The sequence below is a fragment of the Grampus griseus genome, assembly GCF_964374135.1.
Source record: "Grampus griseus genome assembly, chromosome: 18".
NCBI classification, from domain to species: domain Eukaryota; kingdom Metazoa; phylum Chordata; class Mammalia; order Artiodactyla; family Delphinidae; genus Grampus; species Grampus griseus.
The window spans coordinates 79,710,802-79,999,159 of record NC_139012.1 but is presented as its reverse complement, the minus strand read 5'-3'; the positions used below and the strand labels follow the sequence as shown (position 1 = coordinate 79,999,159).

Genomic DNA, 288,358 nt, shown 5'->3' with positions numbered 1-288,358 from the left:
GCCTCCCTGCCTTCCAAGGACTCCAGCACGACCCCGTGTGCTGCAGGTTTCTACTGCCCCGAGGGCAGTGGAGAGCCCAGCCCGTGCTCACGTCACACTGTCGCAGCAGCCCCAGGAGCCAAGCAGCAAGAGGACTGCGGGCCTTGCCCCGCCGGGCACTGGTGCAAAGCCGGTGAGGCACCTGTGCCACAGCCTGGGGTGTGCTGGTCCTGAGAAGGGCCCGGGGAGGCCCTTTGGGCAGGAGGGGAGGATGGAGCCCGAGCCCTGCCCTGCTTTCCAGGGGCCCCGGCCATCTACCCCTGCCCCACCGGCCATTACTGCCCTGGAGGTAGTGAGACCCACCCAGGAACCCCTCAGGCTTGCCCTGCGCACACCTACCTGGCAGCAGAAGGGGCCGAGAGTCTGACAGAGTGCCTCCCCTGCCCCGCCGGGTACCACTGCGCGTCCCCAGGTGAGAGGCCGTCTCCAGGCCAGATGCTGAGACCTTTGGGGAGGGGAGTCGAGAGGCCAGCGGGAGGCACCTTCCTTGCCTTCTGCCTTTGCCCCAGGTCTCTCTTCCTTCGAAGACCACCCATGTCCTCCAGGCTACTGGTGCCCAGGTGGTCAGGGTGCCTTTCTCTGCCCACCTGGAACCTTTCGGACAGAGCCAGGGGCCTCATCATGGGAAGACTGTGAGCTCTGTCCCCCTGGCTACTACTGCCCAGAGGCTGAGCAGGGCGGCCGAGCAAATGTGTTTCCAATCCGCTGCAGAGCTGGATCTGAGTGCTCTGCCGGTGAGACTGTGACCCTTCGCTCCCTCCCAGCCCCTCCCCCAGCCCTCCCCCCTCCCCCCGAGGTTTGGCTCGCGCAGGAGGCCCAGAGAACATCACGCAGGCATTGCATGGCCACCTGCTTGCCTTCTCAAACCATCTGCCCAGCCCCCCAAGGTCCACCCAGTCTGGTTGTGTCTGTGCCACCTGGATCTCCCCAGGGCCTAGGTGGCTCGGCCTGTCCCTGTCTCCCTCAGGTGCCGTGGCTGAGGTCATGTGCAGGGCTGGCTCCTACTGCAGGCCCCAGACTGGGACCCCCCCGCTCTGTCCTGCAGGCTACGTCTGCCCTGCCGGCTCTTCCACCTACACCGGCCCAGGGCAGCTGTGAGTACCCCACCCGTCGTGTGAGTGTCAGGGCCCTCAGCACGTCTCAGCCCACGGGCTCCCCCCCGACAGGGGTCACCTCCCTCGGGTTCCCAAAGGGCTCAGGCCAAAAAGCAGGGCTCAGAGACAAGTACCTGGCAGCCCTTTGCCTGGTCTTCCATGCCTCTGTCCCAGGGAAGGAGGATGAGGAAGCCAACTGCACTGAGATGTCCTTCATGGGCTTCTAGGGCCGTCCTGCGGGCTGGCCAGATTCAGGTAAAGAAAATGCAGGAAACCCAGTCACACTTGAATTTCAGGTAAACAACAGACACATTGCTCATATAAGTGTGGCCCAAGCAATATTCGGGAGTGCTTATACTCATTGTTTACCTGAAATTCAAATATGCCTGGGCACGTTGAACTTCATCTGGCAGCCCCTTTCCTGTGTCCAGGACCGACACCCCAGCAGGCCTGGCTCTGCACCCCACCGCGCCCCCGCCAATCATGTCCGGTCCACACGTCCTCTTGTCCAGGGCGAGGTGGGCAGGGGGGCAGACGTGGCACTGCCCAATGGCCTGGCCGCCTGGGCATGGCTCAGCCACTTCCAGGAAGGCAACCGGACCTGCTCAGGCCCCACCAGACACAAGGCAACCCCAGAGCCCCCCATCTGGGGTAATATCAGAGTCTGCCCTCCCCCTGGCAGCTTAAGGCCCAAGCCTGGGCTATGTCGGGGCTCTGCTGCTGAGATGAGAAGCAACAGCATGAACATGGGGTCTGGGCTCTGTGTCTCTGTGCAGCTGCGTGTTTCCCTATTACTGCCCCCCAGGTAGCACCCATCCACGCGCGTGCCCTGGGGGCTCCGAGGCCCTGAACGGAAGTGGCCTCAGAGTCTCCCAGGAGACTTGCTGCCGCCTCTGTGAAGCGGGCACCTACCGCAGCCGGGCCCTGGACGCCCTGCCCTGCCAGCCCTGCCCCCCCGGATTCAGCTGCCACCAGGGTGAGTTTGGGAACCGGGGGGGTAGGGCTTGGTCCTCGGGTCAGAAGTGGGCTGAGACTGGTGAGGCGGACGGAGGTGGCAGGTGGAGAGAGGCCTGCAGGACCCCTGGGAGTGTGCGCGGGACAGGCCCGTAGCTCTTCTCGGCCAGGCCGGCTGCCTGAGACAGAGACCCAAGCGCACAGGGAGGGCACAGATGAAGGAGAGCAAGTAGACACGCCGTCTGTCTGGATGTTAGGTTTAAAACACCTACAAATCACAGACTGTGCACGACACCATACAAATGAGCATGTTGGAGCCCGTGGCCCGGATGCTCTCGAAAACAGGACGAGGGCTGCCCAGTGTGTGAGGGAGGCCAGACACACCGCCCTGTGTCTGCAGGGTGAGATGGAGGCGAGGGGACCGCTGGGAGTGTGGGAGACACAGCAGGGTACAGGGCCTCGGAGTCCTTCCCTGTAGTGCTCTGCGGGCTCCCCTCCCCTCCCCCGCACCCCAGTAAGCTCATTCTTCCCCTGGACTCTCTGGACTCTCTCGCAGGTTCTGTCCCCGCCTTAGGGAGAGTCCATGGCTCAGAATTTCCCCTCCATTTCCCTCCAGGGACAGAGAGTTACCACAGCCAGCCATGCCCAGTGGGGCACTACTGTCCTGCCGGGACGCGCAGCCCCAGGCCCTGCCCGTCGGGAGCCTTTAGGAGCAGCAGGCAGGCGGGGGCAGTGGAAGAGTACCTGCCCTGCCCTGCAGGCTCCTTCAGCGCCCAGCCGGGCCAGGCAGGCTGCCTCCCCTGCGGGAGCTCTGCCTTCTCTCCACCGGGTGAGTCTCACGTGCCCACCCGCTCCAGCTGGCTCGTCGCCCTTGTCTGCAGACGTGGGCTCCAAATACACCAGTTCCCCTGTCCCTGCAGCTTTGAGGGTCAACGGTGTAAGGTTGACGGAAGCCACCTAATCGTCGAGGGGAGGTGTTTCCCGAGAGCCGCAGTACATCCCAGCGTGGGGTGCGTGGGTGAAATGAGAGTCTGGGTGGTGACTTCAACACGCAGACCAGGGAGCACGTGGGACACCCTCGGAGAGGCTGAGCAAACTGCTCCAAGGACCAGGCTGGGGGCGGGGACGGGGGCAGGTACTCCGCCTGGGATTGCCCAGCGGGGATCTGGGGCCGCTGCTCTGAAGTCCCCCAAGGGATCAGGTGCAGAGCTGTAAGCCAATGACCCCTTGCTGACCCCCTAACCTCCCCTCATTTCAGAGACGTGATCTCTTCGCATGGTTTTTGCTGCGTGAGCCGTTTGCACTGGTCTACTGTGCCAGCAGGGGGCGCAACCAGATGATCCCGCAGTGAAATTAAAGTCCCACGCGCCCCACACGTTTAGCCTCGATGTGGGCTTCTTCCAGCCCTGCGCCCTAATGAGGGCTGAGGTCCACAGACAAAGTTGGCAGACTTTACCTAGGATAGTACTAAGAGCACTCACCACATGCCAGGTACTGTTCTAAGTGCTGTCTAAAATAAAAAATAAATAAAAAAGACATAAATAAAAGGAAAGTTAAGCCATGTTCAAGGATTAGAAGCCTCAATATAATAAAAATGTCATGTCTCTCCCAAAGGATCTGTTGTTTCTGTGCAATCCAAGAGAAATTCCAGTTATGATCTTTGTGGATATGACCTGATCATATGGAAATTCAAGGGCCACAGATGGCTGACAACCTTGAAAAGAAGAACAAAGTTGGCAGACACAGACTACCGATAAGATTTATTATTAAGCTACAGTGATTAGGACAGGGGGATGTTTATGCAAGGACAGGATAAAAGACCAAGGGGACAGGATAGATTCTCAAATAGACCTACATGTATATGAGATGTTTGATTAATGGCAAACATGAGTGTTCTTTCAGTAAAAGTGCCGTGACAACTGGATATCTACTCAGGAAGAGTGAATTTTGACTCTTCACTAATATCCTCCACAGGAAATCAACAAAGCCTTTAGCAAATAAAAAGGGAAAACGTGTTAATTGGAGTGGGATTTCTTGTAGGAGTTGAGAAGCCTAATCAGAACACAATTCAGAAAATTACGAGATATATATATGTATATTTATATATTCCTAGGTATTTGATATATTTTGAGGTTATTGTAAATGCTATTAGGTTTTAAAATTTCATCTTCTAATGTTTCGTTTGCCTAAAGCTGTCTCTTTTCAGCTTTAGCCTAAAGCATATTTTAGCTACGCGGAGAATTCTGGCTTGACAGTTATTTTCTTTCAGCATTTCAGTGCCATTGCCCCTGGCGTCCATTGTTTCTGTTGAGAAGTCTTATATAAGTCCTTTATTTGCTCTTTGCAGGTAAATATCCTTTTTCTTGGGTGGTTTTAAGATTTTCTCATTGTCTTCGGTCTTTAGGAATATAACTAGATTTTTTTCTTTGTATTTATCCTGTTTGAGTTTCTTTAGTACTTCTCAGGTAGTTTGATGTCTTTTAATTTTGTGAAATTCTCAGCCATTACATTTTTAAATATTTACTCTGTTTTGCTCTTCCTCCTTTCCTTTTGGATCTCTCATTACACATATACTATCTCTTTTCACCATGCACATGTCTCTTGCACTATTTTCTGCAATTTTTATATTTTATTTTCTCATACTGAGATTCATTTTGGATGGTTTTTTCAGACCTATACTCTATTTTCTTTTCATCTCCATGTAATCTGCTATTAAATACATCTAAAGATACTTTATTTTTTGCTATTGAATCTTTCAGTTCTAGAATTTCTATTCATCTTTTATAGTTTCCTGTTCCCCATTGAAATTCTCCATCTTGTTATTTGATTTATCAAATATACTAATCACAGTTTAAAGTACATGTCACGTCTCACACCTCCAGTATTTGGATCTCTTGAGAGCCATATCTACTCTCTGTCTTTTTTCCTTTGGATTTCTGAGCAATTACTGTTTGTTTGTTTGTTTGTTTATATGCTTTTTTTAATTGAATGCTAGACTTAGTGAATGAAAGTCGTAGAGAAATCTTGAAATTCTTGACTCTGTGCCTTCCTCCGCAGAGGAATTACTTTCACTCTGGAAACCAGTTGCAGTAGGAACAAATTCCCTCCATTCATCAGGGCTTCAGAAAATCAGTGCTGGACTTCAGGTTTTCAGCACTGACCTGGGTGTAGCTCTTCAGTGCTTCGAGCTGAAAGCCAGAAACACTGAGGGTCTCATGTTTACCAGAGACCCTCATTCCTGGTGGTCCCTGGGCCGTGTGAGACTTCCTGAAGCTATGCTCACCTTCTCAGGCTCTCCACTGAGAGGCAAATGCCCTTCAGGGAAGCGGGTCCCAAATGTGGGCTTGTCCCTCTGCATTTCCTTTCTCTTTTCCTTAAGTCCTCAATTAAGCTCCCTAGGCCTTCAAACAGAGGTTTTCTATATTTTTCTGGCTTTTCTGTTGTATGTCATAGGAAGATTGACCTGAAGTAAGCTGCTCTGCCCTTGCCAAAGGCAGAAAAAGTCTCGCAGGTCTGTGCACTTTTGTAAGCTGCCTCTTTCCCTTTCGGGATGCAATGGAGACTGTTTTAGGTAATTTATTTTAAAGGTCAGCTCATAAACACTAGCCTCCAATTGTTGTTAGTACCACAAAGGCACTGTGGAAGGTACTGAGACGGGTCCACTCGGAAGAAAGAAAAAACGCAAAACAAATGGGCAGAAGTGTCAAGTGCCACAAGAAAAGAACCAAAAAGTCTGGATGGTTCAAAATAGGAAGAAATCGCTTCTTCGTGGCAGGACCAGGGAAAGTTTATGGAGAATGTTTTGTTTATTTATTTATTTATCTTTGGCTGCGTTGGGTCTTCGTTGCTGCACGCGGGCTTTCTCTAGTCACGTCAAGTGAGGGCTACTCTTCGTTGCAGAACACAGGCTCTAGGCACACAGGCTCAGTAGTTGTGGCACATGGGCTTAGTTGCTCTGCGGCATGTGGGATCTTCCTGGACCAGGGATCGAACCCGTGTCCCCTGCGTTGGCAGGAGATTCTTAACCACAGCACCACCAGGGAAGCCCCAAAATGTTTAAGTGTTATATTTAAACAGGAACTTGCAGATGAGTAAAATCTTGCTGGGTTGGGTTGGTGGCAGGCAGACATTAAAAAATGATGCTTCTAATATAGATCCGTGATCAATTCTATAGGCGTGAATGCCACGCCAAGCTTTCAGACTCTTGTTCAAAGTATTCTTTAGCAACAGAAAACTTATTCCAAAAATTCTTGCTTAGTGAATTAATATGAAACTTATGTCCAGGGTGAGGTCTCATGAGTGCTCCCATTTAGTCCCTCCATCACCCAAGAAGCTCCCAAGGCACCTCTGTGGGACCACAAGGCCACAAGCCAGGTCTGGAGCCCAGTGCTCTGGACACTGAGAAGAGACGGAAGACTCCAAGGGCATGATGGTGCCCAGGTCTCTGCAGGGAGCTGGTCCAGATGGGCCACAGCACATTCTAGAGTTCAAGGGAGCAGAGGGGCCTTGGCCGACCTGACTGGTGGAAGAACGGTCCTTGTGTCATTCAGCGTTGAGCAATTCCCGACCTTCTCTACAGTAGAAATAGGTGTCTCTCATGTTAATGGTCCCTAAATTTGGGGGGACAGGGGGAGAATGTAACCATGTCAGCAAAAAAATGTCAGCTTTAATCAATTCACTCAACAAGTTCTGCTGCGGGTCTACTGGCTCCTGTGCACTGTGCACAGGTGGTTACCTGCGGCAAACTGACAAAGGCTACACCCTAAATGAGTGTTTTTATTCTCCCAAGGAGACGCCAATCCCAACAGGGTTGAATTGGCCAGAATTGCAGTGAACCCTAGTCCCCTGCAAGGCCCCGTCTCTACCTCCCCCTAGCTGCCTCTCCCAGAGAACATCCACCTGGACCCCTTTTGTCTCCAAAGAAAACCTAAGCTTCCCTACCCACCACTTTCTCTGCTGAGAATCCCTGTCCTCCCAGTTGCACTCACCCAGTCCATCCACCCTTCAAGCTTCTTGAGCGGCCTTCCCTCTCAGATCCCCCCCGCTAATTGCCTAGAGACAGAGGCCTGTGCCAGCCCTTCACGACATGCCAGAGGGTTTCTGTGATCCAAGTAGGAGCAACAACTTCCACAGGTGTCGGGGGTGTTCAGCTGCATCGCTAGCTCTCAGCCCCGGCTGAACAATAAAGCTCTGCGGGCGCTTTTTTTTTTTTAACATCTTCATTGGCGTATAATTGCTTTACAATGGTGTGCTAGCTTCTGCTGTATAACAAGATGAATCAGCTCTATGTATACATATGTTCCCATATCTCCTCCCTCTTGAGCCTCCCTCCCACCCTCCCAGTCCCACCCCTCCAGGCGGTCACAGAGCACCGAGCTGACCTCCCTGTGCTGTGCGGCTGCTTCCCACTCGCTATCTACCTTACGTTGTCCTGGCCTCGCCTTGCCTCAGAGATTTCTATTTAATTGGTCTAAAGGGGACCCAGACCTCAACCCAGACATTGATGTTTTTTAAACACTTCTCAGATTCTAATGCGAAGTCAGGGTTGAGATTTGGAAAATCTCATTCAACCCCCTCAAAGACCCTCCAGGTCAGTACTTTGGTAAAGACAGGTGTCTGCTCCCTCCACCTGGCTGCCGCTGGCTCCCTGCCAGGTGCCTGGATGGCTGCGGGACCCTCTCTCCCCAGGTGCCTCCCACTGCACGTGCCGGGGACTGAACAGGGTCTTCCAGAAGTCAGACGGTTCCTGCATCTGCCGGGCAGGACACGAGTCCTACGAGGGCGAGAGCAGCAGTGAAGAGGACTGTCAGCCCCAGGTAGCCCCGCGGCCGAGGGGGGCAAAGGGAGCGCCGTCCGTCCGCGCCTGCCGGGCGCCTCCGTGGGCCACACCCAGGGATTACGTCCTGCACAAGTGGGGCGACCTCGGGGTCTCTCCTTATCACAGAGCCCCAGGACCTCAGCCTCGTAAAGGGTCTTGGAGTCGCCCCCGCAGGGGTGACCATCCCGTGTGGGCCAGGAGGCTAGAGGCTGGGGAGCGTCGGGGAGCCAGCCCAATCGGCCGGGCTGGCGTGGAGGGGTCTGCAGGAGGATGTCCCCTCCCCAGGCACACAGCCCTGGTGGCAGCAAGATCCAGACGCCCTCCCTTCAGAGCCGGCTCCGGAGGCTCTGGATCCGACTTCCTCCTAAAAGGCAGCAACATCTTTATGGGGGACACTTTGCCCAACCAGTGTGGTACAGCTGCCCCCGGTGCTGCCCCAGCTCACTCAGCCCCTCGCCCAGGCCCCTATGTGCTCGGAGGTTTCCCCTTTGAGTCCAAACCTCCAGTTATCAGTCGGTCTTAATCCCATATTTGAGCCACAGCAAACAAGACAACAGTCAGGACCCCAAGGCCGCCTACCCACCCAAGTCTGACAGGAGCTCCGTCTGAGACGCTGCTCTCTCACCACCCTCCTCCTCTGGCCACCCGTCCACTTCATCAGGCCGTTCTACCTTCCCGTTTGAAGACCCCGCTGCTCAACAGGGGAAACGCCAACAGGCTGAGGCGTGCTGCTTTATCCCCACCAGGCGGAAACAGGCAGCAGCCCCTGGCCCTGGCCCCAGCCTGCCCGGAGCCCTAAGTCACGCGGTCCTCAGTTTCCAGTGGTCCCTCCCTGTCGGAGCCCCTCTCCCCTGCGTACAAAAGGCTCTGCACCCTGCCTTATCCTAGACCGGTGGTTCAAAGTGTGATCTTTGCACTGACGGAATCAGCATCACCTGGAAATTTGTTAGAAATGCAGACCCTGAGCCCTACCCCAGACCTACTGGATCAGGAACCCCAGGGGTGGGACCCAGCAAACTGGGTTTCCACAAGCCCTCCAAGTGGTTCTGATATTCGCTGACGTTTGAAAAGCCACTGGCTAACCTAGCTCCCAGGACTTGCTCGAGTCTCAGCTCAGCTGAGGGCCCTCAGCTTGGATGAGAAACTGTTCCCTTGAACAGTCGGGGCATCTGTCCTTCGTGTCACCAACGGGCCCAGCTCCCTGCTGCTTACTCAGCTCTGTGAGGAGCTCGGCTCCCTCCCACCCGCCCGTCCTCCGCACCTCTCTGACTTCCCTGCGGGCCCACGCCCTCCCTCCCTCAGGGGCACCCTCCTTCCCGCTCAGAGCTGCTTACCAGCCGGAGGCCTTCAGGTGCCTCACACTGGCCTGCGTGGGGACCCCACCTCCTGGCCCCGAAGGTCAAACCTGTCTCCTAGTTGGAGGCCTAGTGGAGACAGGGAACAATGTCTCCACTCTGACACGTCTTCCGATCACATACAGATCAGATCCCCAACCAGAGGTGTGGCTTATTTCATGGGCGTCACCTAAAGCCCATCCCTGATGTTAATAGGCAAATTCCTTCACCTGTCACCCCCTCTTCAGGGAACAGGGAAGGCTCTGGGCCTCACCTAGCCCGTCTCAACGTGGGTGTGCTCTAGATAAGCCACTGGGGTACAAGAAGGAAGTATCAGAACGGTTCATATTCACTTTTTCTCCTCGTTAGCTTTTCAGTTGCGTTTACATGTGCGCGTATATATTATACTCAGTCTAGTGTATATTATCACAATATTTTTTACAGTACTTTTTTACTCTCGGGAAGCAGGATGAAAAGTCTGGCTACCACTGGCCTAAGTAACTGAGGTTTTCAGGTGGGAGTGTGTCTTCCCCGACATGACCTCCAGGGAGGGGGCTGTGGCCGCCCAGCCCCCTTCCTTCCTGGACCCCCACTCTCAGGAGGCAGGCAGATGGTGAGGGCCCAGGGTAACACGCGGGTGGCCGCCCGGCCAGCTCACCAGCCTGACTTGTTGCTACGCCCTCTGCAGACCCCTCCACCCCAGCCCTGCTGATTGGGCCGGCCCCCCCGACACCCTCTGGTCGTTCTGACCTCTGAACCGCCCTCCCTCTGCGAGTCTTGCCCTCACAATTCTGCTTCAAAACCAGTTGCACCACCACCTCCTCCAGCAAGCCTTCTCTGACGAGCCCCCACCTTCCGTCCTGCTGATCCTCACTCATCTCCTAGGAGGTCATCTTAGCTGCTGTGTGGGAACCTGGGTCCGGCCTCCCAAATACCTCCCAAGGCAGCTCACTTGTCTCCTACTACTTTTGTGGGTTCCCCTCTACCCTCAAGCCTAACCCTAGTCTTAGCATGCTGACTACATGACCTCTCAGAGGGGCCTGGCTCCCCCTGAGACCCTGCCCCTGTCCCTGGAGTATTCTCTGGTGCACCCCAGGCCTGCAGGTGCTGGGCCAGGACTCTCCTCCCACGCCCTCCCACAGGTCGTGGAGCGCTGCTCTCCTGGAGACGTCCGCCTGGCCGCCACCCGCACGTGTGTGTCCCCCAAGCAGTACAACTGCTCCTTCTTCTGTCGCCCAGTGGGCGGGGAGCTCAGCGCTGGACTGGGCACGTGAGTGACGAAAAGCCGCTGAGAGCATAATGAAGCCACCATCTCCAGGCAGGTCCTGACCGTCCCCCGAGGGCCCGTCCAGGAGGCTGTTGGCAGGACCCAGACTGAGCCGACTCCTGCAAGCTCCTTCCAGAAGCTGCCTGTGTGCGCATCCCGAGATGGGCGCCCAGCCAGCACAGCCAGGGGCAAGCGGCCCGGCTTGAGGGGGCGCTGGCAGCAGGGAAGAGTGAGGTCCAGACCACAGGCCCCCGCAACTGCCAGGAGCTGACCCTGACTGGACCCCAAGCCAGAGGGGGCCCTGATGCGGTCCTGAGTTCTAGACCTCCAGCTGACCTTTACACTGGGGGGAACACGCCGTGGAGGGCAGCCGCTGCGCTGGCAGCGTTCCAGGCTGAGCAGCTCACCCTCACCACACTCTGCCCTGGCAGGAGGCCGAGCAAAAGTGCCGAGCCCCCCAACCAGGACAATTGCTCTTGTCCCGGGACGTGCCCAGGCTGGCACAGGGCCAGGGGCGAGAGCGTGTTGTCCAGTCACCTCAGGACCTCCCCCGAAAGTGCAGCCGCGGCTCAGGAAGCATAGGCAGCTCGCTTTCCTCCAGAGGAGCCCGAGCCGGCTGAGGGGCACACGGAGCCCGCTGAGACAGACCCCTCCCCACCCCATCCTCTCCCGCAGCTGCCAGTGCCAGCAGTACGTCTCTGCAGAAGAGCTCTGTGACGCCCAGTGTCTGGCCAGGGCCCCCCAGCTCTCCCTGGCCTGGGGGCCCAGCAGAGAGCTGATCCTCAGCGTGAAGGACGAGGCTGGGGACAGCGTCCAGAGGGTGAGCCCAGCTCGAGGAAAGGCTGGAAGGGACGGGCAGGAGAGATGGGCCCCCGGCACCCGTGGCTACGGAACCCCCAGCACCAGTCTAAGGAACCCGGGCGGCAGGAGGGAAAGCCCATCTTTCAAAGAGCCTTCCTACCTGGTCTTTTGCTATCTGCACGAATGTCTGATCTGCGGGCTGGAAGGAAGGGCGGGAAGGAGGCAATAGTGGTGCTTCTTATGTCAACGTCGACCATCTAGTTTGAACGCCAGAAGGGACCTTGGAAATCATCAGCTTCACTTTACAGAAGTGTGAAGCGAGGTCCAGAGGTGTGAAACCGCTCCCCACCATCACAGAAATGGTGTGGACCCTGCTAGAGCCCAGCCAGAGCCTTGTCCCAGCCCAGACCGCTGGCCGCAGGGCAGAGCCATCTCCTGGCCACCATGGTGTGGCGCTGGCTGTCTTCAGGGCCTCAATGCTTCGTCGAGGTCGGGGGCAGAGGACCAGGGCCTGGACACAGGAACGGCTCGCCCTGGATGTCTGTCGCCAGAGGCTCTAGGGGGCTGTGTCTGCTTGCCACTGGAAGGGTAGGAAGGGTCCCCTGGCCTGGGACTGGACAGCAGATTTGGGATACAGGGTGATGTGTCTAAGTCGCCCTATAAGTAGGATGTTTGCAGGTAGAGAGAAAAGAGAGGAAAACAATGATTCAGTACAGGGGCCTGAGTTGAGTCAGGGGTGTTTCCTGAAGAGAGGAAGGGCCCAGGGTCCAGGACGCCACCAGGGCAAGTTTAGTGAGGAAGGAAACACGTCCTGGGAGAGCGTGGGTGGCACCGCTGAGCCTAGCCTCACCAGGACCTGTGCCGGATGGGTGGTTGGGCTTCCGTCCGGCCATCTCTGCAAGTCCCGCTGCCCCTCCCCGGTGTTCAAAGCTGTGCTTTGTTCTTAGAGACTAACAAGCACAGTGGGCCCAGACGCATCCTTCCAAGGGAGCGCCAGGGTCCACCTGGTCCAGTGTGGTCCCCACGGCATCCTTGGCTTTGTCATCTCCACACGGAACGTGCTGGGCTCCTTCCTCCTCGGTGAGCGCAGAGGGGTACCGAGCCAGGCTTTCCCAGAGAGGGTGGAAGGAGTGGGGGGATCCCTCAGTCTGACAGGGATCACAGGTCATGTGGGAAGACAGCCTTTGGGGAGGTGAGGCCCCCTGAGGCCTGGGACTGCTCCTCAAGGGGAAGCAAGACAGGTGGGGCCCAGAGGTAGGTGCGTGGCTCCCCAGTCAGGCCCAGGTCCTCCAGCTTTCCTCCCCCAAACTGTCCCAGGTCCGCCTGTGTCCAGCCCACGGCAGCAAGGGCGTCGCTGGACTGCAGGCCCGGAGCTCCCTGCCCCCCAGGATCCCAGCACCGATCCCCGTATTCCAAACCCAGGGACCTGCCTGGCACAGGGGGACGCGATTCTTTCCCAGCTTCATATTCTTCGCCACAGTGAGTCCCGCCCTGACTCTGTCGTCCTTCCCCCGCCCAGCTGTCCAGGGACCTCACAGACAGACCGGACTCCACGGCAGTGAGTCACAGGCCTGCGCTGTCCCCTTGCTCTTGGCCTGATTGGTCGTTTCACTGGGGGCCTCGATTCCGTATCTTGGAGCTGATGTTCCAGCTCCAGGTGGGGGTGTCGGACCTCTTCGCCTTGGGACGAGGCGGGGCTCACCAGTGACCTCTGACTGGGCTCCAGCCCCTCTGCAGGGCTGCTCTGTGCCAGGGCCAGACCCTAGCCCTGCCCACAGCCCCTCCATCTCGGACGTCTTTGTTTATAAGGATCGTCTTCCCCACCGTGAGCCAAAGCCTCCCCGTGAGCCCCAGCCCCGGAACTTCACAGAGCAAGCCTGAGTTCTCCTCCACGAAACTGTTTCCCTGGTAGAAGAGGCTCGCATCCCCTCCAAGCTCACATTCACCCTCCACGCGCTGAGCGGTGCTCCAGGTCCTCAGGAGACTCTAACTCCCTCCCGTTCTCCCACCTGGTGTTTCCCCCGGCGCTGCTGCGGGGATGGGCGTCCCCCAACCTGCTCACACGCACGGACGTCACAGGACGCCAGGCGGGCAGCCAGCCGAGACGGAGGCAGGAGGCAGCTAACCCCCCAGCTGGCTTTTTTGTTTTTTCTCCAATAGATTTTTTTTAAAGAATGGATTTTTTTTTTTTTTTTTTGCAGTACGCGGGCCTCTCACTGTTGGGGCCTCTCCCGTTGCGGAGCACAGGCTCCAGACGCACAGGCTCAGCGGCCATGGCTCACGGGCCCAGCCGCTCCACGGCACGTGGGGTCTTCCCAGACCGGGGCATGAACCCATGTCCCCTGCATCGTCAGGCGGACTCTCAACCACTGCGCCACCAGGGAAGCCCCTAAAGAATGGATTTTGAGAGAGAAAACAGGGGGCAGAGAGCTTACAAATGTAAGCTAGCTTGCTAATTGCTTTAAAAGCACAACAAATCAGTACAGAGGATATCTGCACAGAGCAAGGCAGTAGAGGCTCAGAGACCGAGGTGTTCCCTTAGGCAAGGCTGAAGACCCCAGTCCTAATCAGATTTGAACAGAACAGCCACCTGGCCCAGGTAGAAGTAGACCAAGTGTTTGGTTTCACGTGTCACGTAGCTGCCCAAGGTCCTCCCCCACAAAGCAGTGCCAGGGCAGCGAGCTCGAAGAGGGAAAGGACTCCCGCAGACTGGGCGTCTCCAGGCCCAGCTCTCCCATAAACCCGTAAACCCACTGGGCCTGGCGCAGCGTCACCCTCTCAGCCTCGGCATTTGCCTCTGTGGCGCCTTGGCGGGCAGGAGACAGGTCTCAGGGAGAAGCACCGGCACTGGTGCGTGAGAAAGGCCTCGTCAGAGGGAACGGCCAGGCCCGGGCCGCCTGTGCTTCTGCCCCAGCTACCCCACAGCATGAGCTGAGCGCCTGCTGCATGCCTACACTGTGTTGCCTGCCAGGGGTACAGAGTTGAGCAGCGCGAACCACCGAGAGCACCGGGGCCTCCGCTTGTACTCACCCCTAAGGGGCAGCTCTCTCCGTATGCCGAGGGGAGGAGGGTCTCGCCCTGGCACCAAGATTACGTACACGAATGGCTGAAAACGGTCTCCTGGGGACAGGGCGTGGGCTGCCCGGGGCTGGGGCTGGGACAGCCTCTGGAACCCAGGCCCACTGGTTCACTCGCCAGATCGCTCGGCCAGTCACTTCCCCGTGTTCCAGGAGCAGCACCTGCTCAACGCAACCCCCACTGGGACTTTGGGGCCTTCAGGCACCTCGGCCCCCTGGTGCGGGAGACCCACCTCAGCTTCTCCAGGTGACCGTAGCTGGGCTGACTGGCGCCTCGAGTGTAGGTCACAGCCTCTTCAGGGATGGGCGACAGGAGGGACGGGTGAGGGCGGGGGGCCGCAGACCACGTGGGAGGGGGTCACGGGCGGCTTCCCTGGACCTCGTTATTCCTGTGCACGGCTCGTGGCCCCCAGACCTGCTCACATTCTGGCCCTTCGCCCCCCAGGTTTGCTCACCAGTTTCTAGACCTGGGCACGTACGTGTTTCGGGACAACGGGCTGCCTGAGAGCATCGCCGTGGTGCTGGTGAAGGAGAAGGGGGTGGCCTGCGACCCGGGCCTGTCCCCCGTGCAGCCCTCGTCACCCTATCAGCTCGCCAGGCACGGTGTCCTCAGGCACCGGGTGCCAAACCTGGGCCCCGACTGGGCGGCCATCTCAGGTGCTGACCGCAGAGCACGCAGAGGAGCCGGGACACGGAGGGGCCATGGGAGGGCCAGGCTCAGCCTGTGACGCTGGGCATAGCCCCGCAGAGACGAGGACAAGCTTGTCCTTGAACCAGGGCTGCCTTTGCCGGGCAAAGGACACTGAATCTCCGTGACTGGGGTTGTCTGTCTCACCCTCCCTGCTCCCTTCGGTTCTGGGGCCCAGCCTGGTGAGCGGGGCCCCTGAGCGGAGGCATCCGGACACACCTGTTCTAGCCTCCTCTGTGGGTGTTCTGCCTTCTTCCCTCCATCTTCGTGAGCTGGCCGTCTGCGCCGAGCTCCAGGCTGGGCCTGCCCAGGTGGGCAGAGGGGAGGCAGCCCGCCTGGGCACGGGGCCCGGGCCTGGCCCTGGGTGGCCAGAGGAGGGCACAGCAGCAGCGTCCCAGGAGAGCCCCCCAGAGGGTGCAGGGTGGAGGAAAACCTCCCGTCGGAGCCCTGACAGGGTTAAGCGCCCAGGCAGGAACGAGGGCTGTTTTGCAGGGGGCTGTGAGGCGCTAAAGCCCAGAGGCAGCGGGAAGAGGAAGGGGGAACTGCGCGGTCTCACGGGCCCACCCCTCTCCCCCACCTTTCAGCGGTGCTGCTGGCTGTTGGCTTGGCAACCGTGCTGCTGACAGGCCTGGGCCTTGTGCTAAGACCCTCCTCGCTGGCCCCGGCCTGCCCCGCAAGGGCTCGAGGGCCTCACGTGCCTGCGGAACATGTGCCCCTCGGGGACTGGTGAGTCCCCTTCCGCCCCGGCTCTGGCCCCGTGTCTCCTGTGGCGTGTGTGTCTTGCACTGAGGCTGGTGCTTCTTTGCAGCCTTCCGTTCACTAAAGACCTTGGTCCCTGGGGCTCTGAGGAAGGAGCGGATTCCACGGGGAAAACCGCTGCCCAGGGTGCAGGTACCAGCCCCACCTGTCCTCCCCCAAACTGCACCCCAGGTACACGCTCTGGGGAGCAGCTGGTATTTCCACTGATGGTTTATGACAGTCCGTGCCGGCCGTCTCAGCCTCACAACAAAACCTAGAAGTGGGTGTTTTCCGGGGTTGTTCTGTCCGCCTTTTACAGACAGAGACCAAGGCTCTAGGGGATGTGAGTGGCTTGCCCAGCGCCCCCAGGCGGTGAGGCCGGAGAGCAGCCAGAGCTCTCCCATCCCCACCGTGTGGTCAGGGCTGGGGCCAGGGCAGGGATGAGCACTGCCCTGTAGGATCCCTTTACGGGACGACTCACCTGCCCCGTCAGCTCCTCTTCGCACCTGGAGAGCTGGGGACTGCCTCGGAGCTCAGGAGGACCTGGGGGACCTGCACCCCCCCCATCCCCACCTGGCCCCCAGCTCCAGGAAGCGTGTGCAGAGGGGCATGGAGCGGGGCTCGTCGGAGGAAAGACCCTTCACTGCCCGGGCTGCCCGGGCTCCGACGTCGACGGAGCGGGGGAGGGCCCTGGTCGTGCTCCCTGACCTGGATTCACGCAGCTCACGTCACCTCTGCTGGTTCCTAACTGCGGAGTTGCAGGGGCCCCAGGAAGTGGGTTGGGTGCTCAGGGGCCTGGGAGGTAGTGACATGGGGGTTACTGGCGCTGTCGTCGTGGGATGAGAGCAGCCCTGGGTTCTTGCTGGTCGTGTGAAGCTGAGCACAGGCTTCCTCCCGTGTGCTCACCCACCCAAACCGCGGGCGGGCCTGGCCCTGCAGTCCCTGAGCCCCTCGCTTGCAGGCCAGTTGCCGCTTCCCCTTCCCCGCTGAGGGCTCTGGACAGTGGCGACAGCGCCCTCCTGGTGTGGGCAGAGGACTGGCCGGGCCCAAAACCAGTCACCCTCCCCAGGTCGCCCCTCATGGGTGACCAGCCGGTGGGCTGTGCTGAGTGTGAACCGTGGACACAGGGAGGGGCTGCATAGAGCGGGACTGAGGCCAGCGCTCTACTCCCAGGGCAGCCTCCATTCAGCCCGGGACTGGGCCGGGGCTCCCGCAGAGGGGTGGGACAGGGTTCTTGTGGACGGAGGACCGGTCCCTTGGGTTGGGGGTGGGGGGCAGTGACGGGGCAGGTGGGGAGGAAGACCTTGACACAGTGGGAGGCCACGGTCGGTCTTCTGGAAAGCTGCCCTCCCACCCCCCTTCCCACCTGACGGCTGGTACGCTCGGGGGACAGACCCCACCCTGGACGCGGAGAGAGGAAAGAGGCAGCGCTGGCCCTGCTTGGCCGGGCCCATGTTTGTTGCTCAGAACGAGAATGCCCCCATCACTGTTCCAGCGTGAACGGGCTCGCCTCCCCCCGTACTCACCCCCCGGCCTGGGAAAGGGCGGTGGGCGGTCACTCAGCGTCACACTCACGCTCGTCCTGCAGGTGCCGCCCTGGCTGAGCCCGGCCAGCAGGGGGGCCTCACACCACCTTCCGTCCTCCTTGCTTCAAGACGGCCCCACAGGGGAAGGCCTGTCCTTCTAGCAGAGCAGAGTGGGTGTGAGGGGGACAAGCCGAGGGGTTAAGGCCCTCCCTTGGCCAAGGGTGTTCCTGCCGGATGTGAGGGAACCCGCTCAGGCCCAGCAGCTTCGTGGGGTCACCCAAATTCAGTCCCCTGGGGTCAGCCTGGGCCACAGCCCTCGGCCTGAAGGAGGGGACCCCACCTCGCCCCAACGAGTGCTTTGCCAGCTTGGCCGTCTGCCCAGCGCGGTGTGGGCCACGGGTCACTGGGAGCAGCTGTCAGCCCAGCCAGCCAGGAGTCCCCGGAGCAGCGGGCAGACGGGGCGAGAGCTGCGCAGGGGAGCTCGGGCCCGTGGTGGGAACTTGGGACAGGAGATGAGCTCATGGAGGAAAGGGGCAGTGGTACACGCACAGCCTGGAGCTTCCTCAGGCGGCTCGCGGGGCGTCCGGGACGCGGAGACCCTCTCTCAGCAGAGCGAGGGGGCAGCGCCCGTCACCCAGATCTGGTGTGACGTCAAGCCTGGGACAGGCAGAGGCCGCAGGCCCCGGTCCGTCACGCCCACGCTGAGGAGGGTCTCCCTGCAGCCACCTCCTGTGTCTCAAGGTCTCCCCCTTCCCCTGCTCCAACCAGCCTGAGCCCAGCCGTTCCTCCCTCCCCCTGAGCGGGCCTCTTCCTGCAGGCAGGCCTCCGCCCTCCTCTGCCCCTGCATCTTGCTGGCAAAGCCCCTCCAGGGAGGAGGGAAGCTGCTGTGCTCAGGGCCCCGTTCATCCCACAGTCTCGTCCCAAGGCCTCTTCCTGCAGGGAAGCCACTTCCGGCCAAGCCCCTGGAGGACTTCAGCATCCGGACGCTCTACGACAAGCTTGAGGACCAGAGCCTGCACGTGGCAGCCCAGCTAAGCAAGCACTGGAGCGACGCTCTGGCCTTCTACGGGGGTGCCCGCCAGCAGCTCCGGGGGCTCCAGGTCAGCCCCAACCCCAGACAACCAGGCCCATCATCTCTCCCGCTCAGGAAACAGCCACCCACCACTTCTGGAAATGGCCTGAGCAGAGGAGGACGTTCACACCCGAGAGGGTGACGCAGCCCTGGTTCTTCCAGGACCTCCGACAGGGCCTCAGCGAAGCCAAGCGGCCAGGCCTGGGCAGGGCTGGAGACCCGGAGATGGGGGCCAGAGCCGCGGCCAGAGCGCACGCTAGGCAGAGCGAGGACTCGTGGGGTAGCCACGCTGCAGCTTCTCCCAGGGAGCCCCGGCAGCGTCCTCCAGGTGAGAGGCAGGTGCCTGGGGCGGGGCCACGGCAGCAGGTGAAAAGCCGTGATAGCAGCGCTAGCACTGGGTACTGCCTAACTGCATCTCACTTGTGTCATCCCACTCGGGACGGTGACCAGGCGGCGTCCACCCTGATCGCAGAAGACGGTCCTGGGCACAGGGCCAGGGGAGAGGTGCTCCCACGGGGAGACCAGCACACATGGTGGTCTGACGGAGGACGGGAGCCTGCCCCAGCCCTCCTGTGCCCGCTCCCTGGGGCCACAGGGGCCCTGGGACCCTACCTTCTCCAGGCGCTGTCCTCCACAGCCCTCGGTGCTGTATAATCACCGGACAAGCATTGCCTCCATTAACTAACCAACTCAACTGTCACAGGAAGCCTGTGAGTGGTATTATCACATCCCCATTTTATGGATAAGTCAACTGAGGCCTAAAGAGGCTAAAGGGCCCTCCCAGCTTCACACAGAGAATGAAGGGCCAGCCCAGAAGCCCGATCCCGGCTGCACATGCCTCACACACCTCCTCCACCTCTAGCTAACGGCACAAAGGAACGTGCCCCACCAGAGCCCACGGGCCCACCAGTCAGCGCCAGGCTTCTGCTCTGAGCCCAGCCCCCGTCCCCTACGGAGCTGCCTGGCCCTTTGGGGGAGGTAGGCTGTTCCTCCGTCAAGGTCACTCCCTGGAAAGCGTGAGGGGGCTGAGGCCCAGGCAGTTGTGCTACTTTTTCCATAAACAGTCCCTCACAGTCCCAGCCCTGGGGACTGGGGCAGGTCAGAGGCGCCAGAAACCCTCCCTGGCAGCTGCATGTGTGTGTGCACGTGTGCATGAGCGTGTGGTGTGTGTGAGAGTGTGTGAGTGGTGTGGGGGGTGTGCGTGTGTGTGTAGGTGTGTGCATGCGTGCATGTGCATGTATGAGTGGTGGGGGGATGTGTGCGCATGTCATGTGCGTGTATGAGTGGTGTGGTGGACGTGTGCGTGCGTGCGTGTGTGTGAGTGTGCGTGAGTGTGCATGTATGAGTGGTGTGGTGGACGTGTGCGTGTGTGTGCGTGCGTGTGCGTGTATGAGTGGTGTGATGGACGTGTGCACGTGTGTGTGCATGCGTGTGTGTGAGTATGCGTGTATGAGTGGTGTGGTGGACGTGTGCGTGTGTGTGCGTGCGTGTGCGTGTATGAGTGGTGTGATGGACGTGTGCACGTGTGTGTGCGTGCGTGTGTGTGAGTATGCGTGTATGAGTGGTGTGGTGGACGTGTGCGTGTGTGTGCGTGCGTGTATGAGTGGTGTGATGGACGTGTGCGCGTGTGTGCGCATGCGTGCGTGTGAGTGTGCGTGTATGAGTGGTGTGGTGGATGTGTGCGCGTGTGTGTGCGTGCGTGTGCGTGTATGAGTGGTGGGGGGGGTGTGCATGAGTGTGTATATGTGAGTGTGTGGCCTGTGGAACCCTGGGGACTGAGCAATGATGTCGAGAGCCTTCCTTGACCTTGCCTCCAAACCACTGCTTCTCAAACTTCTCGTTGGTACATCTCTGGTCTGGGACATCCGGCCAAGTGATCCTGAGAAGGACAGAGAACACGCTTTCCTCTGAAGCTTGCCTGAGACCAGGCCGGGGCCGTCTTCGTCCTGGGCACTGACGGGAGCTGGGTTAGAAGCCTGGATGCTTCTGCCAACTGAAGGGAGGGGGTTCCATTTTTCCTTGGTGGGGGACAATTTTTCAAAAATAATATGTGAGGAAGCTTTAGCAAATCAAAAAGAAAAAAGCAGTTAATCAACGCTTTAGCGAAATCCCCCTATAACCCAGGAAGCCTCACTCACTGCCTGGCCCGGGGAGGTGCATGGCCACAGCGTGTGCCTGGCGGCCTGGGGAACACAAAACACAGCCCGGCTCGCAGAGGGGACAGATGAGACGCGTGACTAAAAGATGGGCGCATCTTTAGACATTTCTGAGTTTAGAAACAGTAAGAAACAGAATGAGATGTACAGAAAGGAGGAAGCCATCCAGACTCAAGGCAGCGGGCCACACGCCTCAAGGCCCCGTCCCTGTGTGTGTGTCCAGCCCGGTGTGTCTAGCCCGGTGCGGTGTGTCCCTGTGTGTCCAGCCCGGCGCGGTGACGGCCTAAAGGAAGAGAGGGTGGGGCGGGTGCTGGGAGGAGAGGGAAACAGCACGAAGGCGAGGGGCACACACACCAGCCTCCCGAAAGTGGAGTGAAGTGTCTGGCAGGGTGGCTGTGGTGGGGTGAGGGGATGTCTGAAGCGGTTCTCTGTGTTCTTCCCCCAGGCTGCGCCCCCAGCGCCCCCCACCCGGGCTGTGAGGAGCTCGACCGAGCCATCGAGGCCCTGGCGGCCGCACTTTCTCAGGCGCATGGGCAACCAGCTGGGGCCCGGAGAAAGGTGAGCACTGCGGGGCAGGCGGTCAGCCCGACCCTGTGGAGACTCATTTGGTGCGCGGGCACACACACGCACATGCACTCACGTGCATGTACACACAGGCCACAGTCACGCACACCTGCACGTTTACACGCGCACATCCAATTCACCACACACTCGTGCCACATACACACGCCCACAGATACACTCACGTGTGCACATACATCACACGTACCACACACACACACACACACACTACACCGCGCTGACGTCCACACGCTCACACACACCCGGGCCTCATGCTCAGCAGGTGCCCCGCACTCGGGTCAGAAACCCAAGACGCGTGGCCTGTGTTCGAGGTGAGCCCCTGCTCCACCGGGGGCCTCTGTACCTCCTCCAAGAAGTGTGTCTGAGACAATCTCCCCAGTCCACTAACTGACCTGGCCCCTCACGGGGAGCTCAGGAGGGGGGCACGGTTCCCAAGTCCTGCCTGAGGGCAGCGTGTCTGAGAAAAGGAGGACTCAGAAGGCCTCTGCTCAGGAGTCCCCACCTGGGCACCCCCAGCGCAGTAGGGCAGAATCCACCACGGCACACGAGTCCCGAGGAGCCTGGGGGCACAGACGAGGGAGGCCACGACCCTCGTCAGGTCTTCACTGATGCCGGGCAGGTGCTTGGGGCCCCCAGGAGCACCCGGCAGTCAGCGGCCAGGCTCCACGGAGACACAGAGTCCCAAGCTCAGGTCGGCGCACTTGTCCAGGTTGATATAGCAATGATGTCCTGGTCCATCGCTGTTCCTTTCTGGGCCCAGAACTCGAGGAAAGTTACAGGATTGTCTGTTCTTCCAAGGCATCTGGTCGGGTTGGCAAACGGCCTCTCTCCGCCTGTCAACAAGACCCTCAACTGGCGAGTGACACACTGCTGAAGCCCCAGCCTCTGCCCTCCCACGAGGAGCACCAAAGCCCAAGGTGGGGCAGGCATCGGCACCCTAAGCTCCCTGGCACCAAGATTCTTGTTTTTACAACCAGCACCTGATTTACAGCCTCAACCCACTCTAATCCAGCTGCAAGCCTTCAGGGCTCCCTGCCCGTGGTAACCCCCATTGTCGTGGCCTCCCTCGTTTGCCGAGCGGTTGCTGGTTTGAGTACCTCGTCAGAGCTCGTGTCATTCACTGGGGTTGTTCCCACCCATGGGAACGAGGCCACGTTCACTCAGCTGATCCCAGACTTCATATCCCACCCCTCATTCTGATTTGCCTTCCTACGGCCCGCACCTCTCTCTGGGTAGAGACCCACAGTCTCTGTCCTTCCTCCAAGTCGAGGAGAGGCTGAGATAGTTTGTCCGCTTATGTTGACTTGCTTTCTCTTCATCTGTTCAGACCCCGTGGTCTGCAATTCCCTTCATCCCCGCCCCACCAATAAGTGGTAACATCATTGATGGCTGTGTTTACTGATACTGAGATAAGCCCTTTATCTGCTATCTAATCCTCACAGCAACCCTGTGAAGTGGGTATGATTGCTTATTTTAAAGGTGAGGCAGCTGGGGCTCAGAGACGTTGTTACAGGAAGGAGCTGGGATTTCCGCCCAGGGAGTCTGAATCTCAGAGCTCACCCTGCCCGGCCCTCCCCTCTGATCCCTCCACCACAGCCACAGTGGTCCTTCCTCCCAGAAATCTCTCTCCTGTTGGTTTCCTGATTTAAGGTGCCTAGAAAGCGTATACAAATCATTGAAGTCTCCTGCAGGAAAGAAGGGAAGAATCTAGACACTCCTGATAAAATCACAAGGCCTGGGGCCCTTGGAGGGTCAGGGACTCCAGAAAGAAGAATCACACAAAAGAAAGGCCAGTTAGGAACCTGGAGGCCTGGATTCTAGACTGGACTCTGCCCTGGACCCTGTAGATCCTGAGAAAACATCTTCTAGCCAGTTCCATGAGCTACAAGCTGGGGATAACGTCACTCCACAGATGTTTATTGCTGCCTTTGACACAGGGCCGAAAGGGTCAGGAAGAACCATGGTTATAATAAAAGATTCTAGAGATTTAAAGAAGTCTGTAAGGATCAGGAAGGGTAAGATAGGCTCTGAATAAGGGTGGGTCCCACCAGCTGGTGTTGGCAAAGGGTCTTCCTAGAGGAGAACAGATGGCAGTGAGAGTGCTCAGGTTAGACTCGTGAACTGAGACCCATCCCCAAGGTCCAGGCAGCACAGTCCCCCTCCCAGGCCTGGAAGGTGACGGCAGAGAGCAGTCACTGGGCCACAGAAAGAGAGCACGAGCCAGCTGACGTAGGGAAGGAAAAGACCCTTTTCCTCTACCCATCTTAGGCTCTCCACGTGGGCAACGAGAGAAAAGCAAGCAGAAGCTCATTCACATGTGCAGGCCCAAGTGTAGGAGCCCTCAGTGCTGAGTAACTTGAAGGGGTGGCTAGAACTGGGGCCTATATAGCATCTTAACAAAAGAACAGTACATTTTTAGAGAAGTGACAAGACAAAAGAAAAGGACTTTTTGAGTTTCTAGGATGGCAAATTGTGGGATGGTAAATATATGGGAAAGTCATGGTGGATAGGGCTGGTTTTTATGTAAATTCCTCTGGTGGCATCTCTGGGCTGGTAAGGGTCTAGGGTGCCTCCAGTGATTAACTTGGGAGCTTCCTGGTGGAGAGGGGAGGGGCCCCTTCAAAAGGTAAGTCCTGTTTTTAGGCAAATATGGGAGGCAGAGAGCTTTTCTTTTATCTCAGTTGCCTTCAGCTCAAAATAATCAATATGCCGAGCTGGCTTATGTTGGGGTGAATTCTGCTCCCGGCACTGAGAAGTCACCCACCTGCTGGACAGGGAAGGCTGCGTGGGCCCAGTCGTCCAGCTTCAGGGGATCTAAGGATTTGTCAGTTTCTCTATCACGTTAACATCCCATCTTTCTCTAAGCTCAGACGCCCCAGGGAGACGTTAGAAGCAGCCAGTGTCTTTTATTCTGGTTGAGGGGTTGTATCACCGGGCAGCAGAGGCCTGAAAGGGGGCCTCTCCTCCCTCCTATTCCAGCCCCGGGCAGCACCCAGGACCCGGAAGTCTCCCCTGGGGTGACACCAAAGGAGGAGCCGCCGCGAGCCCAGGCCCCGCACACAGGCACTGAGCCTTTCCTGAGCTGCAGGTAGGAGCCGGGCAGCCTTGGGCAGGGGCACAGCCAGCTGGTGTGGGGAAGCTGCCTCACCCCCAGCCTGCCTGTTAGCTGCACCCTCCTGCGACTCTGGGAAACAGAAACAGCACACAGGGTTGAGGGAAAAGTGCCCGGGAGGGATATTTTGTGGAGAAAGAAATTACAATTGGAGAATACTGGTCAAGAAAATCATTCTTTCCGTTAACAAGTGTGCATTGATTTCTACAATATTCACAAGGGCAAGAGGTGGGAGCCTGTGAAGGTTTAAAAGAATTTTCAAAACAATGGGGGAAAGAATCCCGAAGGGAAGCAACAATAGGTATGATCACATAATAATATAAAACCGCTAGGGCAGAATTTTCCCATTAGCAGATGCTTTTACTCTTTTGAGAAAACATATGCAAATGGCCCTAAGAGAAAGGAAATACAACCAAGTAAATTATATCAAAACGTTCAAAGAATCAGAAAAATGTTCATTAAACTACATGCCCTTTTTTATCTACTTAAAACATTTAACTAAAGTACCAAGTAATTGTGAGGAATAAAGAAATAAACACTCCCATATTCCACTGGCTGAAGGGTACGAAAATTAAACCCTTCTGGAAAGCAGTGTGGCAATTCCTACCAAAAGCTTCTAAAATATTCATGCCATTTGACTCAGTATCTCCAATTTTAAGAATCTCTCTGAAGAAATCATTTTTACATACAAGTAAACATGAAGAAACATGTTCATTGCAATTTTTAATGACATAAAAATAGATGGAGGTGACCTAAATTTCCAATAATATGATTTATCTGAATTATGGTAGATACCTATCATGAAATACTAAAGTGTCTACTGAAAATGATATTATAGAGAATTTTTTGTGTCTTTAAAGTGAAAGATGAGGATAGAGAATTGCATGTATGGCAGGATTTCATATGTGAGTATTTGCCTGTTCTTAAAAAGAGAAAAGGGAACAGCAGAGAAAGAGAGGGAGTGAGGCCAGCTTGGGGGAGAGACACTGAGACGAGAAACCCCCAGATGGAAGAACGATGCCGGGTTGCCAGCTTTTGCCGCAGGGAAACCTCAGCAGGAAAGAACGGGAGCGCTTGCTGCTCCCATGTCTGGGGGCTCAGCTGATCTGTTCCCGGAGGCCAGGGTCTCGGGCAGCTCGCAGCTCTAGGCGGGGCCTGCCTGGGGCACTGCAGCGGGGCAGCCGTCACCTGGAGTCTCCCCTCCTCCGGGGCCAGCGGACCAGCCTGGACGCGGCCTTCTCATGGCCGTAGCAGAACCACAAAAGGGCTCTGGGGCGCAGTCTCAGGAATGGCACAGGGTGACTTCTGCCCATCCTAGGGGCCAAAGCAAGCGAGGTGGCAGGGCCCAACGTCCAGGGGTGAGAAAAAAGCCCACTCCCAGAGGGAGGGCACCACCAAAAAACATGGCAAAGGGCACTGGCTCAGAGAGCGGGCAAAGGACTGGGGCCGTGAGTGGGTTAGGATGACATTAATGTGCTTGTTTATGCGCTTAAATGGTATATTTACTAATATTCTACACCAAACAGGGTTACTGTTTACAATTAGAAAAACGGAAGTCGGGAGATTTTTTGTTCTGGCATATTTTTACTTTTCGTTGTCTTTTTAATTAAAAGATACTAGGGCAAATCTGATGTGAAAGGAATAGGAATGTGAGGTAAACACACGAAATATAATTTTCTGTCAATAAGGTAGCCTCAGAAATCGTTTTTTCCCGCTCGCAGCAAGTGACACTGCTCCTCGGGGCGTAGCAAATCCTGCAGATTCCAGGAGCACTGCTCCCTCCCGTCCCAGGGTGGGGACAGACTGGGAGACGTTTTCTATGGAACAAACGCTTTTCCCTTTTCCCTCTTCACGAGGGTGAAAGAGCAGAGAGCGTGACAGCTCGTGACCCGTGGAGCTACCTGGTATCCAAAATGCACGGTAATCACTTATCCGTCATTCCCACCAACCACGCCGGGGTTAGATTTCCTTCTGCCAGATGCACAGGGAGCCTCATCAGTGCCCAAGGGAAGCTGAAAAGGGGGTTATTTACTGAGCACCTCCTGTGAGCCAGGCCCTGGGCTGGTCACCGTCCCAGAGCACACACCCCCAACGGCGTCTTGACACAGACCTTCTCCTCGTCCAGTCTTCGGATGTGGAAGGTGAGCCTCAGAGACGGGCAGTAACTTTGTCCAGGAGAGTCTCCTGTGCTTTTCCTTCTGTGTCACCCACCCAACCTCACTCAGGAGCAGAAGAGGTACAGGAAGGAGAGCTCGCCCTCCTGAGCTCCCTGTCGTGCTCTAGTGGCGTTCACAGGACCGGGGCTCCCAGCACAGGCCCAGGTCCCTCCTCCAGGGCCCGGCAGGCAGGTCCGCAGGGCTGAGAAGGCAAAACACGCACACAACACAGACGCTCTCGGAAACGTTCACGCGACGAAGCGCCGTCTATGGATGGGCACAGCCTGACAATACTTACAACCTCTACCTCCCTGTTTCTTCCCTTCCCCTTCGTGTTTCCCATCTATTGGCCCCTCAGTGCTACATTGCAGGTGATTTCCTACCAAGTTTCACAAGCTCACTCCAGCCAGGTCAGCAGGTAATCCATCAGCCCTGTTGTTGTTGCCTTGGCATTTCTCATTTCTAGATTTCTCTTCTCCACAAGATTCCTGTTCTTGCCTCATGGCTTCTCTTCCTCCTCTGTCCCTCTTCACACGTTGAACATGCTTCTGTGACAGGCACACTCAGCTCGCACACTGTCTGCAGTCTCTTGGGTGCACTGTCGTCTGAGCCGGCTTCCGAGGGACGGTCCTCCGCGCAGGCCTCCGCGTGGGGCAGCTGTGTGTTTCTGCTCACACACTGTGGCATCCTGCTTCAAGTCCTGCTTGTAGGTCGTTCCCATGTCTCAGCTCTGGGCTCCTGTGGTGCGAGGCGCCCCTCCCGGTTCCAGTTTCTCACATCAGCTCTGTTCCAGCCTCAGCCCCGAGCAAGAAACCTGCGCAGCTACGGGGCTGTGTGCTCGGGCTGGACGCAGGCTTCTCTCACGTTCAGAGAAGGGTCAGCCACTTACGGTCCAGACTTTACTCAGTTTCCACCATAATGGCCTCGTTCCTCTAAGGAGGAGCACCCTCGCCCATGCCTTCAGCTCCCACCTGCCCCGGCTTGCATCTTCATCTCTGGGGTCGAGAGGGGTCGCATTCAAACGTGGCTCTGCATTTGTATTGTATTTGCGTTTTATCTGGCATCTCAGGTGTGGAGCAAGAGGTGGCCTTCCCTTGACAGGCGAGCTCACTGAGCATCAGATGTTTTGTTAACTCATGGGAAGCCCCACAGGTAGCTTACATTTACCATGTTCAAATCAAAGTCATCAACATCCACAATGGCCTACAAACTCGAGGACTCTGTGACCCTTAACTCCTGAGTTCATCTTCATGGTCGCGTCAGTCGCACCACAGCTGCTAGAAAGGCAGAAATGTGAAAGGGTAACAGAGTCAGCTCTCTCTTTAAACAGTTTTACAGAATCTATCCCCTCAACAATATCCTTTTGTATCTCATTGGCCAAATCTTAGCCACACAATCGTTTCTGTCTATAAGAATGTCTGAGATAAGCAGTTTTTTGTCTGAAAACACTCACTCTCCCAAAAAGTTAATAAGAAAGTCTCTGCCGTAGTAGCCAAGATCGTCACGCAAGGCCCGTCACAGCCTGCTGTCCCCAGCTCGCCACCCCTATATCTCCAGCATCATCTCCTCCCACTTGTCCAAACAAATTCCATGCTACCACCAAACTGAACCGTGACTACTTCCCTCAGCAATATGAACATCCCCTCGGGTAACATTTGTCACTGATAATTCCTTGTTCTATGTCTGCCTTTCCTTATAGACTACAAACCCCATGGAAGTTCACTAATGGAATCAACCATTGGCTTGACACATAAAGGGTGCTCAGTAAATCTTTCTTTACCTCTGAGTGGATGGACACATGGATGGGTGGACGCATGGAGGGGTGGATGGACAGATGGATGGATGGATGGATGGATGGATGGATGGATGGATGGACACATGGATGGATGGACAAATGGATGGATGGATGCATGGAGGGGTGGATGCACGGATGGAGGCATGAATGGATGGATGGACAAATGGATGGATGGATGGAAGGATGGATGGACGCTTGGATGGATGGGTGGATGGATGGATGGAGGCATGAATGGATGGATAGATGGATGGATGGATGGATGCTCGGATGGATGCACGGATGGACGCATGGATGGATGGATGGATGCTTGGATGGATGGATGAACTGAGAGATGGACGAACTTCCCTGCGTGCTCTCGTGTCTCTGTGTTTCCCACACGTGCTGTTCCCTTGCCTAGCATGCCATTCTCCCATTGTCCACCCAGTTAATTCCTATTTGTTGCTAACATTCAGCTGAGATGTCTCCCCTCTTCCAGAGAGTTCTCCCTGATTGCACCTGCCTGGGTTAGGTGTCCTGCCTTTTGCCTGCCTTGTCCTGTAGCCCCGCACATCCCTCCCCTGCAGCCTTCACTCTACCGGATTGTAGGCCTGGGTTTGCTTTTCTTTAGGCGCTGGGCTCCTCGAGAGCAGACCTGACTTCAACTCTGTACGTCCAGCACTGATGCCCCTGCCTGTCATGGGGCAGGAGCTCAATGGATTTTTAATAAAATTAGAATAAAAATGAAAGTAATGAAGACCATGTGTCCCTTGTTTCTAGAGGAAGATACGGCAGGTGGAAGACAATTTGGATGAGCTGAACGAGGAGTTCTTCCAGCTCACTGCTCAAGCCTTAGCGCTCCGGAAAGAAGAGGACAGGACAGGCCAACTGCCACGAAGCAAAGGCAGTACGTTTGTGGTAAGCCTGTGAGACCGCCATCTCAGCTCCTGAGGTGCCCATGGACAGCGGGGTCTCACGAGGTGGGGCCCACAGGGTCACAGCACCCTCTGCAGATAGGGGTTCAGAACAAAACCAAACAACCAGCTCTGACCAGAAGGTCCCCCCGTTTTGCCTGTTGCCTTTGGCAAACGGAAGGCTGACCCTGGAAGGCAGGGCTGCATCAGGGGTCAGGAAAGCGTGTCGGCCACCTTGGGTTTGCAGGTCTCTAAGTAAATTGACGGCCTGGAAAGACTGGGGAAGGGCATGAAAGGGGGGCAATGCAAAAGCTATTCTAGCTGCAGCCTGACTGATAGCCATGGTTCTGAAACAAGTTTTCCGTGAGATGAACTCTGATCCCGACTCAGGTCTCTGGAGGTGTAGACATGGGGAAGGTTGGAGGGGTCACAGGCGTGAGATACAGCGATAACTCAGTTGCGTCTGCCCTGAGCTCATGAAACGTTCTTTCCTAAAGCAGGCGCCAGTCTGTGGGCCTCAGTTTGCCAATTTGACTTTTAAAGCTGCGTTAAAATACTATTTCTCCTGAGTTGAGTTTTTGGTGCCCCTTTGACTTTTGCACCCAAGCCCAGGGCCTCCCTCGTGTCCCCCTAGTTCCCGTCTTGCTGAGTTGCTGAAGATGGGCAAAGCCCTGGTGGTGGGGGGCAAGGTTAGGCACCCCTGTCACTGGTCTTCTGGATCCGGCATCAGCACCGGGATATCCTGTTCATCAAGGCCGCCCTCTTCACCACCAGGGAGGGCCCACCTGCCGGTGACCCCGAGAGCAGGAGACCCGGGGCCGAGATGCTCCCTGAGTAGAGAGTTCCGCGAGGACAGAGCGCGTGCCTGAGCCTGGATGTTAGGGGGTCTGGAAAGTCAGTCCTTCCGGGTCAGACTGCCCTCTCAAGACAGAAGCACAGGAAGCGCACCTACATGCTCACGAGCAAGCGAGGGAAGATTTCTCTGTGCGCACAAGGCACTGGGCGTGTGACACACACAACACGCACAGACCCCTTCCCAGCAGGAGCTGTGTCTTCCGCTGGCCCCAGAGGGTCCCTGAACCCCCCCTCCCCGGTGAGTCCTCCCTGTGAAACCCAAACGGAGACGCTGGCCCCGCGGGTCCTCCACCCGGTGTGTCCGTCACTCCGCCCCTGGTCTCCTCCAGACCCCGTCCAAGAGGCCACGCTAAGCTGAGGGGCTGGGAGGTCAGGGCGGCCGCGGCACCAGCTCCAGTGTGGAGGGCGAGGTGCAGGCACCCAGCGTCGGCTGCACTGAGGGGCTCAGAGGAGAGCCATTTAGTGAGAATAAAGTAACGGGAAATTTTCATGCTTAAAGAGACATTACATAAATATCCCTGGTATTAGGACGGAACAAGCAGGATGAGCGGAGGGGCTATAAAAAGACTTAATTACTCCACAGTTGTTCCGCATTATTAAAGGCGATGATGGTGTGGGGACATAAGCAGGCGCTGCTGTGCACGGATTTGGCAACATAAGCTCAGGGCACCCTGTGTCCTTCGTGAACGTGAGGCCAGTCCCTGGACGTGAGCTGCTGGCGTCTCCCCAAGCACTCGGCTGGGTGTTGCCTGGAGGCTGGCAGGGTGCCCAGAGTCACGCGGGTCCTCAGGGTGGGCTCAGCGCTCGCAGGGCCCCGTCGCCTCTTCCACTGGTGTCTTTTCAGGTGGTTCCCAGGATCTGCCTTCCCGCGCGGCAGGAAGACACACCCGGCCCAGCAGAGGCCGGCGACCCCGGCGGAGAGAACCTGGGATCCTGGGCCCTGCAGAGTGACCAGGCCCTGGCGCTGGAGGTGAGGAGAGCCCGGCTGGCCCGGAGGGCAGAAGAGCTGGAGTGGGAGCTGTGGCTGCTCCTCCAGACGGCAGACGGCAGCCGGCCCCGCCTGGGGGGACCCTGAGTCACACAGGATGCCGTGACGCCTTCTGCACGCGGGGCGCGGCCAGGGACCTCTGCCAGCAGGAGGGGTGGGCGCCCGGGGACCACCGGCCGCGACAGTGCTCGGTGTTAGGACGTGCTCCTGGCAGCACCCAGACTCCTTTCAGAGCCTGCACCTCAGCCTGTGCCGACTTCTGCCTGTGAACCTTGGAGTGAGGGAGAATAAAGTCACTCAGGTGAGAAAACCCGCAGGCGTTCCCATCACTGAGTCTGTCCCTCAAGCCTCTGTGGTCTGGGCCAAATGCCCCCCACACGCCTTCAGGGGGAGAGCTTAGGTGCTCCATGACCGCTGAGTCCCCACGGGGAGCAAAGGGACCGCATCCCCTCCCTGCGCTGTGGCCTCCTGGAAGACAGAGGAGCCGGCACTGCCTGCCCTGAGGGCCTCCAACACCAGAGGACACTCAGCCGGCTGCAGGGCCCGCACAGACCCTTGGGTATGTCTCACAGAGCAGCAGGTAAGGGGCTTGTTAGAAGCCACTCTGCCTAGGACCTGCCTTTAGTGGTTAAGGCTGCTGTCCCTGTTGTTTATTCCCCTTTCTCTAACTGCATACCCTCCAAGCGTCGCAAAGCCGAGGTAATATATCACCAGGGTGCTTAACCACCCCTGTAGAGAAGGCTTCTGACCTAGGGGTCACTATAGTAACGGGGGCTTAAGTTGTTTCCAGAAATTGGAGTCGGCTCTGGGCACTTCAGACGGGCAGAGCCTAGCTGGGGCCACCACGCCTAAAATGGCCTGCGTGGAACACAGATCACCTCACCTTTGCTCTACGTCCAATCCCCTTGCCCCACGCCTGAGACCTCCCCGCTCCTTCACCCCATAAATAGCTCACGCCCCTGGCCTTCAGGGGGGCAGACCTGAGAAGTGGCCGTCTAGTGAACCTTCTCTGCTGCAAGCAAACCTGGTCTGGTTACGAAACTCTCGCCACCCCTAGGACCCACCCCGGAGGCCTCCACCAGGCTCTTCCGCACCCCTTTCTCGACCTCTCCCTCCTTTAACCCTCGTTGTCTGCCCGCCGTCTGATTCCTACTTTAGTCGGCCTACCATATTCTAGCCTCCTTCCTAGACTGTGAGTTCCTTAAAGGCAGAGTGTGTAACACACACACACATACACACACACCACTCAGCACACTGCTTCCCACGTACTGGGCGTCAGGTGACCCAGACGCGCTTCATGAATGTGACTGGCCTTATGCGTACAGACTAAACGGTCACGTCGGGACCACACCAGCACACAGAAACCGCGAAGAGCCGTGACTGCCAACCTCCGGGATGAGTGGGGAGGCACTCGGAAGCGAGGGAGATGGAGCTCCAGGGCTGGACCCCTTGGGACAGCTTCCAGGAGAGCTGGGACTCCACCCAAGCCTTCGAGGGTGTGAAACGTGGATGGTTGGAAAGGGGCAAGGGGGAGGGAGAGCGCTGCAGACTACTTAGGTGGCTGGAAAGAGAGAGGTGAGGGAGAAGAGCGTGCAGGGTGTGGTCCAGAAGGAATCAGAGCAGAATCACTTCAGGGAGAGGAAACCACAGAGGCAGGTGGGCTGGAGAGTGTCCTGGCTCCTGGCCCCTCCCCGCCCCCAGCTGCTGCTCTTCAGCCACTGGCAGGCCAGGCCACAGAACGGTGTCCGGCCCCTTCTGGCAGCCAGCGTTGCGTCGAGGCTCTCAGCCCTCGCGGCCAGATCAAGGCACGCCTGGACTCCAGTATCTCAGAGCTGTGCTCCGGGCCGGGGACCCAGGGGGCCCCAAGCAGATGTCCACACAGGGCCTAGAGGAACGGCCACCCCCTGTCATGCCCCAAACAATTCAGGGGGGCACTGCCTCTGCCATAGGATCTGAGGGTCTCCAAGGTCTCTCACCCGTGAGACCCTACAGTTCAGGGCTCCAGGTCACTGAGGGAGGGACAAGCTGCCTTGGGGCGAAGGCCCCTATCAAGTGCTCACTGGTGGGCATGGGCTAACAGGGGTGCTCCACAGACCGCCAGCTGGTCTGCTTTTCTGGCTGGTACCACCTTCTCAGAAATGCTTTTCTCCACAGATGAGTGACTCGTGTCCCTTTTAGCAGCTCGAGTCCCTGGGCCAGGACAGAAGGGTAGTCACTCCCCACCTCAGGTGATTAAAAAACCACCAGTGATGCCCTTCCCCCACTGCCCCCTGGGCCTCCACGCAGCTCTGTACATCCAAACTGCTTCCCACCAGCTTCAGGGATTGACACAGCTGACCCCAAGTGTGTGCACGTGTCTGTACTCACGTCAGACACGTGGTTCGGAGCGGACCCAGGCCCAGAGGTGAGCTGTGAGCAAGACAGAAGTGACCACCATGGCGGGGGGTGGTGGGCCACTGTGGGTCTGAAAGATCAGCCTGGAGTGAGAGGCATGTCCACCCAGACCCGAGCCCAGGGCCACCTCTCGTGGGTCCTAAATCAACCACCCGAGCAGCCAAGACATTTAGCAGCCTGGACGGCAGCCTTCATCCACAGAATGGAACCAGAAGCGGGAGCAGCTGGTCCAGGCTTTCATGGTACTGGGCCTGGACTGGACCCGGGCCAGTGACAGCGAGGGCCCCAGGTACAAAGGTCCCCATGAGGTGGGGTGGGGAGTTTGAGGCTCCAGGGCTGGGGCTCATGTGCCCGGAGGACAGTGACCCCTGAGGGGTCAGAGCAGGAAACGTGCAGGAGAATTGCCAGGGATCTTGTTAAAAGGCAGCTTCTGATTCCAGGGGGCCAGAGTGCCTGCGTTTCTGACGAGCTCCAGCAGAGATGCCCAGGCTGCTGGTCTGTGGCCCGCCTGGAGTCAAGGTCATGGGAGAATACGGTCTGGGGTTCACAGGGTTGGGAGAGCCCGGGGGTCATGGGTTTCAGCTGTTCCTGAGTTTGAACAGCTACTCGACGCCCAAGTCCAGTACAAGCCGTGCCTGTGAACCGGGAGCTCCAGTGGCACGGGAGCCAGACTCGGGAGCCCCCACGAGCCCCTCGTCCCTGAGCCCATGCAGCCCTTGGAGCGCCCAGAAGGCTTCCCCCCTTCTCCGTAAGTGCTCTCTGGAGGCGGAAGGCTGGGCCGAGAGCCCTAAGGGCACAGTCGCGCTGCTCTCGGGACCACACAGTGGGGTGGCGCCGTTTGCGGTCCACACACGAGAAACAGCGGTCGTGGGCACTGCTAAGCAGCAGGTGGTGTCCGGACCCGGGTCTGTCTGACAACAGAGCCCAGGCTCTTCCCCACCACGCTACAGCAGTGCTACCGATGGGTTCACAGCTGCTGGAACCTGCACACAGTCAGTAACGGGCGGCCGGCTCTCACCCAGAGGCCCTGCCGAAGGGCCCCCGACTGGCCTGGGTCCCAGCGCACGTGCCTCAGAAACCTCGTGAGCGCCCTGGGCTGGCGTCAAGGGTTCTACAGGGATTCACCTTCACTTTCCAAGTATGATTTCTGACCTGTTTCTAAAACGAAAATTAAGAAAATGCATTCAAAGGTGTGACAGTCAACACACAAATCATTGGAAATCACCAAAGTTTTAGCTTCAACTACTAGGTGAGTGTGTTTTAATGTAGATTCCAAGATACATCTCCTGCCGTCTCTAATTTTAAAATATCCTGAAATTGCAGAGCAAGACATTTTCAGACTTTTGGAACTTGTAATAGTGGATCTGCATGAATCTGGACTTTTCTCAGTACTGTGCCACCAGCTGACAAGCGGGGCGCCGGCGGGTGCCCGTGTCCACCCTCCCGTTCAAAACATTCGCGTCCATTAGCAGAGCCTCAGTGACCTCACTGAACGCTGTATAACAAGTTAAATAAATTTGAACCCATAAAATAATGCATACCCCTAGAAGGTGGCCTTTTCCCCACTTCCTGCGCTGCATCCTCACAGGATTTTGTTGGCAGGAAGCCTCCCCTTCTCGGCCTACCTGCATCCTGTCTGAGCCTGAGGCTCTTGGGCCACCCGCCTGCCTCTCGGGGTGAAGCCCTGGGCCTCGGCCACTTTTGTCAAGTCATTTCGCCAGCGTGGGCAGCGTCTCTGGGGGAAACACCGCAGCATTTCCGTGTTGGAGCTGCTCCCAGCCCTGGTCCATCTGTCCCTCCACAGAGGAGGAACGGCCACCAGAACTCACGGGCCTCAGGTCACAGCCCTGCCCCAGCCCGCCCTGCATTCCTTCCTTCTGTGTTGTTGACAGTCCAGCCTCCCCGCCTGCCCCCAGTTGCCCCAGCTCTGCTCTGGCATCAGGAAGCTGAAGGACTGATACAAAGCCATCCTCCTGCACGGCGGCCAAGCGTTCTCCCCTGCGTTCAGCTTTACCCTGAGGGCGATGACCTGCCACTAGGAGAGGCGCAAAGGGCCCTGCTGTGAGAGACTCCTCTGCTCCCACCTGGGCGGGTGAGGGAGGGACCCAATTAACGCTCCCGCAGGGCCTGAGGACCACGGCCCCCTGCTCCACAAGGAGAGCTGCCCACTGCTGGCTCTGCTTGAGGCACATGAGGACTGAGGTGCTGCACGTTACTTTCTTGGCGCCTCGACCTGAGCATGGTAAACACTCAGTAGGAAGGGGCCTCTGTCGTCCCCTTCCTTGTTCTGTCAAATGGGGTTAATAACAATACCTAACTGGGTATTGTGTTGAGGGTTAAGTGAGTAAACGTACATAACATCTTTAGAAGAGCTCTGACACGCAGCAAGCACTTTGTGAGTGTTCCTTATGAAAATACGATTTTATTATTGCTGTTGTGTATTTCAGACCAAGATGGCATTAGCAGCCCAGAGGCAAGCTTCCGGTCCCTCTTTTGGGGACAGCTTAAAACATTTTATCCACAGCCACTGAAGACAGAAGAGCCCCTTCGCACCCACATGAACAACGTAAAAAGGGGGACCTGATCTTCATTAAATGTGTCGAGTATGTTACTGATTCTCTGGCGTCTTCAAAGCAGGAAGCGCTTCTCGAAGTCAGGCCTCCAGATTCCTGAGGCCGGGGAGCATAGGGGGAGGGGCGGCGATGGTTTGGGGCAGGACCTGCTCTTCAAGCCCAAGCTCTGCGTTGCCCTCCGGCCTCCACAGCGGTCTTCCCTTGGCCCGTTTAGTGTCAGAGGCTACGTTTCCCAGTAGCAGACACTGAGCAGAGTTTGAGGCACAAGATGTTTCCTAGGGACCCGCACCTGTGGAGGGCAGGGACAGGAGCCAGGATGAGGCAGAGGAAGAAGTGGGGCAGGCCTGACACCAGGGAGCTCTGAGCAGACGTCCTGCGGTGCACCCTGCACCCCACTCCTCGCTGACCCCCGGACCCCACAGAGGCACTTCCAAACAACTCATGTCGTGTTAATCAAATATGTCCCACGATAGTTCTAATACACGTAAATCCAGAAGAAAATGTTTAGCACTTAGAATCATACAGTCACAGGAAAAAACTAGTTTCAATTTCTATATATACAGACTGTATACATATATTTATGTGTATATATGTATCTTCCTCAAAGAAATATGATAGGATGATTGATATACTACAACTATTTAAACCTAAAAATGAGAAAGTTTACACCCCATTGCGGAGCACAGGCTCCAGACGCGCAGGCTCAGTGGCCATGACTCACGGGCCCAGCCGCCCCGCGGCACGTGGGATCTTTCCGGACCGGGGCACGAACCCGCGTCCCCTGCATCGGCAGCCAGACCCCCAACCACTGCGCCACCAGGGAAGCCCCAAAAGCTGGTACATAGTTTTACAGAATTGTGTCGGGGGTACGTGAGCTCAAAAGTCTAGAAAACCTTCCCCCTGGGAGAAGGGTCCAGGCATGCATGTCCTTTCCCTGGTCCTGCCTGTCATTCGCTGTGGGACCCTTGGACCAGGAGCCGAACCAACCCAGACAGGCAGCACGAGGAGCAGAAGCCCAGACCAAGACAAAGGGAACAGGGACCCCATTCCCGTACAAGTGTTCACACCAAAAGCGTTCTACGCAGAGTGCATCTGCGATGGAAACGTCCAGTATTCTTCACATCAAACTTGGGATTTGTCAGTATTTCAGTCGTCCTGAGTCTATCTTCCATCAACAAACTGAGCAAAACCCCTCTTGCCTTCTAATTTGTATTGTAGACAGATTTTCACCAGCCTGGAAATAGCCACTTCTCCAATTATGAAGGGGAATAATAAGAATGATGTTTTTGTTTGCTGAGCTCTGATTCCCCCTGCAAAAGGGCAGTTGGTTAAGGACATGTGTAATTTATGTGCAAAAGCCCAGGAGCAGCTATAAACTCCACAAGAGGGAGACAGGCTTTTCCCTGAATGGAGCAAGGGTGATCTCAGCACCATGTCCTGGCCTTACTTGGCAGGCACCTTAGAGCCCAGGGACCAGGCACAAGTCTGGAGAACCAAGAAAAGGCCAGGCCCTGAAGGTGGCATCGGATCGGGCTCCTCCTGGGCTGTCCTTCCCTGTGCTGTTCATTCTTATTCACACCGGCCCACCTTTGCTTCTATGCAGGTCAGTTGAGCATGAGTCCTGCTAGAGAAGAAGACCCGCACAGAGCCAACTCCGTTCTCCTGGGGGCTGCAAAGGAAGAGAAACTTGGGCAAAAGCATTTGTTTAGTTGGTAGCGATGCAATAGCACGATTTAGAATAAACACACGCAGACCTGCTGACAGCCAAAAGCATGCACAAACGCTGTCGATTCCTCATTACCTGCATGTGGCTTGTCTGCGTTATTAATTTTTACCTAATGTTTTTAACTTTAAAATTGTATTGACATTTTATTGTATAATACTGTCTACCTAAACTTCTTTACACAGAATTAAATTTCATAATTTCAAAGAGCTCACGGGACTTCCCTAGAGGTCCACTGGTTAAGAATCCTCACTTCCAATGCAGTGGACGCAGTTTCAATCCCTGTTCCAGGAACTAAGATCCCGCATGCTGCACGCTACGGCCGAAGAAACAAAGGGGTCACCGTTCACGTCTTGTGTCGTCTCCTCCGGGCTATGCATAGGTACTAAAAATTGTGATCAGCATTTGCACATCGTGAGTTCTGCTTTTTTATACTTCTTTTATCTGTAATACTCTTTTCCTATATCTGAACAGGACAATGTCAGGGTTCACTTTGATTTTTTACCTGTGTGGTATTGGAGCAATGTACCATAATTTGTTGAGTCACTCTCCTATTACTCTCTGCTTACTTCGCTAGTTTTCTACTTTTGAATAGTGCTATGATGAATATCTTTACAAAGATTAGATTTTTTTTTCTTCTCAGTTATTGTATTGTAATGTTTTTTTGAGGTGACATTATTCGGTCAAAGGGTTTGAGTGGTTTTTGAGTTTTAGCTATATTATCAGGTTGCCTTATTATGTCTGATCCTTGAACCTAGATAGGCCCCCAACCCCGAGACAGAACACAGCTGAGATGGTGCTCCAAAGAGACCACGGTGCCTGAACACCTCGCCAGCCAGGCCCTCTCCCCACTGTGAATAACCTCCGCACCAGTCATCAGACACTCAGCATGAGCGTGTTCTATCCTGTTTCTATGTGTGTATCTTCTCAACCTAGCTCTTTGATGAAAGAAGGAAAATAAAATTGATTAAGTGTCTATAATGCTCAAGGAGGTGTTTCATACTCACAAAACCCTACAAGGAAGTCATTCTTGGCCCCATTTCTGAAGACGAAAACACTGGGGAGTTCCCTGGCGGTCCAGTGGTTAGGACTCTGCACTCTCACTGCCGAGGGCACGGGTTCATTCCCTGGTCAGGGAACAAAGACCCTGCAAGCCACAGGGCGCGGCCAAAAAGAAAACAAAAATGAAGATGAAAACACTGAGCTTCACGGAGATTTAATAAGTTGCCCCAGCCCCAGAGGCAGCAGAGGACTGTGTGGAAACAGCCCTTCCGCACCCATGCCAACACGCTGTCACCCCACAAAGCTCTGAAAAGAACAGTGCTGGTGCTGGAGATGATGACAGGAAGGACACGCAGTGGCGTCGGTGGTGTCAGGCATCTTTAGCTGCAGGGGCAGTGGGAGACGTGCCTCCCAGGTGTGGATCGCTGGCGGTAGCACTGGCCAGGAAGGAGACGGTGGAGGTCTGGCTTGTCGGGCCTCGTGGCTCCCTGGATGTGGGGACGGCGACACGACCGCATTCCCAGCACAGTCTCTTCCCTTTCTTCCACACTGATCGCTCCAGAGAGATCATCCTCCTTTACAGACTCCTCTGGGCTGAGGACGGGGTTACAGTCACCCTTCCACAGACTTGCTGCCCGTCTCTGGCCAAAGCAGGACCAGCAAAGGTTTTGCCACAATTTAGCTGATTCTGGAGCCAAGGCTTCTTTCTTGTGGAAGGAAATAAATAAACAGCTCTTAGGGCTCAGGGACCATCCCCGCCTTACAGGCAGTGGGGAAAGAGGCTCCAACCCGGCTCCAGCCCTAATTAGCTGTGTGACCCAGGACAAGACCCTCCTCGCCTCCAAGACGTGGGCAGCGATGGGACCTACCTCTAGGGCTGGGTTAAGGACTCCCTGAGACATGCGAAGCCTTCAGAACCGTGCGTGGCTCGCAGAAAGTGCCGACAGATGTTAAATGTTACTGTTTTACTTGGTCCATAGTAAGAATTCAGTTGGGTAAAAAGCATTTGTATTGAGAACCTGCCGTATATGAGGCATTCTTCTAGGCAGTGGTCCTGCCCTCTGTAGACCACGAGGCTGACACGAATGTAGTAATTAGAACGTTCAGCAGGTCTTAGCTTTTTTATATATAATTTACAGGAAAGGGCCGTGGAAACACAGGGAGGGGGAGTCCAGGAAGGATCTGGAAAACCTTTGTGGACAAGTAGACACTTAAGCTGGCCTTGAAGCTGGGATTCTGCCATCAGAGGTGGTGGAAGGAGATGGAATTTTCTAGGCAGAGGGAGGGCAAGAGTCAAGGCCTGGAAGCTGGGAAGGGAGCACGACCCGGAATCGTGGCTGGTGTAAGTACAACACCACCCCTGGACAGACTCGGCGGGACGCGCAAAGGTGCGCTGACAGAGCTGGACCCGTGTCTGAGGAGCTGGTTTGAGAGTGTGGGTTTTGCTGTTTCCTGGGAGACCTTTGGTGAGTTAGTTAACACTGACCTTCTGACTCCTCAGATGTAAGGGGGTGAGGTAACACCCTCACCTCACCGGGTTATCACAAAGACTGGGTGCTCGCTGTGTTTGAGAAGAGCTGTGCACACCGCAGAGCATTATGCGAACACCAGCAGCCTCCCTGCTGTGGGTCCTCCCTGGAGCGCGAGAAGACGGGCCGGGGGGCCTTCCGGGCGTCCCTGGAACATGGAGGAGAGGCGTGAGTCCGCCTCCGTGGACGTTTCCTGCCGCTGGGTCGCCCTGCTTCACTGTTCTCCGAGCCGGCGGGAGCACATTCATCGAGTTGGCAGGCTGGTTTAGAGTTCTCCAGCTCCAAACCAGCGCACATTCGTGTAGAAGAGCGCAAAATCCTGCAAGACACTTGGGTCAAGTGCTTTGCAGACAAATGGATTTTGCTTCTCCTCATCCTTGGAACATATCTATTTTTTTCATAATCGTTTGTCGCAAAAGACATTACTCTAGAGAAGCAAAAGCCTTTCTCTTACCACTGCTCCGCGAGTCTGATTTGATTTGCACAGCTGGGTTGGCAAAGGGAAGACTGAGGCACCAAAATAGACTGGGAATGGAAACCTGGCTCTACCAAATCACCTTCTTCCCAACCCCTTGGCCCCCACTTGCCAGGGTTCCAGTACTAGGGGTTTTTAATAGAAAATCAATAAAGTACATAAAATAATAGGGGGAAAAAAAGCATAGGATTTGAAGTCAGAAGACTTGCATTCAGAGCCTGTTCCTTCCACTCCATGACCTGTAATTATAACCCTCTAATCTGTAGGAAGCCCCAGTTTGGCACCGAGCATCTAAAAGTATGTTTGAGGTAACATAAGTGAATGCACGATAAATAAAACGTTTGGTCAATGATGGATACTAAACAAACTTTAGCAGCAGCCGTCATATTTTAAATAAGTAACCAGAAAGTCTATCTATCGTTAGGTGCTCTGGGGATACAGAGGGGAAACCACTTTCCGCAGCTCTGGCTGAAGTGGAGTCCTGGCATTCCATCAGAAAGACGCCAACGCGGGAAAAGAATGAATCCTCCCGATTCTTCCCGGGCCAGGACCTTCTGCCTTCATCCTGCAGTTACTCGCCTCCACAGCCAGATGGCGGTCGAGGGTGAATAGGACGCCGCGTTCACCCCGGCTCTTCTCAGAAGGGGAAGGGGAGCACCCTGGGGGCAGAGGGGTCCCCTCGAGCTCCCAGACAAAGCAGCGACTGATGAAAGTGCATCTGGGGACAACAGTCGAGGCCTGAACCAATATCCTTTAGGCTCCAGCCTGGCTGGGGGTTGGGAGGGGGCAGGGGGATGATGACGATATTGATTCCCCTTCAGCCTGAACTTTCAGACCAGCTCCGATAGGAACGGCCCCCGTAGTGCAGCTGTTCGTGTCAGAGCAGAAGAGGAAGGGTGGGGAAGTGTGGGGGGAGGGGAGGGGGGAGGAGGGATGGCGGGGCCGCGGGAGTCCTCACCGCCGCCCACGCCCACCCTGGAGGCAGCCCCCGCGGGGCCGCGTCCCCTGCAGAATGAAGGGCAGCTGCTGGGAAGCGTCCGCCCAGCCAGGGGCTTCGTTTCCCGGGCCCCTTGCGCAGGGTGAAGCGTGCGCGTCTGGGCAAACTTCACTTGTGCTAAGCCACTGGGGGTTCCACTTGGAGTTCATCGCACGCAGTAGCGAGGGTTTGACAAATCTGTTGAAGTGATGTGAATTTAACTGTTTTTTATGCCCAGCAGTTGCACATGTCCTAGGTCTAGGTGGAAGGAGGGGCTGAGGCATCTCAATGAAATGAGCACTTGGAAGGGTCCCAGCTACCACCAGGGGACCACCCCGCATGGGAGGGTTTGGCCCCTTCAAGGAATTTCTTGTAATTGTATTAAAGTCTGGTCTCTAATGCTTTTCACAAAACTTTACATGTGGGACGAGATTTTGAACTGCCAATTGCCTGCAAAGCGTTTACAGGCTGAGGGCAAAGTCTTCTCAGATCCTTCTCTACTTTCTTCTGGAAGGAACAGGTCACCCACAAATCCTAACCCTGAATTCAGCATTAAAGGTAATCATTGAGCAAGACATTCCCACACAGCACAAAGCTTCCCGGAAAGTCACGGAAAGAAGCAGAAAAGATCTTTTTTTATCCCTTTTCACAAAAAGAATCAAGGTTTCATGACGTTGGTCCCCAAGTGGTCCAGATTAATAAGTCAGGGAACCATCTCCAGCCCGTGACAGGAGAATCATCCCTACTCATTCTTTTTAAGCCAGTCTTTCTACCTGGACTTCTCTCTGCAGCTCTTTACCAAAACATCAACACAGCAGGGTATTCTTGTGGGGTGCCACCCAAAGTAAATTATTCTAGCTTGAGTGGAGGGGAGCGGGTGAGAAGAATGCATTCGAGGTGCGGACGAGTAGAAAGACCACGAATCATAGAAAGGATAGAGAGTTCGTAAACACCAGGACTGCCTCTAAGGGACGGGAGCGTCACACCTAATGAAAACCAGGAGCTTTAGCTAACAGCACCCAGCACAGCTCCGCCGCAAACTCAACTCTTAGTAAATGTTAGTCCCTTTCGTCACCTTTCTGTCTTCTGTTTCATGGGGCTTTCAGGTGAGGGTTTATGGGGTGAAGAGACACAGGAGGTGGCCTGGCAGAAATCTGAGTTCTCCTAAAATCTGGGTCAGGAGAATCATAGAAGCTGGAGCCGGAAGGTGCCCTAGAGTTCATCCAACCCTTCGCTTTACAGATGAAGAAGCCAAGCTCCCAGGTGGAAGTGACTTCCCTGAGTTTACACAGCTTGTGAGTCAGGAGGAAGAGGAGGCCCTGGGCCACGGGTCCCCACTTGGCTCTCCAGGATGACACGGAGCAGACACAGCGAGCCGGCAGCCGTGGGAGACAAGGGGCAAAGCCACCTCTGGAGCCGAGGGCTCCCACATGGTGGTGTCTCCTCCTCCTGGGCAAATCCCTTGGACCTTCTGACCCTCAGCTTCCCATCTGTAAACACATGTACGCTAACATGTATGGGCCGGAGAAGTTGGGAGGATGAGAGGGGCCTCGGCCTGCCACGGCTCGGTGCACAGAGGCTGCCACGAGGGAGAGGATAGGACAGTGGCCAGCAGACGGGGGCAGACTTGGCGAAGCTGGGGGTCTGAGCAACCAACTGATGTGGCTCCACATCCAGTGAGTCTGTCCTGACTTAACACGGCTGCTGCCTCTACTGCCCAAGGGAAACTGCTGAGCCCTGGAGAAGGAAGAATTGCTTTAATCTGTAATAACTCTCCAGTACCCTCCCTCCTATTCAAGTGGAATGTCAAGTTCAAGATTCTTACGTAAAGTAGAAAGAGAATCAAGTCAGTCTTTCAAGGTCTCCACACCCTTTGCCAGCTCCTCAGAGCTTTTCCTTCTTCAGCCCAGTGACTCAGCTTCCCTCTGGGCCTCTCCACCCACCTCGGGGCGGGCCTGAGCCAGGGCTTCAGCGTGAATGACAGGTCCCTGGTGCCGGCTTCTCCTGGGACAGGGGAAAGATAAAGAAGATGGAAACAATGTCCCCGTTCCTGTGGCCACACACAAAATCAGTTCCTGCAGACTTTGCCACTGTCTCCTACTGCCCTGTGTCTCATTTCTCCTTCCTGGTTTCATCCGTGGTTCCAACCATTCAGCCCGGTGTTCACCAAGCTGGGGTGGCACCGGAAGGTGTGAAGGGTCCCGGGCTCTGTTGCCGAGGGCGTGCGGTCCTGTGCTTGGCCCAGACTTGGCAGAGAGCCGAGCGGGCCCCTCCACACGCGTCCTGCAGAGTCACCCCGAAAGCAAGAGGCTCACGTCCCCGGGGTGCAGCGAAGGAAAGCGAGGCCTGGGGAGGCTGTCCCGTACCACAGCCGGCAGGCAGCCGAGCAAGGCTCTGAACCCAAAGCCTGTGACCTCCTTGTCTCCACACTTACCTTGGACGACTCGGAAGACAGATAAAGTAGAGGGGAGTCAGAAAGTTGGACTATAAAACTGAGGCATTATTGAGCTTAGAGATGGTGTTATCGCCGGCCTTAGTCTCAAGGGAGGAGAGGGAATTAATGGCAAGAATACTTACCGTTTATCGGCGGCAGTTACTATATCCAGGCACCATATATTCCTCTTTTTTTCATGGTACAGTATAAGTACAGTTGATTTACAATGTTGTGTTAATTACTGCTGTACAGCAAAGTGATTCAGTTATACATATAGATATACTCTTTCTCTTATATTCTTTTCCACTTTGGTTTATAGGATATGGAATATAGTTCCCTGTGCTATACAATAGGACCTTGTTGTTTATCCATTCTCTATATAAAAGCTCACATCTGCTCACCCCAACCTCCCGTTCCATCCCTCCCCCAACCCCTCCCCCTCGGCAACCACCAGTCTGTTCTCTATGTCCACGATTCTGTTTCCGTTTCATAGATAGGTTCATGTGTGTCATATTTTAGATTCCACATATAAGTGATATCCTATTGTAACAGGGAAGAGCTAAATCGGACTCCATGTTCGATCTGTTTCTTTGACTTTAACCTTTGCTTTTCGTTGCTTTTGTTATTATAATCGTACAAAATGGCCTGCCTCAGGGAACCCTGGCCACCTGTGAATGGCTGCAAGAAAAAAGAAACTAACACATCCCCTCACAGAGGCTGGTCATTCAGGAGATGTTTTGCAAGACGGATGGCCCTTTTACTTTACTTCCTCATCACCTCTCCCTCCCTGAGTCTATAAAAGAAACTGGCATGTAGACCCCAATAAGGTGGTTTCTCAGAGACACTAGTCTGCCATCTCCTCGGTCAGCCGGCTTTCCGAATAAAGTCGTCTTCCTTGCCTCAGCACCTCGTCTCCGATTCATTGGCCTGTCGTGCCGCGAGCAGAGTAAGCTTGGACTCGGTAACAATACGGTATTTGCCTTTCTCTTTCTGACTTCACTTAGTATGACAATCTCTAGTTCCATCCATGTTGCTGAGAATGGCATCATTTTGTTCTTTTCTATGGCTGAGTAGTATTTCACTGACCACATCTTCTTTATCCATTCATCTGTCGATGGACATCAAGGTTATTTCCAAGTCCTGGCTCTTGTGAACGTAGCGGGTGCGGGTATCTTTTTGAATTTTAGTTTTGTCCAGTTATATGCCCAGGAGTGGGATTGCTGGATCATATAGTAATTCTATTTTTAGTTTTCTGGGGAACCTCCATGCTGTTTCTCACAGTGGCTGCACCAGCTTACATTCCCACCAACAGTGCAGGAGGGTTCCTTTTTCTCCACACCCTCTCCAGCGTTTGTTATTTGTAGACTTTTTGATAATGGTCATGCTGACCCATGTGAAGGCACCATGTATTCTAAGCACTTTACAAGCAGTATCACATTTCATCCTCACCATGACCAGGTAAGACAGGTATTATTGTCCCAATTTCATACCTGGGAAGACCAAAGTTGAGAAAACAGTCAGCCCACAATCTCAGGCAAGATTAGTGACAGACCTGGGGCTGAGACCCGGGAGTGAGGAACCCCAGCGCCTCTGCTCTGAGCTGCTGTGGCATCCTGGCCACCTCCCCAGGGCACGGCAGGAGCACAGGGGAGGGCGTCCTCACACTTCCTGAAAGTTGGCTTGTGCATCAGCATCTCGACCTGAATAGATACAGACGTGCAGCATTTATAGCATAGAATGATGCAAAACATGATTTTAAAACACTGGCAGCTCAATCCAATCACCTAGATTGGCCTGTCAATCCAATCACCACTGATAAGCAGAAACAACCATAAAACATGCACTTTACCAGCTTTATTGGTGAGATTTCTATATCTGGCAATACAGCTGACTTAAATTGCCTAAGATCCTTAGGACTGCTAAAAAATAGAGAAACCTTTAAGCAAGGCTGATCTTGAAACAAGGGCCTGTGGGGCAGGGTGGGGTAGGGTAATTCTCAGGTGCCATAAACTAGGAAGGAACTGAGAACTGGAGCAGTCAGTGTGTGAGCTGAGCTGTGGCTGCCTTCAGGGCAGGGTGGTCCCAATCCCCTCAGAGCTTAAACAGAAAACAAGATTTAAATTCTCACAAGGAGGGCTCCCCTGGTGGCACAGTGGTTAAGAATCCGCCTGCCAATGCTGGAGACACGGGTTCAAGCCCTGGTCTACGAAGATCCCACATGCTGTGGAGCAACTAAGCCCGTGCACCACAACTACTGAGCCTGCGTTCTAGAGCCCGCGAGCCACAACTACTGAAGCCTGCGTACCTAGAGAAAGCCCTCATGCAGCAACCCAGACCCAACGCAGCCAAAAATAATTTTTAAAAAAAATTCTCACAAGGAGGGTAACTGGAGCTGAGAACACAGCCCATACAATACTTAGTTCCAAAACCTCTCCTCACATCAGAGGGGTGGACCAGGAAAAGCTCACACGCTTAGGAGCAGGCTGCTGGAAAGAAGTGTATCTGCTCTAGGCACTGGGTGAAAGAAACGTTTCCCTGAGAATTCAGGACCCCAGGCCTTCTCCTCAAAAAGAGGTGGAACTTGAATGCATGTTACCCTGGGTCCCCAAGCCATGATATTATCATAAAACTGGTTGCGAAACTGGTCTGGGAGGACTTTCACAACAAAGCTTCAAGGGATTTTCATGGTGGAAACAAGCCCCACTAAAACAAACTCCATGACCAAAAATGAAAAGACACGAGGAAATAGCCAATGTGAGTGACAGCACACAAAACGAACAGCAAGATTAGAGCAGTAAATATTGGAGGTAATAGAATGGCAGCATGGAAGAGAATGTAAAAATGTGTCGAACCATTAAAAATCAAGTTTCTAGAGAAGAGTAAGGTCCTATTTAAAAATAAGGGGGGAAGGGGACTTGAAAAAATACCGAACAGAACTTTCAGAAATGAAAAACATAGGGTCAAATCACAGGATACACACAGCTAAAGAGAGATTTGGGAGAACTGAAAGGTGCATTTAGGGAAACTGCAGCAGAGAAAAGCAAAGAGATCAAAAATCTGCAAGTGGCGGGACAGACGTGGGAGCCAGAGTGAGAAAGCCCATCACACCCACAGGCACCTCCCTGGAGAACAGGAAAGGGGCCACGTACAAAGAGACGGTGGCAGACAAGTTTCTTAAATCTTCAGATTCAAGAACTTCAAGTCCAAAACAGTATAAGTAAGTAGAAATCCTAACTGAAGAAGTGAAGAAAAAAGGAAGCACACTTCAAAACTGCAGTCCCGCTGTTGCCAGGTGTATCTCTGTTCACTGAGGATGAATTTCCATTTTGTCATCAGCAGGACAGACCTCGAGAGCAGAAATAGGAGGGAGAAGGGAATTGGAGTAAAAGGAGCTTCAGGAAGGCAACCAGATGGAAGAAGGGAGGAAGCAAAGGAAGGTGGGAAAGGGGTCAGGAAAGGAAAGGAGGGCAGGAGGAGCTTTCTCAGCAGGAGCCGCTGAGCCTGGGAAAAGTAGCATGGCTTAAGGAAAATAACATTTTCGTTAGCATTTACCAAATCTTTATTACTGGGAAGGTGGCTCTCCTATTTGCCATACTCGCTGGGCTCTTACTGTGATTATTAATGGTCTTTATACCTGCAAGTCTGGACACATTGCTGCTGACAGGTTTTTAGGGGTTTTTTGTTTGTTTTTGTTGTTGCTTTTGTCTGTGTCCGGTCTTAGTTGCGGCATGTGGATCTTTGTTGCGGCGGGAGGGCTCTTCATTGCGGCACGTGGACCTCTCTCTAGTTGCGGCGTGCAGAGAAGCCACAACTTCTCCGAACGGGAGAAATTATGTAACGATGACAAATAATTGTGCCTACAAGCCCTTTCTGTGGGAAAATGCACTGGTTACTTTTATTAATAAAAAAGCTTGAGTGAAAATGGTTACACTTTCTCTACTATGAAGTGGGAGTCAGACACGGATTCGAGCCCTGGTCTGGGAAGATCCCACATGCCACAGAGCAACTAGGCCCATGCACCACAACTACTGAGCCCACGTGCCACAACTACTGAAGCCCGTGTGCCTAGAGCCCATGCTCTGCAACAAGAGAAGCCACCGCAAGGAGAAGCCCGCGTACCGCAACGAAGACCCAATGCAGCCAAAAATAAATAAATAAAATAAATAAAATTTTTTAAAAACTAGACTATAAATATGTAATTGTCCCCAAAATGGCCTCTAAAGAGTGCTTTAGTCATGTTTAAATGACTGCACATAAATGTGTTTCCATTTATATCACTAGGATTTCAGTAAGAGAAAGCATTTCTTTCTGAAGTCAATTAGCAAACTGATAAGATCACTATCATATATAAAGTAATGCCATTTAACACCCAAATCTTCTGAGATGGACATATTCCCAGTGATGCCTCTTTTGCATCAGATATTGGAGTGTGTTTAACAAAGGTTGCTGTTCTAGAAAGGACACAATAATAGCTACGTTGACGAGCGCTCACTACCTCCCAGACCATGTGCTGACACATTCCAGGGAGGTGAGTACGTTGGCCGCTGTGCAGGTGAGGACGTTAGGTTGTGAAAGAGCCATCTCCACTGGGCGCGGCGCACGACCATCTGGGGCTAGAAAGAATGTATACACGGCAAGACACAAAGACTCCAGAAAACACTTGATTCCCATCTCACTCAGACTAGATGAGCATCACCACGTCTGCCTGGTGAGCCATCTCAGCCCACAGCCCCGGGGCCTGTGGGCTTCTCCCTCATCCGCCTGAGTCTTCAAGGCTCAGAGGATTGAGTGGATGGTGTGATGTGCAGCCTCGCAGAACTGTCTGCATCAGGAAGAACGGCCCGCAGGAAAGCAATACTGAAAATAGGAGATCGCTGTTGCTTTAATGAAGCCTGAAACAGGTGGGCCAGGAAGCACTGCCATTCCTGTGCGATCGTCCGCTGGTTCTACTCTGTTCAGTCAACAGAGGGTCATGACACAGTCACGAAGCTGACCTAGAGGGTGGGCAGCCCAGCACTGTCCGTCTACACAACTCCTCCCGCCAGGAACGCAGACTGGACTGACTCAGACAGCAGGACAGGCTGAACCATAAATCAGCTTCTATTCACTGGCCATTCCTTGGGTTTGAAGCTATTTTTATAAAAATTGAGGGTAGAGCAGTTAAATCTGCTGTGAATTTAACTGGGTGCGAACTGGAGAGGAAAAACACTGTCGGTAAATAATTATTTGTGAACATTACGCAAATGTTTAATCTCTTGAGCCCTGAAGTGGGTGGACAGGGAAGCAAAGGGAGGTGAGGTGCCTGGAGGCCTGTCCGTGGGACGAGGGAGGGCCCCCCGGACTGGTTTGCACTGACCTGTGTCCCTGGGTGGGTGTGGGTGTTTGTTCGTGTGGACTCTCCCCACGCCTGAACCAGCCAGTTCTCAGAGCGCGGCTTTCTTCACTTTGGGGGTCACCATTTAGCAGCTGCAGCACGCACCCTCAGTCTCTCTGCAAACCCACGACTTTGGCCACCAGAGAGCTGGGGAGGGGAGAGTGGAGGCTGGGTCCCAGGGCTGGCGTGGCGCACCAGTGAGCCACAGGGGGGTTGGTTGCCACCCCTTCTGTTCTGCTCCATATCTTACTATCAGCCCTGAAGCAGGCGACCCCATCGTCCCACACCAGCACCATCCGCCAAGCGACAGAGGCTCGCCACAAAATGATAATTTCTTACATCCAATAATTCAATTCAATTAATTCTTTTTTTTAGAAACATTTTAGCTATTCTTAGATATTTTACTCTTTCATTGGCGACATTCCACCAAACAATTTGTTGGAATTTTTGTTGGAATTGCATTGGATCTACAGGTCAATTTCGGTAGAACCTACACTTCCTGGATATTGATCTCTACGTTCGTGAAACCTGGCCTATTTCTCTATTTGGATCTTCCATGTCTTTCAATAATATATAATAATTGATTCCATAAAGTTCTTGTACATTTTTGTTTGTTTTCATTTGAAGTAACTTGTAGTTTGCTGCTATTGTCTTTTTTTTTACTATATTTTCTATTTGGTTATTGCATTAAGGTGTTATTAATTTTTTAAAACCAACTTCATTAAAGTATAATTTACACAAAATAAAATGCACACATTTTGAGTGTACAGTTAGATGAGTTTTGACAGACATATACACTCATGTAACCGATACCTCAATCACGATACAGAATGTTTCCATCACCTCATAATGGTTCCCAATCTTTACCCATAACCTGGAGCACCACAGATTCACTCATCTGCTTTGTAGCACTACAGATCAGATTTGTCCTTCCTAGAATTCTACACAAATGAAATAATACAGCATATACCTTTTGTCTCTGGCTTTCTTTGCTCAGCATAATGGGTTTTTTTTGTTTGTTTTTTGGGGTTTTCTTGGCTGCATTGGATCTTCATTGCTGCGCGTGGGCTTTCTCTACCTGCGGCGAGCGGGAGCTACTCTTTGTTGCAGGGCGTGGGCTTCTCACTGCAGTGGCTTTTCTTGTTGCGGAGCACAGGCTCTAGGCACGCGGGCTTCAGTAGTTGTGGCACGTGGGCTTCAGTAGTTGTGGCTCGCGGGCTCTAGAGCGGAGGCTCAGTTGTTGTGGCGCATGGGCTTAGTTGCTCCGCGGCTTGTGGGATCTTCCCCCGCCAGGGCTCAAACCCGTTTTCCCCGCATTAGCAGGCGGATTCTTAACTACTGCGCCACCAGGGAAGTCCCAACATAATGTTTTTAAAAGCCATCCAGATTGTGTGTATCAGTAGTTAATTCCTTTACATTGATTCTGCTGTGTAGATGTTCTGTAAATTGTGTATCCACTTACCTATTGAGAGACTTTTGGGTTGTTTCCATTTTGGGGCTATTTTAAATAAAGCTGCCATGAACATTCATGTACAAGTCTTTTTGCATAAGCAAACATTTTCACTTCTCTTGACTAAATAACTAGAAGTGGAATTGCTAGGCAATATGCTTAACTTACAAAAGGTTGCCAAACTGTTTTCCAAAACAGTTGTATCTTCATTCCACCTGTAATGCCATTCAGCTACTCCACATCTTTGCTAACAGTTGGCAATTTGAATCTTTAGTGATTTGATTTGAATCTTTCAGCAAATTTATCCACTGCATTTAAGTTTTCAAAAGTATTAAATTTTAATATCTATGATCCTTTTCTTTTTTCTTAACCAGTCTAGCTAGATTTACCCATTTTTATCCATTAAAAATAGCTTTATGTTTTATTTTCTGTATTGCTTGTCTGTTTTGTATTTCAGATTTCTATTCCTGTCTTCACTTTTCCCTTCCTACTTACTTTGGGTTTAACTTATTCTCCTAGCACCTCAAATTGGAAGCTTAGAGAGTGACTTTACACCTTTTTTTCTCTTCTAATGTAAACATTTAAAGCTAAAATTTTTCTGCTTTTATGCTGCACCCCGTAAATGATACGTTGTGATTTTCATTTTCATTTTTATTCCTTTCAAAGTATTTTTCTAATTTCCCTTGTGACTTTATTTACCCATGGGTCATTTAGAAGTTTGTTGCTTGGGGGGGTGGTGGTGGGATGAATTGGGAGATTGGATTGACATATATACACTAATATGTATAAAGTAGATATCTAATAAGAACCTGCTGTATAAAAATAAAATAAAATTCAAAAAAGAAGAAAGTATGTTGCTTAATTTCAAAATGTTTGGGGGATTTTCCAAATATCTTTGTGTTACTCAATTCATAAAATATCTATCCAACAAATTGTTGAACTCACTTATTAGTAGCCATGGTTCATAACCAGATTTTCTTAGATTTTCTCTATGGGTAAGTATTTCATATGACAGTACAAATTTTACACTGGCCAGATCCTCCAGTGTCATGTTAAACTGCAGAGGCGATAAGAGGGGCGTCACGCGTCATTTTTCTGAGACTCTTCTAAGACTTCACCATTCAGTACGATGTTTGCTATAGGTTTTGAGGCATTACTGTTTAACAGGTTATTTATATGAGCAAAAATTGGATAGTTGAGTGCATTTTCTACATCCTCCGATACAACACTATGGTCTTTTTTTCTCTTTTAATTTGCCAAAGTGATGACTTACACTGAAAATTTTCTGACATTATATCACTTTTGTAACTTGATTGCTCATTTTTAAAAATACAATTCTGAGTTCATTTTTGCTTGCTTTTTCGTTATTGTATTTTGATAGTGATTTTAATATACCTGAAATTTATTTGGGCATATAGTGTGAGGTGAAAACCAAAATATAGTTTATTTATTTATTTATTTATTTTTATTTTAATATAAAGGTTTTATGTTGACTTAAGGAAGCACAGAGTGAGCCTGTGGCCTTCGTTTCACGCGTCCTCGGCTCCCTGGTTCGGGGCCTCTGTCCTCAGGTCCAGCGGTTCCCACGTGGATGCAGGCTTCCAGCTAACCGCGGGCTCGCGCGTCCAGCGGGGGCACCCACCCGGGGTCTCCCCGCGACCAGAGCGGGCCGCCGGACCTGCGGCCGGAACCGGACCAGCTCCTCGCCGGGCTGCCCTCCCTGAACCAGCCGCCGCTCAGCGGAGGGGTCTCCAGGCACCGCTCCGCGTAGGACGACGGGACGCGCCGGACACGGGGGCTCCTGGGGCACCGGCTCTTGGGCCCCTGCGGCCGTCTGCTCCCGGGGTCCCCGTCCCCCCATCCCCCCAGCTCAGCCTCGCCGACCCGCCGCCGCCTCCAGGGCGGCGAGGGCGAGGGCTGTCCCGAGCAGGACCTTCGTCGTGAGGCAGTTCTTAGCGACTTGGACACTTTTCCGTCTTCGTCTTTCACGTGCAAGTGTCCAGAAAGTAGGAAACAATTCCCGCACCGCCGGCGCCGATGGAAGGGCTCGCCCTGCGTGGGCGGAAAAGCTAAATGCATCCCATCTGGGTGGGTAGCAGCCGCCTCGAAACAACGCACCGGAGATGGTGGAACCTTCCGTCCCCCGAGGAGCGGCCCGAACAGCTCTGGGGGCTCTGCTGCTCCGCGGGCCGGTCGTGGGCGTCGTCGGGGGCTCCTGGGCTCCGGCCGGACCGGGCCGCCCCACCCGCTTGGCCACCTGTCGCCTCTGGGCCGCAGATGGACCTGGACGTGGCCTCTCGCTGTGAGTAAGCGCGAGCACTAGCAGGTATTCCTCCATGAGAGCAGTAACCCAGGAATGTTTCCAGTCACCCTTGGGTACACGCGGGAGGGAAACCCTTCAAGGTTGCCGTGGCTGGTTTAGAATCATCCTCTTGAAGATTGTCCAGAGAAGCGGGTCATATGCACACCTCATTGGCTCTTTTTTTTTTAGTAAATTTATTTATTTATTTGTTTGTTTATATTTGGCAGCATTGGGTCTTCGTTGCTGCACGCAGGCTTCTCGTTGTGATGGCTTGCTTCGGAGCACAGGCTCTAGGCGCGCGGGCTTCAGTAGTTGTGGCTAACGGGTTCAGTAGTTGTGGCACACGGGCTTAGTTGCTCCGCGGTATGTGGGATCTTCCTGGACCAGGGCTCGAACCCGTGTCCACTGCATCGGCAGGCGGATTCTTAATCACTGCGCCACCGGGGAAGCCCCTCGTTGGCTCTTTGGTTACTTCATTACCCATGTCTGTAACTTCCATCACCGTGATGATGTTGCATCCAAAACCCTGGTGAGGATCCTCTGAATTAAATCAAATCCAGCGCATGAGCAGGTACGGCCCAGGTGTGTGTACTCCAGACTGCTGGTCCACAGCTGCATCGGTGGACGGCGTCATGCTGGCCACCGTCCGAGGGTCTTCCCTCTGGATGACGCTGTCGTGCACCAGGAAGCCTGTGTCACAGCCTGCAGGCTGCAGCAGCTGGGCCGGCGCCCCCAGCCCCCAGCCCAAGGAGCCAGGATTTCCGGCCGGCCGCCAGCTCCACTGAGCAAAATATAGTTTATCCTATAACTAATTTTTCCTGTATCATCTATTGAATAATTCGTGTGTTTCCCGTTGGTGTGTGATCTAAATATTTTTTGTCTTTCTTTTAGAATATTTTAATTATCCTGTGGTTTTGATTAAAGTATTTTAACGTTATTGTCCACTTCAGATTTTTCTTGAAAATAGGTTATAAACAGGATATCAAAGAGTTTCTCATACAGGAAAACAAAAATATCACTCTCGTAAGAGTGTTTCTTGACCAGAAATACTTTTCCTCAGTGAAAGGTAATTTTAGGTAAAAGGGAGCTCTGCGTACCTCTGCGAGAATCGTCACTGCGTCCTGTTACCATAAACGCATTTTAATTGGCGGGAAGGAAAGCAAGTCCAGTCTGGTCCACCTAAGTGATAACACCGGTTGAAACCCAGCTTGAGCTGGGTCTGGGTAAGCGATCTCGTTAGGAAGAACTCTCCAAGGACAAGGCTCTGACCCTCCAGAGCAGGCAGGATTGTGTGGCCAGTCCCAGGCCATTGCCAGGACGCGACCACTGTTCTCAGTTTGTGTGTATCCTTCCAGAACCAGGACGCATTCGCTTCCATCTGTGTGTGTTGATCACACATACCTTCAAGAGTACAGAGGAGTGCTGCGGGGACGGGCATGGCCCGCTTTACACAGTGGCGTTACTTATGCTTTTTTTGTTTTTAAAGCATTCCCTTTCTTTTATTTATTTATTTATTTATATATTTTTAAATTTGGTTGTGCCGGGTCTTAATTGCAGCATGTGGGATCTTCGTTGCTGCACGCAGGATCTTTAGTTGTGGCATGTGAACTCTTAGTTGAGAATTGAGTGCGGGACCTAGTTCCCCAACCAGGGATTAAACCCAGGCCCCCTGCATTGGAAACGCGGAGTCTTACCCACTGGACCACCAGGGAAGTCCCTGGCGTTACTTACTCTTGATGGTTTTACTCAACAATGCCTTGGAGGTCTTTCCACGTGAGTTCACCTAGGTCCAAGTCAATCTGCACAGCTGATGAATGGTGTACCATCAATGGGCAGCATCCTAACCTATTTAACCACCCCTGATTGACAGCCATCTGGCTTGTCGCCAGTTCTTCACTGTGACATTGAAAGAGCAATCTTTCAAGATAAAGTTGAAAGGTATCCCATGGCATATGAGGTTCTCTTCCATGTGTCCTCCGTCCGACTCTGAAGTCTCACCTCCCAGTCATGCAGCATTCCCGGAATAGTACGCTCCAAACTAGTCTAACATGATTTTCTGGCCTCAAAAGTTTTGTGCACATCAATCCCTCCCCCAGAAGGCCCACTCTCTTCTCCCCTTCTTTCTAAATTCGGCCTATATTATGAAGCCGTCTCACATCCCTGCTCTTTGTGAAGTCTTTCCTCTTCCTGGTCTCCCAGCCTACAATAATCTCTCTTTTTACAAATATCTGCTACATTCTCTACCACTCAGTCAATATTTGTACAGTCACTTGAATTGTATTTCATGAGGTTAATAATCCTGCTTGATCCTGAGGTCTCCAACTAGAAGTACTTGAAGTCAGAGAAATTCTCTCCCCTTTAACTGACCTGCCTGGCTCTATTTCCTCTCCTCTCCAGGCATCCTTTTCTCTAAATCCAAACAAATCTGTCCCCGTCATTCCTCTGCTCACAGACTGGCAGTGACGCTGTCACTCTCCTATCCTTTTCTCTAAATCCAAACAAATCTGTCCCCGTCATTCCTCTGCTCACAGACTGGCAGTGACGCTGTCACTCTCCTATCCTTTTCTCTAAATCCAAACAAATCTGTCCCCGTCATTCCTCTGCTCACAGACTGGCAGTGACGCTGTCACTCTCCTCAGGCACACTCCCAGCCTTCCTCAGATTCGGTGTCACAACAAGGTGACCTGACTTGGGCCCACAAAAGCTCTTGCCGTTTCCATTTCTCCACCCCCAGCAGACCCCACGGCCCATCGTCTGTGCACCCGAATCATCGATCTGGACAAGCTATACCACGTGGAAACAAGGAGTTCCCAGCTAGCACCACAAAGGGTTTTCTGCGTCATGCCACACCAGGTGTGGGTCCGGCGGCCTCTTTGGCGGCTCCTCCAGCGCCTCTGCTGCCCCAGGTCCTCACATGCAGCCACTCAGATGAAAGAAGGAGCGTGCTGAAGGCTCACACTTGCTCCTAACTACTCTACCCAGTGGCCCCCGGCCTCCACTCAGCCCAGCAGCACTGTTTGTCACATGGGCAACGTGACTGGAAAGAGACTGGGGGGACGGGGCACAGGTAGGATGTGGGAAGGGTACCAGCCGCCTCTGCACGGCGCCCTCATGCATTGATGGATCGATCTGGATACAATTTTCCCTGCTAAAGCACATGTCGGTTCCAACCATGCAGACAGGTGGCTTTTTTTTTTTCTGGTTGCGCCGGGTCTTAATTGCAGCAGGCGGGCTTCTTAGTTGCAGCTCACAGGCTCCTTAGTTGCGGCTTGTGGGCTCCTTAGTTGTGGCATGAGAACTCTTAGTTGCAGCTCCCCTGCATTGGGAGCTCAGAGTCTTAACCACTACGCCACGAGGGAAGTCCTGACAGGTGCCTTTGAGAATACAGACAATAAGCAAATGTCCCCCACAAGTAAAGATATAAACAATGGGGGGACTTCCCTGGCCACCGGCTGGGTGAGGCTGGATGGAGCCTGGCTCAGATCAGCAGGGGTGGGTCTTTCCACAGTTGCTAGGTTTAATGGGCATCCCAAGACCTTTCACCCGTCTTCTCCTCCGTGAACATACCTCAGTGTGGAATTATGCCAACTATTCTGGAATTGCCTCTCCAGACCAGTTTAACAGTTTGCTTAAGCCAGAGAGATGCATGGGAACAGGAGATTCATGGAAACAGGAAGTGGTCCAGGATCACCACTCCTGCAGTGTTACCCCCTCTGCCACTGAACAAACATGAAGGGCATCTCCCAAGAGAACTCATGGCCACCCTACGCTGCCACTATATGCGTTTGTACCAGCAGCTTGGCATTCCAAAGTCTTTCCAGAAGCCCACATCACGGCAAGGGTGAGTCTCGTGCCTGCCAGACCACAAGTCTTTGAGCACAGAAGCGGGCTTGCTCCTGCCTTGATCCCAACTCTGTGTGTCTCAGTGCTGTTTTGTGTGGACATAGTGGAAAGTACATTACGTCAGCAGTCCCCAACCTTTTTGGCACCAGGGGCCAGTTTCGTGAAAGAAAATTTTTCCACAGAGCGGAGGTGGGGGATGGTTTGGGGATGATTCAAGCGCATTACATTTATTGTGCTCTTTATTTCTATTATTATTACGTTGTAACATAGAATGAAATAATTGTACAACTCACCATAATGCAGAATCGGTGGGAGCCCTGAGCTTGTTTTCACTTGCCACTCACTGATAGGGCTTTGATATGAGTCGCAAGCAATTGATTTATTATGGTCTCTGTGCAGTCCAACCTCTCTGCCAGTGATAATCTGTATCTGCAGCTGCTCCCCAGTGCTACGCGTCACCGCCTCAGCTCCACCTCAGGTCATCAGGCATTAGACTCTCATGTGGAGCGGACAACCTAGATCCCTCACATGCGCGGTTCACAGTAGCGTTCGCGCTCCTAGAATCTAATGCCGCTGCTGATCTGACAGGACACAGAGCTCAGGCGGTAATTCGAGCGATGGGGAGCGGCTGCAAATACAGATGGAGCTTCACTCACTCGCCCGCCGCTCACCTCCTGCTGTGCAGCCCGGTTCCTAACAGGCCATGGACCGGTAGTGGTCCGTGGCCCAGAGATCGGGGACCCCTGCCTAACATGATACAAACTAAAACCAAGACCAGCCTTCAACCAAATTGGGAAGTAAGCAGAGTTTATCTTGCCCATTCTCCCCACTTCTGTGCCCCCATGACCCCAGCTTCACCCTTCTTGTCACGGTCTTGCCTTCAGCTGACTGGCACCCCTCTAAAATGACCAGCTGATAATCGCTGAAGGATGTGTATGTTTCAAATAAGGCTCTTAGAAATCAAAAAGCTTTCAAGGTCCATGAAGAGGAAACTATAATGATAGGATTTCAAGCCCTTCACAGCTATTGGAGAGGTGTGGAGAGCTGCAGAGCCTGCCCAAACCACACCCCGTGGGTACTAATAACCCAGTAAATGTTTTAGACCATTTGCACCCCAGGACACGAGTCCCTAGCGCCAGCACCTTTTCCTGACCCCATCTGGCCAGTCTCGCTGTGGAAGTGGTGGCCATGCAGTAGCCCTAGAAGTGCAAGCTGCTGGTTCCTTCTCCTCCCAGCTGGCAAGAGGGCATGTGTAACACAACTGACTCTGAATGCTCCATGCAAAGAGTTGCTTGGTGAAACGTAAAGTGACTGAGCTCAAAGAAAATGCGAGCGATTTTTATTATGGCTTCCACTTCCTCTTCCCCGTGGTCAGCCGCTCCCAGAGTTATCCCAGCAGAGCACCGTGAACAGGCCCGTGCTGCCCTTCCAGGTCTCGAGCCTTGCTACACTCTACAGGAGACTCTATCACAAAAGGACAGTGACAGTCAAAGAGGAAAAGCAGGAGGAGAAGCCAAGGGCTGGTGATAGATGTGTGCGCAGCCAGCCTTGAGGACCACGGATCCACCCACCAGGTACAAGCTCTTGTAGAACACAAAGCATTCCATCCTTGTCTCATCTGATCCTCGGGCAATCCTGTGAACTAGGCAAGGCCGGTGTTATTCCAGAAGGGAATGGGGTGGATCACACAGCTACTAACTGACAGAAGAACACAGGTTTCCCAGTTTCTTATCCAGTGTTCTTTTCTCTATATCAAACTTCCCCTTGGACAAATATGTTTGAGTCTGGACAACTATTTTCCCAAACGAACTATAAAGATGCCTGTTGAGAGGGTGATTCCTAGCCCCAACTCTAGCCAGAAAAAGGCCATGGACCCAAAGCCCAGTTGGAAAGGCGCCATCATCCCACCGCTTCCTCCTTGTTGCCTGTTTCTTGGGAAAGATGCATCCGTCAGCACAGTTCCCGCGTGTCTGAGTCTGCAGTGATTCAGGACAGGGTGCAGTTCCAAAGTCAGAAGGTAGATGTAAGTAGCCAACATAAGTTGGACAAAATAAAATGGACTAGAGGACTTCCCTGGTGGTCCAGTGGTTAAGACTCCGCGCTTCCACTGTGGCAGGTACAGGTTTGATCCCTGGAAGGGGAACTGGGATCCCACATGCTGTGCAGCGTGGCCAAAAAATAAAAATAAAGTAAAATGAATAAAATGGGCTAAACTCACCTATAAAAATCAGACACTATCAGTCTGTGTTGTTTTTTAAACCCACCTCTGTATCACTTACGAGAGGCAAACCTTAAAAGAAATTGACAAAGATTGAAAATAAATTAATGGAAAGAGATCTACCAGACAAATACCAACCAAAAGAAAAAGTGTGTCACAATATTAATACCAGAAAAATAGAATATAAGGCAAAAATTATTAATAAAGATAGAAGGTGCCTACCTAATGACGAGAGGGAAAATTCATCGGGAAGATACAATAGCGCTATTGAGACTCTAAGCCATAGAGCAAAAACTGGCATAAATTACTAGAGGGCATGAACAAATCCACAATCATAATGGGAGATTTTTAGACACCTCTAAATCAGAAACTGAAAGATCAAACATGTAAAAATAATAATAAAATTATAGAATGACTGAGCAACACAAGTAATGAGCCTAATCCCAAGGTTCCCAAACTCTACCCCAAGGCACCCCAGGGTGCTTGGTGCAGAAGAGGAGTTATGAGGACGCCCTGGGACAGTTCAAGCTTCAAGGAAAACAGCCACACTCAACATCTGCTCAGACACTCAAGGCCTGAGCTTGAGAGAGTTCACCGTTTCAACGTTAGATCGTATGACATTCTTTCCACAACCTCGTTATCTTTGTGAAGCCGGGGTTTCAGCACTTGTCGTGATAAAAACCAATTACCATGGGAACGTAAAGCTGCCTGGGAAATGAGGGTGGCAACAGCGTTCAATCTGCTTCCAGGGTTTGAGAACTCATGCAGGCCCAACAGGCAGCTGCATCCCATTCCTAAGCCACATGGTGATTGAAGAAGTGAAAAAAAAATTTTTTCTCTCAATATAAGTATTATTTTTCAAACATCTACATGTTGTTAGAACACAAATACTTATGAAGTCATTTGGATCTAACTACTTAAACAGACCCAGTAGGCATTTCTTTTGGTCTAGGGGTGCTGCAAAGAAATTACCAAGACACTAGGAGCTGAGAAGTTTCGGAGGTCTCTGGCCTAATCTAGCAATATATGTAGAAACCCATACCCCAACGTCAGGAATACGGAATATACAGTCTTTTCAAGCGTACAAGAAATGTTTTAGAAAATCCGATTCTGTGTTAGGTCAGAAAGGAAGTCTGCAGCTAGTTAAAAAAATTTTAGATACTCCACAAACCGTATGTCTGATCATAATATCTTTATATTAGAAATCAATAATAAAGATGGTTTTAAAAAGCACCTATATCTAGAAATTGTAAAGCACACTTCTAAATATCATTGGCTCCACAGAAAAACACAATGAAAGTTTTGAAATATTTCTAACTTTTAAAAAATCCTGCATTTTAAGAACCTGTGGATAATACCTAAGGCAAGCTATAGAGAGAATTGAAACTTTATATGCATTAATGTGACAACATGAAAAATTGAAAACAAACACAGTGAACTGGGGAAAGGACAACAATGTAAAGAAAGTAGTAGGAAGAGAATAAATAATACAGATAAGAGTAAAAAGTAATGAAATTAAAAAATACAAAAATAATAGAGGCAATCAACAAAACCGAAGCTGGTTCTTCACAATGAGTATTAAAATATACAAACCCTCTGCAAGATTACACATCTCACAACTTTAGAATGAAAAGGGTGACACACTTACATATGAGGTAGAGTTTTAAAAATCATAAATGAATACTACAAATGACTTTTATGTCAATAAATCTAGAAACCTCAATGAAATAAAAAATTCCTAATAAAGTATAACTTACCAAAACTAACCAAAAAATGAATAAAAAGAAAAATAAAAGAACAGAAAGAAATTGATTCAGTACTCAAAAAATTTAAAAAAAAAAAGATACCAGGGAATAAATGAATAAATGGGGAAAACAGACAAATCTCTCATGCAGAAGAACCCCAAATCATTTCTTTAGCTACTCCACCATCAGGGAAGTGAATTATAACTCCCCACTCCTTACGTGTGCACTGCACACAAACTTCCTTTTAAAGAGTACAGAATGGATGGCAGGGGTGGGAGAGTAACCTTACAGTGGACCTCAGCCATGTGGTCAAGGTCAGTATCATCAGTGATAAATCATATTGACAGTGTGTACTTTTGATGTGATGTGATGAGGCTGGCTCTTCACCTTTATGGTCTTCTCCCCCTAGACCCATAATCCCAGTCTAATAATAAGAAAAAGCATCAAAGGGAACACTTGTGCACTGTTGGTGAGAATATAAATTAGCTCAGCAACTATGGAAAAAAGTATAGAGGTTCCTCCAAAAATTTTTAGAAGAACTACCATATGATCCAGCATTTCCACTTCTGGGTATTTATCTGAAGGAAGCATAAACACTAACTTGAAAAGAGATCTACACACCTGTGTTTATAGCAACATTTACAATAGCCAAGCCATGGACACAACCTAAGTGTCCAACAGCAGAGGAATGGATAAAGAGGATGTAGTCTATATTGACAATGGAATATTACTGAGCCATAAAAAACAAGGAAATCCTGCCATTTGCAACAACACGGATGGACGTCAAAGGCATTATGCTAAATGAAATACGTCAGAGAAAGACAAATACTGTGGATCTCACTTATACGTGGAAGCTTAAACAACTGAACTCATAGAAACAGAAAACAGATCGGTGGGTGCCAGAGTCAGAGGGGGGTGGGGATGAGGGAAATGGATGAAGAGGGTCAAAAGGTACAAACTTCCAGTTATAAGATAAATAAGTCATGGGGATGTGATGTACAGCACAGTGACTATAGTTAATAATACCGTATTGTATATTTGAGAATTGCTAAAAAAGTAGATCTTAAAGTTCTCATCACACACACACAAAAATGTGTAACTATGTTTGGTGATGGATGTTAACTAGACTTATCATGGTGATCATTTCACAATATATACAAATATCAAATCACTATGTTATACATCTGAAACTAATATAATGCTATACGTCAACTATATCACAATTCTTTTTTTAAATGAATAATTTTTTTAAAAGAAAGGAAAAACTTCAGATAAATTCCAACTGAGGGATATTCTACAAAATACCTGACCACTGTGCCTCAAAACTTCCAAGGTCATCAAAAACAAGGGAAGTCTGAGGAACTGTCACAGCCAGAGGAGCTGACAAAGACCTGACAGTTAAGTATGGTGTGGTGGCCTGGAAGGGATCCTGGAACAGTAAAAGGACATTGAGAAGAAACTAAGGAAATTCAAATGAAGTATGAACTTTAGTGAATAATGATGTATCAATATTGGTTCATTAATTGTAACAAATGTACCACACTGATCTGAGATGTTAATAATAGGGCAAAATGTATGTGTGGGGTAGAGGGTAAAGGGAATTTTCTGTACTGTACTACCTGCTCAATTTCTCTGTAAATCCTTAATCTCCAAAATACAAGCAGCTCATGCAGCTCAATGTCACAAAAACAAACAACCCAATCCAAAAATGGGCGAGAGGCCTAAACAGACATTTCTCCAAAGAAGACATACAGCTGGCCAACAAATACTTGAAAAGACCTCAACGTCACTAATCATTAGAGAAATGCAAATCAAAACCACAATGAGGTATCACCTCACACCAGTCACAATGGCCACCATCAAAAAGTCTACAAACAATAAATGCTGGAGAGGGTGTGGAGAAAAGGGAGCCCTCTTGCACTGCTGGTGGGAATGTAAACTGATACAGCCACTATGGAGAACAGTATGGAGGTTCCTTAAAAAACTAAAAATAGAACTGCCATATGACCCAGCAATCCCACTATTGGGCATATACCCTGAGAAAAACCATAATTCAAAAAGAGTCATGTACCACAATGTTCATTGCAGCTCTATTTACAATAGCCAGGACATGGAACCAACCTAAGTGTCCATCGACAGATGAATGGATAAAGAAGATGTGGCACATATATACAATGGAATATTACTCACCCATAAAAAGGAATGAAATTGAGTTATTTGTAGTGAGGTGGATGGACCTAGAGTCTGTCATACAGAGTGAAGTAAGTCAGAAAGAGGAAAACAAATACCGTATGCTAACGCATATATGTGGAATTTAAGAAAGCAGTACTGATGAACCTAGTCGCAGGGCAGGAAAAAAGACACAGACGTAGAGAACGGACTTGAGGGCATGGCTGGGGCAGGGGGGAAGAGTAAGCTGGGACGAAGTGAGAGAGTAGCATTGACGTATACACACTACCGAATGTAAAATAGCTAGTGGGAAGCAGCCGCATAGCACAGGGAGATCAGCTCGGTGCTTTGTGACCACCTAGAGGGGTGGGATAGGGAGGGTGGGAGGGAGGCTCAAGAGGGAGGGGTTATGGGGATATATGTATACGTATAGCTGATTCACTTTGTTATAAAGCAGAAACGAATACACCATTGTAAAGCAATTATACTCCAATAAAGATGTGGGAAAAAAAAATTTCTCTGTAAATCTAAAACTATTCTAAAAAGTAGCGTAGTCACAAAAAGCCACATAAATAATCAAAATTCAACAATTATTCATTATTTGTTAGATAGTAGTTTCTATTTACTGAACTATTATTAAATAAATAAATGAATTGTTTTTATTAAAGCTCTTGGCAAATATGGAATAAAAAAGAATTTCCTTGGGCTTCCCTGGTGGCGCAGTTGTTGAGAGTCCGCCTGCCGATGCAGGGGACACAGGTTCGTGCCCCGGTCTGGGAAGATCCCACATGCCGCGGAGCGGCTGGGCCCGTGAGCCATGGCCGCTGAGCCTGCGCGTCCGGAGCCTGTGCTCCGCAATGGGAGAGGCCACAACAGTGAGAGGCCCGCGTACCGCAAAACGAACAAACAAACAAACAACAACAACAAAAATTTCCTTAACCCGATTAAGGACATGTGCTAAACACATCAAATCTAACTGTGAACATTAGAAGTAGTGCATTTAGGGCAGCGGTCCCCAACCTTTTTGGCACCAGAGACAGATTTCATGGAAGACAATTTTTCCACGGATGGCGGGGTGACGGGGGAGTGGTTCAGGCGGTAACGGGAGCGATGGAGAGCCGCAGTTGAAGCTTCACTCCCTCACCTGCCGCTCACCCCCTGCTGTTCCTCCTGCCCGGTTCCTAACAGTCCAAGGACTGGGACCGGTCTGGTCCGTGGCCTGGGGGTTGGGGCCCATGATTTAGGGAATTCCCTGGCGGTCCAGTGGTTAGGACTCAGCGCTTTCACTGCCTGGGCCTGGGTTCAGTCTATGGTCAGGGAACTAAGATCCCGCGAGTCACACGGCGCAGCCAAAAAAAAAAAAAAAAGAAAGAGAAGCAAAAGCTATTAGGATCAGAGGTTTACATCTCTTTCCACCATGAGACCATCAAGGTCACGACTCCAGGACCAGCCCAGCCAGGAGAGCAGTTGTGCGGCAGCCTCATGTCCCCAGGTGCCTCCCCACCAAGCCCGTAACCCTAACGATTCAAACTCAGGGCTTCCCGTCTTCCATCTCAAGCAACAGCAGGTGTCCCTCTAGGAGGACAGAAAACTCCAGGAACAGAACCTGGAGCTACACAGACCCAACACCAGGGATAGTTGGGATAACCCCATCATAACAAAACTGACTTCCCACCACCTGGCAAATGGATCTTGAAATAGAAATTATACCTTAGTTATAGAAAATAAAGTTCTTTTTCTCACATGCCCGAGTTTGTGATCTGAGTCTCATTCCCACCACCTGAACACTATTGGTGCTCAATGAATATTCAGGGATCACGAGCCTTAACCTCAGTCACAGACGCCGCAGCTTGGGTGACCTCCATGAGTGACAGAAATCTGTGGCCTCTTGAAACTGTCTTCCCCAGCGACGCCAAGGTGATGATTTCCGAGAACAAGGATGGAGGTGGGTGGCACTTTATACAGTGCTATGTTACTTTTGTAATTTAAAATCTTTGACTAAAAAAGAGCTTTATGTCAATCATATCTCAATTCCAAAAATTTTAATGAAGTTATATTTCTAGTATACCCATTGCATAAGAACACTCACTAAATGATAGCTACCAGTGGAAAGATGTGAAGCAATGATTCTTACAAGACAGGAAATTATGTCCTTTCCAATGAAGATTCGCTTTTATTATTATTGTTGTTTATTCTGCCCAATCTTTAGAGTATTTTGACTCACCAATCATGTATTTCATCAATTAATTAATGTAAATATTAACAACTTCTAAACAACAGAACATAATATATAAATTCAAATAAAATCTGATACTTAAGTGGGTGCTTCCAAAGATTACAAGGGTATCTCTTTTTTTATTTTGAGAACATTTTTTAAAATATTTTATTTATTTGGTTGCACAAGTCTTATTTGAGGCAGGTGGGCTCCTAAGTTGAGGTGGGCAGGCTCCTTAGTTGCGGCATGCATGTGGGATCTAGCTCCCTGACCAGAGATCGAACCCGGGCCCCCTGCATTGGGAGCGTGGAGACTAAACCACTGCGCCATCAGGGAAATCCCGATGTATCTTACTTTATGGAAGAATGAATTTTTTTAATAAAGTGATTCCTAAAATTATTTTCTTACTAATTTCCCATAGTTTTCTATCATAAATGACAAGGAGTAGGAGAAATAATATGCTAGTCTGAAAATTTTTTGTCTAAGGCTATTAAAATGCTTGTCATGGAAATCAAACAACTGAACACTAACCAATGGTTCCAGTTGCCTCTTCACAGTTTGAGTTTCCTACAACCATCTTTGTCCCGAGCATCTTTGTTCGCTATCAGCTACCTACCTGTTTTCCTTCTTGAACCACAGAATTTCCCACAATCCCCAGCTTTACACCCACTGCTTCCATCTTTGTGGCTTTGCCCTTCTTCATTACCTAACAAGGCTGCGTAGTCCTCTCACACCTTACAGTCTAACACATGGCATTTTAATTTTGAGGGTGGAGAATACATAAATTATTTCCCTGCTTTATTAAGCATAGAGTATTGTATGTTGTGTTTACTTAAAAAGAGAATTACTCATATTACATATAACATGCAAAAATGTTGTACAAAGGCCCTTATCAAACTCATAAAGCTTTCCTTATACAGTCAGGGCCATCATAAATTCATTTCTATTTTTCCATCCTTCCTGGTTCTTTGCTCCCCAAATGAGGGAATTACTAGAGGAAATGAATCTTCCTTGCAAATCATACATCTGGCCTTGAAGATATAATTTTCCAACCTATGTTAGAATCCGTATTTACACAGACTTTATGAGAACACAGATGGAAATTCTATTTTAAGGATACGATGAACTCATAAGGAAACTACAAAGTTTAATCCTAAGTATGTATACTTGGGGCGTCCTCTCCTTCTCACGCCCAGGGTTTTTACCTGGTTGGAGAGGAGCGAACCCTCTGACGTGGAAGGATAAATTTAGTGCCTCATTACATACAAACATTTTTTCTGGAGGGAACTTTCCAAGACTTTCCAATCTATCTCCCTGCCTCTAGAGCTAGTGGAACAGGATGCTGCGTGTTGCCTGTGAGAACACGGCTTCCACTCCTCTCCGCCCCGTTCTTCCGCCACCTGCAACCCAGTCAAGTCTGGGGGCTGTGGGCGCTGGCTTTCCTGTGTGGCTACAAGGCGGGAAGTGAGCTTATGCAGCTGTAACCACCAGTTCCCCTTGGAATCCCTTTTTGCCACCTTTCCCTGGGACACTGCCTGTCGGGCCCCGGGACCCCGCAGTGTGGCTGCCTGCCTTCACCAAGGAGAGCAGCAGTGAAACGGGTCCCTCAAGAGCCGGTGCTCTTCTCCGAGCTTGGAGCAGGGAGGGGGCTGGACACATAGTTTCTAGCATTTCAAAGGCAGTTCTATCAGCTCTCATAAAACTTCTGTGGAACTTTACAAAGAAGGCCACCCTTCCCTTTTGCCCCAAGTCAGAAAAATGAAGAAGAGGCTGCATAGCAGAGATAACTCCAGGTTGCAGGTCTGGATCGTCCTCACCGGCACTCACTTGCTCTGGGCTCCCCACTGAGTTTCCATGTGCCGTCTCTAAAGCGCTTCTAGCAACTTAGTCCAAATTCAACCAGAGGAGCAAAACCAGTCAGAGACAGGTAAGTAAGAGCCCTGGCTCACGACATTGTGCAGGCTGGAAGGGCAAGTCTGAAGGCCGTCAGGGAGCGGGCTGGGGGCCACGAGAGCTGCTCTCGAGGCCTTCGGTCTGCTTGCACGGGGCCCACCCAGATAATCCAGGACCATCTCCCTAAAGTCAACTGACTCTCGACGTCAGTCCCCGCTACCAAATGCCTCACAACAGCACCGACAAGGGCATTAGATTGAACTGCCTGAGACTGCAGCTTCGCCCAGTGGGCACATCAAGCTGACCCCGGCCTGAACGTCTGTCCTTGCCCAGCCCCAGGTAAGTGAAATGAGGGCCCCCACTCCACACACTTGGGAGGTTTTCCACCTGCTCTTTTTTAGAAACTTGAGTGGTTGGGTAAAAAAAAGCCCAATGTATATTGCATTCTAAACCAGCAACCTCATTCAAATTCTCTCATGTTTGCTAACGTACACACATATAATTCCACATCATGGTAATCATTGTACACATAACCTATTTTCTGCTATTTTCATCTAACTTTATTTCATTTAAGCATGCCCTCATACTGATATTTTCTACATGATAGCCATATTTTCCAATTAATTCATGATATTCATTCATGTTACTATGCTATAATTTTAAGTCATAGCCCCTTTTTTGACATTTGAATAGTTCCAAATGTTTGCCACTTAAAAATCACTACTGTGGGGCTTCCCTGGTGTCACAGTGGTTAAGAATCCACCTGCCAATGCAGGGGACACGGGTTCGAGCCCTGGTCCAGAAAGATCCCACATGCTGTGGAGCAACTAAGCCCATGCGCCACAACTACTGAGCCCACGTGCCACAACTACTGAAGCCTGCACGCCTAGAGCCCGTGCTCCACAGCAAGAGAAGCCACCGCAATGAGAAGCCCGTGCACAGCAAACAAAGAGCAGGCCCCGCTCTCCACAACTAGAGAAAGCCCGCACGCAGCAACGAAGACCCAACGCAGCCAAAAAAAATAAATAAAATAAATTTTAAAAAAATTTTTAATAAATAAAAATCACTACTGTGGACATATTTATGCAAATAATTTTTTAAACTTTTGAATAAAACCATTCTTATTACTTCTTCATATCCTCCAAATCATCAAGCCCATTGTAGATGCCGCACTAACACCTGCCCTGCTCAGCACCTGGCAGAGGAGAGGTGAAGGATCTTACCTCAGTGTCCTGGAGCAGGCTGGGTATATGAAGAAGTCTGCAGGCTTCGAAAGGCAGGAAACATTCTCAGTGCGGGGTTAGATGCTGCATGTGAACTGTGTTTGGACAAATTACCTTCTGATTTAACATGACCTTGTAAAATCAGATTTTCTGTTCCAGTAAACGTCCCTCTGAGGGAGGTTAGTGGGGTCCTAGCACCTTTTAAATGCTAATAGCTTAGCAACTCTCCAAGGATGAAAAGTGCACAGTATAAAACCTTGTTGAATGTATCAATATTTGTCCTTATGACGATGCTGCAGGACTAAGATTCCATGGTACACCTTTGGGGCACCACAGATAAGATAAACAGAATCCTCAAGAAGCCGCCCTTCTGTGTTTCCCCTTCTCATGCATTAATAATTATAGCTGAATAATCTGAGTCTATGTGGCTGAGACCAAAGGGGCCAAGAAAACAAGGGTGTTTAGGAGGTTGTTTGGATCTTTCCGGTACCCAAACCTCCAAGTCTAGGGGACCCTGTGAGCTGTAGATGTGAAGTCTATGCTGATCAAATCCACCAGAAAGTTGCTGAATTCCCTTTTTCCTTTTATTTTGTAGAAACAGTTTACATGCTGCATTTGAAAACAGAGCTTATAACCAGCATAAAATTTAGCAGAAGTAGTTTGGCCTCTCTGAGTTCCTAGGAAATCTAAGAACTCAAATCACTTCACTGCAGCCTCTCAAATATTTCAAAACCAGAGCCTCTACTCCTCACTTCTCTCTCCTGGAGCTGACTGTTCATCGTCTGCCCCCCACTGCTACCCAGACACCCCAAGGTTAGAAAAATGGCTTCAGAACAAACCACAAGGAATCTGGCTCTAAAACAGTGTTTATAAAAATGGGACAGTGGGACTTCCCTGGTGGCCCAGTGCTTAAAAATCCACCCGCCAATGCAGGGGATACAGGTTCAACCCCTGGTCTGTGAAGATCCCATATGCCGCGGAGCAACTAAGCCCGCGAGCCACAACTACTGAGCCTGCGAGCCACAACTACTGAAGCCCATGCGCCTACAGCCCGTGCTCCGCAAGAAGAGAAGCCACCGCAATGAGTAGCCCGCACACTGCAACAAAGAGTAGCCCTCACTCGATGTAACTAGAGAAAGCCCGCGTGCAGCAACAAAGACCCAAAGCAGCCAAAAATAAACAACAAATAAATAAATAAATTTGTTAAATAAGTAAATAAAATGACATTTTTTAAAGTTTTTCATTTCTCCAAGAGAATTGAGCCTTGGAGGCACCTACTACATGCCAGTGGCCGTGGCCGTGTCTTGAAAGACCGAGAAAGTCTGTGACGTGGCATCGAAGGGCATATCTCCTTGATGGGGAGACAAACAAATGAAATGAAGCATCAGGGCTCTGTAGGGCCAAGACTCCTGCTGGGGAGGAAGAAATTCTCCTCTCCCTTCTAGGTTCGTCTGGCTGGTTTAGAATTGAATTGGCATGAGACAGATGAACAGGGGGGAAGATCAAACAAGTTTAATAACGCGTACACATGGAAGAGACCCAGGAAAACGGAGTAACTCGCCAAAACAGACGAAGTCCTCACCTCATGTACCGTCCTCAGCCAAAGACCAAAGAGGATGTTGAAGATGGGGAAGCAGTTAGGGGCAGCGACCAGGCAAAGCACAGTAGACAAGGGCGGGGCCGTCACACAGATGGAAGTCCTTGCTGCTCCACTGATGGCTCTGGAGGTTTGGGAGACACCCTTACAAACGGAGATCTCCCTTACAGATGCAAATGTTTCTCACAAGAGGGCAGCTCCTACTTGGTTTTCAGAGTTTTCCCCATGCCTGCTGTTTCTTGGAAAATAAGCAGCTTAAAAGAAGTAATACGCCCAAGAGACATACTTGGGGAGGCAAATTCTGCTCCCCTTCACTAGGAAAGCATTAGCCCCTTGGAGAAGGTAGCGGGTGAGGTGGGCTACTCCTCAGAGAATGCCTCAGGGAAGAAGCAAGACTTGGAAGGTTGAATGTGGTGTTTCCAAATGCCATCCAGCCGTAGGAGTAGGGAAACCATGACAGTTTGCTTTTTCTGGTAACGTCGTAGTTCACTGTTTCTTTGTGGTAATTATCACTGGAGTTTTATTGTTGCTTCTTTTCTTTTACTGGTGTTCTTTTTTTAATGGTTTGTTTGTTTGGGACTTGTCTTTTACCAAGTTGTCCTTCGCTCCATCAGAAATGAAGTATTTGGCACGAAGTGGCCACGCCTGCGGGTGTTCTGTAAATTCTTGGTGCCTGAGTGACTGCAGGTGGCCTGGTGGAAGGTGATGAGCTCACCAGGGATGCTGAGTCCAGGTGCGGTGGTGGGATGTGCGCCCTCTGCTGGTCGCTTCTAGAATTCACAGTTGGTCTTGAGGCGGCACCGAATTCCCTCAGTTCCAAGAATGTGACCTCTGCACGGTGGTAAGAACTTTCTGGCTAAAGAGATAGGGGATTAAAAAAAAAAAAACTTACTTCCACACTCATTCAAGTTGACCGTCTTAAGACAAATCCGGGACTGGCATGGCAAAAAGAGAAAGTCTGAATATTTTTATTTTCCTATCTGGTGGAGAAACGGAAGACAGGAGAGCTTGGGCCAGGGTCCCCATTGTGCCTGTTGATGTAAGGGGCCCTACGGCATCCAGAGGAAGCCAGCTGCCAACGTTAGCAAACAACATCTGGTTAAATTTGCACTTTAGCTCAACAATGAATAGTTTTAGTGTAAGTATGTCGTATGTGATATTTGAGACCTACTAAAAAAGTATTCACTGTTTATCTGAAAGGCAACACTAACAGGTGCCTGTGGAGTTTTTTTGTTTTTCTTTTTAACATCTTTATTGGAGTCTAATTGCTTTACAATGGTGTGCTAGTTTCTGCTTTATAACAAAGTGAATCAGTTATACATATACACATGTTCCCATATCTCGTGCCAGTGTTTTATCTGGCAACCCTAAGAGGGAGGAAAGAGAGACTAACGTGAGGAGAAAGGTCAGTCCAGAGTCTAAGAAGGCTGGAAGCTGGTGAAGGCTGAGCCATCAGACCCGAGGCTCCCCCGCTGTCATGCTGGCTGCAGGTTCACTCACACAAGCTGTGCTTCGGCAGCCGGTGGCCTCCTTTCTTCAGGGGACACTTTGGCAGCCGCAGTAGGGCCTCCTTAAACGTGTTCGTGTTCCTCCTGGCTTCCCACCTCTCCCCGGGGCCCAGCGGCTCGTTACCCAGCAGGTCTGGCCCCTCCCCGCGTGACGGCAGACACGACTTCAGAACGTCAGTTGCCCACTCGCCTCTTCGGGGAACTTCCCAGGAGAACATGCAGCCAAGCGGCTGCCCGTTTCCTCCCGCTTGTCCCTGGAGAGCAGTTTCTCAGCTCCTTCACTTGCTTTCCTTTCCTCAGGCTTGTGCAGGAAATGCCGCGCCTAGCCACGCTGTGGAGTCTGCGCCACATTGTGGACGGCCCATCCCCGTGCACCTTTCTGGATCAGCAAGGACTAAGTCGGGCCCTGGTGTGAATGAAGCCAGGCATTTGCGCTGTCTTCCTTCTCTCTTATTCCCGTTTGCTTCTAGGATAAACTTCTGGAATTTTGAAGCGCTGATCCCAGGAGAGATGCGTTCATAGAGCCAGGCCAGCTGACTTCATGCTGACTTAAGATGCTGGGTTATCACAGACAGTTATTTAAAGTATATCAGAGAGGACGAGAGATAACCAAGATGATGAAGCTACTGTTCTCTGTGCCTGGCTTACGTGGAACACTGACCCCATAAGGATCACGTCGTTCTTCTCACCCCAAAACCGAACGTGGCATCTCACAGGGACAGACCAGGCATGAAAACTGGGGGAGATGAAGACAGTTCTACTAACATCGCTGGGGAAAGGTCACACTCTTTTTTTTTTTTTTTTTTTGCCGGTACGCGGGCCTCTCACTGCTGTGGCCTCTCCCCTTGCGGAGCACAGGCTCCGGACGCGCAGGCTCAGCAGCCATGGCTCACGGGCCCAGCCGCCCCGCGGCATATGGGATCTTCCCGGACCGGGGCACGAACCCGTGTCCCCTGCATTGACAGGCGGACTCTCAACCACTGCGGCACCAGGGAAGCCCCACACTCTTTTTTAATTAACTTAGATCTTTGTAAAGGATGACAGCCCCTCATCACTATTATGAGATTGAAGCTGATCTTTGTGGGTGAGATGGAGCATGTCTCTTATGATATTCTTTAATCCCATAGCTCCCCTCCCCCACAGCCCTTAGAACAGCTCAGTTCACCCTGGAAACACAGGATAAATGTACATTTATGGGGGGTACCCAGAGGGGAGAGTCTAGAAACTCCTCTAACTTAGATTGGGTGACCATCGTTTGCCCTTCCTTTCCTTGTTTCATTTCAAAGACTCTTGACAGAACAAATAAATTATATCTGAAATAACGGTTGCTTAGGGCCTAAACATGCTCAGGGCATCAGGGTGCCAACATTCAAACCTCGCTGACGCTCTGCTGGCTGACAGGAGCCTATGATGGGGGCAGCTGGGCTCAGGTCTCATGTCGTCGGGGCAGCTGCAAGCCCGGCCCTCCGCTTTTGCTGCAGAACCTCTCATCTTCCTAAAACGTCGTTTCCTTTATGCCATCTCATCGTCAGGTATTCCCCAAGGCATACGGACGGAGCCCACCCTGAGAGCCGGGCCTCCTGCTACTCCCTGAAACGCTCTCAGTCATGTCTGTGCAGGAGCCGGTACCCTCACCTGCCCCCCTTGAGTCAGGTGACCCAGCCTTCAAAATGCACTGGCACTCAACCCACTTCGGGAAGTGCCCATCATTCCACTGCACAGTTCGCTCCTTCCTCAGCTGTTCTGGAGTCCGGCTTCGGCCCACCGACTCAGCGCTGGACCTCGTCAGGCCTTTGACCGTCATGTGTGAATATCCTGCCTGGGCTGATGTAGCCTGCCTCGTCAACCAGGTGGAAAGCTCTTTCCCAGGAAGGACCTGGTGTGATGCGACATGCATATCACAAACCTCCAAGAAATATTCCAGGAATAAATAAATATCGAGTGTCTGCGTTTGGCTCCCTAACTCTGAAGAATGTGGGGGCTGGTGGCCAAGAGAGCATCACCTCACTCATCATAAGAGGCAAATTCCTGCAAAGTTAGCCCAACATATTTGTATGAATGATATCCTTCATATCATACATATTATGCGATTTATATGTTACATATGTATATACGTTATAACTTCCATGACAAAGATGAAGATGATTCAAGTGGGGAAAATCTGTGTTCCCCCTAAGATTAAAAAACACAAATCAAAGACCAGAATGCAATCAGTATTTTTCAACCACTTATTAAAAGGAAAATGGTAATTTTCTGAAAAAGGCTCTTATTACCCAAAATTAGTCACAGAGAACGAATGCCATAGTGCCCTAACATTTGGGGGAGCATATCCACGAGGAGAAAGGTGAGTGTGGCTGCCCCCAACCTGCCTGAGCCCCCGCAGGCTCCAACCCATCCTGGAGCATCTTGCCCACCTGGCCCTGGGCTTTGCAGGCAGGGCTATAACCACACACCAGGTGCTGATTTCTGGAAGCCAGTTTCCTTTCTGCAGGATGTTCATACGCCCATATAAATGAAGAAATGAGGAAACAGTGCAGAAGCCTGCTTGACGGAAGGTTTGTTTGTTTTTGTTTTTTCGTTCTGACTGCAACTCCAGGAGGCCCTCATGGGTGGAGAAATGCTGTCCAGTCATAACCTGGCAGGACGCGTGGACACAGGTGTGTGGGGCTGCCGTGTGCCTGGGAGACGAGGGTGGTGGGTGTGAGGCCGGAAGGGAATCTTCCTCGTCCCATTGTCACCTGGATCCTCTTCCTCCACCTTGGGAGCCAGAGGGCGACATCTGTCCCCCAGAACTGCAGCAGGAGGGGCCTCTCAGGGACCAGGGGTAACTGACACACACAGGCCCACCTGCCTCTCTCCCACCTCTCGTGGAGGCTGCTAAGGGAGAGAAAAAATCTGGATAACTAATTCTAAGTAATGAGATCGTCCCATCTTTAAACTCCTAAAGCACTTAAAACCTATACCATTTAGTGCTAAATTCTGTTCTTCCTGGGATCACTTACAATCGTTTATTTGTTGAGTTTGGGTCTTCAACTCAAGTGTAACTTCCTCCAGGGCAGAGAATAACACAATTTTAGGACCATTTCTCCCAACCACCCCCTATGTCTAGTGCAATTTCAAATACGTTAAGCACATTAATTGATCAAAATGAGCTAGGAATAGTTTCATATGACAACCTGTCCCAGTATGTAATACCTGTCACTCAGAAAAGTCCTAGAAGAGGCCCAGCGTGGATATGCTTCTTTTCAAAGACAGGAGAACCCAGCTTCAGCAGAAGCTGCTACTGCAGGCTCGGGCTGAGAAGGTGCCCCAGTCTGTACCTTGGCCTTTCCGGCCAGCCCAGGAGAGGTCACCAGGACTGGGTGGAGGTCAGGGTCGATAGGCCCTGGGGCCTGAGAGAGGTGAGTCTGTGTCTCTCTCAGGTGAGGACTACTCCAGGTGCCCGCATCACACACACCCGGAGGCCCTCTCCTCGCGGGACTCTGGGGCAAGGTGTCTGGCAACGGCGAAGCAGTACCTCTGGAGTTAGGGTGGGTGTGGGGCAGGGGCAAAGGTCACACCCAGGACACCTGACGGCATCAGAGGCTGCCACAGGGGCCACAGCAGCAGTGGCTGAGACAGACACCTGGTGGAAGCCGGGATCTCTGCGGGACCATCCCGGGCAGGACAGTGTTCTCTGCCGTGCAGTTGGTAGGAACTGAGACCTTTTCCAAACTTGACACCAACAAGATTAACAGCGGTCTTCTCCGAGGGGGCTGCTTCCACTCATTATGTATTTCCTTGCTTGCCTGCTTGCTTATTTGGCTGCGCTGGGCCTTCGTTTCCGCACGCGGGGTCTTCATTGCCGCACGTGGGGTCTTCGTTGCCGCATGCGGGGCCTTCGTTGCCGCACGCGGGGTCTTCGTTGCCGCACGCGGGGTCTTCGTTGCCGCGAGCGAGATCTTCATCGCAGCATGCGGGATCTTTTACGTTGCGCCGTGCTTGTGGGATCTAGTTCCCTGACCAGTGATGGAACCCGGCCCGCCTGCACTGGGAGTGCGGAGTCTTAACCACTGGACCACCGGGGAAGTCCCCAACCTACTCATTTTTAAACCTGCGCCATCTCCTCTCCCCACCTCCCTCTCTCCTGGCCCCCTAACCAAGTCAGTGTGAACCGGGTTTGCTCTGGAAGCTCGAGTCCAGGGGCCTCTCTCTAGGTGTCCTCTACTCCGCGTGTCCAAAAACATAGAGCAGGGGCAGCCACTCTGTGCCTGCAAGACCCGTTCTCCCGGATTCCCAGCAAAGCGGGAATACATTTCATACCAAGTTTGTATCTCCCTACACAGACCTCCCCAGGAGTACACTGCTGCTTGAGCTGCGACGCTGGAGAACCTGTGATGTGTATCTGTAACCAGATGTCGCCGGAGTCTTCCCGTCCCTTAGGACTCAGTGATTCACTGCTGTCGCCCTGCTGCACGGGGGCGGGGGGCAGTGGGGGGTTGGGGGTGGGATTTGAGTTCAAACGCTGCCCTTGCGGGAAGAAGGGAAGGGGGGTGATGGCGACTGTGGGGCAGCCCTTGGGGAGGAGGGGAGGCTCCATCCCCACGGGGCGCCTCGTCCGGAGCCCTCGGGCCTCACAGCGCCTCCATCCCCGTCTGGACCCTGCAGAGGAACGGAGCTGCCCCTCGGAGGGTCTCCAGGTTATCCCCCGGTTCGCTCTGACCCCATCACCGTCCCCTGAAGCCGATTCTCCGATCACCCGGGGCTTCTTACTGCCGGGACACCGGGAGCTGCAATCCCCACCGACGAGCAATTAGGTCTCGAAGAGAAGGGTGGGCGGGGGCTCTCCTCTGGGCGGGGCGCACGGCAGGTCGGGGCGCGGGACCGCACTGCCCACCCGGCCCAAGCGCGCCGGGCGCGCAGCCCGCTGGAGGGGCGGGGAGGGGCGGGCCGCACATTTAAGGCCGCACCGCCGCCCGAGCCGGACAGGCAGGCGCTCGGCTGCCGCAGGAGCAAGGAGCGCGCCACCGGCCTCGGCCCCCGCCCGCCCCCCGGGGCCCCCGCCCGCGCCATGAGGCCGGTGCGTGCAGCCAGGGCGCGAACGCGCGGGGCGGCAGGAGAGGGCGGGCGGGCTCCGCGCGTCTCCCTCCGCTGCGCGGAGACCCAGGGCTGCCGGCGTGAAGACGCGAAGCCAGACGCGGGGCAGGGGCCGCGGGGGTCCTGATTCGCAGGCGGCGCGGGGCTGGGGACTCCACCGGTGCGCTGTGGTCCTGAAGCCGCCCCGGCCTCTGAGGCCCAGGAGTTCAGTGGGCGCCCCCGCCGAGGAACGGCGCGCTGGCGTGTGCCTTGGGGACCAGGCACGAGGGAGACCCTGCCCTCCTGGGGGATCTTGTCTCGAGCCGGGGAAATAACTTGCCCAGCCCTGAGCGCGCCCAACCAGCCCTCCACCCCGGAGCAGAGGAGGAGAGGGCGCGGGGGACGCTGTTCGCCGGGCGGGGAGGGAGCAGATCCCGGGAGGAGGGGCCGGAGGGAGGGAGGCGCGTCTTCCCTGCAGGTCCCGCCGGGGAGGCCTCAGCTCCGCTTCGGAAAACCCACCTCGGGCCAGCACCGCACCTCTGCTTCTCTTTCAGAAAACAGAAATTTACTCTGTGGAGCTCAGCGGAACCGGAGACACTGAGAAAACGGACAAGGGGCATGACGAGAAGTACGGGGGCCTGAAAAAGAACTGCTTGGAACGCAAAACGCATCAGCCGAAAGAGGAGCTTAAGAAAGAACTCGATCTGGTCAGTTGAGCCAACCGGGTGCCCCTGAGCACTGCCCTCCCCGCTGAGAGCTCGCCCCTATAACCCACCTCCCACAGAAGAAAATTCAGTCTCAAGAATTTGAAAAGCCCTGAGACTTGTTTCCTTGTTTTTTAAAAAAAAAAAAATGGTGGGATAATATCTGCCCAGGGGTCAGGCCTCTGAAAGCTCCCTGCATTCAGGCTGTAGGCGCACCCAGGTGAGACTCACTCGGAGTCTCTGACTCCGGTCCCCACAGGCATGGACGGCCCAGACCGCTCTCCTTCCTGGTGGCTTTGCCGAGATGATACAAGCAGCCAGCTGCCACATTTTAGCTGATAAGATTGAACTATTTGAGGCAGAACCACCCCGGAGGAAAACCAAAAGCACTACACTTGCTAGGTTTCTGGGTATATTTGCCCTACGAGAAAGAATTTCAGCTGTAAGAGAGTTGGGCTTGGCTTCAGACAACCTTAGGCTCAGCTGAGGTCCAGTTCTCCGTGGCTGATCTGTGACTGGGAGCAAACTACTTAGCTTTGCTGAAGCTCCGTTTTCTTTAGGTAAAATGGGAAATAAACAATTTTTGTGGGTCTGTCAGGAGAAAAGTGAGATAAGAATGAGAGTGTTCTTAATGGAAGTGTTTTGTGGACGTGCAACCCTGTTTCTGGTAAAGCTGGCTGCCCTGGAAAAGAGCTGCCCTGGGACTGAAATGTGACACTGCATCTCAGGAATGCCAAAGGGGAAACTTCTACGTGAGTTTGAGATTATGCTAGATTGTCCCTGCACTTCACTGCAGACCTTAAAGCTGGGATTCTTTGAGCAGCTGGTAGTAGTGTGTGCTCATGTGTGCTACAGGGCCAATTGTTAAACACTCAGGAATTTGGCAAGCTGACTGGTACTGGATTAGTAGCGTGAAGTGTGACTGGGGTGAGAAATCAGTAAATGCTACAAATCGGAGCTCTTTATTTATTTTTCCTGGAGAGCGCATTAAACAGCACACACCACTAGGCATTTGTCCATGTATCTTCTGATGACACTTAAGACCACAGCCCTGGAACTGGACTGACCTGAACTGAAATCCCAGTTTGACTGAAATTCAGTTCCCTGTTGTGAAAAATTGGAATTAAAAATGGTACCTACCTCTTAGAGTTGTTAAGAGGGTTACAGAGAAAGCAGGAGAAAGACTGAGATAGTCATTCTTATTTCCTACGTATCTCTAGCAGTTAGGGGCGAAGACATAACTAGTCTTACTTGAAATTGCTAATTATAACATGAATATATATCCATTGTATCATATGCCTGTAAATTACAATGAGAACCTCCCTTGAGATTGGAGCATTTTGTGAAGATGTATAATACAGAAAAATAATTTCCATAGTATTGGCCAAAGTGTTCCCTTGCTTCCTTGCTGAGATACATCTTTCTTTCCCTCCTTTTTCACAACCTTCTCACAAGAATCCTATAATTTGTGACTGCGTACTTGGATGCCCTTGCAACCCGACCCCTCCAGCAAGTTAGAACCCTGATGAGAACTAGAGCATCCCTGGCTTCTGAAGACGCAGGCAGACAGTGACTCAAGCCTGAGCCACCTGGTGCTGCCCTGTGCTGTTCCAGCAGAGCTCACTCCCGCACCCTGCCCTGCTCTCATCCCCAGAGCCGGGCTAGCAGGAGACGACAATGCAGTACAGCCCCTCAAAGTCTGAGGTGCATCCATGAAACCGATGGCTCTAATCATCCTTTAACTTTTCTCTGCCCAGGACTTGGTGTACTGTGCACAGAACTGTGTCTTAATCCTTTGACTCCCCAGCAATGCCACATTCAGTTGATATTGGTACAATGAACAAATGAGCAAGGCAGATCAAGCCTCTTTTGTGGGCTTCCCTGGTGGTGCAGTGGTTGAGAGTCCGCCTGCCGATGCAGGGGACACGGGTTCACGCCCCAGTCTGGGCCGCGGAGCGGCTGGGCCCGTGAGCCGTGGCCACTGAGCCTGCGCGTCCGGAGCCTGTGCTCCGCAACGGGAGAGGCCCCAACAGTGAGAGGCCCGCGTACCGCAAAAAAAAAAAAAAACCTCTTTTGTAACATGAAACTTTTTTGCATATACTTGAGAAAAGAGATGGTTCTGGTACCAGTCACAGTATAAATTTTTGTTTCAGACAATCAGAGTTCTAGAATCCTGAATGCTGGGTTTTCTAGGTAGGGTGAGGAAGACTTCGCCCTGGGTTTCCTGCCACAGAAAGAGGCTTCTAGTCCTTTAGCCCAGAGACTCTCAAAGGGAGAGGAGAGGGGGACCTTGCTCCCCAGGGAAGATTCAGCAATGTCTGGAGACATTTATGGTTATCACTTCTTAAGGGAGGGCGCTGGTGGCTAGAAGCCTCCACAACAGAGTTATTGGCCCCAAATGTCAATAACGCCAAGGTTGAGAGACTCTGCTTTAGCCTAATGATTCTGTGGCAAAATGAGCAAGTGTGCCCCCCCGGCCGGTATTTATTTGGCAGGTCTTTAATCTGGGGGCTTCTTCTCTGACAGTGAACTGAGTCTCAAGTACTAGAATAAGGAAAGGCATGCTTCTCTGTACCAGACCGCCTGCCCAGTGAGGGCTGCATGGGTAACAGTCAGGACATGAAATGGTTTGGCACTACTCACAGCCCTCCACGGATCCCACAGTTCAGGTCTGAGTTAAGTGTCCAGATCACTGGTGCCTGGACAGCAGGTGTGCTAGGATTTGCATGTGCTGGAGACCAGACTGAGGTGAAACGCATTGCTTTGCTCAGAAAAACTAAGGACAGCTGCTTTGTGGTAAATGGCAAGTTAAGTGTGAACTGTTCAGGGGTGGCCAGAAAATCCCCTGGCCAGTGACCTGTCCTGCAGCGAGGTTCTCTCCTCTCGCTGCAGTAGCCCCTGGGACAAAGGTTCCTTCTTTTCATCCCACACTCCCTGACCCCTCTGCCTTCCTCAGCGCTACTCCCAGCTTTCGTGCACTTGTCAAGGCTTAGGGTTTGAGTCTTGGAATTATCTAATTCACTCTGTTTTTCTTTTCATGGCCTTCAGGATGATCACAAACTCAGCACTGAGGAATTGGAAACAAAATACGGTACAAACATCATTACGGTAAGTCGTCAGAGAACCAGTGATGGGGAGAGAATCCCAGGACTGTGCTCAGGGTTTGTGGAAAAGAATGAGTGACCTAAAGCTGCGACTCTGAGAATGCCAGCCACCCACATGCCCACCATGCGAGACAGGGCTGGCTCCCCTCGGGAGCTGGCCCGTCTGAACCACAGCCCTGGCCAAGCCCTCTGTTGAGCTGTGTGCTTGGTCACAGGCAGTTCTTTGACTGTGACCGCAGCGAAGCTGTGGTGACCCCAGGAAGGTTGGATGCTTCCTCGTTGTCATGATCAGGGGTTGCTTTTAAACCCTGTGCCCAGGACGTATTAGGGTCTTAATCAAGGCCTCCTCCGGAAAGGGACAAGGCTGCAGGGCACACCATGTGCCTCATAAAATCTCCCACCACAGAAGTAGGCCTTCCTTCTGTGAATTCAAATCTCAAATCTCAAAAGTTTTGGTGTCTTAACGTCAGGAGATTTGGGTGCACCTGTTCAAGTCAACAAGAATACCTGCAGTGTGAGGAGCAGGCAATGCCTGGGTTTCAGGAGTTCGCAGTGGGCGGGGGAGGCAGACGTGTAGGAAAGCGCTCAGCAGCCACGCTGCTCCCCGAGACGGCATGTGAGAGGCCGAAGGGCATGCTGAGGGAATGGCGGAGTCTGACAGGCGAGGCTCCCTGGGTGGTGCAGTGATTGAGTTGGGACGTAGTAACCGCTACCCACCCTCTGCAGAAACGTGACATCCAACCCAACGGGGGAGAAACGTCTGATTTCTGTTTCTTTTGGCTCTGCTTTCTCAGGGTCTCTCCAGCACCCGGGCTGCTGAGCTCCTGGCTCGGGATGGGCCCAACACCCTCACCCCCCCCAAGGAAACCCCGAAGATTATCAAGTTCCTCAAGCAGATGGTGGGGGGGTTCTCCATCCTCCTGTGGATAGGAGCCATCCTGTGCTGGATCGCATATGGGATTCAGTACTCCAACGATAAGTCCTCCTCCCTGGACAGCGTGAGGCCCTGGGGCTCCTCCTGGGTTTGGTGGTAACGGGGCGGGGGGCGGTGAGGAGTCAGCACCGTAACGCAAGGGCAGAGCACTGGGCTGGGGTCAGGGGTCCACCACTGATCAGTCACCACGTGAGTTTGAGAAAATCAGTCATTTTCCAAAGTGTAAAACAGAAATTACATCTGACATTCTGGTGTCTCAGAGGCAGTATGAGCATGAATTTTTAAGAGAGAGAGAGAAACACAAAAGTTCCTTCTTACATGGAGAAAAAGGATCCCTATCCACGTGAAGTGCTTTTGGGCTTTCTCTCCTCAAAGCTATTCTCTCCCTTTGCTGTGGAGAGCTTCTGTGCCTGCTGATAACGGAGGACTGAAACACAAAACTGTATTGGCCGACACGATGCTGAGAGAAGGAAGCCAGATGAGAAAGGCCGCATACTGCACGATTCCATTGATGTGAAATGTTCAGAGCAGACCCGCCCTGGATTCAGAAAGCAGACCCGTCGGGCTGCCAGGGCTGGGCTGGAGTGGGGAGTGATGGCCAGTGGGCTCAAGGGAACTTACTGGGACGACGGATTGTGGTGACTGTTGCACACTGTGTACCTTATTAACGATCACTTAGTTATATACTTCAAGTGTGTAAATTGTGTGCCTGCAGTTTACACCAGGACACTACTGCCACGTCTCTCACTGGCCATGGAGCACCCTGGCCCTAGGCTCTGGCTCATTCCTGATGCTTGTTTTTCTGATCGATGCCTGTCCCCCTCTCCCAGGTGTACCTGGGCTCCGTGCTTGCCCTGGTGGTTATTTTAACCGGGGCGTTTGCCTATTACCAAGAGGCGAAAAGCACCAACATCATGGCCAGCTTCCGCCAGATGATTCCACAGGTGGGTGAGGCAGCCACTGTGGTGTCTGCGAGACTTGAGATGAGCGAGCATCAGGCTGGGGGAGTGGAAGAGCTTGGAGGCCTGGGCTCCCTCCCTGCTGCCTGCAAAGTGACCTAATCTCTGTGGAGCCCCTGTTTCCTCCCCGGGTTTTGAGATGATCAGCAAGATAAAATGGAGAAAAGCGCTTAGTCGAGAGCAAAGTGGGACAGGGACATGAGGCGTTGCACAACATCTCCTGTGGTTTCTCCTCAGCGCTGGTGAGCTGTTTAGACAAAAGCAGTCCAGGGGGTTCCGAGCGGGAACCAAGGAGGCCGACCTGGGATTCTTTAAGTGTCACCCTCTTTGCTGCCATTTCTCAGCCTCCCCACATGTGCTCTCAGTATGGGAGGCCCCCCCATCCCTCCGCCCACAGGAACCCAGGAGGGGTCCTCTAGGGAGACCGTGCACTGCTGTCAGCGTGGCAGGAAAACCGCACCCTCGCTGGTCTGCAGAGCTGCTGGACAGAGGGGACTCTGGGTGGGATCTTCTGTGCTAGGAAGTGGAGACCCTTCTCTCGCGCCATTAAAGTTTTCCCGACCTGAACAAGATTGTTAAACCCTTTGGCTCAACCTTCAGGAGTCTTCCTGGACCTCCCAGCAGGATCATTCATCCTTAATGGTCTCCCTTCCCGCCAGGCTCAGGGCTGTCGCTTTGCTGTACCCTCTCATGGCAGAATTTTCTGGGTCAAAGAATATCTCCATGAGCTCCTTCTCAAGAAACAATAGTTCTTAGGGTCTTCAGGCCCCAAGTAAAAGTCTTTGTTTCATTTTCTGCTATTCTGACAGCTGTGGGTCCTAGTGCCTCCCTTCCTGAGGTCTGGAGAGGGTGCAGGACTGCCATCGTCATTCCAGGAGGGACTCTGAGGCCTGGGTCATGATTTTCTTTCGCAGCAAGCTCTTGTCGTTCGAGATTCAGAGAAGAAGACAGTTCCTGCAGACCAGCTGGTGGTGGGGGATATAGTGGAGATTAAAGGAGGAGACCAGATCCCCGCGGACATCAGGCTGCTGTCTGCTCAGGGGTGTAAGGTGAGCGTCACAGGCGCCCCAAGGATCGTGCTCATGACCAGCTGGCTTGCTGTGGTCTTTCCAGGTCTCGGCGTAGCTGGGGAAGGGACAAGGTGCCTGACCCTGAACTGGTTTCAAAACTTCTAGGTAGACAACTCATCTCTCACTGGGGAGTCTGAGCCCCAGCCCCGCTCCTCTGAGTTTACCCATGACAACCCCCTGGAGACAAAGAATATCAGCTTCTTCTCCACAACCTGTCTGGAAGGTAAGTCCAGCTGCTTGCAGGACCGCATGTTCCGCTCATAGCGCTTCTCCGTCTTCAGGCTTTGTTTTCCTCTCTTTACCATCACTTGCTGCAAAGCTTCTCCAAGAGAAAACGTGGAATTGAAGAACCTAGAGAGCTGGTGTTTGGCCTTAGTAATGTCATGTGCTGACTGGCCACGTAAGCCACCAAAGAGAGGTCCGTGAGGCTGTGGTCCCTCCTAGCTGAGGACCCCCAGAATAAAATGTCTGCTCCACCTGCAGGCACAGCGACTGGCATGGTCATCAACACGGGTGACCGCACCGTCATTGGGCAGATCGCCTCGCTGGCTTCGGGAGTCCAGAACTCGAAGACGCCCATTGGCATCGAGATCGAGCACTTTGTTCACATTGTGGCAGGAGTGGCAGTCTCCATCGGCGTCCTTTTCTTCATCATCGCAGTGTCCATGAAGTATTATGTCCTGGACTCCATCATCTTCCTCATTGGCATCATTGTGGCCAACGTGCCTGAGGGTCTCCTGGCCACTGTCACTGTGAGTCTGCACTACTAGTGGTCGTACGCTGACCCTGCTAACATGCCATTCTGCTGTGCTGGGTGAGCGCCCACCACGGCTGAGTCTGCTCCGTCCGGGGCAACCGTGGTACATTCTGAACAGACTGTTTCTTAGAGGGACAAAAAGAATTGTGATTCGTTAATATTTGAATGCAATGTCCTTGAAAACTTATATTTTCATTTTCAGGAGATCTGTCTGCAAATCCCTTAAGATCTAGATAAGACAGCCTTGAACCACCATTTATGGATTTTCTAGAAGCCGGATACCTCCCCCCACATTTCCACTGTTCTCAAAAGGAAAACAAACCAACAAACTCCTTTGGCAGTTTCTACAGCTGAGGGACTTGAGCACACTTTTTACCTCGCTTCTCTTCCCTCTCAGACTCCCACGGACACACACAAATGCTTCTGTGTGTTCCTGCAGAGCAGTTCAGCCCCTTCCTGTGCTTACGTCCAGGTTCAGCTTTGGTTCTCCCTGCTTAGCTCACCCTTGAACAAGGCCCTTCTCTGCGGTGCGGGCCCCACAGGCAGGGAAGAGGGCCTCGTATCTTCAGTCCTGTGTGAAGGTGGCCTGGCGCCATCCTGAGCAAAGACAGAAGTTTTTGATTCCAGGTCTCCTCTGACTCCAGCAGAGAGTAATTTGACAGAATTGGAGGCAAACAGAACCCTTTGAGATCTGCAGGGTTCAGAGAGAGCGAAGAATGTTTAAATATGGAGCTCTTAAAGTGAAACAAATGCTTCTTGATTCCCCAAAGCAGCAAGGCAGCCCTTTGGGACAAGCCCTTGGGCAAGCAGCGGTGGAAGTCCGTCTTACGCGTTCTTGCTTGTGAATGACAGCCAAGGCCCCCTTTGTAATTACACATGACTTGCCTGGCTCTGCGACCTGTGGGCGCCTTAGGCTCATTTTCCTGAAGGGGCAAAGGGACAACAGAGTGTTCCACATTCAATAGAAGGGAGGGCTGTGGCACGTCCACGTATAGGGCTTTGCGGGCTTTACGGGCTTTCTCGGTCACTGGGGCCGATGCGGCTTTACTGCATCTACAACCATACCTGACACCAGTCCAGCTCTACCTGTTTCTGCATTATTGAACCCGAGTTCAAAAGGGTGGCTCTTCTCCAAGCTTCTCCCTCTCTCCTCCGTCTAGGTGGCTCTGTCACTGACAGCAAAACGCATGGCCAAGAAGAACTGCCTGGTGAAGGGCCTGGAGGCAGTGGAGACCCTTGGTTCCACCTCCATCATCTGCTCAGACAAGACGGGGACCCTAACCCAGAACAGGATGACCGTGGCCCATCTGTGGTTCGACAACCAGGTCTTCGTGGCGGACACTAGCGAAGACCATTCGAGTGAGTCTTCGGGCGCGTCCAGCCTGGCGCTGCACTGCGGACTCAGCCCTTGGGGTGAATAGTGCTGTTCGTGGGTGCGAGCCCAGCACCCTTGGCATCCCCTGTTCTTCTTTCCAGATCAAGTCTTTGATCAAAGCTCTGCAACCTGGGCCTCCCTGTCAAAGATCATAACGCTGTGTAACCGCGCTGAGTTCAGACCAGGACAGGAGAGCGTCCCCATCATGAAGGTGAAGGCCCTGCCCACGGTCTCAGTTACAGGCAGAGCCACGTCACTTTCTTGTTCTGATTTGGTGCTTGACTTAATCTCTGCAGCTGAGTAGGTTTATGCTGTAAGAGCAAGTCTAATCACAAGACCTGTAGAAAACTTTTTTCGCTGTAACTAGCTTCGAGAAATCTAAAAGTGCTCAGAATATTCACTTGGGCCTTTTGAAAATTCTGTCTCTTTCCAGAAAATGAATGTGCCTTTAAGTTACTTTCCTAACTTCTTTATCAGCTAAGAAGATATAATCAAAGGTTACTTATTACATAAATGCCATTCACTGATGTTTAACATGTAATCGGCTGGAAATAGAAGGAGGGGTCTTAGAGCGTATTCCTCTGGGCTGCCTGGAGCTCTTGTATAATTGCAATATATGAAACTTCTCTCTCTCCTCCCCTCCTTTCCTCCCTCTCCCTCTCAGGAGTCACTGAATCTGTGTCCGGGCTTTCCTGTTTGCCATCTGTTTCCTTCATTGACTCTTACTTATATTTTTTGTTTGCTTTTCTTTATCAGCCAGCTCATTAATTCTCCTTTTGGCCAATCACTTCTCTGTATCTTTCAAGTCCTTATCTCCAGTTCTAATTTCTCACCCAAATTCCACGCATCTCCAGCTCACTGTGTGTGTTTCCACTTGGAGGTTTTGCAGGCTAGACACTCAACATACTATACTTGTCACCTTCCACCTGTACCCACACTTGCTCCAAGTTAATATCTTATCCCAAATTTTCTATTTTTCTATGCTGCAACCATTTTACTTGTCATCCTTTTGGAAGTCATCTTTAACTTACTCCTTCCCAAATATCTAGTGAGTCAACAAGGCCTGTTACTCTTGTTTCAGAACATCCAGCTTTACATTTCTGTTATCACTAATACCTTGCGTCGGAACAATTGTACCAACCTCTTAACTGGCCTCCACGATTCTGGTTTATCCCTCCCCTGTCTTTCTTGCATGCCACTAATTTTCCTTAAATACTTCATTAGTTAGATGGACTACTTCATCTGACTTTGCTCAAAAACTTTCCATGCTTCTCTATTTTCTGCTTCTCGAGTGTAGGCCTCAGTGCTTGCCTTTTGGGGTTCTTTACATCTGCCACATTCTCCGTGTCCACCTGTGCTTCAGCACTCACGATAGAGTTTCCCCACCACGTGCCTTCCTTCACGGCTTTCTGGTTTCTAGAAGGCTTTCTTCTGCTCCTCTCTCTGTAGGTAACCCACCTGTCTTTCTTTCTCTTTTTTTTTTTTTTTTTTTTTTTTTTTTGCGGCTTGCAGGATCTTAGTTCCCCGACCAGGGATTGAACCCGGGCCCTGGCAGTGAAAGTGTGGAGTCCTAACCACTGGACCGCCAGGGAACTCTCCCCACCTGTCTTTCAAGATCTAGTTCATAACTGCTTTTTTCATGAAAACTTCCTGCTCTCAGAGCTCTCACTTTTCTGAACTCCCCTAATGCCAGCAGGTGGCGCCCTGCAGTTAACAGTCCTAAGTCAGTCACCAATTGTGCGGTAACTGTTTTCTCTCTCCAGGAGATAGTAAGCTTAGGTTACGTGTTGGTTCGTCGCAATTGATCAGAGAAGAACCAGATTATGTGCTGCAACTGTTTATCTCTTGATTCGCAGAAAGCTGTGGTTGGAGATGCCTCAGAAACTGCTCTTTTGAAATTCTCAGAGGTCATTTTGGGTAACGTGATGGAAATTAGAAAAAGAAACCGCAAAGTAGCTGAAATACCTTTTAACTCAACCAACAAATTTCAGGTGAGTTTTTCGTCACAACTAAATCTTTATCATCACTAGAACAGCATTTCCACCTGTGTAAGTATCCTTTGGTTAATATGTATTGTGAATGACACTTGACTTCAAAAACAGTCCTCAGAGATGCAGGGCCTGGACGTCTGGTAAACCCGTAAGAGGTTTCCCTGAAGTAAGTATAGAAGAAGAACGGTGACGGTCCTGCCGTTCCCACGCGTGATCTATCTGTGTGACATACACACTCACACGCACACAGACGCAACAGCACCCGCACTGGGTAACTCCGGCCAAGGAGGGGCAGCGGCCACATCCCAAAGGACGAGAGAAGGGTGGGGCATGGGGAGAAGCAGCGCTGCCCCTCGTCTGCGTCAGGCACTTTACGTGCTTTGTCTCATTTAATCCTCATTATAAGCCTGTGACGTAGGACCAAGTAACCCCAACTGAAGGGTGAGGAAACAGGCCTTAGAAAGCGCTGAGGTGACAGAGTCACACAAGCATCTAAGTGGCACAAGCACTTTTCACACCTCTGACTCCTGAGTCTATGCTTTTTCTACCACAGCACAGAGTCTGGGCAGTTCAGTTCAGGCCATGTTGGTAAGCCTTGCCCTTTGTGAAGACCAGTGAGCGCCAGCCACACTGCTCTCCCGTTCTGCCCCCCAGGCAGTACAGAGGGATCTCCTCTCCCCCGTGGCTCAGGAAGAGAATGGTGATCCTTGCCTAGTTGTCACCCCTCATGCCAGGGGTGCCCAGCAGTCATGTTAGGACAAAGGACAGTTTCTAGCCCAAGGTGCTGGCACAGGTGGGATTCCCTGTAGACTCCAAAGCTGAGAGTGGGGCATCGTGACTTGGTCTTTGCATAACAGTAAATTATGTAAATAGGATAACCATGTTTGTGTACAAGTTTCTGGTGATAACCCACACATTTTCTTTTTTTTTTTTAATTAATTTATTTATTTTTGGCTGCGTTGGGTCTTCGTTGCTGTGCACAGGCTTTCTCCAGTTGCGGCAAGCGGGGGCTACTCTTCATTGTGGTGCGTGGGCTTCTCATTGCAGTGGCTTCTCTTGTTGTGGAGCTCAGGCTCTAGGCACGCAGGCTTCAGTAGTTGTGGCTCACGGGCTCTGGAGCGCAGGCTCAGTAGTTGTGGTGCACGGGCTTAGTTGCTCTGCAGCGTGTGAGGTCTTCCCGGACCAGGGCTTGAACCCATGTCCCCTGCATTGGCAGGTGGATTGTTAACCACTGCACCACCGGGAAGTCCCACCCACCCACACATTTTCTTTGGAAGGAATTTAGGACTGGAAAATAACTGTGGCGCAAACATCTTTGTGGATGATTGAACAGTAAAAAATCATGGTTAGCAAAACAGACAACTAACAATGTATGATGTAAAATGTAGAGGAAATCAGATTTCTGTTCAAAAATGTAGTGAAAATAGAATGAGTAGCAATTCTAAAATAATGATTGTAACAATAGCTATCATGTGCTAATTTCCACACTTCTCACAACAATTCTGTTAGACAGTAGAGAAGGAGGAAACAGGACATAGCCAGCCAGGGACAGAGCCAGGACTCAGGCAGACCCAGGGGACCATGCTCTTAGGACTAGGCAGGATGGCCTTCCAACCATGAACGAGACTCAGAGTCCCCCCGGGGCTCTGTCTCCTCCAGGGAAGGCTTCCTCGTCGTGTGAGATGTGAGGAAAAGCGGGTTCTGTGAGGCCTCGTGTACGGAATGTTGAGGGTTGGTCTAGAAAGGAGAGGGTCCTTCAGAAGAGGCCAAAGAGCCTCTGGGATGCTATTAGTGCCATTTTATATCCACACACGAGCAACACTCAGCACTAAGCAAGGTGGTTGGGTGTCATGACCTTGGAGGGTCTCTGGGGCCTCGTTCAACCCAAGGAAACAAAGTGGACAGTCTTAGAATAGCAGTTCCCCAAACTGAGACTGGTCCATTAAAATATTTTCCATAGTTTATGGCAAATTGAAAAATTAGGACAATATTTTATAAAATTTTATATAGAGATGAAAGAATTGAATTTAGAAGATTATCCTTTATGTCCTGCATGGTTAGGGCAGGGACTCTGGGGCCTGCTGGCCAGAATTCAGGTCCCACCTCAGCCCCCTGCTAGCGGTCACTGAACTCTCTGCACCTCAGATTCCTCCCTTATAAAAGGCAGTAATAATGGTACCCATGGCCATAGTTTTGAGAATTAAATGAGTCCATTTAATTTCTGGGCACTCAGAACAGTATACACAATAAAAGTATTTATTATTTCTACTTTAAGTGTTAAAATGCCCTACCTTTCAGAAAATGATAGTGACAGTAGGTGGAGGTTTTTGGTTCGGTTAGTTGGTTTTTTTAATGTCGCTACTTGGCAATGTGAAAAAAGCTGCAACCTTGCGTTTGCCCTCCATGGTTTTTTTTTTTTTTGGTACTCATCTCTGATATCCAAAAGTCTATAAACTACTGGTTTAGAATCAACTGGTAGACCCAAAATGATAGAATTTTTCTTTGTAACTTACTCCTTCTCTCCCAAACACTCCAGCCTCCTAAAATTCTTTCCAGGGCTTGGAAGGGTACCTGGTATAAAATAAGGTCTAGACTTAGCCACTTTATTATTGTCTATAAATTTTTCCACAGTTTTCCCGATTATCTTATTAGGGTACATCTAGAAGTAGAATTGTGAGGTCAAAGGGTAATGATGGTAAAGTTGTGATTCTTGTTACTTAGCTGTCCCCCCAGAGGCCTGAGCGTGAGAGGCTGTCCTCACAGCCCTCACGTCCTCTGTCACATCCAGGTAATGACGCTGCCCACGTGCCTGACTGAGTGCAGGACGTTTTGGGTCTGCAGGGAGGGCAGTCAAGGCAGGAGGTGAGACAAGGCAGCTCCCAGCCCTCTGACCCCACGGTCGCCCCAGGAGATCGTGTTCAAGGCAGCAGGTTTCACAGGACGACAGCGCATCGGGCCTCCCTAAAGCAGCCAGTTTCTGTTTGAGAGACAGGCTGAGTTTCCCCCTGAGAGACACCCTGATTCAAATTCAGGGTGTCCCCCTGGGCTGGGACAGAGTCTAGCTCTCTGCATATTGCTTGGGTAGAAAGGACAGAATGTGCCTGCAGAGGACACTCCTTCTTTATAAATCAAGGACCAGTAGCCAACAGAGAAAGGGGTGTTTTTAATCTTGTCGTGTTGCTCATTTAAAGATGTGTCCAGTTCAGGCCCTTAGTAGTAAAGACGGTGTCATTGCCCGATGCCACACTGAACATGCTCGACCCCTTTCCCCCGCAGCTCTCCATACACGAGACAGACGACCCCAGTGACAAGCGTTTCCTCATGGTGATGAAAGGAGCCCCCGAGCGGGTCCTGGAGAAGTGCAGCACCATCATGGTCAACGGCCAGGAGCAGCCTCTGGACAGGAGCACGGCCAAGGCCTTCCACACGGCGTACATGGAGCTGGGCGGCCTGGGGGAGCGCGTGCTGGGTGAGCAGAGCCCTGATCCCGCCCGTGAGGCCCGCGGCTCTCTGCCGGCCTCCGGCACACGAGGAGACAGGCCTGCGATGTAGCGGAGTAGCTCTGGCGTCCACTTGAGTCATAAAGGAGAAATGGTCAACGTACAAGAGACACTGTGTGATGGATAGTGTGCGGGGCGGTCCCTTCCAGATCAGGGAAATCTGGGAAGTTACCGTGGGACGGGTTGCATTTCATTCTGGACTTGGAGTGAGGGAACTTGAAGGGAGGTAGGGAGCGCACTCACGCAGAGGGAACCTCGTGGGCCAGAGCACAGCGGTGGGAACGGATGGAGTGGCACGCGCCTTGTCGAGGCTGCAGGTGGACGAGGTACCACGGTCCTGGGACACAGGGCTAGGAGGGTCGTGTGGAGGTCGGCTTGCAGCGCCCTTCTTGGCGAGGACAGGAGCAGAGTAGGTCTCAGCAGGAGGTGCTGCCCTCACTCAGGCGAAAAGGGATTTGATCCCAGGCAACGGGAACGTGAAGGTCACATACAGAGACTGTGGAGGCACAATTGGTAAGACTTAGCAGCTAATTAGAGGGGAAAAGTAAGTTTAAAAAAATGTTGAGGGGCCTTCCTGGTGGCGCAGTGGTTGAGAGTCCGCCTGCCGATGCAGGGGACACGGGTTCGTGCCCCGGTCTGGGAAGATCCCACATGCCGCGGAGCGGCTGGGCCCGTGAGCCATGGCCGCTGAGCCTGCGCGTCCGGAGCCTGTGCTCTGCAACGGGAGAGGCCACAGCAGTGAGAGGCCTGCGTACCGCAAAAAAAAAAAAAGAAAAAAAAAATGTTGAAGCTTCCCACTGAGCAGTTAGGGAAAACGTACTGCCAGTAACTGAGAGAAGGGGGCGTTAGAGGTGGAAGGAACCTTAGAAGCACAGCCACCGTGGCAGAAGCCTGTCAGTGGCAACGTAAGGGGTATCACAGGACATGTTCTGCTGGGAGAATTGGGGGCCGTCGAAACAGCAGCTCTGAACGACAGGGTGATGGATGGGTTCAAGGTAGCAGAAGTTCATACTGACGATAAGGCTCATTAAACATCGTGAAAGCTCTTGCCAGTAGAGATGGAATCTGTGGAATGTGTGTTTCTAAAGGACATTTGCGTCTGTAACGCAAATAAAATACATAAGTGAGTTGATAATGCTTGAGGCGCGCCCCACAGCACCAAGTAGTCTTTCAAGGCAGGATTGCTGCCCGTCTGAGTTGCTCTAGGACCCTCACGTTTGACCTTTCCCTCACATGTGATTAAAGGCTGAACATCATGCCCTTCCCCTGACGCCCCAGTTCCTTCCCCGGTTTGCGCGGGAGCACATTTTGTTTTCTCTGCCGAAAAGGGCCTTCCCACCGCCTGTCCTCCCTTCTTTCCCCAGGAAACATCCGACTCCTTGCTCAAGAGTGAGCTCACATGACCTCCTCGGTGAAGTCTTTCCTGTTCTCAGGTGGCTGAGCGTAGCCCTGCTCTGTGGTACTCACCACGCTCCGGGCTCTTCATCTCTTTGTGTCTGTCCCCCACTAAACTTCAACCTCTTGGGAAGTAAAGGCCGTCCACTTCTGGGCTTTCTGTTTCCAGAACATAACAGAGAACCTAATGGGCACAGAGTAAATTATTTTGGGATGAAACATGTCTTTGCTAAAAACAACATGTGTTATGGAACTGAAGGAATTAAACAGTTCTGGTTAAACTCTAAAGGACTGAGAGTGTATGAAAATGTTCCTTCTTTCTTTCATTCTTTTTTCTTTGTTGTTGTTCCTTCTTTCTTGTGTCATTTCTTATCCTAGTTTCATTGACTCCCAAATTTATACCCATTTCAGGTTTCTGTCATCTCTACCTGCCAGCAGACGAGTTTCCAGCAACCTATTCATTTGATGTAGACACAATGAACTTTCCTACTTCCAACTTCTGTTTTGTGGGCCTCTTATCGATGATCGACCCGCCTCGGTCCACGGTCCCTGATGCGGTCACCAAGTGCCGGAGTGCAGGGATCAAGGTGGGACTTACACATTCCTGAATTAACAAGTCCTCCATTGATGTTGGATCCCTTTCTAGGAACATTTGTCATGGGAGAGTCAGTATTTAGGTCTCTTCAACTAAATGTCATAATTCCCCTTTTTTTAGTCTCCACTTTCACTGTACTAAGATTTCAGTAACTGTCCCATAAAAGCAAAGTGATTGTGTCTGTGTGGAATAAACCACAAGAGTAACTGCAGCGAGCAGAAAGCTGTGTCCCTGTGCCATGAGGTGGTCACATCTTGCCCTAGACTGTGATAGACAGTAATAGGTTTTATTACTTAATCTCGAGGTCCAGCTTCCATACTCCATTTCCCTCATGATATAAAAGCCAAAATATGAATTCCATTACCGTGTAAATTGCAAGGCTGTGGAGCATCACGAAGCTGCCCAAGGAGACATCCTGTCAGCCCTTTCACAGATAGAGTTATGTCCGAAGGAAAGGCTGGATGTCAGAGGAGGAAATGTAAGAAGCTTAGGAGCAAGGGTAGATCTCGTGGGATCAGTGTGCCCTTCAAAGACAGCTGCTTCTTTGACCTAAAGATCAAGGACGACTCATTAGGGCAAAGCATAGTCATCCCTAGCCGTGCTGTACGGGGCCATGGTGGAGCAGGTGATGCCGAGTTGTCCCTGCTCAGGTACCTGAGCCCCTCACCGTCTACATGCCCTTCTCATTGTTTGTGTTCTAGATCATCATGGTTACTGGCGATCATCCAATCACAGCCAAAGCTATTGCCAAGAGTGTAGGTATCATTTCCGCCAACAGTGAGACAGTGGAAGACATTGCAAAACGCCTCAACGTTGCTGTGGCACAGGTTAACAAGCGGTGAGCTCGGAACCCACCCAGCAGAACTCAGGTTCTTAGCCACGGGGCCCTGTTGCCTGTAAAGAGCCATGCTGTGGGTGCAAACCCCCTTCCTGCCAGACATCCTCTCAGGGTTATGCGAGGCTGCTTTACTCTATAATGTATGTATCCATTCCTTCCTCAAAATTGGATTGAGCACCGGACATGTGCCAGGCATGGTACTGGTGCCATGAGGGTTACCTGTATGCATGTCTTGTATGAAATTTCAACCCAATGAAGCAGATCTGAAAACTTAAGTGCCTAACTTAGCGTGAAGAAACTGAAGCAAAGACTTTACAGGAAATTACCAGCCATTGATGCAGTTGTGTAATCAAGAATATTGAGAACACTTTGCATTCCATGTGCCCTCCCAGTCTGCATCTTGCGTATTTATTCCATTGGCTTCATAATGTGTAGCTATGGAAACATACTTCTCTTTACTTTTTACTTGGTAGTAAATAGAATGGAAGCTTCGTAAGGAAAGACTGGTTTTCTTGTGTCTCCTAATTCTTTAAATCATGTTCATCCTTTAGTCCAGTCATCTGTCCATTTGTTCTGTATTCTTTCAACAAATAATTGTTGAGTGCCTAGTGTCTACCAGGCACTGTGCCAGACACTGGAGCTATAGCAGAAACAGACCAGACACTCTCCCCACATTCGGGGATCTTTCCATTGAGCCAGAGGGGAAGAAAAATAAATTAATTGTGATGTGGTAAGTTCAGTGAAGGACACACAGGGACAAAGGAGCTGGCAGTGGGAGCCTGGACTGTTGATCATTTATATGAGTCAAGGGCTCCAAAGTCTTAGTTTGAAAATTAGTGTCATTGGCTTTATTATACTTTCATGCATGTGGGGAAAAAAGGGAAAAACCAAAGAACCTCTTCTAGTTTACCCAAGCATTTATGCCTTTTAGGAACACAGAGCTGTCAGGTAGTGAATTACTACCAGGGCAATGAATTACCAGTTAAGACAACCCAACAGTTGAACAGCCTCTGGGCACAGCAGCAGTATCTGAAGACTAAGGGTCTTCCACCGCTCTTTTGTGTCAATAGCGTTCATCTATGAAGACAGGTTTGGAGCTTTTGTTTATCTGTTTTGATTTTTTAAATAGTAGGATTATACTTTTTCCTACAAGTTACCACACAGGAGAGAGGGGTGGATGCTTTGTGAACATTTTCAATTGTCCACTGTATCAACTCCAGCTTCATGATCACAGAATAACATTTTTTGCAGCTCTGGGGAGAAAGGAAACACCCTTTCTTTCTTAACTTACTTTTATTTATATATATTTTTGTTAATAAATTTTTTTATTTACTTTTTTATTTATTTATTTTTGGCTGCATTGGGTCTTCGTTACTGAGTGCGGGCTTTCTCTAGTTGTGGCGAGCAGGGGCTACTCTTTGTTGTGGTGCGTGGGCTTCTCATTGCAGTGGCTTCTCTTGTTGCAGAGCACGGGCTCTAGGGGTGCGGGCTTCAGTAGTTGTGGCGCACAGGCTCAGTAGTTGTGGCGCACGGGCTTAGTTGCTCCGCGGCATGTGGGATCTTCCCGGACCAGGGCTCGAACCCGTGTCCCCTGCACTGGCAGGTGGATTCTTAACCACTGTGCCACCAGGGAAGCCCCATATATATACATTTTCTTACCAGAATATAGGAAGACCTGTAGTTTGAGTCAAGTGCTAGAATTCCAATATTTAGCACCGATAGGAAAGAACAGACCTAAAAAAAAAGCTCAGCACTTTTAGAATGAAAAAAGCATGCAGTGTTTTGTACGAAAGGATGTTTAAGCTGAGATTAGAAGGCTGGAGTGTTCACCAAGGGAAGGGAAGTCGACGTAGCAGGACATGTGAGGCCTTTGCACGGAGAGTCCGGGGGCTCAGAACTGAGAAGCCTAGTGGGCTGCTGGCAAGAGTCAGAAGGGACAGATGGCATGGGCTGCACCCAGCCCTGCAGACCGAGTAGGGATTCCGGGGTCTGCTCAAAGCACAGCGGAAGCCTCGGGAGAGCGTTCACAGGGGACAGCACAGTCAGATCTGCACATAGTTTCTAGAACCTCACTTTTATAGTCAGCAGTTAAAAGCTTTCCTCAAAGAAGACCTCAATAAACTTCTCTCCCTGCATAGCTCATGGCATAGCAGACACTATAAATAGGAAATGACAGTAAAGAATTGTTACCCATGTGTTTAGGCATACGCTGGATTCTAGGACCCAAAACGTACAAACAGGCAGGTTTTTTTACCCTCCTTTTACTTGTTGAGTAAAGCATTGCCCCGGGAAGTACCACCTCTCACACATTCCTGGAAGGAAATGGCTAATTGGCTTTTTCCTACTGTTGAGTGACGCAAGGAAATGCCTTATTTGTCAGCCTTGGTTCACTGTCTTGAAATGAGACCAAAGTATCCCGAGTACTCACACACCCGGTTATCCCACCAGAGGACTAGGTGTCAGGACTGTGGGTTCCAGGTAAAATCAAAGAGGTTCAGCCCACCTCCCGCCCAGAACAGTGTTTCAGCCTTGAGCCTCAGCCAGTTCCTGCTGCCCTTCTAGGGACGCTAAGGCCGCTGTGGTGACCGGCATGGAGCTAAAGGACATGAGCCCGGCGCAGCTGGACGAGCTCTTGGCCAACCACTCGGAGATCGTCTTTGCCCGGACGTCCCCCCAGCAGAAGCTGATCATTGTGGAGGGCTGTCAGAGGCAGGTGGGTGGACGCAGCACTGGGGGAACCTTCCAGGTGTGTCACCATCCCACGGGGACATGCAGCGCTGAGCGCTGGGCCCCCAGCCTCACCACCCCACATCTCCACCCGTCGGGGCTGACCCTCTGCTCACCTTGGGGCCTTGTGACAGGGAAGTTTGGCGCTATGGGGGATGTGAGTGGACGCAGAACAGAAAGCGCAAAGCCATAAGACAGCGTACCCACTGTCGCCTGCACACACACTGGGTTTTTTCCCTCCAGTTTTGTGGAGATATAATTGACGCACAGCACTGTATAAGTTTAAGGTGTGCGGCATAGCAATCTGACTTGCATATGTCATGAAATGATTATCACAGTAAGTTTAATGAACAGCTGTCTCATATAGATACAAAATTAAAGAAAAAGAAAAAAGAATTTTTTCCCGTGATGGGGACTCAGGATGAATTCTCAACAGCTTTCCTGTAATGTTGTGTGTTACATCCCCAGCACTCCTTGTAACTGGGAGTTGGTACCTTTGACCCCCTTCCTCCAATTCCACCTCCCCTCACCCCCCACCTCTGGTAACCACAAATCTGATCTCTTTTTTTATGTGTTTGTTTGTTTGTTTGTTTTTACGTATAATTGAGCTACAACACTGTTAGTTCCTGGTGTGCAACATAATGATTTGATATTTCTTTACAGTTCAAAATGATCACAGCAATTAATTCAATTACCCCGTCACCTTACAAAGATATTACGTATTGACTGTGTCTCCCACGCTGTACATGTCACCCCTGCCACTCATTTATTTTGTAACTGAAAGTGTGTCTTCATCCCCCATGCTTGTTTCACTCAACACCGCCACCCTCCCCTCTGGCAACCACCTGTTCTCTGTATCTATGACTGTTTCTGTTTTGTCATGTTTGTTCATTTGTTTTGTTTTGTAGATTCCACATAAAGTAAAATCATGTGCTATCTGTCTTTCTCTGACTTATGTCATGTGGAGCGTAACACCCTCTAGGTCCATCCACATTGTTGCAACTGACAAGATTTCATTCCTTTTTCTTATGGCTGAGTAACAAATTTACACACCACATCCTCTTTATCCATTCACCTATTCATGGGCATTTGGGTTCCTTCCGTATCTTGACTATTGTAAATAATACTGCAATGATCACTGGGGTGCATGTATCTTATCTAATTGGTGCTTTTGTTTTCTTCAGAAAAATACCCAGAAGTGGAATTGCTGGATCCACTGGTAGTTCTATCTTTAAATTTCTGAGGAACCTCCATACTGGTTTCCATAGTGTCTGCACCAATTTACAGTCCCATCAACAGTGCACAAGTGTTCCCTTTCTTCCATATCCTTGCCAACACTTGCTATTGGTTGTATTTTTTTTTTGTCTTTATTAAATTTATTACAATATTGCTTCTGTTTTATGTTTTGATTTTTTGGCCACGAGACACTTGGGATCTTACTTCCCCAACCAGGGACTGAGCCCACACCCCATGCACTGGAAGGAGAAGTCTTAACCACTGGACCGCCAGGGAAGTCCCTGGTTGTCATTTTGATAATAGCCATTCTCACAGGTGTGAGATGGTACATCATCGTGGCTTTGATTTGCATTTTCCTTATGATTAGTGGTATGGAGCATCTTTTCATGTGCCTGTTGGCCACCTGTATATCTTCTTTGGAGAAATGTCTATTCAGGTCCAGTTTTTAATTGGATTGTTTATTTTTTTAATGTCAGGTTGTATGAGCTCTTTGTATAGTTTGGATATTAACCCCTTGTTGGATATATCATTTGCAAATATCTTCTCCCATTCAGTAGGTTGCCTTTTTGTTTTGCCGATAATTGCCTTTGCTGTGCAAAAGCTTTCTGGTTTGATATAGTCCCACTTGTTCACTTTTGCTCTTGTTTCCCCTGCCTGAGAAGAGAGATCCAAAAAAATATTGCTAAGACTGATGTCAAAGGTGTACTGCCTATGTACCCTTCTAGGAGTTTTACGGTTTCATATCTTATATTCACATTTAAGTCTTTAATCCATTTTGAGTCTATTTTTGTATATGGTGTGAGAAAGTGGTCCAGTTTCATTCTTCTGCATGTAGCTGTCCAGTTTTCCCAACATCATATAGTAAAGAGGCTGTCTTTCCTCCATTGTATATTCTTGCCTCATTTGTTGTAGATTAATTGCCCACATTATTGTGGGTTTGTTTCTGGGCTCTCTGTTCTGTTCCATTGATCCATGTGTCTGTTTTCTGTGCCAGTACCATACTGTTTTGATTACTGTAGCTTTGTGGTATAGTTGAAATCAGGAAGTGTGATACCTCCAGCTTCGGTGTTTTTTCTCAAGATTGTTTCGCCTATTTGGGGTCTTTTATGGTTTCATACAAATTTTATAATTACTTATTCTACTTCTGTGAAAAATGTCATTGATATTTTGACAGAGACGGCATTGAGTCTGTAGATTGCCTTCGGTAGTATGGTCATTTTAACAATATTATTCCAATCTAGGAACACAGTGTATCTTTTTATCTGTCTGTGTCGTCTTCAGTGTCTTATAGTTTTCCGAGTACAGGTCTTCTGCCTCCTCAGTTAAATTTATTCCTAGGTATTTTATTCTTTTTGATGCAATTGTGAGTGGGATTGTTTTCTTCATTTCTCCTGAGAGTGCGTTGTTAGCGTATAGAAATGCAACAGATTTCTATTTACTAATTTTGTATTTATTAGTTCTAACAGTTTTCTGGTGGAGTCTAGGATTTTCTTTGCTTAGTCTCAGGTCATCTGCAAACAGTGACAGTTTCACTTCTTCCTTTCCAGTTTGGATTCACATTGGTTTTAATTATTCGCACACATCTTGTTTGGGGCTTGTTGCTCTTGCTTCTGGGATTTGCTGTCTTAATCTTTCCCCCCAAACCCAAAGCGGGCCTTCATTTTGCCTCTGGCTGACCTCGCGGCCTCAAGACAAAGGGAGTGGGTGGCCCCTACCCAGGCTGCTCACTCACCTCCTCTTGGTGTCCCCACAGGGTGCTATCGTCGCTGTGACAGGGGACGGAGTTAACGACTCCCCGGCTCTAAAGAAGGCAGACATCGGGATCGCCATGGGGATAACGGGCTCTGATGCAGCCAGAAGTGCAGCCGACATGGTCTTGCTGGATGACAACTTCGCGTCCATCATCACAGGGGTGGAGGAAGGTGAGTGGGGTCTCAAGGGGTCTTAGCGAGGGCTGGGGCCGCCTGCAAAATCAGAAGCGAGTCCTGTAAGGAGAAACGTAACGTCTTTGCCTAGGTCGCCTGATCTTTGACAACCTAAAGAAGACTATCGCGTACACCCTGACCAAGAACATCGCTGAGCTCTGCCCCTTTCTGATCTATATCATCGCTGGGCTTCCCCTGCCCATTGGCACCATCACTATCTTGTTCATCGACTTGGGCACGGACATAGTAAGTAGCCCTAAAGGGAACAGCGTCTGATAAATTCCCCAGGTGATGGAAACTTCAGAGTCATTACCTTCAAGAGCAAGAGATGCACTAAATCAATGCTTCTCAAACCTCGACGTGATGGGGCCTGAAGTTCTGCATTTCTGACAAGCTCTTAAGTGATGCCGAGTTTGCTGGTCCACCAACCACACTTCAGAGCAAAGGACTAGAGAGATCTGTCATATGTTTGAAAATTAAAACCACTGCCCTCCATGTAAGAACTTTGCAAGACATAAGTTCTTCACCATTCCGAAAAAGCATGCCATCAGTCAGTTTCAGCTCACATGCCTCCCTTTTCTTTTGAGAAGATGCAGCTGTCATCAAAGTAGTCCCTGTACTGCTGGGGGCCCAGTGGCTGAAGTGATAACCCACAGCCGCTCCTCGTTAAGTAAAAGGATCTGTGACCCCGAAGCCCCTCACCAAACACAGTAAGAAGTAGCCACGATTAACACTCCGTAAAGCTGCACGCTGACCTACAGTAATGCCACCTAAACCCTCTCCCCTTCTCGGACAAATCCCTTTAAGAAAGCTTCGTGGCAGTTATTCCCGTGGCTCTGGCTTACACAGGTGACAGGCAGCAGCAGAACTCATAGCCCTGCAAGTTGCCGCCTCCTCCCTCATCTCATAGGACGGCTGCAGGGCACCCTCCACGCTGCAGGGGGCTGGGGGTATCTTCACCTTAGTGGGGAGCTGAGGCCCCAGAGCCTGCAGTCAGATCACTTTCCAGGCCCTTGAAGTTTGCTCATTTTCTCCACTCTAGTGGTTCTTCCAGGCATCACCGGGGACCTGGTTAGAAATGCAGATTCTCTGCCCTCCAGCGGGGGAGGACCTGTGAGAGGACCACTGGTCAGTGGCGGGGCGAAGTGGGAGAGGACAGAAGGAGAGAAAAGTGCTTTATAACTAGCATTGTTTAGAACTAGAAGCACAAGGCAATGATCAGAAGCCGACTGACTCTTAAATTCTCTACAGATGACGCACCCCGAGGCCTGTACCCTGGAGAGACCAGTTCCCTAACCCCATAGTCCCTGGTTATGCAGCCGCTGTCCCCTTGTGTCATAGTGTTTCAGGGCCAGGCCTCACGGGGTCTCTCTCCCTCTAGATTCCCTCCATCGCCCTGGCTTATGAGAAAGCTGAAAGTGACATTATGAACAGGAAGCCTCGCCACAAGAAGAAGGACAGACTGGTGAACAAGCCACTTGCCGTGTACTCCTACCTGCACATTGGTGCGAGGAGGGGCCTCCCAGAGAATTCTTTTCGCCTTGTGGGGCAGGGTTGGGACGTGAGGAGGAACCCAGAGGAGAATGCGGTCGGGGCAATTCTGAAGTCATTACAGAACCTCTTCTGTTCTTTCAGGCCTCATGCAGGCCCTGGGAGCTTTTGTTGTATATTTCACCGTGTACGCACAGGAGGGCTTTCGACCCAGCACTCTCCTTAACCTCCGAGTGGAGTGGGAAAAGGGCTATGTGAACGACTTGGAAGACAGCTATGGACAAGAATGGGTAAGGGCGGGCCCTCCAGCAGTATCCTCCTGGGAAGACCGTGAGGGGACAAAGCAGGTGACAGCTTTCTCGGTTAACGGGGCTTGTGGGCCCCTTGGTCACAGCGGTTTGCCTCTTTCGGGGTTCAGCTCACCTCTCGAGTTAGGTGCCTAGAGCTCACCTTTTCACATTAGCTTTGCGATAGGTGTGTAAGAGTAACCAGCCAACATTGCCACAGTTGGGCCAAATCCATTAAGTTAGCATCTTTTCCTACTCAGCTGGTTAAAGGAAAGAAAGGTTTCTTTCCAACCACAAGGAGGTGATCCTCGCTCAGTCTTGGTAAGGGGGAGAGAGTAGAGGCTTACAGCAGTGTGCTGGTGCCTCCCTGAAGCTTCCATCCTGGCCCTCATGGACTTCTCTTTCTCTGGCCGTTGACAGACAAGCTACCAGAGGAAGTACCTAGAATGGACGGGCTACACAGCATTCTTTGTTGGCATCATGGTCCAGCAAATAGCAGATCTGATCATCAGGAAAACCCGGAGGAATTCCATCTTCCAGCAGGGTCTCTTCAGGTACGGCCGGCATCCACCCTCATGGTTCAGCCTGGGCCTTTGCTGCAGGGATGACGAGGCGTTGACTGTGCTGGGTGTGTGGGGCTGAGCCTGGGAGTTCAGAATCTGTTTGCTTTTGTGTCTTACAGAAATAAAGTCATCTGGGTGGGGATTGCCTCGCAGGTTATCATCGCGCTAATCCTCTCCTACGGCCTCGGGAGTATCGTGGCCCTGAACTTCACGATGCTCCGGTGAGGTTCCCTTCAACAGTGGGGAGGGAGGAGTGAGCCCCCATCTGCTGTCACGGCCTAAATAATCACTAGGGTTCCAGAGACTCTTTCCCCTCTAGTCTTTCAAAGGAGGTAAAATGGCACCGGTTTTATATCAGTCCGAGCCTTTGACCCGCTAGTTTTTTTCAGAAGACGAGGTGGGTTTTCCATCCCTCACCATCCCATCTGTACCCTCGTCCGGCAGACCACTTCCCAGGCAGGCGTCGTTTCTAGTGGTCACGGTCCAGTGTGGTTTTACGCTGTGTGACGCAGTGGCGTCGTTCTCTCCAGGGAGGCTGGGAAGTGACCGAGAAGCTCCTCCATTGTGGGGCGGGCCCCCCTCTGGGTGCGTGGGTCTCACCTCCCTCCCTCCGCCCCCTCCCAGGCCTCAGTACTGGTTCGTGGCTGTACCACACGCTGTTCTGATCTGGGTGTACGATGAGGTGCGGAAACTGGCCATCAGACTCTACCCTGGAAGTAAGTAGTAGTATGATTTGGGGGTCTCTGTCTAGTGCAACAGACTCCCCTCAGTTTCTAGCTTACTGTTTTCTACCTCTATAGGCTGGTGGGATAAGAACATGTACTATTAAGACCACCTTACTTCCCGAGCCCCCAGCTGCACGTCAGAATGTTCTTCATCTTCCGGCCGCCAGCTGGGCGATTGCAGCCGTGGGGACATCGTCAGAACGCGTTTAAGAAATGACAGAACTGTAGGAAAGATGCTCACTAATGTTTTGTAATTTAAAGCAGAGATTTAACTGTTCATACATGATTTTAATTTATATATCTATCTCGTTATTTTAAAATATGTGAATTTCAAGGGAACGGTGTAGGGAAGCATGGCGTGTTTATATGTATATGAAGGTCACTCGTGTTAAATTATCTCGGGTAATCCAGACATCTGCTGGGGCCTCGCTGTCCCTTAATTCTAGACAGGGCTGCTCAAACCTCCATTCCACACTCTGTTAAAAGTCCAGTGACCTCCCTAAGATTCCTGTGAGTTCCCAGGGAATTTATTACTTCACAGTCACCTTGCTCAGAAAAGGCTAATTCAGCTAGAGGTTTGCAAGGGATGAAGCGATGGCACATTTACATCACAGCAACTGGGACGACCTCAGTTTGACTCTGAGGCGTGGTCCTGTGATGCCCTCCCTCCTCCCGAGCTGACCACCCTGACCACCAGCTCCAAAAGGGAGCCCCGGGGCGTTGGCATAGGCTAGCCCCAGGTTCTCCCCTGGCCCAAAAGGGTTTTCATTTACCAGGATTCATCCTCAGTGGAGGACCACTGTGACTTAACACGTAATATTTATTTCTTGTAAGACAGTCGCAAAGCACTCTGCAGCGCTAATTTTATGTTTCATGCTTTAACTTAGGTTTATTCATGTGTAACATGTGTGCTCACACCCATATTGACACCCCAGAGAGGCCTCGTTTTTAAGTAAAAGATGTTTTATAAAACCAGGCCTGAGGGTGGTGTTCTAATTAATTTGAGTTTGTCTAAAATGCACAGCATAGGACAGATGTGATTTCAATTTTTTTTTTTTTTTTACTTCTTCTGGTCATTTTACTTGTCCATGGAAGGTCTGAACTCTTCCCTCACCAACATCGCTGCTTTGTCCCCTCTCTGATGTGCGCTCACTTTTAAGGCAGAATTTCTGTGGAAGGGTCTGTCCATCAGCAGCAGCGTGCGAGAGAAAGCTGTTTTCACAGCCTTTCCGTCATCAGCTGCACGCCCAGCACAAACTGATTTGACAGGATGACATTGGTGAGCTTTTCCCATTCAGTGGCTGCTTCTCCACCTCTTCTCCATCATTCGCGCAGGCAAGGACATTCTGCTGCTGTCGGCGCTAGGTTGTGTCTCTGGAGCAGGAAAAGGGAGTCTTGGAGCCATGGTTCTCTGCCGTGTTCTCAGGGCCATCGTTGTAACTTCATGTAAATAGATCATAGTGTACTGTGTCACTGTGTATATTGAAGTTAACATAATGTATTTAATCTCGAGGCTTTTCATCTCTGTCTTCAGCTGCAATTATCACTGGACTAATCGGACGTTAGTAATTCAGTGAACCGGAACCCTTTCCAGGCAGCGTCATGACGGCCTTCTCATTCCAGTCCTGGCAGGGCAGTAATGCTTCCTAAACTTCAACTAAGAATAATCTGTCCTCACTCTTTTCCCTGCCAGGCTGTCCAAGTGCCCCTAGCTGTGATGGCTGGCAGCTTATGGTCCTGCCAGAGCCAGTGGGAGAAGGCTGTAAATAGAGCACAAAGCTGTAAGGGGTTTATGGTGGGTTGGATTACACTTGAAAGGAGTTAAATTTGAAGTAGAGGAACCCTGTCTGGAATAACTTTCATATTGTACGTACCTACCCTCGCGAAAAGCTGACACTCAAATGTTTGTAAAATGAATAAGTAACAAATTTAAGGAATCACAGAAATGATATCAAGTTATATCAAGTAGCTTGATTAAGTTTTAGACAGAAAAGAGGCAATAAAATCTCATATCAGAGGGTTTTTGTTTTGTGTTGTTTTAGAGAGACTGCTTCATTGACCCACTAAGGCCTAGACACTTTTTAGAAAAAATAACAGTTAATTTAAATCTAATTGGTGTGGCAGAGTAACTCAGAGATATAGAGATGAGGCTGGATTTATAGAGCATTTTTTAAAACAATCTGTTTTATTCTGATTATAAAAGTGTAACGCATCTTAGAAAATTTGGAATATCCAAGAGTAAAAAGAAAATTAAAACCACCGAGAATCTCACTACCTAGTTATATACCTAAACAAGAGTGGTTATTTCTTTAGGGTTTTTCTACGCATATGTTTATTTTTAGGCAGAATTGAAATATAAAGTTTTCCATTCTGCCGTTTTATTGAACATGGAGGATATGGTTCTACTGACTACACATTATTGCATGTTGAGAGCGCTTTTCCATATCCCCACTGTAGGATGGCGCATCTATTTCCTACTGGTCATCTGTTCGTTTTTTTTTTAAGGTTGCATCTTGTCACTAAATCTTATACCACATATCTCTTTTTTTTCCATAAATTTATTTATTTTTGTTTATGATTTTTGGCTGTGTTGTGTCTTCGTTGCTGCGCACAGGCTCCTCTAGTTGTGGCAAGCGGGGGCTGCTCTTCATTTGCTGGGTGTGGGCTTCTCATCGTGGTGGCTTCTCTTGTCGCGGAGCATGGGCTCTAGAGCACACGGGCTTCAGTAGATGTGGCGCGTGGGCTCAGTAGTTGTGGCTCACAGGCTGTAGAGCGCGGGCTCAGTAGTTGTGGCGCACGGGCTTAGTTGCTCCGCGGCATGTGGGATCTTCCCGGACCAGGGCTCGAACCCGTGTCCCCTGCATTGGCAGGCGGAGTCTTAACCACTGCGCCACCAGGGAAGCCCTATACCACATCTCTTATTATTTTATAATAGATTCCTCAAAATGGAATTAAGGGGTTAAGAGTATTTTTAAGGCTCTTGATAAATAGTGCCAAATTTATTCTCAGATAAGCTGTAGCAATTTATATTCCTGCCAGCAGTAATAAAGTGAATATCTTGCCTGTCAATAGGATATGAAAGATCTGTCAACTATAAGAGATTTTTATTCATTCAGTGTCTGCCGTGCAGTCTGAGAAAACAGCAGGGACAAGACAGACTCATGGAACTGGTGCTCCAGGAGAGGGGCAGAAAAAGTATCATAAATTGCGATCAGGGTTTTAATAGGTGGAAAGAGCCTTAGACAGTTATAGGATGGGGCATTGGGTGAGCCCCCTTTAAAGGGGTGGTGAATGAGCACAGAGGAGAATTCCAGGAGGTGTGGCAGGAACAGGGATGCAACAGGAAGACTGGTTCACCAGGCAGCTGGAGAAGCAGGCAGGAATCTTAGAGCACAGGGTCTCCCAGGGTTTCATTGCAAACACGACACCAGGCTGTTGACGATTATTAACAAAGGCAGGGACTTGCTCCAGTTCACATGTTCAGGTCACTTTGGCTTCTGTGAGGAGGGTGGGAGCACATCCAGGCAAGAATGGACACGAGCAGGTGAGTTAGGAGCAAGGGAAACAATGATTAAACTGCGCAGGTGGTGACAGGTGTGAGGCCCACACGTGAAGCCCTGGGCCCGTGTGTGTGTGTGTGTGTGTGTGTGTGTGTGTGTGTGTGTGTGTGTGAGATGTCTCCTACAGGACAGTGTCAGCAGCTGGTAGTTATCAGAAACCTATTATGCCCCGGGTGCTGTGATAACCTAAAAGCACGGTCTCCTTAATGCTCACAACAACCCCATCAGTTAGTAGTGCCGACCTTGCACGACTGTCCAGCACTGTCAGTTCCCCTCCAGTGAAGCGGCTCAACTTTAGAATCTGTGCGGTCATGTCAGGAGAATCTGTGCTTGGACAGAAGACTGCACACTGCACAAAGCACACCCTTCAGGCACACTTTGCAGATCCGAGGTTATGGAGAACTGATAGCAGTTCAGAATAGTCCGTGTCTGTGATATGCAAACACAGGGACAGCCCTCCTTCCTCTGGAAAAGCCAGTTTCGCTACACTTGCACAATCCTCTGGCATCTCCAGATGAACGGGTGCCTCTCTGCTCACTTGAACCAGTTCTAGCAACTGCCTAGTTCCCACATGCAACTAAGAGCGGAATAAATTTAACACTTGTTCATTTTATATCTGGATGGCAGCCACGATTTTACCTTTTCTTTGAAAATTATCCTTTCACACTGAAAAGAGAGGCAGAAAACCAGTATTTACTCCTTTCAGGGGCGCTGGGTCTTGACACAGACACCTGCCCGCTCAGCTGCCGTGCAGGATCAGGGCTCCCCCAGCCGGCACCCGCGCGCGGGCTCCAGGGCCGGCTCTGTCCTGCACTTTCGCTTCACTGATGCTGCTTGTTCCGCTTCAGACCAGATCTCTGGGCGGGTTCCCTCTCCTCTGTCCCCATTCCTGGGTCCCGGCCCTCCCCGCAACATACCAGAACCCAACTCAGGGGATTTTATCTTTTTGGTCCAGAGGTTCTAAGATAAAGTGTAATGGAAATTTAAGGCAAAAGCCTGATTCATTTTAAAGGGATAGAAACTCCCTTCTACGGACTCGTGAAGATAAACTGAGATACTGTGGAGAAAAGTATTTCGTAAGCCTGAAAGTACTAGAATTTATTAGTTGGTGTTCTTGCCCACATGTTGTATTTGCAACACGGGATCTCTTCCTCTTGCTTCCATTTCTTGACAAATGAAGCACCTGCTGGACAGGGCACGAGGCTACAGGGTGTGAGCTGAGGATGAGCAACGTGGTGCCGCCTCGGAGCAGGAACGGTGAGACGGGAAAGACAGACTGTAGATAAACTGTCGTCCAGGGCACGACTGGAGGCCACAGCAGAGGCACGGAGGGTTGTGGAGTTCAGGGGCCACCCTCAGGGGCCCAGCTCAAGTTTTACGAGGTGGGATTTCAGTGGCAGAGATGAGGGAGAGCCTCACAGGCACCGGCGAGGGAAGCGGCAGGGACCAGAGATGCACACACACGCGGGGGTGGGGGGGGGGTGGCGCTGTGGTGACGATGTGGCCCTGGAAGCGGCCCGGGGGAAGTGACGGTAGGGTGGAGACAGCTCCACCCTCAGAGCCCCCGTGAGCCTGGGCCCATTACTGCCCCCTGTCGTCCCTGGGGGGCTGCGGTATCTGTGACCCAAACCCCTGAGAGGCAGAAATGAGCTTCCCTGTGGGGTTAACACCCTAACCCACGCACCCAGAGCCGGAGCAGGGATGGTAGAGCGTCCCCATAAATCGGGAGGCTGATGGCAAAGCCTGGCGGTCAGAAAGTGGCTGTCCTCAGTGGCCTCCAGCCCTGTGGTGAGCCTCTGACCCCTCCTGACCTGTCCACACAGGCCCTGGTCACCCAGCTCGCGGGCCTTGAGCTGGCTGCTTGCTCCACTGAGACGCCTTCTCCCAGACGCCCCCCAACCCCTGGCTGCTTCCCCTCCCACCCCTCCCGAGTCTCCTGACCAGCACCCCTTCTCCCCGACCTTCCCCTCACCTTCCTCTCTTCCCTTTTCTCCATAGCAGATCCCAGCATCTGTCCTCACGTTTTACTGCTGATCTGCTTTTAGCCTGGAGTCTAAGCTCCAGGAGGGTAGGGACTGCTCAGAAGAGGACCTGCCTGGCACACAGTACAAGCTTGGTAAATGTTTGGTGAATGAATGTCTGGGAGAGCAAGGAACAGACCGTCAACAAGAGAAAGAGGCAAGGGACTTCCCTGGTGGGCCAGTGGGTAAGGCTCTGCGCTTCCAGCCGAGGGGGCCCGGGGTTCGATCCCTGGTCAGGGAACTGGGTCCTGCATGCCGCACGGTGCAGCCAGAAAAGAAAAAGAGAGGGAATGAGGCATGAAAAGAGGCTGAGAAACAGAAACCTGGAAAGACCTACACTCAGAAGGCAAAGGAAAGAGGGGGCGGACTGATCCCAGAATTTGCGGACTGATCCTAGAATTTGTGAGCAATTTTTCAGAGTAAAGTGTCCTGGGCACTGGCGCCAGATAGAGCTGGTTTGAACACTCTTTGTCACGTAGTTTTGTCAGCTCCAGGAGAGGGATAATAATACCTGCCTCATGGGGCAGTTGAGGGAATTAACCATGAAAAACAAAACCTCATGGGGCAGTTGAGGGAATTAACCATGAAAAACAAAACCTCATGGGGCAGTTGAGGGAATTAACCGTGAACACAATACGTGGTCTAGTGGTTAGGATTTGGCACTGTCACTGCTGGAGGCCCGGGTTCAATTCCTGGTGGGGGAACTGAGATCCCCCAAGAGGTGCGGCCAAAAGAAAAAAAAAAGGAATAGGGAGTTTAGTTCTTTTACCATCCTCATGGAGCTCAGCCTACTTTTAGACAAATAATAGGCTCTCAATAGTCATCAAAAAAAAAGTGAACAAATCAGAAAGTACACTGAGCCCAGACTGGGGGTGACAACAGGAAGGGTGTCAGCATTGCATTGCAGGGGATAACATATATGCTGGCTATCTTTAGGAAAATGCAGTTTGCCTCAAAAAGCAAGGCTAATCATGTGAAACAAAGACCAAGAAAAAAGAGAGTAATTGGACGCTAAAATGGATGGTGCAGAAAAAGGGATTTGAAAAGAGTGTTTGGTGCTGCTGGGAATCCACCACCCGGGTTCAGCCCTGGTGGGGAAGGTTTGTGTACAAAAGGAAGCAGCTTTATGTATAAAAACCATGGTGAAATATGACATTTATTATACTGTTTTCACTAAAATGAGATGGGCCGGTGAATATAGGAATGAGTGTATTGGTTTCCAGAAAATTCCTGTCAATTCAGATGTGAGTTGTATTTGCCATTCAGATAAAAGGTGAGGAGGTGGGAGAAGGTAAGAGGAGAGTGTCTGAGACAGGCTGAGAATTAAATTTCCCTGGTGAGCCTCCATTCCTCGTAGCTCTCAAATTCCCCTTCACCACAGCGAGCTTAATTAAACACGCCTCCATCATTTGTTCATCTTCTCCCAGAAGCCATCATCCAATGGAGGCCATCCTGTTAGAATCATAACCAGAGTTTGTGACCCGCATTTAATGGCATATCTGACTAGAGTGTGGGGAGTAAGGGTGCATTTACACCCTTACTTGCCTCCTTAAAGCGGCAGCTAGAAAATACCATGGCGGGACAACATCTGCCCGAAGAGGTGACTCTGCTTCTCGAGCTCTGCGTGAAGTGTTTTTATTCTTTTATGACGTCAGAGAGGAGGGATGGAGAGCCTCTGCCCGTGAGAAAAGGGCAAGTCAGAGTTCGGAAAGGTCGAGGGCACCCCTCTGGCCAGGTGCCTTACAGCTAACAGCACAGCAGCGCCCTCAGGGACTGTTAGAGTCTGAAGCAAGGGGCTGTCGACCCCAGCGCACGCCCCTTGGCCTGCCTCACCACTGAGGGATCGCAGAGCCTGGGCTTGTCGCTGACTCTACCCCCTGGGGATTTCCTAATCATAATCCTTGCCTCAACGCAAGCGAACTAAATCTCTGAAAATATGAGTGTTGTTTCTTCCTTGGTGTCTACAGCTTCACCTTTCCAAAAGAAGAAAATCTGATAGCACTGGGTGTATGTCTTGGAATGGGAGTCACTAGAGAAATGCACATGGGCCACAGAGGAGTCAGGAGAGACCTCGGGAGTGTAAGGTGATGCGAGTGAGAAAACGTCGCTGCCATGTCAGGAAACCCAGCGTGCTGCAGCCCTCAGGCCGTCACAGTACAGCGGCCCAGCGGGGAGCCCTGAGGGAACCAGGATGGACCACTGCAGCCCTCCCACACAGCAAACCATGAGGCGTCTCCAGACGGGAGAACCCGGGGTACTGCCCCAGGCAGCTGAGGAATGATTCAGGGAGCCCAGACTTCTGCATCTTCCCACTCATAGAAAAGCACCAAATTCATCGCCTTGAGGTGTCGGGTTTTCTTTAACTCATAGTAATCGTTGGATGTTCCAACTACCTAGTCTTTGTGGCAATAACTCCCTGACCCCTTCAGGGCCTCCTGACACCTGCCTCCGCCCAGGCTGAAGCCCTCAGGTTTGTTTTTTGTATTTTTGAATTAATAATCTAATCTATTATACATTTTAGAAGAACTCATAAGGCTTGTCTTGTACTTTATAGTTTACAAGTCCGTTCATCTATTATCTTGTTTAATCCTCACAGTACCGACATCAGCCCCATTTAGCAGCGAAGGAAGCTGACGCTCAAAGATGTAGAAATCTTCCTCCAGGTTGCACTGAGAAGGGGGGATTTGAATACAGCCCCCGGCCCTCAGGTGCCAGGGTTGTGACCAACTGTTGAGGTCTGTTGATAAGGTTTTTGCATATCTGGGAGCTTTGTTTTAAAAAAATGAAAAAAATACCTTCTTATCTTCAGCAACTGCCCTGCATTGGTCTGAATGGTTTTGTACTCCAGTCTCATTAGAGTTGGGTGATTTAGTTTCTTTTGCTAACCCTTGATATAGTTCTTTAGGGAATTAATTTATCTGGCATTGTGAACTGTGAAGCCCTCAGCTTTGTCCACCAAATAGAACATAACTCTCAACTTTTAGGTGGTGCATTTTTTTTTCCCATCGACAGCAATCTGTCTCAGTGTGGGACTTGGTCCAGTTGCAGCCAGCCGCAGGACGGCTATTAGATAGCACAGGCCTGGGCTTCACCCTGACCTTCTGAGTCAGAACCTCTAGGTCCTAGGCCTCTGCATTCTCATAACCTCTCAAGGAATTCCTAAGCGCACCAAAGTCTGGGAACCACAAGTCAACCTCTGCTGGTTAAGGTCAGGCCAGAAGTGTCCTGAGCTCTGCAACTGAGGGCCCACACCCAACTCACCCAGGAAGGCAGCCACCTGCCCTGACGGTGACGAATATGCAGGTGGAGACCGCTCCCAATTAACAGTCCTGAAGACAGCAGGGGAGGCGCACTGGGGGATGCTAACACCCTGCTGCCCTATAGGGAGGCTCATGGGGGTACATTTCCTCAACTTTTAGGGCCCAAGAGCTCTCCTTGGGACTATTTTTCAAGAAAGGACACTGCAGACCCCATCCTGTCCCCTACCTCTTCATAGCAGCAAGGTTGAGACTTGCTCATCCCTACAAAGGCCCCCAAATCTGGCCTGGAGCTGCACTGGTCATCTGTCCATTAGTCTAAAATTTCATGTGTGTGCAGTACATCTCTGTTATAATTGCCAAAGTAGAGTTTTCTGAAGGTGGACATGGGAATTGGTGTAGTAAAGCCCAGGAGCATGGTCCAGAAATCAAAACACTGGGACTCGAGCTCTACCCACGAAGGTCAGAGCCTTGGCTTCCCCATCCTGAATGAGGATGTGCGATTCAGTGATCGCTAAAGGTCCTTCCCGCCCCATTGCCCTGAAATTTCTAGGGACAAAGCCAGAGTCACTTCCCGAAAGAGGGGTATTCTGCCCCCTCCAGAATACGCATGGAAGACAGCTTACACCTTCTCACTGCACACCTCTGCTAGCAGTGACTCAGAACAGAAAGGTCAGAGGCAAAGTAGCAGAGGACCTGAAAACCACCTCCAAAGGTAAGAAAGGCACCAAACTGCAAATGCTGTTTGTCATGGGCCTGGCGCCATCTGGTGCCCTTGGAGACCGTGTCACGCTGGCTGGAGTGTCCTCCCTATTGCGGGGTTCTGACACCAAGTGAGCGCTCACAACTACGTTTCTACTGGGCGCGTACCGTGTACCAGCCTCTGTGAATGTTGTATAATCAGTTATTTTCATGACAACCTGATACTTTTAGTGAGTCTAGAAGGAAAATGGTAAACCCAAGGTTTTATCAAAACAAAAGCAGAACTGAAGTTAAAATATACTTGATCCTTTTTTTAAAATCATAATAAAATGCCGTTGTGGAATATCTGTCTCTATGTTCTGAGGTGGCACTACACCAACAGTGTACAGGAAAAGGGTAAATCAAGGTTCATGACGCTGTCCATCCAAATTACTGGGTTCCATCGCACCCCACTTCCTCCCACTCCTATGCATATACCACCACCAACAAAACTGAATTTTAAAGTAGAAGGGAAGGTAATACAGCTCATGGAAGATAATGAATCACATGAATGTTTAGCTCGGGGAAAGACTTCTTAAACAATATGCAAATATTGCAAGTCTTAATGAAAATACCATAGTGAAATAAAACACCTTGGGACAACAAGAGATATCAAAGTGAAAAAACAAGTCACAGCCTGAAAAGTATATTTGCAATGGAATCCAGGATAAATAAGGAATTGCTACAAATCAATAAGAAATAGACAAACATGTCCCCCCACCAAACAAATACGAAAGCCTGAATGACCAATAAATATGACATGATGCCAGCCTTATCAGTCTTTAGAGAAATGCAAATTAAAGCCACAAGGAGATATGAAAGTACAGCCATGAATTAGCAAAAAATAAAACCGATGCTAATCCAAGCATTTGCTAGAAGGTTCATACACTGCTGGTGGGCGTGAACAAGTTGGCTAAAAGGCAAAGAAGTTTGTCTATCTTGTATACTTTTGGGCGGGGAAAATACCTCCCCAGGTAATCTAGAATACACACCTGCCTTCAGGGGGGCTTGGGATTCAAAACATGCTATTGGAGTAGCCTAGGAAAACACAGGCCAAGAAATTAAAGTGGTCCTAGATTCATAGTTCTTTGGGAACTATGTTCTACAAGAAGCAAAAACATAATCTGGAGAAATATATCCTTAATCCTGGCTTCAAAGGATTCCCTGGGAATTCCCTGGCAGTCCAGTGGTTAGGGCTCCACACTCTCACTGCCAAGGGCCTGGGTACAATTCCTGGTCAGGGACCTAAAATCCCACAAGCTGCATGGTGTGGCCAAAAAAGAAAGGATTCCCACAGATAAACACTCCCAAACGTGAGTTTAAAATCCCAAATTACCAAACACATGAGGAAACAAATCACCATGAATGAAAATCAGTAGAAATAATAAATTGCAGAATTGGATCCCTCAAGAATGTCAGAGAAAGAAATTTGGAGGTACATAATGAAATAAGTGTTTAAAATATTAAATTAATAAAAGATAGAATCAAAAACATGAGAAAGGTACACAATACTATCCAAAAAGATCAGGCAAATTTGGAAATTAAAAAAAAAGAAAAAAAGAACGTCTAGAATTAGATTAGTCATTGAAAATTTAACTCAGTGGTCAGGTTAAATGCAGATTAAATCCAGGTGAAGAGAGAACTGATTAACTGGGGGATGCATCTGAAAAAAATTATGCAGAATGCAGCACAGAGATAAAGAGTGGAAAATATGAAAGAGAGGTTAAGAGAAATAAAGGATAGAAAGAGATGGTCCTGTTACTGTCTAAAAGGAGTTCCAGAAGAAAACAACAAGGAAGAGGTAGTATTCAAAAAGACAAATGGGGCTTCCCTGGTGGCGCAGTGGTTAAGAATCCACCTGCCAATGCAGGGGACACGGGTTCGAGCCCTGGTCCAGGAAGATCCCACATGCCGCGGAGCAGCTAAGCCCGTGTGCCACAGCTACTGAGGATGTGCTCTAGAGACCGCGAGGCACAACAACTGAAGCCTGTGTGCCTAGAGCCTGTGCTCCACAACAAGAGAAGCCGCTGCAATGAGAAGCCCGCGCACTGCAGCAAAGAGCAGCCCCCGCTCACTGCAAGCAGAGGAAGCCCGCGCGCAGGAAAATAGACCCAATGCAGCCAAAAATAAACAAATATATTAATTAATTAAAAACAACAACAACAGCTGTCACTTGAAAAACCTTCTAAAAAAAAAAAAAGACAAATGACTGAGAATTTTCCAGACGAGTATGATAGGAATGAATTCCTCAGATTGAAGAATTGCAATCAATCTCAGGGAGGGCAAATTAATATCCACACCTCGATATTATAACGAATATATAGAAGACCAAAGAAAAACAACTTACCTATAAAGAATGACAATTGGATTCACAGTAAACTTCTCAATAGCAAAACTAAAGGTCAGAAATCAGTATGATGCTATCTCCAAAGTCTGAGAAAAAAAAACTGTCAATTTAGAATGTTATGTTACTAAATGATCATTCAAGAATGAAGATGAAATGAGAGTATTTTCATTCGAATAAAAGCTGAGAGCATTCACCATTAAGATACTTTCACTAAAGACATTTCTTCAGGTGTCCTTGAAGGAGAAAAATTATCCTAGAAGGGAGGTATGAGACACAAGGAGGAATTAAGAATTGGCCAGTGTGTGAGTAAATGGCCAGACATTATAAAACTAGATTACCTGAATAAAATTAGGTTATTTCTTAAGCTAGTTGGAGCATAGATGAGCATTCATAATTTTATTCTTTTTTTTTTTTTTGGCCGTGCCACTCAGCTTGCAAGATCTCAGTTCTCCCACAAGGGATCGAACCTGGACCATGGCAGTGAAAGCACCAAATCCTAAGCACTAGACCACCAGGGAACTCCCCATAATTTTATTCTTTATTCCTTATTGTGGGGCTAAAATATTTTATAATAAATTTTTTTAATAGTGCAGGGGAGGGAATTCCAGGCAGAGGCCCTAAGGTTAGAAAGAGCTTGACCTACTTACAGAAGTGAAAAAGGCCAGCGTATCTGGAGCATAGTGAGGAGTAGTGGGGAAAATGAAGCTAGAGAGGGAAGCAGAGGCCAAATCATAAAACCTATGAAGGCCATTTCAAGGATTTGTCCCAGTCAGTGGGAAACCATTAAAGGATTCCAAACAAAGGATTTAAACAATCTAAATTAAATATTAAGATAATTCTGGCTGCTCCATTCGAAAGGTCCGGGAGGTACTAAGACCTATTAGATGAGGCCTAAACATGTCATTGTATTTCTCACTGACCCCGATTTACCCAGAATTTATACAGCTGGGATTACCAAGGCATAATTCCCTCCATTTGGCCTGGTGATGATCAGTTAATTCCTTTGTACTGCACCACATTCAATTCACTTTAGGGCGCAAGAAAAACCCCTATGCAATGAGATTGTCATTATTCAAATTACAATGGAAAAGGAGATGTGGCTAATTGCTACCATGTTGAGTGCAGGGAGAAATCTGAAGGTTTGGAGGAGGGGTAGGTGGCTCTAAAGCTGACGCATGAAGGATGAGGAGAATATGAATTGATGAAGAGGAAAGAGTGGGCATTCCAGATGAGGGGAACAGGTAATACCACTCACAAAACTGTAGAAAAATTAGCAGGCTACGTGGGAATACTGGCTTGATTGGTAATCTAAATTCCATTTTGGATTAGTAATAGAAACTATTGGTTGGGTAGCGTGGAGATAGGTTAAGGAATCAGTACTTTTTCCTGAAGGCAACAAAGTATAAGGATTTTTGAGTACGGGTGAGCTTTTATTAAAATTGAAATATAGTTGATATACAATGTTGTGGTAGTCTCAAGTGTACAGCATGGTGATTCAGCTTTTGTTCTTTGTAGGGTTTTTTTGCAAATTATATTCCATTGTAGGTTATTCCAAGATATGGGGTGTAATTCCCTGTACTATGCAGTATATCTTTGTTGATTATCTACTTTATGTATAGTAATTTGTGTCTGTTAATCTCATAGTCCTAATTTGTCCCTCCCACCCCGTCCCATTTGATAACTCTAAGTTTGTTTTCTATGTCTGTGAGTCTGTTTCTGTTTTATACATAGATTCATTTGTATTAATTTTTAGATTCCACATATAAGTGATATCATGATATTTGTCTTTCTTTGACTTATTTCACTAAGCATAATATTCTCTAGGTCCATCCACGTTACTGGAAATGACAATATTTCATTCTTTTTTATGGCTGAGTAATAGTCCATTGTATATATAGACAACATCATCTTAAGCCAATCGTCTGTTGATGAGCATAGGGGCTGCTGCCATGTCTTGGCTATTGTAAATAGTGCTGCTATGAACATTGGGGTGCACGTAACTTCTTGAACTAGAGTTTTCATTTTTTCCAGATATATACCCAGCAGTGGAATAGGTGGACCATATGGTAGTTCTTTTTTTAGTTTTTTAAGGAATCTCCATGCTGCTTTCCATAGTGGCTGCACCAATTTACATTCCCACCCACAGTGCAGGAGGGCTCCCTTTTCTCCACACCCTCTCCAGCGTTTAGACTTTTCGATGGTGGCCATTCTGACTGGCGCGAGACAATTCCTCATTGTGGTTTTTATTTGCATTTCTCTAATAATTAGCAATGTTGGGCATCTTTTCATGTGTTTGTGAGCCATCTGTATGTCTGCTTTGGAAATGTCTATTTAGGTCTTCTGCCCATTTTTTTAAATTCCGTTGTTTGTTTTATGATATTGAGATGTATGAGCTGTTTGCATATTTCGGAATATTAACCAGGAGTGAGCTTTTGAACAGAATACTTCTGTTTCTATTTCCAAAAATATGTAGAGGGAAAAAGAGAAAAGGAAGCCTATGTGCTGGTGTTTATTCTTAGCAGCTGAAGCCACCCTGCCATCCCCAGGTGCTTCATCCACAATATACTTGCCAAATTGCTACCAGATTACTTCATCCCTTGCTCACTCGATTTCCCCAGGACACTACTGCTTAAAGGGTAAGTCCAAACTCCTTAGCCCAACATTCAAGACTCTTTAAAATTCGACCCCAATATACTTCTCCAAAAAAGTTCACTTTAAGGAAATTAAAACTCTGGCCAAATGGTCTATAAATTCCGAATAGGCCACAGCATTTCCCACCTACTTTCCCTTGCTTACACGGTTCTTTCTCCCTGGAATGCCTCATTTCTTCTGTTTACCTCTGTAAGTTCTACCCAGGTTTTAAGGTCTAGTGCAAACCCCATATTCGCTAGGAAGGCTTTTCATACAACGCAGACAATTATTTTCTCTAACTTTCCTCTGGCATTTAATACAAGCTGCCTTAGTAGAAGTTACCCTTTTAGGTAGAGGGCTACATACCTCTCAAGCAGGAACCTGTTAGTTTATAAATTCTTAGCAGCCCCAAACTTTCTCAGCACAAGGCCTTGTATATATACAATTAGCGTCGACAACTGTTAGTAATAATGACCACCCCTTTGGTTTGAAATTGTTAACCAAATCTCCCCACCTATGGGTAGCTAGATTGGCTTCTCCACTAAGGCCGCTACGACCCACTAGGGAAGGAAGACAACTTCAACACAAAGGATCGTTCGCTACTCGCGACGCCTAATGCAATATAGTGAGTAATGCGTGGTTGGGTCATGAAACGCTTCCCGAGGGCCACGCGGCCTTGTCTCTCACGCTCCAGGGGGTAAAACAAAAAAACCGCTTCCCGCAGCCGGCTGCCCCAGGCTGACTGGAGGGAGGGCTGGAGCTTCCTCGCCGCCGATTGGCTCCCTGGAGCCGCCGCCTCCGGTGATTGGCCACTGCCGCGAGGGACGCCGGGACGGCACGCGGCGCTGGCCTCACATTCGAGGCGGCGACGATGGAGGCCGCGGCGTCCTGTTTTGGGCAGGTGGAGAGCAAGGGCCAGGCCTGGGGAGCCGCCGAGGCCCTGTGCAGCCGGTGTGGAAGAAGGTTGTCCGGAGCTCCGGGTGAGCGGCTGGGGGTCAGCCCGCGGCCCGCCGGCTGGCGGGGGAGCCGAGAGACAGGCTGGTGGGCAGTGGCCGCGGCGGCGAGAGAGAGCGGGGGAGCCCAGGCCCCGAGCCCGAGTCCGTAGGCCGCCTGCGAGGTCGGGACGCAGAGGCCTGGAGTGCGGCCCTCACCCCTCCCTCACACCCCTTTCCACCCCTTCCCCCCCGCCCCTCACACCCCCGCCCCACCCCCCCTTCGGCCCCTCCACCCCCTCACCCCCGCCCCACCCTACCCTCCCCCTACCCCCTCACCCCCTGCCCTCCACCCCCGTCACCCTCTCCCTCCACCCCCTCCCCTCCACCCCCGTCACCCTCTCCCTCCACCTCCTCCCCTTCACCCCCTGCCCCCTCCACTCAACCCCCTCACGCCCCCGCCCCACCCCCTACCCTCCACCCCCTTCCACTCCCCCGCCCCACCCCCTACCCTCCACCCCCTTCCACTCCCCCGCCCCACCCCCTACCCTCCACCCCCTTCCACTCCCCCGCCCCACCCCCTACCCTCCACCCTCTTCCACTCCCCCAACCCCCTTCACCCGCCCCCGTCCCCTCCACTCAACCCTCACCCCCCACCCCTGCCCCGCCTCACCCCCTGCCCCCTCACCCCCCGCCCCCTCCACTCCAGCCCCCTCCTCCCCCCACCGCCACACCTTGCGCCGCCCCCTCCCTCACCGACCGGTTCGCAGGTTCGGGAAATGGGGGATGTGGGAATTTGGCCGACATCCTGTGGTAAAGCAGCAACGACACGTGATTTTCTTGTGTGGCTCTTGTTGTGGTAATGAAATGTTCCTGAAATTAACGGGCGGGGGCGGGGGGCGTGTTGCTCCGTTTGCTTCAGGCGTTGTTTGGAAAGTAGCGCGTCACTTTTGTGCGTCGTGTTCTTCCGTCCTGGGCCGTCGGGGGCACCGTGCGCTCTTGACCCGCCCACCGAGACTCTCCTCCGCTGAAAACAGGTTCAGGTTACTTGAACGGCACCTAACGGGCCTTAGAGTGCTGTGCTTCTGCCGGGGCGAGTTGTTGACTGTCAGCGCCTGGAGCTGCCAGAAAGCCTTACCGTCACCCTGTGTGACTGTCACATCTTTGTACTTGCAGAGCGAAAGTCAGTTTTCTCAGTCTCTCCGGGACGGACTCCGCTTGGGAGACCTGAGCGTGTAGAGAAAGTTGGTGTGTTTTCCGGGGGAAGAGGCAAGTTTCTCCTGCCTGGAATTCGATCGCTGCTGTTACGTAGAACATCTCCATTATTTGAATGATGTAGTACTGCAGAATAGAGTTTTAGAACGTACGTTTTTAAAATCACTGGTTCTTTCATACATTTGTATTGTCGTGCTGAGAAGTACTCAGTTGGAAAGATGGTGCCTCTGCAAGTAGAATTGTCAAAGTGCTTTGTAAGCTGTAGTGCAGCACACGTTATCTCGACTTGTACAGTATCAGAAGTCTTATAAAAGCCTTCTGATTTCTTTAGTAACATTATCTCTGGAATTTAAATAGAGCTTTAAAATTTAGCTTGGTTGTAAGAAAGTTTAAGATGTTTCCTTGGCTTAAAAACTAAAGCTCTTTTATCAGAAGAATGCAATTATTATAATATAAATCAGCAGGAACACTATAATTTTATAGTAAATGATGACTAACTTTATTTAGCTACTTTTCCCTTTTTCTTGAGAAGTCTTTTAAAATGACAACCTTTTGAAGTGACATAGCTATAATGTTTATTATGATAAAGTTCTGCTTAGAGTATCAAAATCTTGGTATTAGATTTTCAGTCAGGATTATGGTATTTCCCTTCATACATGCTAAGTTTGTGAAAATGATCTTTATATGGGTCGTGTGTGTGACAGTGGTGGCATTTGACTTCTGCCCTGGCTTCTGTCTTTGCCAATGTCTTAATTATTAAGGCGGGGGGGGGGGTGGTCTTTTTTTTTTGGAGTATATTTGATTTACAATATTGTGTTAGTTTCAGTTGTACGGCAAAGTGAATCAGTTAAACATATACACACATCTGCTCATTTTTTTTAGATCCTTTTCCCGTATAGGCCATTACAGAGTATTGAGTAGAGTTCCCTGTGCTATACAGCAGGTTCTTATTAGTTAATCTATTTTATATATAGTAGTGTGCATATGTCAATCACAATCTCCCAATTTATCCCTCCCACCCATCCCCTGGTAACCATAAGTTTATTTTCTACATCCATGACTCTACTTCTGTTTTGCAAATAAGTTCATATGTACCCTTTTTTTAAATTTATTTTTATTATTTATTTATTTTTATAAATCTGTTTATTTATTTATTTTTGGCTGCGTTGGGTCTTCGTTGCTGCGCACGGGCTTTCTCTAGTTGCAGTGAGCAGGGGCTACTCTTCGTTGCGGTGTGCGGTCTAATCATTGCAGTGGCTTCTCTTTGCGGAGCACAGGCTCTAGGCGCGCGTGTTTCAGTAATGTGGCTCGCGAACTCTAGAGCGCAGGCTCAGTAGTTGTGGCTCATGGGCTTAGTTGCTCCGCGGCATGTGGGATCTTCCCGGACCAGGGCTCAAACCCGTGTCTCCTGCATTGGCAGGTGGATTCTTAACCAGTGTGCTACCAGAGAAGTCCCTATACCCTTTTTCTTAGATTGCACATGTAAGCAATATCATATGATATTTGTCTTTCTGTGTCTGACTTAACTTCACTCAGTATGACAATCTCTAGGTCCATCCATGTTGCTGCAAATGGCATTATTTTGTTCAAGAGAGGGGTTTTGCCAGTTTCTCATGTCGGCCCTCACTGTCCGCTTCACAGGATGGGAAATATAAATTAGCAGAGGGAAGTATGATCAGGTAGAAAGAACATTAGACTTGGAAACAGAACTAGGTTGGAGTCTGGATTATACCATTTACCCCAGATCACCAAAATGTTTATCCATCTCTAGGTTGAATAAATATTCCCAGCCTACTTAGCTGGGAATTTACAATGTCAAAATGAAGTACCTCAGAGCACTTTATATGATTATAAGAGATGGCAGATTCAAAGTATTATAGGTACCAAATAACTGTATAAAGAAAGGCAAACAGTACTACATACCTCTGCCTGTTTTTTCTTCTGATTTTTCTCCCTCCTTCTGAGTTGTATTGTTTCTCCTGAATTTTGTTTAATCATCCATTTCTAACTAAACTAGATATCTTTTCCTATACAAGAGAATTCCCTTTAATTTTCTCCCCTGATTATACTGAATATTCAATGTTGACAAACTGAGAAGTTTAATTCACAATAGAATTTCATCAATAGGTCACCACCATGAACTTCAATGTGGACATGCTTTTTGTGAACTGTGCTTGTTAATAACTGAAGAATACAGCACAATTACATGCCCTGATTGTGAGGTAAGTTTTATTGTCTTTCACACTGAATGCATTACAGCCTAATGCTAAAGGTAAAAATGTTAAAGAAATAAAACATATTTCTAGTTAGGAACTAGAAACTTGCATTTTTGCTGCTGAGTCTTTTAAGTAAAGAAATCTAGCAAAAGGTAAAGCTTTTCACATCCATTTTATAATTGTTCAAAGAGATCAAGAAGAATGCAAGGTTAAGGTCATAAACTTATTAGCCTACATATTTTGACTCTGGAGATTTCTGTGGAATATTTCATTGTTTAATTTATTTTTATTTTAATGAAGTATATTCCTTTCAAATCTCTACACCCCCTGCCCTTTTTTTGGGCCGCGCAGCGAGTGGGATCTTAGTTCCCTGACCAGGGATCAAACCTGCGACCCCTGCAGTGGAAGTGCAGTCTTAACCACTGGACGGCCAGGGAAGTCCCCAAATCTCTACTCCCCTTTTCCACACCAGTACCATGCAAGCAAATTTTGAATTTTCCCCTGACCCTCAACCTTTGCATGTCATCAAATTTACATTTGTGGAGATGTGTAAAAAAACAAAAACGAAACAGAAGGCAAACAATGGCCTAATGTTAACGTCAGAAGTGCTAAAAATAGTACAGTTGCACTAAAATCTGTGCGCCAGTAATAATGAGAACAAATTAAGGATTTAAAATAAAATTTAGTGACCATTCTTTGCGTTTACTACAAATATAAATGTTGCTCAGTTTATATAGTATGTTCCTGGAAAGTTGTCTTAATCTCTAAATTCATAATGTTCCACTTGAGAGATCAGAGTTTGGGGATTTGTATCCATTGTTTTCTGTGGCAAACAATTAACATAGAGGAAGAAGACCTGGAATGCAGTCCTAGTTCTGTCACCCTAAGGCTGAGTGTCCTTATTTGTGAGATGGAAATAATACCTGCTTTTTTTATCTCATAGGATTGTAAGAGTCAAATCTGAATTATGTGAAAGTTCTCTACAAGCTTTAAAATAAGTGTTATAGTCGACCTTTGACTATTTAGGTGTGGATTAACTAGTTTGCAGGTTAAACGTGATAAAAATATATATAATAATATGTATATAAACAAATGTATAATTTGTGAAAGTTTCAATTATAGCATAAACATTTACATATAAGAAAACATCTGTTTTGGAATTACATACTTCACAAATCATGGCCTTTATTGTGGGAAATTCCTGTCCCCTTTCCCTTTTTTTTTTTGACAGTCGGTTCCTCAGATGTGGCTAGCTACATAGTTAAGGCAAAGGGGAACTTAGCTCCTGTGGTTGAAATGGAGTATCCCTGACACATTGAATTTTATGGTGGGTAAAGAGTGTGAAGGGAAAAGGAAGAGGCAGGACTGTCTCTGCTCATATCCATCCTGTTCTGATATTCAAAAAACAGCTAGTTTATTAGAATGGTAACCTCTTGCCTTTTGTGGCAAATGACTTTGTGTTTAATGGTCTCTTAAATCACTATACTTGTATTATTTTTAGTGTTTTGGGTAACATCTAATGAAGTGTTTATAGTGTATTTACAAATATTGGTTTTTGATTTTAGGGTTGTATCAAATCTATTTTGTATCATTTGACTAGTTCCGACTCTCACTTTGGGGGATATGTGATCTGTCCCATCCTTCCCTCCTTTTCCCCTGTGCTGAGTCCTTCAAGAAACCATCCTGAAATTGTTACCACTCTTTTATTAGTTTTTAAAGTTTAGATTTTTCCTGATATCTTATATTTAGAATAAGAGATAATAGAAGAATCAAGTCTAAATTAGTGAAAAGTCTGAATTTATAGACTATTTCAGGATTGAAGTTTATTATTTTTAAATAATGTACATTGCTCTAAAAAGTAAGATTTAGGTACCTATATTCACATTAGACATATTTATAATTTATCTTTAATGTTGAAGGCCTAGGTAGTGCTGATTATTTCAAGCTTAAGCCTAAAATGATTCCATTCAGGGTTGATGGGTATACTTGTGTTCTTATTTTTGAGTTTGGGTGAATATGAATTTATCTCCCAGTCTTTATCTTTTATACTTGTATGGTTTTTTTTATAGCATCCCTTCTCTGCTTTTGATTGATATTAATGGTTAATAATAACCATTCTATAATTACATACAGCAATATGGCAGGTTTTGTTCAAGGATAGGATCATACTTAGGTACCATTCCAAAAATACTGGCATTTTATTGATAATTTAGACCTGAGTCCAAAAATATATTGGGCCATGAGGAAATGATAATTTATCCAATCAATAGGTAATTAATATATATTAAAATCCCATGTGGATTGGAAATGTTAATAACATGCAAATTGAAAATGTAAAATAGAAGAGACTATAGATAATTGTGTAATATTGGATGGCGAAGCCTTGTTAAATATATCACTGAAGTCAGAAACCATAGAAGAAATGCCGTTTAAATTTGACCGCACTTTTTCATTTACAAGTAGAAAAAAACAACCAAGCGAAAACACCACCATAAATAAAACTTAAGTGACAAGCTGTGCTAGGGGAACAGGGAGAAAATTTTTATTATATATATTAGAAGTTAAGACTCTTTACACAATTTTAACTGAAATCTTTTAAATCAGTTGTATTTAATATTTTCTTAAATTTCCTGGGAGAAATGTCCTGCATCAAATCTACTGGTGGTAACATTAACTTCTTACTATGAAATGACCAGCCAAAGGGGCATAAATGAGTAGGTGGATAGAAATTATTAAGGTTTTAGCCCCCAATTTTGGGGTGTGCGCTTAAAAATAACATTTGATCCAATGCGATGTTTTTAAAGTAATGCTTTTCTCCTAATTATCTAATAATAGATAACTGTCTTTGGTACGTTATACTAGAAACCTTGCTAGGACATCCTCTTCCCACCAAAGACACATATGTATTTACATGGGAGACTATAACATTTAGTAGTCTGCTTTATTTCTCTCAGCATTAACCTATCCTCATGAGCGTCTCCTACGTTACTTTTTTTTTTTTTGCGGTATGTGGGCCTCTCACTGTTGTGGCCTCTCCCATTGCGGAGCACAGGCTCCGGACGCGCAGGCTCAGCGGCCATGGCTCATGGGCCTAGCCGCTCCACGGCATGTTGGATCTTCCCGGACCGGGGCACGAACCTGCGTCCCCTGCATTGGCAGGCGGACTCTCAACCACTGTGCCACCGGGGAAGCCCTCCTACGTTACTTTTAATGGCTGCATAATAAACCCTGGTACATAAGTGCTGTAATATAATCTCTTTATCAAAAACACTTAGGTGGTTTTCAAATTCTTTCACTATATTTTTGCATAATTCCTCAAACCCACTCCCACCAAAAAAAAAATCCCATCAGCAGGTTCTGTTAATTTCTGTGTCTTAAAAAAAAAAAATCGGTGTTTGTCACATTTTAAAAAACATGTTTGGCAATTTAATGGGCAAAAAATTGGGTATCTGCTTGTTTTAAATTGCAAATCCCTGATTGCTAGCGAAATTGAGCAATTTTTCATATGTTGATTTCTCAGCTCTTCTGGGAGGATCTTTAACAGATCCTTCCAGGTCCTTTCCATATTTTCCTTTTGAATTGTCTTTTTCCTAACTTGTAAGGATACTTCATGTGATAGAAATATTAACACTTCGTTCTGTGTATTTTAACTATTGATATTTTCTCCCAGTTTTTCACTTTTAGTTTTATTACATTTAACCATTCAGAAATGTTTCCTTTTTCAGTTGTTTTTTCCCCCCTCCTTCATGGCTTCTAAGTTTCTTTGATTAGGCAGACTTTTCATCTCAGAGTTATACATATTTAGTTTTTTCAATACTTATATAAGTATTGAAGTATAAGTATTTTAAAAAGGTGCATATTAAATCTCTTTCTGTTTTATGTGATGTAGGGTGGGTATGTAACTTTCTTCTTCAGAATGATTCGCTGGCTTTCCCACATGATTTATTGAATAATGCTTCGTCTGTTTAATGGAAATGCCATTTATAGGCTGTATGAAGTTCCCTGTATATGAGGATCTGTTTCAGGGCTTTGTTCTGTTCATTTACAGTTGACCCTTAGACAACTCAGGTTTGAACTGTGTAGGTCCATTTATACCTGGTATATTAAAATTTTTGTAATTCTTACACATTATATTTTCCATATGAACTTTAGGATTATATTAATTTTATATTAGATGTATTTTAGGGTATTAAATCTTTGTCTTCAGGAACATAACATAATTTGCCATTTATTCAGTTTTTGTTTTATGATACCCAATAAGTTTTTTTGGTTTTCTTTTCTTAGGGCTTATATTTTTCTTATTAAAGTTATCCGCAAGTATTTTAGAGTTTTGAACATACCTTAAGATAGCATTGTAAAATTTTTACAGTAAATTTTTAAAGTAATGTTCCAAGTATTTCCTTTATAAGTGTGGTATTTTAATGTTCTGTTTAATTAATAGCTGTCAAATTACTGATTTCCTCAAAAATTAAAATAGGATAAAAATATCACATAAGTACAATTTTTCTTTGATTTAAAGAGGATTTAAGGATCTTTTCATTTATCTATGAATGGCTCACTAGTTTTTTGAATTCTGGATAAACAGAATTTATTGAATGACTTTCTGTTTTTTTGTTTTTAATCTTTTGTCCTAAGGTTGTTTCAACTATAAATACAGAACAAGAATACTGCCCAATAGATGGATGTATTAAAGAAGATTCTTTTATGGAAAAACTTCAGCCTAAAAAGTATGTTCCATGTGCACTTATTTTAGTATTTAAAGTTCAGTATGTTTCTGAAAGAGTTATTTTAGAATTATTGATTAAAGGTCATTCTTAGATTAGTGTTTCTAACCCATTGTTTACAGAGAGCTCTTTAAGTTTATAATTTGAGCTGTTAATGAAATGGGAATCCAGCTCCTAAAGAAGCAGCATTAGTTTGTCCTTATTTAAAGTGAGGCAAAAGAAAGAATGCAAGATTACCATTTTTACACTCTGTTTAATTGTTTTAGTCTCTTTTGCCTACCTTTAGCTCTTCCAGACTCTTTCCTGTTCTGTGGTTCTTCATTGCCTGTCCAAATAAAATCCAAAATCCTTTAGGCTAGCAGTCATGACTTTTCACATTACTGCTGCAGTTTCTCTGTCCAGATTTAAATGGGTGCTTAGAAACCAACAGAAGAGTTATTTCTTTGGGTACTAAAAGCAGTTAGCTGAAGTCTGGCAACTGGGTATTGATAGAACCAGCGGTAGCACTCAGGCTCATTGAATGCAGGTACTGCTCCCAGCTCCTCTATTTGTATTCCATCAGTCACTTCCTCCATAAGCTCTGAGTGGAGTGATTAGAATAAATCTTTAGGAATCTTTGTGGCTCTGTGTGAGTCATAACATATAGGAACACCTACATATCTAGCAGATGACTTACTGTGTGAGGGAGACCGACTTTAAAAGGGCAGTAAAGATTGTGCACCCGCTCCAGAGGAGGGAGCCCCTGCTCAGCTCCAGCCAGTCACTGGAGCTGTGTGTTGAGACCATCCCAGTGGTCCCAGATTATCCTTTTCTTTTCCAAGACAAAATAGAAATCTGGACTTATATGTGAAACTTCCTTACTTTTTAACCATCATGCAAGTCAAGTCTGATTGTACTTTTGTCTAGGCACGTGTAATGTCACATACAGTTGCAAAGTAAAGTTTTACTTTCAGAAGTAGATGAATCTGTTTCAGGTACCCCATTTTTTTCCAAATTGCCATTTTTTAATTAGTTCTCCATGTCAAGTGTACTTACGTTAGAAACTCCTATTTCCTAATTCCAGTAGAATTTGGTTCAAATAGTCATATATTTTAAAATAGAAGTATTCCTTGATACATGATGTATTTCCTTCCTGATTTGTCTTTAATATTTTGAAACAGGAATTGAATGATGGACTCCTTATGGCTAATGCATTCACATATGTTTTCAAGAACATGAATATCCACTTTTTAAAGTAATTGAATGTTTAAAAATTACCTAGTGTATTATTCTATGAGAGGAACATTTAATCATAATAAACTATTATAGGCTTATGATTAACTTATTCAGCAAACACTGAGTGCTTACTGTGTGCCAGCCAACATAGGGATATAAAGATAAAAATAGGCCGAAACTCTAGCATCTGTAGACAAAAAATGCAGCTTACTCTTCCGTTGAAATTAACTTGCCTAGTAAATTCATTACCTTTATGTACATAAGGCAGGCCTATAAGTACATTTTTTAATAGCTGGCATTTGTGTGTATAAATACTTTAATTGAGCTTAGGACAGTTCAATGATTACCAACATCTCTACCAAAAAATATCCGGGAAGGAGAGATGATTAGGAAATTAAAGCACAATTTATACTGTAAACTGTTATTTTTAGGAATTTGTTGAGAAGTTGAATTCTTGATTAAAATTGTTTTATGTGAAAGCGTATTTAGTCATGGTTTTCCTCTCTTTGCATATCATAGATAATTGAGAACCCACTGTAAGTGTTCTTATAAGTCATCATAAGAATTATTTTTTTTTTTTTGCGGTACGTGGGCCTCTCACTGTTGTGGCCTCTCCTGTTGCGGAGCACAGGCTCCAGACGCGCAGGCTCAGCAGCCATGGCCCACAGGCCTAGCCGCTCCGCGGCATGTAGGATCTTCCCAGACCGGGGCACGAACCCATGTCCCCTGCATTGGCAGGCAGACTCTCAACCACTGCACCAACAGGGAAGCCCAGAATTATTTTTGATAGAGGGTAAAAATCAGAATAGAAGATGTAAATCATTATATAAATGTTGATACTTAAAATAATGTACTTGACATTTTTCCAGGATGAAGAATTGTTCTCAGGACTTTAAAAAGACTGCTGATCTACTAACTGTTGGTTTAGAACATTCAACCTCCACACACGGGACTGTTTTGTACCCATCAACTGTAATAGAGGTATGAAAAATGTAATTCATGAAGTGAGATGAGGCCAAACATTTTTACTTTTCTCTGGTAGCTTAACTTTCCTCTCCTCTCAAGGGTCCTATAATTATAGATTGTTTTGGAAGCTTAAAGGTAACAGAGGTAAACCTACACTCCTTGCATGAATCTCTTGTTTTATTCTAAACTATGTCTCAACAATTCTCTTTTCTTCCCAAGGCAGCCCATTCTACCTTTGACCAACTCTGTTAGTGCTCTGGATATTTACCTGTATGTAGCTGCTTCCCTTTGAACCTAGTTACTGAATTCAGATTCTGTGAAACTTGTGTAAAGTACAAGTTTCTAAATTCTTTTCTTTTTTAAGATTTTTTTTGATGTGGACCATTTTTAAAGTCTATTGAATTTGTTACAATATTGCTTCTGCTTTATGTTTTGGTTTTCTGGCTGCGAGGCATGTGAGATCTTAGCTCCCCGACCAGGGATCAAAACCACACCCCCTGCAGTGGAAGGCGAAGTCTTAACCACTGGACTGCCAGGGAAGTCCCACAAGTTTCTAAATTCTAAGTGTGATTTTCCAGTTGTTTTAATGACAACTAAAAGGCCTAATGGCACTCGTTGATGATGATGTAATTGTTGTTGGAAGATTTGAATTGTACCAGTTACTACTTTTTTTTTTTTTTTTTTTTTTTTGGTGCCGAAACCCGGGAACAGTTACTACTTTTGATGACTTTAAATAATGTATTCTTTTAATTGAAGGTTAGAAACAGAATAAATTCCAAAATGCAGTTGAATGGAGTATTAAGTTTTTTTGTTAAGGAGATCATTAGTGGGCTGGGAGAGGAGAGAGCACTATCTTCAGTGTTTAAATCTTAATGTAGCCTAATCATAATCTTGTTTTCTTAAAAACTATTACTTTTTACATGTATTTATTTATGGCCGCGATAAAATTTTCAGGTAGTTTTAAGTTGCAAAATGTTTATAGGACATAATCCCATTTATTCAAAAAGATAGCTAAAAAAAGAAATCCGGAATGCTATCACCAAAACTCTAAAATGTTCTTTGTTGCTTGTTTTCAGATTTCTGTAATTTGTCTATGTTGCTTTTGTAACCAAAACGGTAGCTTGATGTTTCTGCAACTAATACAGTATATCTAAGCATCTGTTTTTATATTTTGTATTTGTATGTGGTCCCCCTCCCCCTTCTTAGGAGACTGAAACTGTGGAAGAAATTGATGAAGCATTGAAGGTGGCAGGGAAAAATTTTGAACAATTAAGTACTGCTATAAAAGTAAGCATTCTGAATGATCAAATTCTATCATAAATTAAGGCATGTTCTCTTTAAATGTGTGTATTTAGATGTAACATCACTGAAGGTAGAGCTTAGCACTGAGTTATTAAGTATGATAACCTAATGAGAGAGAAACGTACAAAAGAATAGAAAACTCTCATGGCCTGCTAGGATTAGTCTCCTAGCATTGTTGTGCTAGCAGCCTACTGAAATTGGAGCTCTATTAAGGAACTCTCATTTCTGCTTGCTGCGAGCTAAATTTTGTCTTGGAAGCATTGCAGATCACCCTTCTAACATTGCTCATTATTTGGCTGTATACTGTTACACTGAGTCTTATGTTCTTTTCTTTCTTACCTCATCACCCAAGAGAGAGACTCCCTCATTTATTGACAAACAGCAAGTTCCTTGAACCTAGCAATGGCAAATTTACAACCAGGGCATTCAAAAAGTTATAGCTGATAATGAAATTTAAGACTTCAACAGATGAATTTGGGAGGGGGGTAAAAATTCAACCCATAACAGGTTCATGTCCTTCTCACATGCAAAATACATTCAGCACATCTCACACCCCCAAAATTCTTAACCTATTTCAACATCAACTCTAAGTCCAAAATCTCATCTAAGTATCTTCTAAATCAGGTATGGGTGAGACTTAGGGTATGACTCATGCTGGGGCAAAATTCCTCTCCAATCTGAATGTGTGAAACTAATAAATTATCTCCTTCTAAAATACGTTGGTTGGGCAAGCAAAGGATAGACGTTCCCATTCCAAAAAAGGAAGAATTAAAAGGAAAAAAAGAAAGATCTCAAGCAATGATTCTTTGTTTAAAAATATAAAGAAGGGCTTCCCTGGTGGCTCAGTGGTTGGTAGTCCGCTTGCCGATGCTAGGGACGCAGGTTCGTGCCCTGGTCCGGGAGGATCCCACATGCTGCGGAGCGGCTGGGCCTGCGCGTCCGGAGCCTGTGCTCCGGCAACGGGAGAGGCCACAACAGTGAGAGGCCCACATACCGCAAAAAAAAAAAAAATATATATATATATATATATATATATATATATATATATAAAGAAGTATGTAGAATAGTCAACATTTTAATTCAAGTATTTAAAAAATATTTTATATAGGTATAAATTTTTTTTTTTTGGCCGCGGCATGCAGGATCTTAGTTCCCTGACCAGGGATTGAACACATGCCCTGGTACAGGGACCGCAGAGTCTTAACCAGTGGACTGCCAGGGAATTCCCTAATATTATATTTTAAGTTTTTATGAATTTAAGGAATCCTGCCAGAGAGAAACTCAGCTATCCAAAGTGATCCATTTCCTGTACTGATTAAAAGTGATACGAATTTTAGAAAACTTGGTGGATTTTCTAGGCCTTTTTGCTAATTTATCAGTACAGAGTGCTAACAAAGATGTGATCTTGTTGACAAGTACCAGGATTTAAAGTTTAACCTTGTGACTTACGTTTATCATCTGATCTCTTGTGTTGTTATTTTGAAAAGTCCAAAAAGTACCTTTTACTTTAAAAATTATGTTGAATAGTACAGTTCCTACAAAATAAAAATACCAAATGAGGTCTTTGTATTATGTTCTTCCCAGGTGCTCGAACACATATACAATCAAACAAAAGAGGAGACAGTCAGTCTTATAGAGGTTCTGGAGAAACAGTTTGATCAGCTTTTCACTTCTCTTGATTCCAGGTAATAAGTTAAAAATATAGACTTAGTGCAACTGAAGCTTTTAACATTAACTTGTCATTTTATTTCTTTGTATAGACTGAAGAAATTAGTAAATTTTAAACAAGTTTGGAAGGTAATGGGTGGTCCCTACAGGCTGATGTTTACAGCCTCAAAATGAAGAACTATTTATTTATTCATTTAGGCTATTTGTCTTCTGGTCCCAAAGCTATTAAAATAAACAATTTCTTTCTTAAAGCAGTTAGCACAAAAAAATACTTTCTAATTCTGAATCCTGTTGTAGAATTCAGCGTACTTGGGAAAATGCAAACATACATTTTCATGTGGATAGTTCCATCACTTTTTTTTAGGTATTTGCATCAGAGCAAATAATACTCTAGTGATTTTTCTAAACAAATACCATACTGTTACATATCCAATCTTTTTAAAAAGTTGATATATATGATCTCAAATAATCTTTGATCACACTTTGCATTTCAAGAGACAGGCTCATAAAAGTTGTGATAAATATATTTAGAAATGGTACTTGCCTATTTGGCTCTTAGTTCTTTTTTTTAGTCTGATTAGGATGACTAGAACATATGCTCAACACTATGAATGTATCAGTTGATATTCTTTATTCCTCAATGCTGATGGTATGTCACATTTGGTATTTAATTATAACACTTAAGTGATAGGTCATGTGCATGCATTTAAAAAATACTTCTTAAAAGTAGTAAATATACATAATGAAGTTTACCTTTTTAAGCATTTAAAAATACAGTTTAGTGGTGGGGGGCGGGGTAAATCGGGAGCTTGAGATGAACATACACACACTGTATAAGATAGATAACCGACAAGAACCTACTGTATAGCACAGGGAACTGTACTAAATATTCTATGATAACCTTTTTGAGAAAAGAATCTAAAAAAGAATGAATATATGTATATGTATAACTGAATCACTTTGCTGTATACCTGAAACTAACACAACACTGAGTATCAACTATACACCAATAAAATTAAAATTAAAAAAGTACAGTTTAGTGGCATATGGTAATTTTATGTTTAACTCTTTGAAGACTGCCAAACTGCATTCTATGGTGGCCACACATGATACATTCCCACCAGCAGTGCACAAAGGTTCCAATTTCTCCACATCCTCACCAACATTTGTTTTTTTTAAAAAGATGAGCCATTTTCAGAATGTGAAGTGATGTCTCATTTTTGGATTTGACTTACATTTCCGTAATGGCTGGTGTTGTGGAGCACATCTTTTCATGTGCTTATTAATTGACCATTTGTTTATTTTCTCTGGATAGGTATGTATTCCAGTCCTTTGCCCAATTTTGATTTGGATTATTTATTTTGTTGTGGTTGGAGTAGGAGTTCTTTATACATTGTGGATGTTAGTCCTTTATCAGATACATCATTTTCAGATATTCTCTCTCTTTCTGTGTCTTACCTTTTGTTTGTGTTTTTTAAAAAAGTTTTTTGTTGGAGTATAGTTGATTTACAATATTGAGTTAGTTTCAGGTGTACAGCAGAGTGATTCATTTACACATACATGTATTCTTTTTCAGATACTTTTCCATTATAGGTTATTACAAGATACTGAATAGGGTTCCCTGTGCTGTACAGTAGGTCCTTGTTGTTTATCTGCTTTATATAGGGTAATGTGTATCTGATAATCCCAACCTCCTAATTTATCCCTCCCTCCTTTTACCCTTTGGTACCATAAGATTGTTTTCTATGTCTATGAGTCTGTTTCTGTTTTGTAAGTAAGTTCATTTATATTATTTTTTAGATTCCACATAAAAGTGATATATGATATTTGTCTTTCTCTGACTTCACTAAGTATAATATTCTCTAGGTCCATCCATGTTGCTGCAAATGGCATTATTTCATGCTTCTTTATGGCTGAGTCGTATTCCATCATATACATATATCACATCTTCTTTATCCATTCATCTGTTGGACACTTAGGTTGCTTCCGTGTCTTGACTATTGTAAATAGTGCTTCTGTGAACATTGAGGTGCATGTGTCTTTTTGAATTAGAGTTTTCGTCTTTTCCAGATATGTTCCCAGGAGTGGGATTGCTGGATCATATGGTAACTCTACTTTTAGGTTTTTTTTTTGTTTTTTTTTTTTTTGCGGTACGCGGGCCTCTCACTGTTGTGGCCTCTCCTGTTGCGGAGCACAGGCTCCGGACGCGCAGGCTCAGCGGCCATGGCTCACGGGCCCAGCCGCTCCACGGCATGTGGGATCTTCCCAGACTGGGGCACGAACCCGCGTCCCGTGCATCGGTAGGCAACCACTCTCAACCACTGTGCCACCAGGGAAGCCCCTATTTTTAGTTTTTTAAGGAACCTCCGTACTGTTCTTCATAGTGGCTGTATCAATTTCCATCCCCACCAACGGTGTAGGAGGGTTCCCTTTTCTCCACAGCCTCTCCAGCATTTATTATTTGTAGACTTTTTGATGATGGCCATGCTGACCCATGTGAAGTGATACCTCATTGTAGTTTTGATTTGCATTTTTCTAATAATCAGTGATGTTGAGTATCTCTTCATATGCCTGTTGACCATCTGTATGACCGTCCTCTTTGGAGAAATGTCCATTTAGGTCTTCTGTCCATTTTTTGATTGGTTTTTTTTTTTTAGATATTGAGCTGTATGAGCTGCTTGTATATTTTGGACATTAAGCCTCTGTTGATCACATCGTTTGCAAATATTTTCTCCCAGTCCGTAGGTTGTCTTTTGTTGTCTTGTTTATGGCTTCTTTTGCTGTGCAAAAGCTTGTAAGTTTGATTAGGTCCTATTTGTTTATTTTTGCTTTTATTTCTTTTGCCTTGGAAGACTGACCTAAGAAAACACTGCTTCTGTGGCTTGTCTTTTCACTCTCTTGATAGCATTCTTTGATCCAAAAAAGTTTTTAATTGATGAAGTCCAGCTTATCTGTTTTTTCTTTTGTTGCCTGTGTTTTGATGTCATATGCAAGAAATCATTGCCAAATCTAACATCATGAAGCTTTTCCCCCCTGTGTTTTCTTCTAAGAGTTTTATAGTTTTAGCTCTTACATTTAGGTCTTTGAGTCATTTTAAGCTAATTTTTGTGTGTAGTGTAAGGAAAGGGTCCAACTTATTCTTTCCCATGTGGATATCCAGTTTTCCCAGCACCATTTGTTGAAAAGACCGTCTTTTCTCCATTGAATGGTCTTGGCACTCTTGTCAAAACTCAGCTGAACCGTATATGTGAAGATTTATTTATGAGCTCTCTGTTCTGTTCCATTGGTCAATCTGTCTGTCCTTGTGGCAGTAGCACACTGTTTTAATGTGGCTTTGTAGCAAGTTCTGAAATCAGGGTGTGTGAGCTCTCCAACTTTGTTCTTTTTCAAGGTTGTTTTGGAAGTTTAGGGTCCCTTGAGATCTCATGTGACTTATAGGATGGGCTTTTCTATTCTACATGAAACATCATTGGGATTTTGATAGGGATGGCTTTGAATTGTAGATTGCTTTGGGTATTGACATCTTAACAGTATTAAATCTTCTGGTTCATGAACATGGGAGATCTTTCCATTTATTTTGTTTTCCTTAATTTCAGCAGTGTTGTGTAGTGTACAAGTGTACAAGTCTGTTGCGTCCTCGGTTATGTTTATTCCTGAGTATATTCTTCTTTATATTCTGTTGTAAAATGAATTGTTAATTTCCTTTTCGGACTGTTCATTGTTAGTGTGTAGAAATGCATCTGATTTTTTGTTGTGTTCATTTTGCATCCTACATCTCTGCTGAATTCGTTTATTAGACCTACTAGTATTTTTGTGGCATCTTTACCTATAAGACCATGTCATCTGCAAAAAGAGATCATTTTCCAACTTCTTGTAAATTTGGATGGCTTTTATATCTTTCTTTTTTTTTGCCTATTTACTCTGGCTAGAACTGACAATGATATATTAAATAGCAATGGCAAAATCTCACATCCTTTTCTTGCTACCGTTCTTAGAAGAAAAGCTGTCAGTCTATCATCGAATGTAATGTTAGCTGTGAGTTTTTCTTATATAGCCTTTATCATGTTGATGTAGTTTCCCTCGATTCCTAATTTGAGTGTTTTTATCCTGAAAGGTGTTGAGAACGTCACATCCTTTTTCTCTATCATTTGAAAGGACCCTGTGGGGGGATTTTACTTGTTTCTGTTAATGTGGTGTATAACATTAATTGATATTCATATGTTGAAGCTTCCTTCATTCCAGGGAATAAATCCCACTTGACATGATGTGGTATTCTTTCACTATACTGCTGATTCAATTTAGTAGTATTTTATTGAGGATTTTGCATTAATACTTGTAAGAGACATTAATCTATAGTTTTCTTATAGTGTTTTCATATGGCTTTGGTATGAGGGCAATGCTGGTCTCATAGAATAAGTTAGGAAATGTCTTCTCTGGCTCTTCAGTTTTTTGGAAGAGTTTGAGGAGGATTGGTGTTAATTCTTCATAAAATTTTTGGTGAAGCCATCTAGTCCAGGGCTTTTCTTTTTGGGGAAGCTTTTGATTACTGATTCAATCTTCTTACTTTTTTTTGGTCTGCTCAGATTTTCTGTTTCTTCATGATTCAGTGTTGGTAGGTGGTGTGTTTCTAGGAATTCGTCCATTTCGTCTAGCTTATCCAATTTCTTGGCATACAGTTATTCACAGCACTGTTTTCAAATATTTTTTGTCTGTAAAATTGATCATCCTATGCCTACTTTATTTTTGATTTTAGTAAGTTGGCTCTTCTCTTGTTTTCCTAGATAGTGTAGCTGAAAGTGGTCAATTTTGATCTTCTCAAAGAACCACCTTTTGGTTTCTTTGATTTTTCTCTATTTTATCCTATTTATATACTTATTTCCACTCTAATCTTACTACTCCTTCCTTCTGCTAGCTTTGGGTTTAGTTTGTTCTTTTCCGGTTCCTAAGGTGTAAAGTTAGGTTGTTGGTTTGCCATGCCTTTTTTAATGTGTTTACAGTTGTATATTTCTCTTTTAGCTCTGCTTTCACTGCATCCCATAAATTTTGATACTTTGTTTTTCCATTTTTGTTTGTCTCAAGATATTCTCCGTTTTTTTTTCTTTGATCCATTTGTGTTTAGTAGTATGTTATTTAATTTCCACATATTTGTGAATTTTCCAGTTTCCTTCTATTATTGATTTCTAGTTTTATTCCATTGTGATCAGAAAAGATACTTTGTATACTTTCAGTCTTTTAAAATGTATTAAGAGTTCTTTTTGCCCTAATATGTGGTCTAACATAGAGAGTGCTCCATGTATGCTTGAGGAAGATGTGTATTGTCTGTCATTGGGTGAAGTGGGTTTTTTTTGGTTTTTTTTGTTTTTTGCAGTACGCGGGCCTCTCACTGTTGTGGCCTCTCCTGTTGCGCAGCACAAGCTCCGGACGCGCAGGCTCAGCGGCCATGGCTCACGGGCCCAGCCGCTCCGCGGCATGTGGGATTTTCCTGGACCAGGGCACGAACCCAAGTCCCCTGCATCGGCAGGTGGACTCTCAACCACTGCGCCACCAGGGAAGCCCTGGGTGGAGTGTTTGTATGTTAGGTCCAGTTGGTCTACAATGTTGTTTAAGTAGTCTGTTTCCTTACTGATATTCTGTATGGTTTTTCTGTCCACAGTTGGAAGTGTAGGATATTGAAGTCTCCACCTATACTTACAGAGCTCTCTCTTTCTCCTTTATTACATCAACGTTTGCATCATATATTTTGGGCCTCTGATGTTTGGTACATATGTATTTATAATTGTTTTATTGGTGAATTGACCCTTTTATCAGTCTATAATGTCCTTGTTTGTCTTGTAACGGTTTTTGACTTAGTGTCTATTTTGCCTGAAATTAGCATAGCCACCCTAGCTCTCTTTCGGTTACTATTTGCATAGAATATCTCTTTCCATCCATTCACTTTCAACCTATCTTTGTCTTTAGATCTAAAATGAGTCTCTTATAGACCTAACTATATGCTGTCATTAAAAAAAACCCAGGCTTCTCTGGTGGTGCAGTGGTTAAGAATCCACCTGCCAATGCAGGAGACACTGGTTCGAGCTCTGGTCCGGGAGGATCCCACATGGCGTGGAGCAGCTAAGCCCATATACCACAACTACTGAGCCTGTGCTCTAGAGCCCACGAGCCACAACTGCTGAGCCTGCGTGCTGCAGTTACTGAAGCCCGGGCCCCTGGAGCCCGTGCTCTGCAACAAGAGAAGCCACGGTTATGAGAAGCCCGTGCACCACAACGAAGAGTAGCCCCCACTCACCACAACTAGAGAGAGTCCACGTACAGCAACGAAGAACCAACGCAGACGAAAATAAATTTAAAAAAACAACTCACTTTTCTTCCACTCTCTGCCTTTTAAAATAATTTTTATTTTTATTTTTGGCTGCGTTAGGGCTTCGTTGCTGCACGTGGGCTTTCTCTAGTTGCGGTGAGCGGGGCTTATTCTTCTTTGTGGTGTGCAGGCTTCTATATATGTCTAATAGCTTTTTTTGACATTCATTTCCTCTATTACTACCTTCTTTTCTGTTTATTTGATTTTTTTTTTGGTGGTGACACATTTTGATTCCCTTCTCATTTCTTTTTCGCATATTCTATAGTTAGTTTTTTGTGTGGTTATCATGGGCATTACAAATAACATCCTCACATCTATTTTGAATTGAAGCCAGCACAACTGAATTGCATACAAAACCTCTACTTTACATTTCCACCCCTTCTTTATGTTTTGTTGTCACAGTTGCATCTTTATACGTTGTGTATCCATTGACATAGCTTTATAATCATTTTATGTATTCTGTAAATGCTGTGGAAAATATAGAGGAGTCATAAACCAAAATTACAATAATAATACATTTTGTATTTGCCCATGTATTTACCTTTTCCAGAGATGTTGATCTCTTTCATTTTAACCTGAAGGAGTCCCTTTTGCAAAAAACCCCAAACGATCTGATTTAAAAATGAACAGAGGGACTGAATAGACATTTTTCCAACGAAGACATACACCTGGCCAATGGGTACCTGAAAAGGTGCTCAACGTCACTAATCATCAGGAAAATGCAAATGAAAACCACAATGAGATATCATCTCATACCTGTTAGTATGGCTATTCTTGAAAATACAGGAGATAACAAATGGTAGCAAAGATGTGGAGAAATGCAAACCCTTGTGTATTGTTGAGTATGTAAATTGCTGCAGCCACTATGGAAAACATATGGAGGTTCTTCAAAAAATTAAGAATCCACTAATTCTAATTCTGGGTATTTATTCGAAGAAAATAAACACACTAATTCGAAAAGGTATATGCACCCCTGTGATCAATGCAGCATTATTTACAATAGCCAAGATAAGGAAACAACCTAAGAGTCCATCAATGGATGAATGTTTAAAGAAGATGTGGGGTGTGTGGGTGTGTGTACACACACACACACACACACATAGATGTCTTTGTATGCAATGGAATATCACACAGCCATTAAAAAGAAGGGAATCCTGTCAGGCCCTAGATGTGGAGAACAGATTGGTGGCTGCTAGAGGTGGAGACAGGGGTGGACGAGGTGGGTGAAAGGAGGCAGGAGGTGCCGCCTCCCAGTTACAAAATAAGTGTGTCGTGAGGGTGCGGCGCAGAGCGTGCGGCCGCAGTTACTAGCATGGTGTCACGTATTTGAGAGCCACTAAGAGAGCAGGTCTTGAACGTCCTTGTCACGAGAGAACTCTGTAACTGTGGTGGTGGATGGCAGCTGGACATTTTGCAGTATATGCAGTTATCAGTTCATAATGCTGTACGCTGAAATTAGCACAATGTCATATGTCAACATACCTCAGTTTTTTAAAATAAAATTTTTTAAGTTAAAATTGTTTTGAAAAAGAGAATTGGGCATTTGCAAAAACAGCCACCTCTCCCAGTCTTTGCAGACTGTTTGCCTGTGCAGCTGAGTTTTTGGATCAGCCTGGGTGAAGGCTTAAGGTACTTTGAGGTCTTCTCTGAACATGTATCTTGCATGAGTGTGGCTTGTTTGACTCCTTTGTATTCTTAGCTCTTTACAATGTCTTAATTTCCTAAAGCATCTCACCCCAGCTTCTCCTTTGAGCCTCAGGCGGGCTGTTGTGTGTCTGTATCTGTGGTCTCTGCTGCCAGAGCACCTGTAGCTGTTAGTCTCTCTGCAGCCTTCCCAGCCCACTTTCTCTTGCTGCCTGAGTTCCACATTAGGTAAAACAGCTCTCCAGGCAGCCTCCAGACAAATGAGGACGTTGCGAATAAGGTTTGCTGCGGCCCCTTCGGAGGGAAAGTGTTGGGAACTGCGCTGCTGTCTCCAGACCAGGACTGCACCACGCTGAGCAGGGGTCTGGGCGGGGTCAAGAAATGAAATTTCCTACTGATTTGACTGTGGGTTTCTCTCAGTTGCACATTTGCTTCATTGCTGTATACCTTTGTCCACTTCCCAGAGTCCTATAAGATTGTTTTAACCAGTCTTTGGCTCTCATTTGAAATCTCCATTGGGGAACGAGGGCTTAGAGTTTCCTAGTCTGCCATTTTGCTGACATCACTCCCTGGGCATGATTTTTTTAGGAATCATCTGGAACTTATCAAAATGACCACTTACCCCTAAAAAAATGATTTTCATAAAGTATATATATAATTACTAAAAGTTTTTTGGAATACTTCTTCACCTTCAGAGGCTTGTCACATTCTTATTACTCTTCAGTGTGGCAAACTCTCCTTTTTTGAGGCCAGATTTGATTTTAAGGAAATCGTTTTATTTGATGAATAAGCAAGTTAGACACTATAATTTTTGGTCAAAATATCTTAATTTCCATAATAATTAATTCCACTGTAGACAGAAAAATTTTTGAGAAGTGAGGCACAAATAATGTAGAAATAACTCTGTGAGCTTCGTAAGTGATTACTTTGAAGATTATAGTTAATCGCTACCTAAGTTTTGGTTTGGTGAAGTCTATTTTAAAGTCTCATTATTTTTTATATAAATTTATTTATTTTTAATTTTTGGCTGTGTTGGGTCTTCATTGTTCCGCGCGGGCGTTCTCCAGTTGTGGCGAGCGGGGGCTACTCTTCATTGTGGTGTGCGGGCTTCTCATTGCGGTGGCTTCTCTTGTTGTGGAGCATGGGCTCTAGGTGCAGATGCTCAGTAGTTGTGGCACACGGGCTTAGTTGCTCTGTGGCATGTGGGATCTTCCCAGAACAGGGATCGAAGCCATGTCCCCTGCGTTGGCAGGCGGATTCTCTTTTTTTTTTTTTTTTTTTGCAGTACGCGGGCTTCTCACTGTTGTGACCTCTCCCGTTGCGCAGCACAGGCTCTGGACGCGCAGGCACAGCAGCCATGGCTCACGGGCCTAGCCGCTCCGTGGCATGCAGGATCTTCCCAGACCAGGGCATGAACCCATGTCCCGTGCATCGGCAGGCGGACTCTGAACCACTGCGCCACCAGGGAAGCCCAGTAGGCGGATTCTTAACCACTGTGCCACCAGGGAAGTCCTGAAGTCTCATTTTAAATTCATGTAATATGTATCTGCTTATGAAATTCTAAAATGTCTAGGTAGGTCCTTGTGAGAAATGAGTACAGATATGTCTTTGTAATGGCACAAGTGACTGCAAGATAGCTAGGATTTCTCTCTTACTTTTAAAAGTGATAGAATCGTCTAGTGTCTGTCATACCTCTGCAGTTCTGTGACAGCTGTATCTGTGACATGATAACTGTATCCTTCTACAAAATTTACCTTTTTTCTAGTTATACGTATGTAGCTTTCAAACAAATAATAGATTTCTGGGCTTCCCTGGTGACACAGTGGTTAAAAATCCTCCTGCCAATGCAGGGGACACGGGTTCGAGCCCTGGTCCGGGAAGATCCCACATGCCGCAGAGCAGCTAAGCCCGTGTGCCACAACTACTGAGGCTGCACTCTAGAGCCCATGAGCCACAACTACTGAAGCCCATCCATCTAGAGCCCGTGCTCCACAACAAGAGAAGCCACCACAATGAGAAGCCTGTGCACTGCAACGAAGAGTAGCCCCCGCTCACCACAACTAGAGAAAGCCTGCACACAGCAACGAAGACCCAATGCAGCCAAAAATTAATTAATTAATTAATTTAAAACTGTAATAGATTTCAGTTCAGTTGAATGCCTCATTAACCATGTTATTTAAGTTCATAAAGTAGTGAATTTACCTTTTCAATACTGTTGAGTTACTTTAAATTTACTTTCATAAAAATGTTTATGAAATACTGAAAAATAACTTTATCTTAAATGAAGGAAAAAGAACCTGTGTGAAGAGGTAGTAAGAAATACGGATGATTACTTATCAAATATAATAACGGCTAAAAGATATATTGAAGTGAAAAAAAATGATTTGGATGCAGCTATGAAGATAGCAAGAGAATTAAAATCCACACCTTCTCTAAGAATATACTGTGACCTGAATCAGGTAGTTTTAACAATTCATAATGTGAATTATTTCTGTGGTGGCTTATATTACCTACTTTGGAATATAATATTTAAGACTTAAGAAGAATTTATTTTTCAGATTATCCTAATTTGCATTGGCATCAATTTAGAATTCTTAGGTGTTTGAATTCTAAGATAAACATTAATAAACTTGTTTGGCCTTTTATTATTATTTACCACTTAGGGAAATGGTGCAGTAAAGTCTTTATAACACACAGTCTGAGAACATGTAGGATGACATTGAGTCGAAAGTTGTTTCTAGGACAGTTGAGTAAAAAATGAGGACAAGTAAGAGTAGCAAAGTAAATAGGACTATTTTCTTTTTATAAACAGTTAGGTATGACTGTCAACTCTTGACTTAGAAACTTATCAAGATGCCATTTAGGTTTTTCTCCCAGCCCCCCCAGCTGTGCACCTCAGGAGACAAGGTGATTCAACTCTGCCCTGTCATCTAATCATGTGCCTAGAATTAGGCAGCAGTAGAAACATGTTTCTTATGAGATCGTTTGGCAGGATGGGGTTAACCATTGATCCTCTTTGCTGATTTCTGTCTTGCTCCCTTGGGGTGTAGATCCTACTCTGTTGTCTTTGAATCTTCAGGGCATCATTACCCATAGATGATCAGATATTTGGATTGAACTGAAATATAAAATAGAAGCCATTGGTTTACCTGCCTCCAGAGTCTTGAACTTTGAAGGAGAAGAGTTTGCCACCATCTTACTTGACCAGGCCTCCCTCCAGCTGTAGTTCTAAGAATAGTAATAGTTCCTGTGTATTACATGTGAGGCATTAGGAGGTGAAAAAAAGTAAAATTTGGTCTTTACCCTAGTTAGCTGCATTAGGAAGATGGGGAAAAAAAAAAAAGAGAAACGTTTGAGGACAGCAGTGCAGGTGCAGAATGAATCTGATCAGAATTTTCCCTGATCACGTAGCTGTATCCCATGTATTAACTAGTGTCTTTTGTTATCTGTTAATACATATCTTCAAAAGATTTTAAATTTCTTTTGGGGAAAAATTCATAAACTCTTATTTGCATCCCTCCCTTTGCTTGCCTAAAATCAAACCCTGAGCACATTAATTAGTGAAAATACCTAAAGGGTATAGTTTTTTTTCTAAAATCTTACTCTGTTTCAACGGTATTTATAACAAAGCAAAATGCACATGAGTGATACTTCTCTTTTGATTTTAGATTATCTGGACTTTGAAATTAACATTTGAGAGCGAATTGTCACAAGTCAGCTCTCTAAAACTAAGGAACTCTCCCAAGTAAGTAAGTTATAATTCAGGAGAGCGTGGTAATTAAATATAAAAATGTATTAGGCTAGGGGCTTCCCTGGTGGCGCAGTGGTTAGGAGTCCGCCTGCCGATGCAGGGGACACGGGTTCGTGCCCCGGTCCGGGAAGATCCCACGTGCTGCGGAGCGGCTGGGCCCGTGAGCCATGGCCGCTGGGCCTGCGCGTCTGGAGCCTGTGCTCCGCAACGGGAGAGGCCACAACGGTGAGAGGCCCACGTACCGCAAAACAAAAAACAAAAAACAAAAACAAACAAACAAAAAAAAAACATTGCTAGAAAAATGTATTAGGCTAGATTTATTAAAATAACAAGCAGTTATAAATTGAAAATTTGGGTCAAAAAATGTTTCCCAAATTAGCAACCAAATTAAAATAAGTGTAATTTGTGATAAATTAGAAAGTTATTTAAATGTTCTGTCTTTCAGAGTTTTTAATGTTAGCAACTAATTTTTATTAGGGAAAGTAATAAACTTGTATTAGAACATTTTTTAATGCTAAGTATTTAATTTTAGGTTGAATATGAATTGCAGTGAGATCATCTGTATGTTCAACAATATGGGAAAGATTGAATTTGAGGATTCAACAAAGTAAGTATGAGAATGGCAATATGCTATTAGTGTCTAACATGGTGTAAGGGACAGAAATATTATTTGAGACAGAAAAATTGATGTTCAGTGTAATATTTATGATTCAAAACCTGAAAAATAATATAAAGGGCAAAATGGTTACTATCAGTTAAATTCCACATAAAATATTTAAGAATTAAAAGACGTAGAAGGGGTCAGTATTCAATGATATATATCAGAGTCATCTTTTTTTAAAATAAATTTATTCATTTATTTATTTATTTTTGGCTGCGTTGGGTCTTCGTTGCCGTGTGCGCTCTTTCTCTAGTTGCGGCAAGCGGGGGCTACTCTTTGTTGCGGTGCGCGGGCTTCTCACTGCAGTCACTTCTCTTGTCACGGAGCACAGGCTCTAGGCGCACGGGTTCAGTAGTTGCAGCATGTGGGCTCAGTAGTTGTGGCTCACGGTCTCTAGAGTGCAGGCTCAGTAGTTGTGGTGCAGAGGCTTAGTTGCTCTGCGGCATGTGGGATCTTCCCGGACCAGGGGTCAAAGTTAGTACCTTTTTGTCCCTGTACTTAACAAACATATTGCTGTTATCTTACACCTCATTCTGAGTTAATCTGTCGAATCCGCATTGGCAGGCGGATTCTTAACCACTGCGCCACCAAGGAAGTCCTCCGAGTCATCTTTGAGATTCATTCATTCAGCTAGCATTGAACACTGATGTTGTGCTAGGCACTAACACCCTAGATACTGAGATTTATGCAGAGAAGTTAAACTAAGTAGACAATGATACACATAAATAATAAAGTACATAATTGCTATGATAGTAGTTTGTGCAGAATTTAATGGAGATGCAAAGGAAGGAATGATCAGTTCTTTGAGATGTAACAGGTCTTGCAAAGAGGAAATTTTATTTTCCCTCATCCATGAAAAATGAGTAGCAGTTGGAAAGGAAGACAAAAGGGAGGCAGGCATCTTTGCAGAAAGAACTGTATGGGTAGTGAGATCACATACTACATTCAGGGACCTGCATGTATAATTCCATACGGCAGAGGATACCTAGAGGCTGAATCCTAAAGACTTTGTTGTGTAGTGGTATTTGGACTTCATTTCTTAGACCTGTGCTATCCAATATGGTGGCTGCTAACCACGTGTGTTCATTTAAATTTAAGCGTAAATTAATTTAAATAAAATGAAAAATTCAGTTCTTTGGTTGCAGTAGCCACATTTCAGGTGCTCAGTAGCCATATTTGGTTAGTGGCTGTCAGATAGTGCAGCACAGTTTCATTATTGCAGAAGGTTCTGTTGGACAGCACAGCTGTAAATAATAGAAAGCCACTAAAAGATTTTTAGCATGAAAGTAAAAATAATTAGGTTACACTTGTAGAAGATAACTCTAGTGACCATAGAGGGTTCTTTGGAAGAATATGAGGCCGGAGGCTGAAGGATGGGTTAGGCTGTTATATAAATAGTCTCAGCAAATGATGAGAAACCAAACGTAGGTAGTAGCACTAGAGAGGAACAGATAATGACAAATGCTGAATAGGGAAAAGTGGTGTAACTTAGTAACTGTTCGGGTGTGGGGAATGAGGAAAAGGGAAGCATCCTCAGCGATTTATAGGTCTATATTTGGTGATGAATTGTGGTATTATTCACCAAGTTTGGAAATATAGGAAGAAAAGAAGTTGGGAGGGGGAAGATAGTGGGATATGTTGACTTACTGTTGTTTACTAGGTATCTCGGGAGAAATGCCGAGGGAAGTGAGCTGTATGTGCTGAAACTTAACAGGAGGTTCTGAATTTCATTCTTGGTTTAGGAGTAGTCAGAATGTAAATGGTTTAGAAACCCCCAAAAGAAAATAAGTTTATTCAGTTGTAGGTGGTATGACTCCTAAGGAAATCGTCCCCCAACAAGCATCACGTTCATTATTCTGAGGAAATAATGAGGGTCCAGCCCACAGCCTTACAAGCTCAGAAACAGACATGAGCAGATCTTACTCTAAGCCGGGTAAACTCATGTAAGCCAAGTTCAGAACACTGACATATAGTCAGAATGCCAGTTTATTAACTTAAGGGGCAAATATAATTGACACAGGGACTAGAATACTTATGTTGGCATTCTTTTCCAATATCCAGACAGACACAAGAAGCCAAATCATCAGAAGTTGCTTTGTTGAGGTGTTTTCCGAATAAAGGGAATAAGGTTTATCGAATAGCTGAACAGTGTTGGTCCTGGACAGCCCGTTACATTCCTTTCCCCCCAGGGAAGACCTTGCCAGAGGCCTCAAGTACAGTCCTTTGGCTCAGCTCATCTTCCCCACATGTGGAGCCCTGGCCTCTATTTGCCTCTGTGACTTGACTTTTTGCACTTTCGTGGATGATCATCCTTTCCAGGCAGTACGTTCTTCTAGATATTTTCATAACTTGAATATGGTTACTATCAAATATTTTTAATACCAAAGGGTATATTGTCTCTTTAAGAGTCTGTATTGACCTTGCCTTGGTTTTAAATTTAACTCAGAAGGCTTTTAAATTTCTTCCTAGTTTTTAGGGAAAGTATCGCTGTAGCCTGCCTCTACTGATGATGGGTGGTAATTAAAGAATGGGTTTGCCCAGTGAGAGCAAGTATTGAAGTGCGTCAAGGACAGTGCCCTGGAAAAAATATTAAATTTTAAGACAGGGAAAGGGTAATCTGCAAAAAAACAAAACAAAACCAAGAAGGGGTAGGAGAGAGTGGTGGTCTACAACTAAGAGGAGAAGTCTGTGAGACAGCTTGATTGGCGGCATTAAATGTCTCCGTAAAGCCAGACAAGAGTTACTGTAAAAAGAAATGTTTTAGATTACAGAGTTGTCAACCTATATGAATCCTCAGAAGGTGTTTGGACTTTTAGTCAGTGTGTATTAAGAGACGGGTAAGTTAGGTCTGCTGAATCCAGTTGGCTTTTTAGGTTCTTATTTCTGATTTCATTTGGCTTTTTTTTTTTTCCCCAAATTTATTATTTATGTTTGGTTGCGTTGGGTCTTCCTTGCTGCACGTGGGCTTTCTCTAGTTGCGGCGAGCGGGGGCTACTCTTCGTTGCAGTGTGCGGGCTTCTCGTTGCGGTGGCTTCTCTTGTGGAGCACGGGCTCTATGCATGCAGACTTCAGTAGTGGTGGCTCGTGGGCTTAGTTGCTCCTTGGCTGTGGGATCTTCCCGGACCAGGCCTCGAACCTGTCTCCCCTGCATCGGCAGGCAGATTCGTAACCACTGCACCACCAGGGACGTCCTCATTTGGCTTCTTAAATGGTGATCTGTGAAGAACCTAAATGTGTCATGGGTTAACGAAAATTAAAGCTTTTGAGAATCTCATTTTTTTGATAGAATATCTATACTTTTAGATTTGATAGCCCGTATCTGTGTGGATTTATGAAGAAGATAGAAAAATTTGTAGAATAATGGCTATTGAATAATCATATCCAAAGGATTCAGACTGATGGTGATTTTTGGCCTAGATGGAGGTTTCTAGTAATTTTCTCAGGATTGTACCTCTCACTGCTTCCTACACTTTATTTTTAAGCTAGTGAATTAAAAGAAGAAATAATCGTAGCATAGTTTAAAATCAAACACCTAAGCCAAATTAAAATTTGGATAATTGAAACTGAAAACCTATATCCACTGTCCTTTTAGGATCAGATCACTGTGATATGACTGTATATCAAGTTCTTTCTTCAGGTTCTCATTGATTTTACCTCTTGTTGACCTTTTAAAAGCCTTGGGCTTGCTTGAGAATGGGCAGAAGTTTCGGGATAATGGAAATATTCTAAAATTAGATTGTGGTTATGGTTACCAACTCTAAATTTAATAAAAATTAATTGGATTTTATAGTGTGTAAATTATAACAATACAGCTGTTTAAAAAAATACCTGTGGGACACCTATACAACTTTAACTCTTTGTATGTGTCACAATACTGTCATGTGGAAAGGGAATGGTTTTAAGGTGGTTATAAAAAAATTATGAAATGATTTAAAGTAGCCTCTGTATTTTTAAACAGATTTGATCCTCAAGAAAGTGAAATGGGACAGAATGTTCAAAAGAAATATAATCATAAAAAGGAATTTTCTTGTAGTGATACATACCCATCACTAGAAAAGAGAAAGGTTGACGTTTCTATCCAAACTAGTGAAGCCCCCCCACCAGCTCCTTGGCAACGGGAAAGCAGTGACACGCATTTAGAAGCAAACCTCTTCCCGCCACAGAGCAAGGTTGTTGCAGTGACCCCCTGCGAAACCCTTGCTGCTCTGCCTCAGGCGGGACCGAGCCCTGACGTGATCATCGAGGAAGTCATCGAAGAAGACCTGGAAAGTGAGTGAAAATAGAAAAGCAAGGAAACAATATATTGTGTCTGGAATTAGAAACGAAGTTAGTACCTTTTTGTCCCTGTACTTAACAAACATATTGCTGTTATCTTACACCTCATTCTGAGTTAATCTGTTGATTCCATGCCCCTACTTTCACATTTTCCAAAGTTAGGATAATTTTTAATGCAATAATATAGCTAAACTCTAATATTTGGTTTAATTAGGGTGTCTGACTTTTTAGTGTTCCACATACAAACCTCTATAAAAGATGAAAATACTATAAATAAATGACAACCATATTAGAAGCAGTCTGATGACTTTGTTCTTAAATTTAAGAACAGCATATCTTAAATCTTTGTTCTGAGATACAGTCCTTTATAAAATGAGCAAGCATGAATGTAGTAGCATCTGTTAATAATGTTCGTTAACATTTAAATGTATCATAATTGTTTGATTAGATTTCCAATGTTGGTGTTCACCCCAATACAAAAAAAAGGACATGCTGTTTTCTCTCATTTCCACAATATTATTATTATCTCACATTATCTCAGTGAGTTAAGAGAACTATCAGGACTTGGCCTGCTGATACAAGGGGGTCTTGCCCTTCCAGTCTTTTGCCCATTCAAGTACAGCTTTTTAAACAGTATGTTAAGTATGCCATTGTCAGCATAATAAAACTAAAAACAATTGCCTTTATTTTCTCTCTTGACGAAGCATGCTTCACAGATTATCTTGTGGAGACACCTAGATATCCAAGAGAGCCTCTTCAGAAAAAATCATCTGTTCCTTTTGGATCAAAAGCAGGTACGTTAACAACTCTGAACTTGTTGAAGCAGAGTTAATACATAGTAACTCTTATGGAGAGGGAGGCAGTGAGTAAAATGAATTTTACTAATAACTAAAACTTACTTATTTATTTATTTTTGCCACGCCACACGGCTTGTGAGATCTTAGTTCCCCGACCAGGGATCAAACCCAGGCCCACAGCAGTGGAAGCGCGAGTCCTAACCACTGGCCCTCCAGGGAATTCCTAAAACTTCTTCCTTTTTACTGTTATAAGTTCTGGCTGTTACTGGCAAAAATATTTCTGAAATTTATAACACTTCTCTCAGCTGTCTCCCCAGCTACACATACTTATCTCTTTACCTCATCCTCAGTATGGGTATTATTCTGTGTGATCTGTATTGGATAGGTAAAATGATCTATTTGTTCAGTTTTTATCATCTATCTATACTTCAGTTCCTCCTAGTCTTTGTTCTTTAAACATTTTTACTAGATATACTAGGACATCTACATTGTTCAAAAATTAAATATATATGTATTAAAATACCCTGTGAACCTTTTCCCCTAACCTATTCCCATTCCATTTGTCTCTTCCTCCCTTCCAGTTTCTTTATTCATATTTGAACAAATACACATATATTATTTTTCTAATTCTCATTTTTGGTTGTTTTTGTACACAAAACATAGCATACCATATACACTGCAGTGTTTTTTTAATTCCTTTCTTTTTTCCTTGTTTTTGTTTTGTTTTTGTCTTTTTTTTGGCCACATCACATGGCATGCGGGATCTTAATTCCCCAATCTGGGATCGAACCTGTGCCCCCTGCAGTGGAAGTGTGGAGTCTTAACCACTGGACGGCCAGGGAAGCCCCTTAATTCCTTCCTTAACATTATATTCTGGAGATCTTTTCATATCAGTAGAAACACTTGGCTTAATTACTGCTGTACACAAAAAGTTTCTCACTGCCCTTTATTCTGCCCCACCCTTACTTCCACCAAAACACACATATCTCCCCCTAAATGCTGCTCAGTATATTGTCTTTCCCAGACTTTTTTTCATACTTCTCCAGCCTGATTTAAGATTCAAAGTGGCTATGAGCTAATTATTAGTTCTTTCAGTTTAGTATAGTTTAAACAGGATTTTGTTTCTATATTAGAAACATCGTTATCAATGGGGTTCTGAGTTCCAATTATGTTTATAAATAAATTCTGAAATTTTGTTGTAATACAGTAGAGTTACAGCATATACCCTGACTTTAGAACCCAACTAACTACTTGAACTTCAGTTCCACTTATTTAACATATTTTGCAAATAAAATAAAAGGTTTGCAGTTCAGGTTGCTAAAGAAATCATTGTGGAAGTGGGATGTGTTTGTTTTATCAGTCTAGTTACTGTTTGGGGTTTGGGTTACCTTTTGTGGGCCCAGGTATTCTAGAGTTTGCAGTGCTACAAGACACATTCTTTCAAAGGATACTGCATTCAGTTTCTGTGAATTCTTTCCTGACTTTTGGCTTATTAATGTGGTTTAAATATTCTCATCCAGGTTCTCCAGAGCTAGTTTTTGTAAGCCATGTAATACATCCTTGCCACTTCTACATTCGGAAGTATTCACAAATAAAAGATGCAACAGTATTGGAAAAGAAGGTGAATGAGTTTTGCAGTAAGAGTGTATACCTTGATCCTTCAGACATTTTGGAGCTAGGTAATGAAATATTACTCTAAGTTAAAATATGAAGCTTATTTAAATATTATAATATTGGCCAACCCATATAGACTTCTTGTAATACAGATTTGTGCAAGCATAAAGGTTTTGGAATTATTTAACATAAGTTCAATTTTATTTAGGTAACTTAGCTAAGTATTAAAATCAACTGTTTTTTTTCTTCTGCTCAGAGTTACCTAGTAGTAATATTATTACAGTATACAGTATACATAACTCCAGTATTTTTAATGTCATTTAAAAATGATTTTTAAATATTTTTAGTATCATTTGCCAGTATCATTTAACTGGAGTCATACTAATTTGGAGCTTGCTTTTTTTATGTTCTTTTCCATTATGGTTTATCACTGAATATTGAATATAGTTCCCTGTGCTATCCAGTAAGACCTTGTTGTTTATCCATTCTATTTATAATAGTTTGCATCTACCAACCACAAACTCCCACTTCATCAAATACCAAATATGGTATTTGTCTTTCTCTTTTTGACTTCACTTAGTATGATAATCTCTAGTCCATCCATGTTGTTGCAGATGGCATTATTTTGATCTTTTTTATGGCTGAGTAGTATTCCATTGTATATATGTACCACATCTTCTTTATCCATTCATCTGTCACTGGACGTAAGATTGACTGTTGAGTGAGATATACACAAAAACTCCATTATGGAGTAAGGTGAGATATTTTTAAAATTACAAAACCCATGATGGGTTATATAATTTGTCCCCTCATCTCCAGAGAAAAGTATTCCTCTGAGTGTTCCTTGTAGTACGACTACCATCCCTTGCTGTCTGCATGTGAATGTTGAAGATGTCGTTGAACGCCCGAGTGAGATAGATGCAGGGCAGTGGCATCCATTTCCTAGGGTCACACAGAGGGTAGTTGGTAAATTTAATCAGTCCATCTTAATTCTAAGGCTGTGTGTAATTTGCTGTAATTTAGGCTTTCATTACAAACGTTTTCCTTGTAACACTTGATTAAATTTGATTATACTCTGTAATAAGATGAAGCTATGATTTGTTTGATTTATTAATAGAGCATTTTTCTCATTCTATTAATATCAATGCCTACATATAACTAATACCAAAAAGTACTATATTGTCTGTTTAGCTTTATATAGTATGGGTTTTTTTTTAATTTTTTAATTTTTTGGCTGCATCAGGTCTTGGTTGCGGCACGTGGGACCTTTCATTGCAGTGCGTGGGCTTCTCTAGTTGCAGTGCATGGGCTTCTCTGTGGTGGTAGCATGTGGGTTTTCTCTCTCTAGTTGTGACGCGTGGGTTCCAGGGCATGTGGGCTCCATTGTTTGTGGCACTCGGGCTCTCTAGTTTGAGGCACGTGGGCTTAGTTGCCCTGCGGCATGTGTTATCCTAGTTCCCCGACCAGGGATTGAACCCACATCCCTTGCATTGGAAGGGGGATTCTTTACCACTGGACCACTGGGGAAATCCCCATAGTAGTTCTTTAAAAGTGTTAACTAACTCTCAGCTCATCTTTGTAGCTTGTCAGAATATCAGAAGACTAGAATCATCATATACTTCTGATAAAAATGAATAATAATTTTTAAAGTTAAAAAACAGTGTTTAGGGCCTTCTCTGGTGGCACAGTAGTTAAGAATCCTCCTGCCAGTGCAGGGGACACGGGTTTGAGCCTTGGTCCAGGAAGATCCCACATGTCACAGAGCAGCTAAGCCTGTGCGTCACAACTACTGAGCCTGTGCTCTAGAGCCTGTGAGCCACAAGTGCTGAAGCCTGTGTGCTCTAGAGCCTGCGAGCCACAACTGCTGAAGCCTGTGTGCCTCGAGCCCGTGCTCTGCAACAAGAGAAGCCACCACGGGACTTCCCTGGTGGCGCAGTGGTTAAGAATCCACCTGCCAATGCAGGGGACATGGGTTCGATCCCTGGTCTGGGAAGATCCCACATGCCGCGGAGCAACAGCCTGTGTGCCACAACTACTGAGCCTGCATGCCACAAATACTGCAGCCCACGCACCTAGAGCCCTGCTCTGCAACAAGAGATGCCACCACAATGAGAAGCCCATGCACCTCAACGAAGAGTAGCCCCCACTCACAGCAACTAGAGAAAAGCCCGTGTGCAGCCATGAAGACCCAGCACAGCCAAAAATAAATAAATAGAATAAATTAATTTTAAAAATCATGTTTAAATTCTGAATATCTAAGGAGGGAAGAGTGTAGTATTAAACTTAATTTTACGGCTGCAAATAATTCTCTAAATTTAATACATGCACAAAAGAGCTCAGTTTAGATTTAGAAAATGTTCTATGAAAGCCAAAAAGTCATCCTTTAAGTTGTCAAGGATATTTATTATTTCAAGGTAGATATATATGATTTAAATACTCATTTATCGTTTTTCTTTCAATTTTTTTATTTTTGGCTGCGTTGGGTCTTTGTTGCTGCATGTGGGCTTTCTCTAGTTGTGGCGAGCAAGAGCTACTCTTCGTTGCGGTGCACAGGCTTCTCATTGTGGTGGCTTCTCTTGTTGCGGAGCACGGGCTCTAGGCGCGCGGGCTTCAGTAGTTGTGGCTCACAGGCTCAGCAGTTGTGGCACACGGGCTTAGTTGCTCCGTGGCATGTGGGATCTTCCCAGACCAGGGTTCGAACCCGTGTCCCCTGCATTACCCTGGATTCTTAACCACTGTGCCACCAGGGAAGCCCTTATTTATCTTTCAAGAAATTAATGGTAAGGGAAGAAATGTAATATAACACGTTAGCAGAGTTTCCTCTTGTTCCCTTTTCCTACCTGTGTTCTTCATTATAAAGAACAACAGATTACTTCAATAGACTTTTATCTCATCTGTTGCAAGAAAGAATAGTTTAATAGCGTATAGTTTAAAACTAAGAATATTGGTTATATGGTATATCAGCATAAGAGAAGGGTTTATGACAATCTCAAGGCCAAAACAGATGTTTTGGTAGAACTTAAAAGGTTGCCCTGATGTGCCTCTCAACTATCCTGTTTTTATTAGCATGTATAGAGGGGATTATGCAGCATCTCTCTGTATATAATCAGTGATCAAGTCTTAACAAGTATATCTCTGATGCTAGATGAGTTTTTAAGAGGATGGGCTCTAAGACTACCTGGGTTCTCTTCCTACCTCTTCTAAGTAGCCATGTCGCTTCGGCTGGGTTTTCAGCCTCTTTTTGCCTAGTTTCCTCACCTATGGGATGGAAGCACCATCTCCATGGGGTTGTTGTGGGGAGGAGGTGAATTCAAACATAAAATACTGAGAACATTGCTGAGCCTATAGTAAAAATAAAAATTCTTTCTAACTTGATATTTTTTTCTGGTTATTAATTTGTAATTCATCTGATCCCTCCATAAGGAAAGACCATAAGGTCTTCCTCTGCTGCTTGGTCCTTGGTTCATCTTCCCCTTCTCTGAACTCCACTGTGTATCAATTTCTTAATTTTGGCCTTTCACACTCTCCCTTTCTTGGTTTCTTTACTTTCACTCCCCTTTTACCAAGAGAATGTCATTGCTGCTTCCTTTATGCTACTAAAGTATTTTATAGATTTCGGTATATATATATCTGTACTTGCATGTGTGTACATGCACAAGGATAGGTCTTTATTGTTATAAGTACAGTGTATTATAGTCACTTGCCTGTCTCCTTTCCTTTCTTGAGCTTCTTGATAGCAGGACGGTCTTACTCATCTTTGTTATAGTTTATAAAACACAGGTCCTCAGTAAAGGACTGCTGGCTTTGTTTTCTTTGTTTTTACCTCCCCGTCTAGGACATAAGTTTCTGTATAACAGACTGCCAAAATACACTACCTTTTAATCCCTCTCATAGCACTTGACACAGTACTGTATCATCAGTTAATAAATGAATTAAGACTTCTTAGTGGTGGAACTAATGTACATGTTTGTAAATTAGAGCTAATTAGATATTCTTCTTCATAAACATTGATAATGATTTGTCTCCATTATTTAGGTGCAAGAATATTTGTCAACAGTATTGAAAATGGAATGTGGTGTCGAGGAACTATTACTGAATTAATTCCAATAGGAAGTGAAAGTATTAGAAAACCTTGTATTCCAACCAAATTCTCAGTCCACAAAGTTGCACTAATACAAATATTCATGGTAGATTTTGGAAATTCTGAAGTCCTAATTGTTGCAGGGTATGTTATTTTATAATTACTATGTGTTCCTAGTCTGCTTAGAAACACCTGTGATGGGGGAGGAGGGGAGATACTAAAGAAGAAAGAAAAGTAGGAAAAGGTAGAGAGGAATAAGTTATCCTTCTTCACTTCCAAGGCATATACCTTTTATTTTGCTCTGTAATTTGTCTTACTAATTACTAAATTAGTAAAGTATTAGCTATCAGTGTTACTAGATGGGGAGCTTGGAAAAAGAACTTTCTGATGTTTCAAACTTAAATGCTCTTCTATATAGCCTCAAAGCAGGAAATGAAGCACAAAAATGGTGGTTTGTTTTTTGTTTTGTTTTGTTTTTTTGCGGTACGCGGGCCTCTCACTGTTGTGGGCTCTCCTGTTGTGGAGCACAGGCTTTGGATGCGCAGGCTCAGCGGCCATGGCTCACGGACCCAGCCGCTCCGCGGCATGTGGGATCTTCCCAGACCGGGGCACGAACCCGTGTCCCCTGCATCGGCAGGCGGACTCTCAACCACTGCGCCACCAGGGAGGCCCCAAAAATGGTTCTTTTAAATAAAATGTTACGGTTAGTTGCCAGATGATTGAGTAAAATTTTTAATCATATTTCCATAATTCCATTATTGTATGTTAAAGTGGCATAGTGTCTAACTCTAGGTGTTCAAAACTGTTTCCCTCAGTCTTCTAGGAAAATAAAACAAACTGAAAATGTTCTTCTAGTAAGGACCAGTATTAACTCTTGCATGGTCACTTTATTAAATGGTCATAGCTTTATAAATAGATTTTTGTTTGGGGGTGTCGTTATGCCTTTTAAATTTAAACCAAATAGGTATATGAAAGACAATCCAGATGAAGGCAGTTGAGATTTATTTCTATAGGTAGAAACAGTGTCTGTGTTTATAAAAGCTAGATTAAATCTATATAGTGAGATAGTATGAATCAGAATATAACTTTCTAAGAGAAAAATACCGTATATTAACACATTTATATAGAATCTAGAAAAATGGTACTGATGAACCTAGTGTCAGGGCAGGAATAGAGATGTAGATGTAGAGAATGGACATGAGGACACAGTGGGGGAAGGGTAAGCTGGGACGAAGTGAGAGAGTAGCATCGACATATATACACTACCATGTGTAAAATAGATAGCTAGTGGGAAGCAGCTGCATAGCACAGGGAGATCAGCTAAGTGCTTTGTGACCACCTAGAGGGGAGGGATAGGGAGGGTGGGAGGGAGACACAAGAGGGAGGAGATATGGGGGTGTATGTATATGTATAGCTGATTTACTTTGTTATACAGCAGCAACTAACACATCATTGTAAAGCAATTATAATCCAATAAAGATGTAAAAATAAATGAATAAATAAATTTTTAAAAGAGTATAACTTCCTAGAAGATTTAACTTAAAGAGAGTATCCTTAGAAATGCATACCTTTTGTGGGGTAAGGCAAGTTTGGGCTTGAAGCATTATCTTCAGTAAATATTGCTTGAATTCTTCCCAGAGTTGGTGATACTTATGTGAGATCAGAACACATTGCTAAGCAGCATGTCACACTAAATGACTTGTGTCTGGCTCTGAGGAAGTCTGAGCCATATATTGAAGGGCTGCTGAAAGACATCCAGCCATTAGCACAGCCATGCTCATTGAAAGACATTGTTCCACAGAATTCAGTAAGTGAGACTTAAATTATTTCTTATTCAGGGGCCAAATAGTCCAGTTTTAGCTATGCATTGCTGATCAGATTACTGAATGTAGGTTCAGTTCTCTTGTTAAATACATTTTGTATAATAAACTATTGGTGCCAATAAAAAAGGAAATGAACTTCAGTTTCTACAATTAGAATCGTTCTTAACGGGAAATTGAGTTGAATATGCATATATGAACATAATGATAGGTGAAATAGCCAAGTAAACCATAAAATTTTGGAGTCAAATAAATATGGAGAGAAAAATAAATTTTAAATGTTATGTGGTATGTGTTTCCATTCATTTCTTCACTATTTCCATGGCCCTTTGCTCACTGCTTATAGCCTATATTGCATTCTGTTTATATTATTAATGAATATTTATTTCCCAGAAAGATTTAAAACTCCTATGAGACAGAAATTGTGTGTAAAAATACTTGTTAAGCAGTTATATTATTATAAAGTCTGTGAAAGCAGGAGTCTGCACCTTTGCTCATCTTTGTATTCCAACACTTAGCAAATCACTGAGCACGTAGTAGGCGTTCAGCAAATATTTGAAAGAATGAACAAATGAATAAAAAAGTAAAAGGAAACACATAAACATATTAGCCCTGGTATCTTCCTCAAAATGGGAAAATTATTTTGGCTTTAATTTTATCTTTTTTTTTTTTTTTGCCTTTTTATTCTGAATGGGCTTTACTTTTATACTTACAAAATCTTTAGAAGATGTTTTATTTTTAAGGAATGTGTAGTTTTGGCCTGTGAAATTTACTTTAGGTATGAGTAATTAAAGTTTCAAAGTTCAGTGAGAAATTTTTTTTTCAATGGGTGAGTATTTTTCCTTATTGTTTAAGTAGCATTTACCTCACATATTGCTAGTAATGGAAACTAAGTTACCTGGTAATGATTGTAAATATCTTTAATGTATTACATGGCTTCCATCATGCTTTCAAAATTACCTTTTGGATTTCATCGTTTAAGTGGAAAATTCGTACATAATACTTGTTTTATTTTTAAACTTTTATTTATTATCTTGATATTAATATTCAGAAGTAAAACTAAGTCCTGAAGTACAACAGCTTATGGTCACCTTGAGACCATGTTTATAAAATCTAAGTGTGATCCGTACATTGTGCATACATAAAGACTGTCTTTGGGTTTGTGGGCCCAGCCGCTTCTAAATATGTATGGTTGGTTAAGTGCCTTTGTTCGAATTTGCAGACTTTGGCTGTTAGAAAGCTAAATCTACAACATTGTACCATTAGAGCTAATTATAATTACTGAATACATTGGAATTTTACTTTTTCCACAGACTGAAGGCTGGGGAGAAGAAGCTAAAATAGAATTTTTGAAAATGGTAAATAAGAAGGCTGTTTTAATGAAAGTTTTTAAAGAAGAAGATGGTGTGCTAATTGTAGATCTGCAGAAGCCACCAACAAATAAAATAAGCAGTGATATGCCTGTGTCTCTTAGAGATGCATTAGTTTTTATGGAACTAGCAAGGTAGGTAACTTATTAAAATGTAAATATTTTCAAGGTTATAGCTATAAATTGGAACAGCAGATTTTACCTTTAAAAAATATGGGCTCTGGGGCCTCCCTGGTGGCGCAGTGGTTGGGAGTCCGCCTGCCGACGCGGGGGACGCGGGTTCATGGCCCGGTCCAGGAGGATCCTGCGTGCAGCGGAGCGGCTGGGTTTGTGAGCCATGGCCGCTGAGCAGGCGCGTCCGGAGCCTGTGCTCCGTAACGGGAGAGGCCACAACAGTGAGAGGCCTGGGTACCGCAAAAAAAAAAAGATGGGCTCTAAAGTGAACTGTAACATACACTAAGAGGGCGCACCAAATCCTAACCACTAGACCACCAGGGACATCCTAACATACTCGAAGAGGTTAAAAATATTGCTGTCAGAGTTTTCTAAGTATGGTTGTCTGTGAAAATTGCATTCAGGTCATTTGATTTAAGGAAATAGAAAAATTAAGGTAGCTCAAAATAGAAACTATTGGTAGATAGGAACATTTTTTTAGACTCTTGCTAACTTTTACAAGTAGCTCCACTAGGGTTTTAAGAATTATAGTTTAAGAGTTCTTACATTTTCTAACCTTTGGAATAAGATCATGATCACCACTCTATATTTAATGTATGAATCTAGAGTAGATACTTAAATTTCTTTCCTTTCTCATGTCTGATGAGCAAAGTAAGATGACTAAGTAACCACAGAGATAATGGAAGATACTACTTTCTGTCCTGAGCAATTACACGACTCTGGAAGTGACCCAAGTAGATTCCATTCTGGAAAAATAAAACTTAAGTCGAGTATTGGAGCTGAAAGGGGTCACAGAAACCCCTCAGCTGGCCTTTCTGATTGCTACCATAGATGCTGGGTATTGTCAACCAAAAGAGTAGAAACTTTGAGTAGAACATACAGGCCCAACTCACAAATGTTCCAGCACAAACTTGAAGGTTAATTATTGAGTTTTGAGACTTGACCTCTTATTTATCCTGGTTTGATAATTGGAGACAATACTAAGAAATGTTGTAAGTTAGAAGAGAGAAATTGGAAAAATACTCTTGGTAGATAAATCAGTATGTGTGTAAGTCCTTTCTTCAGATCAATTAATCCACTGAGAGAAGAGAGACTTAATGGCTCTTGCTTATGCTTTTAATTAGGTTTAGGTCTCAGTTATCAAGAAGTCACTCTGAAAAAAATACGACTTTACACTATCATCCACCTGTTTTGCCTAAGGAAATGACAGATGTTTCAGTTATGGTTTGTCATATAAATAGTCCTACTGATTTCTATCTTCAGTTGGTAAGTATATAGTGGTCCTTTGAGACAAAGTATTTTTTCAAATTTTAAGTAGAAATTTATAATGGAAGTGAGTGCCCAGTATGAATTGAGAGCAAACCACTATCAACCTTCTGCAAATTTAAGTTTCTTAGTAGCTTAGTAGTTTCTTGTTTTTAAACAAGAAATTCACGTGATTCATAGTAAATTGAAGGAAATCTAAATTTATCAGGCAAGTTAGTGAAGTATGGAGGGGAAGGAAAATGAAGGATCCCTAATGTGTAAATGTTTCTTGCTACCTTCTGAAATCTAGAAACCAGGAGAGCACATAGAGCTGGCAAATCAAAATAAAATGATAACACCTGCTTCTGATAATGTATGAGAATTTACTTCTTATTCCTAGGTAATTTTCTGAATTACAATACCAAAATAGATTCAGATTAAAGGCATTCATAGAAAATTTTGGGTATATGACTGATGGGTCTGTTTTAGATAGCTACCAGCATTAAAGTTTATCTTTATTGATCTCTTTGTGTCCATGCTTTATGTGTCACACAAAGTAGTATGGCCCTTAGAATGAGTTAATTCCAGTCCATTGCCCATTTTTGAATTGGATTATTTATTTTGCTGTTGTTGGGTTATAGGAGATCTTTATACATTATGGATATTAATGCTTTATCAGATATATCATTTTCAGATGTTATCTCTTATTCTGTGGCTTACCTTATCACTCTCTTGATAGCATTCTTTCAAAAAGTTTTTAATTGATAAAGTCCAGTTTATCTACTTTTTCTTTTGTTGCCGGTATTTTGATGTCATATCCAAGAAATCATTGCCAATCTAACATCGTGAAGCTTTTCCCCCCTGTGTTTTCTTCTGTGAGTTTTATAGTTTTAGCTCTTACATTTAGGTCTTTGAGTTATTTTGAGCTAATTTTTATATATGGTGTAAGGGAAAGGTTCATTCTTTCCCATTTGGATATCCAGTTTACCCAGCACTGTTTGTTGAAAAGATGGTCTTTTCTCCGTTGTATGGTCTGGGCACTCTTGTCAAAACTCAGTTGACCATATACGTGAATGTTTATTTCTGGGCTCTCTTTTCTATTCCATTGGTCCATCCATCTGTCCTTATGGCAGTAGCACACTGGTTTTTTTGGTTGTTTTTTTTTTTTTAATTGAAGTATAGTTGATTTACAGTGTGCCAATCTCTGCTGCACTGCAGAGTGACTCAGTTATATACATATATACATCCTTTTTTTTTTTTTTTTTGCGGTATGCGGGTGTCACCACTGTGGCCTCTCGCGTTGCGGAGCGCAGGCTCCGGACGTGCAGGCTCAGCGGCCATGGCTCACGGGCGCAGCCGCTCCGCGGCATGTGGGATCTTCCCAGACCAGGGCACAAACCCGTGTCCCCTGCATCGGCAGGTGGACTCTCAGCCACTGCGCCACCAGGGAAGCCCTACATTCTTTTTTAATATTCTTTTCCATTATGGTTTATCCCAGGAGATTGAATATTGTTCCCTGTGCTGTACAGTAGGACCTTGTTGTTTATCCACTGTAAATGTAATAGTTTGCATCTACCAACCCCAGACTCACAGTCCATCCCTCTGCCTCTCACCCTCCCCCTTGGCAACCACAAGTGTTTTCTATGTCTGTGAGTCTATTTCTGTTTTATAGATAGGTTCATTTTTGCCATATTTTAGATTCTACATGTAAGTGATATCATATGGTATTTGTCTTTCTCTTTCTGAATTACTTCACTTAGTATGATAATCTCTTGTTGCATCCATGTTGCTGCAAGTGGCATTATTTTGTTCTTTTCTATGGCTGAATAGTATTCCATTGTATATATATACCACATCTTCTTTATCCTTTCATCTTTCGATGGACATTTAGGTTGCTTCCATGTCATGGCTATTGTGAATGGTGTTGCTGTGAACATAGGGGTGCATGTATCTTTTTGAATTATAGTTTTCTCTGGATATATGCCCAGGAGTGGAATTGCTGGATCATATGGTATATCTCTATTTTTAGTTTTCTAAAACCTCCATACTGTTCTCCATAGTGGCTGCACCAATTTACATTCCCACTAACAGTGTAGGAGGGTTCCCTTTTCTCCACAGCCTCTCCAGCGTTTGTTATTTGTAGACTTTTAATATTTTTAATTTTTTTGCTTTTATTTACTTTTTTGGTCATGCCACATGGCATGCAGGATCTTAGTTCCCCAGCCAGGGATCGAACCTGTGCCCCCTGCAGTGGAAGCACGGAGTCTTAATCACTGGACCATCAGGGAAGTCCCTATAGACTTTTTCTTTTTTTTTTTTTAATGGCTGTGTTGGGTCTTAGTTGCTGCACGCAGGCATTCTCTAGTTGTGTCGAGTGGGGGCTACTCTTCGTTGTGGTGTGCAGCCTTCTCATTGCAGTGGCTTCTCTTGTTTCAGAGCATGAGCTCTAGGCACGCGAGCTTCAGTAGTTGTGGCACACGGGCTCAGTAGTTGTGGCGTGTGGGCTTAGTTGCTCCGTGGCATGTGGGATCTTCCTGGACCAGGGCTCGAACCCGTGACCCCTGCATTGACAGGTGGATTCTTAACCACTGCACCACCAGGGAAATCCCCCTATAGACTTTTTTAATGGTGGCCATTCTGACCAGTGTGAGGTGGTACCTCATTGTAGTTTTGATATGCATTTCTCTAATAGTCAGTCATGTGGAGCATCTTTTCACGTGCCTACTGACCATCTGTATGTCTTCTTTGGAGAAATGTCTATTAAGGTCTCCTGCTCATTTTTCAGTTGGGTTTTTTGTTGTTGTTGTTGTTGAGTTGTATGAGCTGTTTATATATTTTGGAGATTAAGCCCTTGTCGGTTGTATCATTTGCAAATATTTTCTCCCATACTGTAGGTTGTCTTTTCGTTTTGTTTATGGTTTTCTTTGCTGTGCAAAAGCTTGTGAGTTTCATCAGGTCCTGTTTGTTTGTTTTTGTTTTAATTTCTATTGCCTTGGGAGACTGACCTAAGAAAACATTGGTACAGTTTATGTCAGAGAATGTTTTGCCTATGCTCTCTTCTAGGAGTTTTATGGTTTTATGTCTTATAAAAGTCTTCAAGCCATCTCATTTGAGTTTATTTTTTGTGCATGGCGTGAGGATGTGTTCTAACTTCACTGATTTACATTCAGCTGTCCGACTTTCCCAGCACCACTGCTAAAGAGACTTTTTCCCATTTTATATTCTTGCCTCCTTTTTTTTTTTTTTTTTTTGCGGTACGCGGGCCTCTCACTGTTGTGGCCTCTCCCGTTGTGGAGCACAGGCTCCGGACGCACAGGCTCAGCGGCCATGGCTCACGGGCCCAGCCATTCCGCAGCATGTGGGACCCTCCCAGACCGGGGCACGAACCCGTGTTCCCTGCATCGGCAGGCGGACTCTCAACCACTGCACCACCAGGGAAGCCCTCTTGCCTCCTTTTTGAAGATTAATTGATCGTAGATGTGTGGGTTTATTTCTGGGCTCTCTGTTCTGTTCCATTGATCCATATGTCTGTTTTTGTACCAATACCACACTGCTTTGATTCCTGTAGCTTTGTAGTATTGTCTGAAATCTGGGAGAATTATGCCTCCTGCTTTGTTATTTTCCTCAGGATTGCTTTGGCAGTTCTGGGTATTTTATGTTTCCATGTAAGTTATTGGATTATTGTTCTAGTTCTCTGAAAACTGTCATGGGTAATTTGATAGGGATCTCATTAAATCTGTAGATTGCTTTGGGTAGTATTGCCATTTTAACAGTATTAATTCTTCCAATCTGAGAGCGTGGGATACCTTTCCATTCCTTTGATTCCTCTGTAATTTCCTTTATTAATGTTTTATAGTTCTCAGCATATAAGTCTTTCAGCTCCTTGGTCAGGTTTATTCCAAGGTGGGTTTTTTTGGGTGCAATTTTAAAAGGTTTTTTTTTTTTACATTCCCTTTCTGATATTATTTTATTGTTAGTGTAAAGAAATGCAACTGATTTCTGAATGTTAATCTTGTATCCTGCTACTTTGCTGAATTCCTTTATTAGATCTAGTAGAGCTTTTTTTTTTTTTTTAATATTTAGTTATTTAGGCTGTACCAGGTCTCAGTTGCAGCATGCAGATTCTTAGTTGTGGCATGCAGACTCTTAGTTGCAGCACGCATGTGGGATCTAGTTTCCCGACCAGGGATTGAACCCAGGCCCCCTGCATTGGGAGTGTGGAGTCTTACCCACTGGACCATCAGGGAAGTCCCAGATCTTGTAGTTTTTGTGTGGCATCCTTAGGGTTTTCTATGTATAGTATCATGTCATCTGCATATAGTGACAATTTTACCTCTTCCCTTCCAATTTGGATACCTTTTATTCCTTGTCTGAATGCTGAGTGGCACACTGTTTTAATTACTGTGGCTTTGTAGCAAGTTTTGAAATCAGGATGTGTGAGCTCTCCAACTTTGTTCCTTTTCAAGTTTGTTTTGGAAGTTTGGGGTCCCTTGAGATTCCATGTGACTTTTCAGATGCGTTTTTCTATTCTACATGAAACATCGTTGGGATTTTGATAGGGATGGCTTTGAATTGTAGATTGCTTTGGGTGCTGACATCTTAACAATATTAAATCTTTCAGTTCATGAACATGGGAGATCTTTGCATCTTTATTTTGTCTTCATTCATTTCAGCAGTGTTGTGTAGTGTACAAAAAGTGTACACGTCTGTAGCATCCTCGATTATGTTTATTCCTGAGTATATTCTTTTTATTCTATTGTAAAATGAATTGTTTTCTTGATTTCCTTTTCAGACTGTTCATTGTTATTTTGTAGAAATGCATCTGATTTTTTTGTGGGTTCATTTTGTATCCTACATCTTTGCCGAATTCATTTATTAGACCTACTAGTATTTTTGTGGCATCTTAGGGTTTTCTACCTGTAAGGTCATGTCATCTGCAAAAAGAGATCATTTTCCTACTCTTTGTCAATTTGCTTGGCTTTTCTATCTTTTTTTGCCTAATTACTCTGGCTAGAACTTAAAATAATATATTAAATAGCAGTGGCAAAAGCATGCATCCTGTCCTGTTACTGTTCTTAGAAGAAAATCTGTCAGTCCTTCACATACAAAATTTGCCCTCTTAACCACTTTAAGATGTACATTCAGTAGTGTTCACTATATTCATGTTGTTGTACAACAGACCTCTAGAATCTGTTCATCTTGCAAAACTGAAACTCAGTGCCCCTTGAACAGTAACTCCGTATTTCATTCTACCCTCAACCACTGACAACTACAATTCTACTTTCTTTTTCTATGAATTTGGCTATTTAGATACTTTATGTAAGTGGAATCATACAGTACAGCTTTACCCTGCTTTTCGAAAGTGCGCTTTACACCAGCTTCGCTTTTCTGAGAGACCTGTGTTAGTATCTGTTTTTACTAACTGAAAGAAATCTGAAGAGAATTCTTGGTTACTACTTTTTTTTTTTTTTTTTTTTTTTTTTTTTTTTTTTTTGGCGGTACGCAGGCCTCTCACTGTTGTGGCCTCTCCCATTGCGGAGCACAGTCTCTGGACGCGCAGGCTCAGCGGCCATGGCTCACAGGCCCAGCCGCTCCGCGGCATGTGGGATCTTCCCGGACCAGGGCACGAACCCGTGTGCCCTGCATCGGCAGGCGGACTCTCAACCACTGCGCCACCAGGGAAGCCCTACTGCATTTTGGCTTACAAAAGATTTCATAGGAACACTCCACTTTCAGATAGCAGGGATACCTGTATTTGTCCTTTTGGCACTGGCTTTTTTCACTTAGCATAATGCCCTATGTTGTAGCATGTGACAGAACTTAACTTCTTTAAGGCTGACTAATATTCCATTGTATGTATATATCACATTTTATTAATTCATTCATCCATTGATGGACATTTGGTTTGCTTCTACCTCTTGACTATTGTGAATGATGCTGCAATGAACATGGGTGTGGAAATACTGTAGCGTCATGTTTTGGTTCCCTTCTTATTTCGTTTTGTGTATCTATATATTTATCTATTGTTACCATGGGGATTACATATAACATCCTAAAGTGACAGAAGTTAATACAAATTGTTACCAACTTTAATTGAACAAAACCCTACTCGTGTATAACTCCATTCTCCTTTTATATTATTGATCTCAGAAATGAATCTTTGTACATTGTGTGCTCAATAATGTAGATTTATAATTATTTTTATGCATTTATCTTTTAAATCCTGTAGAAAATAAAAGTGGAATTACAAACTAAAGTTAATAATATTGGCTTTCATATTTGTCCACGTATTTATGTTAACCACAGATCTTTACATTTTAATGTGGCTCTGAGTTACACTCTAGCACCTTTCATTTCCTCCTGAATGACTCCCTTTAGCATTGTTTATAAGACAGGTCTGGTGTTAGTGAACTTCCTCACCTCTTGTTTATCTGTGAATAGCTTATTTCTTCCTGTCTTTTGAAGGATAGTTTTGCTGGATCTGTAATTCTCAGTTGATGCTTTTTTTCTTTCAACAGTTTAATATTATCTTCTGACCTCCAGGATTTCTGATGAGAAGTCAGATGATAATCTTATTGATGATCCCTTATATATGACAAGTCACTTCTCTCTTGCTGCTTTCACAACTCTCACTTTGTCTTTGGCTGTTGACAGTTTGTTTATCATGCATCTAGTGTGTCTCTCTTTGAATTTATCCTACTTTGCGTTTTTTGAGTATAGTAACTTTCTAGGGCAGCTATAACGAAGTGCCACAGGGAATTGCCTGGCAGTACAGTGGTTAGAACTCTGCGCTTTCACTGCCAGGAGCCAGGTTCAATCTGTGGTCAGGGAACTGAGATCCCACAAGCTGTGTGGCATGCCCACTCCCACCCCCCTCGTGCAAAAAGTGCCATATAGTAGGTAGTTTAAAAAAGCAGAAATTTATTTTCTCACAGTTCTGGAGTCTGCAAGTTTAAGGTCAAGGTGTTGGCAGAGTTGGTTCCTTCTGTGGTCTGGGAGGGTGAGGTCTGTGATCTGTTCCATGTCTCTCCCCTAGATTTGGTGGTTTGCCGGCAGTCTTTAGCACTCATTGGCTTCTGCTGCATCATCCCAGTCTCTGCTTCCTTCACATGGCACTCTCTCTGTGTACTTGTCTGTCTCAGTTTTTTAATACAGACAACAGTCATGTTGAATTAGGTCCCGCCTAAGACTTTAACTTGATAATACCTATCAAGGTAAAACCCTATCTCCAAATAAGGACACATGCTGAGGTACTGGGGGGGTTAGAACTTCAACATATTTGGGGGGGAGGACACAATTCAACCCATAAGCAGTCCACTTTCTGCTGTATCAAAAATTTCCTCCCCACATGCAATAACCCCATCCCAACATTCCAAAAAATCTTAATCATTCTAGCATCAAATCTAAATCCAGAATCTCATATAAAATCACTAAATCCCTGATTATCTGAATCAGGTATAGGTAAGAATTGTTTAACTCAAGCTGAGGCAGAACTCCTCTCTGTCTCTGAATCTGTGAGACTAGACAGTAAGTCTAAAACCTAGCAGGGAAAATTCCATTAGATTCTTATGGCTTGAGAATAATCCTCATTGGCTGGATGCTCTGTCCTCCAGTCCCACTAGGGTGGTGGCCCTACCCCTTCAGTCATGGCAGCAACCTCACCCATTGGAATTGAGGATTTATCCTAACCCTCTGGAACCCAGGAGGAGGCCCCATCCCTGGAACAGAGGAGGAACCAGCCCTGCCTCTCAGGTCTGTGCCCTCTGGGCCTGAGTAGCAGTTGCAGACACACTAGCCTCTGAATCTCCTTCAGGATCAGTCTTCCCTTTTCTTGAAACATAAGTTCATAACTGAATAGCTCTGTCAGCTCACTTCCTGCCTATAGAATCCCACAAGCCCACCGGCCCCCCTTCATTTCCTCTCACCTCTGTCCCCTTCAGTTCACGCTGGCATTGTTTCTGCTGAGATGAATGATTAGATCCACAAGTCGTATACCCATAATCTCTTTTTTTTTTTTTTTTTTTTTTGCTGTACGCGGGCCTCCCACCACTGCGGCCTCTCCCATTGTGTAGCACAGGCTCCGGACGCGCAGGCTCAGCGGCCATGGCCCACGGGCCCAGCCGCCCAGCGGCATGTGGGATCCTCCCAGACTGGGGCGTGAACCCGCATCCCCCGCATCGGCAGGCGGACTCCCAACCACTGTGCCACCAGGGAAGCCCTACCCATAATCTCTTGAGCAGACACTGTCCAGCCATGCCCTTGGTGTTCACTCCAGAGCTTGCTTTCTCATTTTTTGAAATACATATAGGCTGAGAATTTTCTAAATCTTCAGATTCTGCTTCCTTTATGTTTAACAATTTATTCTTCAATTTATGTCTGTCCTCTCACATTTTATTATAAGCAGCAAGGAGAAACCTGGCTGGCACTTTGACACTTTGCTTAGCAGTGTCCTCAGCTAAATATCCAAGTTCAACTTTTCACCCAGTAGAACATAATTCAACCAAGTTCTCTACCACTGTGTAACAAGGATTGCCTTTCCTCCAGTTTTCAGTATCGTATTCCTCATTTCTGTCTGAAATCTCACCAGAAGCACCTTTAACATCCATATTTCTGCCAGTAATCTTTCCAAAGCAATCTGGTTATTTTCATTCAAGTACCGCATAATTCTTCCTTTTCTTTCTATTCATTATCCAATTTCAAAGCTTCTCTCATATGTTAGGTATTTATTACAACAGCACACTACTTTCCTATTCCAAAATCTGTATTCATTTCTTAAGGGTGCCATAAGAAAGTTCCACAAGTTAAGTGGCTTAAACAGCGTAAATTTATTGTCTCACAATTCTGGAATCTAGAAGTGTGAGATCAAGTTGTTAGTAGTGTTGGTTCCTTCTGAAGGTTGTGAGTGAGAATCTATTCCATGCCTTTTTCCCTAGCTTCTGGTGGTTAGCTGGAAAATTTGGTGTTCAGTGGCTTCTGCCTCACTCCAGTTTCTGCCTTCATCTTTACATGCATTCTCCTGTGTATGTGTCTTTGTGCCCAAATTTACCCCTTTTAATAAGGACACCAATCACATTGGATTAAGGCCTACTTTAACGACCTCATTTTAACTTGATAAATACCGTATCTCCAAATAAGGTCATGTTTTGAGGTTCTGGGGATTACAACTCCAACATATCTTTTTGGAGGAGACACAAATCAACCCATAATATTGCTTGGATTTGTAGATTTGTGTATTTCATCAAATTTGGGAAGTTTTTGGTCATTATTTCTTCAGATACTCTTTCTGCTCCTTTCTTTCTCTCTTCTCTTTCTGGGACTCCCATAATGCATATATTGGTGTGATTAATATCTGACAAATACTTTGGGCTCTGTTCACTTAATTCTTTCTTCTTTCTGTTCCTCGCTATTTCAGTTGTCCTATATTCAAGTTCACTGACTCTTCTGCCTGATCAAATCTGCTATTGAACCCCTCCAGAATATTTTTTGTTTCAGTTATTGTACTTTTCAGCTCCAGAATTTGATTCCTTTTTATAATTACTGTCTCTTTGTTGATACTTTCATTTTAATCCTTTATTGTTTTCCTGATTTTCTCTAGTTCTTTGTCCATGTTTTCCTTTAGCTCTTTGAGCATATTTAAGACAGTTGTTCTAAAGTCTTTGTCTAGTAAATCCATTATCTGGGCTTCCTAAGGGCTGATTTCTGTCTGTTTATTTTGTTCCTTGGAATGAGCCATGTTTTCCTGTTTCTTTGTATGCCTTCTGATTTCTTGTTGAAAATTGGGCATTGACTATTACAGAACTCTGAAAGATCACCCGCCACACACATCCTGGATTTCTTAAAATTGTTGAAGACTAGTAGTTGGTTTATTTTGAGACTTTTTCAAACTATTCTTACAAATACTATTCCTAGTATGTGATCACTGAAGTCTCTCTGTTCTTTTAGCTCGTGTTCAGCAAATGTTTATGTTGATTTCCTTGAATGTTGAAAGCTTGATTGGGTGTTTGCTTGGGTGCTGTAAGCCTTTGTCTCCCAGAGCTCTAACAAAGTTGGTTCAGATGGTTTCTCATTTTTTCAGTGTTTCTGTGGGGACACAAGAGCTTGGAGCTTCAGAGTCTGCTGTTTTGCTGATGTCATTTCTCTGTTGAATTTTCCAGTGTTCCATTTGGGTAATCTGTTAATGGAAGAATATGAATAATACCTACTTAGAAATAAAGGTTTACAGTCTGTGCATCCAGACCTCCGTCCATTTCCTCCATCACATATAGTGGTCCCCCCTTGTCTGCAGGGGATACAAGACTCCCAGTGGACGCCTGAAACTGTGGACAGTACTGAACCCTGTATATATGATGTTTTTTCCTATACATGTATACCTAAGATACAGTTTAATTATAAATTAGGCACAGCAAGAGATTAACAACAATAACCAACAATAAAATAGAACAATTACAACAATGTACTGTGGAAAAAAAAAGAGAAAGGTTTAAAGTGTTGTGAAAATAATTTATAGGAAATAACAAAAGATTCAGAAAATTTCCACTTGCATTATTATACCCACAAAAGAGAAAAACTTCATTTTTTGACCATTTGAGATGGATTTTAAAATATTTTTCATCTCAAGAATTGGTATTTGGAAAAATAAACATTCATCCTTGGTTTTGTTTTAGGAGCTGTGTTTTAAGTAGTATAAGAACATCAGGTTTTAAAGTAACCAAATAGTCCCATTTAATAAGATAAAGCTCTATTCAATTATGCAGTCATTTCACAAACTCTACTGAAATGATTGATGTATTAAAGAAGATTTATCAATTCACATTAAAACCATTAGATGGATGGCTGATGGGAAATTGGACGTTCATACAATGCCAGAGTAGTACTACATGAATTACTTGGTGACCACAAGGGAAAAACGTAACTGTATAATGAAGGGATGAGAATCACAAGCCCTTTCTGTAGGTGAATCTTAGCATATCCTTAGTGAGTCAGTAATATTGTGTCTTGATTTGTTGCAACTTGACGTATTCTAGCCAAAAGATTTGGCTTGAATCCATCAAACTTGTAGATACAACTCTCAGTTTGGGAGAAATTCCAGGGATAGGCCCTGCTCGGTGGAGGAACAAGATAAATAACAGGATGAAAACATAACCACATAAATCCAGAAGATGGGGCATTCTGCAGAAAAATAGCACACTGTCTTTAATAAGACAGGGTCATTTTAAAAAGAACACTACACTAAATTATAAGACTTATTGAGGTAACCAAATATAACATGTAGTCTTAGATTGGATACTGGGTTTGGTCAGTTAGGGAAATCTAATATGGTCTAGAAGTACTAGTAGGAACACTTACTGAAGCAGAAAAAGTGAGAATTGATAGAAAAATGCAGATTATCGAATTATACGTATGGTATGGTCTCATTTTTGGTACATACAAAAGTATGGAAAGTGTGCTTAGAAAAAGATCTAGGAGCGGGAGTTCCCTGGTGGTCCAGTGATTAGGACTCAGCACTTTCACTGCTCTGGGCCTGGGTTCAGTCCCTGATCAGGGAACTAAGATCCTGCAAGCTGCACAGCGCAGCCAAAAAAAAAGAAAAATACCTAGAAGCATATACGTTTTAGATATCTGGAAAAATGTGATTTTTAAAAATTTTGTTATGTTTATATATGCTAATTTTATATACTACTTCTGTAACAAAATATTTCAGATATAAATTACATGACAGCTTATATCTAATTCAGTTCTAATATTTCATAATTTTATGAGCAGTGCCTATAAACATGCAACACTTAAATTTTAAGTTTCTATGAAACTACAGTGCTTTAATCCCTGCTTTAACTCTGTTTCTTAGATAAAGAGCCTGGATTTTTTATTTGTATTAAAGGCAATTGAGGAATTCTATAAAAATGAAGATGCAGAAAATCTTGAAATCCTCTGTCCAGTTCAAGATCAAGCCTGTGTAGCTAAATTTGAAGATGGAGTTTGGTACCGAGCAAAAGTTATTGGTAGGAAATTGCACACTATTTCCTCAGGGAAGTGTTATGCTTAAAAATTGATACCATTTTGAGTCAGTACAAATTAAATCATGGAAGTGATATTATTTGATCTTACAGTTTTGCTCTTTAGAAAGCTAGCAATAGTGTTGATAGATGAACCTCTGGCTCCTTAGATTTCATTCGATTTGACTAGGACTTCACCAATTTTTTTTTTGTTTTCTAACATTGCCTTATTGAGAAAGTTAAATAGTGGTAAATGACACATACTTCACTCTTCTCCAAAAAGACAAATACTTTTTGTTATTTATCTGTGTTGTTTCTTCTAAATAATATAATACTTTGTAGGTACTTCAGTCTTAGGTATTAATTATGTTATATGAAATTTAGATCTCTTGTAGCTCTTCTGTCCCCTCTCTCCCCCCACATAGTTATTGATATATCAAAATTTTTAGTTATATTCTTATTCTATGCAGGTATTTTCAGTGCTACTCCATAAAGTATAGTTTAATTCTGAGTTAATAATTGCATCAGTTTTTCACTCCATTTTCTTTCATTGGGTTGGCCAAAAGGTTTGTTTCTCCCGTAAGATGGCTCTCATAGCACTTAGTTGTCTTTAACTTCATTCGAAACAATTGTATTGTTTGTTGTATTGTGACAGCTGTCGTATCAGCGTGCATTTAAAAAGAAACATCAAAATTGGTGAAATTTGTGTAGCCATTTTAATTTTGAAGATGGAAGAGAAAGCAACATTTTTGGCATATTATGCTTTATTATTTCAAGAAAGGTAAAAACGCGACTGAAACGCAAAAAAAGATTTGTGCAGTGTATGGAGAAGGTGCAGTGACTGATAGAACGTGTCAAAAGTGGTTTGCAAAGTTTCATGCTGGAGATTTCTTGCTGGACGATGCTCCACTGTCAGGTAGACCAGTTGAAGTTGATATCGATCAAATAGAGACATTAATTGAGAACAGTCAACGTCATACCATGCTGGAGATGCTTTTGAGTAGCTGACATACTCAAAACATCCAAATCAAGGGTTGAAAATCATTTGCACCAGCTTGGTTACGTTCATCGCTTTGATGTTTGGGTTCCACGTTAGTTAAGCGAAGAAAACCTTCTTGACTGTATTTCCTCATGCGATTCTCCACTGAAACGTAACAAAAACATTCCATTTTTAAAACAAATTGTGACGGAGGATGAAAAGTGGATACTGTACAATAATGTGGAACGGAAGAGATCGTGGGGCAAGCAAAATGAACCACCACCAACCACACCAAAGGCCAGTCTTCATCCAAAGAAGGTGATGTCGCGTATATAGTGGGATTGGAAGGGAATCCTCTTATCATGAGCTCCTTCCGGAAAACCAAACGATTAATTCCAACAAGTACTGCTCCCAATTAGACCAACTGAAAGCAGCACTCGACGAAAAGCGTCCAGAATTAGTCAACGGAAAACACATGCTCTGGGCTTCCCTGGTGGCGCAGTGGTTGAGAGTCCGCCTGCCAATGCAGGGGACACGGGTTCGTGCTCCGGTCCGGGAAGATCCCACATGCCACGGAGCGGCTGGGCCCGTGAGCCATGGCCGCTGAGCCTGCGTGTCCGGAGCCTGTGCTCCGCAACAGGAGAGGCCACAACAGTGAGAGCCCCGCGTACTGCCAAGAAAAAAAAATAAAAGAAAGAAAGAAAGAAAACACATACTCTTCCATCAGGGTAACACAAAACTGCATGTTTCTTTGATGACCAGGCAAAAACTGTTACAGCTTAGCTGGGAAGTTCTGATTCATCCGCTGTATTCGCCAGACATTACACCTTGAGATTTCCATTTATTTCGGTCTTCACAAAATTCTCTTAATGGAAAAAATTTCCATCTCCTGGAAGACTGTAAAAGGCACCTGGAACAGTTCTTTGTTCAAAAAGATAAGTTTTGGGAAGATCAAATTATGAAGTTGCCTGAAAAATGGCAGAAGGTAGTGGAACAAAAAGGGTGAATATGTTGTTCAATGAAGTGCTTGGTGAAAATGAAAAATGTGTCTTTTATTTTTACTTTAAAAACCGAAAGAACTTTTTGGCCAGTAACCTATGGCTACATTTTCCTAGTAGTTTAAAACAATTTTCCACATGATTAGACTTTTCAGATAATGCTGGTTTGATTTTTTTTTTTTTTCCATAACAGTGAAAACATCCTATTATTTGCTCCAATTAGACTGCTTGTCCCCTAGGCTTGTTATTTTGGGAATTTATTTCACTTGTTTTCCTAAATTGGATTGCTTGTTTTCTGGATCTCATTTACCTTTTCGGTTTACTCCCATATTTTGGTGGAGCATTTTCCTCAGAGAGAATAAATGGAAGGGAAATTTTGAGACCTTCCATGTCTCCCGATTCTACTCACACGATTGATAATTTGGGGAAAACTGTTCTTTTAAGTCCCATCCCATATCCATTTGTTTGTTTTTGTTTAAAACCGCATCTGCATTCAGGGACTTGAGGAATGGTAAGAATCTAATGGTGTCGTTACACTTGAGATTATCTTTCTTGCATGAGGATTCCAGTGGAAACAGGGCAAGGTCCCCTCACCTCTTTACCTTACTCTTAGGGTACACACGACTTCTCAGGTACCTGAGCTGCTTGAGTGCCATCTCGAGCAGTGCCAGTATTGTTACATCTGCTTTCACTTCTACCAAGGGGCAGAGAATGCCCAAACTTTTTCCATTTTGAAATTACATGTACTGTATTAGTTTTTAAATTTGAAAGTAATGGCAACAAGTTTTGTAGCATTGTACAAACGTGTGCTTAGGGAACTAAAGTCAGTCATATTTCATATTCTGAGTATTTACAAAAAGGTCAGTTTATGATAGATCTTTATTCAAACTTTGATGTGTTCAAACCTTCCAGAGGTTTCTTTGGTATCCTTTAAAATATGAAAACTAGTTTCACATAGAGGTCTGTTTCTGCTCATTTTTCACAATATCCCTAGATAATTTTTTTAAATTTCACAATTAGATATTATACAAATGAACCTGTGTCTTGATCATTACGTGTTTTGCCTTGTTTGATTACCTATGTTGACTAACAAACATTAAGTGCTTCTTTTATGCTTGGTTCTTTGCAGAGTATTTTAAATAGGTGAGTCCTCAAAAAGAGTCTTAATGAGATTTGATTCTATTGGTACACCCACTTTACAGGTGAAATAATGAGGCCTACAGAGAAAAAGTAACTTGCTCAGGGTAGTATCTTAGAGATATTAATTAGCGTTCTCAGAGTCACATGTCATTTAAGTGTCTAACTCCAAACCTAATTCTTAACTTTTAGGACATAACACCTAGCATTTGATGGCTGTTTTGTTATCCTGATTTTGTTTGTCCTTTAGCTATCTTTTTTATTTTTTTTATTTTTGCGGTACGCGGGCCTCTCACTGTTGTGTCCTCTCCCATTGCGGAGCACAGGCTCCGGACGCGCAGGCTCAGCGGCCATGGCTCACGGGCCCAGCCGCTCCGCTGCATGTGGGATCTTCCCGGACCGGAGCACGAACCCGTGTCCCCTGCATTGGCAGGGGGACTCTCAACTACTACGCCACCAGGGTAGCCCTAGATATCTTTAAATTGTTAGTTTCTCATTCACCGAGTCTGAACAGCTGTGCATTATGGTTGATTTTGTGAAGTTCACGTATTAGAAATGTTTTCTACATTAAAATAATATTAAGTTTGTATGTTGAACATAAAAGTGTTCGAATCTAGTTGATTGTAGATCAGTCTTAATCTTGCTAGATAATTCTTTTTTTTCCCAAGTTTGTGATTTCCAATTTCATAATTTTTGAAGGATTGCCTGGACATCGTGAAGTTGAAGTTAAATATGTGGATTTTGGCAATACAGCAAAAATAACACTTAAAGAAATGCGTAAAATAAAGGATGAGTTTCTGAATCCTGCAGAGAAGGTAATCTACTCATTATAAATCATAGGGTTAGAATATTAGCACAAATATGCAAGTATTTTTAGAAGTTATTTTCACTGTAGAAATGTTCTTTTAACTTCACTTTTTCTGTAAATAATTTCTGATTCATGGGCTATAGAAAAGAGTCTCTATAGTTACTGTTTAAAAAATAATATGTATCTTAACAAATCAACATTAATTCTAAATGTGTATATATTTGTGTCTTTATAAGTACTTACTGGTGTGCAGCTTTTAGTGTTATTTTGAAATATCTGTATAAGGTAGTAAGAATATGATATGTGAAAAAAACTGATTACAGAAATGATTTTACTGTGATCCCATTTATGTTTAAGTATATATAATGTGTGCCAGAGAAAGAGAGGAGTCTGGAAGAATAAGTATCAATAAAAAACTTATCCTTATCTTGGAATCCTAGTCCCCAGAGATAAGTTTAAGGAGGTTTATTTCCTAATTCATATACTCCTAGTATTTGAATTGTTATTAAGCAGTATTTTTCATTTAAAAATGGGTAAAATGATACAGGAAAAATTTGAAAATACGGATGAGTAAAATGAGGGGGGAATCACTCAGAATTATTCAATATTTTTGATATATATACTTGTAAGATACATCTTCTGTGTTTTTAAGAATTATGGGATTAGGGCTTCCCTAGTGGCGCAGTGGTTGAGAGTCCGCCTGCCGATGCAGGGGACACAGGTTCGTGCCCTGGTCCGGGAAGATCCCACATGCCGCGGAGCGGCTGGGCCCATGAGCCATGGCCGCTGAGCCTGCGCGTCCAGAGCCTGTGCTCTGCAACGGGAGAGGCCACAGCAGTGAGAGGCCCGCGTATGGCAAAAAAAAAAAAAAAAAAAATTATGGGATTAGACTATATATAGTCCTATAACTTGATTTTTCATTTAACAGTGTATCATAATTCTTTCAGTGGATGCTTATTTTTCCACTGTCTGAGTATACAATAATTCATTCAACAAAATACTGTTTTTTTGTTTGTTTCATTTTTGGTTTGGATTTTTTTTAATAGGTTATTACTGATTTTATTTTTTAATTGATGTACATTATGTATGTTGCAAGTGTACAATATAGTGATTCATGATTTTTTAAAGTTATACTCCATTTATAGTTATTGTAAAATATTGACTATATTCCCTGTGCTGTATAATATATCCTTGTAGCTTATTTTATACATAATAGTTTGTACCTCTTAATCCCATACTCTGTTGATTAACTGTTTGCATTTATAAAAGTACTGTTAGAGACATCTTTGGACATTTATTTGTTTTCTAAATATGTATTAAATTCAAATGCAAAGTTTAGTTTTGTACACATTTAACACTTTATTTTAATTCTAAAATAACTGTAAGTTAAGTTTACTTTCTTAATGGTGCAATTTTGTTTGACACAGGCAATTAAATGTAAGCTGGCCTATATTGAACCATGTAAAGGGACACTGCAGTGGTCAAAAAAAGCTACAGAAAAATTTCAAGAAAAGACTCAAGATAAGTTTATGACATGTTCAGTCATTAGTAAGCTATTTCCATTTTTATTTGTTGCTGTATGATCATAATTTTAAATAAGACTAACATTATGATATAACATTTGTCAGATCATATAATAAATTCAATGTGTCATCAGTATGAGTAGTGAGAGAGAACATTTATTGAGAACTGGGGACAATGGAATAATATCTTCTGCAGGCTCTAGAGCCTAAAATCAGTACATGAGGCAAAAATTTCCATTAAAGATCAAGTCACCCTCAGCATGGCCCTTTGAAAGCCGTAAAGCAAGGAGTTAGCTTCTCTTGTTTCTCTTTGCTTTTGTCCTGGGTCTCTGTCCCTCATCTTGGAGTGATGGATGCTAAGGTATAATTTGCAAGAAAGTGAGGGGAGATGGGACATAACTGGTAAATAGGTTTTTTTGTTTTTGTTTCATTCTACTTGAGGAAGTTTAAGTATAAGCGCTCGGCATATTTTGAAAAAAAGTTGCTTCTTTTTTGGAACAGTTTGGGTCTGAGATACACAGGCTGAGCGCTAGCCCACAGTTTGGTAACCCAGCAAGTTTAATGGCAAAATCTGATCTGAATTTACATGAAGATACAATGCTATATGTTGTATTGATCTTCTTTACAGTGAGATATATTCCACTTCAGGATAGTCATGTTCACTTCTGAGCTGCTGCCTCAGAATTGCTGTGGGTATTACAAAATAAGCAATATATGTTCTATATAGCTTTTCTCAATTTGAAGACTTCTGAAACATGTCTGGCCCCAAGGGATTTGGATGGGGGATTTGAAAGCTGTTACTATCTGGGATTTTGATCTTTTCCAAAGCTGTGACCAACGTGGCTGTGTTGGTCTTAACAAGTACTAGTGCAGGATACACATGAGCATGTTTACTTAGGGTTGACTTAAGGGACTTCAAAAGGTACTTTTTACTGTATCCATTTTTTTCATTTTCATCATACTCCCATCTAGTAAACCCCAAATACCATGAGATTATTAGCCTGTTTTACAAGGGAATTGAAGCTTAAAGATCAATTGCTCAAGGCCACATAACCTAGAAATGATTGCATATTTGTGTTAATTTATTCACTTTAACATAAGACATTGTTCTGACGTAGTAGCTCTGTTGAAGAGGAATATGATGGTAGAAATTGTACCCTTAGTCTATAGAATTTTTATATCTGGATTCTCTGATATAAACAGTAAGTTAAGGGCCTCTTAGTCTTGAGTAATCTCCACTGATTTTGAGCTGACTTTAATGTGCTTTAATTCTGCTTCTCAGCTTTCCTTTTGGTATTTTATTCTGTTGGTTTTTAGCTCTCCCTTTAACGTCTCCTCCCGAGGTTAACCCATGAAGACAAGACCTCCTGGGTTTCTCTCTTGACTCCCCCTTTTTCATTCTCAATTACTTGTTATACCAATAATATCTAAACACAAGTTGTAGTGTATCTTAACCTAGATAATTTGATTTAAGGAATGCCAGAAGGCCCCACCAGACCTAAAACATCTTTCCCCATTAACCTGCACAGTGATGAGATTAGTATACATTGTTACCTTACAAAGCAAGAGACATTTAAATTTTAATTAGGAGCAGAGCAGGGAAGATGGTGAAGGTACAGCACCATGGGAAGCTGGCCCTGTGGAATAAAGAACTTGTGCATGGGCAGTATGAAATCAAAGCACTAAAGGGAACACAAAAGATGGAAAGTGAGGAGATTAGAGTTTACTGAGGCTCAGAGTTGCTTAGCTTTTTGTTTCTAGAAAATTTATCTGGTCTGTTAAAAAAGTAGTGAAGAATGATTTTTAAGCTCTTGAAAAATAGCTTTCTAACATGTATTCTTACAACTAGGTAATATAGGATGTTGCTGCTGGTAATGAGTTATCTTTTTATTTGGAATCATCATTCTCTTAGCACCTGCCAGCTACTATTGTATAGAAGTATAGGCATAAACCGATCTCAGTGCATAGAACTGTGTGTTTCCTAAAGAAATTCCTCTGTCGTTTATTCAAATGCATATTGAGCAGGTTCTCTATGCTATGTACTATAAATAAGTAAATAGGCACACGAGGTGTAACTTTACCCTCAAGCTAACTCCCAGTTTAGATTAAGAAATAGACCTAATGGTTTGTCCTAAAAACAGAAGGACGGGGAAAAATTCCACTTAATGCTCTGGGTTGAGTTTTTGTTGTTTTAAACTTTGTGCTGCTTTTTTTTGTTGTTGTTGTTTGGTGCCATTCATATAAAAGCTGTAAAACTTTGCAAATAAGCACTGGCCTGAATTAACTTTCATTCATTTCTTTTGTCCTCTGGAATTTGGCAGAATCCAATAAAACAGTTTAAAAACACAACAGAATGCTGCTTCAATAAGTATATGTCACTATGTTTTTTCTGGATCTAAAAGCTTTAAGCTGCTTTCAGTTCATTATGGAACAGTACACAATAACCTAAAATGAAAATTTTATTAACATTGGCAGTTCTTTTATGTGTGAAAAATGCTACTTTTACCCCTAGGGAGAGACTGACATTATGCAAAATGAAGGAAATTAAGTTCTCAGGTTTTTAAAAATTGCTCTTTAGTATATTTTGGGACATATTTGTTTCTTTCCCCAAACTAGTCTTAATGGTTTTACAGAAATTCTGGAAGACAATGTGCTCTTAGTTGAGCTTTTCGATTTTCATGGTGCTCCTGGAATGACTCCTACCAGTATTAATGACCAGCTAGTTAAAGAGGGCCTAGCATCTTATGAAGTAGGGTAAGTGGACCTGTAAACTTTTATTTTTACTTCATATGTAACACTTTACAAGAAGGGAAACTGGCATATCATTCCCCATTGATTATCTGCTTAGGCTATAGACTTGGGAGCTTTTCCCTGTTAATGGGTCAGTAAAAAGAGAAGGAAAAATAATTGGAGTCTTTAGTCTAGTGGGAATAGAGTGGCTTTTTCCTTCATCTGTAAGGGATTCTACAACAACAAGAACGGCTCCTGGAGATGGAGGGTGCTTCTAAGAAAAGGAGACTGGCGTCTTATTCTAGGTGGGGTGTCTGCTTAGGTGCCTCCTGAACCTTTGTGAAGAGGATCAGGAAGAGAAACGGCAGGGTCGAGCGTGAGCATCGTGGCAGAGAAGCCCATGTTCTCACCTGGAGACATGTGGATCTTTCCTGCGCTCAGGTAGATACTTTCAGAGAGACCCAGGCTTGAGCTATTGTGCTGAGACCCAGGCCAGGCCAGTGGTTGAGGTGACCCCAGAATCAGAAGAGCAGAGCGGTGCTAGGGAGGGTGGGAGGGTGTGAAGTCAAGACACAGCAGTTCTTCCACAATAGTGACTTGTGCATTGGGGTTGGCCCCTGAGGGGTCTTCTGAAGAACTCCCTCGCACAGCCATTAAGAAAGCCAATATTTGATAACACCCACACGTGATGCCTGCCAGGGGAAGCCAGAGGAGCAGTGAGGAGACACCCAGCAGAGGCCTGCAGTGACGTGCTCAGCGTGTGGTCTGGCTCTCCCCCCACCTCGCCCCTAACAAGGGAGGAACGGAACTAGTAGCAGAAGAGAGGGCCTGCCCTTTTTCACTATAGGTCCTAAGCGAGGGAGGGAAGGAAAGGAGAGGAAACATTCAAATGTATTGGACTGAGTTTTCTTTTTTTTTTTAAGTAGGGTTATTGAGATATATAACATATACAATAAGAAATTCACCCTTTTTAGGTACAGTTATGAGTTTTGATAAGTACATATAGTCATGCAACCATCATCACAGTCAAGATGCAGACTGTTTCCATCACCCCTCAGAGTTCCCTCTGGTGCCTTCATGTAGTCAGTCTCCTTCCGCCACACCCGGTCCTTGGCAGCTCCTGATCGAATTTCTGTCTCCATAATTCTGACTATTCCACAACTTCATATAAATGGAGTCATATAACATTTTGCCTTTTTGTGTCTGGCTTTTAAAACATCGTTGCTTATTGTTATTGAAATATGAAAGTTGTTTATACATTCTAGATAACAAGCCTTTCATTAGGCATGTGCTTTGCAAATATTTTCTTCCAATCTGACTTCCTAAAGTGTCTTGCAAAGAGCAGAAGGGGGACTTCCTTGGTGGCGCAGTGAGTGGTTAAGAATCCGCCTGCCAGTGCAGGGGACACGGGTTCGATCCCTAGTCTGGGAAGATCCCCCATGCCGCGGAGCAACAAATGCCGTGCGCCACAACTACTGAGCCTGCGCTCTAGAACCCTTGCGCCACAACTACTGAGCCCGCATGCCTAGAGCCTGTGCTCTGCAACAAGAGAAGCCACCGCAGTGAGAAGCCTGCGCACCACCACGAAGAATAGCCCCCGCTCGCCGCAACTAGAGAAAGCCCACACGCAGCAATGGAGACCCAACGCAGCCAAAAATAAATAAATAAATTTATTTATTTAAAAAAAGAAAAGCAGAAGGTTCTGGTTTTGAAGTTCAGTTTGACAATGTTTTTTCTTTTATAATTCAGGTGCTTGTGTTTAGGTAAGAAATCTTTGCCTAACCCCAGGTCATAAAGGTTTTCTCCTGTGTATTCTATAGTTTTATGTTTCATGTTCAGGTCTGTCACCCTTTTTATTTTGTTAGATAGGCTTTGTTTTCTGTAGCAGTGTTGGGTTCAGAACGTGGAGCGGAAGGCACAGAGTTCCCGTACACTTCCTGCCCCACGCAGGCACAGCCTCCCCACCATCATCACCCCCTAACGTGTTGTGTTCGCTGGTATCAGTGAGACTGTATGGACGTGTCATAATCATCAAAGTCCATGGTTTATATTAGTGTGTATTCTGTGGGGTTTAACATACATAATGACTTGAAGCCACCATTATAGTATCATACAGAGTATTTTCACTGTCCTAAAACTCTGTGAGAGCCTGTTCATCCTTCCCTCCCCTCTAGCTTCTGGCAAGCACTGATCTTTTTACTGTCTCCGTAGTTTTGTCTTTTCCACATTGGAATCATACAGTCTGTAGCCTTCTCAGATCGGCATCTTTCACTTAGTAATATGCACTTAAGGTTCCTCTGTGCCTTTTTCTGGCTTGACAGCTCATTGCTTTTTAGCACTGAATAATATTCCATTGTCTAGTTGCACCACAGTTTATTTACCCATTCACCTACTGAAGGACATCTTGGTTGCTTCTAAGTTTTGGCAATTATGAATAAAGCTGCTGTAGAGATTGCGTGCAGGTTTTTGTGTGGACATAAGTTTTCAACTCCTTTGGGTAAATACCAAGTAGCACAATTGCTGGATCCTATGATAAGAGTATGTTTAGTTTTATAAGAAACCGCCAAACTGTCTTCCACAGTAACTTCAGTGTGCGTTCCCACCAGCAGTGAGTGAGGGTTCCTGCTGCTCCACATCCTCGCCAGCATTCGGTGCTGTCGGTGTTCTAGATTCTGGTGGCTCTAGTAGATGTGTAGTGGTGTCTCATATTTGGTTTAATTTGCATTTGCATAATTCTTACCTCACACTGTACACAAAGGCTAGCTCAAATGGATTATACTCTTAAAATTAAGAGCTAAAAGTAAATTTCCAGAAGAAAAAAGGAGGAAATCTTCAGTACAGTGGATTGAGCAAAGATATCTAAGATAAGACACCAAAAGCATAGTCCATAAAAGAAAAGAAATGATAAGTTTGTCCTCATCGTATTTAAAACATGTACATTTCAAAAGACACTATTAAGTAAGTGAAAGACAAACAACAGACCGGGAGAAAATACTTGCAGAACGTATCCTATAAAGGACTTGTTTTTGGAATTCCTAGAACTCTTAAAACTCAATAAGAAGACAGTCCAACCAAAGAAAATGGATAAAATATATGAACAGACATTTACCAGAGAAGATATACAATTGGCTAATCGGTACATGAAAGATGCTCAATGTCATTAATCATCAGGGAAATGCAGATTAAAGCCATAATGAGGTACCATTTCTCCCCCACTAGAACAGCTGTTATACATAAGACAGACAATTACAGATGCTGATGAGGACGTGGAGTAACCCTCATTACTGGGGGACGCAGAACAGCGTGTAGCTCTTTGGAAAATGGCTTGTGGATGTCTCAAAATTTAAACATAAAAGTACCATAAAACCTAGCAGTTCCTCTCCTAGGTATCTACCCAGGAGAAATGAAAACATATGTCCATACACAAACTTGCAAGCAGTTGTTCATAGCAGCACTATTCATATTCTAGCCAAAAATTGGAAACAATGTAAATATCCAGTGACTGGTGAATAGACAGAACACAGTATATTCCTACAGTGGCATATTGTTCAGCCATAAAAAGAAGCAAACTGACACATCTACTTCATGGATAAACCTCAGAAATTTTTAAAAAATATTTCTTTATTTATTTGGCTGTGCGGGGTCTTAGTTGCAGCACGTGGGATCTTCTTTGCGGCATGTGGCATCTAGTTCCCTGACTAGGGATCAAACCCAGCCCCCCGGAATTGGGAGCACAGAATCTTAACCATTGGACCACCAGGGAAGTCCCTAAACCTCAGAAATTTTAATCTAGGTAAAAGAAGCCAGAAACAGGAGATTACTAATTGTATGATATGTCCAGAAAAGATGCAGAAAGTAGATTAGGGGTTGCCTGGGGCTAGAAGTGGGCACAAGGATTAAGGGTAAATGGACGTGGGGGGTCTTACGGGGGTGTATGTGTGAAAATGTTCTAAAACTGATCGATGCTGGTGGTTATACCATTTGGTAAAGTTACTGTCATACACTTGAAATGGGTGAACTTTTTGACATCTAAGATACACTTCAATAAACTTTTTTTTTTTTTTAAATAGCCCATTAGCTAATAGTCCTTATTGTTCAGTTACATAAGCGAGAAATATTTACAGGCTGACTTGTTATGCTATACTCAGTGGTGAGTAAGGTTGGTTTGTAGTAGGAAAGGAGATGGTCAGTCTGACCTTTCAGTACGATAAGAGCTGTGCAAAGGGTAATTACGGTGCTGTGGGGGAATCCTGAAGGGCTCACCAGTGGAGCTCTCACTTAAGCTGAATTCTTTAATACAACCAGGAGTGAAGGCCTGCATTCAGGAAAAATATGTGTGTTTATGTATTGTTAGTATAGTCACACAGCTAACGGACAGAAAAAAAAGGTACTAGTGGCTGGTATGGCAGGAGAAACGCAGAGACTAGATAATTGAGGAACCTCAGTCACTGAGAAGTATATTACAGTACTTTTCAAACACTTGAATGTGTTTGCAGTTTATCCCTTGAAGAAAGGGGAGCTATTGAAGGATTTTCAACAGAGGACTGAGAGATTTGCATTTTAGAAAGCTGTGTCTGATGGCAAGTTTTCAAAAAACACCTGAAGATGGAAAATGGCTAGATCGTGAAACATAAAGGGGGTGAGCATCACAGGACCCTGCTGCTCATTGTAGGTGAGAAAGAGGAGGGAGTTGAGGTTGACTCAGGATCACTGACCTGACCACCAGTGACTGGTGACACTGTTCCCTGAGAACAGAGCACAGGTTTGTGGGGAGAGTGAAGGCAGCACCCGCTCTGGGTGTATTGGTGTGAGGTCCTGTGGCTAAGAAAGCAGAGGGAGAATCTCCAGGCAGCAAAAGCATTGTGCAGCGGTCGGGAGCTGTGGGCCATGCCCTCAGTCGTGGGACCGCAGGGGTCGCGTGGTGAGAGTGAGGAGCGGGCGCTGCAGCGGCTAAGGAAGGGGGGTGAGGGGAGAGGCAGCCATGTCTGCTCACCCTTGGTGCTCAGGCTTGTGCCCGGCAAGGGCAACTCCAGGTCTCCTGGGTCAGCCTGAAGTTTGTACCATTTGGGAGACCCCATTTTGAGAAAAAGAATGCAAAATTATAACTATAGAATTTAAAAAACAAAAGTAATATTTATATAGGCTGGCAAAAGAAATCAACAAATTACAGATTTTCAAAAGTTAACAAATACCACAAATGTTAGAAAATTCAGACTCATCTGTAAAATACTTTCTTTTTTAGCTGTATACTGATTACCACATGAAATATCAGATTTTGTGATATCCCTATGGAGAGAATAGAAAAGTAATCCAGTCTTTAGTGTGGCTGATCGAAATTTGTTTATTGGTAATTTTTTTAAAGTTTTTTAGAGCCATAGCTCAATTATTGGTAATGTCATGTAAATTTCTAAAATTAATTTTAGGAGAATCTATTATTTCTTTCATGTATTATACATATATTATGTATATACATAATATTCAAGATACTTCAAGTTTTATTATAATGAATCTTTAATACTGTTTGATTTGACATTTATTAATGTATTGATTTATGATTTAATTTGTTTATTAACAGGGTAACCCTATTTCTCGTCCAGACTGGGACATGTTAAAGAATGAAAGAGAAGCACTGTTATGCCAGAAAAACAGGTGTACAGTGGCTCAATTACTTATTACACATAGTGGTGCATTAGCTTTGTATTGAACCTTATGTTTTCATATGTGACACTAAGGTTGTGGGAGCATTTCTGGAACCCACTGCTGCACCAAGATGGCTAGCAATAGTGTAACTCCACAGGATGTGTCGTGAGCCACAAAACTGTATCCCACTAAATACAAACTAAATGTGTCTCCAGCTCAGCTTCCCCTTAGCCACCCCAGAATGCTTTGGCCAACATCCAAGATGAGAAAAAAAAGGACAGGAAAAGTGAGAGTGGAAAGAGCCCGTGATCTTAACTAATTGCACTTACAGTATTTACTTTTGAAAATTTTATAAAAGCACATTGCTTTGCCCCTCCCAAGGTACCAGTTTTCATAAACCACCTCTGCTGCTCTGGCAGCCCAGCCAGTCTCCTTGCCCTTCCACACCCGGATTGCCGATTCCTGAGGACTGCAGCCAGTCCCACTGTTTTCATGGTATCTGTTGCCTGTCCTCCAAGTAGAATGTGAGCTTCCCTTGATCAGTGCGCGCCCTGAGCACCTGAGGCGTAAGAAGGAGAGAAATGTGAAGTCCCACAGTCTAGCCTGTCGGGCCCAACTGTATCATATACGCACAGCATCCTTCATAAAGTAAAACCACGTTTCCCAAATATTCTGGCGCCTGTCTACCTTAAGGTTCATGTCATGTCCTACTGCTTTACTATGTCAAAGCTGCATGTTTTCTTTTGGTTTCTGGAATGCCTCACTAACTTCTGCTTGTCCTTTTAAAATCTCAATTGAAATGTCATTTAATCAAGAGAAACCTTCTCCAACTCACAGACTGGGTTAGATTTCGTTGGCCTATGCCCTTGTTCTGTATAATTTATTTTTTGTGTAATTATGTGATCTCTCAGTATCACAATAGCATAAACTCCAGGAGGACAGGAACCCTGCTTATTTTGTCCACTGCCATATCTCTGGGATCTAGCATTCTTGGCTCACAGTATGTACCCAGGAAACATTAGTTGAATGAAAGAAATGAGTACCTGGGTCTAGAGCATGGAAGAGAGACCTGGTTAGGTGATTCAGATGGCAAGTTAACATACACATAATAAATGAGTCCATCACTTTCATCAATCATCCCAGTCTTCCTAGGTGAAGATGCAAGTCTGAGCATTATCACTTACAAGAGAGAGAAGTTAAAAAAAAAAAAAAATCGGGAACCTAAAACTAAAGAAAAACCAGGAACCAAAGAAAGAGAACATTTCAAGAAGGAAAGAGTAGCTAGTTTAGGCTCGGAGTAGATGTTGAGTAAGGACTGAAAACTGTCCATTAGATTTAGAAGGAAAAATTGTTAGTCTCTTTGGTTAGCAAAATCTCAAGCTTATTGTGAAAGAACTTAAGTTTTTTCCTTTAAAGAAATTTTGACATTATTTGTGATTAGAATCTGAGGTAATCTGATTCATTAAACATTCTAAACACTTCTGTAATTTTGCTTATTAAGATATTTTAAAATAGCAGTTGTTTTCCACTTATATTCTCAGACAGATGGATACTTTTTAGTCAAGGAGAAATATTCAAGTCGCCAAAAAAAAAGACACTGAATAGTTCTATTCCTTTGTGAGTACAAAATATCAGTGGGAAATTGTGTAATTATGAGCACGCTTGGTATTTTAAACTGTTTTTAAAATAGAAAGTTTGGCTTTTACTTTTCCTCTTTGTCCTTTGTTAATCATTAAGAACTCTTTTTAAAAAAAAGACTAGGGCTTCCCTGGTGGCACAGTGGTTGAGAGTCCACCTGCTGATGCAGGGGACACGGGTTCGTGCCCTGGTCCGGGAAGATCCCACATGCCGTGGGCCCGTGAGCCATGACCGCTGGGCCTGCACGTCCAGAGCCTGTGCTCTGCAAAAGACTAAAATTTCTGTTAGTATCAAAACTGCAAAGCAGTGACTCGTATCTAAAATCATATTATTCATCTCTAGATCTAAGCAAATACAAACATAAATATTTTGCAAGCTACTCTTTTTGCTAATGGGTTTTGTTATTTTTCAGATACACCCTCAAAGATAATTCCAAAAAGCATACTGAAGTATGGGATCCTTCTCCAGAAGAAATTATTTCAAATGAAGTAAACAACTTAAATCCTGTATTTGCAAAATCTCTACCTAATGAGGATCTGCAGTCACTTTATTATAAGGAACTGCCTGTGTACATCTGCAATGTAGTGTCTCCTGAGAAGATTTATGTTCAGTGGTTATTAACAGAAGACTTACTTCATAGGTATAACATTCAAAGAAAACATTGTGTGTGTAGCTTTATTCTTCTTTCTGTATTTCGTTTCAAAGATCTAGAAGTCATAAATGCAGAATTTTAAAAGTACAAAATTATTTCAGCTAAATATTCACTAAAAAACCAGTTAAAATATACAAATAATATTTTTACTGGTTATTTTCACTGTGTTAGGGTTTATAAATTCCACAAATGCTTACTGAGTGCCTATTATTTGACAGCCAGTATTATAGGTGTTGGGGATACAGTGCTAAAAACATGGACAAGCTTATGCTGTCATGGAGCTTAAATTCTAGTAGAGGGAGTGACAGTGAACAAAGTATTCAGTGCAGCAGATGATGATGAAGACGAGAAAGATCAAGCAGTGGGGGAGGAAGACCTCACAGAGTCAGTGACACTTGAAATGGACCCTGAAGGCAGGGAGGGAGGGAGCCATGAAGATGCCTGGGAGAAGCTCACGTCAGGCAGAGGGAAGAACTAGTTCCAGACCCTGCAGTGGAAATGTGCTTGGGTGTCCAAGGAAGAACAAGGTAGCCGGTTTCTTTGGAATAGAATGAGGGAGGGAGGACAGTAGAAGACAGGGAGTCAGGGACTTGTACGTCACAAGAAAAGGTTTCGAGAGTTAACATTTTTTTTCTTTACATAGTTTAGGAGAAAAGATGGTCTCTGCTTATGAAAACTCAAAATGGGAACCTGTTAAATGGAAGAGCAATATGCACTGTGCTGTTAAGATCCCAGATGAAAATCAGTGGCAAAGGGGCCAGATCATCAGAATGGTTACAGACACATTGGTGGAGGTAAATGCAGCATTAAGAATATAATCATGAAAGTGAATGCATTTTGTATTTTCATCCAATTTTTATCATGCTTTTCAGTTTGCAAAAAAAAAATTTTTAAGCACTGTCTTTCCGTAGACTTAATAAGTTATTGTTTTCATAGGTCTTGCTGTATGACGTGGGTGTTGAACTAGTAGTGAATATTAACTGTTTAAGAGAACTTCAAGAAAACCTAAAGACCATGGGAAGATTATCTTTGGAATGCTCTCTTGTTGATATAAGGTAGTTTTTAGCTGAGTAAATTTTCTCATTATTGAATATGATTTTAAATATGTTTCTTTTTGGATGGATTCTTATCAGTTTTGATTTTTCTGACATATTCTGAAATTTTCATAAGATCTAGTTGATCTGTCTAGTTAATTTTAAGGTTTTAAGCAGGAAAGAAGAACTTCCCTAGCACTCCAGTGGTTTAGACTCTGCACCTCCACTGCGGGGGGCGTGGGTTCAATACCTGGTCAAGGAACTAAGATCCCACATGCCGCATGGTGTGGCCAAAAAATTAAAAAACAAAAACAGGAAAGATAAAAATATGAAGTACATAATAAACTTTGGTGGTATCTAGAAAGAATTCAAACTGTTAAAAAAAAAAAACCCTTGAGGCACACAAGCAGATAGAAATAAAAATGTATTTCATAAGCTTAAAATTGCATGGATAGCTAAAAATGTGTAAATTACCAGAAAGAGTGAATTAGGATTCTGGGAAATGGCAAGGTATAATTGTAGAGTCTGCTAGAATCCTACCATAAACACATAAACATGGATGCAAATCTGCAGACTGCATGGACAACATCTACAACGAAAGTAGGCAACACAAGCAGGTGGGGTGCTCCACAAACCAGACCCTGTGGTGTCACACTTGTGGGGGAGGATGGAGAGGGAAAGCTGCCTGGGGTCCTCACAGGTCTGAAAATAGGAATTGGCAACAGCATTTCACTAGAGCACATGGGCCAACTTGAGAACAGCAACCAAAACTGAGACGCAGGGTGCTCTTTGTAGTTCAATGCGAGAGCTCTGTGACAGGCCGGTGTTTCATGGTACTGAAGCCTTCTTAGCCATACAAGCTCTCTTCCAGGACCCCCAGACAGAGGAGAATCTGCTGGGAAGAGAGCCTGATTTGAGCAAGGCAGACTGTGGGGCAAAGGAAAGAAAAGACGCAGATAAAAGTAGAGAGCAAGGTATGAAGCCATGTTGTCTGTCACTTTGGGAGAACGACACAAGTCAGAGTTCCAGAGCCATGAAGCTCGGAAAGCAGTTGTGATCCCCCCGTTCTCCTGAAGTACAGGAAATTTTACTTCACTTAAAACATTAGTGAAAAGAAGGATTACAGTCGAACTCCTTACAAATTATTATGAGAAAAGAGAATTAGGAGCCAAATAATATCCCTAGAGGCAATGGAATCCACGAAAAAGACAGGCTTACAAAGCAGTAGTATTTCAAAGTAAACTAAAAAATTTAGAAAATGATAGACACTGTGAAGAACAACATAAAATAGAACTAGAAAAACTCAAATAAGATTGATTACAGAAAAAGGAAGATTTGAAAAGAGATGATAGCACTCAGGAAGGAAAAGAAAATCATATCAGAATGTAGACTAAACTGGAAAAAACACAAAGCAAATAAGTAATAGAAAATGTCTTAAAGAGAAATACAAGGGACTTCCCTGGTGGCACAGTGGTTAAGAATCCAGCTGCCAATGCTGGGGACACGGGTTCGATCCCTGGTCCGGGAAGATCCTACATGCTGCAGAGCAACTAAGCCTGTGCGCCACAACTACCGAGCCTGCATTCTAGAGCCCACAAGCCACGACTACTGAGTCCGCATGCCACAACTACTGAAGCCTGCATGCCTAGAGCCCGTGCTCCGCAACAAGAGAAGCCACCACAGTGAGAAGCCTGCACACCGCAACAGAGTAGCCCCTGCTGACTGCAACTAGAGAAAGCCTACGTGCAGCAACAAAGAGCCAACGCAGCCAAAAATAAATAAATAAGTAAACAAATAAATTTAAATAAATGTTTAAAAAAAGAAACACAAGATCAAAAGAAGGGCAGATGTTTTTAATTTAAAAATCCAAAGGATTTAAAAGAAAACAAAAGATACCTAGACGGAGACCTAATATACATGTAATAGGAATGTCAAAGAACAAGACTAAAAGAAATAGATCAAAACAAATACTAAAAACCCAATTCAAAAAAGTGTCCCTAAAATACTGCTTTAAAAAATACATTGAAAAGGCGCACTGCCTATCTTGGAAAATCGGTTCAGGAATGCCAACACTGAGAGATTATCTAGTAAAATCATTGATTCACGAGAGATATAAAATAACATTGTCATCATCAACACTTTATGCCAGAAGGTAAGAGAGTAACATTCTAAAAATACTCAAAAGAAAATGGCAAGCTGTGGGTTTTATATCCAGCCAACTGACTTTCAGGTATTGGTAAAAAGACCACAAAATACTGATTTCATCACTCAGGGGATATTGTTTCCAGGAACGGTCCCTGTAAGAGAACAAGTTTTAGGTAACCAACGAGAGAGATTTTGACATAAGAATTGTGGTGAACATTACATTTATTTTACCAAAAGAACCAAGATTAAATGATAGTTATTAGGAAAACAGTATAGAATGCAAAGTAGATCAGCCACAATTTCAAAGAATGGAGGGAGAAAGGAGAGTATATGTGAGAAGCTGAATCAACCTCCTGTTGTCACATTGGTATTAACTAAGAGTAAGTACTTCAAATAAGTTGGGGAAAAGAGGTTACTAACAATATCAGTTTAACATTAGAACAACATTAATATTTTATGCAGACAAATCAGTAAAAATAGTAAAATGAAATTAACTGTATGTGGTGGTGGTATAGCCTCGCAGAGAGGAACTTTCTCAAGTGACTTTAAAACACAATAAGTTGACTGTACATGCTTACCAAAATATATCCTAAGGACAAGAAATAACTGCCCCCCCCAAGTCAGCTGTTTTTATTAATCCCAAAGTTGGTTGTAGTGTTACTGAAACTGTTGTGTGTGTTTTGTGGGATAATTCAAAATAGTAATTATGTTACATATCATTAAGAACAGTTGTTAGATGGTAAAAATGTAAGATTAAGGTTGATTTACCTTGTACTCCTGATTTTGAATTCATAGTATCAGTAGAAACTGATAAGGTATTTTAATTATAAAAAAACATGTTATTTAGCCTTGTAACATGAAGGACCCAGTAGCAATGAGCCATGCTGGTGCACAAATTGTGGTCTCCAAATACCATTTCCCACTAAAAGAATTTAGTGCTCTTTGGGAAAATGTCTGATTCCAGGTCTTGGGAAGGAAATACACAGTGTGAGCCTAGAATATCTTGACCTAGCAAAAAGCAAGAAAGCTATAAATAAATAGATGGATGGATAGATAGATTATGACAACAGGACTCAGTAGCCAACCTGAATAAACTTCCACTGACCAAAGATGGGACAGTTTGAACAGCAGTAGGATGATTATTATGTTGTATCAAAGCATTTGATATGTTTAAGTCTCTAAATTCATAAAGTGATTTTTTAAAAAAAACATCACTTTTAGAGGATTCTAGGGAACTAGTTCATTATTCTGAAAATTGGTAAATAAGGGAAATGAGCACTTGTTTTTCCTGTACAGTCTGTGTCTTGAGATATCAATTAGGTGGTAAGGGAAAGTTGTTCTTTATAAGCATTCCTTCTAACAAAGGAAGAATGATATCATTGGAATACCACCATTTTACAACTGTTATATACTAAGGGATCTAGACATGATTGTTGGTGGCTGCTAACATCACAAAAGAGAATCAGACATTATGTACCTCCTGAGGGAAGTACACAGCACCATCTCTGAATAGTACTGCTGAAAAAAGAAATAGGCGAACCTGAATCTGATCGAGACTCTAGACCTAACTATGAATTTAAAGGAAATACAAGAGATGGATGAACATGTTAAGCACCATGAGAATGCAGTCAGCTAAATTTAGACCATTGAAACTGCAAACCAACTCTGTTTATTCAACAGAAAATTACAAGGGAAAGAGATGGAAGGGGCACTAATGATACATATTGCCCATTCATGATGTATGGATTTTGTTTACCAATTCAGACTGTTTTGAAACATCAGGAAAAAAACACCATCTGAATAGTTGATCTTAAGAAATTATTAATTTTTAATGTGACAACAGTACTGTGGTTGTGTTTATTTAAAAAGATTTAGTTTGGGGGCTTCCCTGGTGGCGCAGTGGTTGAGAGTCCGCCTGCCGATGCAGGGGACGCGGGTTCGTGCCCCGGTCCGGGAAGATCCCACATGCCGCAGAGCAGCTGGGCCCGTGAGCCATGGCCGCTGAGCCTGCGCGTCCGGAGCCTGTACTCCGCAACGGGAGAGGCCACAACAGTGAGAGGCCCGCGTACCGCAAAAAAAAAAAAAAGATTTAGTTTTGGAAATGCAAGCTAAAATATTTTCAAATGAAATAATGTTAAATCTGGGACTTAAAAATAATTAGGGGCTTCCCTGGTGACACAGTGGTTAAGAATCTGTCTGCCAATGCAAGGGACACGGGTTCGATTCCTGGTCCGGGAAGATCCCACATGCTGCGGAGCAGCTAAGCCCGTGTACCACAACTACTGAGCCTGTGCTCTAGAGCCTGTGAGCCACAACTACTGAGCCCACGTGCAACAACTACCCGTGCTCTGCAACAAGAGAAGCCATCGCAGTGAGAAGCCCGTGCACCACAACAAAGAGCCCCCACTCGCTGCAACTAGAGAAGCCCTCGTGCAGCAACGAAGACCCAGCTCAGACATACATACATACATACATACATACACACATAAATATTAAAAAAAATAATCAGGGATGGGAGTGAATACATGGGAATATGATGAAATAGAATTGGTCGTGTATTGACAATTGTCAAAGCTGAATGATAGATGAGATTTATTATATTCTCTTTGCTTTTGAATATGTTTGAAAACTATAATTGAAAAACAAATTGAAAATTTTTAAAGGTAAATTCACCAGATATTTTTTATTATATAAGTTTCAGCTGTACAGCATTATAATTTGACATTTGTATTCACTGCAAAGTGATCACACCACAAGCCTAGTTACCATCCATCACCGTTATAATTGACACCCTTCACCCTTTGCACCCATCTCCCAACTCCCTTCCCCTCTGGTAACCACTAATATGATTTCTGTATGTATGAGTTTGTTTCTCTTTTGTTTGTTGGTTGGTTTTTTAGATTCCACATATGAATGAAATCATGTGGTATTTGGCTTTCTCAGTCTGGCTTATTTCATTTAGCATAATATCTTCAGGGTTCATCCATGTTGTTAGAAATGTCAAGATTGCATTTTTTTTTTTATGGCTGAGTAGTATTCAGTTGTGTGTATATCACATCTCCTTTATCCATTATTCCATTTTATGGATCCTTAGGTTGCTTCCATATCTTGGCTGTTGTAAATAGTGCTGCAGTTCACATAGGGGTGCAGATATCTTTTTTTTTTTTTTTTTTTTTTTTTGCGGTACGCGTGCCTTTCACTGTTGCGGCCTCTCCCGTTGCGGAGCAACAGGCTCCGGACGCGCAGGCTCAGCGGCCATGGCTCACGGGCCCAGCTGCTCCGCGGCATGTGGGATCTTCCCGGACCAGGGCACGAACCCGCATCCCCTGCATCGGCAGGCGGACTCTTAACCACTGCGCCACCAGGGAAGCCCTTAGATATCTTTTTGAATTAGTGTTTTCAGGTTCTTCTGGTGAATACCCAAAAGTGGAATAGCTGGGTTATATAGTAGTTATTTTTTTGAGGAACCTCCATACTGTTTTCCAATAGTGCTGTACCAATTTACATTCCCACCAACAGTGCAGGAAGGTTCCCTTTTCTCCACATCTTTGCCCACACTTTTTATTGGTTGTCTTTCTGATAACAGGCATTCTAACAGATGTGAGGTGATACCTTCTTGTGGTTTTGATTTGCATTTTCTTAATAATTACTGATGTTGAACATCTTTTCATATATTTGTTGGCCATCTGTATGTCTTCTTTGGAAAAATGTCTATTCAAATCCTCTGCCCATTTTTTAATGAGGCTGTTTGGGGATTTTTGTTGTTGAGTTGTATACGTTCATTATAATTTTGGATATTAACACCTTACTGGATACGTGATTTGCAGAATATCTTCTCTCATTCAGTAAGTTGCCTTTTCATTTTGATGGTGGTTTCCTTTGCTGTGCAGAAGCTTTTTAGTTTGATGCAGTCCCATTTGTTGATTTACTTTCCCTTGCCTTTGGCGTCAGATCCACAGAAATTGCTAAGCCTGAGGTTAGTGAGGATACTGCCTATGTTTTCTTCTAGGAATTTTATAGTTCAGTTCTTACATTCAAGTCTTTAATTCTTTTGGGGTTAATTTTTGTGCTTAAGATAGTGGTCTAGTGGTCTTTTTCATGTGGCTGTTCAGTTTTCCCAGCACCATTTATTGAAGAGACTATCCTTTCTCCATTGTATGTTCTTTGCTCCCTTGTTATAAAATAATTTTCCATATATGTGTGGGTTTATTACTGAACTCTCTATTATGTTCATTGATTTATGTGTCTGCTCGTGTGCCAGTACCATACTGTTTTGATTACTGTAGCTTTGTAGTATAGTTGGAAATCAGAGAGTGTGATACCTCCAGCTTTGTTCTTCTTTCTCTAGATTGTTTTTTGGACATTCGGGATCTTTTGTGGTTCCATACAAATTTTAGAATTACTTGTTCTAGGACTTCTAATACTATGTTGAATGAAAGTGATGAGAGTGGGCATCCTTGTCTTGTTCCTAATCTTAGAGGAAAAGCTTTCAGCTTCTCACCATTGAGTGTGATGTTAGTTATGGGTTTGTCATATATGCCCTTTATTATGTTGAAATACACTCTCCCTGTACCCACTTTGTTGAGAGTTTTTATCATAAATCGGTGTTAAATTTTGTCAAATGCTTTTTCTGCATCTATTGAGATGGATTATATGGTTTTATCCTTCATCCTGTTACTGTATGTACCACGTTGATTAATTTGTGGGTGCTGAGCCATCCTTACACTGCTGGAATAAATCCACTTGATCGTGATATGTGACCCTTTTAATGTATTGTTTGCTAATATTTTGTTGACGATCTTTACATCTATGTTCATCAGAAATACTGACCTGCAATTTTCTTTTCTTGTGGTGTCCTTGTATGGTTTTGGTGTCAGGGAAATACTGGCTTCATAAAATGTGTTCAGAAGGTTTCTCTCCTCTTCAGTTTTTTGGAAGAGTTTGAGAATTCTTCAAAACATTTTTCTTTGAATGTTTGGTAGAATTCACCAGTGAAGTTGTCTACTCCTGGGCTTTTGTTAGTTGGGAGATTTTTTTATTACTGTTTCAATTCCCTTGCTAGTAATGAGTCTATTCACTATTTCTTCAGGATTCAGTTGCTAAGATTGTGTGGTTCCAGAAATTTATCCATTTCTCCTAGGTTGTCCATTTTGTTGGCATATAATTGTTAATAGTCTCTTATGATCCTTTGTATTTCTGTGGTATCAGTTGTTAACATCCCCTCTTTTATTTCTGATTTTATTTATTTGAGTCTTCTCTCTTTTTTTTCCTTGGTGAGTCTAGCTAAAGTTTTGTTGATTTTGCTTATCTTTTCAAAGAGGCAGTTCTTAGTTTTGTTGGCCATTTCTATTGGGGTTTTTTTTGCGGTGGGGGGGTCTCTATTTCATTTATTTCTGCTCTGATCTTTATTATTTCCTCCCTGCTACTAATTTTGGGTTTTGTTTATTCTTCTTTTTCTAGTTCCTTTAGGTGTAAAGTTGGTTTGTTTGAGATTTTTCTTGTTTCTTGAGGTAGGCCTAATTGCCGTGAACTTCCCTCTTGGAGCTGCTTTTGCTGTGTCTTGTAGATTTTTGGTATGTTGTATTTCTGTTTTCATTTGTCACTAGCTATTTGATTTCTCCAGTGACCTATTGGGTGTGCAGTAGCATGTTGTTTAATCTCCACGTTCTTGTGGTTTTCCCCATTTTTTTCCCTTGTGATTGATTTATAGTTTCATACCATTGTGGTTGGAGAAGATGCTTGATACGATTTCATTTTTCTGAATTTATTCAGACGTGTTTTGTAAACTAACATGTCATCTACCCTGGAGTATGTTACATGTGCACTTGAGAAGAATGTGTATTCTGCTGCTTTTGGATGGAATGTTCTGCATATATCTGTTAAGTCCATGTGATCTAACGTGTTATTTAAATCTGCTGTTTCCTTACATTTTTGGTCTGGATGATCTATCCATTGGTGCAAGTGGGGTGTTAATGTCCCTTACCTTTATAGTATTGCTTTCAATTTCTCCCTTTAAGTCCGTCAATGTTTGCTTTATATATTTTGGTGCTCCTGTGTTGGGTGCATATACACTTATAAATGTTACATCTTCTTGCTGGATTGACTCCTTTATCATTATGTAATGCTCTTCTTTGTCTTTTATTACAATCTTTGTTTTAAAGTCTCTTTTGCCTGATATGAGTATAGGTACTCCAGCTTTCTTTTTATTTCCATTTGCATGGAATTCTTTTTTTATAACTTCACTCTCAGTCTGTGTGTGTACTTTCTTCTGATTAATTTTACTACTTTTATCTTTTAACCTTCATGCTAGCTTTATAAGTGATTGATCCACTACTTTTGTTATACCATCTTCAGTGAGATTTTTACTTTTGTATGTTTTCTTATTATTAATTAGTGCCATTTCTTTTCAGCTTAAAGAAATCCCTTTAACATTTCTTGTAGGGCTGGTTTAGTGATGACAAACTCCTTTAACTTTTGCTTATCTGGGAAACTCTTAATCTCTCCTTCAATTCTGAATGAAAACATTGCTGGGTAGAGAATTCTTAGTTGGAAGTTTTTTTCTTTCAGCACCTTGAATAGTCATGCCGCTCCCATCTGGCCTTTAAAGTTGCTGCTGAAAAATTTGCTCATTGCCTCATGGGGATTCCCGTGTACATAACAAGTTGTTTTTCTCTTGCTGCTTTTAGGATTTTCTCTTTATCCTTAACTTTTACCATTTTAATTATAGTGTGTCTTGATGTGATCCTTTGGGTTCATCTTATTAGAACTCTCTTGGGCTTCCTGGACCTGGGTGTCTGTTTCCTTCCTCAGATTAGGGAAGTTTTAGCCACTATTTCTTCAAATAATTTTTCTGGTCCTTTCTTTCTTTCTTTGTTGTCTTCATCTTCTGGGTCTCCTATAATGCAAATGTTTATTCCACTTGTCTCCAAAGTTTCTTATCTTCACTTTTTTTTTTTTTTTCCCATTTTGCTGCTCTGTCTGGGTGAGTTCCACTGCTTTGTCTTCTGCCTGCTGATTCGCTCTTTGTCTTCATCCTGTGTGCGGTTGAAGCCCTCTAGGGCATTTTTCATTCAGTTACAACTTCTGTTTGGTTCTTTCTTATATTTTCTGTCTCTTTGTTGAAGTTCTCATGGTGTTCATCCATTCTTCTCCTGCGTTTGGTGAGCATCTTTATGATGATGACTTTTCAGTCTTTACCAGGTCCGTTGCTTATCTCTGTTTTGTTTAGTTCTTTTTCTGAGGTTTTAATCTGTTTTTTTGGTTGGAACATATTCCTCTGTCTCCTCTTTTTGCCTAATTCTCTGTTTGTTCATATGTATTAGATAAATCAGCTCTCTCTTCCATTCTTGAAAGAGTGGCCTTACTTAGGAGATGCTCAGTGGGACTCAGGGGTACAATCCTGCCTGGTGGCCACAGCCTGGCACTCAAGGGGTGTCCCCTCTGTGGGCTCTGTGTGCCCTCCTCTTGTGGCAGGGCAGCGGCTGCTGTGGGGTGCTGGTGGGCAGGGCTGTTGCTTGCATGGCTGTGAGGCCCAGCTGAGGCTCGGGTGGGCAGGACTCTCAGCAGGGCAGACCCGTTAGTGCTAATAGGTTAGAGGGAGAATTTCAGTGCTAGTGATAGCAAGGTAGCCTGAGATCACAAAAAAAGGCTCCTGCTAGTGTCTCAGTCCCTAGGGGGCATCCCAGCTGGTTTCTCCCTCTCCAGCAAACGCTTTAAGATTTAGTAAGTGGGTCCTCTTCGTGTGTGGCCCATGCCCTTTTCAATCTGGTGTTTTTGCACTTGTTTTTAGGTTGAGTGAGTTTGGGCACAGGCCCTTTAAGGGCAGGTTTTTCTGTTTACTACCAAGCAGGGCCCTCTGGGACTCCCTGGCACAAAGACTTTCTGTGCCCCCCATTTCTTTGATTACAGGAAATAGCTTTCATTCAGCCTCCATGACCTGAGTTCCAATGGGCAGATTCAAACTGTTGTTAATTAGGGAAGGGAGGGGATGCGAGACCAGGGAAAAACAGTCAAGAGAAACAGTAGTGCAGCCTTGGGGAGGGTCCTGGTTCCCCATCAGTGGATAAACAACAATATCTTTGAGCTGTTTTGGAGATACTGAAACCCCCTCCAGGTGGGAGAAGTTAACGATTAATGATAGTATGCTGCCCACAAGCATGTAGACCCCAGACCAGTTGGAACCAGTGAAGGTTGATGATGCTGACGCTGACATATGTCTCTACCAACCCATCAGAAGAATGTCCATGTGATCACGCCTTCTTTGAACGATTTTTTTTTTTTTTTTTTGGGCTGCATCAGGTCTTCATTGCTGCATGTCGGCTTTTCTCTAGTTGTGGCGGGCAGGGGCTACTCTTCGTTGCAGTGCACAGACTTCTCGTTGTGGCTTCTCTTGTTGTGGAGCACGGGCTCTAGGTGTGTGGGCTTCAGTAGTTGTGGCACACGAGCTCAGTAGTTGTGGCTCGCAGGCTCTAGAACGCAGGCTTAGTAGTTGTGGCACACGGGCTTAGTTGTTCCACTGCATGTGGGATCTTCCTGGACCAGGGCTCGAACCTGTGTCCCATGCATTGGCAGGTGGATTCTTAACCACTGCACCGTCAGGAAAGCCCCGAACCATTACTATAAAACTTCTCACTGTCCTCTCCAAGTTGGAACACATAGTTTTTCGAGGCAGTAGCCCTCTGTTTCCCCCTTTGCTTGGCAAAGTAATAAAGCTATCCTTTTCTACTTCACCCAAAACTCTGTCTCCAAGATTCAGTTCAGCACCAGTGTACAGAGAAGCTGAGCTTTCAGCATCATGTTCTCTGCAGTTCTGTAGTTTTCCTGGTCATATTTCCTATTGGTTTTCAAAGCCAGGTGTTCCGGGGACTCTGTCCTGTACAGGATCTAGAGGTCGTGATGCCAAGTGAAGGGTATTTCCTATACTCAAAAAAATGGGAGACACAAAGTTTTTGTGCCCAGGAGCCCTACAGGGCCCTGCTCAGTATCAGTTGGCATGCCTCATGTAGAGCTCAGCTCTCTCCCTCCTTTGTGGTCCCTCCTGATTCTGGATCGCTGCAGCTGGGGCGTGGGTCTTTCCTTGGCGAGAATGTGTCTCTGTCTCTCCTCCCTATCTTGATGCTGTCCTTTTCCCTTTGTTGTGGAGGCTCTGTTCATTGATAGAACAGAATTCTGTCAGTCCCTTAATTGTACCCAGTATTGTAGAGCAGCAGTCCCCAACCTTTTTGGCACCAGGGACCAGTTTCATGGAAGACAATTTTTCCATGGATGGGGTGTGTAGTGGGGGGTATATTTCAGGTGGTAATGCGAGCGATGGTTCAGGTGGTAACACGAGAGCGATGGGCAGCGGCAGATGACACTTTGCTTGCTCGCCCGCCACTCACCTCCTGCTGTGCAGCCCGGTTCCTAACAGACCGTGGACCAGTCCACACCCTGGGGGCTGGGGACCCCTCTTGTAGAGAATGCATTCCTATTGACACCTTGAATTATGTCTTATGGACTGTAATGGAATACCACTGTTTCAGGAGTCTAATAATAGCTAACCTTAAGCATGTCTAGACCCTGTATTAATTGCCTTAACAGGCATTATTTTACTTAATTATCACAGCAGACCTTTAAGCTATAGATAAAAAGTATTATTTTAAGATAAGGAAATTGAGTCTTCAAGAGGTTAAATATTTTATAATCCAGAGTAATACATCAAACTGTTGAACTAGGATTATTAAAGTTCTGATTCTGGAACCAGAGTTCTAACCACTATGCTTTACTACCCTTCTGAGAAATCTTTTTTATAGATTTCTTTTTATTGTGGTAAAATATACATTAACATAAAATTTATCATTTTTAAGTGTACAGTTCCATGGCTTTAAGTAATGGAACCTTTACCACTGTCCATCTCCAGAACTTTTCTATCTTTCTCAACTGAAACACAAAGTTTTATGGATACATGCCATAGATTTTTTGAAATGTTGTGAATACTTTCAGATGTTCAAAAGGTAATATTTTAAAGTGTGTATTCTTAATAAATCATAGGAAAACCTTAATGATGCTTGTATGCTAATAATAATAATTATTTATTTATTATAAATAAAAAACGATAACTAATTCAAGGCGTCACTGATAATATAAGCTTCTTAGCTCATAGAAACACTGTTTGGGCTTCTTAATAAATAGTTTTACTAAATCCTATTTGGTCAAACTACATACACAGTTGATTTCTTTTTTTTTTTTTTTTTTTTTTTGGCGGTACGTGGGCCTCTCACTGTTGTGGCCTCTCCCGTTGCGGAGCGCAGGCTCAGCGGCCACGGCTCACGGGCCCAGCCGCTCCGCGGCATGTGGGATCTTCCCGGACCGGGGCACGAACCTGTGTCCCCTGCATCAGCAGGCGGACTCTCAACCACTGCGCCACCAGGGAAGCCCCACAGTTGATTTCTTTAGTTCACTCACATAAACCATTCAGTGTGAAAAGACTGGCCACATTGCTTATTTACTCAGAGGATGGGGCAGCGCTAATGAAACTCCACATCTAGAAGCCTTTTCTAGAGAGCCTTCAGAGCCTGCAGTATTTACTTATAATCTCTTTAGTGGTACTAGTTCTTTATTCTTTGGGGGTGGATTTGATGGTTAGAAACATCTAAAGTCACTCAGTTTCGACTTTGCAAACGAAAATAGATGATGAAGTTGATACTCTGCTCTTCATTGATTTGTCAAATATTTACTGAACACTTTTTACCATGATTATTAAAAATAAATTTTCTAAAAATAATTGAGGCTAATATTCATGGGTAGTAATACAAATTAGCTTTAAATTCCAGAAAAAATCTTCCAAAAATATTTGGGCAGAGAAATCATCATTACAAAGGGACTGTTTGTATTTCCATTAAATATTTTTGGTGTGCCTTCTGTGAGCTGGGCACTATGCTAGGCATTGGAGATATGATGGACATAACACATACAACACATAATATACAGATGACCCTTAACTCAGGTTTGAACTGCACGGGTCCTCTTATACATAAATGGTAAATACATACTATGGCACTACATGTCCGTGGTTGGTTGTATCTGGATGCAGAACTACAGATATGCAGGGCCAATTGTGAAGTTACACACAGGTTTCTGACTGCACGGGGGGTCAGCACCCCTAACCCCCACATCGTTCAAGAATCAAATGTGTGTACACATAACACAAAATACACCATCCCTGCTCTCTGAGTTTATAGTGTAGTTAGCATATATGAAATGTATATACTAGCTTTAAAAAACTTAAAACACATCTACTTTTTTAAGAGTTCTCAGTGTAGCTTCAGAACAGATGTACATAAATAACTTAGCATGTAATTTGGGCCGTAGCTAGAATAGAGGGATGAATGAAAGGCTATGAAAATGGGGAAGAAAATTGTGAGAATAATACAAAGCCATGTTTAAATTGACTTCTCACTACATATGTAGTTGGTTGAAATATATTTTTATATGATGGTTCTTTTATGTTTCTATATCCTATGCTATTTGTTATAAAACAAGTTGTCATTTTTTGTTTTAGACCAGCTGGTGGGAGTGACAAATGGACAGCAACAGCCTGTGACTGTCTCTCGTTTTACCTCACTGGAGCCGTAGCAACCATCGTCATACAAGTGTGTGAACAGGTACAGTAGATGTGTACTGGTTATTTCATTGACATTTTCTACAAAAGCATTTATTTTGTTGAGAAAATAATAGTAAGCTATTTGGATTTTTTTTTTTGGCTGCGTGGCATGTGGGATCTTAGTTCCCCAACCAGGGATCGAACCTGTGCCCCCTGTAGTGGAAGCGTGGAGTCCTAACCACTGAACTTTCAAGGAATTCCCTATTTGGATATTTTTTTGCATCATTTTTTTTGGTCTTCAAGTTATCACGCCTGTTTGGGAATTCGCTGGCAGTCCAGTGGTTAGCACTCCATGCTTTCACTGCCAAGGGCCCAGGTTCTGTTCTTGGTTGGGGAACTAAGATCCTGCAAGCCACACGACCTGGCCAATAAAAAACACTGTAACGCCTGTTTCATAATAGATACGTACTGTAAATGATTATATGAGTGAATCAAAACATTTCTAAACTAATATTCTTGAGTTGATAATTTGCATATTAAAAACCAGAAGGTATGTATGCTAGAGTGCAGTTCTGAAGCCTTTGATATTCTTTACGAATTGGTAGTTAGGCTTCTAGTGAAATCATATTAACTGTACATCATAAAAGGTGTTTGTATGAGTGCCGATTTGAGAAGAGGATACATATATAGGACATGTCCTTTCAGAACACTAAGAAATATTCCTTGTCTCCTTAACTTTTTTCTAATTTGATACATTTTATTGCATTAATGATTAGAATTTTCTTGTAAGTCTTTCCATGTTAATTTTTTCTTTGTGTACTTCCCCCATTTTTATAATAACGTATAAAACAGAATATATGTTTTGTAGTTCTTTCTTTGGCTTTTCACAGCAGAAGAAAGGCACACCTGTGAAAATATATTTTAGTTCTATAATTACAAAGAATTCAGGAGAATAGAGAACTTGTAATTGAGGATGTTTTCCTCCCTCCCCAATCTGGGATGGAAAACACAGTTTTCAGTCGTCCTTTTTTCTCCTCCGCTTGGTATTTTTCCCCTGGACAGTGAAGTCTTCCTGATAGACTTCACAAAACAACTGTCTTTCTCTGATGACTGTCTTCCATGCTGTTTTCTCTCTGATATGTTCCGATATCAAAATTACTTGTTCGGGAATTTTTCTTTCTGGCATGGAGAAATGTGGAGGGAATACCTGTGAAAAGTGTAATGTTTATACGAAGTTGCGTTTTTGTGTCTCATATTTACTCTGCTCTTAAATCACTGCAGGAAAACAACACAACATGGCCATTACCTGTGAAAATTTTCTGCAGAGATAAAGAAGGAGGGTTTGTTGATGTCTCCAAATATTTGATTAAAAGGGGTTTGGCTTTGAGAGAAACGAGGTATAGACTATTTTTTTAAAACAGCATTTTGTGATGGAGGCTTCTTATGTGCCTGTGTAAATGTTCGTATCTGTGTGTGCTCAGACATGAATTGCCTCTTGTTTGCTCTTAAAAATGATTTATAACCTAATCCTGAGGAGCCAGCTTAGAAGTAAATTCATTCAGAATTGCTAAATGTTTAAATCCCTAGACATTTTTGCTTTTATACTTCCCCCTTTGCTCTGGCATTTATCAGTACATTTTAAACTAAAGGAAAAGAGAATTACACAGTGGGTACCAGATCTGAACCCTTTGGCCTCATTTGCTTAAGCAGAAATGTTTAAGCTTTATGTTGGAAATTCTGGTAGGTATATACCAAAATATATTTGTGTGATATAGGTAGCAAATGAGTAGAAATGGGTAGCCAAAAAAGTAATTGAACAATATTTACATGTAAAGATCCTTTCAGATACTAAATTTGGGGTTTAAATATCTTTGATCCAAGGGGAGAAGGATCAGGATATCACTGTAACTCTAGTTTCCTCTTTATCTTTTTCCTTCTAGAGGTAGAGGTATATTAGAATTGCAGATACATGTTCCAAGTGGTCACCTTCTACCATACGTGGCCAGATCTCTTTTTTTTATCTTAGATTATTATACCTTACCTTATTTGGATCAGGACCCCAATCTTGATGAAATGGAAGGAGAATGAGAGATCAGAAATAATACGGAACCCGAGGTAGTTGGCCAGGTGTGGTAGATGCTGACTTCACTGCCTGGGCCTTGGCAGTTAGCCAGGCTCTGCATCTAGTCCTGCATTCACTGACTTCAGGCTAACACAGTTCCTCGCTGAAAGAAATGTTAAAGTGAAAAATGCTGGGCAAGTTTATATTAACTAACAATATCTGCCACTAATTTAATGTTCTTTTCTACTTTTCTGGCACTAAAACTACTACCTCAAGGCTGGGAGTGATGAGGGAGCGGTGTTAGTTGAGGAATTATGCAGCTATTATCTTATCAGTGCTCATTTCCTTTTGAAAGAAAGAAAATACAGGAAAGTGGAAGAAACAAAAATCTGCCATCATTTTTCTAAGATAAAAATGTTAATATTTCCTTCTAGGGTTTTTTATAGGCATTTTTTTTAATTGGAAGGGAATAACAGGAAGTAAAGCAATTATGAATGAATATAGTATGTGTTACCACTAACACTTAATATCTGAATAGTATGGAAAAACTGTATTTTTTAAGGGACTCATTATCTTTGTATTATTTTATGAATGTTGATAACTTGCCACATGTATGATCTGTCTTTGGGCTAAACTAGAATCAGCTTGAAGCTGTTGTATTTCCCAATAACACCTAGTTAATTGTATGATACTTGGGATATACTTAATAGATTTTAAGAGAGAATAGCGTGTAAATATGGGATAGTAATTTAATGCATTTAAGTGAAATTATATTGCTTTATTATCATCAAGCTCATGCATAATTTAAAATAATTTTCATTATAACTTAAAGTATGCTCATTTTTATGTAACAAATTAGACTAGGATATCCTAGATTAATTAGACTAGACTGATCCTTCAAGTATATTTGAAGGATTCTTTTTATATTGTTTTCCCAGAATTTTTTTATTTGCTCATGGTTAGATATATTCTTTTTTGCATGTTACAGAACTAATAAATTACATAACAACCATTCATTATCCCAGAAGTCTCTGGAAATCCCACTGGTACAAGGAGAGTCAGTGGTTGCTAAGTGTATTAAAATTAACTCTGACCCTGACAAAAAAGCTGCTGATATTCTCAGTGAACACGAGGTGTCTGAATTTAAGGAGAAAATTCTAGAACCAAGAACCACTGGATGCTATAAACCACCAGCTATTCCTAACCAGAAAGTATTTGAGGCAGTAGTCAGCTGCATTGGTGATGATGGAACTATATTTGTGGTACCTAAATTATCAGGTAAGATCTTTCACATTATGCAGTATTCTGTACAAGTGGTCGCTTTTACTACTAGAGAATTTTAATTGGAAGGGAATATCTCTAGTAAAATACACATGGATTGAAATTCCTTGGGCAGATATTTAACCTTTCTGAACCTCTTTTTCACTGAGTTGTTGTGAGGTTTGAATGAAATAATGCATGAAAAGTGCTTTGCACAATGCCTAGCACATGAAAATCATTTATTGAGACATTGGGAATGGATAAACATTGGGCCTAAGATAAGCATGGTTATCCAGTTATACAAGTTTGGAGGCTCTCTAAGAAAAAAGAATACAAATGTTTATATTCATTTAAAAGTGAGAAAAGAAGTCACAACAAATGACTGGAGAGTCAGGGCCATTTGAGATTCAGGTCCTTCCTGAGATCTCTTTAGCTTATGTACTAATGCTTCCTTTCTACAACCTGAGTGTGTCCAGGACACTTGATGACTCACAGCAGCTCTAGCTTTCACGGGACTTAAGCTCCATTAGCTTCATAGTAAGTCCACCTACGGATAGGGGTATGGGGGCTACGAATTTGTTGAAATTTTTGTCTCATGTGTTGATCTGCTAAATACTGTTTTTTAATTTGAAAACCAGACTAAATCTGTGTAATTGGCTATTCTAGAAGTGAGTAGTGTTTCAGACTTGTAGCAACAGTACTTAATCCAGAAACTTTGCTTGACGTGTGTAAATAATCATAGCTAGAACTGGTTGCCAGATGCCTTACTTCCAATCTCCTGCAATACTGATAATGTGGGCTAGCACTATTACACCCAGTTTACAGAAGAACAGACTGAGGCTTATGCCCAGGAGCTTGCAACTAAAGTAGTAGAACTGTTATAGGAACTGACACCAGAGCTTGCCCTCTCTGGCATCAGTTATGGGCATATAAATTTACTGTGGAAATAATGAGCCAGTTAGCAGGAAGTAGCAATATTAGAATTTTAATATTATACCCGCAGCACTATGCTGTATCTAAGCATCAAATAACAAAGAGCTTTTAATGATTCTTGCACTTCCAAGATAATGCTTGTGTTTGTAACCATAGATCAGAATAATAATTTACATGTTGTTAGTCAGTAGTATGTTTCGAAACATATTGAAGCTATTGACTAAATTAGATTTTTATTAAAGCTCTATTATGTGGGGAGTGATTTTTAATTCCTTTTAATGTTATCTAAGTGATGAAGTTACTAAAGTTTGATGATGACTTCATTTGAAAATGGTAGGGAATTTTTCCTAAATGCTTTCTATTTTTAATAATTTCTTCAGAATTTGAACTAATAAAAATGATGAATGAAATTCAGAGTAATTTAAAATGCCTTGGTCTTTTGGAGCCTTATTTCTGGAGAAAGGGAGAAGCTTGTGCAGTAAGGGGGTCAGATACTTTGTGGTATCGAGGCAAAGTAATGGAAGTCATTGGCGGCACTATCAGGGTGAGTCTGAAATTCTTTTGTGACTATTTTAATGCTAAGTGCTATAACATTAAGAGGTCTTTCAAGTTCAGATACATGAAATTTTGATTAAAACATCTTTTAATGAGTTCATTCATGTAGGAGAATCACTTAGATGCATTATATATTTATTTGTAATAAGAATTCCTCTTTTTATTTTCAAGTATATTTATTAACCTGAATAACAAAAGAATATTTCCAGATAGGGATTTTTACCACTGAAACTTTAATGGTACCACTTATTTGTGATTGGCAGCCTTATTTGTGTGCATGGTGCTAAATAAAACAACTTATTTTCCAGTATATTCTATATCTCCTTAGTAAATTTGTTTACGGGACCCCCTAGTTTACCCTTTCACATTAGGGTTAATTTACTCTTTCCGGAATACTAAGAATAGTACTTGAGTTTCATCTAAAATCTTCAGAAAGAGCTGCATACAGTTGACCCTTGAACAGCACTAGGGCTGGGGAGACGACACTCTCTGTAGCTGACCTGAGTATAATTTATATCATTCTTCCAAGTCCACGGTTCTGTGTCGCGGATTCAGTCAGCTGTCGATCATGTAGTGCTGTAGTAGGTTTTTACTGAAAAAAATCCATGTGGAAGTGGACCCTCATAGTTTAAACCCGTGTTGTTCAAGGGTCAACTGTACTTTGAAAATATGTGTATATAAAAATATAGATGGAAAATGCCTCCATTTACATTGTACTTTAAGTATAGCAATGAAATCAAGAGACATTCAGCCTGTGAAGATTTTGGTTTTAGGAGGGGAGGGAAAATTAAGAAGAAAAGTCTTTTGTTAATATTTGAACAGGAGATTATTATCTATTTGATGATGATACCTGACAATAACGTAGCACTTCAGGTTTCTAAGCTTTTTTCACATATGCGTGTTTGTATTTTCTTATTCGTTTCCAACTATCATAGATGTAGATTACTATTCCCATTTTACCAGTAAGAAAATTGAAATTTATGTTCAGTGATGTGTCTGAGGTCAACATGTCAGTGGGTGGTGGTACTAGAATTCATATCTAAGCATCTGATTCCAAAATTTCTGATCTAAGCCTTGTGCTTTTTGTGCTGGAATACAGACTTTACAGGGTTTTGTGGGTTTTTTTCCTGGAAGGTATCTTTTATTTTTATTTTTTAAAATTTTTATTGCAGTATAGTTGATTTACAATGTTGTGTTAGCTTCAGGTATACAGCAAAGTGATTTAGTTATACATATACATTTATTTATTTTCATAGGTTTTTTAAAAAAATTTTATTTATTCAATTTATTTATTTTTGGCTGTGTCGGGTCTTTGTTGCTGCACATGGGGTTTCTCTAGTTGGCCGCGAGTGGGGACTACTCTTTGTTGAGGTGTGCGGGCTTCTTACTGTGGTGGCTTCTCTTGTTGCAGAACACAGGCTCTAGGCGCGTGGGCTTCAGTAATTGCAGCACGCAGGCTCAGTAGTTGTGGCTCGTGGTCTCTAGAGCACAGGCTCAGTAGTTGTAGCACACGGGGCTTAGTTGCTCTGCAGCATGTGGGATCTTCCCAGACCAGGGACTGAACCCATGTCCCCTGCATCGGCAGGTGGATTCTCAACCACTGCGCCACCATGGAAGCCCTTCATAGATTTTTTTTTTTTTTGCGGTACGCGGGCCTCTCACCGTCGTGGTCTCTCCTGTTGCGGAGCACAGGCTCCGGACGCACAAGCTCAGCGGCCATGGCTCACGGGCCCAGCCGCTCCATGGCATGTGGGATCTTCCCGGACTGGGGCACGAACCTGTGTCCCCGACATCGGCAGGCGGACTCTCAACCACTGCGCCACCAGGGAAGCCCCTTCATAGGTTTTTAATAGAAGTACGATGGTTTCAAATTTTGGGTTACTGTTTAGGTATATGGATACTCAACAGATTCATGTGTTTATATGCAAATGAGTCTATTTTCACATACATTTGAGTTGTTCAGATAACTTTTTTAATCTAAAAGTAAATTGAAATTCAATTTTCATTAAGTTATTAAATTCATAATCTTTACATATATAGGATCCAAATAAGATAGTGGTGAACTATATTTTTTTCATACTTTCTAATATCTCTTTTTTAAATTTGAGAGTATTTTGATATTTTAATCATCATTTTTAATCATTTTCCTATGCATTTCAAGTATACACAATAAATTTTTCATTCCTTAACCTGATATCTTTCAAGGTTATCCTGTGATCCACATTAAGAAATAGACATTACATGTAACTGTACGTACCCTAACTACCTGTGAAATACTCAGATAATTTTTATTCAATTCTATTTCATTTTTTTAATGCTGACTGCCAAGACAGCCCAATTAAACAGTGATATGTTCATTTCATTAAGTTGGGGTAACAGAAGTAACTTATTGACATTCCTTATTCTTGAAACAATTTAGAAACTGAATAATCAAAATTAAATAAAGCATTTTTAAAAATGGACTGTTGAGGACTTCTAGTTTCTGGTTCCACATTTAAGAAGCTTTGAAGTTGCCACACCATCCTAACAGCAAGTAAAAAGCTGAACAAACTGAAAAATCTGTAACTCTTCTTGTATCTGTAAGAGAGGGAGTACAAAGGGCAAACCACTGCCCCAACAGTTAGAGAGTCAGGTGAATATAGGGAGTCACAGCTTATGGGAGCAGATACTGACGACCAGAACTCTAATGGAAGAATTGCTGGAATTTTTTTTTTTTTTTTTTTTTGCTGCACCACATGGCTTATGGGATCTTAGTTCCCCAACTGGGGTTGAACCCGGGCCCTCGGCAGTGAGAGCCTAGAGTCTTAACCATTGGACTGCCAGGGAATTCCCAAGAATTGCTGGAATTTAGTGTGGACAACTCTGAGAGGCAAAAACTCCAGGGAACCCAGTCATCAGAAGGTTCCACGCGGTTCTGTGAGATTTATCTCATAAATATCAGAGATGCTTCCAGCAGAGGAAGGAGAAAAGGAACCATTTTGAAATATGCTAGAGCATCCTGTTTTTCTTAATAAGGCCTGCACTCAGGAGACAGTAGTTAAGCAGGGCCTAAGCATCTGGGGTATTACCAGAGCCTAATCAGCCTGGGGGAAAGGAAATTACCCAACTCCAGTTAACTCTAGCTTTCCACATGGGAACAAGACCCAACTCCAGCTCACTACATAATCCTTTCCCACTTTAGGGAGTAGAGCAAAAAACTGAGAAACACTTGTGAAGTTCACAGTCTGAAAGCATAGTCTCAGTGAAAGACTGAGACGTAATCATAAGACTATAGAACATTTCCCCTCCCGCCACACCTTCCTACCACATTACTGAAGGCCCATTTATAGCAGTTCCTTTTACACAGTACATATCTGGCTATCAAGAAAAAACTACAAAACAGTATGATATTGGCATAAAAAAAAGATGCATAGATCAGTGGAATAGAATAGACAGCCTAGAAATAAACCTATGCACATGTGAACAATTAATTTATGACAAAGCCAAGAATATACAATGGGGATAGGACAGTCTCTTCAATAAATGGTGTTGGGAAAACTGGACAGCCACATGCAAAAGAATGAAACTAGACCACTGTCTTAAACAGTACACACAAATTAACTCAAAATAGATTATAGGGCTTCCCTGGTGGCGCAGTGGTTGAGAGTCCGCCTGCCGATGCAGGGGACACGGGTTCGTGCCCCGGTCCAGGAAGATCCCACGTGCCGCGGAGCGGCTGGGTCCGTGAGCCATGGCCGCTGAGCCTGCGCGTCCAGAGCCTGTGCTCCGCAACGGGAGAGGCCACAACAGTGAGAGGCCCGTGTACCACAAAAAAAAAAAAAAAAGAGTAGCTATAATGATTTCAGAACAGATTCAAAGCAAGGAAGGTTATCAAGGAAAAAGGGTATTACATAATGAAAAAGGGTCAGTTTTCCAAGAAGACATAAAATTCTGAATGTCTTAATAAATTCTTAACATGGCCCTAAGAACAGAGAGTCAAACTACGTGAGGCAAAAACTAGTAGAACTGCAAGGAGAAATAGGTGTATCCACTATCATAGTTGGAGACTTCCAACACCCCCCCCAAATCAGAAATGGACAGATCCAACTGGCAGAGAATCAGTAAGGACATAACTGAATTCAGCAACAACATCATCAACTGCATATAATTAGCATCTATAGAATTATTCCTCCAACAACAGCAAGATACACATTGTTAAGCTCACATGGAATATTCACCAAGATAGACCACATTCTGGGCTGTAAAACACACCTTAAATTTAAAAGAATAGGAATCAGTGTTTGCTGTCAGACCACAATAGAGTTAAACTAGAAATCAGTAAGAGAAAGACAACTGGAAAATCCCAAAATGCATGGAGATTTAACAGCAAACTTCTAAATAACTCATGGGTCAAAGAAGAAATCTCAAGAGAAATATTAAAATATTTTGAACTAAATGAAAATAACTTACAAAATTTATGAGATGCAGCTAAAGCAGTTCTGAGGGGAAAATTCATTGCATTGAATGCACACACGCGCGCACACACACACACACACACACATACACATATATAATAAAAGAAGGAAAGTCTAAAATCAGTTATCTATGTTTCTACCTTAGAAAATTAGAAAAAGAAAAAAAAAGCCAAAGTAAGCAGAAGAAAAGAAATAGTAAGAGCTCCTGACCAGGTAGAGCTGAAATCTGTGAATCCCTGAAAACAGGAATTCAAGGGAAAAAAATTAATGAGATTTAAAGTTGGTTCGTTGAAAAGTTTGATAAAATCGATAACCCTCTGGCCTGGCTAGCCAAGAAAAAAAAAAGAAAAACGACACAAATTACTAATATCAGAAATAAAAGGGATATCAATACAGATTTAATGAACACTGAAAGATAAAGGAATACTGTGAACAAGTATACCCACACATTGGATAACCTAGATGGACTTAGACCACGTACCGCAAAAAAAAAAAAAAAAAAAAAAAAAAAGCAAGAGACTCATCAAAAAGCTCTTGGAACTAGTAAGCAATTACAGGAAGACTGCAGAATATAAGGTTAATATACATAACTCAATTTCTTTCTCATATACTAGCAGTGAACAGATGGAAATAAAAAACAATACCATTTTACGTTAGCACCCCCAAAACAAAATACTTAGGTGTAAATCTAACAAAATATATACAAAGATATATAAGAGGAAAACTGCAGAACTCTGATGAACAAAATCAAAGAACAAAATTAATGGAGCAACACTCTGTTCTTGGATAGGAAGACTCGATGTCAAGATGTCAGGTCTTTTCAACTGTATTTATGGATTCAGTGCAATCCTATTCAAAATTCCAGCAAGTTATTTTGTGGATATCAGCAAACTTTATTCTTAAGTTTATATGGAGAGACAAAAGAGTCAGGATAGACAACACAATATTGAAGGAGAAGAACAAAGTTAAAGGACTGACAACGCTAGGCTTCAAGACTTAGTATAAAGTTAACCGAGACAGTGTGGTATTGGCAAAGCAAAATACAAATAGATCAATGGAATAGACTAGAGAACACAGAAATAAACCCACATAAATATAGTCAATGATCTTTGACAAAGGAGCAGTGGCAATGCAACTGAGCAAAGATAGTCTCCTCAGCAAATGGTGCTGGAACAATGGAACATCCACATGCAAAAAAATCTAGACACAGATTTCACACCTTCCATAAAAATCATCTCGAAATGGACTACAGACCTAAATGTAAAACATAAAACTGTAAGACTCCTAGAAAGACAACATAGAAACATAGATGACCTTTAATATGGCAATGACTTTTTAGATACAGCACCAAAGACATGACCCATGAAAGAAATAAGGTACAAGCTGGACTTCATTAAAATTAAAAACTTCTCCTCTGCAAAAGACAATGTCAGGATAATGAGAAAACAAGCTAAACACTGGGAGAAAATACTTGCAAAATACACATCTGATAAAGGACTGTTATCCAAAATATACAAAGAACTCTTAAAATTTAACAGTAAGAAAACAAGCCAATTTAAAAAATGGACCACAGACCTTAACAGATACCTCACCAAAGGAGACATACAGATGGCAAATAAGGATATGAAAAGAAGTTCCACATCATATGTCACCAGGGAAATGCAAGTTAATACAAGATAGCACTACACATATACTAGAATGGCCAAAATTTGGAACACTGACGACACCAAATGCTGGTGAGGATATGGAGCAACTGAAACCCTCCACTGCTGGTGGGAGTGCACAGTGGTACATCCACTTTGGCAGACAGTTTGGTGGTTTCTCAACAACTAAATCTACTCTTAACATATGATCCAGCAGTCGCACTCCTTGGTATTGTTGACCTGAAATAAACAGACTGCCAGATACTTCTCCAGCAAAGTTGGGTTTATTCAGGATCAGCAGAGAATTACAATTCAGGGTCTGCAGGAACGTGCAAGTTCCTGCAAAGCAAGGAAAGGAGAACACGTTTATAGAGAAAAAAAGGAAGTGGGTATGGCTCTAGTAAACAAAGAGTCCGTGGCTTTTCATTGGCTGAGTCCTTCCCAGGAAAGAAGAAGAGTCTGTTTTCCTCCTGTTGGGCTCTGCTATCATCAAAGGACATGGAGCTCCCCCTTTCTGATCTCCCAACTCTGTTTAAGTGAGGTTTCTGTTTATTAAATTTTTACAGTATTTACCCAAAGGAGTTGAAAACATGTCCACACAAAAACCTGTTTATAAGAGCTTTATTCATAATTGCCAAACTTGGAGGCACCCAAGATGTCCCTCAGTAGGTGAACGGATAAATAAGCTTGTAGTGCATTCATACAATGCAATATTATTCAGTGCTAAAAAGAAATGAGCTATCAAGCCATGAAAAGCCATGGACGAACCTTAAATGTATATCACTAAGTGAAAGCAAGTCTGAAAAGGCTACATATACTGTATGACTCCAACTATATGACCTTCTAGAAAATGCAAAATATGGAGATAGTAAAAAGATGTTTGCCAGGGGTTGCGGGGAGGGAGGACAGAGGATTTTTAGGGCAATGAAAACACCCTTTGTTTTCACAGAGCATCTTTATACATTTGTCAGTCCCACAGGGTGTACATCACCAAGTGAACCCTAACGTAATCTATATGGACCTTGATTTTGACGTATCCATGTAGGTTCATGATTATAACAAATTACCACTGTGGTGCAGGATGTTACAGTGAGGGAGGCTGGGGTGTGAGGGAAATCTCTGTACCTTTCTCTAAATTTTGCTGTGAACCCAAAGTTCTTTAAAAAATGAAGTCTTTAGAAAGTTATTTTACAAAATTTGAGGAACATTGGATGACTTAAAAACAAGTTTCTTTCTCATAGGACTTCTCAGAACCTTTATTATGCAGTGTGATTCTCCAGGAAGGAAACATTACATGCAGTTTCCCAAACTGTGAAACTGAGGAATACTGAGAAATGTTCTTTTATTAAATGGAAATCAGGACTTCTAAAATACTTGGAAAAACAAAAGAAAAATTTTAAACATCCTCCAAAAAATTGATTATTCTCAAGAAAAGAAAAAGCTTTTGTTCATTTGTAAGAAAACCTTTTGACAGTGAGGTTTGATACACTATGGGATGAGGAAATACAGTGTTACTTTTTTTCTAGAGATTTTTTAAATCCAGATTTATATCTCCTTCTAGAATGTCTTTTCTTTTTTATTCTCTTTAATACCAGGGAGTCCTTTCTGTCCCCTAGTTTTTAGTAGTATGTTTTAATTATGAACTTTGTCCTGTTTCAGGTACAATATTTAGATCACGGATTCACTGAGAAGATTCCACAGTGTCATCTTTACCCTATTTTGCTATATCCTGATACACCCCAACTTTGTATTCCTTGTCAGCTCTATAATTCCATACCTGTGAGTAAACAGGGATTTATAGGATGATTAATTTTAAAATACTGTCTTTATTAACAATAGTTTTCTAGAAATTAGAATGTAAGATGAAATCCCTTTCAGTGCAACAAAAATAATATTTAGAAATAAGCTTACAAAGATAGCTAAAGGGCCTTTAGGAAGAAAATGACAGAATTATACTGAAGGATATAAAAATATCTGAATAAGTTAAGAGAGATAATGTCTTCATAGATGGGAATTTTGTTTGGAATTGTTAATTTTTAATTACGGTTCAAATAAAATTTCAAGAAATTTGAAGCTGGATCAGAGAAGGGAATGGTATATTAATTATCTCTTGCTATATAACAAATTAAGCTTAAAATTTAGTGGTCTAAATCGACAATAAGCTTTTTAAAAATTTCATACAGTTTCTGTGGCTCAGGCATTGGGAACAGCTTAGCTGGGTGTTTTGGCTCAGGGTCCCTGATGACTCTGCAGCCAAGATGTGCACCAGAAATGCAATAACCCAAAGGACTGACTGGGCTGAAGAACCTGCTTCCAGATGCTCACGTACAGGGCGCTGGCAGGAAGCTGGGCCTCCTCGTGGGCTTTTGGCAGGAGGCTCCAATTTCCTGGCCAAGTGAACCTCTTAACACATAAGACGTAATAGTCACTGCTCCTTAATAAATACACATTGTAGTCAGTATACAAGCACTGCTTTGGCATATTGGCCTCTTTTAAAAGTTTATGATGCTTTGTTTTTAGTGCAGGTTTATCTTTTTAAAGCATAAAATGCTTTAAGAGAGTAACATGGGGAGAAGCTGAGACAAATTATTAGTTTCTTAAGATCATTTTTATCATATACCCATGATATTCTCTGAAAACTGCCTATATATTTTGTCCTTCTCTCTAGTGTTATCTGTTTATGGCTACTTTTGTGTATCTTCATTTACTTCCTGCTTTTATTTTGTGAAAGAATCTGAGTTTATTAATCCTAAATAGGTCGGGAATGTCTGGCAACCAGATGCAGTAGAACTCCTTCAGGAACTGCTTTCAAAGAGAGAGGTGGAAGTTCACATTATGGTAATTTGTATTTAAAGCATATATCATTGGGACTTCCCTGGGAGTCCAGTCGTTAAGACTTTGCCTTCCGATGCAGGGGCTGTGGGTTTGATCCCTGGTCGGGGAGCTAGGATCCCACATGCCTCTCGGCCAAGGGACCAAAAAACAGAAGCAATATCGTAACAAATTCAATAAAGACTTTAAAAATGGTTCACATCAAAAAATCTTAAAACAACCAACTTCAAAAAAAAATTAAAAATAAAGCATATATCATTGATTTAGTTAATTAGCCATAAAGTGTTACAGGTAATATAATTTGAGGGATTTTTTTATGAAGAACTATGTTCCTGTGTGATTATCAGTTACTCGTTAACATAAAAGAAGTTACCACTTTGGTTCCTAGGCTCATTTTAAATAAAACTAATTTTGAGCAAGTTCCTGAGAACTTCCATAAGCAAGTAACTTGGAAGATTCCTTATTAACAACTTATTTTGACACAAGGAGAGTACTAAGGAAGTAGAGATGTTTATAAACACATGGTAGTTTTCAGGATGGTGCTGTGTGTGTAGCACTGTGTTAGGTGCAGGTAATTCCCGTCCTCAAGGGCCCTGTCTAGTTAGTGAAACAGTGAGACACAAGACAAAACCCTAAAGACTTAACACCACAACTTGCTGAGAGCCAGGCAGCTGGTAAAAAGAGTGAGTGTAATAGGAATGTAGAAATGGGAGTTGATGAAGTGCTCCTGACCAGGTAGGTGCGGAGACAGAAATGGGAAATGCATCTGCTAGAACAGTAGAAGTTTTGGGAGGAGCAGCAGTGCGAATAGGGTTTAAGAGAAGTAGACGTCAGGCAGGAGGCCCCGCTGGGGGTTCTTGAGCAGTGAGGCAGTGAGAAGATTCTCCTGGAGCTGTGTTGGAGGGTTCAGGCAGAAAGATAGAAAAACTTTAAGGAAGTGTTTCTGTATGAAAGGTGTGATGGCAGGCTAATAAAGACCTAAAAAGAGCCACAGACGCACTTAAATAAGAAAGTGGAGAAGCCTCTCCGCCTCTGGTTATTCACAGCCTCTGTGGACAGTCACGGAAGTCCTGCAGAGATGGGAACTGTTCAGGTTATCCAGGTGGCTTTCTTTACTGCTTAGCTTATTAGCCTAGGAAAACAGTGTGGCGTATACCAAGGTACTGGATTTCTCAGAAACCATGCCTGTGCCTGCCCTTGCAGCCCTGCTGCCGTAGCGGACCTTCCCCAGAAGTGTTCCTCCTACCTTACGTGCTCATGGCACGGACCCGGTGCCTCTTACCTGCTGGGCTCTGTCCTGGGCCCGCAGGCGCAGCAAGAGCCGAATAGAAGCTCCTGCCTCCGTTGAGCTTCCATTTTAGTGATGGGAAGTAAAATGAAAAAAAAATATATATATATATGATATGTTAAATAGTAGTGCTGGCTAGAAAAATGAATTCGGAAAGGCTGATAAGGAGAGGTGGGTGGGGGAGGAGATAACATTTTAAATACAGTGGTCAGAGAAGACATCCCTTAAAAAATAAAATTTGATTGAGACTTCCGAGTGGTGAGAGGACACACCACGCCGTTACCAGATCAGTGCAGAGAGCCGCAGGGCAGGAGACGCCTGGAGTGTCCAAGGAGCAGACGGACGGACGGAGGTGGGAGGCCACCTGTGAGAGGTGCAGTTGTCGCTGCGCGGAGGTGGATGTGATCTGACCTCACAATCTACTGTTTTCACTTTGCACTGGTGAAAACTGGACGGTAGAAAAAGGTAGAAGCAGGAGATCAGCTGGAAGGCGATTACACTTAACTCTGAGTTAGGACTAAGGTGGTACCGGGTGGAAACAGTGAGGAACGATCAGCTTATCAGTCATGTGCATTTTGGTACCTAATGTTTGAAAATGGACCCACGGGTTTGAAAGCCACTATATGACTCCTAGACGGTTGTTAATTTCTTGATTCCTGCCATTTTTGGATTTTTAACTAAACTTCATTTCTTTACCCCTGAGCATAACTTTTTCTTTCTCCTTCTACTTAGTATAAATTATTAGTATTATCTAAAGATGATGTATAGCAAATTGTTTTCTTTACATAACTAGAAAACTCTACCTTATGGACATGTAAATATATTTTATAAAAACCAGAGTAGTAGTAGCATTATTGCCTTGTTATCTGCCAAAATACCAGGAAGAAAATTTTACAAAACGAGTCACTAGTCAAACTAGTAATACTGTGATTGTCAGAAATCTAATTTCATTTTTGCTGACTGTAAAATTTTAATCTTCAAGCAGACTTTATTTTTATAGTAATAATCTCCTTTATTGAACTTAAATAGGAATTACCAGAAAATCCATGGGAGAAATTATCTATTCATCTCTATTTTGATGGAATGTCACTTTCTTATTTTATGGCACACCATAAGTGTTGTACTTTTGAACATTCTGAGGAAATACTGAAGGAAGTAAGTGAACTATTTTTCTATAAAATTCTAAACTATAGAAAAAGAAACTGGTTAAAATGTCATATTTTGTCTTTTGCCTCAAGCCTTCCATATAGTTCTACATGCCTGATATGTTAAGAGGGTCTAGAGGATTTGTAAATTCTTTGAGAAAGCAATACCCTATATCATGCTTTATAAAGTCCTAAAAAAGACTTCAGTTGCATTAAGAGTCACTTAGTTTTCTATATCTTCAAACCTAATGAGAAGCTCATATGTTCTCTAATGTTGTTTGAATATAGATGTAAATTATAAAATCATAATGGAATTCACTGCCAGAAATGACTCTCTCCCAAGATAAAATGGTTTTGCCTTATATTCAGTATTATAACATTTCCCCCAGTTTGCTTTCTTACAGGGAACTCAGAGCCAGATTTTAAGCTTAGCTTCAGTAAATAGCCCGTTCCCAGTTGCCTGGTGCTTCTGTTTTTAATATTTTAAAAAACATAATTAGTCTGTTACAGATACGATTTCACATTGCAGGCTGCCACAAATACTTTATAGAAACAGGGTACTCATAAATAAGAATGTGAACATTTTATATAGCAAGATATTTTTAGACTTGCAGTTCACTTGTTAGGTTTCTGAAATTCATTTTAGTGATAGTACACAACCAAACAGTGGATGTTCAGTTCAATATAGGAAACTACTTTCTTCTCTCAAATAGGAAACTATGACATAACTTTGTACATGCAATGCTCACAGCCAGTTGTTTCTTTTGAGCATAGAGGGGGTGTGTGTGTGTGTGTGTGTGTGTGTGCGCGCGCGCGCGCATGCGTGCCCCCACGTGTTTGTGTAAAGGGTGTTTCATCTGTTAAACAGGTTTTATAAAGATTACTTAGTCTCTCTGCCAGGTGTACTCTTCAGTGTGAACCTTTAAAAGGAAAGGTAAGAGCTCCCACTCTTATTATAAACTAATGACAGTTGACATGCTTTTAGCATAATTTTGAGGATTCTTGTTGCAATATTAAGATCACTCAGAACACTAAATTTTCCCATAGTTAAGCTGAAATGAATGCCAACAAGGTCATGCACGCAGTTTTTGTGGGATGAAATATGAAAGTGCCTTAAAACAATATTACATAGTTAAAGATAGTTTTATTCATTAATAATACTATATTATTTCAGAAACCAACAGATTACAATACAAAGTGTGAGGAAGAGAGATGGGAAATAAGGTTTGAGGTAAGTTTCAATCCAAATATTTTGAAAATTTGGACACTTCATAAGTACAAATAATCTGATACAAGATCAGGTAGGTAAGCATAACAGCTTTATTAATTTACATACCATAAAGTTCAACTGTTTAAAGTGTACAGGTCAGTGGTTTTTAATATATTCATAGAGTTGTGCAATCATCACAACGATCTGATTCCACAGAAAGACGGATCTGATTCCGTCTCAGAAAGAAGCTCCATACCAGCAGTGGTCACTTTCCATTTCCCCTCCCCCAGTTTCCTGGAAACTTTCTGTGGGTTTGTCTATTCTGGACCTTTCATATAAAGGGAATCACAGCCCTTTGTTACTGGCTTCTTTCATTCAGCATAATGTTTGCAGGGTTGAATCATGTTGTAGTATGTGTCCTTTTTATTGCTGAATAATATTCCATTATACAGATACACCACATTTTGTTTATCCATTCATCTGTTGATGGATACTTGCGTTGTTTTTACCTTTACAGATAGTGAATTAAAGCAACTATGAACGTTTGTGTACAAATTTTTAAGTGGATGTCTGTTTTCAGTTCTCTTGAGTATGGACCTAGGAGTGGCATTACTAAGTCATATGGTGACTATGTTTACCATTTTAAGGAACTGTGAAACTGTTTTCCAAACCAGCGGCATCATTTTACTTTGGTACTAGGATTGTACAAGGGTTCCACTTTTTCCATATCCTCACCAAGACTTATCTGACTTTTTTCCTAGCCATCTTAGGATAGGTGTGAAGATACAAGTCCCTTATCAGATATGATTTGCAAATATTTTCTCCCATTCTGTGGGTTGTCTTTTCACTTTCTTGATGGTATCCTTTGAAACACCAGCGTTTTAAATTTTGATGGAGTCTAGTTTATCCTTTTTATCTTATTTTTTCTTTTGTCACTTTTGCTTTTTGGTGAAAGAAGTGTTTTCATAAGTAAAATTTTATCATTTAAAATTTTAAGTAGAATTTAATTCCTATAATTATAAAAATGACATGCTTGTTGTAAAGTGTTTTGTAACAAATCAGTAAAATTCAACAGTAGGTAGTCACTTCTTGCTGAAATCTAAGTGGTTCAAATGTTTTGTTTTGCCACCAGTTTGGAAATGTTAAATAGTAATAAGTGAGTCTACAAATTTGAATATGATTGTTTTAGTATTAATCACCATATTCAAGTTTTTTTTAACTTACTAAAAGAAAAATCCCCTATATTTTTATATGTATATTTCTTTTAACAACTGCTAACTGCCTTGATCCTCTTTGGAATCATATAACTTTTAATTACTCCTCATGCTTTTATAGAGCTTAAGAGAGAGCACACTTTTTTCATGATTTTTAACTTAAATCTTCCTTTGTCATTTCATATATTAGTTTTTATTATAAAATACTCTAAAAATAAATGAAATATCACAGAAATGTGAAAAGAAAGAAGTTGCCCCAATTCTACATCTTGAACACCCCAGTCCATCCCACTAAGCAGCCGCAATTTGTTAATCATTCTTCTAGAGTTTTATGTGTTATATGTAAATATTATATATAAGTAAATATTCCTGTGGGGTTTTTTTTTACACAAAATCTTTTTTTGGGGCAGGGGACAAAAGATTGCTAAAGATCTTTTGATTATTTATCACATTTTGGTCCCACTACAACAAAATTATTTTGTGATTTTCAGTGTCTCAGCTAGATTTTTGCTAAATGAAAGTAAATTGACACTGTAATAAGCTTTAATAACGTGGTGGGTTTCTGTAATAGTCACTCTGAAATTGGAATTTATTTTTGGTGTTTTAGGAATTGCTCTTGCCTGAAACAGAGACTCCTGTTTTACCGCCATATTTGTCTTCACCTCTTCCTCCCCCTGGAGAGCTCTACGCTGTTCAAGTTAAGCACGTTGTCTCACCCAGCGAAGTATGTGATTCCAGTAATGCTGGTGGTTAAAAACATGACAGGCAGCCTCGGTCTTTAACTCTAGGGTTGATTCTCCACATTTCCGTCTTCCTGATTTTCATAGCTGACAGCTGGTGGCCGCTAGGTTGCCTGCCCTATAATGTCCTCTTCAGACACTTGTTTGTACTTAATGAGGCAAGTGTTCCTTAATCACTGTTGGGTTTTCCAAGTATTGTGTAGCTTTTTCAATCAAATATTTAGATTGTTAAGTTAGAACTTATTTCCACCCGTGAAATCTTATTAAACATCTCATTCCCCTGTCCTCTTCCTACATTGAACTTAGGTGCTCTTTATTCGCTGTTTTTCCATACCACTTATCACCTTGTAACAACACACTGTGCCACTTCCTTATTTTCTTTGTCTGCTTCTTCCCACTAGAATGTAATTCCATGAAGGCAGGGATTTTTGTCTGTTTTGGTCAGAGGTGTATCCCTAGAACCTAGAATACTGCCTGATATAGCAGGCACTCAGTAAATATTGACTGAATGAGTAAGTACACTAAAGAAAATTCAATTATATATGCTTGGCTAACAAGAGAGAAAGAAATGACAAATTAAGTGGCCAGGCAGTCCCTCAGCCATTTTTACACAGTAAACCATTCTTTTCACAGACAAGAAGAATTTGCTCCATAATTTCATCAGAGAACATAGTAGTGCAAACTATTGTTGGTTTTTATGATTTTTAATTAGTTATTAGTCGCCACATAAATTACCCCAAATTGAGCAGCATAAAACACACGTGAAAGTCGGGAATCCAGGATCTCGGGTTGCAGTCGGGGTGTGTGTTGGGGGGTGTGCAGGATCCACTTCCAGAGCCTGAGTGCTGGGCCCCGGCCCCGCGGGCCTCTCCTGGGCCTGCTGGCGCGGGTCTGCACGCTCCCCTGGTGGGCTGAGCGCCACCAAGGCAGAGACCACGCCTTTGACAACCTGGGCTCGGTGGTCACATACCGCCGCCGCTGTCGTGCTTTACAGTCACAAAGAGCAAGTCTGGTTTGCTGTGGGGACTTGACTCTGTAAGGACTGTGAGGCCGTTGCTGGGGACTGGCTGCGCAGTCGTTCTGTCCACATCATGAATACTAAAAATTACAGAATTTGAACTTTTTCCCTTCCCTTCTCCCCACTTAGGTGTATATTTGCCTTGACTCTGTAGAAAACTGTAATCTGGTTAAGCAGCATGATGACACAGTTGACAGTGGAGTCAGCTGGGAACCTGAGCCTGAGAGCCTTGAGGAAGCGCTAGGGAGGTTCAATGTGGATGTGGAGACATTCCCTCCTCTGACGGACTTCAGAACAGGTACTAAACTTTCAGAGTAAAATGGGATTCCTAATGAAGCCACTGTTTTGTTTCAGTGCTGACGAGACTGGGTTGTTTCTAAGGTTAACTGGTATTTTTATCACCCTCACTTGATATGCATGGTCTCTTGCCTTGGGGCGCTTTTGTTTTTCAAAGCTCAGGTCGAACTGTAACATTGACTGCATGAAGATGGCTTTTCTGAGCTTGCAATTTCGCCAGTAGCTCAGACTGTGAGTTGTTACTTGGACCTGAACGGCACTTATTTTAATTACAAGCCACCTAAGCTGCTAATTGTGGTGTGGGTAAGCAGAACTCAGATCGTGTTGAGTCCTGCCAGCATGGGTGAAACCCTGCTTTTTCCCTTTCTATTTCCCTATCTTTATTAAATACATGGCATTCTCCTATGAGGAAAATGCATCTAGTTACTGGTGATGACGGTTCCTGAATACAAGGAGTGGTGTCTCCACATTTTATCAGTATGTGATGTATAGGGATGTATTCATCCTTGGTATTTTGTTCCTATCAGAGGATAATTTAGCAAAGGAAAACATCGGTCTGATGTCCTGTCTGATTTTACTTAATGAGATTTTAATCACTTGTGACCCATGTTTGGCTGATAAACACCACTTGCTGTTCCCTCTGCCTGGAAAGTTCTGGGATGTGTAGCAGGGTCTCTGCTCAGCTATCCCCGAATGGCAGCTCTTCCCTGATGCATCCCACCCCACCCCCTCCTCCCCTCCTCCCGGCCTTTAAGGCAGCACCACAGCAGGGACTCTGTGCCACAGCACTTAAGGAGGGCACCTGGCACAAATAGGTGCTCTTAAGTATTTGCTCAATGAGTGAAAAAATAAACTCCCTGTCACTTTTTTTTTGTAAATTAATTTATAATCTGGAAGAAACAATTCCTTCCTCACTGTGCTCTTCTCTCAAGGGAGGCTGCACCAACAGTCCATGAGTAATGTGATAATTCACGGAGCTATACATACATGTGTGCATTTTTTTTTTTTTTTTTTTCCGGTGTGTGGGCCTCTCACCGTTGTGGCCTCTCCCATTGCGGAGCACAGGCTCCGGCCGCGCAGGCTCAGCGGCCATGGCTCACGGGCCCAGCCGCTCCGTGGCACGTGGGATCTTCCCGGACTGGGGAACGAACTCGTGTCCCCTGCATCGGCAGGCGGACTCCCAACCACTGCGCCACCAGGGAAGCCCATGTGTGCATTTTTTCTATGGTGGTTCTTCAATTAAGTATGCATATGTACAAATTGATTCATAGACAAGTGCTTATTAAATATGTACGGAATCTATATTGAAGGAGTTGAATAAGGAATCTATTTAGGTAACACATTGAGGATATGTGGTTGAAGTGGGTTGGGAGTATATTGTGAAGAACCCTGTAAATTGCAGTCTAAGGACTTGGTACTGCAGACAGTTAAGATGCCATTGAATTAAACTACAGAGCAATGGAATTGGATTGGAGGAGAAGGAAATTAAAAGTAGGAATAACAGAAACCATTTTACTATCATTTGCAGAAGACAACTGCCCAAAGGAAAAAAAATCGGGGGCATATAAGAAGTGGGAACAATGGAAGGATGGTTTAAGCCTTGGGTGGTGGAAGAACTAGGACTCTGAGAATGGAGAGGTGTCTTCCTTCCAGCCTTTTCCTAACTTAGGAATTAAGAAAAACAAGGTTTATAAAGTATAAACAGAAAAAAGAGCATAAGCCAACATGTGGCTGTTGAGTGTTTAATTCTGAATAATGGGTAATTGGTGATTATATTTTATTTGTACTTTGCTGTATTTTTTTTAAAAAACGTTTTTAAGAAAATAAAAGGCAATGTGGGGCTTCCCTGGTGGCGCAGTGGTTGAGAGTCCGCCTGCCGATGCAGGGGACACGGGTTCGTGCCCCGGTCCGGGAAGATCCCACATGCCGCGGAGCGGCTAGGCCTGTGAGCCATGGCCACTGAGCCTGTGCGTCCGGAGCCTGTGCTCCGCAACGGGAGAGGCCACAACAGTGAGAGGCCCGCGTACCACCAAAAAAAAAAAAAAAAAAAGGCAATGTGATTTTCCCCTTTTTGTCTTTTCAGAAATGCCTTGCCTTGCAGAATATGATGATGGCGTATGGTACAGAGCAAAGATTGTTTCCATTAAAGAATTTAATCCTCTGGCTGTCCTGGTACAATTTGTTGATTATGGATCAACTGAAAAGCTGACAATAAACAGGTTAAAAAAACAAAAATGTAAACTTAGTTGAATTAGGATTCTTAGTTTTCTATTTTTTTTAATAATTGAAAAGATTTTGCCTCTTTTTTTAAAAGAAAAAATCTATTTTAAAGCTGCTTATATATTGGGAGTATTTTCTACCTAAAAGTTATTTTTTATTGTGGTAAAATATACATAACATAAAATTTACCATGTTAAAAAATAAATTTTAAAAAATTCTTAGAGAAAAAACTTACTTTAGCCATTTTTAAGTATACAATTAACTGGCATTAAGTATTCAGTGTTGTGTGACCATTGCTACTGTCCATTTTCAGGACTTTTTCATAACCCCAAATAGAAACTGTACCCCTCAATAACATTCCATTTCGTTTCCTTCAGCTCTCGGTAACCCCTCTTCTACTCCCTGTATGAATTTGCTTATTTTAGGTTCTTCATCAAGTGTAATCATAAGTATTTGTCCTTTTATGTCTGATTTATTTTACTTAGAATGATGTTTTCAGAGTTCATCCAATTGAAGCATGTGTCAGAATTTCATTACTTTTATGACTAAATAATATTTCGTTTTTACGTATATACCACATTTTGTTTATCTGTTCATCTGTTGATGGACACTTGGTCTGTGAATAATGCTATGAACACTGACATACAAAGAGCCGTTTTGAGTTCCTGCTTTCAGCTGTTTGGGGTATTATATACCTCAAAATGGAATTGCGGGACCATATGATAATTCTGTGTTTAACTTTTTCAGGAAATGCCAGACTTTTCCATAGTAGCTATACTATTTATATTTCCACCAGCAACGCACAGGAGTTGCATTTTGTCCACATCCTTGCGGACACTGTTATTTTCCAACTTTTTTTATTGTTGTTTGTGATACTTTTTTAATAGTGGTAAAATACACATATCATAAAATCTAACATCTTAACCATTTTTAGAAGTATAGTTAAGTAGTGTTAACTTTCTTTACATTGTTAGTGCAACCAATCTCCAGAACTCTTCATTTTGGAAAACTGAAACTAACCCTTTGCCTATTAAACGATCCCTCATTCCCTCTTCATCCAGCCCGTCAACCACTGTTCCGCTTTCCCATCTCTATGAATTTTGATTGTAGGTATCTCATACGTCTTTTTGTAACTGGCTTATTTCACTTAGCATGATGTCAAGGTTCAACTATGTCATAGCATATGTTAGAATTTTCTTCTTTTTTAAGGCTGAATAATATTCCATCATATGTATATAACACATTTTATTTATCCATGCACCCATCAGTGGATACTTGGCTATTGTGAATGATGCTATGAACATGGGTGTACAAAAATCTCTTCATGACCCTGCTTTAAATATACTCAGAAGTGGAGTTGCTGGATAATATGCTTATTCTTAGTATTTGGAGGAACCACCAAACTTCCCCACAGTAGCATTTTACATTCCCACCAAATGTCCAGGGGTTCCAGTTTTTCTCTGTATCCTCACCAACACTTATCTTCCGTTTCTGTTTGTTTGTTTAATAGTAGCCATCCTAATGGGTATGAGGTGAAATCACATTGTGGCTTTGATTTGCATTTCCCTGATGATTAGTGATGTTGAGCACCTTTTCATTTGCTTGTTGGCCATTTATATCTCTTCCTTGGAGAAATGTCTTTTTTAATGTGTATTTTCTCTCATTCTGTACGTTGCCTTTTCACTTTGTTGATTGTGCCCTTTGCACAGTTTTAAATTTTGATATCAAAATTTTTTCTTGTGTTGCCTGTGCTTTTGGTGTCGTATCCAAGAATCACTGCCAAATCCAACACCATTAACTTTTCCTCTAATTGTGACATTCCTAACATTTTAATTTAAGGATTTCTTTTGTGACAGACTTCGTCAAATTCCTCTTCATCTTATGCAGTATCCAGCCCGAGCCATAAAGGTTCTCTTGGCAGGGTTTAAACCTCCCTTAAGAGATGTAGGAAAGGCAAGAATACCGTACTGTCCCAAGTGGAGCATGGAAGCATTGTGGGCTATGATAGACTGTCTTCAAGGAAAACAACTTTATGCTTCTTCCATGGTAAATATCTGTCTTAATTAGCCAAAATACTTTCAAAGCTATTTCAGGGATCCCTGTTAACTTTCTAAAGTGCTTTTTATCTCTGCAGCTCTAGATGCAAAAACGCTTTAAAGCATTTGATGTTGTAAATACTATAGGATTAATCTTAAGGCTTGTTCAACTGTCTTAGTTTATATTTTACAACCTTTTGATTAGCCCTGCAATGATATAAAATATCAGTGATGTAATATCAGTGATGTAATGACTAAGATGAAAAATGATCAAGATGAGTATCCTGTAATCAAAGAACTGATAATGAGGAAAACATGTAAACTACTAATACAAGGTAGAATGAAATAAATGCTATAAAAAAGGTATAGGTATCTTTGGGGTGTGGGTGTGGGGAGAGAAGCAGGAGCGATGAATTCTGTGGAGAGATCAGGGTAGGGTGTTTGAGCCCCTGCTTAGGAGGCACTCGAGTGCTTATTCAGTTAAGTACGACCGGGAGAAAGTGACATTTGAGCTGCATCCTAAAAGTAGAAAAGACCAGAAAGGGGATTCTGGTCAGAGTCAGAGAAAGGTTCAAATGGTGCTCATATCATAACTGTACTGACTTTGAATTGTTTAATGCAGTAGAAGGTCCAGAAAAGAAAATTCAGATCATGCTTGGTATAAATATGCTTTCTACTTGAGGCTTAGTCACAAAGGGGTGGCTCAAAGGCCATATCTGGCTTGTAACCATGTTTGATTTAGTGCACAGCTGTTATAAAATTGGAAAATTATACAAAAAGTCTTATTTCTAAGTACTACAAAATCTTCTGGAATGACAGCTAGCACCAGCGGGGCAACAGCAGTCCCTCTAGGTGGGAGCATGCTCTTCGGTTCACCCTAGTCCTCACCACTGCTGTTTCAGTCCAGCTCGCCCTGGTTTGGGGACCCGAGATCTGGGGGATTTCTGATATACTGGCTGTGACAAGAATGAGCTCTTAATGGAGCAGTGCTATTACTAGAAAGTGCTTTTTCAAAACCTCTGTACATACCACGTTCCTGTGTGTGCAGTGGTGTAAATAGCTTATGCAGGGTTTCTCTCAAGAAGCCAGTGAAAATAACAGATGTTCTTATAAATACATGTGTATTCACCTCTATGAGTAACACTCAAAATTTGCTGACTGTATGCATAAAGGTATGCTTTATGTGTAGAATGTAAATGAATTTTAACAGAGATGGTAGTATTAAAGCCCACTGGCTCAATCTAGGAAAACTTTGGGGAGAGTTACATTTTAAATAAAGTAAAAGATGGAAAGAATGAGACTTAGCAAGAAACCATCAAGATACCTTTTGAAGGTAACAGCGTATAAATTATAAATAAACTTGGAGAATGCCTTGTCCCTCCTGCCAGTTGTAGGAGGAACAGGCAGCAAAGACATGATGGTGTTTTCTTGACATGTATCTTTTTAATTTTAGGCTCAGGTACCAGAACAAATAGTGACATTATATGAAGATGAACGGTATCCAGTTCATATGTCATTAGTAGAAATGGGGCTTGCAGACCAAGATGAGTGATGTAAGTACCACGACTTCTTGTTCACCCTTATAGTCAGCATACGGCATGTGACTGATGTAGCAGAGATTCATACTAAATTGCCCTGAAAAGCACCTTTGGCCTTTCCTTGACTTGTCAAAGGAATGACAACAAAGCTCGACCAGAGTCTCTCTTGTAGATCTCTCCTTCATAGGCCCTTCTTACCTATTGAGTACCAGCAACAGAGAGGTTCCATAGCTATAAAGACGCTTGGGACGGCTGTCCTGACCATTCATGGTGCCAGATGGTTATGGGGGCAAGGAGGAGAGCAGCAGAAAGCAGGCACTATAAATAATTTAAGCACAGAACTCTATGCTACACGTGCAGCACTACTGGACAGTCAGTGCCCTGATAACAAGGTTATTAAAGTCCTTCGGTAAACAGCTCACTCTCTATCCATTCACATAAATGTAACGTGATTCAGTAACTGTATTTGAACCTTAAGCAAAGGTTTAAAATAACACACCTTTTGTTTTTCAGGTTTACAGTACAGAGCATCTATAGCAGCCCAGAAGAAAGTTTTCTGTTATATGTAGACCGTTTCAGGCTTATTTTTCTTGACTTGTTCTGCAATAGTGCTGGGCTTTTTTTTTCTGTTCTTTACATGCTGAACTGTTAGGAATTGTTCAAAAAAAGTTAATAAATATTTGCTTTCAAGTATTTACTTATTTTATTTTACTGTAATTTTTAAATGAAATATTTCAGGCACGTTAGAAAAAACATATTTAGTTCATTTTATAACTAATGTACATTCAGCTGAAGAAATAAGACATCATCAGCATGGTTGTAGGCCCCTGTTCTACCCTTCCCCATTCATTCTGTTTCTTACAGAGGAGGTGAATACTGTGAATTTGGTGTTTATCATTCTTATATAGCGCTTTAGAATTTTATTATATATGCACACATCCATAAACAAGAGCTCTGTATATTTTTAAGTGTGTGCAGTATCACACAATTAATTACCTTTTTCCCCTACTTTATTTCCACTATATAATGCATATTGGTATGCATAGCTCTATTTTATTCACTTTCACTGTTACATCCATCTGTGCATATAATTTATCCTGTTAAGATATTTAGGTCGTTACCAGTTTTTTCTCAATTACAGATACTCTACTGTACAACCCCTTATGCACCTGTGAGGGGTTTTCTAGTAAATATACTTTAGTGGAATTTAGTACTAGGTCATGAGGCAACTGCTTTCCAAAAAAGGGATTTTACCAGCTAATTCTACCATCAGTAGTCCAAGTTCCTTGCCAGCATGTGGTGTGGCCAGACCACTGTTTGCCAGTTTATGACACGAACGTAAAAAGGTACCTCATTGTTGAAATATGCATTTACTGGTTTTAGTTTATTGCTTATTAATATCCTTTGTTTGTAATTACCTATTTTAACTAATAGGGATTCTTTATATATTCTGGTTACTAATCCTTTGTCAGATACGTGTTTCTTTTCCTAGGCTGTGACTTTACTCTCTTTTGTGTTATCTTTGGACAAACAAATTTTGACTCATCAACCTTTTAAGGTTTGTGCTGTGTCTCATTTAAAAATCTTTCTCTCAGGAGCTCCCTGGGTCTAGGGGTTAGGGTTAGGCACTTTCACTGCTGTGGCCTGGGTTCAGTCCCTGGTCTGGGAACTGAGATCCCCCAAGAGGTGCAGCACAGCCAAAAATAATAATTAAAAAAATAAAATTTAAAAATCTTTCTCTATTCCTGAGGTAATATATATAATTATTTATTTTCTTTGAAAAGTTTTTTGTTATTCAGTTTTAAATGACCTGGAATTAATACATGTGGCTTTTTTAAAAATACTGAGTTACTGCCAGCACTACTGTCAGACTGCACTAAGTGACTAGACCAAACTTACTATGTAAATCTACTTGTAGGTGACTTGCCCCCGACCCCTTCAAGGACATCTTGCTTCTGTCAGCCCCACCTTACAGGTAATAAGGTCAAGGCACCTGTGGTCTATCAATCAGTTAACACTGGCTGGTTAGTTTTCACGCCCCGCCTTTCTCAGCTGTCACCCTCGTGACAACTGCTTTTTCCTCCCATGAGATTTATCTGCACTCATAGAATGAACTCTTCTGCCTGTTTTACTGTTTATTTGTACTCAGTCACTGTTTTAACTTCCAATTCTGTGACCTCTGTGGTAGATAATGCTTTACTTTTAGTACTAATTGAGCACAGTAATATTTTGACTGGAGAAATCCTCTTACTCCTTCAGTAAACTTTCTAAGCAAGCCCTTCATAGGCCTGGCAGGTGGTGGGAAAATCTGTGATACTGTGCTTCTTGTACTTCTTGGCTCTCATAACCATCTCCAACCAATGAAAGCATCCACTTGTTAAAAGTCTGTACTGGTTAGAACCGTAGAAAGACAAGGTAGGTGAACTAAAAATGAAAGCTGTCCCTGTGCATTTCAAACATTATGAAAAAATGCCAAACAATCTTTTCCACTTATATATACACACAGTATATATAAATTAAACCACAGAATCCACAAGAAAATGTACATTTTTTAAAGAAGAAAATCAAGTTAATGTTATTTCATGATTAGCCACACACAAGGATCATGACAACTTTGTGTCCATTAGAACATTACCATCCTTGTCTTTAACTCTTACGCGACCAGATGAATATTTGGTTTCTTGAAGACCGTTTGCATACACAGTTTTAACAGTGCCATCTGGATACTCCCGTCTCTTGAACTGGGCCGTGTGTAGTTCTCGTTGGCCATTATTAAACTCTATGATTTTGTTGCCATCTCTGTAAATTTAAAGTACAATTTAATTTCTTTAAAAATATGGAGTATATACAGCAGGAGAACTCTGGCAGTTATTCCTTCTCCTAGAACATCCCTGGTCCTTATATAGGTATAATTGGGACTCCTCAGCACAGAATGGTTTTTTCTGTTTTGGTTATTTCTCAAATTTTATATGAACACAATGGCTCTGTGCCACATACAAGTGTTAGCCAGTGCCCTATCAAGTGTGGCCCTAGGGTGTCAGCATCACCCAAGGGCTCATTAGAAACGCAAATTATTTGGCTGGGGCCCAGCAACCTGCTCTTGAACAGTCCCCTCCAGCTGATTCGAGAACCACTGCTGTAAGTGAAAAACGGCAAAGTAATCCTGAATGAATTGCATATTTGAAAGCTGCTAAGAGAATAAAAGTCTTCATCACAAGAAAAATGTGTAAGTATGTGTAATGATGGAAGTTAACTAGAATTCTGTGATCATCTTGCAATATATACCAATATCAAATCTTTGTTGTACACCTGAAACTAATGTTATGTCAGTTATATCTCAATTAAAACATGATAATCCTGAATGAATTAATACACGGGATGTGCTTTAGTGTAGATGAAAAAAGACTTGCCATGAGTTAATACTTGAAGATGGACAGACGGATATGGGGACCTTTTCATATTATTTTCTTTCTACTACAGAAAATTTCAATCGAGTCAATTTTTTTGAAAAGTTTCTAAAATCAAAGTGTACTATACACAGAAGAAATAAGGTTTGAGGAAAATCTTTAGTTGAGCACCAGATAAAGTTTCAGACCACATTAAGGGAAAAACACAATCATGACCATGAAAAGTTCCTACATTATTGCCAAGTTTATATCATAGAATTCAAGTTAATGGGTACTTAAACTGTTACACTCCAGGAGAGGAGGGTGAAACTAAAAACAGGACTATCGATTTGACAAAACTCCACCAAGGTTTCAATTAAAATGGTGCTTATAAGATGCTCTTCACTGTGGACTGAAGAAGTTGACTCTAACTTCAAGACATTTAGCACTCAGAAGGAGAAAGAAAGATAATTGTTGATTTTAAGGAATTGGCTTAGGGTGGCCAGAGAGTAAAGTGCTTACGCTGGGACAGGGAGACCCAGATAATCAAAATACAGAGTCTGGTTATTGTTAAAAATTGACAGGGCAGCTTTCCTTCCTTGTGTCTCACTCACTGTTTTCAAATTTCACCAGATTGATTTCTAAACAAATACTTGCCATTTGCCTTTCGTGAAGTGCTGTTCAGAGACCCTTTAGAGGTCTGTAGGCTAAAGATTATCCTAGACGTTACAATGCATTTATCTCAACCTCATCCTAAACTCCAGAATGCTGAAAACATGTCTCACCTGCTCTCAAATTCTGAACTCAGTGAAATGTTGAATGACTTACACAAATGTTTTAAGATTTTTAAAATTCAACTGGTAATAAAAGTTGAAAACTAGAAAATCTAGAAACAAAACAGGTAACGTACCGTTGCCCTCTGACGATTGTACCATCTGGGAAAATGCTTTCTTCTTGTCCATCAGCAAACAAGTTTTTGACAGTCTGATCAGGAAACGTGATTTCTTTTCTTCCATCTGGGAAATGTTTTTCTGTAGAAAAAGGGGTTACCATAAATATTTTATTTTTAAAGAAAGGAAGAATGTAATAACTGAGAGGGCACAGCAGGTTTTCACCTATCTGTCCGCTTGAGAAATGTAAGACTTCCAGTCCTTCTGGGTACGTGGTGTGGGTGGTGTGTGTGGCTGCGTAGTAGTAGATCTGCAAAGACACAGAGTCAGCACTGCCTCCTCTTCAGAGGTGTTTACGCTACGGACAAAACACGCCCTTGGAAACCTACCACTCTCCCATCCGGCATGACCTGCTTGACATCACCGTTGAAGAAAGTGACAGTGACCGTCTTTCCATCTGCACTCGCTTCTTTTCGGGTTCCATTTGGAAACAATATAACACGGCACCCATTCTTATAAACTTTTTCTATCTACAAAAAAAAAGAAAAACCAGGACTATCAATATGTGAAACTTCCTGAGACCACATGACAAAAATATCCCTAATACTTTTAATTGCCTACTTTGACATTTTTCATAATAAAAATTAAAACATTTCTCAGAGGGAGAGAAAAGTTAATAAGTTCATAATAATCAGCTTCACCTATCTACACATCACTGTTCTTAGGTCACCTGTTCCCCCAAAACAAACTTTTTTTTCAAGCAAACTGCAGACATCACTTCTCCTGTAAACATTTCAACAGGTATCTCTAATGGAAGTATTTTTAACATAACCAAACCGTTATCATCCCTAATAAGCTGTAATTAATTCCTTCATCATATCATAACCATATTTTCCATAAATGCACACAAAGAAGGCCTTTTACAGTTTACTTGAATCAGGATCAAAACAAGATCCACACACACTTGATGTGTCTCTCCCCTCAATTTCTAATGGTCCCTTCCTTTCCCCCTTTTTTAATGACAACTGTTGAAGGAACTGTGTCACTGAATATGTAACATTTCCCACACTCTGGATTTGGCTGATTGCTTTTCCATTATAGTGTCATTAAACATGTTCCCATATCACTTTTTCCTTAAAAAACCCAGTAGTTAGCTCTCGAGGCTTGATTAAATTCCAGCTGAATTACTCTGACAAGAGTACTTTTTAGGTGCAGCAGTGGGCCTTGTATGGCAGCACGTCCAGAAATCCAGTAGGTATGCGCTGCCTCCTGACCTCAGCACTGAGTGGGTGGCATCACGAGATCCGTCAACCTTTCGTCTAAGGTTTTAGGAGCCACTGATGACTACCTAGACCCTCGTGTCATCAGAAATTGTAAACTGGGGATTCTCTAATTTTCTCATTCCTCTTCCATTCATTAGCTGCGATTCTTCTTCTAAAAAAGAAAACCTTCCCTCGTCAACAATTTGTTATCCTGAAGTAGAGTTTGTACAGGAAGAGCCTAACAACTTACTTCTGACTGTTGGTCTTGTCCTTCACTCATTCCTCAAGATTGCAGTGAACTTTGGCCTTCTGATTTCTATTAAAGTGGATCAGATTAGAGTACTTGGAAAAGTACATGTTCTATAAACCCGAGGAAAAATTCCCTCATCACCTCCTCAGTAACCCTGTTTATGTTCCTCCTCTTGTCATTTTCACTTTTTAGCTGGAACACCCAGCCAGGCCGTTTTCCCACTCAAAACCTTTCCTAAGCACAAGAATAAAATTGTCAGGCTGGGGGTGGAGAGCAGCTGATCCAGGAAATATTTAAGGAAGCCTGCAGGAAGGGTAGGGCCGAGAACTGAGGTTTTGAAAAGTACCAAGGATTACCAAGGCTTCTTAGCTATGTCTGGAGAAAGAACAAGAGTTTAAGCAACTGGATTGTATTCCTCCTTTTGTTGCATCATCTCTAAATTAGAAATGGCAGCTAAATGCATGCTGTCCCTTTAGTATTTTCATAGGGTCCCAAGGTTCAAACCGAGTCATGTGCCAAGGTCCTCAGCCCCATCAAGTCTTGAAGATCAATTATTTCAGAATCTGTTTCAACTCTTTTTTTTTTTTTTTAAACTTTTTTTTTTTTTTTGTGGTACGCGGGCCTCTCACTGTTGTGGCCTCTCCCGTTGCAGAGCACAGGCTCCAGACGCGCAGCCTCAGCGGCCATGGCTCACGGGCCCAGCCGCTCTGCGGCATGTGGGATCCTCCCGTACCGGGGCACGAACCCGTGTCCCCTGCATCGGCAGGCGGACTCTCAACCACTGCGCCACCAGGGAAGCCCCTCAACTCTATTTTAACCCATGTTCATTTTTTATAGTATTCATTGGTTTAAAGAAAAAAGTTTAACCTTTCCATCAGGATGGCTGATTTCTCCCTGAATTTCTTCTTTTTCTTCTTTTTCATCGTCGTCTTTACATTCAGGATCTGGAGAGTTCACTGGTTCAGGTGGCTCCCTGGGTAAGGCTGTCTGTAAGGACAAGAGGCTCTCCGTCTGTCCTACATTACATGTAATAAAAATCTCAAGCAGCTAAAACTTACACTTAGTCCAAAAGCCAGATTCCAGTATTACAGGATTCTAGTATGACTAGTATTCGGTGTTGTATAGAAAACATTTACAATGTTAAGTAAAAAGCTTCCTTTATAAATGGTTTAGAAACTTAAGCCAGTTAACCAGTCAACTTTAAGCCTGAATAATATGTTTAATATATAAAAACATAAAGAGATTTACTTGTCCTTTATCCGAATTGCCTAAATCACGAGACACAGACTTGGATCTTCGAGATGGATTGCCTGTTAGAATATAATTACCAGAGTTAGTTTTATTATTTAATTGAAAGTTTTAAGTTTACTCAATACTATGGTCAAACATCTCCTTAGTTCACTCTTTTGCGAACTGCCGTCCTTTACCCATTATTTAAGGAAGTCTTAGTACTTTTCGTTATTAATTCCTAGGAGTTCTTCACTGTATAAATTCAAATACTTAAGTCTGATGACCAAGAAACGCAAAGTATCTGTTTTTTGAAAGTGTACAATCTGGAGAAAGGTGCTCAACTAACCTAACAGATGGACCCAAAGGTATTTTGGAGACAATCACCAGGACTTTAGTTAGAGGGTAGGAATGGGGTACAGATGATAGAAGCATCCAGGAATACACATAGAATTTGGCTTGAAAAAAAATAACTGGGTATTTAATTATAATCTAGACCTAATGGCTGTGGTCTAAACTTTTTAGATCATGACCAACACACAAATCATGTACTGTACACGTTCATACATTATAAAATAAGCATGTAAGTGCATACAGACAGACACCACCAACAACAAAGTGATATTAAAAATACACTGAAGTTCTAATATTTTCTTCTTATATGCCAATGGGTATTATAAACACTCCCAAATTTGAAGGGTTTCGAGCTCAAGTGCCAGGATCTGACTTAAGTGTTAAACACTAAAATGGATGTTGGATGCTCCAGGGAGAATAGACTAGAGAAGAAGAACAGAGGCAGAGTCCAGTCAGGAGGCTGGTGGGCGACTGTGGAGACGGCAGTGTTTGTACTGTGTCAAATCACTGACCCGTGGGTCCCAAACAGCCGAGTGCTAGCAATGTCATATGGTTCAACCTACTTAATTCAGAAAATACCAACATCAGGATTAGTTTAGGGATTGATGGGAGTGGGGGGTTAGGATACAAGAAAAAAGGGATCAAGGAGTGCACACAGATTTGGCTAAATGAACACCTTCCTCCACCTCACAGGCACAAAGAACCACAGTGCAGTCTGAGCTCCGTGTTACATCATCTCTAAATCTTACAACCAGCCTCGTAGAAAAGACTAATAGCCTCATTTTATAGGTGAGGAAATCAAAGCTGAGAGGCTAAATAACTTGCCAAGGTTGTCAACTAATAAAAGTCAAGTCAGGGGCTTCCCTGGTGGCGCAGTGCTTGAGAGTCCGCCTGCCGATGCAGGGGACACGGTTTCGTGCCCCGTTGCGGGAAGATCCCACATGCCGCGGAGCGGCTGGGCCCGTGAACCATGGCGGCTGAGCCTACGTGTCTGGAGCCTGTGCTCCGCAACGGGAGCGGCCACAACAGTGAGAGGCCCACGTACCGCAAAAAAAAAAAAAAAAAAAAAGTCAAGTCAGAACCAGTATTCGAGCTCATCAAGCTTAATTCTCTCAGCTGTTCATGAACGTCATGAACAAGCCTCTGAGCACATTCTCACTGGGAGGAACAGAGGGGGATGGGTGTCCACCACTGTGAGCACCTTATAAAATGACATGTCAAAATTAATAACTAATGCTGGAACAGCTAGATACTTTAGGAGTATATGTTTATGACCTCAGGATAGGTAAAGACTTAAGGCAAGAAGCACCACCCATAAAGGAAAAAGGTGAAATTCAACTACATTAAAGAAAGAAATCTGGGAACTTTTAAAGGTGAAGTCAGCATCATGGCGGCTAAATCATTCCTCTTTCCTCTCCCTTAGCCAGACTCATGAAGTCAAAAAGGGAGAGGATGCAAATCAATAAAATTAGAAATGAAAAAGGAGAAATCACAACTGACACCACAGAAATACAAAGGATTATAAGAGACTACCACAAACAGCTATATGCCAATAAAATGGACAACCACGAAGAAATGGACAAATTCTTGGAAAGATACAATTTTCCAAGACCGAACCAGGAAGAATTAGAAAATATAAACAGACCTATCACAAGCAATGAAATTGAAACTGTAATTTAAAATCTTCCAACCAACAAAAGCCCAGGACCAGATGGCTTCACAGGCGAATTCCATCAAACATTTACAGAAGACCTAACACCCATCCTTCTCAAACTCTTCCAAAAAACTGCAGAGGGAAGAACACTCCCAAATTCGATCTGCAAAGCCACCATCACCCTGATACCAAAACCAGAAAAAGATATCACAAAAAAAGGAAATTACAGACCAATATCACTGATGAATATAGACGCAAAAATCCTGAACAAAAACTGGCAAATAGAATGCAACAACACATTAAAAGGATCATACACCATGATCAAGTGGGATTTATCCCAGGGATGCAAGGACTCTTCAGTATATGCAAATCAATCAATGTGATACACCATATACACAAATTAAGGAATAAAAACCATATGATCATCTCAATAGATGCAGAAAAAGCGTTTGACAAAATTCAACACCCATTTATGATAAAAACGCTCCAGAAAATGAGCACAGAGGGAACCTACCTCAACATAATAAAGGCCATATATGACAAACCCACAGCCAACATCATACTCAAAGGTGAAACACTGAAAGCATTTCCACTAAGATCAGGAACAAGACAAGGATGTCCACTCTCACCACTATTATTCAACATAGTTCTGGAAGTCCTAGCCACGGCAATCAGAGAAGAAAAAGAAATAAAAGGAATATAAATTGGAAAAGAAGTAGTAAAACTGTCACTGTTTGCAGATGACATGATACTATACATAGAAAATCCTAAAGATGCCACCAAAAAACTACTACAACTAATCAATGAATTTGGTAAGGTTGCAGGATACAAAATTAATGCACAGAAATCTCTTGCATTCCTATACACTAACAATGAAAAATCAGAGAGATTAAGGAAACAATCCCATTTACCATCGCAACAAAAAGGATAAAATACCTAGGAATAAACCTACCTAAGGAGAAAAAGACCTGTACTCAGAAAACTATAAAATACTGATGAAAGAAATCAAAGATGACATAAACAGATGGAGAAATATACCATGTTCTTGGATTGGAAGAATCAATATTGTGAAAATGACTATACTACCCACAGCAATCTACAGATTCAATGCAATCCTTATCAAACTACCAATGGCATTCTTCACAGAATTAGAACAAAAAATTTTACAATTTGTATGGACACAAAAGACCCCGAATAGCCAAAGTGATCTTGAGAAAGAAAAACGGCGATGGAGGAATCAGGCTCCCAGACTTCAGACCATACCACAAAGCTACAGTAATCAAGACAGTTAGGGTATTGGCACAAAAACAAATACACATCAATGGAACAGGATAGAAAGCCCAGAGATAAACCCACACACATATGGTCACCTTATCTTTGATAAAGGAGGCAAGAATATACAATGGAGAAAAGACAGCCTCTTCAGTAAGTGGAATGAAATTAGAACACTCCCTAACACCATACACAAAAATAAACTCAAAATGGATTAAAGACCTAAATGTAAGGCCAGACACTATAAAACTCTTAGAGGAAAACATAGGCAGAACACTCTGTGACATAAATCACAGCAAGATCCTTTTTGACCCACCTCCTAGAGAAATGGAAATAAAAATATACAAATGGGACCTAATGAAACTCAAATGCTTTTGCACAGCAAAGGAAACCATAAACAAGACAAAAAGACAACCCTCAGAACGGGAGAAAATATTTGCAAATGAAGCAACTGAGAAAGGATTAATCTCCACAATTTACAAGCAGCTCATGCAGCTCAATATTAAAAAAAACAACCCAATCCAAAAACGGGCAGAAGACCTAGATAGACATTTCTCCAAAGAACATATACAGATTGCCAACAAACACATGAAAGGATGCTCAACATCACTAATCATTAGAGAAATGCAAATCAAAACTACCATGAGGTATCACCTCACACCAGTCAGAATGGCACCATGAAAAAATCTACAAAGAATAAATGCTGGAGAGGGTGTGGAGAAAAGGGAGCCCTCTTGCACTGTTGGTGGGAATGTAAATTGATACAGCCACTACGGAGAACAATATGGAGGTTCCTTAAAAAACTAAAAATAGAACTACCATACGACCCAGCAATCCCACTGCTGGTCATATACCCTGAGAAAACCGTAATTCCAAAAGAGTCACGTACCACAATGTTCACTGCAGCTCTATTTACAATAGCCAGGACATGGAAGCAACCTAAGTGTCCATCGACAGATGAATGGATAAAGAAGATGTGGCACATATATACAATGGAATATTACTCAGCCATAAAAAGAAACATAATTGAGTTATTTGTAGTGAGGTGGATGGACCTGGAGACTGTCATACAGAGTGAATTAAATCAGAAGGAGAAAAACAAATACTGTATGCTAATGCATAGATAGGGAATCTTAAAAAAAAAAACAAAAAACGGTACCGATGAACCTAGTTGCAGGGCAGGAATAAAGAGGCAGACATAGAGAATGGACTTGAGGACACGGGGTGGGAGGGTGAAGCTGGGGCGAAGTGAGAGTAGCATCGACATATATACACTACCGAATGTAAAATAGTTGGCTGTTGGGAAGCAGCCGCATAGCACAGGGAGATCAGCTCCGTGCTTTGCGATGACCTAGAGGGGTGGGATGGGGAGGGTGGGAGGGAGGCTCAAGAGGGAGGGGATATGGGGACATGTGTATGCATATGGCTGAATCACTTTGTTGTACAACAGAAACTAACAGCATTGTGAAGCAATTATACTGCAATAAAGATGCATAAAAAAAAACTAGGTAGTGAAAGAAGACAATGCGATACATACAGTACAACTCTATTCAGAAAGCTGAAAAACAAGTAAAACATTTTTTTAGGGCTGTACCTATGAAAGGGAAAAGCAATGTAATATAATCATGGAGGGGTCAGTTCTGGGATGCTGCTAATCTATTTCTTTATCTAGGCAGTGGTTACCCAAGTATTTCCTTTATAACTGCCAAACTGCATATGTTATATCCACTTTTATGAATTTAATTCACAGAAATAATTTCTAAAAATGCCAGGTAGATCTTAAAGACCCAGTTGTGAAAACAAAAGTTCATGGGAGAAAATAGCATATTTGTGACCTGACGATTGAGAAGGGTATCTGTCACAAAAAGCAAAAACCATTTTTTAAAAAAATTAATTAACTTCAATATTAAAAGGAAAAACATGTATATAAAAAACACAAACCAGGGACTTCCCTGGTGGCACAGTGATTAAGAATCCACCTGCCAATGCACGGGATACAGGTTCGAGCCCTGGTCTGGGAAGATCCCACATGCCGCGGAGCAACTAAGCCCATGTGCCACAACTACTGAAGCCCATGCACCACAACTACTGAAGCCCGCGCGCCTAGAGCCCGTGCTCCGCAACAAGAGAAGCCACCGCAATGAGAAGCCCACGCACCGCAACAAAGAGTAGCCTCCGCTCACCGCAACTAGAGAAAGCCCGCGCACAGCAACGAAGACCCAACAGAGCCAAAAATAAATAATTTTATTTTTTTAAAAAACCCACAAACCAGGCTTCCCTGGTAGCGCAGTGGTTGAGAGTCCGCCTGCCGATGCAGGGGACACGGGTTCGTGCCCCGGTCCAGGAGGATCCCACATGCCACAGAGCAGCTGGGCTCGTGAGCCATGGCCACTGAGCCTGTGCTCCGCAACGGGAGAGGCCACAGCAGTGAGAGGCCCGTGTACCGCAAAAAAAAAAAAAAAAAAAAAAAAAAAACCCACAAACCAAAAAGCTACATACAGATTGGCAGAAGATATTGGCAGTGCTTACAAATGACAAAGGATTAGTATGCAGAATGACTAACTTCAATACAGAAAAACATACACATACATAAACACACACACAGAGTTTTAAATGGGCAAAAGAAATGAACAGGCAATTCACAAAAGAGGAGACCCAAATGTCCACTAAATATGAAAAGATGCTCACATTACCTCATCAGTAACCTGGGAAATGCATATTACGCTGACCCACCATCTCACACCCATCTGACTAGCCAAAATTGTAAAGTCTGAGCAGATCAAGTGTTGGCAAGCACAAAGAGCATGTTCTGCTGACAGTAAAAAAAGAAACTGGTAACCGCTTTGCGAAGGGAAAGCCTCCTAAAGTGGCACAAACCTGATGTGACCCAATATCCTACTCCTGACACGTGTCAGAGAGAAACTCAAATGACCGAGACTTGTTCTGTGGCCCTTTTCATTCTGTGACAAACTGGGGGAAAACCTGAATGCCCGCCAACAAGAAAATATACTGTGGCAAATACACATGGAATCTGTACAGCTAGAGTTTATATGTATTAATGAGGCTACGTCTTAAAATACTGAGAAAGCAGCAAACTGCAGAGGGATGAACTATGAAACAACACTATATTGATTTACGGACACAATGTAGTAAAAGAATGAAAAGTAAGAAAGGGAATGCTGTCAGGGTGCACATTAACTGGGAGTAGGATACACAGGGGCTTCAATTATATTTACAATGTTTTATTTCTTAAGTTGGGTGTAAATTCTCCACTCTTTAAATTCCTGAAATATTTTAAAAGAAGATCATGCAACTATCTTACCTTGTGTTGGCAAACAGGTTTTTTTGTACTTTTCTACCTGGGTTCCTGAAGAAACTTGACTCTTTTGAAATCGAACTGATGACTTCTATAGTATGAGAAAATTTTGAATATAAAATTAGTATTAGTTTACACGTTAGTACAAGGAATGAAACTAACAGAACTCAGCTTGCAATGGGAATGTTTTAAGTTTGTTCATTTATGCTGTTTTCGTTTACTGCTACAGGCCAGAGCGAACAAGCTGCTACTAGGAGTGAGCTACACACACACGCACGCGCCGCCTCTGGAAATACATGCAATCCTCAAGTGAAGGCATAACAGACCATGTAAAACAAAACAGGTTTTTGTGACTGTTACCAGAGCAGCCAGAGGAGAGGACATGAACTCACGGTCAGACAGCAGAAGACTGCTCACCACTGCCCCTTCCGCAGCCCCCGGATTTAGAGGTCAAGGTAGATGTCCTCCTTGCTCCCCACCACCACCTCCAACCAGACCCTCCTTCTCTCCTCCCTAGCCACCCCTGCCCCAGCAAGTCTCATGTCCGTGGACCCCGCGTGCCAGAAGAAGCCACCCCAATACCTTAGCCGCCATCTCTACACCTGTTCTCTCCCACCGTGGCCATGCGCTCCAATGGACAAAGTCTAGAACTAGTCATTATCAGTATCTGCGATTATTAAGAACTGCAAAAGTATCAATTTCAAAGCATTCAAATCCAGAATGTGGGACATAAATAAAAATTATCCAAAAAGCCAGTGCCATTTAATAAAGTGCCGAAGTATTTAGGGGTGAGTTGCCACAGTTTCTGCAATTACCTTCAAATGGTTCAGCAAAACACCTATACAGCAGTATGGCAAAATGTGAACAATGGCTGGACCTAGGTGGGTACTCAGGTGTTCATCGAACTATTCTTTCAACTTGCTCTATTCGGGGCAGCTTTCATAATAAAATGGGGGGCAGAACTCCATCTTCTAACTACCGTGTCCTGTCCTTCCAGCTCATCCCTCTGAGACCCTCACTCCAACAATGCTTACAGCCCACACGGTCCCACAATTCACTGACCCACATGTTTTCTGTGTCCCCCAAAACCTATGCCCTCCTTGAGCAGCCTGAATTCATGGTGCACTGCAGGCACTCCTGTTGTATTTACATGCTGTCAACTTCCAGCCCCTCTCACTCTGTATGATTCACCTGGATGACCACACCTCTGCTAAAATATCAGTATTACTCTCCACCACCCTACACCCAAAGAGCTGAATAAGGAAAAATAACGCAAACAATGCCCACTTGAAACATATAATCGCTAACCTACATGGGCCCCTAGCGCAGCCCAGGAGTCAGACCACACTTCGCCCTTCGCTCTCCACTCTCGTGGACCCCGATCCGCCCCTCCAGCCTCCCAGAGTGGCCTCCATCCTCAGTCTCAGCAGATGCCCGAGCCTCCATTCCCCGAGGGAAGCCAGAGGGTTAGGGGGGAATGTCCCACCAACGGACCCCACACGTCCAGCCCCAGGTCCACGGCTGAGGCCCCGTCACCAGACACGGACGTCGAGCTCCCGGCCGGGCGGGCGCCTCCACTCCCCCAAACCCGGTCTCCTCTCCTTTGTGCTCGCAGCTTCGGCAACCCGCCCACTCTCTCCTGCATCCGTATCTTCCTACTGAATCAATCCTACCAATACATAAGCACGTGTTGATTTTCCCATCTTAAAAAAAAAAACAAAAACTACTTCCCCTACAGCTACTGCCCCATTTCCTTACTGTTACTGCAAAACTTCTCCACAGCGCTTTATACTCTGCCTGAAACCGCTCGCTCTCTTAGCCGGTCAGGCTTTTACCCGGCATATCCGAGGACCCATCTGCAGTCCCCCGCTTACTCAGCAGCGGCCTCTGGGGCACGGGCCTCTCTGCTGCTTTACTTGGCCCTCAGGACACCACACTGGCCTCCTTTACTTCAGACTCGGGTTCATTCTCCTCCCCGCCATCTTCTCACAACCTGGCCAGGACCCAGGACCCTTCCCCGTCCACGCCTTCAGCCGAGCGATCTCTCCCACACGTTCCGAGGGCCCCAAACTTCTCGCTCCAACCTGAGCTTCTCTGGACACGCACAGCCCCGCCTGATGTCCACCTGATGTCTAGGAGGCATTTCGAGCTCACCTGATCTAACCTGAGCTCCTAACCAACACCCACACCCGCAGGAAAAGCGTGCTCTCTTCTTGCGGGGACTCACGGTAAAGGGCCAAAAAACCACACTCAACTTGGAAGCCGTTCCCGCCCCTCTCCTGCTGTCACACCCCATCCCCAGTTCATCAATAAACCCCATCCACCTGCAGCAACCCCCCAACTGGTGTCCTGATGGCGCCCAGACGCCCACTTCAGGCCACTCGCATGTCTACAGCAGGGAGGGTGGGCTCACCAACACAGAGGCGGAGGCCACCCCTTCCATCCAAGCCCTGCCAGGGCTCCCCGTCTGACTCAGAGGGAAAAGGCGACGCTCACAGGTACTTACTAAGGCCTAACGAAAGCGGCACCACCACCCTCGAGCCCGTCTCTGGTCCCACCCGCTGCTCTGCCCCTCACGGACCCTGGTCCTCCCAGCCTCGGGGCTCCTGGCCCACGTCTCAGCCCGGCTCGCTGCGCCCTCTTCGGGCCACTATTCCAACGTCGCTTTCTCAGGAGGGCCTCCCCAGCCATCCTGTATAAACCGCAACACACTCCACCCAGCGGTGATCCCCCTCCTTGCTTTCCCTCCCGAGTTCTCGCCACTACATCCCACACCATATGCTTCACTCAGCTTTCTCCCACGGCTGGAATCCGAGCTCCAAGAGGACAAGGAAGTTTGTCTGTTTTATTCATTGCTTGGTCTCCAGTGCCTCAAAGCCATGACCGGCACATCACAGTTGTGAATACAGACGAATAAAAAACCAAATACTTGATTTAAAAGGATCATATGCAAAAAAAAAAATCTCTGCAAAAATTTTACCCTGTTTTAACTGAGATTACCCGCCTACTGTGTTATAATTCCTTTATAAGAATTATAAAAATGAATTTGAAAACTATCTGTATAGCGATGCACAAAAGAAGTATTTAATTGTGGTAAAATACACAGAACACAAAATCACCATCTTAACCACGTTAAGATGTACACGTTACTGGCGTTAAGTACATTCACACCACTGCGCAGCCATCACCACCATCACCTCCAGAACTCTTCACCTTGCAAAACTGCCCTCACTAAACAACGGCTTCTCATTCTCCCCTCCCCCCAGCCCTGGCACCCACCCTGCTACTCCGTTTCTAAGAATCTGACTGCTCAAATATTTAGCATCTCCCCAACGTGACAAAACCTACCCTGGACCCGTCTCTTCTCGAGGCCGTCGCGCACTGACCCATCCTGGAGCTGCTCTCGGTGGCTTCGGCTTTCTTCCAGGCATCTAGTCGGAATCTTTCCATCACTTTCATTTCCTCCCGGAGGTCTGTGTTCTCTTTGACCAACATTTCTATCTGGCTTCTAAGACGGCCATGTGTACTGGACCATTTTCCTTCCTTTCTTTTCAAATCTTCCTGTAAATCTGCTACCTGCTGCTTCAAAGCCTCTCGGGGGGGGAGGGGGGAAAAGCATTACTAGAACTGAAACAATGCAAGAGAAGAGACAAGACACATCAACAAAACAGAACTGCCAGCCTATCACAGACAGCAGAAAAAGGAATGTCAATGACACTGGGTTTCGCAGGAAAAGGAGTGGGGTTCAGGCTAGAGTCTCACCTCATGCCATCCAGAACTGAGGAGACAGAGGAGGCAGACACCACTTGGCAGCCAGCGCGTTACACTGCGCACGGCGATAAAGGTCTAAGCTAAGACAGCAAGTGAAACAGAGAGAGATGGATGAGGTTATCTGGTGAAGAAAACAGAAACAGGAATCCATGACTAACTGAAGGAACTAACACCCATCCTTCTCAAACTCTTCCAAAAACTTGCAGAGGAAGGAACACTCCCAGACTCATTCTATGAGGCCACCATCACGCTGATACCAAAACCAGACAAAGATACCACAAAAAAAGAAAATTACAGACCTGTATCACTGATGAATATAGATGCAAAAATCCTCAACAAAATACTAGAAAACAGAATCCAACAACACATTAAAAGGATCATACACCATGATCAAGTGGGATTTACCCCAGGGATGCAAGGATTCTTCAATATACGCAAATCAATCAATGTGATACACCATATTAACAAACTGAAGGATAAAAACCATATGATCACCTCAATAGATGCAGAAAAAGCTTTTGACAAAATTCAACACCGATTTATGATAAAAACTCTCCAGAAAGCTGGCACAGAGGGAACCTACCTGAACATAAAAAAGGCAATAAAGGACAAACCAACACCAAACATCATTCTCAATGGTGAAAAACTGAAAGCATTTCCTCTAAGATCAGGAACAAGACAAGGATGTCCACTCTCACGGCTATTATTCAACATAGTTTTGGAAGTCCTAGCCTCAGCAATTAGAGAAGAAAAAGAAATAAAAGGAATACAAATTGGAAAAGAAGAAGTAAAACTGTCACTGTTTTTAGATGACATGATACTATACATAGAGAATCCTGAAGATGCCACCAGAAAACTACTAGAGCTAATCAATGAATTTGGCAAAGTTGCAGGATACAAAATTAATGCACAGAAATGTCTTCAATTCCTATACACTAATGATGAAAAATCTGAAAGAGAAATTAAGGAAACACTCCCATTTACCACTGCAACAAAAAGAATAAAATACCTAGGAATAAACCTACCTAGGGAGACAAAAGACCTGTATGCAGAAAACTATAAGACACTGATGAAAGAAATTAAAGATGATACCAACAGATGAAGAGATATACCATGTTCTTGGATTGGAAGAATCAATACTGTGAAAATGACTATACTACCCTAAGCAATCTACAGATTCAACGCAATCCCTATCAAATTACCAATGGCATTTCTTACGGAACTAGAACAAAACATCTTAAAATTTGTATGGAGACACAAAAGACCCCGAATAGCCAAAGCAGTCTTGAGGGGGAGAAACAGAGCTGGAGGAATCAGACTCCCTGACTTCAGACTATACTACAAAGCTACAGTAATCAAGACAATATGGTACTGGCACAAAAACAGAAACATAGATCAATGCAACAAGATAGAAAGCCCAGAGATAAACCCACGCACCTATGGTCAACTAATCTATGACAAAGAAGGCAAGGATATACAATGGAGAAAAGACAGCCTCTTCGATAAGTGGTGCTGGGCAAACTGGACAACTACATGTAAAAGAATGAAATTAGAACACTCCCTAACACCATACACAAAAATAAACTCAAAATGGATTAAATTCCTAAATGTAAGGCCAGACACTATAAAACTCCTAGAGGAAAACATAGGAAGAACACTCTTTGACATAAATCACAGCAAGATCTTTTTTGATCCACCTCCTAGAGTAACGGAAATAAAAACAAAAGTAAAACAAATGGGACCTAATGAAACTTCAAAGTTTTTGCACAGCAAAGGAAACCATAGACAAGACGAAAAGACAACCCTCAGAATGGGAGAAAATATTTGCAGACGAATCAATGGATTAATCAAAGGATTAATCTCCAAAATACATAAACAGCTCATGAAGCTCAATATTAAAGAAACAAACAACCCAATCCAAAAATGGGCAGAAGACCTAAATAGACATTTCTCTAAAGAGGACATACAGATGGCCAAGAGGCACATGAAAAGCTGCTCAACATCACTAATTATTAGAGAAATGCAAATCAAAACTTCAATGAGGTATCACCTCTCACCAGTTAGAATGGGCATCATCAGAAAATCTACAAACAAATGCTGGAGAGGGTGTGGAGAAAAGGGAACCCTCTTGCACTGCTGGTGGGAATGTAAACTGATACAGCCACTATGGAGAACAGTATGGAGGTTCCTTAAAAAACTAAAAATAGAATTACCATATGATCCAGCAATCCCACTACCAGGCATATACCCAGAGAAAACCACAATTCAAAAAGACACGTGCACCCCAATGTTCACTGCAGCACTATTTACAATAGCCAGGTCATGGAAGCAACCTAAATGCCCATCAACAGACGAATGGATAAAGAATTTGTGGTACATATATACAATGGAATATTACTCAGCCATAAAAAGGAACGAAACTGAGTCATTTTTGTTGAGACGTGGATGGATCTAGAGACTGTCATACAGAGTAAAATAAGTCAGAAAGAGAAAAACAAATATTATATATTAACGCATGTATGTGGAACCTGGAAAAATGGTACAGATCAACCGGTTTGCAGGGCAGAAGGTGAGACACAGATGTAGAGAACAAATGTATGGACACCAAGGGGGGAAAGCCACGGGGTGGGGTGGGGATGGTGGTGTGCTGAATTGGGCGATTGGGATTGACATGTATACACTGATGTGTATAACACTGATGACTAATAAGAACCTGTGGTATAAAAAAATAAATAAAATTCAAATATTAAAATTAAAAAAAAGAATCTGCCTTCCAGGGCTTCCCTGGTGTTACAGTGGTTAAGAATCTGCCTGGCAATGCAGGGGACACAGGTTCAAGCCTTGGTCCGGGGAGATCTCACATGCCGCAGAGCAACTAAACCTGTGCACCTCAACTACTGAGCCCACATGTCATAACTACTGAAACCCACATGCCTAGAGCCCATGCTCTGCAACAAGAGAAGCCACCGCAATGAGAAGCCTGCGCACCGCAATGAAGGGTAGCCCCCGCTCGCCACAACTAGAGAAAGCCCACATGCAGCAAAGAAGACCCAAAGCAGCCAAAAATAAATAAATAAAATAATTTTTTTTTAATTTTTAAAATTTAAAAAAAAAAAAAGAATATGCCTTCCAATGCAGGGGATGTGGGTTCTATCCCTGGTCAGGGAACTAAGATCCCACATGTTGTGGGGCAACTAAAACCACACACTTTAGAGCCCACACGCCACAACTAGAGAGAAGCCCGCGCACCACAATGTAGATGCTGTGAGCCACAACAAAAGATGCTGCATGTCACAACTAAGACCCAACGGAGAGGGTTAGGGAGAGTGGGAGAGAGGGAAAGAGAAAAGAAATTCAATTAAATTTAACACGAATTTTAATCTTTTACCTTTCAGGCAAAGAGCAAAAAACACTCTTAAAATTGCTAGCAGAATTTTAAATTGGCATGACAGGGACTTCCCAGGTGGCGCAGTGGTTAAGAATCCGTCTGCCAATGCCGGGGACACAGGTCGAACCCTGGTCCGGGAAGATCCCACATGCCATGGAGCAACTAAGCCCGTGAGCCACAACTACTGAGCCCACGTGCTGCAACTACTGAAGCCCACGCGCCTAGAGCCCGTGCTCTGCAGCAAGAGAAGCCACCACAATGAGAAGCCTGCGCACCACAACGAAGAGTAGCCCCCACTCGCCACAACTAGAGAAAGCCCGCGTGCAGCAACGAAGACCCAATGCAGCCAAAAAGAAAAAAAAAAATTGTCGTGATATTTATGGAGGGATAATCTGGCAATATCTACTAAGTACATACCCTTTAGCCTAGAAATTTCATTTGCAGGACTTTATCCCACAGATATGCTTGTGTACATAAGCTACAAACAGGTAAGGATGAATTTATTTTGTTCACTACCTCATTCCTAGTGCATGCCTGCTATACAGGCTGTACTCAATAACCACATGTTAAATGACTATGCAGAATGACTGCGAGAGGGGAGGTATGTACAGGGTTGTTCAGGAGAGCACTTCTTATATACAGAAAAAGCAGAAATAACGTAAATGCTTGGTTAGGTAGATTACGGCACTTCCATACAATGCAGCTGTTATAACGCATCTATTTTCAATGGTAAAGGAGAACGCTCTTTACGTTAAGACGTAAAATGATTTTAGTATACTACCATTAATTTGCTTTTTGGTTTTTTTTAATTGGGAATATACATATGTATTTGCTTAGAATTTCTCTGAAAAGATACAAAAGATTGGTAACACCGGATACCTCAAAAGAGACGTAAATCAGGTGCCAGGGCAAGGGTGAGACGGAGAGGTTTCACAGCACATCTTTTTGTACCTTTTGAATAGGAATATATTACCTTTTGAAATAAAAACTTTAATAGATTGTTAAAGTCTAACATATTAGATATAATAAACCAAGCATGAACAAAAACATAATGGCACGTTTCCGCCTACAGAAATAAATAGAATTAAAGACCCTAATAGACACTGCATGTGGTAACTGAAGCTACAGGTGTGTACTAAGACTAATCAAGGATGGTGCACTATACATGAAAGGAAGGAAGCAAAGGCCGGGACTCAAAAAAACTAGTATGTAAAATATGAAAGTGGAAGATGAGTTTGTATTTTATGCTATAAATAACAGAAAGCCATTTAAAATTTTTATTTTGGTAAATTGAAGTTTTACTTTTGATGAAATTCAATATATCCACTTTTTCTTTTATACTTAGTTCTTTGTGTCTTCTCTTGGAAACCTCTGCAGATGCCACTGTCGCAAATATATTCACCTACATTTTTTCCTAGAAGGTTTATAGTTTTAGCTAGAAATGCATTAGTTCTTTTTAACTACTACTTTCCTCTGATCATGTCCATTTCTAACTTTGAAATGAGTAGGACTGATGATCTGGCTTATCAGTTTACAAGTTTTAGAGTTAAACACCTAGTTAGTATACAAGACTTAAATTATTATAAATGAACAGAACAATGTGTGGTGGGTCAAACAAATTAACACATTCCACTGGTGAACCTCCAACTCCTGGCTTGTTAATACATCCATGTCATTATCGGAGCATTTTCTGGGGAAGCCTTCAGTAAGAAAAGAACTGATGTATTTTACTCTTTACAAGTCGAGACTACAGGACTTCCCTGGCGGTCCAGTGGTTAAGACTCCATGCTTCCAATGCAGGGGGCACGGGTCCAATCCCTGGTCGGGGAACTAAGATCCTACATGCCACATGGCATGGCCAAAAAAATTTGAAAAAAAAAGAAAGTCAAGACTACAAAAGATGTTCCTGATGTCTCAGATTATTTGCTGAGTCAATGGATGATTAATAAACTGATACCCAATTTCCCTTTGACACATCAAATAATTCTAAGATTCTTACCAGACTGTCATCTTTACTAACTGATATGAGTATAATGTAAGGAACTGACATACTTGTATTTCTTCACGTTCTTTTTTATCCGGAAAAGTTCTTGCAACTGTAGAATACTTTTCAAAAACTTTGCGTTCCTTTTGTAATTTCCTCATTTCCTCCTTTTTAAACTCCTCTATTCGAGCCAATTCTTTTGCTTTCTGTTGTTCAAAGTCAGCAATTTCTTTCCTAAAACAACCAAACCACGTTATAATCTAAGGAGACCACCTCAGTACAGTAATCCACGTGTGGTACCAAAATGGAACACCAGTGACAACCTGGAATTGAGGAGCTGCTAGTTTTGGTGAATCCATCTTCAGCCCACAGTAGTGAAGTAACAGTCAATTAACTCAGTAAAGCACTACTCAACAAGCGTTCACTGCATACCTACTATGATTCAAGTACTACACTACGTACTGGAGAAACCACAGTGAGAAAAATAAATATCCTTACTCCTATAACGCTTCTTACATTCTAGTGGGAGCGACAGATGACAATAAATAAGATTAACAAGTAAAACATATGGAACACTGGAAATGTTAAGAAGAATAAACCAAGGAATGAGGTTAGGAAATATGGAGGTTAGGAGCCTGAAATTATGGATGGAGTCATCTTGCTGAGGCAGTATTTGAGGTAAAACCTGAGGGACGTGAGAGAACCACCATGGAGGTACCTGGACAAAACAGTTCAGGCAGAGGGAACACCACATGCAAAAGCCCTGAGATAGGAACATGCCTGATGTGTTCGAAGAACAGGCAGGAGGCCAGTGTGGCTAAAGAGACAGAACGGTAGGAGAAAACGTCAGGAAAAAAGGGTGGGGGGGTGCGGGAGGCGGGGCGATTAATTAGGGTCTGTGGACCACTGTGAAGACCCTGGTATTTAGCTTAGGAGCACGCGGGTCAGAGGAACTGTCAGGACCCGGGCTCCTTCTGGATGCTGTGTAAAGAGCACAGGGAGAGTGACGACACAAAACTGTGGAACAAGAGGCCCCTGGCTCACATCCTTCCACACAAACGCCATCCACAGACAGAAGTGCGTTTGTGGAAGCTCTAGGATTCAGGCAGGAAATGAGAAACGCTGGTGAAGCCTAAGGTCAAGGACAGCCACTTAGAGAAGGCAGGCCCATGCCCCAGTGCCAGGCTTACCAAATGTGGTCCTGACGCACTGAAAACAGCCCCACTGCCAAAGGACCCAGGAGGAGCCATGCCCATTCATGCCCCTGGAAAGAGACCCACAGACCTTGCTCCTGCCTACAGATCCTGACACAGCCCTGTGACCTAGCTCCAGCCCTGTTTTATGTGGTACGGAGTCAGTCCTGCCCACCCAGGGACCTGGTAGGAAGCTGCTCAGAAACCTGGCAGGAGCCCCACCCATCCTCACGCCTGGAAACACACCTCCTGTCTACAGACTCAACAGTGGACCACGAGGCAGCCCCATGACCTAGCTCCAGCCCTGCCTGACTGTGGTCCAAGAAGTAGTCCTGTCCTACTGGGGATCCAGCAGGAACCACAGCTGACTGCAACCCTGGTAACAGGCCTACCAACTGTGGACCCAGCTACAACCCCACTTGACTGTGATCCTGAAAGTAGACCCACCGGTCCAGGGATCCAGCAGAAGAAGGTCTTTACCTGCCAAAAACAGTCTGTAGAGACAGAAACAGGTGTTTCTTCTTTCAAATGCAAAGACATCAACACAAGTCCACATAGATCACCAAGAATCAGGCAAACGTGACACCACCAAAGGACTAATGAAGCTCCAGTAACCAATCCCAAAGAAATCGAGGTCTACAGATGACCTGACACAGAGCACAAAACAATTGCTTTAAGGAAGCCCAGCAAGCTACAAGAAAACACAGAAAAACAGCTCAATTAAACCAGGGAAACGATACGTGAAACAAAACAATAAGTTCAACGAAGAGCCAGAAATCATAAAAAAAGAACCAAAAAGAAATTCTAGAGCTGAATACAAGGAATGAAGTGATAAATGCAACAGAAAACGTCAACAGCAGACTCAAGCAGAAGAGAGAATCTGTGACTGTGAAGACTGGTGATTCAAAGTTATTCAGTCAGAGGGGGAAAAAAGGGAAAAGAATGAAAGGAGTGAAGAAAGCCTGCAGGATTTATGGGACACTACTGTATGAATGAACTATATACGCATTATGGGAGTCCAGGAGGAAAAAAATCAACAAACCTTTAGCTAGACTAAGAAAAAAGAGAGAAGACTCAAATAAATAAAGTCATAAATGAAAGGCAAGGCATTATAACAGATGCCTCAGAAATAAAAAGGACCATATATGAATAATTATATTCGAAACTACTGGATAACTTAGAATGGTTAAATTCCTAGAAACATACAACCTACCAAAATTGAATCCAGAAGAAACAGAAAGTCTGAACTGACCAATAACAAATAAGGAGACTGAATCAGTAATCGAAAACCTCCCAAAAAACACAAGTCCAGGACCAGATGGCTTCACAGGTAAATTCCACCAGTCAAAGAAAAAATTAACACCATTCTTTTTTAAACTCTTCCAAGAAAAGAAGGAATACTTCCAAACTCATTCTGTGAGGTTAGTTATCACTCTGATACCAATGGCAGACAAAGATACAAGAAAGGAAAACTATAGGCTAATGTCCCTGATGAATACAGTGTATAAATCCTCAAAAAAATACTAGCAAACCAAATTCAACAGCACAGTAAAAGCATTAAATACCATGACCAAGTGGGATTCATCCCCAGGATGCAAAGTTGGTTCAACACACACAAATCAACTAACATGATGTAAACTGGTGTAGCCACTGTGCAGAACAGTATGGTGGTTCCTCAGCATTATTCACAATAACCCAAACATAGACACAACCCACATGTCCAGCTGTGAGCCAAGGAAGGCTAAGGATCACCAGAAACCAACAGAAGATACAAGAGAAAGCATGGCTCTGCTGACACCTTGACTTCAGGCTTCTAGCCCCCAGAACCATGAGAAAATAAATTTCTGTTGTTTCAAGCCATCCAGTTTGTGTATATTTTGTTACAGCAGCCCTAGGAAACTAATACACTGGCCAAGGTGGCCCTTGAATTCAGAGCTCCACACTGCTTTTCAAATTTCAATTTATGACCTCATCACGACGACAATTCTCCTTTTAAGACATCTTTGACCACAGTGGGTCATTTTATTTAAAAATTCTTATGTGGTATTTATTTCACTTCCTTCTCTCACTTTTATTGTTGGATTAATAAGAATTGTTTCAAATAGTTCAGATATAATCTTAAAAATAAAGCTGAATCACTATACATTTTCCCCCACTTACAGATGCAAACTCACCTGAGTTTTTCCAAGGCACTTTCTCGTTCAATGCGCAGTTTAGCTAAAGATGTGTTCTCAGCTTTAAATTTTTCTACTTCTGTTTCCAATTCAATAACTTTCTCTCTCAAAACTTGAGATCGAACACTGTCACCTATAAGATAAGCCACAAATACTGAACTTCACAAAAAGCTTTCAACAGCAAAACACTAGCTAGCTATTACACTAGGAGCCAAAAATATGGTAAACACCTGTACTATTAAAATGCATTAGAAACAATGCTTCTAAAAGCAAGAAAAAAATTATTATAGTCTAACTTTCCAGATGGAACAGCCTAAATTTAAGAATCAAATCATTGTACCTCAAGAGTATCAATCTGATGACAAATGAACGTTATGTATTTAAAAAATCAAATAAATTTTTAAACCAATATACATAAATAGCTTAAGAACATGAATAAGTATTTGCAAGAGACTTAAAGCTCTAATGAACACCAAAATCAAAGTTTACCCCCCACTGATCAAAGAAATACAAATTAAGATCTTTTTCAGTATCAAATTTGCTACTTAAGAAAATAGCCAATGCTTTCGTCCTTCAACTACCCTTCTGGAAAATAACCCTGATTTGTAACACAAGGCTAAAATACACATTATCTACCCTTAGACCCACTTCTAAAAATCTAGTTAAAGAACGAACTTATAAAATCATACAAATCGTCCTGCACAAAAATATGCATTGAAGTGTTATTTCTAATAGTGAAAAATAATTCGTATCCAACATTAAAGAAATTACTAAATAAAATTATGCTACATTCATATAATGCTCTGCAACCATTTTTAAAGTATACAAAGAGTTTTAATGATATGGCCAAAGCATATTATACACCTGGTCAAAAAGGATGAGGCGAGCTATAATATATGTCTCTACCATATGAAAAATACACAGGAAAAATGAATGGAAAGAAATATCCCAAAATGATATCACAATTACTTTAGGATAGGGTAGTTATAAACATTTTTGCTTCTACTTTTTAACTTCCAAAATTCCTGCAAAAAATATTATTTTTAAAATATATTTTTAAAATCAGAGTATTTTAAAAAATTACCTTAAGTTACAATTTCTATTTTAAAGCACCTATGCTTTGCTAGACATTCAGAGTTTATAATATAACATGACATAATGGAAAACTGCTTTCAATGTAAGTTAATAAAATCCATCACATAAACTAAATACTATATAGCCACTAAATGGAATGAGACAGATGTGTGTGTATTAGAACAATCTTCAAAATTTATTATAAGCAAGGTGCAGAACAGTATATAAAAAATATGTTTTCATTTGTGCAGAAAGGAGGATTATATACACATTCACACATATGCTTTCATATGCATGGAATCTTTGTAGAATACACAAATGAAATGGGAAAGTTGATGTCTCTAAGAGCCCAGGTCTGGGGAAGAAAAGAAACTTGAATTTTACTGTGTTTCTTCCTCATCATATTTGGCAAGTAAATGCATGAGGTAGTTAAAAAAAAAAAAAAAAAAACTAATTAAAAAAAATACACACACACAGAGGTAGCACAGTAGCACAAACCACAAATTGGGTATTCCCTGGTTATAAAAGAAACTTAAATGTTATCTCACTTTATAATAATTAATTTTAAAGCCTTAGCAATAAGATACAGGCTAAAATTTGAAAAATCTGAAATCACAATTCTTCCAAAACTCTTATACTAGTGACTATTACATTATATTCACAAAACAAATCAAATTTTAACAAATTACCTACTAAACTTTAACAAATCACCTACTAGATTTCCACTGAGCAACTAGAAAGGTTGGGATTTTAATAAGCATTCTGACAACATACTGATAAAGCAAATGCTAAACTTGTAACATTCCATTACATAGTTTACAATGCTCTGACTTACCAGGTGGCTGGTCTTGATTTATGTTTAACTTGGGTTCATTTCCCAAGCGTGAATCTGATTTTGATTTTGGTTTCAAAGAAGGGAAGAATTTCATCATCAGATCCGAGGTAGGAGGAGGACTTGTGCTCCTACTGGATTTATTCAAGTCTTCTCCCTTCTTGACTGCTGCAACCTTCCTTTTTATTGTTTTGTCCAGTACACATTTTTCACTCTTATTAGGGTAGGTTGTCTGGGGAGTCCCATAAATGGCTTCATTCCCAAGAATAACATCATGTTTAAATGAATCATCTTCAAGGTCAGTCCAAGTTCTTTCATCGTCAAAGTCAATTTTACTCATAGATGGGTATCTTCTTGAGGAATCAGAAGCTTTATTTTTCAAGCCTGCTATTATGATAGACTCATCACTACTGTAATCTTTATCAGACAAATCTAAATCAACATCTCTCCTCTTATCTTCTTCTTGAGTCCTGGTGTCCCTTAAAGGTCCCCTCCCATCACAGACTTGGGGACTATCTTCTCTGCTGCTGAAACCCCTTTCTTTATCCTCAGTTGATGGTTTTATGGTGACATCAAGGTGTTCCTCAGAATCAGTGCTATCATCACTGTCTGTACCACCCTCGTCATCGCTTGCATTCCACCTAGTTGGACTTTCACAAGTGCTCATTTGGAACACTTTCCTATTGACTTTACAGGACTGTTCCTGCGATCCATCAGGTGAGGATACTGAATCAGGTTGTTTGGGTGCAACCTCACACTCACCCTTACTTTCACACTTGGTACGGTCTGGATCCTCATTTTGGTTACGCTCACTGATGGGATCCGGAGTTGCTGTCTTCTCTTGCTGCACAGCTTTGACAGGAGTAGAAGCCAGCCGGTGACCTCTGCAGATCTGTTGGTCCCTCTCTAAGATCTTCAGTACAAATGAGGAATTACTAGAAAATGATATTTCATCAGCAGCTTGTTCTAAAAACAAAAATTCATCTAATTCCAAATTTTCCTTTTCCTTTTCTCGTTCCCAATTCTCTAACTTTTTCTGAAGAGAAATGTCAAGAGAAGATTCTGACTCTTTCGAAGTCTCACTTATTGGGCTCTTAGAAGCCACGCAGCTGGCCAGCCCTGTCAAAAGGGAAAGTCTGTCTTTACCTTGCGTATTATTCCAGATTTTGCAACCAACGTCACAAGGTTTTGTACACTCGGGTACATTTTCTTTATTATTAGATTCTACCGTTTTTTCTAAATTGATCTGACCTCTAAATTGCCCATCACATTTCTTCCCTGCCAGTATCTTCAACCCTGCTGGAGAGAGACTTTTCCTATTGTTACCCTTAAGCACTTTCGGCTTCTGACTGAGTGTGACACAACCACTCTTTGTTCTGGCTTTACTGTTCTTTTTGACAGGAAGGTTCTCTGTACACAGTTCTTTATTTATATGAGCAGTTTTCCGCTGGAATTGTTGTTTATCTAATTTAAACACAGGTTTGTCCTCTGAAATGCTCTGAGTAGTGACTAGTTTATTTTCTCTCCCCTTCTGAAACTTAGATTTAGCATTAGTAAATCTAGCTAAACCTTCTCCTCGTTTTAAGAATGGTTGTTTTGGTTTTGCTTTGATTAGCAAGGATCCTTCTGCTTCCTAAAATAAAAGAATATTTGAATTAATTCTGGTATATCCAAGTAATCTCAAAGTTATTTTTAAAGCAAATTATAAACAAATCTCTAAAGCCTTAAGATAATTTAATCAAAATAGTGGAAATGCTAACCCTTAGCTGTTTTTGTTTCAGTTCTTGTTCTTCCAACCGAATTTGTTCTTCTAAGTAGTCTTCAAAGGTTTGTTTCCTTTCTCTAATAGCAGCTTTAATAGGCCTAATCATGAAAGTAAAGTTATTTAACATTCAAATCATGTGGTGAATACTTTACACTTAGTGTGCCTGACTGAGAACTAACCTTTTTCAAAGTCACAGATCCCCTCCGAGAATCTATTAAAAGCTACAATCCCACTCCATCCTCCAAAATATAGAAATACACGTCACTACACATGATTTGAAAAACCCCTCTGAAGTCCACCTACTGACCTTAGATTAACTTTTGAAGTAACATATTCATTACATAAATAAAAATATTTCAAAAATAGTTCATTAAATACATTCTTTAAGATCCTTAATAATATAAACAAAACAATCAAAAGTCATTTGCCATTCCATAATGTATATTAAAATACTTAAGAAAATAATAAACAACCTCACAGTTGATATTTTATCTCTGACATAAAATTTTTAAATTCTGTAACCACACTCACTCAATTATTATTTGTAAGTGATACCATGTGTAAGACTCCAATATATGACTTTTTTCTCTTCTCCAAAACAGGATTTACTTATTTGAGAGAAGCTTAGTTTTATCCAGATATTTCCCTTAGGTGAAAAAACTTTGCTCCATTTTTCCAGTACATTGTCAACCTGATGTATCTCCCCAACCTGCTTCTGTTGCTGACAACATGGAATACGTTGGATCTTCAACCCTTTACTTAAAAGCATACCCAGGCAAAAACAAGAAAACTATGGATCTTTCAGAGAAAGTACCAATAATAATGACTATTATACTAAATTCCTTCCAACATGGATGATACCTTTCTTCAATATTAACCACTTCTGAGGAATCACCAATTTTTTTTAAGTTCGTATTGTTCCCTTCCTGAATCTGTTCCGTCATTTTCTCCGAACATGGTAAAATACCTTCTCCTAGGATAAAAATGAGCAACAATTTAGTTCAAAAAAAAGCATATTAAAGTCTTAAAACTTGAGAATTTTACAAGTTACTGTACTAAAAAAATATTTAGTTAAACTTAATGTATACCAAAGATTTTAGAACTCTCAAGGAATTCTTTAATATGATAAAGAAAAACTACAAAATGCTAATGAAAACACAACATTCTGCTCTCCTTTCCAGCTGACCTCTCAAAAACCCGTGCCATAGTACTGGCTTCTGTGACCTGACAGTGAGCCCTCTGTTCGGTCACACTGTTACCTGATTAAATTTTGAAGCAAGTCCTTTGCTAGGACTGGACTTTATTCAAAGTATCTGGTGTTGAGTTCTCAATTCAGATCAACTTCGCTGGCAAGCTACTGAGGATTGAGACCCCCAAAATAATCCGGAAGCCATTCTGTGAAGTTGACAAGTGAAAGTCTGCAGACAGGAAAACCTCTCCTTTTACACACTGAGAATTCCCACTGCAGTCAATGGAAGATCTGTGTGTGTAAAGAGCACGTGAGCAGCGGGGATTCAGCCCCAGAGAAAGAAGGTGTCGAGTTGCCTTGGTAAAGAATTTATACACCACGTGGTCACAGTTTCTTGACAGGGCAGCAACAGGAAACTAACAGAGCTGTAATGACGAAGTACTCTGAAGCATAGGGCACTGTTTTAGAGGTAATTCTACAAAATAAAACTTTACTTGGGGACCTTCAAGACGGCGGAGAAGACGTGGAGATCACCTTCCTCCCCACAAATACATCAGAAATACATCTACATGTGGAACACCTCCTACAGAACACCTACTGAATGCTGGCAGAAGACCTCAGACTTCCCAAAAGGCAAGAAACTCCCCACATACCTGGGTAGGGCAAAAGAAAAAAGGAAAAACAGAGACAAAAGAATAGGGACGGGACCTGCACCTCTGGGAGGGAGCTGTGAAGGAGGAAAAGTTTCCACACACTAGGAAGCCCCTTCACTGGCGGAGACAGGGGGTGGCAGGGGGGATTGCTTCGGAGCCACAGAGGACAGCGCAGCAACAGGGGTGCGGAGGGCAAAGCGGAGAGATTCCTGCACAGAGGATCGGTGCCGACCAGCACTCACCAGACCGAGAGGCTTGTCTGCTCACCCGCCGAGGCAGGCGGGGGGCTGGGAGCTGAGGCTCGGGCTTCAGAGGTCGGATCCCAGGGAGAGGACTGGGGTTGGCTGCGTGAACACAGCCTGAAGGGGCTAGTGTGCCACAGCTAGCCGAGAGGGAGCCCGGGAAAGTCAGGACCTGCCTAAGATGCAAGAAACCAGTTTCGGGATGCGCGAGGAGGGGGAGTTCAGAGCACCATCTAAACAAGCTCCAGAGATGGGAGTGAGCCGCAGCTATCAGCGCAGACCCCAGAGACGGGCAAGAGACACTAAGGCTGCTGCTGCCGCCACCAAGAGCCCTGTGTGCGAGCACAGCTCACTATCCACACACACACACATGCATGCACCCCGGGGACCTGTGCAGCCCGCCAAGCCAGGTCCTGTGATCCAGGGAAAAGTTCCCTGGGAAAACACAGAGCACGCCTCAGGCGGTTGCAACATAACGCAAGCCTCTGCCTCCGCAGGCTCACCCTGCATTCCGTACCCCGCCCTCCCCCAGCCTGAGTGAGCCAGAGCCTCCGAATCAGCTGCTCATTTAACCCTGTCTTGTCTGAGTGAAGAACAAAGAAGAGAAAGGGAAATCTCTCCCAGCAGCCTCAGGAGCAGCGGATTAAATCTCCACAATCAACTTGATGCACCTGCAACTGTGGAACACCTGAATAGACAACGAATCATCCCAAATTGAGGCAGTGGACTTTGGGAGCAACTTGGGATTTGCTTTCTGCATCAATTTGTTTCTAGTTTTAGGCTCATTTTAGGTTAGTATTTAGAGCTTATTATCATTGGTAGATTTGTTTATTGATTTGGTTGCTCTCTTCCATGTTTTTTTTCCTTTTCTCTTTTTGTGAGTGTGCATGTGTATGCTTCTTTGTGTGATTTTGTCTGTATAGCTTTGCTTTTACCATTTGTCCTACAGTTCTGTTTTTTGTTGTTGTTGTTGTTTTACTATAGTTTTTAGCGCTCGTTATCATTGCTGGATTTGCTTTTTGGTTTGGTTGCTCTCATCTTTCTTTCTCTATTACTTTTTAAAAAAATTTTTAATAATATTTTTTATTTTCATAACTTTATTTTTTTCTTTCTTTTTTTTTTCCTCCCTTTTCTTCTCAGCCAAGTGGCTGACAGGGTCTTGGTGCTCTGGCCGGGTGTCAGGCCTGAGCCTCTGAGGTGGGAGAGACAAGTTCAGGACATTGATCCACCAGAGACCTCCTGGCCCCACATAATATCAAACAGCAAAAGCTCTCCCAGAGATCTCCATCTCAACGCTAAGACCCAGCTCCACTCAACAACCAGCAATCTACAGTGCTGGACACCCTATGACAAACAATTAGCAAGACAGGAGCACAACCCCAACCGTTAGCAGAGAGGCTGCCTAAAATCATAAAAAGTTCACAGACACCCCAAAACACACCACCAGACGCAGTCCTGCCCACCAGAAGGACAAGATCCAGCCTCATCCACCAGAACACAGGCACCAGTCCCCTCCACCAGGAAGCCTACACAACCCACTGAACCAACCTTACCCACTGAGGGGAGACACCAAAAGTAACAGGAACTAAGAACCTGCAGCCTGCAAAAAGGAGACGGCAAACACAGTAAGTTAAGCAAAATGAGAAGACAGAGACATACACAGCAGATAAAGGAACAAAGTAAAAACCCACCAGACCAAAAAAATGGAAGAGGAAATAGGCAGCCTACCTGAAAAAGAATTCACAGTAATGATAGTAAAGATGATTCAAAATCTTGGAAATAGAATGGAGACAATACAAGAAACATTTAACAAGGACCTAGAAGAACTAAAGAGCAAACAAACAATGATGAACAACACAATAAATGAAATTATAAATTCTGTAGAAGGAATCAATAGCAGAATAACTGAGGCAGAAGAACGGATAAGTGACTGGGAAGATAAAATAGTGCAAATAACTACCACAGAGCGGAACAAAGAAAAGAGTGAAAAGAATTGAGGACAGTCTCAGAGACCTCTGGGACAACACTAAATGCATCAACATTCGAAAGAGAGGCCTCCCAGAAGAAAAAAAAAAAAGGGACTGAGAAAATATCTGAAGAGATTATAGCTGAAAACTGCCCTAATATGGGAAGGAAATAGTCAATCAAGTCCAGGAAGCACAGAGAGTCCCATGCAGGAGAAACACACGAAGACACATATTAATCAACCTATCAAAAATTAAATACAAAGAAAAAATATTAAAAGCAGCAAGGGAAAAGCAACAAATAACATACAAGGGAATCCCCATAAGGTTAACAGCTGATCTTTCAGTAGAAACTCTGCAAGCCAGAAGAGAGTGGCAGGACATATTTAAAGTGATGAAAGGGAAAAACCTACAACCAACATTACTCTACCCAGCAAGGATCTCATTCAGATTCAATGGAGAAATTAAAACCTTTGCAGACAAAAGCTATGAGAACTCAGCACCACCAAACCAGCTTTACAACAAATGCTAAAGGAACTTCTCTAGGCAGGAAACACAAGAGAAGGAAAAGACCTACAATAACAAACCCAAAACAATTAAGAAAATGGTAATAGGAACATACGTATCAATAAGCACCTTAAATGTAAATGGTTTAATGCTCCAACCAAAAGACATAGACTGGCTGAATGGATACAAAAACAAGACCCATATATATGCTGTCTACAAGAGACCCACTTCAGACCTAGGGACACATACAGACAGAAAGTGAGGGGATGGAAACAAATATTCCATGCAAATGGAAATCAAAAGAAAGCTGGAGTAGCAATTCTCATATCAGACAAAACAGACTTTAAAGACTATTACAAGAAACAAAGAAGGACACTACATAATGATCAAGGGATCAATTCAAGAAGAAGATATAAAAATTGTAAATATTTATGCACCCAACATAGGAACACCTCAATATATAAGGCGAATGCTAACAGTCATAAAAGGGGAAATCGACAGTAACACAACCATAGTAGGGGACTTTAACACCCCACTTTCACCAACAGACAGATCATCCAAAATGAAAATAAATAAACACAAGCTTTAAATGATACAGTAAACAAGATGGGCTTAATTGATATTTCTAGGACATTCCATCCAAAAACAACAGAATACACTTTCTTCTCAAGTGCTCATGGAACATTCTCCAGGATAGATCATATCTTGGGTCACAAATCAAGCCTTGGTAAATTTAAGAAAATTGAAATCGTGCCAAGTATCTTTTCCGACCACAACACTATGAGACTAGATATCAATTACAGAAAAAATCTGCAAAACACACGAACACATGGAGGCTAAGCAATACACTACTAAATAACCAAGAGATCACTGAGGAAATCAAAAAATACCTAAAAACAAATGACATGAAAACATAACGACCCAAAACCTATGGAATGCAGCAAAAGCAGTTCTAAGAGGGAAGTTTATAGCAATACAATCCTACCTCAAGAAACAAGGAACACCTCAAAAAAACAATCTAAACTTACACCTAAAGCAATTAGAGAAAGAAAAACAAAAAACCCAAAGTTAGCAGAAGAAAAGAAATAAAGATCAGATCAGAAATCAATGAAAAAGAAATGAAGGAAACAAGAGCAAAAATCAATAAAACTAAAAGCTGGTTCTTTGCGAAGACAAACAAAATTGATAAACTACTAGCCAGACTCATCAAGAAAAAAAAGGGAGAAGACTCAAATCAACAGAATTAGAAATGAAAAAGAAGAAGTTACAACTTACAGTGCAGAAATACAAAGGATCATGAGAGATTACTACAAGAACTCTATGCCAATAAAATGGACAACCTGGAAGAAATGGACAAATTCTTAGAAAAGCACATCCTTCTGAGACTGAACCAGGAAGAAATCGAAAATATAAACAGACAAATCACAAGCACTGAAATTGAAACTGTGATTAAAAATCTTCCATCAAACACAAGTGCAGGACCAGATGGCTTCACAGGTGAATTCTATCAAACATTTAGAGAAGAACTAGCATCTATCCTTCTCAAACTCTTCCAAAATACAGCAGAGAGGAACACTCTCAAACTCATTCTACGAGGCCACCATCACCCTGATACCAAAACCAGACAAAGATGTCACAAAAAAACAAAACTACAGGCCCATATCATGGATGAACACAGATGCAAAACTCCTCAATAAAATACTAGCCAAGAGAATCCAACAGCACATTAAAGGGATCATACACCATGATCAAGTGGGGTTTATCCCAGAAATGCAAGGATTCGTCAATATACACAAATCAATCAATGGGATACAACATATTAACAAACTAAAGGATAAAAACCATATGATATTCTCAATAGATGAAGAAAAAGCTTTCGACAAAATTCAACACCGATTTTTGATAAAAAACCCTCCAGAAAGGAGGCATAGAGGGAACTTTCCTCAACATAATAAAGGCCATATATGACAAACCCACAGCCAGCATCGTTCTCAATGGTGAAAAACTGAAATCACTTCCACTAAGATCAGGAACAAGACAAGGTTGCCCACACTCACCACTGTTATTCAGCATAGTTTTGGAAGTTTTAGCCACAGCAATCAGAGAAGAAAAAGAAATAAAAGGAATCCAAATAGGAAGAAAAAGAAAACTGTCACTGTTTGCAGATGACATGATACTATACATAGAGAATCCTAAAGATGCTACCAGAAAACTACTAGAGCTAATCAATGAATTTGGTAAAGTGGAAGGACACAAAATTAAAGCACAGAAATCTCTTGCATTCCTACACACTAATGATGAAAAATCTGAAAGAGAAATTAAGGAAACACTCCCATTTACCACTGCAACAAAAAGAATATAATACCTACGAATAAACCTACCTAAGGAGACAAAAGACCTGTACTCAAAAAACTATAAGACACTGATGAAAGAAAATAAAGATGATACCAACAGATGGAGAGATATACCATGTTCTTGGGTTGGAAGAATCAACATTGTGAAAATGACTATACTACCCAAAGCAGTCTACAGATTCAAGGCAATCCCCATCTTGTCAACTACCAATGACATTTTTCACAGAACTAGAACAAAAACTTTCACAATTGGTATGGAAACACAGAAGACCCCAAATAACCAAAGCAATCTTGAGAAAGAAAAATGGAGTTGGAGGAATCAGGCTCCCAGACTTCAGACTATACTACAAGGCTACAGTAATCAAGACAGTATGGTACTGGCACAAAAACAGAAATACAGATCAATGGAACAGGATAGAAAGCCCAGAGATAAACCCATGCACATATGGTCACCTTATCTTTGATAAAGGAGGCAAAAACATACGATGGAGAAAAAACCACCTCTTCAATAAGTGGTGCTGAGAAAACTGGACAGCTACATGTGAAAGAATGAAATTAGAACACTCCCTAACACCATACACAAAAATAAACTCAAAATGGATTAAAGACCTAGATGTTAAGGCCAGACACTATAAAACTCTTAGAGGAAAACATAGGCAGAACACTCTATGACATAAATCGCAGCAAGATCCTTTCTGACCCACCTCCTAGAGAAATGGAAATAAAAACAAAAATAAACAAATGGGACCTAGTGAAACTTAAAAGCTTTGCACAGCAGAGGAAACCATAAACAAGACGAAAAGACAACCCTCAGAATGGGAGAAAATATTTGCAAATGAAGCAAATGGCAAAGGATTAATCTCCAAAATTTACAAGCAGCTCATGCAGCTCAATATCAAAAAAACAAACAACCCAATCCAAAAATGGGCAGAAGACCTAAATAGACATTTCTCCAAAGAAGACATACAGACTGCCAACAAACACAGGAAAGACTACTCAACATCATTAATCATTAGAGAAATGCAAATCAAAACTACAATGAGGTATAGTACAATGACCTCACACCAGTCAGAATGGCCATCATCAAAAAATCTACAAACAATAAATGCTGGAGAAGGTGTGGAGAAAAGGGAACCCTCTTGCACTGTTGGTGGGAATGTAAATTGATACAGCCACCATGGAGAACAGTATGGAGGTTCCTTAAAAAACTAAAAATAGAACTGGCATACGACCCAGCAATCCCACTACTGGGCATATACCCTGAGAAAAGCACAATTCAAAGAGCCATGTACCACAATGTTTATTGCAGCTCTATTTACAATAGCCAGGACATGAAAGCAACCTAAGTGCCCATTGACAGATGAATGGATAAAGAAGATGTGGCATATATATACAATGGAATATTACTCAGCCATAAAAAGAAACGAAATTGAGTTATTTGCAGTGAGGTGGATGGACCTAGAGACTGTCATACAGAGTGAAGCAAGTCAGAAAGAGAAAAACAAATACCATACGCTAACACATATATATGGAATCTAAAAAAAAAAAAAAAAAAGTGGTTCTGAAGAACCTAGGGCCAGGACAGGAATAAAGGCACAGATGTAGAGAATGGACTTGAGGACACAGGGAGGGGGAAGGGTAAGCTGGGACGAAGTGAGAGAGTGGCATGGACATATGTACACTACCAAATGTAAAATAGCTAGCTAGTGGGAAGCAGCCGCATAGCACAGGGAGATCAGCTCAGTGCTTTGTGACCACCTAGAGGGGTGGGATAGGGAGGGTGGGAGGGAGGCTCAAGAGGGAGGGGATATGGGGATATATGTATATGTACAGCTGATTCACTTTGTTATACAGCAGAAACTAACCCAACACTGTAAAGCAATTATACTTCAATAAAGATGTTTAAAAAAAAAGAAAAAAACACAAGTCTTCAAAAGTTTAATGTTATGGAGAAAAAGGTGTGGGCTTTCCTAAGTTAAAAAAGACTAAAGGACTTCCCTGGTGGTCCAGTGGTTAAGACTCCATGCTCCCAATGCAGGGGGCATGGGTTCTATCTCTGGTTGGGAAACTGAGATCCCGCACGCCTCGTTGTGCGGCCGGAAAAACAAAACAAAACAAAAAAAATAAAATAAAGAGTTGTAACAACTGAATGTAATACATAAACCTTGACTGGATCCTATTTTTAAAAAAACACCTTTAAAAGGCAATTTTGGGATCATAGGGAGAATTCTGAATTGCATTTGCATAGATAAGGTCCCTAGGTATAATAACAGTATTGTGGTTATATAGAAGAATGTCCTAATTTTTACTTGATATTTGAAATGATATAATGTCTGCATATTATTTGCAATGAAATGACTCAGCAAACTATACACAGATGTAAATACAGATATAAATTTAAGTATAGAAACAGGTATATACACACACATACAAATATAGATAGACAAAGTAAATATGGAAAAATATCAACTGTTGCATGTAGGTGGTAGGTATACTGGTAATTACAGCAGTGGTCTTTCAACTTTTCTGGGTGTTTGAAATTTTCCAAAATAAAAGGTTAAGGGGACTTCCCTGGTGGTCCAATAGTTAAGACTTTGCACTTCCACTGCAAGGGGCACGGGTTTGATCCCTGGTAGGGGAAGTTCCGTATGCTGCACAGTGCGGCCAAAAAAAAAAAAAAATTGAAAAGGTTAAGGGAGAGTACTGTTCAAAAAATAAGGAAGAGACACGACCTCTTTAAACCCAGGAATTACTCGAAATTAGGAATAAGTTTTTATCCCAAAACTGCCCAATCCTAAACTGTAAGTATAGACACCTTTTGCCATATCATTTGTGTTTTTCTATAACTTACTCTAAGGAACATATACATAAAAACACCATTAAAATTGAAAACTAAATTAAAAATAATGGAAATGACTCAGTCCTACCACAAAGAACATTAAATACTGATATATTATTTGATGATCTGCATAAAGATGACAACCATTAAAATTACGGTTATGAAGGCTACAGAACGTACCATAGCATTTTCCATGTTGAGTGGGAAAAGAACACAATTTATTATACAATATTTTATGATTACAAAATGTGGAGGGGGAAAAAAAGGCCAGGGAGTGAGCACAGCAACAGGACTTAAAAAAATTTTTAAAAAAAGGACAAGAAGAAAATATACTAGAAATGCCTCGAGAGCTCCATGAGTTTGGACCATCAGACACCGAGTGCCAGTTCTCCGGCAGGCACGTGCTGGGTTCTGGGAACACAGAGGGCCAGCGACGAGTGTCTGGGTTAGGGGGATTCCTTTTGTGAGTAATAACTCCCATCACCAACCTACTGCTCACACTTCACATCTTCTATCCTGTGCCCCACCACTAGCACACACATTTTAACTCAATTTTAAACTTTTCTAAGGTCTCAAGGAAAATGGTGCATGCAGAACTCGCTGCCTCCCTTTTTGAAGACCCACGCTGCCACGCGAGGTTTGAAATTGGCATGAGTTGTCCTGCAATTTGTTCCTGGAAAGTCACAAATTCTATGTCTGGTTCTGTGTCCTATCCAGGCTCAGTGGCTGTGTAGCAGGTAGGATCTCACAATTAAAGATGCAGGGGAGGGTTTCCCTGGTGGCTCAGTGGTTGAGAGTCCGCCTGCCGATGCAGGGGACACGGGTTCATGCCCCACCGGTCCGGGAAGATCCCACATGTCGTGGAGTGGCTGGGGCCGTGAGCCATGGCCGCTGAGCCTGCGTGTCCGGAGCCTGTGCTCCGCAACGGGAGAGGCCACAACAGTAAGAGGCCCGCATAACCGCAAAAAAAAAAAAAAAAAAAAAAGATGCAGGGGACAAGGAAAAATGCAGAAAGGACTTTTCTTGTCTTAGAACAACCAGGTGACACTGTCAGTTAACTACAGAAGAGAGAAAAATAAGTAACTCACCTTTAGGATGGTTATGGTTTTCTTCCTTCAAATCATTTTTTTTCACAAGTGCTTCTTGATGTTGAGCCTCATAAAACAAATTGGGAGAAGCACCACTTTTTGAAGTTAAAACAAAATCTGGATGAGTAGTTCTACGGAAGTTGTTTTGTTCATCGGATAAAATGTTGGAAGTGTGTTTTTTTTCTTGGGTTTGATTCTGGTAGATATATGATGGTAAGAAGGGCGTGGGTTTCTCTACAGTGGCTGAATTTCCTGGAGATCTGTACTTCTGGCTCTGGTCATCAGGCACTAGAGTTAAACCTTACGATTAAGAAAATGAAAAAAACTGATGACTTTCTATAACATTTTCTGTACTACCTGTTACCCCTATTATTGAATACAAAGTTTTCTCCCAAGTGATAAAAGTATCTTTTCCTCATTAATAGGAAACTATGTTTAACAAAATCACGAAATTGTAAGACTCCAAAGTGACCTTTGATTTTTGAATATATTTATACCACGATTCATGTGCAGTTTGTACGTGGCAGAGCTGCAGCACCGCCTAACTCTGGAAGGCACCAATCACGCTCCATCCATGAGAGCACTGCTGGGAGCTGTCAACTCTACAGCCCTGTGACGAATACAGTTAAATGGAGAGCACCAATGCAGATAGTTACAAATAATCTGAATTGCTCCTTGATGATCAGTAACTGCTGTGTCACAACACACAAACGCATTTTCCCTTTATATTACCATTAACATGTTGGTAACCTCAGGTGGTGGAATTATGGGTGACTTCTGTTTTGTACTTTTCTGTAGTTCCTAAATTTCCTGTATTACTTTTTACCTGTTTTGTTTCTTAAGTCTCTACTTTTGAAATCACCCAATAAACAGAGAGAGGATTCCCTTTCTATATACCTCTAAGGTATAATTCTTAGAGGATAGATGGCAATACTAGCCATCCTGCCTGCTGTACCAGTCCCTTGAAATCCTGCTACTTTCCTCTGTTCTCCCAGATTGTTTCAATTAAACAGAATTAAAAGACATAATGGGAAGTGTTTCATAAAAAAGGCATGCCACTTATGTCCTATACCATCTGCCTCATCCCCAGCCCACAAATAAAACTGGAAATCAGGTAGGCCCTCATTGAGTATCAGAGTCAACCTCCCTTCCTTAAAAACAATACTCTCCCACTAAATATTTTTAACGAATCGTCAACCCACTTCAGCCTAACAACATCTTTGACAGAAGAGCAACAACCCAAAGCAGCAGCTCTCATAGCATGATCTGTAAACCCCTGGAGGTCTCCAAGACTCTTTCAGGCCATCCACCAAGCTCTAAGCTATTTTCAGAAATATTAAGACAGTACTTGCCTTTTTCACTGTGTTGACATATATACTGATGCTGCAAAGGCAAAATGGAAACCTCCTGGAAACTCCATTCAAAAGCAGTAGAGCAGCACCCACTGCGCTAGCAGTCACTGTGTTCGTCACCGCCATGTACTCTCAGTTTAAAACCAAAACAGAACAGTTCTGCGCTTCCCTGGTGGTGCAGTGGTTAAGAATCCACCTGCCAATGCAGGGGACATGGGTTCGAGACCTGGTCCAGGAAGATTCCACATGCCGCGGAGCAACTAAGCCCGTGCGCCACAACTACTGAGTCTGCACTCCAGAGCCCATGAGCCACAACTACCGAAGCCCGCACGCCTGGAGCCCATGCTCTGCAACAAGAGAAGCCACCGCAATGAGAAGCCCGTGCACTGCAAAGAAGAGTAACCACAACTAGAGAAAGCCCACGCACAGCAACAAAGACCCAACACAGCCAAAAATAAATAATTTTTTTAAAAAAACCTTAAAAAAAAGTTTTACTTAAGAATGTTCTAGATAAAGCAGCAAAAATTATTAAATTTTTAAATTAAATTTTAAGCCTGAGTACATGAACATTCTATAGGACAAAATGAGAAGTACGCATAAATCACTTCTGCCGTAAACCAAGACATGGACTGTGAAATTTTTGAGCTACAAGCTCAACTAGAGGAACTTCCTTGGCAGGCCAGTGGTTAAGACTCCAAGATTCCAACGCAGGGGGGTAGAGTGCCCTTGGCGGGGAACTAACATCTCACATGCCTCGTGGCGCAGACAAAAAAAATCTGCTAAGCTCAACTAGACACTTCTTTCAGGGAACATCATTTTTTTTTTTTTTTTCCGGTACGCGGGCCTCTCACTGCCGTGGTCTCTCCCCTTGCAGAGCACAGGCTCCGGACGCACAGGCGGACTCTCAACCACTGCACCACCAGGGAAGCCCGGGAACATCATTTTTACTTGAAAGAATGAATGACAAACAATGAATGATTTAAACCTCAGTACTTGGCAGGCATTTTCTCGAAGATGAAACAAGTGAGCCAGTTACTTCAAAGAAGCTGACAATACTCGTTGCCAATGATAAAATTTGAACTTCCAAGTAAAAATGAGAATGTTGGAAAACATCTCCATCGCCATGAGCTTGACAACTTTATAATACAGTTATGATGAGATCTGTGGTAGTATTAATGGATATAAATTTTTATAATGAAATATGTCAATATTTTAAAAACCTACATAACTCAGGGAACTATTATTTTCCAAATAACCAATGCATGGTTTGGTTTTACCAAACCAAAGGTGATGAAAAATCCATTCAAAATGCCAAGATAATTAATGAAAGAATAAATAATCATAATAATTTACTACCAGGTTTATATAAAATGTTTTGAAAGGCACAGTAAGTTTTCAAAATGTATGTGTTAAGTTCAGGTATTTTTTATATTAAAAAAAATTATTGATCACTGGCAGTTAACTTAAATGTTGTTCCCAGAAAACATCACTTAAAAGTTTTACTTGTATAGAGAATGGGCTTGAGGACACGGGGAGTGGGAAAGAGAAGCTGGGACGAAGTGAGAGAGTGGCATGGACATATACACACTACCAAATGTAAAATAGATAGCTAGTGGGAAGCAGCCGCATAGCACAGGGAGATCAGCTCGGTGCTTTGTGACCACCTAGAGGGGTGGGATAGGGAGGGTGGGAGGGAGACGCAAGAGGGAGGAGATGTGGGGATATATTTATATGTATAGCTGATGCACTTTGTTATACAGCTGCAACTGACACACCATTGTAAAGCAATTATACTCCAATAAAGATGTTTAAAAAAAAAGAAAGAAACAACATTGTAAAGCAATTATACTCCAGTAAAGATGCTAAAAAAAAAGTTTCGTTTCTTTTTGCCTTATGGAAGGATAAATGCACAGTGCTTTGCCAAATACAGTTTGATGATTAACTCCTGAGTTTCTGTGACTTCCTTCTGGAATCCCTGCTCTTGGTGTTATCTGAGAAATTAGATGATCTGCCTATGACTTTATCTTTTAATGTGACCTTTCTCTTATGCCATGTGCACCTGAGAGAGTAAGATATCAGTAGAGACCCAGACTCTGGAGCTCAACAAACCTCACTCCAGGTGTGGAAATTAAATACAGGTTGGGTACAGCAAATAAAAGAGAGATTATTGTCATTCTACTTAGAACTGTATGATCCCAGAGTTTGAAGGAAATGTACACTCAGTTTATTCCAATCACTCATAGAATGCATAAAGGTATAATATAACATCCCATTGAGTGGTATGGTTTGTAATTACTGTTATTTATTTATTCATTTCACTTAATTTGATGTTTTAAATTGTGGAAGTAATTCTTGCTTATTTTGGCAACTCAAATAGTTCGAAGTATAAAGTTAATCTGCATAAGTCCACATCTTCTTATAAAATCAATCCCTGGACTTCCCTGGTGGCGCAGTGGTTGAGAGTCCGCCTGCCGATGCAGGGGACACGGGTTCATGCCCCGGTCTGGGAAGATCCCACAAGCCGCGGAGCGGCTGGGCCCGTGAGCCATGGCCGCTGAGCCTGCGCGTTCGGAGCCTGTGCTCCGCAACGGCAGAGGCCACAACAGTGAGAGGCCTGCGTACAGCAAAAAAAACAATGTATCAATCCCTTGGAGTAACTATTATTAATATTCATGTACGATTTCACACCCTTTTTTATGCTTATACAAACATCTACAGGCATACTCAAAATTACTTTCAAGAATAAATCATTCTGACCTTGAATGATTCTGACTTTCAGAAACTTCCTAAAATTTTATGATACTTGAGAAACTGAGATCTAGGGACTTCCCTGGTGGTCCAGTGGTAAAGAATCCACCTACCAATACAGGGGACGCGGGTTCGATCCCTAGTCGGGAAACTAACATCCTGCATGCCACAGGGCAACTAAGCCCACATACCACAACAACTGAGCTCGCACACCTCAATGAGAGCCCTCACGCCCAGGAGCCTATACGCCACAACTAGAGAGAGAAAAAAACCTGCACACCACAACTAGAGAGAAGCCCGAGTGCTGCAACCAAGAGAAAAAGATCCCGCATGCCTCAACGAAGATCCTGTGTGCCGCAAGTAAGATCCGACGCAGCCAAATAAAAAAAGAAACTGAGATCTATTTTAATGAATGCAGTAATTATTTTTAATAATCTTTATTTTTAAAGAAAAAAATGGCAAGACATTCTAATATATTTTAATGTAATAGAGCATGAAAATTCACTAATATGATTTCAGATTCCATATTGTGAATAACCGCTAAGAAACGACCACTTGTTGAGTTTGGTGCAGTATCAAAGAAATAACCAAAATTATTTGAAAAGCCTATTAAAATACTTCTCTCCCCTTTTTCCAATTACATGTCCGTGTGAGGCTGGGTTTTTTTTCACATACATCAACCAAATCAACATAACTGAAGAGATGGGAGGCAAAAGTAGATACGAGAATCAGCTGAGTTCTTTAAGCCAGAAGTTAAAGAGATTTTCAAAAACATTAAACAATGCAATTCTTCTCACTAATTTTTTAGAAAATTTTTTTTCATTAAAAAATGTTATTCTCTGGTTGTGCAGTGGTTAAGAATCTGCCCGCCAATGCAGGGGACACAGGTTCGAGCCCTCGTCCGGGAAGATCCCCATGTGCCGTGGGGCAACTAAGTCTGTGCACGACTAGTGACGCCCGCTCAGCCTAGAGCCCATGCTCTGCAACAAGAGAAGCCACCGCAATGAGAAGCCTGCGCACCACAACAAAGAGTAGCCCCTGCTCGCCACAACTAGAGAAAGCCCGCACACAGCAACAAAGACCCAACGCAGCCAAAAAAAAAAAAAAAAAGTTATTTATAGCATGTAATTGGTTATTATTTTAAATGAATTAGTTTTTAAATTTCTAAGTTTTAATTTCTAACACAGTAAATATCAATAGCTATAGCCCATATAACACAAGCTTTTTGGGATCCTCAATAATTCAAGAGTGTTACAGGGTCCTGAAACCAAAAAATGTGAAAATGGCCCTAAAGCAATTGTTTCATAACTCCATGGAGGTAGTTCTTATATTAATAAGTTTGACATCTGCTTCCCTATTGCTCTACCATAGTGCTATTTCTACCTTAAGAACTATCACAGGCTATTGTAAATGATTTTGATTATTATTTTTATGTATTCCATAAAGGCACTCAATTATTTCAAGATACATACCACGTTCCCCATGTTCTCTAAGATAAACATCCAAATGCCCTAAACCACTCTTCATCTGCTACAGTTCTCATCACCAGCACTCCCCCACTCCCCGAGTACCATCCAGCCACACTCTGCACATTCATTTGCCAATCTTTTCTTCTTTGTATTCTCAATGTCCAGCGCAACCTCTGAAGAGAACAAGCATTTTACTGAATCAGTAAAGCATGTCTCTTAAAAGGTAGCCCAAGAAGCAAACACACTGCTCCAGACCGCTGTTTTGCAAACTGTGGGACATAATCCATTTTATCAGCAGACACAACAGATCATGAATGGCATTTTTTTTTAATGACATACAATAGAATAAACAAAATATCCTTGTTACCTGCCAGGCACACCAATAAGAACTGATTCATGAAATTTCTTTGAAATTATGAGTCATCATTTAAGATGGTTTTGTTACTATGCGGCACGGTCAAAAAACTTTCAAAGCTACTGCTCCGGATCACATTTCCACTGCTTTCCCCCCACTGATAAGCACATCATGCTTTCTATTAACTGACCTGGTATACAACAGAAAAACTGTCCTCTACTATCACAGAAGATGTTTCTGGTGCGGCTCTTTAGCTGAGCAGCATGGCTTCTACACATCCGCATCTTTACGACCCTGAGCAGTTTTTCATTCATCAGGCAGGGGTTGTAAACCAGTAGCCCTAGGCCAAATTCAGCTCTGGATCTTTCATTCTGCTGGGTCTTTTTAAAATTTTATTTTATAAATAAATATGAATGCCTTTAAGCAGGGCACACATGCTCCAGAATGGCACAGATCCCTCATCCCAATTATATTACACCACCACCATTCCATAGTTGTCTGCTTGGCTTCTTAAGAAATTGGAGTTTGCAACACATGATAGAGAAATAGTAGAAATGACCCGTCAAACAATGAAAGACAGGAAGTGTAGGTAACTGTCCATCGCTGTACTAAGCAAAGGTCTTACGTAAGCACATAATACCTGGGAGTGTATGCTGCCCAGACACCATGGTGAGCAGCTTCTCCTGTTCCGCCATGAGTCTTTGCAGTTGCTCTAACTGTTGCCTCTTCAGTTGTTCCTGCTTCTTCTGTTGTACTTCTTTCAGCTTTTTAAACATAAAATTAACTTGATTAAACTAACTTAATATTTCTTTATGGACCTTTGCCCCTTACATTTATCTTAATCCCTCCCGTCTCCCTTCTCATATCTTCTCTAATAAAGAGTTTCAAAGAGGGCTCTCTAGGGACATCCCTTGTGGTCCAGCGGTTAAGACCCCGTGCTCCCAATGCAGGGGGCCCGGGTTCAATCCCTGGTCAGGGAACTAGATCCCACAGGCTGCAACTAAAGACCCTGCATGCCGCAACTAAGACCTGGCAGAGCCAAATAAATAAATAAAAATTTTAAAGTTCTAAAAATTAAAAAAAAAAAAGAGGGATCTCTAAGTAACTAAATCTGCCACCAAAACTAAACCCTCAACTAAGAAACAGAACAAGTCACATGAATCCTTTGACTCTTAAAACAGGATAGGTATCAGTACATTTATAATCAACTTTTCTTCCCTAATATTTGGTCAACCATTTCCAATTTAGTTTTTACAAAATGAGGGAGAAACCTAAAGATGTTACCGTAAGTGCTATATTTATATCTTACATATTAAATATGCTTTAATGTTTCATATCAAACAAAAGGCAAAATATGGTATTATGAGGCTTTCACAGTACAGGGGAAGAAACAAAAAGACCTGGAACAGGTGACCTTTCGTCGTACCTGCAATAACTGTGCAATAACACAGATACATATTAAGTCAAATCCCGTTTTACCTGTTCAAGCTTTTTAAAAAGTGGGTCTTTATAAGCCACTTCTTTGAATTCACTCACAGGATCTGAAATAAAGTCATTTTTGTTATCTTCCCAGTGTCCAGGAGCATGCTGACATGCCACTATTTGGGTTCCCTCTTTAGTCAAAGGAAAGACTCTCTGTGTTTCAGATTTATCTGATTGTAACTTGTAAGGGCTGTTGGGCTCCAACTTCTGTTCTTCATGAAGTGAATCTTCTTCACTTATAAAGCTGAAGCTATTTGAAAAATCTGTGGGGTTAATAGGAAAGCTGGTAGAAATGTTCACATTTACTCGCTTCTCTTCCTCTGCTTCCAAAATAGGAAATCCACGATTTAATATGACCCCAGCCCGAGAAGGACTGGTCATCCACTGGGTTAAGAAGTTCTGCCCACTGTTTAACTCTGAAGAGGCTGACATCAGGAACATTTTAGTCCAATGACACTACTGTATTTAAATAATGTAAAAGCTAGAAGAGCTGTTAATTTCCAACACCTGTAGAAACAAGACAGCCAACAAAAATTATTAGTTAAAGTTATTCAACCCAAACCTAACCCAGCACAAAAACCTACTGAATATTTCTTACAGGAAACACTTTAACTAGCAAAGCAATTGGGCAGTAAGTTACATATTTTTAAAACGTCTTTAAAATACCCAAATTGAGGGGATCAAAACTCAAAGTTCCCTTCTGATTTAATCAGTTACTGATGAATTTACACAAGTGCTCAATCAGTTGACCAAAAACTAAGGGAGCTAAAGCATCTTCTAAGTTATTTGATTACCAAAGGAAAAATAGGCCACTATCAATATCCACTTTAACCACGTGCATGCGTCTGGCCCTAGTCCAGTACTGCTTCTTTGCCCAATACGGGGAACCCTGTTCTCCCTAGTCCCAGAACAGAAGTCACCACCACCCCATGGCTTCACCTGGCACTGTCTGCTGCTGTCCGTTCCTCCTCTTCTCTCTTATAACCCCTTGCCCAGCAGGCAGTCTCTCATCTGCATCCCTAGAGGTCTCTGACATCACTGCTTTGGCGTCATCTCATTATTAGTGGTATTTCGCTTCTGTGTTCATAATCTACCAAGCTGTGAGTTCCTTGAAGGTATCTGTATATTCACCACTGTCTAGCACCATCCGTCCCTGGGAGATAGAAGAAACTTGATAAATGTTTGCTAAAAGTAAGTTAAAATTAAATCAGAACTAAGGTTATATTGTTGAAAACAATTCAGTTTTATAAAGTATTGTTTGTGTTCATTCAATGTTCAACAATAAAAATTTCATTGGTTCATAGCACGGGACAGCTATGCTGTATGAATCATACTCTAAAACAACCAAATTCCTAGTGTAACTCTGTGACTAGTGCAACAGATAAGCAACTAACATTTACTGTGTTCTTACTCTGTGCCCAGTACTGCTGTAGGCACTGGGTAGACAGCAGTTAATAACTCAGAGTCTAGTGGGGAAAATACACACAAAAGCCATGTGGGGGTAGGAGACTGCAAGTTTAGACAGGGTGCACAGAAAGGCCTCACTTAGAGGAAAAGCTAAGGACCCGGTGGAAGAAGTGCATGTGGTGCAGCTATGAGGGGCAGAATAAGACCCAGTCACCCAGACTTCATAACTCCCATCTGCAGGAAGCCCCCACCAATGCCCCATTCCTCCCGAAAACCACCAGTTCCTACAGCCCATCACCACTATCCACCTTGACTCCTCCAGGGTTCACGTCTTTATGTTTGGGAATCTATTTATGTCAGCGCCCTTCATCCATGCCACGCTAATCTCCACGCATGTGCTTATCCTGTCTCCGTGTCCCAAGCATCCCAATGCCAAACACTCACTGTGCGTCACAAGCAAAATCTATTATTCTTAACCTCTTCTCTCACCTTCCTGAGAAAACCTCCTCCTATGGAGCCCATACCCTTGGAATACGTACCTTCTTTATTGTTCTTTTTTAGACCTGGATTATTCTCCCTTCCTCTACCATCAAAATCCCCAATTTTGAACCTCGTATTATCAGACTATATAACCTACTATTCCTTTATTGTCTACCACAACCTACAGAGTGTCCTGGGATCCTCTCCTTCATTCCTGAAAATTCTCTGGCTAAACAACTCGAAGAACAGAGTTGCCATTAACTGAAATGGAGAAAACTGGGGATAAAACAAAACAAAACAAAACAAATGGCAGCGTGATTTGTTTTCTCACTGATATCACACGTTGACAACCACAGCTACTACGGCATTTAAAAAAAAAAACCTACTGCTATAGGCAGTTGCTATAGGCAACGACATGGATGAGAAAAGTTGAATCAAAGTCTGACACGAGGGCTTCCCTGGTGGCGCAGTGGTTGAGAGTCCGCCTGCCGATGTAGGGGACGCGGGTTCATGCCCCGGTCCGGGAGGAGCCCACATGCCTTGGAAAGGCTGGGCCCATGTGTGGTAAGCAAACTAATTCTAACTATTTCTGAGTTGGAAACCTATGTAAAAAGGCAAAACTCTTCATCAGAATCAACCAAGTAACCCTGACTGAATTTAAACAACCTCGTCAGGAAACTTATGAAATCCAAATTTAGAACAAAGACAAGCTACAAGGTCATTCTGTAACATCAAAAACCAGAAAAGGTTTTTAAAAACAACAGAAAAGATCAATGAAACTAAAAGCTGGTTCCCTGAAAGGATAAACAAAATTGATAAACCACTGGCCAGACTCATCAAGAAAAAGAGGGAGAGGGCCCAAATCGATAAAATCAGAAATGAGGGACTTCCCTGGTGGCGCAGTGGGTAAGAGTCTGACTGCCAGTGCAGGGGACACGGGTTCAAGCCCTGGTCCGGGAGGATCCCACATGCCACGGAGCAACTAGGCCAGTGCGCCACAACTACTGGGACTGCGAGCCACAACTACTGAGTCCATGTGCCACAACTATCGAAACCTGTGCACCTAGAGCCCGTGCTCCGCAACAAGAGAAGCCAGTGCAATGAGAAGCCCGTGCACAATTAAGAGTAGCCCCCACTTGCCACAACTAGAGAAAGCCCAGGTACAGCAGTGGAGACACAATGCAGCCAAAAATAAATAAATAAATAAATTTATTTTTAAAAAATTTCAAAAGATTGCATTACGTTCCTTAAAAAGAAAAAAAATGAAAGAGAAGTTACAACCAACACTACAGAAATACAAAAGATCATATGAGACTATTATGAGCAACTATATGCCAATAAAATGGACAACCTAGAAGAAATGGACAGATTCTTAGAAAGGTACAATAATCTCCCAAGACTGAGCCGGGAAGAAGTAGAAAATATAAACACATATATATGGAATTTAAGAAAAAAAAAATGTCATGAACAACTTAGGGGTAAGACAGGAATAAAGACACAGACCTACTAGAGAATGGACTTGAGGATATGGGGAGGGAAAGGGTAAGCTGTGACATAGCGAGAGAGTGGCATAGACATATGTACACTACGAAACGTAAAATAGCTAGTGGAAAGCAGCCGCATAGCACAGGGAGATCAGCTCGGTGCTTTGTGACCACCTAGAGGGGTGGGATAGAGAGGGTGGGAGGGAGGGAGATGCAAGAGGGAAGAGATATGGGAACATATGTATATGTATAACTGATTCACTTTGTTATAAAGCAGAAACTAGCACACCATTGTAAAGCAATTATACTCCAATAAAGATGTAAAAAAAAAAAAAGAAAGAAAAAGAAAATATGAACAGACCAATTACCAGTACTGAAACTGAATGGGTAACTAAAAAACTCCCAACAAGCTAGAGTCCAGAACCAGATGACTTTACGGGTTAATTCTACCAAACACTGAGAGAAGAGTTAACGCCTACTGTTCTCAAACTATTCCAAAAAATTGCAGAGGGAGGAACACGTCTGAACTCATTCTATTTAAATGTGCCACCATCACCCAGATACCAAAACCAGACAAAGACATCACAAAAAAAAGAAAATCACAGGTCAGTATCACTGATGAACACAGATGCAAAAATTCTCAACAAAATTCTAGCAAACCAACTCCAACAATACATTAAAAGGATCATACACCATGATCAAGTGGGATTTATCCCAGAGATGCAAGGATTTTTCAATATCTGCAAATCAATTAATGTGATACAACACATTAACAAATTGAAGAATAAAAACATTATGATCATCTCAGTAGATGCGGAAAAAAACTTTTGATAAAATTCAACATTCATTTATGATAAAAACTCTTAGGAAATGGGCATAAAGGGAACATCCCTCAACATAACAAAGGCCATATATAACAAACCCATAGCTAACATCATACTCAATAGTGAAAAGCATTTTTTCTAAGATCAGGAACAAGAAAAGGATGCCCACTCTCACCACTTTTATTCAACATGGTTTTGGAAGTCATAACCACAGCAATCAGAGAAGAAAAAGAAAAGGAATCCAAATAGGAAAAGAAGTAAAACTGTCACTGTTTGCAAATGACATGATGCTATACACAGAAAATCGTAAAGATACTACCAGAAAACTACTAGAGCTCATCAATGAATTCAGTAAATTTGCTGAACACAAAATTAATACACAGAAATCTGTTGCATCTCTATACACTTACAATGAAATGTCAGAAGGAGAAATTAAGGAAACAACCCCACTTGCCATCACATAAAAAAATGAAATACTTATGAATAAACCTACCTAAGGAGGCAAAAGACCTGTACTCCAAAAACTATAAAACACTGATGAAAGAAAATGAAGACAACACAAAAAGATGCAAAGATATACTGTGTTCTTGGATTGAAATAATCAATATTGTTAAAATGACCATACTACCCAAGGCAATCTACAGATTCGATGCAATCCCTATCAAATTACCAATGGCATTTTTCACAGAACTAGAGCAAAAAATTTTAATTTGTATGGAAGCACAAAAAACCCCGAATAGCCAAAAGAATATTGAGAAAAAAACAACAGAACTGGAGAAATCACACTCCCTGATTTCAGACTATATTACAAAGCTACAGTAATCAAGACAGTATGGCACTGGCACAAAAACAGACATACAGATCAATGGAACAGGATAGAAAGCCCAGAAATAAACCCACACACTTATGGTCAATTAATCTATGACAAAGGAGGCAAGAATACACAATAGAGAGAAGACAGTCTCTTCAATAAGTGGCGCTGGGAAAACTGGACGGCTACATGTAAAAGAATGAGATTAGAACATTCTGTAAGGCCATATACAAAAATAAATTCAAAATGGTTTAAAGACCTAAATGTAAGACAGGATACTACAAAACTCCTGGAGTAAAACACAGGCAAAACACTCTTTGACATAAATTGTAGCAATATTTTTTCAATCCGTCTCCTGAGTAATGAAAATAAAATCGAAACAAAAAAACAAAATGGGACCTAATAAAACTTAAAAGCTTTTGCACAGCAAAGGAAACCATAAGCAAAACAAAAAGACAACCTGCAGAATGGGAGAAAATATTTACAAACGAAGCGACCAACAAGATATTAATTTCCAAAATATAAAAACAGATCATACAGCTCAACATCAAGAAAACAAACAACCCAATCAACACATGAGCAGAAGACCTAAATAGACGTTTCTCCAAAGAAGACATACAGATGGGCAAATGAAAAGATGCTTAACATCAGTAATCATCAGGGAAATGCAAATAAAAACCACAATGAGGTATCACCTCACACCAGTCAGAATGGCATCACTAAAAAGTCTACAAATAATGAATGCTGAAGAAGGTGTGAAAAGGGAACACTCCTACACTGTTGGTGGGAATGTAAGTTAGTGCAGCCACTATGTAGAACAGTAAGGAAGCTCCTTAAAAAACTAACAGAACTATCATATGATCCAGCAATCCCACTCTTGGTCATATATCCACAGAAAACCCTAATTCTAGAAGATACATGCACCCCAATGTTCATAGCAGCACAATTTACAGTAGCCAAGACATGGACACAACCTAAATGTCCACTGACAGATGAATAAGGAAGATGTGGTACATATATACAATGGAGTAGGAGCCATAAAAAATAATGGAAAATTGCCATTTGCGGCAACATGGATGGACCTAGAGATGACCACATTAAGTGAAGTCAGACAGAGAAAGACACGTATCATATGATATAACTTATATGTGGAATCTAAAAAAAAAAAAGATACAAATGAACTCATTTACAAAACAGAAACAGACACAGAAAACACTTACAGTTACCAAAGTAGATTGGCAGGGGGTGGGGGTGGGAGGCATAAATCAGAAGTTTAGGATTAACAGACACACGCTACTAAACATAAAACAGGTAAACAACAAGGATCTGCTGTACAGCACAGGGAACTCTACTCAATATCTTGTAATAACCTATAAAGGAAAACAACCTGAAAAAGAATATGTATGTATGTATAATTGAATCACTTTGCTATACACTTGAAACACAACATTGTAAATTAACTATACTCTAATTAAAACAAAAAAAACTAGCAAAGTTCCCTACTAGACTGGCAAGCGCAAGCACCGATGTGATGCAGCACTCAGACGTCTGCATGTAAAACAGAGCAGGACCCTATGGTCCCTGCCCCCCATGTCCTCAGCCTGCCTTTTTGTCTGTGGAAAAACCAAAGAATAAGTTTAACCAGAGAAGTAAGAAAATGCAGAAGCAAAGAAAAGCAGTCAAACAGGACAAAACAATAACAGTTTAGTCATTAAGCAAAGGCAAGGCACTTTAGCTCCTTCTCAAGGGCTGTAGCTAATATCGGGACCCTCTCCGGTGGGCTGTCTTGTAGATAATGAAACCCCCATCAGGTGGGAGAAGTGAACTACATTAACTGTAGCCATGACATACGCTGCCGCGATTCTAAAAACTGGCCTCAAGAAAATGGGAACAAACCGACTTTGGAACCTAAGGTTAACTACTTAAAACAGTCAAGATGACGCTGGCCAGAGCACCGCATGACCAGCTTCAAGACGCCTCTCCGAGCTGCCTGCGTTGCTTCCACGTGGGCTCCTCCCGCCGCCTATAACAGCTCTTGACCCACGACTGTCGACTGTGGCCGCGGAGGGCAGGGGAGGGGTGTCGGCCTTTGGACAGGAGTCGCCCTCCCCGCTCCCGGCACCCAAAAGAAAGCAAACTTTCCTTTCCACCAGCCTTGCCTCTTCACTGGCTTTTGCGCAGGAGCATCCGGAACTCACTTTCGGTAACACATATCTCGCCCACGTAAAAAAGAAACCTCCCCTGCTTCATTTCAGCTTCATCACTATGATCCTAGAGGTATATTTACTGTCGGCATGACGCACAGAAATACAATTCCACCTTAACCTGTTACTTAGTATTGATGCTAAGGCCTTGGTAAAGGGAGCATATACAGCAAAATGCCCAGAATGGATTATTAGGAGGTGGACTCAGATCTTCCTGATATCAAAATCTGTTTGAAACGAACGGACAGCCTTGAAACCTCCAAAGACTACCACGTAAACATTATTTAAAGCAGCGGGCCGGGGGGAATAAATTCTCTACCTCGCGAGGAGGAAAAGGTAGACGCAAACAATTCAAAGCCTCCCTCAGGCCTTGAGAAGTAACTGGTCGCTTAGAAAGGTGACTTACCGGTCTCCCAAAGTACACGTCCTTGAAAGCCACCAACCCACAGCAAAGCTTTCAAACCCGAAGCTTTGCAAGACCGCACCTGCCGGCAGGGAGACCGGCCCAGACCAGCAGGAAGGTGACGCACCGACGCGCTCCTCGCGCAGCTGCGGCCCCGCGCCTCCGCGCAGCAGCTCAGAGTGCAGCCGAGACCACAAGCGGCGGGAGTCCGCGAGAAGCCGCTGCGGAACACCGCTAGCAGGCCCGACACTGACCCAGAGCTCCCCTCGCCGCCCGGCGCCGCTCCCCGCGCGCCCCGCCGTCCCTCGTGGACGCACGGCGACGAACACACCAGCTCCTCCGGTCCTCCCTACCCCCACCCCACCCCACCCCCGCCACGAAGTCCCGCTCCTCGACCCCGGCCTCTCAGTCCACTCACGCCAGCGCCCGAGCCGTCGTCGCCGCCGCCGCTACCCTTACAAACCACCCGCCACAGCCTCCGCGGCCAGCCCGGCTCCGCCCAGGCCCGAGGGCTCCTGGGAAATGTAGTTCCTACCTGCCCCTCTGCGCTTGCGAGAGCACGCAGCCGGACTCACGCAAACTACCACTCCCGGCGACCCAGCGTTCCACGTTACTAGGCGCTCACGGCCCGGCGTCTTCCGCCCGGGAGCGGGGGGCAAGGGGTGGTGGTGGCGGGCGGAGAGGCGGGGGGAAACAGTTCCCGGAGAGAACTTCCGGGACAGACCGAGCCCCTCCCCTGCCTTTCAAAACTTCGGCTGGCGCCCTCGCGGTTGGGGTGGGGGCGTCTGTCTAGTTCCGCGTGTCTTTTGTTTTTTGTTTTTGTCTTCTTTGCCACGAGTGACCAAGTAAACGAAAAAAGGACAGTCGGCCACACTCTCTGATGAGTCAAAAGTAACCTTGTGATGAAGTCACTCCTAAAGTAGCTATCGCTCGTCTTTTCTGCCTAATGCGTAGTTGGCTCTTTGCCCATTAGGTAATAAAGCCTAATTTTATTTTGTTTATTTTTTATTAAAATAAACCTAGTTCTGTTTTGAACACTAAAGTGCAAAACTCGAAAACCGTTTTCTTAATTGCCATTGCAGATGCAGACACTGCAAGTTACCATTGTGTACACACCCAGGCTTTGTGTCTGTTTAAATAAATATTTAAAGAAATCAAATGAAGTGCTATTTCCAACAACCGGTACAGTGTAAGAAACAAACTACTGTTACCAAGTCCAAGCTTGTATTGCTTGCGCCGCAGGAGAGGCCAATAATCCGAGAGAGCAGTACTTGGGACAAGGACTAACGACTGTATTCGGAAAGCCAGCAGACAGAGAAGATGGTGAGCTTGTGCCCCTAAAGAACCATCTTGCCTGAGTTAGAATTCAGGCTCCTTTTATACTCAAAGAGCAGTAAAGTCAAACATCTCCTGGTTCCCATGAGCCTCTGGAGGGGATGAGTTAATTTCTTCCTCCCTGCAGTCAGTCATTCACAGGTGAGCCTGGTCAGGAGGTTTGTGAGCTAAACAAAGGTATTTTAGCTTAATGCTCATCACCTGGCAGGCAGGGTGCCCAGAGATGGGCCGTTGTGTATAACTTAAGCTTACAGGCAACATCCCTTTAGTGATTCACTTGTAATAGAATACAGAAGGTTCTTTCCTATTACAGTCCCCCAGTGTCAATGTCCATTCCACAATCTTGTGGAAAAGAAGCTAATACCATTCTGCTGAATGGAGGTGATGAATATTCCTTAGAATCTTTAGTCAGTCCTTTTTACCCACAGCTGTTTGAACCCGATGAAACTTAGCACTTGTTGTCTAATTTGTAACTGAACATGGGGTTTTGGTTCCACTTCCCAGTACATATGCTAGATTCCTGTATTTCTCTGGACAAAATTAAACAAATTGATTGCCCCTTCTCCAATGGAATTCCCATCTACTTCGGTTGGATGGACAGACCTGTTGGAGGTAAACTCATGAATAGTATAAGCGCCCAAAGTTTTAATGTGATTGGCCACTGCTAGCTCTTTAGCATCATAGATGCTCCTGCCTGGGCACACACCTGCAATGGCCTGCCATACAGTATTCTAAAGGGGCTTAATTTAAGCCTGCTTCTGGGAGCCACTGAGCAGGAGCAAGACAAGGTTGTCCACTCTCACCACTATTATTCAACATAGTTTTGGAAGTTTTAGCCACAGCGATCAGAGAAGAAAAAGAAATAAAAAGAATCGAAATCGGAAAAGAAGTAAAGCTGTCACTGTTTGCAGATGACATGATACTATACATAGAGAATCCTAAACATGCTACCAAAAAACTACTAGAGCTTATCAACGAATTTGGTAAAGTAGCAGGATACAAAATTAATGCACAGAAATCTCTTCCATTCTTATACACTAATAATGAAAAATCTGAAAGAGAAATTAAGGAAACACTCCCATTTACCACTGCAACAAAAAGAATAAAATACCTAGGAATAAACCTACCTAAGGAGACAAAATTTCTATATGCAGAAAACTGTAAGACACTGATGAAAGAAACAGATGGAGAGCTATACCATGTTCTTGGATTGGAAGAATCAACGTTGTGAAAATGACTATACTACCCAAAGCAATCTACAGATTCAAGGCAATCCGTATCAAACTACCAATGGCATTTTTCACAGAACTAGAACAAAATAATTGCACAATTTGTATGGAAACACAAAAGTCCCCAAATAACCAAAGCAATCTTGAGAAAGAAAAACAGAGCTGGAGGAATCAGGCTCCCAGACTTCAGACTATAATACAAAGCTACAGTAATCAAGGCAGTATGGTACTGGCACAAAAACAGGAATATAGATCAATGGAACAGGATAGAAAGCCCAGAGATAAATCCACACACATATGGTCACCTTATCTTTGATAAAGGAGGCAAGAATATACAATGGAGAAAAGACAGCCACTTCAATAAGTGGTGCTGGGAAAACTGGACAGCTACATGTAAAAGAATGAAATTAGAACACTCCCTAACACCATACACAAAAATAAACTCAAAATGGATTAAAGACCTAGATATAAGGCCAGACACTATAAAACTCTTAGAGGAAAACATAGGCAGAACACTCTATGACGTAAATCACAGCAAGATCCTTTTTGACCCACCTTCTAGAGAAATGGAAATAAAACCAAAAAAAAACAAATGGGACCTAGTGAAACTTAAAAGCTTTGCACAGCAGAGGAAACCATAAACAAGACGAAAAGACAACCCTCAGAATGGGAGAAAATATTTGCAAATGAAGCAAATGGCAAAGGATTAATCTCCAAAATTTACAAGCAGCTCATGCAGCTCAATATAAAAAAAACAAACAACCCAATCCAAAAATGGGCAGAAGACCTAATTATACATTTCTCCAAAGAAGATATACAGATTGCCAACAAACACATAAAAGGATGCTCAACATCACTAATCATTACAGAAATGCAAATCAAAACTACAATGAGGTATAGTACAATGACCTCACACCAGTCAGAATGGCCATCATCAAAAAATCTACAAACAATAAATGCTGGAGAAGGTGTGGAGAAAAGGGAACCCTCTTGCACTGTTGGTGGGAATGTAAATTGATACAGTCACTATAGAGAACAGTATGGAGTTTCCTTAAAAAACTAAAAATAGAACTGGCATACGACCCAGCAATCCCACTACTGGGCATATACCCTGAGAAAAGCACAATTCAAAGAGTCATGTACCACAATGTTCATTGCAGCTCTACAACAGCCAGGACATGGAAGCAACTTAAGTGTCCATCAACAGGTGAATGGATAAAGAAGATGTGGCATATATATACAATGGAATATTACTCATCCATAAAAAAAACGAAATTGAGTTATTTGCAGTGAGGTGGATGGACCTAGAGACTGTCATACAGAGTGAAGTAAGTCAGAAAGAGAAAAACAAATACCATATGCTAACACATATATATGGAATCTAAAAAAGAAAAGATGCAGACGTAGAGAATGGACTTGAGGACACGGGGAGGGGGAAGGGAAA

The 288,358-nt window shown here is 44.0% G+C and overlaps 3 protein-coding genes across 3 annotated transcripts; 2 read left to right on the top strand and 1 right to left on the bottom strand.

The window, feature by feature from the left end:
- Positions 1 to 33,377: 33,377 nt before the first annotated feature.
- On the top strand, positions 33,378 to 102,920 carry ATP12A (ATPase H+/K+ transporting non-gastric alpha2 subunit; the record flags this gene model as incomplete). Its single annotated transcript, XM_082675647.1, has 28 exons — positions 33,378 to 33,390; positions 33,538 to 33,625; positions 52,502 to 52,639; positions 52,742 to 52,878; positions 73,239 to 73,435; positions 76,435 to 76,644; positions 77,195 to 77,347; positions 80,393 to 80,452; positions 81,243 to 81,446; positions 82,213 to 82,326; positions 83,256 to 83,390; positions 83,517 to 83,634; positions 83,895 to 84,163; positions 85,329 to 85,527; positions 85,645 to 85,754; positions 87,400 to 87,534; positions 90,811 to 91,003; positions 92,841 to 93,016; positions 93,726 to 93,862; positions 96,425 to 96,575; positions 99,579 to 99,747; positions 99,842 to 99,996; positions 101,132 to 101,255; positions 101,386 to 101,531; positions 101,949 to 102,082; positions 102,211 to 102,312; positions 102,716 to 102,807; positions 102,892 to 102,920. 28 exons carry the CDS (start codon positions 33,378 to 33,380, stop codon positions 102,918 to 102,920), a joined length of 3,888 nt encoding a protein of 1,295 aa, XP_082531773.1.
- A 9,229-nt stretch (positions 102,921 to 112,149) lies between these two features.
- On the top strand, positions 112,150 to 229,338 carry RNF17 (ring finger protein 17; the record flags this gene model as incomplete). Its single annotated transcript, XM_082675646.1, has 39 exons — positions 112,150 to 112,369; positions 118,098 to 118,353; positions 119,343 to 119,488; positions 121,648 to 121,742; positions 126,372 to 126,463; positions 128,545 to 128,656; positions 129,848 to 129,928; positions 131,528 to 131,628; positions 141,901 to 142,072; positions 143,282 to 143,358; positions 143,897 to 143,971; positions 147,984 to 148,294; positions 149,005 to 149,094; positions 150,618 to 150,776; positions 154,747 to 154,936; positions 156,431 to 156,599; positions 157,926 to 158,116; positions 159,280 to 159,421; positions 171,246 to 171,399; positions 175,207 to 175,322; positions 176,743 to 176,863; positions 179,472 to 179,592; positions 187,259 to 187,486; positions 188,142 to 188,292; positions 188,435 to 188,553; positions 202,217 to 202,307; positions 203,540 to 203,655; positions 205,309 to 205,598; positions 206,894 to 207,057; positions 214,825 to 214,944; positions 215,923 to 216,003; positions 218,315 to 218,440; positions 219,605 to 219,661; positions 221,462 to 221,578; positions 222,742 to 222,910; positions 224,993 to 225,128; positions 226,986 to 227,175; positions 228,619 to 228,718; positions 229,217 to 229,338. 38 exons carry the CDS (start codon positions 112,150 to 112,152, stop codon positions 228,715 to 228,717), a joined length of 5,445 nt encoding a protein of 1,814 aa, XP_082531772.1. The 3' UTR covers position 228,718; positions 229,217 to 229,338.
- A 1,960-nt stretch (positions 229,339 to 231,298) lies between these two features.
- On the bottom strand, positions 231,299 to 277,769 carry CPAP (centrosome assembly and centriole elongation protein). The gene is made up of 17 exons (XM_082675752.1): positions 277,677 to 277,769; positions 276,735 to 277,244; positions 275,896 to 276,019; positions 269,332 to 269,631; positions 259,357 to 259,468; positions 258,491 to 258,593; positions 256,734 to 258,363; positions 254,825 to 254,957; positions 251,526 to 251,691; positions 245,663 to 245,905; positions 242,321 to 242,405; positions 235,740 to 235,801; positions 235,359 to 235,478; positions 233,369 to 233,509; positions 233,205 to 233,289; positions 233,000 to 233,120; positions 231,299 to 231,502 (listed from the first exon to the last, which is right to left on the bottom strand). The coding sequence occupies exons 2-17, from the start codon at positions 277,176 to 277,178 to the stop codon at positions 231,307 to 231,309; spliced, it is 4,065 nt and encodes a 1,354-aa protein (XP_082531878.1). The 5' UTR covers positions 277,179 to 277,244; positions 277,677 to 277,769; the 3' UTR covers positions 231,299 to 231,306.
- Positions 277,770 to 288,358: the final 10,589 nt, after the last annotated feature.

Bases quoted from the DNA above. Each gene is read 5' to 3' on its own strand.
- CPAP (XM_082675752.1), bottom strand. From the start codon at position 277,178: ATGTTCCTGATGTCAGCCTCTTCAGAGTTAAACAGTGGGCAGAACTTC. The intron at 251,692-254,824 runs GTGAGTTTGCAT...TGGTTGTTTTAG, and splicing joins AGTGCCTTGGAAAAACTCAG to GAAAGAAATTGCTGACTTTG. The intron at 242,406-245,662 runs GTAGGTTTTGTC...CTCATACTATAG, and splicing joins CGAGAAGAGACGGGTCCAGG to AAGTCATCAGTTCGATTTCA.